The 243793-nt window shown below is 43.9% G+C and overlaps 4 protein-coding genes and 3 long non-coding RNA genes across 16 annotated transcripts in view; 5 read left to right on the top strand and 2 right to left on the bottom strand.

Moving 5' to 3' along the window:
- Positions 1 to 6038: 6038 nt before the first annotated feature.
- MITF (melanocyte inducing transcription factor) lies at positions 6039 to 103656 on the top strand. Of its 7 annotated transcripts, none has more exons than XM_068694093.1 (10): positions 6040 to 6310; positions 61523 to 61769; positions 83760 to 83987; positions 85088 to 85171; positions 86637 to 86732; positions 90755 to 90872; positions 94045 to 94101; positions 95197 to 95272; positions 96877 to 97024; positions 99741 to 103656. In XM_068694093.1, the coding sequence occupies exons 1-10, from the start codon at positions 6207 to 6209 to the stop codon at positions 100140 to 100142; spliced, it is 1560 nt and encodes a 519-aa protein (XP_068550194.1). In that variant the 5' UTR covers positions 6040 to 6206; the 3' UTR covers positions 100143 to 103656. The 7 variants fall into 7 exon arrangements, with proteins under 7 accessions (XP_068550196.1, XP_068550194.1, XP_068550202.1 ...); XM_068694101.1 differs by having other exon boundaries at positions 94027 to 94101; XM_068694099.1 differs by lacking the exon at positions 6040 to 6310 and adding an exon at positions 37754 to 38019 and having other exon boundaries at positions 94027 to 94101.
- Positions 103657 to 108575: 4919 nt separating this feature from the next.
- LOC137862600 (2-epi-5-epi-valiolone synthase-like) lies at positions 108576 to 114536 on the bottom strand. The gene is made up of 5 exons (XM_068694835.1): positions 114367 to 114536; positions 111606 to 112239; positions 110199 to 110432; positions 109326 to 109578; positions 108576 to 108676 (listed from the first exon to the last, which is right to left on the bottom strand). The coding sequence occupies exons 1-5, from the start codon at positions 114534 to 114536 to the stop codon at positions 108576 to 108578; spliced, it is 1392 nt and encodes a 463-aa protein (XP_068550936.1).
- A 2041-nt stretch (positions 114537 to 116577) lies between these two features.
- LOC137862362 (uncharacterized) lies at positions 116578 to 122701 on the top strand. The gene is made up of 3 exons (XR_011100207.1): positions 116578 to 116756; positions 120693 to 120852; positions 122608 to 122701. It is a non-coding gene; the product is annotated as an uncharacterized lncRNA (long non-coding RNA).
- Positions 122702 to 123705: 1004 nt separating this feature from the next.
- On the top strand, positions 123706 to 149885 carry LOC137862361 (D-threitol dehydrogenase-like). The gene is made up of 8 exons (XM_068694357.1): positions 123706 to 123933; positions 130552 to 130788; positions 132152 to 132229; positions 133460 to 133676; positions 138214 to 138422; positions 138946 to 139018; positions 143095 to 143212; positions 148719 to 149885. Exons 1-8 carry the CDS (start codon positions 123715 to 123717, stop codon positions 148912 to 148914), a joined length of 1347 nt encoding a protein of 448 aa, XP_068550458.1. The 5' UTR covers positions 123706 to 123714; the 3' UTR covers positions 148915 to 149885.
- Positions 149886 to 174446: 24561 nt separating this feature from the next.
- On the top strand, positions 174447 to 194167 carry LOC137862546 (uncharacterized). Its single transcript, XR_011100387.1, has 3 exons — positions 174447 to 174644; positions 190912 to 190966; positions 194070 to 194167. It is a non-coding gene; the product is annotated as an uncharacterized lncRNA (long non-coding RNA).
- Positions 193019 to 200100, bottom strand: MDFIC2 (MyoD family inhibitor domain containing 2). 2 transcript variants are annotated; one of them, XM_068694735.1, is made up of 3 exons: positions 199897 to 200100; positions 199589 to 199810; positions 193019 to 195954 (listed from the first exon to the last, which is right to left on the bottom strand). In XM_068694735.1, exons 2-3 carry the CDS (start codon positions 199752 to 199754, stop codon positions 195695 to 195697), a joined length of 426 nt encoding a protein of 141 aa, XP_068550836.1. In that variant the 5' UTR covers positions 199755 to 199810; positions 199897 to 200100; the 3' UTR covers positions 193019 to 195694. The 2 variants fall into 2 exon arrangements, with proteins under 2 accessions (XP_068550836.1, XP_068550835.1); XM_068694734.1 differs by having other exon boundaries at positions 199921 to 200099.
- A 10570-nt stretch (positions 200101 to 210670) lies between these two features.
- LOC137862653 (uncharacterized) overlaps positions 210671 to 243793 on the top strand; it is a 237337-nt gene continuing 204214 nt past the window's right edge. For all 3 annotated transcript variants that reach the window (XR_011100459.1, XR_011100461.1, XR_011100460.1), the window contains exons 1-2: positions 210671 to 210834; positions 211706 to 211807. This is a non-coding gene — a long non-coding RNA (uncharacterized lncRNA). The remainder of the gene's footprint in view (positions 210835 to 211705; positions 211808 to 243793) is intronic.

Below are 243793 nucleotides of genomic sequence, written 5' to 3'. Positions count from 1 at the left end.
TAAAATACCAGGCTGCTTTGCTGTCTGAGGGCATCCATTTTGCACGTTCAGAAGTGTGAAAGGTAACCCAAAGATTCAGCAAATTGGCCCTTATCCTTTAATTCATCTGCTTTAAAAAGCCCACAAGCCTCAGCAGGCTTTATATACTGAAGATTTTTTTTCCCCTTAGGATTTTTGCTTCTCTCACTGCTTAGTTTTGGTTTGAAGACAAACTCTTTAGGTGACAACACAGAAAAAGATTGTGATAGACAGCCAGAAGATAAATAACAATAAAAATCAAAGGGATTCTGACTTCAGGTGGGGGAATGAAAATCCCAGGATATTTTGGGAGGGTTTGTGTTTTATGGGGTGTGTGTAAAGGCCTGATGTAAATCAGAAATATTGGGGTCTTGGTATTTGAGCTTGTTGGGACTACTAACTGCAAATGTTCATATTCTAATGTATAATGTTGAACTCTTAAAAATATATATATAAAAGTTATTTTCTCCAAATAGCACTTGTAATGAAATCCCTCTCAAAAGACAGATGAAGCATGGGAAGCATTCATGGGACTGTATCAAAATAGAAAGCTGTAGAAAGTTCTCACTGGAAAAAAAAAAAAAAAAGTGCTTTTCCATTCAAAACTGTTATTGGGCAGTGGGGAAATAAAGCAAACACCTTCCCCTAATTGATGACATTATGTGTATTTTGAATTAAAAAAAAAAAAAATGGGCTGTGATTTGTGATTTTGGCCTCACCTTTTATAATAGGATTTTCAGGAACAAATTTAGACCAAAGTGTTGTTGATGTTAAGGTGACAGCTTCTCAGGAGAGCTAAGAATAAGGCGCCTGAGACCAGCGTTGCTGGGCCAAGTCCTCTTTTCTAGATGCACTTTGCTCCTCGTTGAAAGCAGCTCCTCACACGTCCCTACAGGTTGTGCTGGTTTAAGTACAACAGGGAGAATTTGGCAGGACGCACAGCTCTTTCCCGGTTTTGAAGCAGTGTAGTTGAACCAGCGACAGTACTTGGGGCAAACTTATTTAAACCATTTCACTCTGTGATCAGTTTAACTAGCTCTGATACAGTACCGAATTACATGAAATCAGTGTAAGTGAGAGTTTAACCTGGTTTATCTACAGCTGCTGTGGCCTTTGCACTGGTTTAATTAACCGGGTTTGTAATGCTGCGCTAGCCAAATCAGGTTGCCCTCACAGACTTTATTCCTTTGACTTACTGACTTTTAAAGGCTTGTTCCCATTATCTGTGGCTGTGTCAGAGAGCTATCAATGTCCAGAGCTGTGGCTGTTCCTCTCCCAGAGCTGGCCAAAGCCCACGGTGTTTGTGTGCCCTCCTGCAGTGGTCTTCCAAAAGAAACCCCCAAATTATTTCCCGCTGGGCGAAGAACCCTGTGACGCTCAGGGGGAGCTGATCACATGTACATCGCTGCCAGCCCTCGTTCTCCATTTCGGATTTATTTTTCCCAAGGTGGCAGTTCTTAGAGTCATGTTAGCTTAGGAGAACACAGCTTTCATGTGAAGGGAAGCTCAGTTTCCTCCTGGTCAGCGTGTCCCTGCCCGGCGGCAGCGGTGCGCCCCAACGCCAGCTGCGTGCACCTGCGAGCATCTCCCCGAGCAGCAAGCTCGGCCTTCAATGCGGAAAGCATGAAAGCTGGCCTGCTGAGGAAGAACCAGGGGCAATGACTTAATCCCCAGCCTAGGATTTTTTACTTGTTCCTAAAGCAGAGTCAGGATGACATTGCGATTGCAGCCTCTGTTTGCGCCACCGCCGCTGTTGCTAACCAGGGTCATGAGATAGCGCCCAGAAAGAGGAACGCGTGAAAATCAAAACAAGGAGATTGTCTAGTTCCCCCTTGAACTCTTCTGTCAGAAAAAATATGGCAGAGATGAGGGAAGAAAGGACTAGGACTGAGTGTGTGATTCGTTAAAGGAACAGAATTCATCCAGGAGCCCAGCTGCGGGATTAATCACCTTCAGGTCTGCCGATAAAAACCACCCTGGGACCCACGGTGTTTCGGATGTCGTTCCAAGCTGATGAAATGGTCTTAGAAACCCTATTTTAAAATATGACTTCTGCTTCTTTCTCCTGGGGTATTCACAGAACGAGGGGGCCCCGTTCTCAGTCTGAGAACCAGAAACTTTTTTGTAAGAGAAGCAGATGCAAATCTCGCAGGGAATTTTTTAGAAGTGGCCACATCTTGTGTGGGTAGGCTGCAGTGAGCAAGGCTGTGCTGCCCAGGCGTGGGGTGCTCTCTCTCAGAATCACCTCTGGATCCCCTCAAAGCATCTGGCTGCTTCTGGCCGCCCAGCAAGCCCTGCATGCAAACTAACCGAGCGGAATTACCGCGCTGCATGCCCCTGCTGTTGTTCACATACGTCAGAGAGGTGCCGGGTGCTTTCTTGTGGCAGTCAGGCCCAGTCGTAAGAGCCTGAAAAATTTTATATGCACAGCAGTTAAATTTCTGCAGGTTTGAGCCCTTTGCGGAGGTTTTCCATCCTAAATGGGAGCAGGGTTTCCCCACCATTTCACCAAAAAGCTGCTGGGTGTTTCAGAGCATGAGCTGGGGCCAGGCACGGGCACCTAAATGGAGAGGAGCTTGGTGGGTCTGCTTTCCTGGGTGCGGGGAGTGGGGAGAAGGAAACTGCTTGACTTGAAAGCAGGAAGGAAGTTGAACCATACGAGAGCCAAAGCTCAAACTGAATTTAGAGACGGCAGAAACTGTGATTCAGCATGCTGGGGAGTCGCTGGGAGGTGGAGGGAGCTGAGGGCTGAGCTAGGGGGAACACATTGGGGTGGGCAAAGGGATGGGATGGGGAGGGAGAAGGGCTGACAGACTGGGGGGGGGGGGGTGCAAGGAAATGGATGTGTCTGGGTAGGAGCAAAAGGGATGGGGAATGAGGTTGGGTAACAATGAACACGGAAAGAGGTGCTCTGCTCGATCTGACCTGGAAGAGTGAAACAATTTAGATGAGGTACTGGGGAGGGGAGATTTTGACAGGCAATATTTGCAGCTGGCTGGGCAAAGAGGTGGGACAGAGATTTTCATTTTACATGACCGCACGTCATCTCCCATGGGTGCTGGAAGATCTCACTTAAATGCCGACTTTCTGTACTCAATATGCATAAATAATTTTTAAAAAGTCTGCTGCCTCATATGGAGATAAAGAGTGATAACAGCTTTTGTGGCAGCCTGCTGGGGTAAATGGTGTTCTCATCCTGGATTTCACAGCGTATAATACCGAGTATGAATGCAAAGGTCTGGGAACTTTCTTCAAAATTGTCACATGCCTGTTTACTTTCCTGAATAGCAGCATTGACTGCTTCCTTTTTGCTTGAAATGAATGCACAAGTAGTTGCTGTGGGGAAGTTCTTTCAAGCTGGGAGCTCTGCTGGGTCGGGCGGCAATTGTTTTGCCTACTTATGGGGGTATCGAATAACGTTGCTACTCCTTGATGTCACCAGAGATCGCAGAGCTGTGATCTGAGTAACATTACTGACAGGAGGACCGTGTTAAATGGCACCTGTAGGCCAGAAGAAGAAAAACACAAACTGTGGGCACTGTAAGTGAAGATACCACAAATGAGGGAGTTGCAAAGAGTCATCTTGGGGAAGAAAAAAAAAAAAAGGCAGCTCTGCCCAACATGCTGGCTGCATGTTAAATTTGTCACCCCACCATATCTTGAAAATCGTTGCTAAAATCGCAGGAAACATTGGTTTAGAGTGAGGAACAGCTGTGTCTCCTGATAAGCTGCTCTCCTCAGGAGCTGCACAAAGTCCTTCAGCCTCCTGAGCCTCTCTTCTTTACGCAAACTTGGTGAGATTTCAGTCTGAAAAGGAGAGTTAGCCTAAGAAACTGAACACATATTTTAAGACACATTGGATGAAAAAGCAGCTGAACGGTGCTGGCCCAACAGCGTGTGTCAGCACGGCACTGGGGAGCTGCAGGAGCTGGTGCATCCAAAGCAACTCTTGGCTTTTGGGGGGCCTCACGGTGCTTTGGGTGAAGAAGAGACATGAATATCCAATTCTATTTGGAAAAAAAAAAAAAAGAGGAGGGAATAAAAATGTGGGCAAATGGAGCATTATCTTCAAGATACCGATGCATTTGTTTGTTTTATTCTGTTTATAATTTATATTAAATCATTCTTGGAAGCAAGGCCAGTTTCAGGTGACCAGGAAACCAAGCTGTGTGTTCGCAGGGCTCCCTCCCTCTGGTTGTGGGACTGTCCTGCGCTGAAACCTGCCTTTACCAAGCATGAAGCGCTTTGGACTTGCTCGTAGGTCGTCGGCCTTAGTGGAGTGACAATGCCACAGAAATCCTACGTGGTAATAGTCTCAGTAGGGTTATGTCCATAATGCACACACTGGAATACAGTTCAAGTTGTGCCACCAATTTGATGATTGACAAATGACCTTTCTGTGTTTTGTTTTTCACTTTGCTAATGCGGTAATCATTTCCCTGGAGCCCAGCTTCCCTAAAGCACTTTAACATCCATGACTGAAAAACAGTCAACGTAGTTGTGCAGAAATTTCTCTTTAGAAAGCAGGGCAGAAAAATAAACCTCGTGACAACAATAGCCATTTCATCTTCAATTTCACCTAATATGTATTTTGAGTTTAATTTCCTTTATTTTTATGGCAATCTAACGGCAATATTGGCTTTACAGATTCACCTTTAAGCATCATGTTTGTTTTGGGGCATGCTTATGTGTTAATATCCTGCTTAGGCACAGTGAAGTATTGTTCCTTGAGTCCGAAAGACAAACTCTAAAAAAATTATAAACTCGACTGACATCTATTATGGTGAGAAGAAAGCCTCGTATGACTCAGCAGGGCAGTGTGAAGGTCCCAATTAGTGAAGCGCAACGAGAAATTGCCCCTATCTGAAGACCAAACACAAACTTTGCATTGGCACAGAAAAGGGATGAAAGACATAACTCCGAGCGTCACAGTCTGAAGGAAAGAAACCCAGCTTCCTCCCTCCCGCGAGCTGTGCACGCCAGCACTACTGAAGCAGCAACATCTCGAGAGGAGCGTCATTGCCGAGGACAGATATTTGCATACTGGGTCTTTAGAACTGGTGCTATAATTAAAAACGAGCTGAGAGCTCAGAAGCCGTACGCTATGAACAGCAGAAGAGAACGTATCGTTTTTACACCTGAGACATAGACTAAAAGCCATTTCAGCCAGATGAGTCCTGCATACCATGTCCCCACTCCTGAAGGCAGCTCATCACAAACACCACCTAGCTCGTGGAGCTGCAGCTGCTCAGGCTGTAAATGCAGCTTGGCAGTGGATGTTATCCAAGTTGTTTTTAACTGTTTGCTTGTTGGTTGCCCTTTTTTTTTTTCTTTTTTTCCCCAAAGCAGTGCTAGCAAGCCCACTGCTCCGGGGAGCTCTCCCAGCCATCTGCCAACGTGGGCTCCAAAGAACATTCTCCAGGGCCTCGTCCAAGTCGCAGCTTCTGATTCAGTGAGCTGCTCCTGCTGTGAAGGCACTGTGTGGAGTTTGGCAGCTGCAGAATAATCCAGGACCTCATGCCACGATTCCTCCTTGGCGTTATTTCACCCAAACTGGCGTTGCAGGGGGCATGGGGGGTCCTTGGGGCTGTTGTGGTGGGGTGCGAGCTGTGAGGGGGCTGTGGCGTTGGGGCTGGCGGCCCTAAAACCCCTGGGCCTTGGACTTGTGTTTGCTTATGGGTGGGCTGCTTGCGGCTCCCCCCTCCTGCAGCCCACCTTTGGGGGCGAGGCGCTGCTTTAATTCTCTGCTGCACCCGCCTGAGGCCCGGCTGCCTCCCAGATATTTAATTAATCACATTCATTAAATCTCATCATCTGCCTGCTCCTTGATAAGCACGCAAAGCTGGCAAGAAGCTGAGAGGCATCTCCTGGAGGAGGGGGGGGGATTTGCACCCCTCAGGGGCTCCCCGCCCGACATCTTGTCCTCTGAGGCGGCGTGACGTCACGGGCGGGCCCAGTGCCGTGACGTCACGCGGTGACATCACGCCGGGGGGGGCGCTGCCGGTGACAGCGGGGGCGGCCCCGGGGGCGGGGACGGGGCCGGGCCGGGGCGGGCAGGGGCGGCTCGGAGCGGAGCGGAGCGGAGCGGCTGGGCACGGAGCGGAGCCGCGGTCACCTCCCTGCCTGCCTCCCGCCCGGCTTCTCCTCCTCGCCTCGCCTCGCCTCTGCTCTCCCCAGCCTCGGCGACGATGCAGGCGGAGTCGGGGATCGTGCCGGACTTCGAGGTGGGCGAGGAGTTCCACGAGGAGCCCAAGACGTACTACGAGCTGAAGAGCCAGCCGCTCAAGAGCAGGTGGGTGAGCGGCCCCCAGCCCTGATCCCGGTCCCGGTCCCGGTCCCGGTCCCAGCCCCGGTCCCGGAGGAAAGCTGCCCGCCGCCATGGCAGGGGCGGGCCCGGCGTTATGTAAAGGGCACGGGCGGCGGGGCCGGGCCGCCAGGAGGAGGAGGAGGAGGAGGAGGAAGGCACCGCCGGCCCAGCAATGGGGTCCCTGTACCCCCTCCTCCCCCCCCACCTCCCGGTTCTGGCTGCGGGAGCCGTGATTGGAAACTTCAGCTCGGCGGCTGCTTCCCAAAGTGCCTGATTTGAACCCAAAATCCACGCTTTATCCGTATCCATTGCGTTGCGTTAATACCTTTATTCTTAAAGGGAAATAAATCCGTGCGGGGCACTCTTCCTTGCAGTACCCCCTCCCACCCCCATCACTACAACAGGGATGTGCATTAGGAGAGCCCCTCACCCCGCTGCCATGGGGAAAATTGCTGTGAGAGCCACACTTAGAGGTCTGCTCTTCCTCCTCCTCCTCTTCCTCGGCCCCCTGTGCCTTCATTCAGAGCCCTGTGCCCGCAGCCAGCCCTCCATTTCGCCACCACACCAAGTGCGAGGCCCTGGCTGCGATGCGGGGCTGCTGAGCCTGGCCGCTGGCAGCCCGCCCGTGGGGTCACGGCTGCTGGCTCCCAACAATGCGGCCGTGCGTGGAGCTGGGGAATGAATGGGGAGGTAAATGGCAAAGTTGGGGAAAAAAAAAAGGGTGCTGGAACCAGCCGAGGTTGTGCCGCCTGTCAGAGAGACTTCGGAGTAAATAGATGAATTTTTGAGCGCGCTCCAAGTGCTGAAGACACGTCGAAGGGCTTGTAGTACAGGGTGTTACAAATGCTGTCCCTGTCGCAAGGGCTTGCGAGTGCTGTGTCCCACAGCCTGTCTTCATAGCAGCCCCGTGGTTGAGCCTGCGGTGTCACCAAGGGGTGGCACGTGTGGCAGTGGGAGCAGGGTGGCAGGTGGCCAGGGTGCACCGTGCTGCCCCTCGGAGCTGCACAAGTCCTCTGCCCTCCCAGGCTGTGCAGGGAGGCTGCTGTTACCCCGGCAGAGGGGTAGAAACCAGGGTAACGTGAGGAGGGAGAGGAGTGTGGAGGAGGTGGACTCGCTGGCAGTGGTTCCAGGTGGGGTGGAGGCAGGTGGGACAGCCTGGGGGCCGGTGTCCATGTGGTCAGTGGTGTGTGGCAGTCTTGCAGGTCGCTGATACCTTGCACAGCTGTAACATAGCCTGGTTTGTGCCGGCCACAGGTTTTAACTGGTGTGCAAGGATTGTTCCCATGTACTCATCTCCTCTGTGATCGTCCGGCTGGTTTCTCCTTGAGGTGGTGCAGGCAGGGAGCACAGGTACCAGGTCTTTATGTGACCTGAGCCCTGACTGCTGTTCTCTCATGCATATGGGGTTCTGTGATTTGGGGATTCTGTGTTCCAGCTGCTTTTAATTCCTGTGACTTGATGCTTTGGGGCCTGAATGCAGCCCTGCACTGCTCACTTTTGCAGGGAAGCAAATAGAGGTACTCTGTAACGAAGCACTGGAGTACTTGGCCATCTCCTGAGCATTGTCACCTCCAGCTTCCCTGAATGTCCCCCCTACCCCCTCAGCGGCTGCTCCTGAGGAGCCAGCTCTCTGCGCCCGCTCTGTTTCCACCTGGGTTGTTGGAGATGTGACCAGCTCGGCCCCAGACAGCACTGCTGTCCTTCCAAATGCACCCAGGCTACAGTAAGAGCCCAGCCATGCTGACAGACAGCACCGATGTCTGTCTGTCACCCCGTGGCATCCCTGGGGTCTTCCTGACCTTGTGGGAGCTGCAGGACCAAAGGACCTAGAGGCCATGGTAGGTCCCTGTAAACCCGTCCCTGGAGCCAGACTGATAGAACTTGGTGATAGCTGGTGGCAGAAGCTGCTCACAAACCTGTTTGCTTCGTGACATGCAGATCCCAATCTGTGGGGACGTCTGCAGGCCCTCGGCGTGGCTCAGGCCCCAAACCTGTCCGACCGATGGCGGTGTCCAGCGTGGCCGCGCCGCTTTCCCTCGCGGATGTAAATCAGGAGTAATTGCCCCGCCACAGAGCAGCACCGGGTTCCAGCGGTGTAACGGTGGGGCCACGGCCATGCAAGTTGCTTTCCTCTGGTCTGCTCCACAGTCTGGCTCTGGAAAAGTGCCTGGGGAGCAGGCAGAGCAGTTGCTGGTGGTAGGAGAGGAGCCTAAATAGCAATCTGCTCTTGTCCCTGGTGGGAGCTGCTGATTTCCTAGCAACATTCAGGGCTTTCTCTGATGGCTTTTACTTGTAAGAAGTGAGAAGCATCTTCAGCTTACTCATAGCGAGTAGATGGAAAAAGCCCCCAAGTCAGAAATAATGCAAGAGCACCGGTGGCTCTGACCCTAGAAGAAACTTCTTTATTGCCCAGTTTAACAGCCCAGGCTGCCCCTCTTTCAGGTAGAAGTCTCCTATTTGCTTCCTCCCAAATTGCTCAGCTTTGAACATGACATCCAGCTAAATTTTCCTCCTCTCTGGTGTGCCCTCACAGTTACTCCATCCGTATTTCATAATTGGAGTCTGCAATCCAAAGCTGCAAGGGGTCCAATAATAAAAGCTTTTTGCTGTAAATACTGTACGAAGTTAGGCCAAGCCACAACCGAATGCTAGAGGCCAAGGGAAAATGTAGGCCCAGCAAAAAGCTTTAATCACAAGGGATGAAGAGAACATGCTGGGTGAAGATGCATCATTTCCAGCCGTATTTCCTAAACCCCTCCGACTCACAAGAACTGGGCTTCTTGTACCAAGTGCTAGATACGTTTCAGGGTTCTCTGGAATTTGCTGTGGTTGAACGTCTTTGAAAACTGAGAAAATGTTTTGGTTGCTCTGGTTTCTCCAGAGTCCCTTTTCACTGTGGGAGGAAACTGGATTATATCCCTAGCCAGTAAGGCAATGGGATGGTTTTTTTTATTCCTTTCCTCACATTCATACTTCATTCCTCTGCTGCCACATTTTGAAGCCGATAGCCTTAATTTATAAGTGCATGCTCTTAAATACATACGTGCTTGTGGAACGAACAAGATGTAAATAAGATTTCTCTTTTTGGTGCAAACAGTGCACAATGAAGTGGGTGGAGTTTTATTTTCAAACAATCAGCTGAAGAAAATAAGCAGTTATTACCAGAAGGAAACACAGATGTGGTGTCTGCACAGGCACCAGAACACCGGGCATAAGTTCTATCTGTCATACTAACATGGATTCTTTAAACCATTCGAATTATTAAAGCTGTGTTTTGGGTATCAAACTGGTACCTGGAAGTAAAGGGCTTTGGTCTGCTGCTGCCCTACTCTCGGTTGCTGTAGTGTTTACCTTACCCTATTTATTGTACTATGTGCAGTTTGCAGCTATTGACCCAGCTCCTGCCCTGTTCTGTACACTTCCCTTTCAGTAATTGCAGGGGAAGGACCCTGAAGGCACAGCGTAACCCCCCGAGATGCTCAGTGTGAAATATATTGAACCAAAGCACAGGGTGATTGAAACTAGCCCAGATGTGCAAAAAAAACCCCTAGATTTACATGCTTTTCTCTGGCTTCAGATCCTGTGCCGTGTGTGTGTCCTCATAAGTGCCAGACGATAATTGTCAGCTGAAATTTATTGCCTTGCTCTATGTGAAATCATGTACCTGCAGTTAAATTACTGTTTGTGCTATTTTTTATTGCCCTTTTCCACCTTATTTATATTCAGACCCATTAAAAAGCACCTGAACGATCCAGTTACTGGGGGCATTTTTAGTGGAAAAAAATGATTGGGAAGTGCTTTGAAGTTGCACGATAGTTCTGGGGGAAGCTTATTCTTTCTGAGCAGTGACGTTGAGCAGTGGCGTTTGCCATCACTACAGCAGCGAGGTTTCTGCAAAGTTCTCCTCATTCCAGGTGTCCAAATCCTTCCTGGTATAACAGTTCTGTACTTGACTTGTCAGTGAGTACCTCATCTCTGTCCGGTTAGGATCTTCTGCAGAGCCTTCCCCTCCTCTCTTCTGGTGCTGCACTGAACAGTGAGAACTAGGTTTAGTCAAAACTTCCCTTCTGATGCACAGCGTTGTGGAGGAAACACTGATTTACCCAGAGGCACACATTTTTGAGATGTGCACTTAGCTCCAGAGCCAAACAGGACATCTGCCTTAGTCTGCAGATGATCAAATTTAATTCTGTAAATGAACTTTGCGGTGTGATTAAATTGGAACTTGATTGCATTAGGCTTCTCGGCGTTGAGTTTGTGCTGTACTGGAGGTAGGCTTTTCATACTACTGCTATTTATGGATCTCGTTCAAGTGTTTTATATTCTGGTTGGGTTCTGCAATGCAGTTTGTTCAAGCTACTGCTTATATCTGTTCCAGTTGTGCAAGAAGTGGAAAATATCCTTTATTTAGAACAGGTCACATGTGCCTGCATCCAGGAACCGCGTCTCAGCGTGCTTAAAAAAATAAAAGTGGATCTTGGAGGAACAGACTTAAAAAGTTCCTGAAAATTTTTTCCGTCTGTTATGAGGAACATGACATATTTTAAAGTAAAAGGTAACGCTGTCTGTGTGCACAGTGCTACGTAGGCCAGGACTGGCTGGAGTCGATGGTGAAGGCTGAGCTGAAGTAAGTGGGAGGAGAGCTGAGCCCAAAGTTTGGCTCTGAAATTTCATCGGTAACGTTTTTGTGAGTGAGTCAATAATCCCGTGTTTGTTCTGCACCTCAAACTCAACTTCACCAGAAGGAAACCGAGCCACACGTTTTTGTATTTTTTTTTTTATTTATTTTTGAAAACAGATGTAAGAGGAAAAGCTGTAATTGAGTGGCTGTTGTATAAACATACTGGGTTTGTGCAACTTACTGTCTCCATATTTCTTTTGTATCAGGAGCTGGTACCGAGCCTTGTAACAGCGTTTTTCCTTGTGAAAGGTTCTTGTGACCTTTTCTCTTTGAGAAACTCCTCTCGTATTTGCAGTAGGCCTTTGCTATTTAGCATAGCAACAAAACTAGCCTGTGGAGTTCTGTTTGGCGTTTGTTTTGATTTACCTTTTTGCTTCCCTAGCCTGCTTTTCTCAGGAGATTTGTATTTAGCTGCCAAGGTAATCGTACAGTGCGCAGGCATTTGGAGACGGAGCTGCCTCACCGACTTTGCACCTTTTATCGTACCCATTCACCTGCTTTTTATGGGGCTGCAGTAGCTGTGTGTAAGCACACACATTGCACGTGAAATAAATCATGGCTTTTCGGGGAGCAGGAAGCTTCCCAAGCTGACTGAGGCTGAGTTACAGGAAGCAGGTTTTAACTCAAATCCATGTATTTTTCCATAATGATCTCCTCTGAGCTGGCTGGAGGTGAACTGGTGCAGGCCTGATGATAGCAGAGCTGCCTCTGTTGCTGCTCATTTTCCCACTTGTAGCGGAGGTACTTTCACAAGCTTCTGGACCAGAACTTCTTAGGGTGCTGTGAACCTCGTAGTTGTCATCACAAAATCACTGTGAGCTTACTGTGTGCTGTGTATGTTTTTATTTCTCACTCGGTGGTAGTCTCAGAGGCCTCTTCCAGCACTGTGTCTGGCAGACTGACTAATTCCTGCTGTACTGTTGGGTTACAATCTAGAAGAGGATTGGGAAATGAGAGAGAAAGAGACTTTCGGAAGCATTATTTAATGAAGAAATGTTGCCTTTCACCATGCCCTATGATTAGAAGTTTAACAGGAAGAAATCTGTACAGCTGTTTGAAAATGAGGATGCAGGAGGAACCTGCGCAGACCTCAGCTGTGCTGTCCTCCTGTTTCTTTGTTCGCTTTCCAGGGTAAGATACTTTAAGACTTCAAAAAAATGAAGTGGGAGTAATTTTCTGTTTACTTTTCTGCTAAAAATTGAAATTGCATGTCGGCTGCTAATTGTCTTCAGAGCACAGTCTGCCATTTCAGTTCTGAGAACAAAATGAGAGTCCAACTTTCATTAAGCTGGTCGGGCTCCTGGCCATTATTGTCTGTCTCTTTCTATTTTAGATTCTAAAAGTTTTTGAAAGGCGTTACTGTAATATTTTGCTTTGATAAAATTCACTCTTTTCATATAACTTTTACTGGAACAAAGGGAATGTGATTAAGCAGCCCAGCGTGGCAGATTTTGCTGTACAGTTAACTACTGCATCGCTATCACATCATCCCTGAACTTGCCAGCAGCAAAACAGTAACAGGACAACTACTGCTTTGCATAGCATTTCACACTTCCTTTCATACTGAGGAAAAACAGCATGGGAAAAGGCACGTTGGTCTGTCTTCGTAATAACATCTGCAACAGCTGTTGGAAGCTGATGCTGGCTTGAGCATCAAGGTTGAGATGTGTAGCTGGGGGATCCAAGCAGTGCAGTGCTGCCTGCGGACCCGCAGCCGCCTTCCAGGGAGCTGTTGGGTGCAGCTGGATGTGCCAAGGGTCTGCCCGCGGTGCATGGGCACTAAAAGTCTTCAGGTGCCTTTTGAAAACACTCTGTCCTGGTATCCTTGACCAGAATTTCTCATTATAACTTGCGCGGGCCCTATTTATTGGTGTCGCTGGGCTGCACCAGAAAATAAGAAATTCAAAGAGGATTTTCTTCCGGGAGGGTGTAGTAGCGCAGGTGCAAGTCAAAGAATAATGAAAATCGATAACGAAGGCTTCGAATGCAACTGCTAGCTGGTCCTTGAACCCCTAACAACATGTTGGGATCATGCTTGGTTTTTCTGGTAGCATCCCTGCTGCAAGGGCTGCTGCAGCGTTTGTGTTAGCAGCTTTCTGCTGGACGTGCACGCCGGGGGCTGGCGGTTTATCCCTTTTCCCTCGGTGGTAAGTGGTTCTGTAGAAATCCTGTCGGTTCCCCCCGCCCTGACCTGCTGCTAGCAGCTGCTGTGTGGACTGGACTGGCAGGTTGAAGGGCAAAAATGTGTTGCAGCCAGATATAATTACAGCTTCCAGCGTGAGCCAGCAGAGCTGCTCGCTGTGATGATTGTTACGTGTGCTGCTATGTAAAACAGAATGCGAGTTTAATGCAGGGTTCGGGCTCGTATTTTAATATTGTAATTAGCAGCCTTTAGCAGTAAACAAGTTTTTTTTTAAATCCGTTCCCATGAAGATTGTTCTCCTACAATTTGAGGAGATGTCTATCTACAGGCGCATGGAGTTGGTTTTGTGAGTGCTGTGTTACTCGGAGAAAAGAGCATTCAGAAGCCATGTCTGGGTTTTTCTCCTCTTACCTGGGCTGTGAGAGGCTCAGCTTCAAGCAGCTGGGGGCTGATCCTGCAGTCTCTATTGTGTGGGGATATTTCAGCTAAGGAAAACAGTCGCGTTGGAGACCATGTGGCAATCTCCTGGAAGAACTGCAGTCATCCTTCGTAAACACTTCCCAAAAAACCCTGATCTAGTCCCACAGGTACGTACCAGCTCTATTTTGTTACAAAATGAACCGAGATCTGTCTAAATCTGCCGCTTTCAGTGGCTGCTGTGCATCAGTGGGTTTGTGTGGCTCATGTGGAGTGTGCTGGGAGGTCTGGCCTCCTGAGGCCGTGCTGTGGGACCGGCTGTACAGAGGGAAGAGGAGAGACAGGACAGCAATGTGAGCCACAGGTTTTGTCTGCAAATGCCACACTGACAGGCTTTGCTGGTGTGGATGCAAAAATTAGCTGCTTGCTTTGGCCTGTTGTTAAATGAAAGAATTTACTTGGGATAAATTTGGAGAGAAAAGGATTCTACATGGGGAAAATTAGTGTTTTGGGTGTATGGGAAGACGTTAATCAGCTCTAAGATATTTTCGACGCTGGGAGCTTGCCAAGTTTGCTGTGTCTCCAAGCGTTAGGCCAATGAAAGATGCCTAACGTGGCTTCAAAGTGTGGCTGGGATGCGGGGACACCGCTGCTTCTCTGCGCCCTACGTCACAACACAAACTGCCCCACGGAGGGCAGAAACCTGGCAGGGAAGGGGCTCGGGGATCAGGGAAACCAGAGGAGCAATGAGAAGTGGGAACCACTGGAATGTCCTGAATGAAGGATGCTGCAGAGAAGGGAGAAAGGAATGATTAACGACCTTTACTAAGCTTACTCTCAGCCATCCTGTCCTGACATGTAAACACACGCACAAAATAGGAATCACTGAGACTTTCTGGAGGAGAAAGAGACAGCTAGAGGATTTGGGATGGAGCTGAATCAACTGTGAGCTGTGGCAGGGAGAGAAGATGGGAGCAGGCTGTGGAAGCTGCCAGATGGCGTGAGGTGAGGAGTACGGGCACGAGGGGGCTGTGCTCCTGGAGCTCCGGGCTGGGAGCATGTGGGAGTGCTGAGGAGATGAAAGGGAATCACTGAAAGGTTTGGGAGAGCCTGGCTAGGCCTGTTGTATGTATATTTGCTGTTTCTTTTTGAGGTTCTTTGAGATTTCTCTAAATAAAGAAGGGGAGTGTGTATTATACAACAAGACTTACCCAGGAAAAGCATTTCCAAAATGTGGCCCTGCCTGATAATACGCAGTTGTGGAGCCAAACCAGGAATACAGAGGGTGAAGGGACAAAACAAACCTCTCATTACAGTGTTGGTGGACTTCACCCTAAATAAATAACAGCTACAACCTCAGAGGATGAAACCAGAATGATATTGGGGTCTGTCAGCATGCAGGAGGGGAGGGGACCTCACAGAAAACCAAAGGCAAAATCCAGCTCTGGGCTGCTTGCTGGAAGCTGGGCCGAGATGAGCACAGGGCGGTGCGGGGCCCACACTGTGGGTCCCCTGGGATGCCATTAACTACCGTGTCTGGGCTTCTGCTCCGTCTAGCAAGTTTTATTTTATTTGTACCAAATATTTACAGTCTTACCTAAGCTCAGCCCAGCCAGAGGCACGTCCCAGATGTCGGTCTGCCTGGCGGAGACGTGGCCGTAGTTAAGAGTTGTGGGGATTACTTCTTTATTTATTGCTGTTGTAAGACGAGGCTGGCTATCTGATAAATAATTATTCCGCCCTTTGAGAAGGCAGCCTGTAAATCTGTTAAGCTGCTCCTTTGTTTGTTAGCCTGGTGCATAATGGGTTTGGAATTTAAGATTAATAGTATACTCTGCAACTGCTTATTTTGTGACCTCATCCTCCTGTTCTGCTCGCCTGCCTGTCCACCTGTCACATCCTGTTGGGCACCTAGGGCTATATTCAGAAGGGGATCTTTGGTTGGCGTTGCATCACCTCATTCTTGTGTCTTCTGCTGCCTAGTGGAATTAAGGAAAGGGGGGAAAAATTAAAAAAGTGAGGTAGGTGTCTAGGTTCCTCACAGCCACATCTTGCCCCTGCGCTCTGTAGAGAATGGTTTGGGTTGGAAGGGACCTTTACAGGTCATCCTGCCCAGCCCCCTGCTGTGGGCAGGGACGTGTCCCGTGAGATGGGGATGCCAAAAGGCTCCTGAACTTTGCCTGAGGCAGCCAGCGAGGGGCAGAAGGCTATGTACTGTGGGCACCAAAGCCAGTCGTGTTTAATGCTGTCCCTTGAAGACTTGTTAGTTTGTTCCAGGGGAGCTGTTGCTAAACCTTTCTTGGTGTCAGACAGTTCTGCTCTGGGGAAGAGCAGCCGGTGCAGCATCTCCCTGCTCCCATTTGGGTTCCATTCCTATCTCTGTCTGACCCAAAATACGGGGTTGAAAGTGTCAACCACCCCTTGGAAGGGTCCAAACCAATAAACCACGGGCTTTCTGAGGTGTCTCTGCTGCAGGAGCTACTTCATTTTGCCTTGTGTAATATTCCTTGAACTGTAAGGGGCAGGAGTGGCCTGGTAGCACAGGGGAGTGAGCGTTCACCTGGAGTTGTGCTCATCCTGCTCCAGAAGATAATTTTTCCGTAGTGAGACAGCTCTACCAGGAAGCAGGGAGGACGCTCTCGCAAATTAGATCCTTTTCAGCTCCATCTGTTTCTCAGAGGCACTTGTCCAAATCCCTGCAATTGGGGTCACAGCGTGAAATGCAGGGAGCTGTGTGGCACCTGAGCGGCGGGGACATCTGTGGCACGGGCAGCTGGAGGGACACAAGGCATTTGTAGCATTATAGGAACCAGGTGCTGCTGCGGGGGGCAAGGATTTTAATGGAAATGGTGTTCAGAAAGCCTCTCTGAAGGGTGTATGTTGGTGAAGAAGTTGGATGTGAGGAGTACTGGAGCTGCCCTGCAGCTCAGCGCTGCTGTGGGCAGAGATGTCAGGGTGCAGAGAGACGGCGCTGGCCGCAGGGGCCTGCTGCTGCCTGCTGCTGGGTGTCTGCAAGGCCCCGGAGGGATTCCCTGCACCCTTTCAGCCTTCCCCAAAGCTGTCAGCCGTGGAGAGCCACCCTGCCTTCGCAGCTCCTGTGCTTCGGGAGAGGTGCCTTGGAGCAGGCACTAATTGCCGTCTTGCCGAAGGAGTCGTCTTTTGTGGAGGAGACTTAATTACCTCTCACTTCGCTTTCCTAACGAAGGAGCTTGCAGGAGTTGTGCCGAGGTGCAGGATCTCCATGGGACAGAGCTTTTCTCCGTGGCTCGGCTGGTGCTGATCTTTCTGGTCAGTTTTCTGATTCTGCTATGATGGGTTTGAATCATTGCAGGTGCTGTCATTCATACAATTACCTGATGCGTGTTTCCCATCCATAACGTAACCCCGTTGCACCAAGGAATACCAGGTTTATAAAATAACAGTGCAGCAAATTGCAGGATCTGTCCTTGTTGTCTTTTTTCAGTGGGTTTATTTACCTTGTTGTGGCAAGGACTTTCACAGCTCTTAAAATGCTGTAACCACTATTTATTCCAAGGCAGTCTTCCCTGTATTTAAGGGCTTCTGATAAAAACTAAATCTGGCTGCTGGCATGCAGACTCATCCCGCGAACAGAAGACATCCAGTGGGTGCTGTCTGGCTTCACGCAGGGCTATGAGGAATGCTTGGCTTTGGGGACTCTGCGATGGAAATGCAATTCCTCCCTTCTCTGTACAGCATGGGAAAAATAAGCAGTGAAATTAGGAACTGTGGGCACGTCACTAGGAACTTTTGCAGATGGCAGAGCACCCTTTGTAGCAGAAGGACGGGTGCTGTAGAGCTGCAAGATTGTACTGACCGCGTTGCATTTCTGCTGGAACAAAAATGTAACTGGCTCAGCGTTTGCACTTTCCACTTGTGCATTGTTTTCTCTGTATTTTGTGCATTTAGAGAATGCTGCGCTCTGCAAACTGCTGGTTTAGTATTTTCTGTGGAATGAAAACCATCTGGATAATTTAACCAGATTTTATCTAAGTTTTTGGTAACAGGCTCTTTTCTGTTTCTTGCCGTCTTGTTTGATTAAGATGAGAATTTGAGTTAAAATTCAGGGAGTTCAGTAAGTGATGGTTTATGACCTGGAATTTTTGAAGCAATTTGAGCTTGTTTGGAATCTTAAAAGTAAACAAAACATTAAGTGATGTACAGTCTCTCTCAAAAGCATTCTCCCTGAGCAAATGCCCACTGTAAGCTTTTTTTTCTCTTGTGCGCTTCGAATCCTCTGTGCGGTGGGTGTTGCAAGTTAAGGAAGGCATTCAGGGCTGGTGTCTGCACTTCTTTGAAGGAGAAATTACTTAAACACATGCTAAAACCTATGCTTCAAGTCTTTCCTTGAATACACTGCAGTTCAGCAAAACACTTCAATGTATTCTTGATTTCAGAATCCTACACGAGGCAGTCAGTCCTGCACGTGTGGGTTTAAGCCTGTTGCAGCCCGGTGGTGACAGCAGCGGGCAGTGCTCCGTCCCTGACCCAGCAAACCCTAGGAGTGAGAGCTGTGCTGCTGAAGGCTTTGTGCTGAAGTTTCACCAAATGGCTTAAACACGCTGGTGGACTGGAAGAAGAGTGTTCAGCACATGGCAGGCTGTTAAATCTGGTGTGCATCGCAGCCTGACACAGACTTTAATACATTACACTTCCAGTGAAACACTACTTAGGAAAGAGAAGGTTAAAAAAATAAAATCCCACAAGGAAAAGGTAAATGCATTGACTTTGACAAGTGATACAGAGCTGTCTAAACTTCGGTGCAGGCTCCTTAACACGGGAAGAGCACTATCAGTGGGACTTCTTTCCCCAAGTGTTAACCGCCTGTTTAGTTCCTGATGTCCTGATGCTGTTGGCTCATCTTATTGTATTTTACTTTGAGTGAGATGAAGGAAAGAGGTGATGTTCTCAGCACTGGAAAACTGTAGGCATTTGAGAGCGAAGTAGTCAGGTTTCCACGTGCCTAAGCCATTAAAAGGGTTCCCTGCACATTCGCTGTGGTGACAGCGAGTTCTTGTGCAGCTCTGGCGAAGGAGCTGTGTCTGGCTGGGGCTTTCTGCATCAGAGCTATCCACTGTGAATCTCGTATCGGGCCTAGTGGAAGGGTTCTGAAAATTTACAGCAGGCTTATTTCCAGGAGTCCTCACACTTTTTTCCCCAGTGGCTGTACACAATCATTGAGACCTCATCGCCCTTGTCTGCCTCGCCTTGAAGGCTGCCAGGCTTTCTTCCCTGCTTCAATTCAACCTTGTTTGACACAGACCAGATTTCCCTCTGTTGTTCTTCCTTGTGGCCAAGCTGCAAAGCCCCCTACGACGTGGTGCTCCATTTAGTGAGTGTTTCAGCTTTGATGCAGAGATGCGGGGTGCTGCACGGTGCCTGGGTGGCGTGCTGCAAAGCATCTGACAAACGTTCACCACCGGCGATGTTATCGGAGCTGCTTAGCATGTGTAATAATTCCACGGGGCTGTTGACTAAAATATTCCAGTTCTTTGATGCGCCAGCACTGACTTGTCTGTTGTGAATTCATACGCTGAAGTCAAAATTGCTGGGAAAACAGTAAATGTGAACTTCGGCCATTTCACGCCGAGGAGATAAATCTAGAATCTGTTCCCAGTGTGCTGCACACTCGGGGCCTCTTTGTAACTGCTTCTGTGCTTGGCACTTGGCAAATCCCACGTGGAATTGGGTACCTGAGCTTTACTCAGCACTGCTCCTGCACTGGATGCATCGTGCAGGTTTCTAGGGCTGTGTTTCAGTGCTCATGAATTGTTTTTGGCAGCTCCAAGGACCACCAAGCTGGAGATACTAGAGAATATGTCCTTCACTGGAAAAGAAAAGTGTATTGGAGTACTTCAGAGGTGCCTTCCAGGGTACAAGAAGTGCAGCAGTGGAGTGCAAGTCTTTCAGGAGGCTGCCAACAGCAAGTAAGAGCCCGGTGCTGTGCCGTGCCACCGCAGTCCTGCTCGGTGTGCTGGTGTTAGACGTGGCAGTGAGCGGGAGCCGGCGGCACAGCCTCCTCTGGGTGCTCTTCGGGGCACTGCTCCTTCCTCCCCGTTGTCAAGCTCTGACATGTTTTGGTAACTGCAGTGGACTAGCAATGGCAGAACATCAAGCATGGAAAATAAACCATGTTTACTGCTCTGGTTTTTGTTCCTTCTGCGTTTCCAGAAACTATTGAGAAATGGGCAGAAAGTTACGGGTGTTTTCCCTGGGCGGTGCTTTCTGGGGGAGAGGCTCGGTGCCCTTGTGCCACCAGAAGCTCCAGGGAAACCTGAGGCCCAGTGCAGGCACCCATCCTTCTTATGTTGAGTTTATAGAGGAGATGTTGGTGTTTCTGTGGCTGTTTTGGCCTTTTCTCGTGTGAACGAGGGTGGCTTCGTGTGGTAGACAGAACGCAGTGATACCTGCGCTCCCAGGGGTGCTGTGAGGCTTAGCTGTAGGCAGCCTCAGGCAGGACATTAATGCCGTGTGTAGGCAGGTTTTTGCCTCCAGCTGTGCAGCCAGAGCTCGTTTTGCCCCGCGGCTCCCGTGGGCCTGCCCTGGTGCTGGGCACGAGGCAGCTGAGAGGCGGCACGGCAGAGCTTGGGGCGCCTGCTCACGAGGCCAGCCCCGAGCCCCACCGCAGTGTTTTGCTGCGGGGTCTGGGAGCAAACAGGGCTGGTGGGACCTGGGCTCGGCTGTCTGAAGTGTCAGGAGGCAGCGACACGGCTGCGGCAAGGCTGAGTGCTGGGGAATGCCTGGCTGCATTAATGCGTAGGCACGAGTGCACCATTCCTGTGGCCACACGCTCCTGGGGTTTCTGCAGTTCCTCCAGGCCTCGCTCTGCTCCTGCGGGTGGCTCGGGGACCTGCTGGTGAAAACCCCTGGCAGGCAGAGCAAGTCAGGTAAACCAGTGGGATCTGGGGCAGCGTGGGATCCCGGGAGGCTGTTTCCACCACGAGAGCTGCTGGTGGAGTGGAGCTGCTGGGGCAGTTTAACTCTGCGGGGCTGCGCTTCAATTAAGCTGTCAGCTCTCGCATCGCTCTAGGCGTTAATAGAGTTTTGCTCTCGCTTAAAAATCTGGTTTAGTAATTAACCTCCATTTTATTCGGGAGTTCAAAAGGTGCTCGTTCGGTGCAGCAAATCTCATGTCATGTGAATTAAAACATGAAAGACGTTCAGTAACGAGAAATTGAAACAGGATAGTGCAGAAATTGGATTATGTGCAGTTGAGAGGGGGCTGTGCAAGATGCCGAGGTCTCAGTGAGAAGTGTCTTGAAGGTGCTGCTTCACCTCTGCGTTTGGGTAGTTGGGGAAGGCTCTGAATTAAATGGGCATTTAGTAATGGGGTTGGGATTTCTCTTGTTGCATGCACCCAACTCTTCTGGCTAAGGGCTGTTAAGTAGCCCCACCGTCGGAGGAGAGCTGCGTGCTGCTGCTTCTCTCCAAGGCAGGCAGTTTGAATTTTCCCCAGAAAGTGTCAGAGCGAGAGCTGGCCCGTGCTCTGCTGGATGTGCGGTAAGTCCCACGGCCCTGTGCTTTCCAGGACTGCGCTGATAACATCTTGATTTGTCCAGGCTGACTCGTTTTCTTGGGCCCCAGCACTTCCATCATGCTATTGGCACGTATGTGGGATGCGGTGGAGAGAAGCTGGGAGGGCAGGCACTGACAGCAGGCGGCTGCTGCTGCCAGCACCGTGCTCAGGCTGCAGCCCTAACACACAATGGAGCAAAACGGCCTCGTGCAGAGCTTTCCTGATGGGTGCTGCTGCTTCAGGTGCCTCTCAATAGAAGGTACAGGCTCCAAATACCCTGGGAAACTGCACTCGTTCCTGCTGCCCAGAGGTTTTGGGTGGCCGCAGGGGTCAGAGGCAGGTTTGGTTTTCCCTGCTCCTCGTGAACACTGTGTGCACAAAGTGCTGCTTGGGCATCTTTTTTAAACTGGGTATCGGGCTACGTGAGAGTGCCAGTTCAGAACATGGACACAAAGGCATTTGCAAAGCAATACTGTCCACAGGTTTGTAGTCCTGTAGTCTTTGCTGTTGTGTGCTCTGGATTTCAGAGGTAGAGATGCTGGAGGCTCAGTGTTCCCCCAGCCAGCTCCTGTATAGCACAGGAGCTGTCTTTTCTAACATTTGAGTGATTTAAGGAGAGGAAAAAAACAACATCTTGTTATCTGTTATTTACCTTCTTTACTTCCAAGCAGTAATTTGGGGTAAAAGTTCATCTCCTGACCGCCAGCAGGACTGTGCACCACGGGTGTGGTTGGGGCTGCACCTAATGTCCTGCGGCGGCTGCCTCGAGGCACGGTCCTGCTCCTGCCCTGCTGAAGGAGTTACCAGTTACAGCACCTTTCCCTGATTCACTGGGAAAGGTCCCTACAAGCTATAAAGAAAAATGAAATCCCTTCAGCCTAGAGCACTGACTTGTGCTGTGGTCACAGTGGGAAGACCCAACCCAGAGGGCTGAGGACGAAGAGCATGGGAGCGTAGGGCTCCTCCTCCACAGCAGCCTGCGGTTATCTTGAGTTAGGTGGGACGTAAATCATACTGCTGATCCTATAAAAAACAAGGCAAGAGGGATTTGTGATGGTATGGTGGCTGGCCTGTGGCTGGGTTGTATGCGGCTGAACTTCGCTGTCTTGAAACCAGTGTTCCAGTAGGAAGCGTGGCGTGTGTCGTGCTTATGTTCAGTGAAAGGAACGAGTTCAGTTTGACTTTTTATGATTGATTTTTAATGTACTGAATCTCTTGAGGAGTAATGCCAGCACTCTCGTAACCTGACAGGGCTTTCCTCTCGAGCTTTGTGCTTGTTCTTTAGGAATCGCATCCCAAATACACTGATTCACCGAGCTAATCATCTTACAGCTCATGCATAGCTTAGTTAATTCCGTGTAATAATTTACTGATGTCAGCTATACTGCACTAGTTATCTATGTGCAAAGTCCTGCTTCATGGCAAATATGATGTAATGCATGTTAACACAAACATCTTTAACCACAGGCTAAGCTAAGGTGTCTCAGCACACGTTTGCTGTGATCTGACAGCAACACGTGGCTGCTCTCGCTGCTCAGCTGCTGGTAAACCAAGGTGTTTTTGTCCTCCTGGTAAACCAAGGTGTTTTTGTCCTCCTGCCACCATCCAGACCCGGAATCCCTTGCATTGATTGCAGCTGTAATGGCCGAGCCATCCTGTGTTAATTAATTTTCCATAGGGGACAGTTTCATTTTCCATGGGAGGCAGCAGATGTAGGTAATGGATGCAACAGGATTAAATTGTCTCAGCGTGTAGCCAGTGCTGGTGACTGCGGACTAGTTTAACAGGGTTCACATCTGTGTTAGCTTTCAGAAGACAACATGAAGCTATTATGCAGTTACTACCCACTCCAGGATCTGCACATCAATTAGGAGAGGCTGCTTACTCATGCTCCTCAAAAGTTGTGCCAAAATAGCTGTTACATTATGTCAGAGCCCATATTTTCATCCAGAACAATTAATCAGGATATAAACCTTGTTTCTCCCCAGTAGCTTTGTATGTATACCCCGGGCTTCGGTACGGGGTACTTCAGGGCTGCCCTGGTTCAAGAAGATTCTTCTGTAGTTGGCACACGTCAGGGAAATTATTATGCAATGTGATGTTCTTTTTCCAGCAGTGTATCTGGGAAGCTCCAACAACAAAGTCCTCTATAAACAGCTTTGTTTTGCATGTTGTGATTTATCCCCCTGTAACACTTGGGAGCCCTACGCAGGGCCCAACATCGGGTGCTGCTGCCTGGGTGCAATGGGAGCACGGAGCGAGGAGGTGGGCTTCTTTGCAGCACATCTGCACAGAATAAGGCATGAGAAAGAGCTGACTGCAGGAGGAAACGTTGAGGCCATAATGCCAGGGCGACAGGAAGGACCCTAGCTCACCGGCTGCCTTGCTCCTGTCAAACCACCCGTCAGCATCCTGTGCAGGTACCTGACAGCTGCCTTTCTACCTCTCCAGTTCCTAGATCTCCAATTCCTAGATCTCTTTCTCAGCAGCCTTTACGTTTAAAGTTGCTCCCAGTCCATTTGGATCATGTGGTTTCCACCTCTGAGTCCCACTCCCAGGAGAGGAGGCTGCTCCAGGAGGTCCTCCGTGGTGAAGTGGTGCTCCTGGGGGGGGGGGGGGTTGCAAGGGTCTGACCCCTGTGCACTGCAGATCCCTCCCTGTTTACTTCCTGCATCCAACATCGTGTATAAAAAGCCTGCAGACAGATCTCCGATGCTGCCCAGACCTCTTCAGATTAACAAAAGCTGTGAATTAAATCCTCCTGGCTTTGCTGAAGCCAGCGACTGGCTTGCAACATTTCTTCTCAAGTTTCAGGAGCCTGTGGTTCTGGATCCCGGCCCCGTCTCGCTGGGCAGTCGGTGGCAATTCGCTGTGGCCCAGAGATTGATGGCAGCAGAGCTGAGGACAGATGCAGAGCCTCAGCTAAGATGTGACACGACGAGGGAGCAGCGCGTTTGGAGAAGTGACAGAAACCTGCCGTAACGAAAACAGGAAAATAGTGGCTTTAGTGGGGCTTCTGGTCATAGCCACGAACCTGGAGATCTGCCTCCTGACCTTCCAGGCTGTCCCCACGCACAGACTGCCTGGTGGTGCCTTAAGGGAGCTCCTTCCAAAGAAGAGGAGAGGCTCCAAAGGAATCGCATCAGTTGTTTGTGCCGTGCCACACACCAGGGAGAGGGTTCTGCAGAGGAAAAGGTCACGCTGATAGCAAGGCTGAGCTCTCTTCTGTAATTCTTCTGCCTAAGTCAGGCTTCTGGCTGTTCTGCCAAATACCTTGCGATGCAGGGAAAATGATAACTCAGAAAAGATGATGTGTCATAAAAACAGCGCTGCCTGCTCCAAGCCCTGCATATGTTAATGCCTGGGTTTTCGGGCAGCAGGTTGCAGCGAGGTGTGCCAGCAGTCTGAATACCTGCTGGTGGCGTGGCCCTCTTTCCATGAAAAAGCTGCTTGGGTTAGAGACAAGGGTGAAGTCACTGGGAGTGCTTGGTATCTGTGAATTAGGTCCAATTATCTATTTCATTAGAAGAAATGAAGGAGCATACTTCCTGAGCTTCTTGCTTTAGGAATCTCCTCTTGCTTCCATTTATTTCTTCCCTACTGGAAAGCTCATGGCAAGTGAATAAATTCATCTCATTAGAGACCATCTGGAAATAGCTGTAACAGACTAAATTATACTTCATATCTGAGAAAAACTTCTAAAAGGCCTCTGACTAAAGGGAGGATGGAAGCCTGGAAAAAGGTTTAATAGGAAAAACAGACAAATAGGTTAGAATTCAAGTATGTGAAATTATGGGAATGTTTTCACTTGGAAAAAAGCACAGACAGAAGTTAAACTGTGATTGAGTGCAAACCCTGAAACATTCGAGTTGTACTCAGCCCATGGCTGTTCACTGAGTTTGTTCTGTCCCCCAGCAGTTCATTTGAGACTTCAGGATGCAAAAAACCTCTCCATCATTTGGCCAGATACTTGCCTGTGTTAAAATAAAATTAAATATGTGTAACTTAATTATACAGGTTAGTGGAAAGAAGTGAATTTAAGCAACCAGCTGACTTCTGGATCTGTTTGTTCTAGATGGCATTAAGAGGATCAGAAAGGGTCGGGCAGCTTCAGGGACAAAACAGACACCGAAGGGACTGGAGCAGGGCTGCCACATCCTCTTGCCAAGGACTGGATACCCAGGGAGCCAAGCAGAGGCAGGAAGAAGGCTCGTGCCCATCCCATTGGAGATGGGCAGCTGATGGTGGGCCATTTGTCTACATATTGCAGCACCTGGACTGTGGGTACCCATCAGCTGAGCTCTGGCAGGTTTGGTGCCTCGTTCCTTCATTCTCGAGTCATTTCAAGCCCAGGCACTACTCATCAAAGCCTGGGCTAATGAATCATTGTGAACGCTTGACGTGTTGGCAGCTACATGCCACCCAGCTTCACATTCTGTTCTGCTGCCATAATTTTAAGAAACTATTGGAACAATGCCCCCCCACCACCAAAAAAAAAAAGTACCCACAGAGCTGGGAACTAATATGCAATCCTCCCCCGGTTTATCTGTACCAAGCTGTTTGGGTAGGCCTTGAGATCAGTTCCAGCTGCAGAGCAGGTTTTAGTCAAGAAATCAAAAGCTTGGCTATCATTTATCCGAGTAGACAAATGAGCCAGTTAGTCCAGAGCTGAGGAAGGCTCATCTGAGATGACAGAGCTCAATCAAAGGAGTCAGAGGCTCTGAGTGCCCGGCAGAGCTGCACGATGCCGTGCTTTACATGGGGAGTCAGTCATTAGCCTGTCAGTCATGTTTATTGGGATCGCTGTCAGGCCAGGCCCTGTTCCCCTTTGCATATACAGCAGGCTTCTTTGGTCTCTACAGGTATTGTTTGTAACTGAAATCTCTGCTTCATCAGCTGTTGGCTGTGCTTTGACTCGGAGCCCATTTTATTATGTACTTGAGCATTCGTGTTAAAGCGGCTTAGCCCGGCACTGCTAAAAGGCTGCTCTGGGGGGGGAGAAGGTGTTTTGTAAGCACCTTCTGCTCTTCTCGGTTTGGCTGAGGGGTGAGCAGGTGGTGGTTTTGCTTTCAGCAGGGAAGAAGAGGGAGTCAGAAGGTGAGTGGTCCTCTCCTCGCCACGTATGCAGTGGCTTCACTGTTAGCACCCTGTGTGTGTGTGTCCTGCTCAGGCTGCAAGAGCTTAAACTCTGTTGACAGCTTAGGAGTAGGACAGCTGGACAAACAGAAAAATAAACAAATGATGTCCCATTTGTTTAAGCTTCTCTCTGAAAATGAAAGTTCAGATCCACTGTGGTATTACTGTAATGAACCAGCCGTGGGTGTACTCAGAATGCATAATGAAGCCTGGTCTGGCTCTGCTAGGCAGTGCTTTACTGGAGAGGTGTTTGTGGGTTTTTAGCACCTTTGATTTCCAGCCCCTGCCCCTGCAACACCTTGACCCTTTGGGACCTGAAGCTGATGGTAAGTCCCAGTCCCAGGTAAGCTTGGCAAGTGGCAGCTCTCCCATGTGATGGGGGGCGAGGTAAGGAGCAGTGTTTTAGCTGGAAGTCGTGGTTCAGGACTTTGCTTTAAATCCAGAGGAACAGGCCAGTTCTCCAGGGACTTAAACCTTTTCCATTATTTGAAAAATTGCCTGGGAGCCTGTGGTAATGCTCCTGCCTATTCTTTTTTTCCATTTCTGCAGTGTCAGGGAGAAAAAATAAATCTGTAATCCAAGTAATCTAAATATAGAAGTGTTAGTTAACAAATGAGCTTTCTGATGGCTTCAAAACGGGTTTTGTAATAAAAGGAAATGTATTTGACACTGCCAGAATTTACAGTCCCACCAGAGGCTTGTGAAATAACTGTTATAACAAACATTCTGGGCTGTAACAAAGCTTGTTGACATGTACGGGTTACTGAAGGGTATTTCGGACTGGTGCTGCGAAGATGGCTTAGCAGGAAAAGGACTTCATGACTACTGCATGGCCCCGTGCGGACCATCAGCTTTTAAACAGAGACTTAAAAAAAAAAAAAATGTTAAAGAGGGGAAATGTCTTCAAAAAACGAGTACCAGAACATGACTTGTGGGAAGCAGAAGGATGAGAGTGTGCGTAAACCAGTTGTGAGTGTCGGAGGCTGGAGCTGTCCTGGCTGTTCAACTGACTGGGAAACTGTTGTGCTGTAGCCAGGCCCTGTAACTTGCAGTTTTTTTTTTTTTTTCTTTCCTCAAAATCTGAGGCTTTGACAGCTCTCTGCAGTTGCACAACAAGTAAAGGTTGCAATTATTCCCAGGTGTGATAACGCTTGCATGTGGTCACTTACAAATGAAGTGCTGTAGGAAGCCCTGGGAGTGCTGGTCTTCAGCTGGTGTCAGAAAGCTGTGCTGCTTTCAGCTGCTCAGAGCTTTAGCTACAGATTCAGAGGTGGTTTGCTCTGTTTGCCGGTCCCTTTTCTCACTAGGTCTCAGCTTAGTGCTGCGTGATTGTTCTTGTTCCATCTGCCAACACTTTGTTTGCAGCAATTATTTCTAACTACAGCCAGGGGTCCAGTTTTGCACAGTGCAATGGAGGCACAGCCATAGGAAAGTTAGGTTAGGAAGAGTGCTCTGGGCCACCGTGGCTGGCTTGGGAGGCACTGGAGATGCATCAGACAGAGCTGCTGCCCAGCTTGGCATAGTTCACAAAAATAAAACTCCTTCAAAAACCTGCTGATGTTAGAATGGGGAGGGAGGGAGTCGGTAATCAGCTTTCTACCCTACCAAAAGTTGTTTTTTCAGGTTGAAATAATGCAGTTAAAAGAAGTAGTGAAGCTAAACAATAACACTGTCTACTAAAAGATGGAAGTGAGGCTCTAGAGTTTCACTCTGTAGCTTAGGAAATTGAGACCAAGTTTCCCATCTCATTCAGTGCCCCATATGTGAGCCTTGCACTGCATTACTTTCCTCTGCAGGTATCTGCAGAAAGGTTTTGCTGCTCTTATGCGAGTCTGGTGTTGCCTGCAAGAGGGAGCAGAACATGGAACTCTATCTTATATTGAAGAGTAAGGACAGCTTAAACGTTTCATTAAACTGCAGCTCCCAATAGTAAGTGACAGTGTTTGAGCCAGCAAAAAAATATTCTTTAAGGCTGTGGTCTCCAGCCATCAACCTGTGGCTGTGCAGCCTGTTTCTGGGGGGGATCGGGCACGGCTGTGCCTCCTGCTGTGCTTCTTTCAGGTTTGGGTGCCCCCACACAAGGTGGGATGTTGCTTCTGGGCCCCGTGCTGGGGAGCACTGCTCCAGGCTCTGCTCCTGCTGTATGGGGGCAGCCTGGTCTTTGTGGGGCTGTGCTCGTACCTCGAGCTGGGGAGGCAGTCAAGTCAATACAAAACGCACTGAAAGTACCTGCCTGAGCTCTCGGAGCTGTTTCAGGTTACATAAACCAGAATTTAAAATAGTCGCTTTTTCACAACACAGAGCACGTGTTAGTGAAGATGAATTCTCAGCGCGGTGCCAGCAGAGTTACTTTAACAGATGCAGAGCTGCGCTACTAAGAATAGTTTCTGCAGTTATCTCCCCACACAAATTTTCTCCTCGGGCATTTGCAATGTGCTTATCTGCACTGCAGAAGATCGTCTGCATGCTCAGTTTTTTTTTTTGCAGAAACGGATCGGGAAGCGTTCAGAGGGTATCAGGAGCATGCTGCTCTGAAGCCGCACGGAGTTTCAAGCGATGAATCAGAATTCTGCATAGAAGGATTTGGATGCAAGCACAATAAGGAAGTTTAGCAAGAGTTTTTTATTCTTTTTTTTTTTTTTTTTTCATTCTTGCTTTGCCGTGGTAAACAGCAACGCTTGCTGGCAAGAGGGAGAATAACAGATTAATCTGCTTATTTCCAATTTGCAGCTCACGCCCAGCGGTCCTGCTCTCCTGCAGCTGTTTCCCAGTGCAGGATTTACCTGGAGGATAGGGAGGCGATGTCCCAGCACTACAGGCAGGCTCCTTACTAAGGTCACAGAGCACCAGAAGCCCAATCATGACTTTATTTGAATTAAGCTGAATTCTGAATTTTCCCACTAAAATAAAATGCTTTCAAAAGTGAATTAAGCAGAATTTGTTCCCGGTAAGCTCCCCAGACTGTCCTGAAACAAGAAAGGAGGCGTTAATTGAAGGTTGCCTTTCCTCGTTTGCTAAGCAGCACCACTTTTACAGGGTGTGAAGCTGTGGTTATTAACCATAGGTAATGAGGATGGAGTCGCTCATTACCAGCTGCTGGGCAGAGTAACTGCTGGCTGCTCTTGGTTGGAGCGGTGCTGCTCAGCGCCTCCTGCTCCAACCTGGGCATCTTCAGAGGAAACTCGCTGCTGGTGAGCACCTGTGAGGAACTTTACCTCTATTTTTACGGGGCCTGAAGGGGGCTGGTGAATGAGAGGAGGAGGTGTGGTAGCAGCATGTAGCTTGGTTTGCCATGGCCTCCTCTTGGGGTGTCCTCAGATGTGGCTGTGACCAGGGAAGGTGGGGGCTCTGCACCCGCTGTGGTGCTGTGGGGTTCTCTGCTTCCCCCTGCTTTCACCCAGTGACCCGTCCAGGGACAGCACTGCAGGGTGCTGGTGGTGTGGGTTTGGGGTTTTGTGCATGGCTTAGATTGTATTATCAGATTGTGGTGTTTTTCTTATGAAGACAGCACACCCGTAAGTGCTTAGAGGATTTTTTTCTTCTTTTTTTTGAAGTGTGAATTTCTTCAAGTGTTTGTATAAGAAGAGTTCAGGTAGTGATCAAGAGATAGGACAGCTTCTGTAAATCAAAAAAAAACCTTGGATATGAGATGCACTGTAAAATATTTAAATTTTTGTAATGAAACTTGAGGCTTTTTGCAAGTGCCATTTCTGTGTTAGGAAAAAAAGGTAGAATGATGTGAATTGCTTTATTCCTGGGAAAAATGCATTGCACGTGGTGTAATTCTCCTGTACAGTCACTGCCGCTGCATTGGTGCTGGGGGCTCGGCAGAGCTGGAATAAAATAACTCTGAAACAAGAGAGAAGCTGCTCTGTGATGGAGATCTCGGTGCCTGGGGCCCTAAAATGCGTCCTGGCGCTGTGAGTAGTGGGAAGAAGAGCTTCCCTGCTGCTTGGCTTGGGGAATTTCTTTCAATGTTCTTGGTAGTAGCTCTTGTGCAGGCTGGTGGACATGGTGTGACCTGGAGTGGCAGTTCTCTTCCTCCTGGTCTGACTTCTGGTGTGCCGGGATCACCAGCCACAGTCGGGCCAGCCTCCTGCCTGCCTCCCTACCCTCTCCCCTCCAAGGGTTTTCCTGAGATTTGTGCTTTTTAGCGGTTGAAAACTCAGCTTGAAACCTTCCAAATGGCTTGGGGACTTCTGCGATCCCATCAGAGCTGGGACCAGGAGCCTGCTGTGCTTGTAACCGGGAGCAGAGCCGGCCCCTGAAGGTCTGTAGGGCTTCCCCACTGAAACGGGGAGCAGGAATATTGGAGGCAAAGGCAAGCCTTTGGGATTTTCCATGTTCTTGCGCATAATTTAAAGCGGTGATTCAGGCAGCCGAGCAAGGCTGTTTATCTGCTCAGCTCTAGTAGAGGCGTCGTCTCCTCCTGGGTGCCAAATACTTCTGGGGATACATGAGATGGGAGAAGCCAATGTGGTCCTGCTGGAAACCTGAGAACAATTTTGGTGGTTTTTAAAAAAAATTCATAAAATTCTGGTAAGTTTTGAGTTTGCTGAGCCAGTGCTGCCACTTCTACCTCGTCGAAGAGAGTAGGGCTTATAACAAGAGTTTGGGAGCAAGCCCGCAATCAATGACTATTATTGTTTAAGGACAGCTTTTCTCGTATTTCTGACTTGGTATTTTTGGCTCCTCTGGAAGGTTCCCGTGCGTGATTTTCTCCCTGCAGTAGCTGCGGTAACCCGTAATCACGGAGCGCTGCGTGCTGTAGGGCTGAGATAAGTGTTGAAAATCTGCGTGTTTTTGTGAAACGCGATACCAATGTAATAACTTACGGAGATCAGCTATAGATTAGCAAATCCTCGGTGAGTCAGACGTTCCCCTTGCTGCTGTCTTCCCCAGCATGTCACAAACATTTAGGAAAGCTCATTCATCCCAGATAGGCGTGAAATCCATCTTTGATGCGCAGGGCTGTGACTCAGGGAGTGGGACACAAAGGCCACTCGGTGTAATGCCTGCTGCTGTGCTCTTGCCAAATGCCTGGAGCAGAGGGGGAAATCTCTGCTGCCGGAGTTTGTTTGGAAGATGCTTTGAAGATTATGGATCTCCTGCCTGTAACATACCCCAATTAAATGTGATTAGGAGCGTTGTAAGTAATAGCTCTGCTATGAGGATGAAAAGAGGATGAGAACGATGAATAGCACAGGATGTGAAGGTGTTGGTCGGGTACATGAGGGAAGGAAGGCAGTGGGGTATCTGGCTCTTGTTGCATAGGAAGTGAAGAGGCAGGGAAGCACCAGGCTGTCCAGCCTCACAGGGACATTGGCTGGGGGTTTGTAGAGCAGGCGTCAGGAGCTGGATGGGATCTGATGCCAAGGTGAGTTTCCCACTTAACCTCCTTGCTCTGTCTTCAGTCCCTCTTCTTGCTGTTTGTGCCACTGGCTCCTGATTGCAGAGCAATTAGGTACGTCAGATATATCCTTAGCCTCGAGAACTTATCACTTATCCTGTCACATCCACCCTCAGTCCCTCAGACCCCAGCAGTCCCACTGCACACCCTGTCCCTTGCCTCCTCTACCTGCTCCTTCACCCTGCAGGGCTCCCTGCCTTTTGCCTTCTCCCCTTCCCACCTCTGAGGTCAGACTTCCAAACTCACCCCCTGTTACAGCACATCTGCTTCTCCTGAAGCTGTGCCTGTCATCCACCTGTCCAACAGAGCACTGCTTCATGATCCTCAGCCTCACAATCGTTATTAAAATGGCCTTATTAACGAGCTGCCCTGTAAATGGAGGGGCTGGCAGCATGCTGGTGCCACGTTCCTCGGGCTGCCTCAGTGGTACCCAAGATGTGTTTCTGTGCTGTGTCAGTCCCTGATGATCCTCCCTGGGTGCCTCCTGCTCCAGCTTCTGCTATGGCAGGGCCAGGTCCCTGCTGCCCTCGTGCAGCCCGGCAGCGTGGGGCCGATGGAGCAGCTCCGTGTTCTCACCTGCTGCGTTTTGGGCAGCGTTGATGTTCCTGCAATTTGCACTGGGTGGACAAACAGGCCGCCTATTGCTACCGTGATTGCCCAGGAAATGTTCTGCCAGCTCCACCCCTGTTTCCTGATGTGCAGCATTTCCCTCTGATCCGCTGCTGAGCTGGGGAGAGGAGCGAGACCTGGGTGAGTCCCGGCGTGGTGCTTGCACAGCAGGTGGCTGTCCTTAGCGCTGCGCCCGCCTTGCTTTCTGTCACTGCCTCCTTCTGTCCCATCCCTTCAGTTCTCTGGGCTCTCATTTCTCTTGAGAGCATCTCCTCAGTCTTACTAGCACGACTTTCCCATCTACACCTCTTCTGTTCTTTCCTTCAAGGACTTCAGCAAGGGGGCAAGCTGGCAGGTGAAGCCGGGATGCTCCTGAGATGCTGCCACAGGGCTTGTTGCAGCAGTGTTATGCAAAATCTGTTCCACTCGTAGAAAAGGAAGGGAAAGGTTGTGTGGAGTAGGGCTGGGGGAGGAACAGAGGGAAGACTGCTGGCTACAAAGCTGTTACGGGTGAAAGCTTCTGCCTGTCGGTCTTTTTGCATCAGAATGAATTTACCGCTGATTTTAGTATGGGAAAGGTGTAGCTGAGTATTCCTCCTTCCTTCAAAGGGAGGAAGAAATGAATGGTAAGAAGGACCTGAGTGACTTTTTATATTGTTATTAAAAAAAAAAAAAAAACTCTTGGCATCTGTTGGAAGGGCTGCTGGCTGTCTCTGGGCACACTCCTGCCTCCTCCCATGCCCCTTGCCTCGTGCATTTTCCATCAGAAGTTCTCTGGGACACGGGCAATCACGTTTGCTGCTCCTGTCGGGCTGTCTGTACGAGATGCAGGTTGATGTTGGCTGTTCCCATGTCCTGTGGCATCACAAACAAGTGATGTGGCAGCTGGAGGTGTGGGGTATGTATGAGTGAATGTGCAGAAATGAGCTGTTTGGAGGTCGGGAGAGAGCATTGCTACCTGAGCAGTGGGTAAAATATCCACTGCTGCTCCATGAAACGGAGCAAAATGGAATGTGCTGGATTTTATTGCTGCTGTCTGGGTTCATAGCAGGGAGCCACTGAGCAGCTGGCTTGCTCAATGCTTTCACATGCACCGGTAGCTGAAGGCAGGTTCACAAAACCTTCACCCATGTGAACACTTAATTCATTTCTCTCAAATGCATGCAGGTAGCATGAATGAGTATTTTTGACCTTCACCAACTTTTGACAGAGTCTGGAAGCTGTAACAAGAGCTCTGCAGCACGTCCAGTTTGACCTAGGCCCCTCTCTGCACCTCCTCCATCGCTGTAAGAAACGCGTGGTTTCTTTTTGCAATGTAAATACTTCGGGAGAACATAGTTTCCACCGAGAAGTTATCTAATTAAAAATATTAGGAGCTGTGTTTATTTATAACATCTATGAATAATTATTACTCAGAAAGTCCGAGCGTTATTTTCTCGGGAAGTCCCTCATTAGAAACTCTGCCTCATCGGGGCGAGCTGTGCTCTTACTTAACCAGTTTCGGTTCACATCTGGGTACGGCTGAGGAAAATCTGCAGAGGCAAATCTCCCAGGCTGCAAATTAGAGAGCAGCTCTCCCCGTGTTACCTCCTGTCATTATCGTGCCTCCTGGCGTGGAACCTGAGCCCAGCAGCTTCTGCAGGTGTCCAGGGTGGTCCTGGTGGTGCTGGCAGGGGGCAGAGAGCAGTGTGGGGAGGACCTGGGGGTTTCTTGATGCCGGAGCTCCTCCAGCTTGCCGTGTCCCTTACGGCAGGCTTCGTACCCTCGGCAGAGCCCTGCTTGGTTTACGCATCCAGCCAGTTGGCCTCTTGCCAGTTTCTCCAGAACAGGGCCCGTTGTTTGTGCTTGGACAACAGTGGCTGTGTTTGCTAATTTAAAAGCGCCCTCCTCGTTGGTCCTGCTCTGCTGATGTGGAAGCAGAAGCAGGATGGGGAGCTGCTAACCCTCAGGTAGCACGGGTTGGCAGCAGGCTGGAGCAGAGCCGTGTCCTCAGCACATTTTGGAGTGGTTTCATCTGATGTTAGCATCACCAAGCAAAGCTCTCCCGTGAGCTGCTGACAATGAGGCTTTACCACCAGATACCGAGGACCACAGCCCTTCCCCCTGCTCAGACAGAGCTTGCTGGGCACTGCAGCACGGTGCCACTGCCACCAGGGATGTTTGGTGGCTTGGGACTGCTCAGCGCCCAGTGCTGGAGCCGTGGGCCTGGAGAGCTGCAGCAATAACCCAGAGGACAGGCTGCTGCTCCTCCGTACGGCACTGGGGAAGGAAGCTGCTGTCTGTCTGTCTGCCCACAGAAGGGGCCCAGAAGTGGTCGTGGTCCCTTACATGGGTCCCTTGCCCTGGGAGTGAACTCGGCCTTCTGCAGGCCGTGATTCAGGTTTGTTGTAAACCACCACTTGTGGCTTTGACCTTTCCTGAAGCAGAACAAAACCAATGGCCTTTGGGGTTTCTCGTTCTTACTTTCTCAATTCTGGTAGTCCTTCTGTGAACTGGGAGGAAACTGTCAGGATTTTGCAAACTGCCCGGTCTGGGATGAGCGAGCACACGTTTGCGGCAGGCCACAAGCTGGCTTTGATCCTGCGAGGGGGTGAGGAGCGGCTCTGACCTCTGCCACTTTGCTTTTTATCCTTTATCAGACTACCCCTGTGGCCACAGCCCAAACCAGCCGTGATGTGTGCGTGTAGCTTACATCTCACCATGGTTTACACGTGCCTCGTTTACTAGGGCTTGCTTGCTGCTGTGCCTAGCAGTGGGATAACTAAACTCAACGTGAGGGCTGTACTGCTTGACACGGCTGCTGTTGAAGCCTTGCTGAGCTCCTGTCCTGGAAGAGAGAGGTGTTCCCATGTGGTCACTTCATTTAACCATGTTCCATCGTGCAATTAAGGAAAACTTGTCAACTGAATTGGAAGCGAGGGCTTGATTGCTTCAGGATTTGTCTTGTCTCTGAGTAAATGACTCACTCTTTCCTGTTGCCGTCCCCCACCCCGCCCCACGGTAATCAAATTTAAGCAATGCTGTATTTGCATCGAAGATCTGGGCTTCTGCAGCCTGTAATGAAAGAGCATCAAATGATGTCTTGGTTACATCTCTTAGTTATAATGAAAGCTCGGTTGTTCCACAATAGCGGCATTTTGTCTTGGTTTAATACAACCAGCGGCATGTGAAAAATCTCCGTGGTGCTAATGCTGATCCGTCTGTTGGGGTGCTGCTGTTGGAACAGCCGTGTGCCTAATGGTGGTTTAGATCTGAGCTACCAGTAAGCAAGTGTTTCCTTATAGTATTTTTCTTTTAGTCATGTAAAAAAGCTGATGACTTCCCGATAGAGAAATGGCTTTGCTCGCTGTCCTTTCTTTCCTCTTCCTCGGTTTCTGTCTGCTGTGAGAAATACGAAAATGCAGGAGGAGGATTTGGGAGCTTGGTGGCCGGCTGGGCAGCACTGGATGTGAGTACCTGCAGGCCAGATGAGGAATTTGTTTGATAAAGGTTTTCTTTTTCTCCTCTGCCCCCTCCCCGAAGCGTTTCAGTTGATCTCATGAAGTTGTCTCCCTGTAACCTCTGGGGTTGCTCACATCCTGTGATTATCCGGGCTGCAGGAGCATCACTCGTTGTTATTGCAATAATACAACTGCTGCTGCTTCAGGTGACTGGATTTGTTCATCAGCTGCTCCTAAGAAGCACTTGGTGGCTGCATCCCACAGCCATCTGTCCTCGTTTCTTTTATATTTAGGGAAGGTGAAGGAGAGGTACTGAGTACTCTTGAGATGGATCAGGGGTGGTCTGGGCTGTCTACTTTGAGGCTCTGAGTTCTGGCCCCAAACCTTTAAGGCTTTTTGTCTTCCATGTGGATGCCCAAGTCCTGCTCGTGTTGTGTGCAGCCCATCTGCCCGAGCCTGTAGGGGGAGAAAGGAAAGATGAAGAGAAAGGAAATTCACCAGCAGGCACTCTGCAGGCCTGGCTTTGCCTGCTGAGGGTGCGTTCATCTGGGCCAGGCTGGCTGGTCCCTGCACCCTCCTGAGGTTCAGCTGCTGCTGCTGGAAGGTGTTACGTGGCTTGGGGACAGCTGCCCTTTGGGAGCGATCTCTTCTGCCCTCAGCAAGAAGTTCCGCCTTGTTTCTGCCTTGGCAATGCAGTAGTGAATGAGCTTTTATTTTAAAGTGTGTGTAGTTTGCAAGAAGGATGCTGGAAGTGAGGTGTTTGGTATGGCAGCGAGCTCTGAGTGGAGATCAAGCAGCTAAATTGCTCGTCCCTTCTTCATCTCCCAGAATTTGGATGCTGTTTGTTGTCTCTGTCCTAAGCCTGGTTGACTTTGTCTCCATGTTTAAAATAGTATTTGATCTTTGCATTTAGCCAGCAGCAGTGCAACTGAAATCAGAGGCAAGTGCCAGGACGCTGGCATCGCCCCGCAGTCACTGTTTGATGTGATGAGCAGTAACCAGAGAGACCCCGAGTGTTGTCCTCAGAGGTTTTGAGAAGCCTTGCTGTCAAGACACAAGTGGCTTGAATGACACGGCCAGATGGGTGCCGTGCTCAAGTGGCTCTGACACTGCCGGGTAATTACATAGCTGAGGGCTTAGTCACCTTGCAGATGAAGGTTTTTTCTTTTCTTTAAGTTTTCTAAACGAGACTCACTGATTTGTTCTAAAAAGTATGAAATACCGCTTATTTTTAAACCCATGGAAACAGTTACTTCAAAATTTCTTAATGTCTGTCTGCCTGTTGACCTGAAATTGCTTAGGAGCTTGGGGATGCACCGAGGTTGCTCTCCGAAACAGACAGCGCAAGCCGCCCTCTGCCCCGGCCAGTCAGTGTGTGTGTGTTTGGTTCCTTTAAAGTGCTACAAGAAGCACAAATATAGCTGGAGTCACGGACAGAAATAAACCTGACATTATTACGTGAGGTTTGGACGCGGCTCTGCCTGGGGTGCTTTCATAACTCGGACGTGGAAGATTTTTAAGCGGACTCTAAAGTTCACGCGCTGCACCGCTCGGTGCCTGCGGGCAGCAGCCTCTGGGCACAGCTCTGCTCCCTGGGCTTTGTTTGCATCCTCCTCGGAGCCCTGCTACCCCGGGAGGACACGACTGTGCTGTTCCCCGTTGATGCAGAAGCAGCAGTTGTGCACGGCCTAGCTACCAGCTGCAGATGTGCTCCTTGTACAGCAAGGTCAAAATCACACTGATTTTTGCAACTGACTCTAACTGCTACCTTACTGAAGCACTTTTTGCAGCTCTTCTCCCTCCCCTCCTGCGCTGAGATCCTAAATTTAGCAACCCAAGAGCCCGAGGGTTTGCATTGTGCTGTGAATTTGTCACAACTCATTTCATTCGCATTCTGCTGATCCAGACTGCTGGATTGCTGTTCCCGTTCCTCTGCTTGCATTTTAGGGAGCCGCTGGCAGCTCGCCGCCAGGCTTTGACCACTCCACTGCTCCGGCTCCCCAGCGCTGCTGCTCGCTCTGGTTGTGTGTGCAGGATCGCAAGCTGCAGCCCTTTCTATTTTAAGCCTCCCTGGCATGCTGCAGCCTTTCCAGAACATGATTTGCACTCTTAGGGAAAATGAAAGATGCATCCAACAGAAAGGAGCAAGCTTGCAGACGTTTGGATGTACATCAAGTTTCCTTGAGGCATACCTTAAGAGAAATGCCTGCCGGCTGTGAGTTATGCCTGCTCGAGGACTCGTAGCACTTATAGAAAATGAGCAAGGAGATTCTGACGGATTCTGCCTAATGAAACCTGTAATTTTTTCTTAAATTTGCTTGAAGGTAATGAAACGGTCGTGGGTACTGGTGCTGATGCAGAGCAGCGGGATGCTAGAGAACCGTGTGTGCGTGGTGCTGCGTTAGAGCAGAAGTGCTGGGGGCTGACGCAACAAAACTTTGTTTCGGGTGGGAGGGGGTTCAGCAGCCGTTCCCTTACAGGCAGGTTTCGTCTGTTAGCTTTTTTAAGAAGGCATTTTGGGAGCTTGGTGTCCCCAAGCTGGGCATGCTTGATGAGGACAGAGCACATGTGCGGGGTCGGTGCTTTCTTACTAGCTGGCTTTGGCTAACCTCACGTTAGTATCTGTCACCGTTACTAAAACCTTACATGACATCTCTATTTAATGCCACTGAAAGGGCTTGGGCAGCAGGATCATTCGGCTTCTGAATAGCCTGTTCTGTAGCGTACAGACAACTTAGTTACAAGGAGTAATGAAGAATGGGATACCCAAGGCCCTGCGGCAAGCCTGGGTGTCTGCATCTCTCCCTGTGCTTCCTCGTTGTGCATCCCCCATGCCGTGGCTGAAACTTTGCTAACTTGGACCAATAAGACATTTTCCCATGCTTTTAAGCATAGGGTCGGTAATTTAAGAGGCAAAGACTAAGGGTCAGTGTTTCTGGACCAAGTGCGGAATCACAAAATAGTTCAGGTTGAAGGGGCCCCTGAAGGTCACCTGGCCCAGCCCCTTGGCTCAGCATCCCGGAGGGATTTTGGACGAGGCCCCAGGCAGCCGTCAAGCACCGCTCAGCTCCCGGGGGTCATTTGTGGCAGCAGCAGGCAGTATTGATCCCTGTATAGGTGCCCTGAGGGTTGTATTAATCATCCACCATATGTGGTTTTGCATGCTGACCGCTACCTTTAGAGCCTGACAGGCTGTCCGGCTTTCCCCACACCGTGTGGTTTCGCCGTGTAGCTCCTGGCTCCCCCTTTTTGGCCACAGAGCCGCTCCTGGCAGGCTCGGTGAGGCACCGTGCACCGAGCAGCACTGGCACGGAGCTGGCCCATCCCTCCCTGTGATCCTGGCACAGACTGAGCAGGTGCTGGGATCAATATTTACTGCCCGAGGGCGTTGTGCTCCGCTCTGTGTGCACCTGAGGAAGGCAGCTTGGCCACGGCCGTGTGTCTTTGCACCTGAGCACATTTGGGAGCTCTCGGGGCACCTCGCCTGCAGCTGGCAGCCTCCGGAGCAGCCTGTCCTATCCATAGGTGCAGGCAGGGTGAGGAGGGATCGATTCCTGCAGATGAAATTAATCGCTGTGCAACTTCTCACGTTCCCGTTTCTCAGTGTTGTCGCTGAATATTTTCCAGGACCTGTTTTTTTCCGGTAACAGTTTTCTGCCTGGAAAAGCTACGGGCTGGTTTTCGTTGCTGCTCCTGCCTGAACTGCAATATTGTGAGGAAAAACTCAGCTACGTTTTTAGAACCTGTGGCTGATTACGTTTTCAGCAACAAAGATTTTTTTTCTTCAAGTGCTAACAAAATATGTGTGTGCACTTAAGCTCTGTTGGAGTGCGCGGAGATTAAGGCAGCTATAAATAGCATCTTCCATGACCCTGCTGGAATTTTCTTTAAGCTTGGAAACACTGAAGTGTGTGTTTTGTCAGATTTGAATCATGAACCCTGAAGAAGAGCTAATGAGTTCTTGCTTCTCGGCCCTAATCTCCAACCAGCCTGCTCCATGTGCGAGCAGCAGGTCAGAGGCTGGAGCTGCAGCCAGGTCCCGGCTGCCTCACCTGATTTGGTTTGTTTGCTTCACTCACCACGACATTTTCTGCCCCAGTCGGTGTGTTTATGAAAATAATTAATTTCAACCCGTTTTGACAAACCCACGCCACCCGTGCAATGGTTGCGGTGGGTGACAGTCCCCAAAAACGTACTGCGTTTGCTGCACTACTGCACTGCACTTCAAAAATCTGCATCTCACAGCACTGCAGGGTGCTGCAGGGAAGGTGAACTGCATCCCAGGCAGACCCAGCATAGCTGTACGGGATTCTCCCCTCAGACCTCGTGTAAATCACCCTGCTGAAATTAAAACCTTTCTCTTGTTACCTTGCTTTTCCTGACAGCTTATAAAGAGGTGCAGCTGGGGCTAAATGGTGAGCTGCTGGGACAAAAGCCATACCCTGGGCTACCTGTCTGGGAGGTGATGTGCTTCTGGAGAGTTGGTGGCAAAGTATTTCCTTGATTTTTGGGGCTGAGATTTGGTTGTGGGCGTCCCCAGGTGTTCAGCACCCGAGGCCACCGAGCTGCCTGCTGCTGCAGCTTGCTCTGGCACCCTCAGCCAGTCGTGTTATATTGCCTCTTTTGATGTAGAATTTCTCTCCGAGTGTATTCTTGCTTATGCTCCAGTAGGTTGTTTTTGTAATAAGCTGAATTCTTGCTTCCAAAATATGTTTAAAATTTGTCTTCCATTTCTGGATTAAATGGTACTTAAAAAAAAAAATAAAAAAATCCCCTGCTTGACGAGCTCTTGTTTGGCATGAAGGAGAACACTTAAAATTCCTCATAAACGGGCTTGAATAGCTCGCTAATCTCACCTAAAGGCTGGCTGAGAGCGCCAGCGCTGTTCTCTTGCTTATTTTCAGTAGCACAAACAGCGAATGTGTGCAGAAAAGGTCCCAGCGGTATTTATTGTAGAAAATGGGTAAAAGGGCACGGGCTGCCTCGCCTAAAGGTCAGGCTGTTGAGGTGGATGTTGCTGGTTGTGTGTCTCCAGCCTGGCAGAAGGAGCTGTCGGGTCCCTGGCTGTGGTGCCAGCAGCCCCCAGCCCACCCCCGGCAGGAGCTGGGCACGGGGCCACCCCGGCACCTTTGTCCTAGCCTGGCTCCTGCTCCTCCTGCAGCCTTCCTCTTCCCTTCCCGCACGCGTTGGGTTTTTGATGGACGTGTCAGTCGTCCTCTTTGCTGGCTGTTCCGTTTTTCATAGAAGCCAGTCGTACCCCGATAACTCTATGTCCGTGGTGAGTAACGGAGGCGTCATCCCTTGCAGTGATTCACTCGCAGGTTCCCGTACTGCAGCTGCTCGGCCACTTGTGCTGCTGGTATCTATCAGTGTTCCTCAGACCAGCACTTAGACCTGATTTTTGTAGTTTCAGTAGGGTTATTGTGGTGCTGGGACAGCTGCTGTTGCCTTCCCTGATCGATGACCAAAGTGTGCCCCTGCCCCTGGTCCCAGCGATGCTCTAGGAGCCTCCTGGGAATTGTTCATCTTTGAAACTTGCAGCTAAAATAATGTTGGTGCTATTTAAAGACCACTCTTAACTGCTTTTTAAATTATTTTTGAGGAGATTTGCAAAAACTATGCAGGCTTAACAACTGGTAACTCAGGATTTATCTGTCCTGCTGCATTTGCCTCTGGTACGTAAAAAGATTAAATACCACGCTTCTGCTTTTCCATTTTGCAACTTATTTCCAGGTAAGCTTCTCATCACAGCCTCCTCAAGATGTTTGCTTTCCACGTACACACTTATTGGTCTGCTTTTTTGGGAAACGTGTGTGCTTTGGTGCCTCAGCAAGAGTTACAGGAACAGCGCATCTCATAAATGAGCGAAAGCAAACAAGCAGGCTTTGACTCTTAAGTAAGTCAGTTGCAAAAATCCGAGTCCTGAAAGAGATGCCTGAGGTCACTGGGTCCAGTCCTTTGTCTTAGACGTGCCTGTCATATCCTCTCTGGGCTGCTGGAGTTATGCAGGCAAAGCTTGCCTAACAATCCAACTTCCTATTTTGTAACAGTCATTATTGTTAGCTCTTTCATGGTGGCATTGTTCAAATAACCTAAAAAAGAAAAAAAAAAAGCCCTCAGAAGAACAAGAGGATGCTTTTTGCTGGCTTAGTTGCTTCCTGTAGAAATCCTTCATTGTGATGCTCAGGATTATTCAGCGGCCGTCAGCCTGGTGGCAGAAATAGAAATTAATCCGTTAAAAAACCCGGGGAGCTCCAGGATGGGAACAGGGTGAAAAAGCTCGGGCACGGTGCTTTGGACATTCAGTGGCACCGAGTCACTTTCAGCAATGTTAGCTGGGCTGACAGAGACCCCAGCCCCGGTGGTGCTGTGGCTGGGTCTGAGGCCAGCGAGGCTGAGCCCCTGCCTCTGCGGGTCCTGTGCTAAAGGGGTGCAGCAAAAGGCACGGTGGGCTCCCTGATGGCAGGGGGACTCACAGCCAGTTGCTTTTGTTGTACCGAGCAGTTTCTGTGAGTGATTTCTCATTCTACAGAGAAAATCTGATTTTTTGGCAAAGGGTTTTTTTGTGGTGGTTTTTCCGTTTTTTTTTATACATATTTTTTTATTTTCTTTCTTGCTGTTGGTGAATCAGTTCAGGGCTTGTGCGAGGGAAGGGTTTTTTTTTTTGTCCTGCTGCTCTCACTCCATGGTAGCAGCTTCATATCATCTCCCTCTTCTTCTTGCTATCCCCGCTCACCACCTGCTTCCCCCGTGTCTGTGCTGGGGTTCAGGTTTGTGTGACAATGGGAATCTGTTTAGATTTTTTTCCCCATTATTAAACTCTTCCTCAGCATCTACAATGGAATTTATAAAGCACAAAATCTGACCATTTAACAACATTTTGGTAAGGGCTGCCCTTCCCAAGAGCCCACAATGGCTCCTCACCATGTTCACACACAGCCCCGAGACCGGTGCCTGCGCTCGCGTGGGAGGTGGCACCAGAGGCGTGCAGGAAAACCTTCGGGCGAGCGTGTTCTTCACAAGCATTTCAACTTTTTTTTTTGGTTTTGTTTAGTAATAAAAGGAACAAAGCTATTATTAGTGACCATGGGCTTGGAAGTTTGCTAGAGCAGCAGTAGTTACTCATCTGTTTTCGTTTGCAGAAGTCCTAGGGCAGGCAGGCAGATGCAGCAGTAGCAGTGCAGTTGGTTTGGGGCAGCCGCTGCTCGCTGCCACCTTTCTGTGCAGACCTTTGGTTCTGCGGCCACCAGGAGCACAGCTGCTCCCTGCGAGCTCTTGCCTTGCTGGATCACAAAGTAAAAGGATGAATTCCTGCGGTAAGTTTCTGTTCCTTTCTCTTTTCTGAGCGTTGGCGGTGTTGTACAGAGCAATGTGTTTGATTTCTACCCTGGCCCAGGTAGGAATAAAATTTCAAAATGATCTGATATAAAAACACCAAACCAACCCAAAACCAACCCACATGTGTTGGTAAATGGTTCCTTGCTCCTTTGTTTCTTCTGTGCAGAAGTCGAACAGGCGCACACGCAGCCTTTCCATGTGCTTTAATGTGCAGCCAGTTTGGTTCCATGGTTCGTGCTATTACGAACGCTGTGAGCTGATACATATCCACATGTAAATCAGATGTACGAACATAGCTGATGCTGCCTGTGTTGCAGATTTCATTTGCCTTGCGATTGCTGTTTCAGTGCACTTTTCTCAGACGTCGTGAGGGCAGGGGAGTTTTCAGTGGAAAACAGTGTAAGAAGTGAAATGAAATAAGCCTGTTGATGGCTTGGGTTTGGGACCAAGTTCCCAGTTACTTGGATACGATGCGCTGAAAGTATGCCTGAGTTTGTTTTGTAATTAAATGCTCAGGGGAAGTTTTCTGTTTAATAAATATATTGAAATCCTTCACCAGTTAAAAGTGTGATCTTGTAATTTGACTTCAAATCTGAAGGTTGCTAGGACAAACATCATGAGAATTACATCTTGAATAAGTGACAAACTTTCTCAAAGAAATTCCAGAGATTGCTGTTTGTTAGATCCCTGTTTGTTGAAGATACTGGCTTAAATAAATGATAGGAAAAACATAAAAGACCTAAAAGGAAAGCAGGGATAGAGAATGAAAACCCCTCTTTGGGCATGGAGGTCTGTTGGGATGGCTGAGCAACAGCATAGGAAGTTCCAAATATTTTTCTAGTGTCTGAAATGATATTGTCTGTGGTTTTTAGATAATAGATAAGCAGGGGAGGAATAATTGAGCTGCTTTATCAGGCTGCCTACAGAAACTCGAAATTTGGCATGATAATTGAATAAAAGGTCTTATCTTTATTTATGGTTGTTAATGGTCAGCAACTGCCATTTAAGAGTATAGATGGTCATATAAGAAATGTATGCGTTATTTTTATTAAAATTGTAAATATCTTTTTTCCTGCATTGTTCTACAAATATTTTTTCAAAAAACATACCTTCTCTCTTTGCTACATGAAATAATATTTTGCTTTCAGATGCCAGTATTTTGGGAGTGGACTAATAGAATAGGGAAAATGTTACACTTGGTGATCTGTTTATACAGGGCATTTAACAGGGTTTTATGTTTCTAGGAGGCTTTTTTTTAGTCTTTTTTTCCCCATTTTTTATTTTTTTTCTTGTAAATAAAAGGTTTTGGAAGCACGATGAAGTATGTAGACATAACAGTTTGAAATGAACTGCCACTAAAAGGTACGGAGAAACCTTCACACTCCTGATCCTGGGTTCTGCATGTAGAACTTGAGTCTGCTTGGTTTTCCTCTATGGCAAACAAATTTTTGAAGTTTATTTTGGCAGCAAGTCATTTCCCCCATTATGTTAAATAGGAGTGGGAGGATGTTTCCAAGCAGCATGTTGTTTTATTGCTATGCCAGAAATTCAATTTTAGATCCATTTTCTGTAGGTACTGTTTTTTTTTTTTCCTTGTCTTCTTCCCATGCATCTGAAGGTCCCCAACACCATTAGAAACAGTTACAATCATCTTTTTTAATTACAATGGGGAAAATATATGATTTGGCCATTGTGTCTTGGAGTGTGTTGACTGATAACGCTTTTATGCACATGAAATGCTACCCAGTACAGCAATGTGTGCAGGGTGGGTTCCACCTTGTATCTGCAAATGTGATTTAGAAGCTCCAAAGAGTTTCATTGCATTCATTCTTGAATGAACAATTTAGAAAGCAGCAGTTACCTGCCATTATCAATTTTTGTTTGCTTCTCTAGAGGTGATGGATAACATTACAGAAAAGCTCTTGCATGTCGCTTCTTGAAGGGTAGTACTCTAGTGGTTTATAAAACGATGCTGCTGTTGAACAATGCAATGCAAAAGTGATTCCTTAAAGGAATACTGTAAGAGTTCTCAGAAGTCGATGAGCTTTCTAGGGTATTTTTTTGGCCTGGTTTCGTTTTGTGGACATGACTCTCTGCTCATCTTCATCAAGCTTCCTTGGAAGTGCCCTGGACTTCTCGATGAGGTCAGTCAGACCAGACGGGAGTTGTTCCTGCTAGTTACACTTTGGTACTTGCACATGGGCAGGGAAGGAGCTTTTCAACCTCTCAAACTATGACCTGTCACTGGAATGCTTTTTGTTGCCCTTTTTAATGGCATTATATTGAGGTTTTCCTTAAGCAAGGAAGGATACAACTTACCTGAAGTGATAGCCGTAGCCTGGTTGTGTTGACTGGGAGGCAGCAGGGGTCAGGCTTCAGTGCCTCCCTCGCTGGTGCTTGCCAGTGCTTCATTTGTAATCCTTTTCTGGGCTACTGCAGGACCAAAGGTTTTGATCCATTTTGGGAAAAAACAAACAAACAAAAAAACACACAAAAAAAACCAGCCTTTTGTCTGTGAAGTGAGTTACTCTGCCTTTAATTTGCAGGATCCAATTTACCTGTTGCCATTTCTGCAGAGGTAAGTGCTGGGCTGGACGTTGGAACCTGCTTTTTGCCTAGGGCCTTTTTGCTGTTTTTTCAGGGGAATGTTTGAATCCCAGTCTGTAAAGATTTAATGTGCTGGCTCTTTGTGGTAGTGTTAAATGCTTGTTTGATTTTTAAACCTCATATGTAAGCATTCAAGCACTAAAGACTTCAGTTTCAAACAACTTGTCTATGGATTTAATCATTAGAACATAATAGTGAGTGCATTGATCACCTTCATTTTTTTTCTGCAACATAACATTTCCAATTTAACATTGTGTATCTTGTAGAATCCTTTCTGCTTTCTCCCAAATGTTTTTAAAAAAACAATTTTAGCAGCATGAACTAATGTAATTGTCTTTAGAAAGTGCTTGCTCTGCTAGACAGAAGGATGTTTTTCAGGTTGCGTACTTCGGTTTTGGATGCTGCACTTTTTTTTTTTTTTTTTTTTTTCCTTCAGAATAAATTAGACTATATTAAAAGGGCACTGGAGGCTGAAGCTCATTGTTCCCAGACTGGAAATAACGTGGCCAGTGAAGGTGTTCATTCTGCTCCACTTCTGAACTTCACTGAAAATTCTGGATGAGGAGCCCAGGACGTTGAATGCTAACAAGATACTGAGGGTTTGGGGTTTTGTGCCGGTGTAATGGACTGAAAGGATTCTTCTGCTGAACTTGTGAGTGGGTGTTGCAAGAATCTGGCAGGTTTACCTTCAGTTACATAATGTGCTGCTTGTCAGTGCTACATAGGATGATTAAAGACACATGACTGCTGGCTGCAGGGGATGGATGGATGGTAGTGGGATTTAGAGATGCAGTTTCAACTCTCGTCTTTACTGCCCAGGCTGTGTGTTCCTAAGGAAGTCTCTTAAGAGGCTCTGCTCAGAATCGATGTGTTGAAAGGCATCGTGGCTGATCGCAAATTTGTCTGGGATGTGTGGGTGTTGGACCCTTCAGCTGCTGTCTTGTCTCTGAAAGGTGTCCCGCTAGATCTGCTCTGGATTAATGCTCCTTCTCTGCATGCCTTCTGTCTGCTCCACGTGCTCTTGCTGCAGAATGTTATTTCTGGATTTGTGGTGTGGGGATGGGGCCCCCAAATCTTTGGGTTATTGTTTTTTTTCCCTGGGATAGGACGGGCAGGTGAACCTCTTAAAGCGTCAGAGCTCTGGGACAGCAGAAAGTGGTGGGCAGACAAAGGGGTGGGGGGGCGGCTCCTGAGGGCAAAGCGGAGGTAGTTCTCCTTGCAAAGCAAACTTCCTAGGAGGGACTGAGAGTTCAAAATCTGCTGTGAGTTATAGGCGTGTCATAAACATCTTGACTTGGAAAAAATATGTATATATTTCAAGTGACTGACTGGTTTTGGCTGTGCGGCCTGGGCTGCTAGAGGCGCCCCTGGCCTGGTCAGGAAGGCGTTGTGTGGAAAGCTGGGGAGGCCTTCCAGGAGAAGGAAGTATGGCCGGTGTGCATTTATTGTTTGTTTTCTTTGTTTTCTGAATAAAGAAGCAAATCTTTGCCAAAAACCTGCGACCTATGTGAACATTTGTTTTAGGGCAAGCTTTCTGAGGCTGCCTCGGCAGGCCAGTTGAGCTGAGTAATGTGGTGTGGTTGACAGAAAATCAGGGCTGAGGCAGAATCGTTCCGACGTTAATGAATAACAGCTTCTCATTTCCATCACCTGCTCCCACACTTTTCTAACTGTAGCTTTCTTTTTGCACTGGGATGTCAGCGACTTGCACCAGTCGCTGGGAGATTTTGCATATTTAAGAAATACCGGCTTGGAGGAATCTTTGCATGATCAAAATTGACCATTATTTGGAGCCTGTCTGTGGACCTTTTGCTATTGTGAGTATTTGAAGTTAGTCTTATCCTGTGGCTTTCTCCATTTGAGCGTGCAGCTGTGCCAAGTTAAGGAAGCATTTCGCCCCTTGGTCTCCGTGTGGTTCGGTACAGAAATCTGGGGAATAGTGTAAGAGCCGGCCCCGAAAGGTGGAGTCAGCTAACTGCAGGCACTGGTTTGCAAAGCAGTGACATAGGCGCTCCAGTTATTTCCACATTAGACAAAAAGGAGGGGTCGCATTTTTGAGGTATTATTTACTGCTCCAGTTCAACACTTCTGAACTCTGGCTCACTCAGCTGGGCTAACGGAGGAGAGGATCTGGGCAACGACGCTCCCAAAGGTGGGGGCGAGAGGCAGTTCCAAGAAATTGCAGCACAAGTGCTGCTGACACTTGCTTTCCAGCTGGTCCAGCAAGCCAGATGGTAAGGGGAGTATTTTATTAGGGTCTGAACGAGCTGGTAGCTCTAGAGGAGCATCTCTATTTATTTTGGTAGGACCTGGTAAGAAACCTTCTCACGTTGTCATGCTCGCCTTCCAGAAGGGCAGCATTTGGCCATGCTGGTAAATACAAGGATAATGGCATAATACAGCACTAGATTCCAGCACTACTTAACCAAAGAGTTTAGTTTGTGTTGTTGTGTGTCTGTCCCATTGGAGCCCTTGTCTGGAGGGCATCTTTTGTGGCCCTTAGTTCATTACTGGCTGCTTCGCTCTGCAGTGACCTGCTTCGATTAGGCAGCGGGGCTTTGCAAGGATGCACGTTGTTCCTTTGCCAGTCCTCCAGCTGGAAACTGTTTGGGGACTGGACTTCTCAGAATATAACTGTTGGTACTAATTTAATCTTACTCATAGCTGGTTTATATCACTTGGTGAAACGCCAGGGTTGTTCTTTTCTGGGTGTTTGTTTCTCCGCGATATTTATAGACAGCAACACTCATCCCTGTCAACCTCCATTTTGTGAGATTAAAAAGCCAAACTTTTCTTTAGGTTCCCGCTCTGAAGTGGGCTCTGTGTTTCTCATTGCTTCAGTTTCAGTCCCATGTTCTTGAGCACAGGTGCCCCCAGGCATGAGGTCCTACCCAGGTGTCCCGTACCACTGACACCCATGTTTCTCTGTCCTCTTTGGTATGACCTTGTCTGGTTCAGCCTGAAGCTTCTGCTGCTTACCCTTACGTTACCATACTGGCCTTTTAGGACATCAGGAGTGGTTCTTTCACCTGGGTTGGAGCTGGGGTCCTTCAGGCTGGAGAAGAGAAGGCTCTGGGGAGGCCTTATGGCAGCCCTCCAGTACCTAAAGGGGGCTGCAGGACAGCTGGGGAGGGGCTCTTGGTCAGTGGTGTGGTGATGGGGCAAGGGGAATGGCTTTAAACTAAACGAGGGTAGGTTTAGATTAGATATTAAGAAGAAATTCTTTACTCGGAGGGTGGTGAGCCTCGGGAACAAGTTGCCCAGGGAAGCTGTGGCTGCCCCATCCCTGGCAGTGCCCAGGGCCAGGCTGGATGGGGCTTTGGGCAGCCTGGGCTAGTGGGAAGTGTCCCTGCCCATGGCAGGGGAGGAAATGGGTGAGCTTTGAAGTCCCTCCCAGTCCAAACTATTCCACGATTCTGTGAGTTGAAGAACTCCTCCCTGAAATCCTAATGATGGACCACAACATGTTGTGCTTTGAAAAATCCTAATGGAGCCTTGGCAGCTCCCCAGAAGTCAGGCTAGCTTTGTTCTGCTGGTTGTTCCTATTCGAACATGTCAGTGTGGTTTGCACGGGATGAGCTGTTTCTCCTGAACTGTTCTCTGAAACAATAAAGACCAAATGCATCAGTTGTAAGTCAGGGGGAATTTTACTTTGATCGGCGATGTTTCCCAGAAGTGTCAACGGATCCATGTCCGGAGCCTCAGCAGGGGCATTCGCTGCAGACAGTTGAGGTTGCTGGATTGAAGAGCTAACATTGAAAGCAAGTAAGTGGGAGTAGAAAGAGAGATCCACGAAAGCCAGTGAGCAACTCAGGTGTGTAATCTGGTAATGAGTTAATGCTGCCTCTTTATAGGGGAGAAAAACAAAGTAATTTTAATGTGCTGGCGTGAACTCAAAGTAGTGCCTCATGGCCATGGTGCAGGCTGGTAGGAGCTGCAGCACGGTTTGGGGTTTGCAGTTACTACACACTTGTTGCTCTACAAAATGACAAATCAGTGCCCAAAGTGGGGAGGGGAGAGCAGGACCTGGGAGGGTGCTGTTAGAGCCCAGACACCCCCTTGGTATCACGGTGTTCCTGAAGCAATTGCCTGTGCTTTGTTTACTTGGGGTGAGGTGGGTGTTTCACCCTCTGCCTCTTCACTCCTCTTTATCCATCCTGTGAGGAGCGCAGCATCAGCCAGCAGGCTGGGGGAAGCAGGGGACGAAGCTCCATCTAGTGTATGAAGTGAGATGGCTGGGAGCGAGGAAAAGAAGAAACCCTGCAGGAGATGGCTTTCCGTAGGCCAGGCAGGGATTTTGTGGGTTTTGCTACATTGCAAATAGTATTGGGAACATTTAAATGGCGTGAGTATTAATTGAATGCCTTCGGCATTCTGCAAGCTGATAACCATTTTCTGTGAGCATGTTTATATACCCTGGCATGTGTAGAGGTTAGTATTAGATTTACTTACATTTTAAGTAGCCTATAATCAGTTCTAGGCAAAACCAAATATGTGTACTTCTATTAAGATTAGGATTTGTACAGCCAGGTTATAACTCTGCAAAGACAAAGAGAAGAGACATAGAAGTATAACAATATGTAAAGGTAATGCTTTTATTCTAAATATCTGTTGACTCTTCCTGATGTGTGCAATCTTAAACTGCAGTAAGCTGTAGATAAAATGTCTCGTCCGTTCATACTTGCATTGTTGTCTGCTTTTAAAGACAAAACAAGAACAACAAATCATCTTGTTTGTTCTAGAGGTTGCTAAAAATAGATAAATATTTTTTCCCCGAGTACTTGGAAAACCAATTGTAGTTCCTGAATGTGACGTTGCAGCAGCCTCTAAAGGATGGGAAAAATATCCCTTATGTATTAAGCACAGATTGGCAGCTCAGCATTGGGCAACTACTAAATTTTCAGTAAATTGAGCAAATGGTTGTATGGCCAAAACAGGCTATTATGATCTAATGCAGATTTTCTTCTGTAGATAGTGAAGAAAACTTTTTTTTTTCCTTATAGATATATATATTTTTTTAATCTATGGTGTCCCATCTTCATCCAAACAGAATGCCTCCTGTCCCAGGACCTCTTGGTACCAGCTGCAGAACTTGGCATTGCTGGCAGTGGTGGCTTTTTGAGATTTCTGTGAAATTGTGATCCCAAGCACCTGGGTATTCCCTCCCTCCCCTTGTTTGTCATAGTTCTGAGCATATTGGGCACATTAAGGGTTCTTAATGCTGGAAAAGGATCAGGACCAGAAGGCAGGTGGGTGAAGAGAAGGTCAAGTTTTCACCCAAACCACAAAGTTGAAGTAAGGGGATGGTTTCTAGTACTAAACTTTTTGAAACAAGAAGTTAAAGAAACCGGAGGGGGTCATCTTGCTGTCAGCAGCCGCAGCTTTGCCAAGCATTTGTTTTGCAAAACGGTGCAGCTGCCACCAGGTCCGGGCTGAGAGCCGTTACCGTGAGGCTTTTTAGGGACAGCAGCGCTCCGTCGGCTGCCGGGCTGCAGCAGGTCTGGAACTGTGCAGCATTTCCAGGTGACTTTGCAGATTTATAAACCTGGCTGACTAACGTAGTGTTGTGTTGTCGTCTGCTGTGGCCTGAAATAACAGAAGGTGGGGATTGCTGCTCCCCAGCGTCGGTGGGCGCTTCCGCAGGTACTTTGCCAAGGTCATGAGTGCTAAATAAACCAGATGAAAGAAATCCATGTTGCAAGAAGTCATGTTTAATTCTGGTCTTTGCATGATTTATTGCTTATAAACGAAGTGCTTGCCTTCATTTTTTTTTGTCCTAGTAACTAAGGCAGATGTGAACTTTTAAGTCCAGTGAAGCATTTTCTGGCTCTTGCCCCTGTTTACATGATTCAGGAGTTTGCAGTAGTTGCACAACAAACATTGCTGTAGCTTTGAAGAGAACGAGCCGTTCAAGCGCTCTGCTTCTGGCAGTGCAGAAGAGATGAAGATCTAACAAAAGGCTTGTGTATAACTTTGCCTTGGCAGCTTTTTTCAAAAAGCAATCAATAGCTGTAATGCATTTCGAAGAGTGGGACGTAGTATTCACGGGACAGGGCTGTCTGAGCAGCTTACGTGGACAGCACGTCTCAGTTGTCACAGAACAGCAGAGCGTGGTGCCTGCAGGGTGGTGTTAATGCAGGCTTTCTCTAGAGCTGCAGCAGCTGGGTTGCTTTTCAAGAATGGATTTGTTTGCACAGAATTTGCCCTGGTGTCCCTTCTGATGCACTTTAGGTGCAACATAAGGCAGATGCCTAACAGAAGGGTGATCCCAAATGAAATTAAGGCAGCGTATCGGCAGCCTCTATTTATGAGGTGTTCAAGAGTTATGGATAGATCAAGGAGGATCTTTTCTATATATCTTGATGCTTTGTAAAATCAGGAAGTATAAACATTGCTTGCATGTTCTTATTTTGAATGGGTGTTTATTCTGTATCATGTTTTTGATTTGGTATTTGTTTCATTTACATTTTAACCTAACTGCAAGTAGTTATTTTCCTCTTTTGCTCTCCTAGGAATTCATAAACAGTTTCTGACTAGAAATGAGGTGCAGACTTTTTTTTTTTTTTTAAAGTATAGAATGGCAGAATTGCTAGAGAAGACCCTGGAGATAACAATTTCCCCCAAGTCCAACCATTCACAAAAATCTGTGGTATTGATTTAAGGGCTGCAGTTCATATAGATGGCATGAACTTAAAATAGCATTTCCAGCAGCTAGCAGATGAAGAGGTCCTGTAGTCCTCACTTCCACGTCTTGTGCCAGCTGTGGAACAAAACCGGAGGTGAGGCTGACATGACCCACGGCACACACTTGAGGGTTGTAAGCACGCAGAAACCATTCCCATTTTGGGAAATCCCTGAGCTGGGAGTGGTTGGGGTTTGGGAGCTTGCTCGGGGAAGCTGCCTGACAGGCTTGCCTTGTTCCCATCCTGCTCCCTGCACATCTGCTGCTGGTCACTGCCTGAGGGGTGCTCTGCCAAGCAGAATTTGGGCCAGTCTGTTGCAGGAGAAGGAGATGCACCGTGGGGCAGGGGACAATGTGCTGGATGTGGCTGTGCTGGGGATGCTGCTGGGTCCCCTGGTAACATTGCAGTGTTAGCCGATGGACTGCTGGCATTTGCTTTCTCCGGGAGCCTTTGTTTGAGGTTACTCCAAGGCAGGGATTTTGCTGGTTGTATTCAATGGCCTGAGCAGGGGAGTTGAAGGCCATCTCCGCAGTAGCTGTTTGCGGTTTGGCAATGTTTCCAGCGAATGACTGTCATTTTGCTTGGCCTCAATTAGCAAGTTTGTAAACATCACTGCTGCTTTCTTACATGGACAGCTGGAGCTTTTCCCACCTTGCTGTCTGTGCTGTGAATACCCAACGCAGCAAGAGCGGTACATCTGTCCTGTGATTGCAAATTGCAGTTGCAGTGTAAATACCCAAATGGTAAGTGAAGCAACTGTTGCTGAATGAAAGGCTTTTTCCCCCTCAGTAGTTGAGCCTTTACAGTTACATAATCATTTTGCCCCGCTAATTCTTCTACAAACAGCCAAAAATGTAGAAGAACTATAAGTAATGCTTGTCGACTAAAACTGAAGTTTGTTTAAAATACGTGGAACTGAGGAATTAGTTTATGCAGCCAAGAGTTTTGTTAGAAAGAGAAGTTGCCAAACACGCTCCCTGATCAGGTCCTGTAATGACCAGCTAGCCCTGTGGCTACAGATTGAAGTGAGAGTTTGCATAGTACCTGTCCAAGATGATTTTAGTGTTAGAGCTCTCAGTAACATCTTAGGGGCTGTTTTTTTCCTTCGTATTTCGTATTCACTGTACTGAGCAAGTCACACGCACTGATAACACAGAGGCTTCACGTATTGAGCTCTAGAAGTTCACTTTGTGGTTTTCATTATGACTGTTTGGGGATCTTAATCATTTAAAGCAAATCTTTCATAAACACTTTCTCTTTTGCTTCTTAAGATCCTGTTTGCCGAGCATACCAGAACAAGGATGTCATCTGTGAGAGATGAGATTTCGAGCTGCCTTGTGTTCTTTGGAAAGAACTAAATAGCATTGTGACAAGTGGAGTCAGCGAGCAGAAAATCAAGGATGAGCAGAGGGATTCAGATTGGGAATGGCTGGGTTCCTGCAAACCCTTAGAAGCATGGTGGCTTTTTAGCTCGGCGAGTTTTGGAGCAGATGAATGAGGGGTAGAAGCTGTGAGCAAAACACATTTGAGCCTTGTTTTCTGCAGGGCTGGCTGCCTTTGTGAATAAACTTGCGAGCTGACTGCGTAGTGTGATAGATACGTCACTGTCTAAATCAAGATACAATGAGAAAGGGATGTGAAGTCAGATTTTGGGACTACGTAGGTACAAAGTGTCAAACAGCATGGTGATGTACTTCATCTTCCCTCTTGGCGACAGCGTTATCTTCTCTATTTACTCAGATAAAAGAAGGTAAATTCTGTATTACAAAATCAAGAACTACAAAGGTTATTAATGGAGTGTTATCTCCTCGCTTTTTATTTTATCACCGTTTGGTTGTTCTAGCTATCTGCCTTTCTGTTGTAGAATGTTTTGCAAATGTGTGCAGAGTTCTTTAGAGGGGTAAGTACCGATAACAGGAAAGTGGCATCTGAAATGGCTCAAAAAGTCCTTAACAAGGCAACTATTCACCCTATCAAGCAAAATGCGTATTTGCCTCATGCTCCTTTTTCTATTCCCCCTGTAATATATTCTCTAAGTTTCTGATGGCTTTGTAAGTTTGAGGAAGAGCACGAAACCAGGGCTTAATAATGTTAAGCTTTAAATTCCTCTAACCCCTTGGGGAATGTTTTTGGAAGCTCGAGGTATTTGTGTGCGCAGGTATCTCCCCTGCTTGCTGACTTCCCACTGAGCAGGGGTTCTCCCTGTTTGAGCAGAGCTGGGACTCGGTAAAGAGTATGTCCAGCCTCTGTAGTTACAGGTACACATCCAGGTACTGTGAGGTGTGTGTGGTGATTCCTCGGCAGAGTTTCACTGAGGGGAACTTTAAAAGCACGGGAGTTCTCTACCTCCCAGAAAGCAGGTTGTCTTTCCACCCATCCATTCCCTTCATCCTCTTGGTGATAAAGATCCTGAGAAAGTTGTACTGCTACAGACAGCTCCGTCTGCCCCTCTGATGGCATTAGTGGCCTGCTCACTCCCCGTTTAATTAAAGAATGGGCTGACTGCTTTCAACACCGGCGCATATCTCATTGTGGGGTGGGGCGTGAGAGGGCTGAGTGCATCTCAGGCCCTTCAGGGACAACAGAAGCTGGGCTTTTCCATCTGCAGCCCTGTCAGATTGTACCCATTCCTGTCCCAGGGCAATCTCAATCAGTACTTTGGGGTTGCCGTGAGGCCTCGAGGCCCCAGCCCCTGCTCGGCAGTAGGTGCTGGATTGCACAGGTCTGCAGCACCGGCGGGCGCTGGGCACCGCTGCCCACGCTGCTCCCGGGGATTGGAGTTGCCAGGGCCTTATCCGGAGCCACCCCTGGAGACACGGCCCTGCCGGGCCCGGCTTCCACCCAGGCACCTTGCAAAAACCCTCGGACAAAAGTGTGGGGGGAGCAAGGATGGAGGCTGTTAGCGTTCAGAGGGCCATGCCGCGCTCCTTGGCCAGCTGCTGCCTGTAAGTGACGCCTCGAGCGAGCGCCTCAGCACGGAGGTGGTGGTCTGGGGACCAGGTGCTGTGCTGGGGAGCTGCCTGCCCCTGCCGTGCAGGAGGGGAAGGCTCACCAAGCCCTCCCTCTGCGTTTTGATGTGTCGTTGTTAAATGATATATATGCGGATCGCCTTCTGAAAGTTCACGGCAAGCACAAACATTTGAGCTAGTGGGGGATTGCTGTGGGTAAGAGCTCTGCGGGCAAAGGTAACGAGACCAAACCATTCGTGTGTCTGACAGCAGCCGTGTGCTGCATTGCTGTGTGCACTCCCCAGGAGCACCTGGAAGATGCTCGTCTCTTGTGGAGCTTCTCGCGTCTCCCCCTTCATTAAGGATTTCTCCTTCCCCTGCTATTTCTTGGTTCAGCTTAGGCACAAACAGATCTGGTGCATTTTAGTGATTATTTTAGCTATAGTGTATATATAGAAGTATTTGAGGGTGGTGTAGGTTTGTAATTATTCATCTCCCCTTTAACAGAAACGGTAGTAAAGAATTGTAAGATGTGACCTTTGCAGCTTTAATACTGAAGCTCTTCAGTTTCACCGTGTTGCTTAGTCCGGTGGTGGCCGAGCTTCCCAAGCTATACTGAAAGCTGTGTCCCCAAGTAAACAGGCATTCAAGCAGATCAACTTATGGCATTTTATTAAGCCAACACTCATGCAAAAGCCACCTCCAGAGCTTAATAATTATTTACTGAGTGCTCCTGGGTCATGAGAGAGGTTTTCATTAAGTTCAAAAAGCATTATGTTCAGCAGCTTGTGCAGGTGCGTTTTAAAGACGGGAAGAAAAATGGAAAACTACTAAATTGTGTACAGCTACTTAAAAAGAAAAAAATCTTAAAGGTTTACACTGTCACTGTGAGTGCTGGTTGTTATTTATTTAAAGAAAGGTGTATCTACTAAACTCAATTTGTAGCTCAGCCATTTGCTCCTGGATAGGGGACATCATTGACCATGCATGGGAGGAAGAAAGCACTGGAGGGAGAGGAAAACATTTGCCTGGATGATGGTGGAGCAGGTGCCACAGCAGGCAGCGTGTCTCTTTGAATGTGTAGCTTTCAAATGCGGAAACCTTTATTGAAGAGGAAACAGTCCTTGCTTTGCTGTGGAGGCTGATAAAGGTCCTGCACCATTTATGTAATTGCTGGCCTTACTGCTCTGTCCTTGACAACAAAGGACATCAAGGGGTGCCAATTTTTTTTTTTTTAACATTGATATGCCAGTTCAGTGCCAGCCAATTGGCTCGCTGAGCGGAGTGTCGCTGTAACCCACAATCAATTATTAAATTTTAGGAATGAAGTACAAAGTGCTGCTGGGAAAATGCTGGGGTAGTTTTCATGTACCTAGAATCCCTCTCAATGGCTGAAGATAGGGGAGAAAACCTTTTTCTTTTTGTTGTCATCAGCTCCCTCTAATATTTATTTTTCTTTTGTCTTCTCTTTTGGTATCCTTCCTTTTTCTGTTGCTCATCCCAGTGGCAAACAGCAATGCAGGCTGGCAGCTTAGATGCTGCTAACATTTATAGTGCTGGCAACACAAAGTGTCTGGAGTTTTTACTGCTTGGTACAGAGACTGCAACTGGAATCTCTACAAATAAATTCAGTTTTGAGAGAACTGATAGCACTCATTGAGCAGGAGGAGTGTCAGGGGAGCTGTGCGGGTGTCTCATTTGATAATACCTTCTGTATATCAGGCCGGGTGTTTGAGTTGTTCGCAGCCTTTCATCTACTTGCTTTCAAGATCAGGAGTGATGTTCTTATGCTTGTATCAGCTATTTCAGTGTGAATGCCTTACTTTTCTCCATAAATAATGATGAATGAAGTAAGGGTAAGGCATTAAATACAAGCATTTATATCCCATTTCTTACCTCAGACCTCCGAGGTCTGGTGCAGCTCCATGGATTTCTGGAGGCACTACGGCTTCTGCTTCTCTTGGCTGATTTCTCTGCAGGCTAACCCCCTACTAAACAGTTGGCATGGGCAGAGAACAATAACCTCCCTCTCGTGTGCCATTGCTCTGCATACAGCAGGGCAGGAGGGCTTGCCAAAGCAAGTGTTTTTTGAGAGCTTTTTTTTTTTTTTTTTCATTCCACTTTCCAGTCTTGTGAAATCTGTGCTGCTACTGCACACCCCTCTAGGCAAGACTACATGTGGAGTGGCTGGAGAACTTGTAAGTAAAAAGGACTGATGGCTAACTGAGAGGTGGTTTTTGGTGTATTTTACTTGATTCTTGTTCACCTGTGTCCGAGGAACCTGGGGCTGTGTGTGGGGTCTGAAGGGCAGAGGCAGGACAAGCTCTGCAGGCTGGTTTTATTTTATATCAGCCACAGCCACAGTCTCATCGAATTCTGCCTTTGGGCATTTCAACCAAAACCAGGGGCTTCATATCTTACTGACAGGGACTCCCTCCCCTAAGCCTTTTGCTAAATCTTTTTTTTAATGCTAAACTCAATCAAATTCTAGTTCAGACAAACCAAAATAAACGAAGAAGCCCTGAAAAAACCCTTTGCTGGGTGAAGATTATGGGGCGTGGAAAAGATGTGTATTGTTTTAGCTACAACTTCCATGTGCAGCAGGCAAATGTGGGGCAGAAGTTATTGTTGGGCTGTTCACAGAACCAGAAATAAGAAGTCATTACCAAAATGTCAGCTCTTCTGGACGTGTTTCTTGATGGCATCTTCAGAGTGTCTTCTGCTGAGCATCACCCTCTGACACGTAGGTCAGCTGCGCACACGCCTAGCTGAAACGTTTCAGGTGGGCATTGGTCAGATCCTGTCTGAAGCAAGTATCCTGTGGCTGTTGCCAGAGAACAAAAGCGTGATGGGCGAGCAGGTGTTGGTTGGTTTGTTTTGTGTGTGGTTTTCAATGAAGAAGTGTTTGGAAGAGCTTTGGGTTTGAGTTGTTGGTCTGTGCTTTTCACTTGTAGTTTGTCTAAAAACATTATGTTGGAATTAAAAACAATAATTTGGAATTGTTTTTTAACAAATACGTGGGTAATGAAAATGTGTGTAAACCAGGCAAGTAATGCATGTATACCAGAGAAGGTGTTGAATCAGTTTGTAAGAAACTGAAAACAAAATGGACTAACTTTTGACTAGTTTGGCTTTTTGTCCAAGGAGATGGAAATCAAACCTTCAGTACCCATCTAGGCAGGCGGGGTGATTCCAAACCGTGTGGGGTCTGTAATCACATGAGTTGAAAGCAACGAAATGAAACTTGTTTCTAATCTGACCAGTTGCTTTATGTTATGCAACAGCCGTCTGCATTACCCTGTGTGCATACAGTAACTAACGTTTCCCAGGCATCTGAACAAAGGATGTGTAATTTAAATGTATTTAATAGAATGTTATCGCTTAATGATTAATTGAATCGGCATATGACATTCATAGCTAATAACTCAGTCTGTATTACACTGTGCTTATTAGACTGCTAATGGATAACTGGTTTAATCATCTGTCAATTAAGAGGATGAGTCGGTTTCATTTATTGCAATTAACTGATATCCATAACCATGTTTGCAGGAAGTATCTCAGTCGCGTCGAGTATCAGTTGCATGTGTGGGTTCTGGGGCTGCCTGCACAATGCCCGGCTGAGTCAGGCCTCGGAGAGCTCAGCGTCCACGTGCCCGGGCTCCGCGCCGCGCTGCGGTGTCTCACCTGCTCCGTGCTTAAAGCTCAGGCTGCTTCCAAACTGCAACTCTGCCGTACACTATTGACTAAGCGTTTGATATAAGTTTGTAATTTTTTTGATGTAACAGTGAGTTTCTGATAGAGTTTTTTCTATTTGCTTTCGGGAGAACACGTGGTGATGGAGCCCACAGCACCCTCTGTTCCGTCTCGGGGCATTGCGCAGTGCGGTGTGCGGCTGGAGCAGGGCTCAGAGGCTGGGCGTTGTGTGGGACAGCCTTAGAGAATGAAACACCAAGGGGAGCTTTCTGGTTTTCTGCTTCTACTTTTCATCTATGCTGCTCTCGGTGAGTTACAGCAGATGGAAGAAGTGCTGCTTCAGCCCTGACGTGAGAGCTGCCCGGTCCCCAGGTGACGGCCACGGGACAGCTGAGTGTTGGAGTGGTTTTGTTCATCCAGTTCCACTCGTGGTGATTGTGAAATGAGCCTCTTGGCAGGCAGGTATTGTGTAGCAGCCTCCAGGCTGTGTTTCTGGCAGATCCAGGCATTATTTAAACTCAAACACGTTGCTGGCAGTAGCTGCAGTTTGACAGCACGTTGTTCCCAATGATTCCTTCATTCAGAACTTGGGTGCCTTCGCTGTTGAGAGCATCCTAAAAGGTTTGTGTAGCCCAGAAGACCAAGAGAGTTTGATTCGATGCAATGCTGGAGGAACGTCGGCTCTCAGCGTTTCTGGGCAGCATGAGCTGGGATGAGGAAAGGGCAAGAAAGCAAATCTGCAGGACTCCTTCCCACTTTTCATTCCATTTTTTTTTTTCCTGTTGGCTATGCAGGAGCACAGGAGGTGCTGTTCTCTCTATCGGGGGTATATGCTCAGTATTTTTTTTTAGTGGTTGGGGGTACATGACCAAAAGGGTTTGGAGACCTTTTTGGAGACCTGTAACTACCCTAGCCGTGCAAATACATGTTTCCAAACTGGAGGGCAACTTTGTGAGTGGTTCGGCTGTGCGTTCAAACGTGGCTGTGGCCAGGAAACGGGCTGCTGGGCTGAGATGTGAGAATGCTCTGCCGTTAATTGGGAGGGTGGTGTTTTTACAAGTATCACAGTCAATGACTTGTCTTGAGCAGCTAATTAGTGCGATTATTCCGCAGCTGCATTAGTTTCACCACAAAGGTTTTCTCTTGTTTTATCAAAAGGATCAGTGTCTCTGTGAATGTTTCAACCTGACAGGTCTTAAATAGCAAGGCTGTCTCCTCCCAGCGCTCCTTCCCTGCCCCCAGAAGGCGAGCTCTCTTGATCTCTTGTGCAAGTAAGCGTGGGCTCTTCTTTTTCATTTCCCCTATGAACACAACGTTGGTCCTAAACAAATCTCACAGGCTTCGAAGCATGCCCAGGAGATGTGGCTTTCGATGCCCGCAGCCTCCAGGGGCTGGTGCTGGAGGGGTTCTGTCTCGCGAGCTGCCCAGCACTGCACTGAGATGCAGGGAACAGAGGCAGGGGGCTCACAGGCAGCTTGCTCCTGGAGTGGGACAGCTGCTGCTGGCTTCCCCAGGCATCCCGCGTTCTCCTCTAGCCTGGCGTGGACTTTGCTTCTGCATGGCCCTGCCTGGGGTGTCCGTCGTTGGTTAGGATCAGAAACCAAGTGCCATCATTTACACCCGCTGTGGCATCTTCTCATGCGGATGCACGGAGTCCTGGGTTCCTAGCTGCTGCTAACTTCCTTCCCTCGAAGGATGTGTAGCGGGATATTTACCTCCCTGAATTGCTCCATCTTAAGGATGCTACACAAATGTCTTGTAAATGGGGTTTTACTCCTGGAGGTGAATAAAATGATGGGGTCTGTCAGGAGGTGTCCCTGCAGTTTATGGCAAGCTCCTGGGTTTGTCCTGGGTTACATGCTGGGATGTTTGGTCTGTTGAGGGCTCTTAGCAGGTGAAGGTGTGTAGTGTGTTCGCCTGGGCAGCACAATAGGCTTTGGTGACTGAAATAAAGCTGTGACTGTGCTGCCTGCTCTTGCATCTTGCTCCATCCAGGAAATGCTGATAGGCCTCAGGTGGGAGCTGCTGCTTTTGGGGTCTGGCTTCTAGCTATGAAGAATGTCACCATCAGCAAATCCAACCCCGAGGTAGTATTTTGCGGAAAATAACTGTACTTTATTGTATTGTGCTTTCATGGAAGAGGTAGAATTTCTTTCTCTCTTTATTTTGAGGTAGGTGATTAGACCTGGCGTATTACCTATACCTATCATTAGGCATGATTCATCCTTTCCATGCTTATTAAAAAAAAAAAAAAAAAAAGGGATATGAGTGCCTGCTGCTACCTATAAAGGCATTTGTTTTTCTCGTGGATGGTGGCTGTATAAGTAGTAAATCACTTTTTACAGCTGGGTATTGGCATTTGGAAACATTCGGTCCCCGCGAAGTTAAGGCAGCCTAACGCGCTGCTAAGTCCCTGCGGTGGGTCGGCTCCGAGCTCCCCGTTGTGCGGTGCCGCGGAGCCCTGCGGATTCTGCTCCCTGCCCCAGAACCGTTCTGCAAACCCTGAGCGATGAAGGCACTGGTAGAAGCTGAGCTGTCTCTCTCTGCTCTTCCCACAGCAATTCCGAGCATCCTGGCGCTTCCAAGCCTCCCTTAAGCTCCTCCAGCATGACCTCACGAATCCTGCTACGGCAGCAGCTCATGCGTGAGCAGATGCAGGAGCAGGAGCGTCGGGAGCAGCAGCAGAAGCAGCAAGCAGCCCAGTTCATGCAGCAGAGAGTTCCCGTCAGCCAGACACCTGCCATCAACGTCAGCGTCCCCGCCAGCCTGCCCCCCGCCACGCAGGTACCCATGGAGGTCCTCAAGGTACGTCGGCGGCTCTGCCGCTCCGTGTCGTAGCTCTCATTGAAATAGACTTCATGTGCCCTAGGGATGGGGTGACAGGTACTTTTGGGAATGAAGTCTCACAAATAAGCTGCACTGTGGCTTGATTTGCAGCTTATTCTGGTGTCCTTGTACCAGAGAGTAGAAATCCTTCTTAGTTTGTGATTTTTTTTTTCTTTATACTTTGAGATCTCGAGGGAGGTTTTGTTATAAAACCACCATTTCTCTAGTTTTCCCATTGGAAATCATTGTCCGGTCTTTCTGGCACTTAGTGTTTGTCCAAAGAAAAAATGATTAATACATATTTAAATCAATATTTCATTTAAAAAAAATGCATATTTTAAAAAATTTGAGTCAAAACGCATTACAAAAGAGCTCCTCAGAAAGCCTTAATCTGAAATATGGGTGAGTTTCCAGGCTCTTGCAACAAGCCTTTGTAATCCTTTTTTGCTTAAATGACTTGTTTGCTATTAGTAGCTTTGGATTCCTTGTCTTACTGGAAACTGTAGGAGCTTGTTAGTATCTCTCTGTCAAAGGGGATGTAGCTTGCTAATTACTCAGGGAAAAACTTCTTCAACTAGAAGAAAAGAGAATTTCATGCACAGGGTAAGTCCACATAAAGTAACGTGAAAATGTGTTAGCAAAATAATGGGAAAAGTGATGTAAAAATAGACATATTTCGTTAGAGTAAAGTTTTTGTAAGTTTTGAGAAGTTATTTATTTGCTCTGCATTAGTGCTAGACCTTTTATTTTAGTTGGATATTTGGCAATTGCTTTCTGTTAGTAATTATATTCTTGCCAGAGAAGTTAATTGAACTTGCTTACAATGCATTCTTGTACTTTGCCCATCACTGCTCCATATCGATAAGTATTCCAAGATTTAGCCTTTAAATAGGCTTGCAGATGCAGTATTTCAAGACAGTTTCAGCATGACTGTTTTATGGGGGAAATGTAGGGTCCTTCTATTTATTGAACCTGCATTATGGTATTGTGTGGACAGTGCCAAAATTAATACTCGATGGGGATACTAGAATATACTCAAGCATGGTCTACAGTGTAGGAGTAGAAATTGACTGGGAAAAGCAATTTTATCCTAACGCTTATCCATCCTGAATTTGTTAGATGTATTTCCAAATTATGACAGTGTAGTTACAATTTGGATCTATCAGATGTGTAGAAGACAGAAAGTAGTTTTCTGTTTGTAGTGCACTTGGTTAACCAAGCATGTGTTAGATTTTTCTATCCTTTCATCCTAATAGTGTCTAACATAAATTGTAGTGTTGTTTTTTTATATCTGTTCGTAAACTTACAGGAAAGCTTTTATTTTCTGATGATACCATACTATCAAGGAGGATGTGTAATCTCTTGAAGCATTAGCAGTTTTCTGTAGTGTCCTTTTTACAAGTACCTCCATGCGTGAGAGAGAAGGGAAGGCAGCCCTTTATTTCTAGGAGACAGGTTACAGAAGATGCTGTGTTGAAAGGTGATGCTCTGTTATTACAAGTGCAGTGCCTAGGAACTGGCTTCTCACAGGGATTCCTGCAGATCCGTAACTTGCGGGAGCACTGCTAGCAACTGCACGTGAAGGACTCAAACAGGAATCCTTGTCCCTTGGGACCACAGAGGAAGCATCTGTCCCCAGTCCTCGGCAGAATGTTTGACCCCACAGAGCAAAAAGCTGTGTGAGTGCATCCTTACCTGGCTTGTCAATGAAAAGTAATAGCTGGCAGCAAGGGCTTTTTGGCAACAGTCGTGTGTTTTAGGTAATGGCTGCGGAAACATGCAAAACGGCGTCTGACTCCTCGTTATCTGCCTTTACATAAGTAACAGCCAAAACTAGCAAAACCCAGTCCTCTTGGTCTCTTGCTCGGCTTGAGAGAAGAGAGAATGGTTTGCTCCCTTTTGCGGCTTATGTTTTTAGTGGAAACAGCTAAAGATTCGTGCTTTTATTCATAGTGATACCAGACTGGACCAACTGTACAAAAAAAAAGTGCTAAATACCAGGCTCGAAGTCATTTGTTTTTTTAACATCAAAATATTTACTATTGATGTTTCAGTGTGAATAGGATTTTACTGGAAAGTCCATATGGTTTATTATTATTATGAAATAGGTTGCTTGGCTCAAAAGATGTGTTTAACAGTAAATTGGGATCTTCCTGGTGCCGATATGCTGACAGCCAGCTCTGCCAGCAGCAACCTGCTTCTAGTGACATCATTTCCCCGGAGCTGCTTTTTACACTTCAGTTGGTTTTAGCTATAGACAAATTATCCATACGAGATGTACAGAAGTTTTAATTAGGTGAATAGGGAACTACACGTGGTAACTTTATTACCCAGATGGTCTGGATTTAGTGACCTTAAAGAATGAGGTGGACAAAAAGGGGATTTTTACACTTTGAGAAATGTTAATCTGCAAGGCAATTTTCTTTAAAACAGCTTTTTGAATGTTACTACACAAATAAGACCAAAAGTGGCAGCTGCTTTGTTGTTAGTTTTGATGATTTTTATAGAATTTAAAATCACATTTGGAAAAAAAAAAAAAGAGAGGAAAGAAAAAGCAACTTGTTGATTTGGTTCACTCTTTGGATTATGTAATTAACTGTGTGGCTTGCTGTGTCCCGTATCTCCCGATACTAGGGGAATAGTAGTTGAGTGTCTGAGGATAGTAGTTTGGAATGACTAGCTTAAAAAGAAGCTGAAACTGTTGATGAGTTTGCATTTTGTATTTGTGTTCAAGATGTTTAAAATGTCATTTAGAAACAGTACAGAAAGAGTAATACATATTAATCCATGTCACATTGCATAGGAATTTCCAAGTTACATAACGTGGCCATTACATTCAAGGGTATATGAATAAATAGGATTTTATTTTCTTGAGTAATGACTTCTTATTGCATCATTTCTATGTCAAGTAATGTAGCTTGACAAGGTAGGAAATGACCTGTTGGAATTAAAATGTACTGTTGCTTAGTGAAGCCTAATTTTGTGATGGACTAGGTATGAGGCTAATGCATATCAAGCAGCATCTCTTCTCATCTAATAGCAGGAGGGTTTATTAGGGGTTTCAGTTGTCATTCTGCTCCACTGATGTTAGTTTCACAGACATAAGGGCTAGTTTGTCTTCAAGCATCTTCTCACCCATCCCCTGCTGCTGGTTAGGGTTAATGCTACGTGGAGGTGTCACAGCAGGTTCTTTGCTTCTGCTCTGCTTCAACTTCTTGCTCTGCCTCAGAAATAGTGGAAAGTAACTTAAAATGTGTTGATGTTTGATCAGGAGCCCAATGTACACAGTCAGTCAATACTTTTTATTTAAGAAATTGGCTTCTTTTGTGAAGAATTCTTCTTAAAATGTTTTCACTAGGTTTGTTTATAAAATAGTTTCTTTCATACAGGTGTATGATAGTTTTGTGTCCTTGATAGCAAGAAGTTATTGCTGTTTATCCTCCTGTCCGGTAGGATTCCTTTCCTGCTGGAGCAGAGGCACCTCTGCAGCTCTCAGTGCTGGCTGTTGCAGGGCTGGCCTCTGGGAGCAGATCCCCACATTTCTGTAAGTGGGGTCAGCCCAGTGCTGGAGGATGTTGGGCATCAGGCCTCTGCCCCTCACCTGTGAGGAGTGATGAGAGGCTAGTCCTGCTCCCAGGTCATTCATCTGCAGAACAGTGCTGCTGTTAATCCTTGCAGAGCTCAGTTTGTTTCAGGTGGTGAAATCCTTGGCTATCAGAAATGAAGAGAATCCACCCTAGGTTTGGAGGGAGGCCGGTCTGTTAAAAAATTTTCCCACAGCTGTTTCAAACTTCATCTGTTAATGTCTTCTTGATATCACAGAATCATTTTTACACCTGTAGTCCTACTATGTCTGCTGACCCTGATGTCTGCGAGCATCCTCGGCCTGCAGAACTGCAGAGTAATTCCTTTGAAAGCATCACCAGGACAGGCAGGATTGAAAACACCAGTGGGCAGCAGACATCCATCCCAGGTTTTCTTCTGCCTGGGGCCCCGAACAAGCTGAAATATCTGCTTTTCAAAGTCCAGAACCAACTAGTGTTCACTGCATTTCCATTCTTGCTTTATTCTTCTTTGCCCATCCTATGGCAGCGTTGCAGGCTGATTGCCACTGATCCCAGAGTGGGTCCATTCACCCATCTTGCTGCCACCCCGGCACTGCTGTAGCTCACACTTATCTTTCTCCTTCCAGCAGCTTTTCCTGAGTCAACAGAAGCGCAGCCGGGCTGTCTGGGACAATGCAGGAGGCCCGGCTGGCCTCTTGCTTTAACCCTCGTGTCATTGTTCATTCAGGTTTTAAATGTGCCCCCGCGATAAGCTCTTTGCATCAGATACCCTGTATTTCTTCGGTTTTGAAACGCCAAGCATGCCTCTGAGTGATGTTAATGACTATGGACAAGTATCAAAAAATGCCTCCTCCCAGACCTTTTCCAGCGTGCTCTGTTACAAAGAGCGACCTGTGGTGTTAATGTAGTCCTTCTGCTCCCCAGGGAAGGCTGTGCAGTTAGAAATAGTATTCCTGGTGTAATAATTACCACGAGACTTCATTGTATGGGAGATCAATCTATCTGTCCTACAGTTCTGTAGAACAGGAACAACGGGATGTCGAGATAAAGGTGTGGTAGCATCTGTTACAGTAAATGTGTGTTTGTGGAAATGCTTATCTGATCAAAAGTTAATTTAATCGAACCTGACAATAGCAGCTAGCGGTGTGTGCCAGTCTGTTAAGCCAGCCTGGCATGTATTTGCAGTTGTAACTCGGAGAAGTGATTTGCCAGACCAGGTCTTGCTGAACTGCAGATACAACACAGAGTCGGTGAGTGTAACTTCAGCCCACAGCAAATTCTTCAGAAGGAGAAACTTGCTTTTAACCACAGAACCTCTAAAGCCTGTCCTAAGCCTTCACGTAAGTAAGATATCTCTCGGGCCTTCATTCTTTTGCTTGCTTAGTGGGTTGTAAGCTCCTCCAGAATGAGAACTGGTGCTGATGTCTGTGGTGAGTGCTAGAGGTAAAATGTAAACTCTTGCTCAACACAGAGGTTATTGGACGTTAAACATGCGTGGAATTCAAGGGGGCAATGTACTTCTGTGCACAAGTGTCTGACTGCTTGACTGCGAGTGCAAAGCCTGCTTTTACCCTTCATCCCCAATCTCCTTTTCCTATGGGTGTCAGTGTGTGTGTTGCCTAGGTTGTATCAAATCCCGTTTCAGCCCAAGTCAGCTTAAAATAAAACCACCTTACCACCCTGCACTGGTTGAGCCAAGAACACAGAAAGGGGCAGTGCTGGTGCCTGGGGTTGTGCTGGTTGCCTCTGCAGCAGGGCCCGGAGCCCCCCACGGCGCTGAAGGCCGGGGGGAGTCATGTGGAGGTCTGGGGAGGCCTCTGTCGACAGCTTTGACAGACGTTAAATGTTGAAATGTGAAAACTCAGATCTGCTTAAAGTAATCTTTAGGCATTATGTACACTCGCAAATATTTCAGTTCTTCAGCTAGTTTGGCAGCATTATTCTGCGAGACGCTGAACCTGTGCAGTGACTGAATTGGAAGTGACAAGCTAGAGACATTCCTGCCATTCAGGAGAGGCTTAAGGAATTTCTTATTGGCTAAATTACAAATATGCAGCATTTTGCCCAGCACTGCATGGCAATTTCAACCTGCCTGACCGTGACAAGATTAGCGCTTTTCCTCCCCCTCCCCAGCAGTTATATTAAGGGGGGAAAAAAAAAAAAGAAATTAGATTAAGAAGTACCAGGCAGAGATGCAAAAGCTTGAAAGAGTAAAAACCAGCCCTACCTTGAATGATTCTGTCTGTCATTGGATTGGTGCCTTAATTAGCCCCGTGTCCTTTAACCTCTTGAGAAATAAGTAAGGGATAAATTTGGGGATAAAGACAAAGACGCCCAGAGATTTACCACACACCGCTAGGTAATTCATCAAGGAATGCTGGTAATTAGCCCTGCCTCTTTCCTTTCTGGCTCATTTAATAAAACTGGTTGATTTAAAATAATGCCTGCTGGTTCATTATCAACTACTTTAAGAGCCAAGTTATGAACTTGAAACAAAAACCAGTATTGTGTTGTCTGTGAAGGACCTGGCGAGTCTTTTACTTTAAAAAAAAAAAAAAAGTTACTCAGTCCCCCCACTACCCCCCACTATATAATTAAATATTATTTTGTACTTGGATTACCATTTGGCTTTTGGGGTGTATTTATTTTCTAGTGTGCGCTGCTGAAAAGCAGAGAGGAGAAAAAAATTCCGAGATCTTGAAGAGGAACACGTCAGGTTGTGTTAAGACAGCGTGGCCTGATGGAATTCAGCTGAACACTGCCCTCACAATAGTTGTGGGCCAGTTGAGGAAGTGGTAGCTGTTTTAACTCTTTATCCCTAACTGATAGGTGCCAGCCCCATGTCTTGTTCTTTGACCAAAAGGATCCATTTTAGTAATGCAGCTCTGTACTGCTTGCAGTGGAAATTGTCCCTGAGCTGTGGATGGAACTTGTTTGGTTTGTGTTTCCTTAGGAAGATACTCATGCAGCGTTCTTCAGTTAAAATATAGAAAAATCTTTTTTCCCTTTCTTTACACATAGGAGAGGCATTCCTCAGAACTGAAATGAGAGGGTCAGGCTAGAATTGGATCACCAGGCTGCTGCCTTTGCACTTCTCTGGAAGAACAGTTCTGTGCGGCAGCATCCACTTAGGATTTCATACACCATCAGTTGCTAGCCAGTGGATCTGGTTAGTTCTGTCTGTCTGACTTAGAGAATTAAATTATTATTACTGTAAATCTTCCTTTAATAATTAATGACAGGCTCAGATTGCAACACTCCTGAAACTTGTGGGCTAGAGGAAAAGCAGACTGTGCTAGTGTTCTGCTTAGATCTTGAATCTGGGGCGTGCCTGATCTTGAATCCTTCAGAAGGCTTTCTGAACCTCTTGTAATTCATCAGTACCTTCAGGGGCAGACTTGGTTTAGTGCAAATAAGGAAAAACATCCTCCTGGCTTGTCATGCGTGCATCCCCTTTGCATCCCAATGGCTGGTTCTTGTTCCTCATGTTCTATTAAGTTTTGTTGTGACCCAGCAAAACAGGGCCTGATTTTAGATGCTTGGCAGATTGGGAAATGTAATAGTCCATCTAGTGGTCTTCGTGGAATCATTATCCTGCCAATCTTTAGTTCACAGCAACTACACTACCAACTGCAAAAATACCTTGCTGCCTCCAAACATTTCCATGGAGAGTGCTGGTGGGATATTGGGGTAACAGCTCGGTCCTGCAGGCTGTCGCTGGCACTTCTATTGGATTCCAGTTTCACATTTAACCTATTTGTAATTCTGAGACTTGGTGATATATTTTTGTAGTTGAATGTACAAATTTTCAAGCTTGTAAAGATACGGAGCACAAAATAGAGTAACTTTAAAAACATAATAGATCAAAAAGAGATATTTAATTCCCAGTGTTTTTGCGAAGTTAGAATGTTCCAGCCAAATGAATATGTGTGTCCCACATCCTACTCGTATCCTTTCAGCATACTGGAACAACATTTCAATTATGGACCTCTGTGATTTAGTGTCCTTGACTTGCTGATTATCAGTAGGCTGTGATGTCTCAGGTAGTTCTTTGAAAACCCTTGGATAACTTATCCCATTTAAACAATTTCTTCTTATTTTTGAACATGACCAGAAGCAGCATGCCTTTCAACATCGATATTACAGTAGTTAAGCTAGCAGATAAAATGCTGTAAGCACTGGAGAACTAATTCAGGGCTGTCATTCCTTGCATTGCACTATCATAATCTCTCAGCAGATGGCATTATGGTTTCCAAGAGCGTCTATTTCTTGGGAAAGCTCTCAGTTGCTGCTGAAGCTGCCTTTCCAGACCGTTCCCTTCTCCGGTGGCTAACAGTCAAGTGATAGAAACTGATTTTCACACATGATTCTAATTGTCTTGTTTATATTGTATTTGGTTTCCACCAACTCATGTCCCAGAGGTGTCTTTAAGCCGTTAACCGGTTGTGCACCCTACACAACGGTTCCTACATGTGGAAACAAATTGCTGCTAGAAAATCTGTGGAAGGCAGGCTCTCTCTTGAAAGTAAACCTGCTACTGGCAGCAAGTGGAAGTAGTAAACTTGTTCAGCAAGTGCAGCTGGAATGCTTTAAATAAAGAAAATCAAAATTGGAATCTGCAATGTATCCAAAAACAAGCACACTGAAATGAGGAGAAATGCGTCTTGTGTTTAAAAAACACAAACAAAAAGCCATGTTTTAAAGAGTATTTTTTTCTGTCCCGGGGCACTGTATTCGTATCTATCTCTCTCTTCCTTCTGAACATGGGGAGAGGCAGATCTGCTCCCCAAAAAGCATCATAGGCTATCGGGAGGGAGCTGTGTGGCCTTGCTAGGAGGGCTTGGGGTCTCAGATGGTGCTGGGCACCCAAGCATCTTTAAAGGACTTGGAGTCATTGCTGTAAGCTCTAGAAAATCCTCACCGTGATTTTGGGAGTGTTTTTTCCCCTCCCTATCTAACACTGACATTTTTTGTTTCCTAGTTAAAGGCCTTGCAGTCGACTGCTGTGCTCAGTGCACTTGTGGTGGAAAAAGCAGAAATTATTCTGACTCCGAATCAGAAGTGAGCTAGGAATTTGTTAGGAAGCTTGTGTGTCACGGTGGATAAATCAAAGGTTCTGTTTCAGGCTTTCTTCCGAAAAGTCACCTGGAAATTCCTAGCTGAAACCATCAAAACTTTACAGACTTCATGGCTGATTTTTAGAGGAAGAGATGAGCAGGTAGCAAGTGGAAAGCCTCTTTTCAAAGCCAGTGGGGCAGAGCTTCTCTTACTGCTGCTGCAGCCCCGTGCGATCTGGGGCTGTGTTGCTGAAGCCGTGTGGTGCTCTGCTGTCCTTTCAGAAAGGGCTTTGAAGTTCGTTCTTGTCTTGTTAAACAGCAAATTCTTAGAAGTGAGACTTAAGTTTAAAAAACACGCCAGTCATCTCTATCGTAAATCAATAATTGAAAGTCTTTATTTACATAATCTAGTACTATTTCTAGAACTAACCTAGTACTACTGACTGTTTTATGGAAATTATGTCTCTTGAAATCTGTTTGATAGCCATGCTGACATGACACAAATCTGTATAAAATCTACTTTTAAGGGCTTTGGAAGTACTTGTAGGCTTGTTTAAAGTGACCTCTGTGAAATTTAATCCCCTCTCCCCACCCTGCCAAAATGGATTTTCGTTTCTGAATAGTACTTTAAGAAAAAAAAAAAATCGGACTTAAATTTGAAATAATATTGGGTCCTGCAAATTTGGCACAGCCTAACAAAATTGTGTTCCCTGACTCCCTCTTGAAACTACAGTCTTAAATACCACGATAGGCTGGGTCTCAAAGAAACAGTTTGTTCAAGGAAGAAGTAAAGTGACCTTGAATGAGTCAGCAGTTGTGTGCAGCAGTCGTAAGCTCTCCGTCCTTTCTGCTTTCTAAAAGGAAATGAATCTTGGACCACAGGCACCATTCATTGTGCAGCAGTTAATGGGCTCCTTTCACATGAAAGTTCATATATTCCTTAAGGGTGCAGCCCTGTAAGGTTTGTTGTGTAAAAGGAAAAATAGTATTTAATCATGCTACTGTGGCTTTTCAAAAGAATTTATGCTTTTCTAATGTATATTGGCTTTTTGAGGGAAGAAAAGTGGTGCCTTCTGCTCTGGAGTGCTTCTTATTAAATTAAGTGGGTGCTCTGTGCGAAGCGATGCTTCCCATGTGCGTTGCTCAGAGCTGCCTTCTGCCTCTCTCTGCGGCATTTCATGTAAGGAACGAGGGGACAGCTTCCAGCCAAGGCTTCTCCCTGAGTCAGGCAGCTCCCAAGCCTCATCCTTAGAAAGTCTTTCTGAGTTTCCACCTTCTCCAGGAGTTGGTATTAATTCCACTTATCCGCTTCGGTTGAGGCCGCCACGACCAGCTCGCGGGGCTGTGGTGACGGCGCCCGGTCCCGATGGCTCCACGTGGTGTGAGTGCACAGCGTCAAGATGCTCCACCTGGGATGCAGTGAGGAGTGCGACTGCCATGGCACTCAGGGAACAGCAGCAGAGAACTGTTAGGGCACCGCAGCTCATCCAGTGCCACGTTTATTTCTCTAGTTCTGCAATTCCCGATAACGCGCCTCAATTAACTGTTGCTTCCAGCTGTACATAAGCAGTAGGCCACCAGATGGGGTAAGGCAGAAGCAAAACAGGCTATTATTCAACCTATTGCTTATTTACACCCGTTTTTGGGGGGTTCAGTTCTGTGTTACACGGACTGTTTGCAGCAGAGGTGGCTGAGAGTGTTCCTTGCAGCCCTGGTGGCCAGCAGCCTGGAGCGTGGAGCAGCAACATGCTTTGGAAGTCAATTCCCCGTTGTCCCCACTTATTACAAGTGAGTTTATTTTCGCAGAGTGCTGTTGATGAGTACTAATTACATTCATGTCAGAGGAAATTAAACGAGAAGCTGCTCTGCAGCCACTATGGAGAACTCAGCCTGTGAGATCGGTCCTGAGCCGGGCTGGCAGCAGTGGCCTGGGGTGTACGTGGTGTCTGCAGCCAGTCCCTGGTGGCACCCCGTGTCCTGCAGCACACTGCTGGTGGGCACACACCGAGCTGTGGGGGCCTCGGTGCTGGCTGTCACTAGGTCTGCTGCCTCCAGCTCCCTTGCTTTGTTCCTCCATTTAAACTTTCCTTTAAAATCCAACACAGTTCGGTGTGTGCCTATTTGCATTTTCAAAGCATTAAGATCTCAAGCTGTTCATTCCATCCTGTAAAATAATGATTTGCTAAAATGGGATTATGCTTGAGCTATAAAAAGGGGTAAGGAAGGTGGGGAGATTGAGTTAGGATCTAGTTACTCCACATCTAATCTCTACCTCCATCTAATTGTCCAGACTCGGCTTGCCTGGAGCTGGGTTATGCTTCCATACTCTCTTAGGAAGCTGAAACTTTGTGTACGCTATCCATCAGTGGTGACAGGTGTCGTGATACACATGCAGCATTGCCTGTTTTCCAGCAGCAAGAGGCTTTGTGTGTATTTTCCCCACGAGTAAGGCTGTGCTGGAAAGTGCTGTGCCTGTTTCCCCTTGGGAACCTAGTTCCGTTCTTGTAGCAGCAATTGAAGGGTTACATCAGTGTGGTTTAAAATAGGATTCTTCTGAGACCAAGCCTGGAGGCCCTAAATGTCTCTCGCAAGAGACGTTTTGATCTTCTGACAAAACCAATACTTCTGAATTTCTTGGCCATACTGATCTGCAGCTAACCTTTGGAGAATGGGGATGATAACACACACCCGGCTTTGTGTCTCGTGAAGTGCCTCTCCTGGTGAGCTGTTGACTTGTGCTTTTTTGAAGTTCAGATGAAACCCCTGAAAAGAGCTTTCTGTAAAATGTTTCGGAAGGTGGAATTAGTGTGCTGCCACACCACAAAATGCGATTCAGGGTCCCGTCGGGAGAGTCCTAACCCTGCTGTGTCAGTAGGACTGCACCCAGCAGAGCATCGAGAGCTCGCAGGCCCTTGCTCTTGTACAGAGTCAGTGCTGAAAAGGCTGCTGCTACCAGGGCATGGGTTTGTGCCGGAAAAGAGAAGATTGGGTCAGCTTTTCATATAGCATATTTTTCCCAGCCTCTCTTTTAAGTATTCATGATTTAAAAAAAAATAAAAAATAAAAATAAAAATTGCTTGTGCAACATCTCTTGGAAGTAATGATCCTGACTGTGTTTTTTGGTTACGGCTGGCTGAGCAGAGCCAACCACAGCTGACTGAATTTGTGTGGAAAGCTTGCCCCAGTTCAGGTGATGGTGCTGCAAATGCTCCATCTTCTGGCCTGTCAAGGGTCATTTAGGTGGACAGGTGCTTCTCGTTTCAGTGTAACTGATTATTTGCCTGCCATATGTGAAATAGCATGAGGAGAAGGGTTTTCAACAGCTCATCTGCGAGACACGGAGGGGCAGGTGTGCCGAAGGTTACAGCAGTGGCCGAGTGGCTGGATGTTGTTTTTGTCGGTATAAAATAGATCGTGATCCCGTATCTTGGTGTATGTAGGGCTTGAGATCTTTAAAGGGCTGAAATGTTGCCATCTTTCTTTGACAGATGAGCCTACGATAAGCTTGTGTGTGCTTTTGCCTTTTTTTTTTTTTTTTTTTTTTTTTTTTTTTCCTTCTGGGAGCCAGAAGATAGCCACCATCTGGCTGTTACGGGAATAAGATCCTGGGGTGTAAAGGTGAGGTCACACAACATTATGGCTCTTTGCCTTAAATACATCTTGGTGTTACAAAAGTGTTAGGGCAGCATTCCTGTAGCCAAGAAACAACTAAAACACTAAATTTCCTTGTGGTTTAAGATGAGTGCAATAAACATACTTAATTTCTTACTGCTGCTACCTTTAATCTCTTGTGGCTACTGTGATGTCTGCTCTAACACCTTCTTTGTGAGTGAGATGTCAGGAAATAAAATATGTAATGTTGCTTAATGGAAGTGTCAGGGACATAAGCACTCTGCTTGCTAGGAAAAGCCATCACCTGTCAGCAGTAATGCTGACAGCACAGTTCTCAGTTTTGATGCTCTGTGGCATCAATTCGGCTGGCTGGGTTAATTCTCCTCCAGGGCGGAGGCTTGCCTCTGTGTAAGGGCTGTATGCACCTTTGTGGCTTGCCAAAGTACCAAAAACAAAATCCCAATTCTGGTATTTAGCAGAATGCTTCAGATTGTAGCTGGTTGAGTTTGCATGAAGGTGACTTGGGTTGTCTTACATTAGCGAGCACGATGATCGAGCGCTGCGAGGTACTGAAACTGCCTTACTACAACTCAGTAGGTTTTAATACAGTCATAAATAACATCACAGCTCGTTGAACAGAAGGATAAAAATCAAGCAGTTCGGTGGTAAGCCAGCTTGCATTTCCTTCACTTAAAAGAACTCAGCAGTGTAGTATTATTTTAGGCTGTTTCTAATGATCATATTAGCAGTGTGGATAAAACGGGTGCATCTGGACTGCTTTGTTCTGCTTCTCCAGACCTTCCCTATTGGGGCTGACATGAGACACCCATAGGCTGTAGGCAAAATATTATAGAGCCCAGCAAAGTGTCTCTAATTTTTTTTTTTAATTGTGACATTTAGAAGCTCAGGGCATTTTAATGGATAAAACTGTTTTGAATTAACAAGATCTTCATTCTGTTGCTAATTTTTTCTCATGGCGCTACGTGTCCGTCAGAAAACAGCCTCCAAACAGGCGCGTACTTAAACAAGTGTCCTTTGTGCTGTAGCTAGTGTAGTGCTAAGTGATTCATTAAAATAAATGGTCCTTTCAAAATTATGACTTTTATTTTTGGGCATTCCTTTAAAAGCTATGGTAGGAAGGTCTTCCAGTTAGTGGTACAGGCCAAACACAGCATGCACTGTGGTGTTCGTTGGGTTTGGCGTTCGTGTTTTCTCTTTTCAGACTTCACTTACGAGCAGAGGCATGTCTTGGTATGTGTTTTGTCAGGGACCGAGGGAGCATGCTGCCAGTCTCACAGTCCCCGTGGATTATGTGAACAAAGAGTGTAGCAGTATTTCACCTGCATCATTTTTAAAATATGTATGCAACAAGTGTAGATGTCCTGTTGGTGCGCAGTGTGCCTCTCCAAAGTAGGTTTTTTCCTCTTTAATATAATAATCTAGGAGTTGTATTTGCACTTACAAATAACTTCTGTTCAAAAAAGGGAAGGACACAAGTATGGTTCTGTTTGTGGCTTTTGGCTGTTCAATATATTTTGATCTAGTGCCATCTTTAAATCTCTTCCTATCTTGCATTCCTTGGCTGAATGTTGAGATTTTGTAAGTAAATACTTGGATGGCCCACAGGCACTATTCTGAACACCACTTCTTTCTTACAAGCTAGAGCTGAGAATTTGAACGATCTGACATCAGCCTTAGTCCTTGCTTGGCCCACAAGTGCTGAAGATAGTGTTCCTCTACACCAGCAGTTATCTGGGCTCTAACTTCATCTCATGTGCTATAAAATGTAGCAAGCTTTCACAAACCTTGTAGTGACAACACCGGTGTGGAGGGTAGGGAGTTCTAAACGTTATGAAAATAACGTTTGTTTGGTTTGTTTTGTTTGCTTTCATCTACAGTTTGAGCAAAATGGCCGGTTTTAGCTTAAATTCCACTTGTGAAAAGTCAGTGTTGCATGATACATGTGAAGACAAGCCCATACAGGGACAAAGCAGATTTACTGGATTAAAATCTGTCATGTTTGGCAGCTGATTGACAGTGAGTGACCCTAGCAAACCAGGGCCTGGAGAAAGGTGCCTCTTCTCACCTGTGGAAACTGCCTCAGAGCCCTGCAGTATTTGAAGACATACATGTTCCTCCTTTTGCACAGCTAAGTACATGCTCTCCCAGCTGTGGGCTCTAGAAAGCCATCCCAAATCTCTAAACCCTTTGTACGTGTGAAAGTTGATGTGCTTTAAGTCGTAAGCTGACCTGTGAAGGCCCTTCTGAGAATGAGTGTTGCTGTTCTGCATTTCATTCTTGCCATCAGAAATGCTGTAGAATGAAGGCGTTCGAAGCCACCAGGTTTTACAGCAGAGGTGCAGTGAACCAGGGACCTGGAAGGGAAATTTGCTGTTGTGCAGGTCTAGCAGGGGTTACTGAGTGCTGGAAGGGTGGCGGAATTGGTAACTCCTGTGAAATGTAACTGATAGGCTTGCTCAGGCTCTAAATATGTGACTGCAGGTCAAAGCTGGCACTAGCTAATGCCGTGCTTGGCAGCCTTGGGAGGAAGATAAGGTTGGACAAATATTTTTACCAATCTGAAGCGACTCTTTCAAGTCAATAGCGAAGTGTGTTAGAGTGGTCTGGATAAATCTTAAGTTGGTGCTGCTGTAGGAAGCATGGATGATAGCTCTTTTCCTATGAAAGGCTTTCCAAGGAGAAGCTGGGAACAGAAGTGGTTTCAGACCATCAGTACAGGCCTTGGGGCAACTGAGATGTCTGATCCTACAATTCTGCTTCCTCTGGAGCTGACGTGTCTCTGCCAGGTCTTACGAGAGATCTTATGGAGCAGCTTTATGTCTGTCATTGACAGTTCCTGTACGGGAGAGTCTTCTCTTTCATGCCCTAATGTGAGCAGTGTCAATGCCTCTAGTGCAGATGAGAAAGGAGGATGTAGATTTGAGGTGCTTGAATCAAGTTTTTTTTTTTTACCTTGGCAGTAATTCAAGCTTGCTGGTCAGATACAGTTTTGTGGCCAATAGTGTTGTCTGCCAGTCATAAAATATTTATGACTGGTATAGGTGAAATCGTAGCAAAGATTTGTGTCTGGCATTTCATGGAGTCAATTACTTGTCTGTCCTGAAATGTTGAAAAGGTTTCTGGTACCTACCCAGTAACTATAAAAAACTGAGAAATTATGGCATGTATGTCAGAAAGTAATCAGCTGAAATGTTTATTTCCTAACAGAAAACCATAGCAGTTCAAAGGATGAGATTCTGTCCGAAAACCACACTTATGGAATGGCAGCTAGCAGGCCACTAACCTGTAAATTACACCAATTCCTGTCATCTTAAGCAAATTGGTTAACCTCTCTTTAATTTCTTTAGATACTCTGATCATGTGCTCCTGTAGCTAAAGCACAATTTTTAAATACCAATCACAAAAACTTTGTTCTTTTTTTTGTCTGCTTCCATGACTTTCCCTTGGAGGAAAATGTCACGTTACACAGAGGAGTTTTTGGTGATGGGCAAAACAATTCTCAGTTGTGTAAACGATGTTCTTTCTGTACAATGTGCCTTTTCATAACTGTGTTTGAAGATGACTGTTGGAACCACTTAGACTGCAATCATACTGCTGACTCTTAAATGGCTTTCTTGTACCTGCCTTGATTTTCATGTTCAGAGGGTGTTTTGGATGAGGTAAGTAACCAGAGAGTTTTATTAAGTGTTAACAGATGTGATTTCCTTGCTTTGGCTATGTCCTAAGATAAAATACTGAAATAAATTCTTCTTTGCACATCATTCCCCAGTCAGTAAAAGTAACTTTTCAGCTTTCTCCCTGGGCTTTCTGGTCAGTGTTGTTCTAGTCACTGCCCCTGGGTTATGGACTAAAAGAGAGGGAGCAAATATGCTCTAGCAAAGATGGAGAGAAGGGGAGAACAACAGCCTGAGAAGTTATGAAATAGGTATATCTGTTTCTGAATTCCCAGTTACCCTTGGGAATGATACGTACTGCAACCCAATCAACTTCTTTTTGATTATATTTCAAGTGAGGTAACTGTTTCATCCTGGAGGACTGAAAAGGTTTCAGAAAGCAAGAGCACTGAACTTACAATGTGAAGCTACTTCAGACCACAGATGTCCTTAAGGGGAAAAATGTGATGTCAGTGCTTAACGTTTGAATGCTGCATGTGGGAAAATGTCTTTGAGAATGAGTTAAACCATTGTCTTCCTGGATATTTAAATTTCTCTGATTTGGATACTGTGAGGGTTCTTCCTGGCATTGCAGTGAAACCCATGATCAATATTTTAATGAAATAATTGGAATTATTGGAATTATATGTGGTGCTTCGGATTTCTAGGCATAATAGGCCAGTCTGTGATGAATACTATTTGCAGAATATTGAATTTGGATTAGAAAGCCTAGGGAGAATAAAGGCTTTTAAGGCTGGGTAATAATGATAACTCACACTACAAGAATCCCCTTTGAATGGTTATTTATGTTTAAGACTAATTTGCCAGCTGCTCAAAATCAAGTTAACAATGTATATGTGCTTTGACAGTAAAATGCAGTCATCTTGATATAAGAGGCAGTAATTGATTGTCTTTCCTTTTAGTTGTTCTCAGACTTTACCCCATGTGAAATGATAAACACCTGTTTGTACAGGTTTTTGACTTCATTCAAGGACCTAGAAAACAACTTGCTGCTAATCCCTGAAAGTGATGGGTTGAAGCAGCTTTAAAAACAAGACTAGCTGTGAAGGCCTGGGCTAGCATACTGAGCTGGCTTCCTGGTGCAGGGAACCTAACTGAAGCCAGCAAAGTAGCTCTTGCAAAACATGGCACTGGATGTGGTTTTATATAATTTTTCTTTGGGTACCATTAATTGTTAAACGACGCAGAATTTTAACCTTTCTTAAAAATCCCATGACATTTAGCTGTCTAAGCAACAAAAAGTTCTATTGAACTGAGAAAACCGACCGAAAAGTATTTTATTTGTAATTATAAACTGTAAGTCCTAAGGCAGTTTACTTGAAACAAATGGTCTTTTTAATTAAAAAATAAAAAAATAAAAAAAAATGTGGGGGTGAGGGGAAAAATTCTTCCTCCCACTTTGGTTAGCTGTCCTCTCTAAATCTTCGGTATGTTCCTGTGCCCAAGCCTGTCTCTGCATAAATGAAGCATTAAGTGGTTTGGCTGTGCTTTCACAGAAAGGTTCAGTGGTGTTTTTTGATGAGAAGAATCTTCTGTGTGATTCAGGCAACTCAAATGTGCTCCTTCCCTGCCTGTGGGGGACTAGAGCTGTCGGCATCATGATAGGTTATCAGGAGACTCTTGCAGATGTACCACCACAATTGAGGACTGGGGCCCCTTCAGCTTTGCTGGCCAACTCCTTGTTTGGAGGGTTAATAATCCGCTTTTTCCTCAGAAGTGGGTGCTGTATCCTCTTGGGGGATACATTCCTATCAAATTGGAGGAGGAAACCGGGGTAAGCTGTTCTGACCAGCAGGGCCTGTGCTCTCGCCATACGCTAGCTCCTGCTTGAAGAACTAGGCCTGACCATGGCCTAGGAGGGAAGCACGGGGCGTTGTGCTGCTGGGCCTCGGTGCAGGCACAGCTCGGTGTGTGCCCCACCACTAAGAGTGGTGGAGGTGTGATATCTGCCTGAACCGTGTGGAGATGCTTTCCATCCTGTGGGATCTGCTGGTTTTGTTGCACTGCTGTGAGGAGCTGGAATACCAGTGTTGCAGGCCCCCTCGTTCTGAGATTAATCATTCGTTCTTTTAGTCAAACACGGAAGTACGTTGGATCAGCTACAGACTGAGAGGAAATGTTCTCTCACCAAATCTCCCCTTTGCATCATTTCAGAGCAATTTAATGACAGAAAAGGCAATTCTGTGTTCTGCGGTTCACTACTGGACTTCTGTGAGAAGGTGGCATGGCCCTGGAGAACTGTGTACAACTAGCAGAAAATGACCACAGCTCTTCTGATAGTTTTCTCTGTAAAAGCAATAGTCTTCTCTGCTGCTAATTTGAAGTCCAGACACCTGACAGAAAATGTATTTCCTCAGAGCTAGTTGTTACCAGTGTATAACAAGATTAAAAAAAAAAAGTTTGTTCAAAATACTTCCACAAGACTATGCCGTTGTTTCTGAACCAAAGTGACTGTGGTGACTGTGTGGTGTGTTAGGAATTAAACCAGCTAGACTCCAATTTGTCTTTGCAGTTCTGCTGCATGTAAATCTTCAGTGCTGTTTGTCTAGCAGTTATGTTCCCTGTGAAGAGGAGGAATTCCCGTCACCCAAATAGCCTCTGGACTCTTGGTGAAGTCTGTTGCCCTGTGCCAAAGAGAACACACTTGTCAGTAAGGTTAAAAAGATCAGAGAATAGTTACACTTCTGTAATTGGTAGAAATCTGATATAAGAGAACTGAAATAACTTCAGAGGCAGAGGTGGAAAAGGTTGATGCGATTCTTGAGAGGGCTCTGCAGGGCTGTTAGGCAGTAAAAGCCTAACACAGAAGCTAAATGTCCAGCCTTACTTCCTAGTTTCTGACTAAAAGTCCTGTCAGAAGTGCCAGTTGGCTGCCAAATATGTTCTAGCTGAAGTAAAAACGCTGCATTTTCATGCTCTTGTTGCTCTTCTTCTGTCTACTTAGACACAGGATTTTATTTGTCATGCTGTTATTAAATGATACCCTAACGTCTGCTGGAATTTAAAAGGAGCTGTGTTCTTTCTGAAGCTGAATTTCACATTTTTTTTCTTGCCTTCCCTGCAACAAAGGCCGGCACAGCCTATTAAAGAAAAAAAGTATTATGGAGTAGCAAAATAAGACAAAAAAATAATAGTGGTAAGATGTTTTGTTTTCTAGTGTTTGTTTAGCCAACAAGAGTCTGATGTCAGGTAGGCAGCATGTGTTTCAAAACTTTCTGTGTCGTGGAGTCAGTTCGGGGTATTAGTACCTCTGTAAATTGTGCTGATACTTGCACATTTTGCGAGCTCTTGTATCATCAGCCTGCAGGTTCAGACAATAGGGCCGGGAGTCCTTACAGGCAAACGGCAGACAAATACATCAGCACGGATCTGTTCCATCAGGCAGTGTGCGGGATCCCAACTTTGCCTTTCATTGTAAGCTTTGTTACTGCTGATTTACTCTTTAGCCATTTCTAATACAGAAGTCTTGATGCCTGACCTTAGCAGTGAGAAGGAAGAGGCCAAGGCGTGCGTGTGTGCACTGGGCGAAGCAGGGACCTGTGGCACAGCGCAGAGCACTTGCACAGCTAGCCTGGGGAGCAGTTTTATGCCAGTGGAGATGTGAATCCTGGAATTTTGCTTGTCCTTCTCCTGGGAGCATGGATCTGTGGTTGATGCAGAGAGGAGGCTTAGTTCCGTCCCTCATTCTGGCTGAGGGAACATGAGTGGTTTTTGATGCTGGGGAAGGAAAAGGACTGTGCGAATACTGTAAGATTGTTTTTAAAATAAGGGTTACGAAAGTGAATTCATTTAATGATAACTTCATCTACTTGGAAGATGAAAATTTAAGTGAAAAATAGGTTTATCTGGATAGCAGAACTCTTACCACTGGTGATATGAAAATCGGTAACACCGCTTGGGACTCACAAAGCAAGTGCTGCACTTAGCGCAGCAGGCTGCCAGACGGTGTTGGGACTTGGTGCACCAAATCAGGTTAAGCTCTCTTAACACCCTATCTGAAGTATGTTTCTCTGTGCAGCAGACTTTGGAAAACAGCACAAGTAGAGCAACTTCAGATGCATGTGCTTCAGCACAACACTTCTGTCAAGCGATTGAGTAGCAAGGATAAGAAAGGTCTGGGAGGTGTAGGGACTGCGTGCAGTAATGGTGTTGGGTGGACAGAGGTATATTTGCGATGTGCTTTAGCCCGTTGTCAACCCTTCCTACACTGGAAGCCTTGCTGCTGAAAGCTGGGACAGACTGAATGGGCACAAAGGAGGCTGAAGAAGCAGCACGGCTCCTTGAAATCCTCAAATCCTCCCTGTGGAGCTGCAGGTCCTGGGTGCAGCTGGCGCCCTGAGCAGCGGGTGCCAAGGGCAGGGCCATGGGCTGCTGTGGCTCCCGGCTGCGCCAGGGCTGCATAGCGCTGCGGGCTCATCCAGCGCCCCATGGCTGGTGGATGTGCGTTGGGCTCGTAGGGCATTCGTTCGGTTATTTCTTCCTCCGTACTTAAAAACTTTTAACCTTACTGCTAAAGAAAAATACCATTGTCTATCAGTATGACTGGAACGAAAGATGAATAGCGAGTTAGCCTTGAGCAAACTGTCAATCTGACTTTGATAGGCCATCACTTAAAAGGTCCTTTTATGTTTATGAAAAAGCATGACGTCAAAGCCAGGGAAAAAAATACCAATACTTAGGGCTAAACTTGCACAGCCCCTGTGTGAACTGTTTGTTTCTCTACATGCGTAGCTAATTAGCGGAGGTTACTATAAGTCTGAGCAGTGGTGTTCCAGTTTCTGCTGCTGGTTTGGGGCAGCTTGTTTATGGTGCTTCCATATGTGAATCGCTCAGAGTGGAGTAGCATAAAGCAAAGGATATTGCAGTCACTTCTCTCACAACCTATAAGTATTATGCTGGAAATGCTTGAGTATAATCATTATCAGGTGAGTTATTTGCAGACTTATTTTAAAAGCTCTTGCTAAGAAGGCTTACAGTGGACAGAAAATCCTTTTCCTCTTGTATCTAGTTTGCTTTAATTTCTTCCACAGAAATGAGTGGGGAACGTGCACAGTCAGTTGTAACGGTAATAGAAGTCACTTTGCTAGAACTGTTCAAAACAAACAAACTTTTCAGAGTATTATTTTACTTGTTTGTCTTCTACCTTTTGATAAAGATATTAATGATCAAAGAAAGGTGACGGCATTTCCAAGATATGGTGACTTTTTCCATTTAAAAAAAAAAATACTTCTGGTGCTTATTTGGAGTGGAAGAGAATAGCTTGGTGTGCTTTTTTTCATATTTTATATATGAAAATATTTTGAAGTGCTGGAAAGGTTATCTTAAATACAAAAATGGCTGCTGCTGAGGACAGTGATTGATCTGACCGGAGACGCTGCTTTTCTTGCATCTTCTTTGTGTAACGTGCTTTTTTAGACATGCTGTCTTATTTGTAGGTGACTTAGGCCATATATCTGAGTTATAAATCATCTGGAGACAAAAAATGGGACATTACTTTTTTTTTTTTTTAATAACACATTTGATATTTTAAAAAGCGAAAGAAAAACCAACAACAAATCATTAAATCTGTCCTTCACTTGAAATCTGATAGAGGATAGCGGTTGATACTATTTAGCTTTTATTAGGAGCTATTGACAAGTAAAACGAGTCCTGCTGTGGCACTTATTTCTCCATATTTTGGTGAAAGTTAAACACTGTGTTGCTGAAGGTCTGAACAGAGAAGTACCTGTTGCAGAGTGTCTGTGTGAACTGGAAAACCGGAGCATTGATTTTAAGTGGGAAATCTCACCATGTGGAAGAGAAGTGGAACTCGTTGCTTTCCTGTTAATAAGTCAGTTATTGGAACATTCTCTCAGGAACTCATTCCTTGCCACTGAACGTGAATTAGTGAAGCCCTGTTGAGCTCCTTGGAGCCACATGGGTTTGTAACTTTGAGTCAAATGCTTAGCTGGTCTGTGTCACAGATGTATAGCTCAGATCGATGCCACACGTAATGACGTTGTAAAACAATAAAGCCCTTTCCTAACTCCTGTCATGCAGGTGCAGACTCACCTTGAGAACCCAACCAAGTACCATATCCAGCAAGCCCAGCGGCAGCAGGTAAAGCAGTACCTCTCTACCACTCTAGCAAATAAACACGCCAACCAAGCCCTGAGCTTGCCATGTCCAAACCAGCCCGGTGATCATGTCATGCCGCCTGGAACTGGAAGCAGCGCGCCCAACAGCCCGATGGCCATGCTCACGCTTAACTCCAACTGTGAAAAAGAGGTAATACACGCTTGTTGTGCATACTCTTCAGTGAAACAGAATTGCATTCTGCTTTCTTTCCGTTTCAAACTATATTTGCTAATTAAGATGTTGCATTTATCTTCTTTTCTGAACTGCTCAGTTTGAAAATGCAATTAATGCTTCTTTGCCTGCCTGATGAATATGTATTTGTATAAAACATTAGGGCAAGAAACAAACAAAAAAAACCCCTCTGTCATGTAATTTCATTTTTTGAACTATTTTGGCTAGTTTATGCTTATTAAAACTTCTTTTTTTTTTTTTTGCTTGCTTGATGCACGCAGTGAATAGTTGACCTTTGGAGAATACAAAGCAGTTTTGTTAGCTGTAGCTTTCTGGAATAATGTTATTTATGGCCCATTCAGTGTAGAAAGAGCAAAGAGCATAACAAAAATAACTGAAAAACAACAGACTTTTTTTTTTTAGATATTTTAGGGTTTTAGAAATATTTGGACTAAAATTTGAGCAAGTCTCTTGCTTAGTTTCAACACCAGATTATCTGAGCTAGTATATCCTGAAATGTTTCCAATTTGCTGTTTCTGCGCTGCAGATTTGAGGCTTCTATGCCTAGAAGTCGTTCACAATCTTGTCTTAAATCTTTGCTGGCAAAAACTTCGTTGGATGTTGTATGTGCTGAGGTGCAAAATAAAGGTTATTTGAAAGACATTAGCAAGTAAAAGAATCATGTCAATATTTTAGCGACTTGGCAAACGAGAGAGAATTATAGAGCTCCCTTTGTTCCCCATCCTTCCTCTGAGCCTTTGTGCCAGAATTTTAATACAGATGCACTCTGTGAGGAAAAATTTATCCAACTCCAAAAACAGTTATTTAAAAATGGCTTTTACACATGCAAGAGGAATTACTTGTGCTCCATAGTTTTAAATTAAGTGAAAATCCAAGTTCCATCCTATCATCTCACTTGTACCACAGTTTTTTTCTCAAGTTATTTCCAGCTTCACTTTGCTGTGTCATCAGGCACATGTGTGCATGACACTGTTTCAATCGTGCTCTTTTTGGGACTGAGACTGTGCCATGAACTCAGATCCATGCTTTGCTTTTTTTTTTCCTTTTTATTTCTGCAGGGATTTTATAAATTTGAAGAGCAAAGCAGGGTTGAGAGTGAGTGCCCGGCTCTGAATACACACTCTCGAGCATCATGCATGCAGGTACTGGATGACACAGGAGTTGGAGCACTGAACACCTTTCCAATGAGAATGTTTCTTTGAACTTATGCTAAATAGTAAACTTGACCAGTAATGTATTTAACAAGTTGAATGTAAAATGTATTTAAGAAATGAAACAACATAACCCCCACTTACATTACAAATCTGCCATGTCCTTGCATATTACCATTGATATCAAGTGCATTAAAACATCTAGAAAAGTGTTAACCCTTTTCAGAACTGTAACAAGAACTCTAACACTATAGCAGAAGAACATTATCAAGGGTGTTTTAGGATCTCACTTCAGGAAGTCGTTTTTAAAGCAGTTTTTCCCCCAAGCTGCATGTACGTGTTGCTGCTGAGATAGTTTCTAAGAGCCCATTTTTAGGCAGATCACACCTGCACTTAAGGGGGAGGTAGAGAGAGAAGGCTTTAATCCATCCATGGTAATTTTGTCCTCAGTAGTCATTTTTAAAATTATTTGTATTTTTTATTATTATTATTTTGATCAGACTGCATTTTATTTTAGTAACAAGACCTCAGATATGGGCTGTAACTATTGTTTCCTTTCTTGCCCTCACTTTCAGCCAGTGTAATTCATTCTGATCATACTTTATTGCGCTGATATGAAAATCCCCTAAACTACTCTTTGTACTATCAATTTCATGTTTTTTTTTTTTTTTTTAAATTATTATTATTTTTGATTAGTGTCACTTAAGCTTATTTTTTTATAGTGATCCAAAAAGAAATAGGTGCAAGCTGCAGGTCAGCTCAGAGCATCTAAGCGGTGCTTTGGAAGACTGTCTTGCACTTTGACCATGTAGGAACTTATGGAGGAACCCTCCAGCCCAGCCCCAAAAACTCTTTGCACCACCTAGAATCATCACTGAGCTACTCTTGGGTGGTGCTTCCTGGGAGGGAGTATTAGGAAATAAACCAGGTTCCCCGTTGAGGGAGGGCAGCCTTTCAGCAGCAAGCCTTCTCCTTCCCCCTGCAGATGCCAGGGCTCAGGCGTTACAGTCTGTAAGTCACTTTTTGCCCCACACCTGGATGATCAAGGTGGAAAGTGGGCAGGCAGTGCTGGAGCCCTGTGTTTGGAGATGAGAAGGTGGCGGGACCGGTGCAGAACAAGGTAGAGGGTTCCACATCCTTAGTGAGGCTTGTTGTACGGGCACCGATATCCTCTGCTGTTCCTGGGAGGAACAGCTGTCCGTGGGCTGGTAACTGCTGATGGGAGGTGTGGAACAGATCATGAAGCCTCAAGCTTTGTTGTGGTCTGACAGCCCTAGCTGGATAGGGAGAGTTATGTCAGGGGGATTAGATTTGGAGTATGGCAGAATTGTGCAGACCTCTGCTTTGGCCCATACTGCAGAGAACCAGTGTGTTGCTGAAGTGCTTTGTTAGACCTTTGTTCCTTCTTGGTTTTGATAACTGTTCTATTTTTTATTGTTCACCTTTACTATTGCAGATGGACGATGTGATCGATGACATAATTAGTCTAGAATCAAGCTACAATGAAGAAATCCTTGGCTTGATGGACCCGGCCTTGCAGATGGCAAACACGGTACAATGGTCCCTTCCTTTTGCTTTCCCCATTAAGCCTAATCGCTGCTCCTCAAGTGAATGTGCAACTGGAGTGTAACTTTTTTTTTTCTCTGAGCAGTTAAGCAGTTAGCGCACTATCTGTGGAGAATAATGAGCTTTTCTTTGAAGATCTTAAAGTATACAATTGCAGTGAAGAATGTGAGTTCAAAAATGCAAGTTGGAGTCAGGTTGAGGGAATACATAGGACAATTTTGCTTTTTTTTAAATCAAATTCAGGTTAATCAGTGGGAAGATTATAGTAGAAGAGTGAATTGAACTAACAGAAGTAAGCTTATACCCACTGATATTAATGGGTATATTAATGGGCATCAAGCTTGGCTTTGGAAACCTAGAGGGAACCTTTGGCACCCCAGGTTCCCATCTTATTATGTGCAAATAAGAAACTGTAAGCCACATTTAAGTGTTAGCATCCCTGCCCAAAGCTGCCCTAATTTAACTGTGAAGCTCTAATATCATATATTTAGTTTAGTCTGATTGCAAATGGAGATAAGTCCCAAGTTAGATGACAACAAAGATGGTACAAAATTAGAAAAAAGAAAGGAAAAAAAAAGCAACCCCTCAAAGCAAACCAGAGGTGAAAGAATAAAGCTTAAAACTGAATGGGGAGAAGGGCGCCCAGGAAGTCTGGGACAAAGGACAAGAATGCTGAGATGGGAAAGTTGGTGAGCAAGGGAAGGCACGCATTACCTCCAAGTTGCCACTTCTGTTTGCTGGTTCACATTGCTGCGAGCATTAACATAATCGTACTTCTGGCATAATCTTATTTTGATCTTTTGTGGAGGGTAGCTCTAGTGAATTTTTTGCCTTAGGCTTAAGTGCTGTTAGATCTGGCTGAGTAGATGTCTGCCAGTGCTGGCGTCTCGTTCTTTTTTATCTAGTGCCAAAATTTACAGCTTACCACTTAGCATCGATTTTTGTAGCATAGGTTTACATTTGCTGACAGTACTTGTCTGATGTCATGTAACCGAGTCTGGCTCCCACAGATTCCCACAGCCCTCTTGGAGGCATGGTGCATGCTGCGGAAAACAGCCCACCAGCCTCCCCCCTTAAATAGTGCCCTTGGAGCAGTCTACTAATACCATTAAACTGCTCGATGCAAAAAGCATGTTTCAGCCTCTGAATTAACCTGGTACCAGTCGTGAAGTGATGGAAAACAAGACACGTTCCTCAACAATTGGTTTGGGGAAAAACGAGCCTGCCATAACAAACACTTTTCATTTGGAATGAGATTTAGCTCTGAAAACACAGAGTATTTTACTAATAAGGAATTGATGTCTGTAGACTGAGCTAAGTAGAGCTGGAAAAAAAAATAAAGAGAGGAAATGGTTTCTAAAGAGACGCAACCTATAAATAGCTATGCTGAGACTACAACAAAGGCTGCTATTGTTCCGTAACCAACAAAGAATGAAAGGACCAGTTTGTTACGTTTGGTAACAGTACTTAATTGATAAACAAAATCAGAGATTTGAGTGTAGAACAAGCGGAGGGGTGTTTCTAAGTACCTCCTAATTGAAAAGGGCTCATTGCAATACAGGGCCTATGGACATGTTTGTAAACTTTGGTACCGGGTCACAAGTTAACCAGCTTTGCCGCTGTGCTGGAAGGTGTCAGAATGGAAGCTGAACACCAGCAGTAGAAGAGTCTTATTGCAGGGACTGCCCCTGAGCGTGCCCTTGTAGGTAAGGGAGCAGCACAGCACCTTCTGGGGAACAGAATCCTCGGTGATACACACTGAGCCTGAATGGCCTGAATGTGAGTGCTTATTTTATTAGAGCCCATCATATTTCATGATATGAAATCTCGTGAACAAAAACACACCTTTCTGTCTCAAGGAAGGAAACAAACCAGGCCTGGCATAAGCTGCTCTTACTTAATTTACTTTTAGAGAGAGTTAAGGTGAATTAATTTCTTGGGGATGATCTGAAAGATGCTGTATTAAATGTCTTAGCTAAAATCGGCAAACAGCCTTAAGGAAAACATTTAAAATACAGAAACAAACTTTAAAAGATAATCAGATATGCAAATTTCTCCCTTCATCTTTCTTTAGTTAGTGATGCATCAGCATTGCTTGTGCTTTGTTGCCCAGCTCTCAGGTGGGTTCTTCTGGTGCAAGCCATTCCTGCAGGACTCGGTGTGCACAGTCAGCAGCCCCTGCCCTTTTGTGGTGATTGCACTGTTCCTTACGGAACCTTACATGGAAATCCAACATGATGTTGACATCTGTGGACAGGGAGGTGGAATCACAATCCACAGTCCTTTCGTAACATGCAGGGTTTATCTTGCAATAATTAAAGCAGCTTGGTGACCTCGACCGTTCTCCATGCTTTGTTACAGCCTAGCTGCTTTACCCAGGATTTGAGATGCCAGTTTCTGGTATCTTTTTATTTTTCCTCTGAAATTCCTAATTAGATTTCACATGTCTGGTTCTGAACTTCAAGTCCCAGGCCTACAAACAAGTCCTTTGTGCTCTCACCATACTTGGGAGCATGAATAGAAAGAGCACGTCCAAGTCAGAAGGTTGTGTGACGCCACTGCTGCTCCTGTGTCACGGATGCGTCGAGGGGCCAAAAGATCTGAGGGTCGGCTTTGTAGAGCAGTGAGATAATGGTCTCAGTGACATTAATGTGGGTGTGTTGCAACTAGGATCACACTCTGTGAAGGACAGCTGGGAACTAAAACAGATTTACTATTTTTTTAATATATATTTTGATATGAAATTCAGAAGCGAAGTGGTGTGCAGGAAATTGTAGGACTAGATTTGCTGAGAATTGAGGTCCTTTTTCCTCTGTCACTTGAAGACCAAGTCAGAGGACCTCCTTTTTCTGTTGGCCTCTGTCAGTTCAGAAGTCTCTTGTCAAATCTCAGCATGACGTCTAGGTGGTGGCACTTCAATATGTGCATTATCAGCTTCGTTTCTTATGGTAGCTCTAGGTACCAGAGAAATTTTCTCCTGTCTCAGTCTGGCAAGGACTGTCAGTAGGAGTTTAATAGCCCGTGCTGTGACTCACTCCATTGTGTTCCCCAGCGTTATTTACGAGGGTGTGAAGTTAATGGTCTAATCTCTGCAGGATCAGTGTCTTGGAGGGACTGGTTTTCTTTGCAGCAAAGATAAGAAATGTTGCTACTCAGATAAGGTATCAAAGTACTTTATACCTGTCTTCTCAAAACCTAGTCTGAAAACAAAGAATAGGCAGGTAAAATAATCCACTCAGGATACACGGGAATTTCTTTAAATTTACATTGTAATGTTAAGGGCTAGCTTTGCTAAGTCTTGTTGGAATACTATTCTATTTCCTTATGAATCTCTTTGCTTAAACATACCTAAAGAAGAATAACAGAATGAATGAGTAATTGAGGACATGTATGTCAAAACAGTCTTCCTCCAACCGGTGCATATTTTTGTTATGCAAGGTGAAAAACAAGTTAAACTTATGAAAACGTTCTCTCTGTAACTAGCCTTCAAATCACATGAAAAATGTGATTGATGAATACAGTGTCCTCTGGCAAGCTTGTAATGATTTGCTAAGAACTTTAACTCATGTGTTATTAGAAAAATGGGGGCATCCTCCATGAGTCTTCTGTAGGCGCTTTCAGATTTTTTGCTTGGAGTTGCTGAGGGTACAGATCTTAGCTTTCAGCGGAGCAATTGTGAGGAACAATACAGCAATACTTGTCAGTGTGCATTACTTCTTCTTTGTTAATTTTTTTCAACTTAAATGGAGCTGTGCTTCCTTGCATTTCAAAAAAATAATAATAAAGTATTGTCTGCACCTTCCTGAGAAGAGAGGATGGAACTTAACCAGTGTAGGTGGTTTATTCCTCATGCCCATGCATATGCATAGTTTTTGCTGACCTTACTGCAAGCTCTGTTTGCACATGGAAAAGAGCACAGACGTCTTAGTAGGTGATAACTCATTTGTTCTGTACAAAGTTTTTCATAAGGCAAACCAACTGATCTTTCTCCTTCCTTGTCTTTTCTAGTTGCCTGTGTCTGGGAATTTGATTGACCTTTATGGCAACCAAAGCATGCCGCCTCCAGGACTAAACATCAGCAACTCGTGTCCAGCTAATCTTCCTAATATAAAAAGGGAGCTCACAGGTAAATACATCTAAAATACTACTTCAGAGCTATGGTGTAATTGCTTTGAATTCAGGTGATACTGGACGTAATTTCTGTTACAATTTCTTTTTAAAAAATGATGAATTATTACTTTTTGCAGTCTTTTTTTTTTTTAATATGTATTAGCTGGCAATACAGCTGTATTTGCGTGTGTCCATTCACTGTGACAAGTTAAGGCAAAGTCCTTAATTATTGCAGTCAAATCTGGACATTCAAAATGTTGTGCCATAGGAAGTTTCCATGCAACTCCTGCAGAGCTGCTAGTTTGGACCCCTTGTTTGCTCTATCGACATTAAATTTTAACAACTTGACATCTGGAGTCTCTCTGGGATTCATGTTGAGGAATGCTACTTGTTGAGGCTTTCTTAATATTAGGGGAGGACTGTAATGAACAAATAACTTGTAATAAGAAATCTGGACATCATGACTCCATGAAATGTAAAATTAGGCACAAAAAAAAAGTCTTTGTTTTGAATCAAGGTGAAAATGAAGTATCTTCTGAAGCTCTTGTCATGTCAGTGCTTCCAGCGGTGAAGTTGGTCTCATCTGAATAAGCTGTGGGAGTTAGGGGAAGGGAACATGAAAAACCTTCCCTCTCAAGCACACGCATACAGAAGCTAAATAGTTTGAAGGCTTAGAAGGGAAGTTCCGTATATTAAAACCTGTTTTATTTTTTGCTGTTTTGCTTCACTTGTAGATGAAAGGATGTAACCACATGTAGGGTACATACACAAAGCAAAGGTGTCTGCAAATGAACAAATTGAGATCCATTCTAGAACCAGTGACAAAATCATATTAATACGTAGAAATTATTGCTCTTAAGCCCAACTGAGAGTCATGCTGTGTGCTGACCTGGTAGAGGTGTAGTTTATTTCTTGTCTCTCTTCTTTCTGTTGTGAAAACTCACAGGCTGACTCAGTGGCAAAGCAGGTTCTGGACAGGAATTAGTTTAAGTAGAGCAGTTTTAATAGCCCAGGAGTGAGCTTCTCTGGAGGAAATGCCACGTCTCTGAGCTGGTGGATATTTGCATTTTGTATGAGTGTGCAGAATTTGAGCTCTGTGCCAAAGGAAGATACACAAAGTGCAAAATGACTAGTGGCTGCTAGAGAAAGGAAAAACTTCAACAGCATGTAGAACTATGTTAAGAGGAGGGTGGGAGGTGATGAGATCTACTCAGGGTCCTACATTACAGACAGCTTCATTGCCTCAGTTACAGAAAGCTACAAGTGGCTGTAGACTGCAAGCTGAACACTCAACTTACCATGTGTCTAGGCTGGTGGATTCACTTTAGGTGATTGTGCAAGACATTGGGCAAAGAAGGCAGAAAGAGGGGAAATTACTGAATGAAGTGGTCTTACAGAAGTCCTCAGTGTGTCAAAATAGACATTTAGCTTAGTTCAGATCTATGTGCTACCTTCACATGTGTAAACAAGCAATTTAGTTATCTGCTACCATAGATTAGGAGAAAAAGTGTTTTGCATTTAACTTGTCCTAAGTTTAGGAATTAAACTGAAATTTAACAGCAGTCACTTTGACTTTGATCTGGCCAAGCCTTTGACTATCACAAATGGTGACTTTTAATATCGGTATGTTATCATATACAGAATTCTAGGAAAGGCTTCCTCTTTTCACAGAAGTTTTATTTAGAGGCTGGAGTTTAATCTCTGAATGTAGAAATGTAGAAAAGCTTTTGGTTCTCTATTTCTTGATATTGCTATTGGAAACAGGTTGAAGAGAGTTTAGTTTTTAACAGATGCTAGACTTAAATATTGCTTTCTCCATCCTTCTTTATAAATATCAAAATGATAAAGAACTAAGAAAAATCAAGTCTGTTACCTAGCATCTGATGCTGATGGTAGTTGTGAGTTGTCAGCTGTAGTTACTGAAGCATTTAATGGGAATCCTGCTCAGCTGGGAGTGAGTTTCAATCACTTTTGGCCTTACAAACCTCATATCTGTCTCATAATGCAATGTCAGACTAAGCACAGATTTTATTAAGACATGAAATAATATTTCAAGCTTTTTTTGGGAGGGATCCTTTGGGAGCCTAGTATTAGGAAAGTTATGCCTTATTACACTGTACGTAATGCTGGGATAACTTCTCGTACTCCAAGGGAAACAAACCCTCAACACCAGTTACTCTGGCTTGAATGGGACGTAATCCATATTGCATAAAAAGAAAGTAATACAGAAAAGAAAATTGTTTGAGTGAAGGGTTTTCTTCCCATAAAGGAATGTGTGATAATAGATCACAGGTTCACTTGTCCTCACTGATCTACTGCAAAACTAATGTTTGCTGGTTTTGTAATTTAAGTGCAACAGGGAAAAGGGTTAAGGATTTCACCTCATTTATTTTTTTTTTCAGAAATTAAAATGGATAGAACAAACAAGTAGTTGAAATAGTTTGGGAAATGGAAGATCAAATGAGAACCGAAAATAACAAGCTTAGTTATGTGTTTGCCTGAACTATTATGTGCTCAAGTCTGAGTAATAAATGTGTGGACCAAAGTTAAGAAGAGTTGTGATCTGAGATTTGCCAATAAAGGTGTTGATTTTTTTTTAAACTTTTTTGATATAATGGGAACAATTAATATAGCTGGAAAACACAGCATTTTTAGTAGGTCACTTAAGTCGTACCTTGAGTGCCGTGGTGATGTGCACACATTGCCACAAAAGGACATAGTCTCAATTCCAGCAAGCGGAGCTGCTGACTCCTGGCTGCTTCACATCCTGTGCAGGTAGCAATGCAGTAAGCATGTTGTTCCTCTGGTTCAGCCTCTGTGTGGTACATAAGCATGTTGTCTGCATGTGTACGTAGGAGCAGGTATGTTGGATTTCAGCAATTTGTTGTCCTCAAATACCTTGCTGAATCAGGGCCTCCGTGGGAAACGTTCTCATCACAGAAGTCAGCATAGGAAGTGTGGGAACAAAAGCTCTGCAGGTACAGGGGTAAAGTTGAATACCAGCTCTGGATTTCAGTAAACACAATGTATGTGACAGGCCCTCCTCACTTTACGGAAAGGCTGTAATGATTTGTTTGCCAGTTGCTGATCAGGCTTCCTTCACAAAAGTTTCACAAACTGAAATGTTGTTTGAATTACTTTAATTCTAATTACCTCATTCACATGCACAGCATGTATTTTTCCTACAGAGTCAGAAGCAAGAGCATTGGCTAAGGAGAGGCAAAAGAAAGACAATCACAACTTGAGTAAGTTTGGTTCTTTGCTATTTACACCAATTTTAATAATGATCATAGTTGTTCTTAAGTGTTGGAATGTGAGCATTTTAAATCTGAATAAGCCACTCCGTCTAATACTGGTTCATTATGTTACGCCCATAGATCAAATGCCCCTGATACTCCTGAAGCGTGTACTTAAATCTACTCTTCAATTTTTAAACCGTTTTCCAAAAAAGTGAAATGGTCTGGGTGGTCTAATTCCAAGTAATGATCTGTTTATCTGGACTTCTTGGAAGTATGCACTCAGACGTGGTGTTAACCAGTAAAATTACTGGGAACATCCCATCCAATTGCTTTCAACAAATTCACCTTGTGATTTTTTGCTTTTTAAAAACAAAACAGAACAAAACCACTACAATTTAAGGTAGGCAGTTAGCTTATGACTTTAAACACCAGTGCACATCCTCACTGTGACAATTTTATAAATTCCAGTTTGAAGGGAGCACTCATTTCTGAGTTTAGAAAAGGAAAATAGAACAATGAGCATCTTATGATTTAAGTATCAAAAGACAACTTAAGAGTCTTTTGTATTAATAGAAAAAAAGGTGCTCTTTTATGCCTTAGGCTATTCAGAGGCCTTTTTGGTAAGCTTTTGTAATAACATGAAAAGCTAATGCAAGAAAGTTGATCTTTAGGTTTGATTGTTTTTATGTACTCTTAAGTGTTGAATCTTAAAGAATACATAAACATGCCTATACTTTTTGTCCCTTTTCCTGCTTTGGGATTTTCCTGAGCAATAAACTTTTGTCTCCAAATTTTTGTGATACTTTCCCCTTGGAAGACAAACGCGTTTCGTTATTTTTATTGGAGTCTTGTGCTAACACAGCCATCGTATTTTTAGAGTCTCACTTTAGATCTTGCCACTTCAACAGTCCCACATTTTTAAAGCGTAGATACAACTTCTGCCTCTATGTGTAGAAGAGCAAAATAAATTACTATATTGTCACTAGATTTTAAGCTTCAGGCAACAATTTCAAAAGCACTTAAAGAAATCTTTAATTAAAAGCTTTATACTTTGTAATTAAGTGTATATGACTTGTAACATCTGTGCTGTTTTTCCTAAAGTTGAACGAAGAAGAAGATTCAATATTAACGATCGTATAAAAGAACTAGGCACTTTGATACCCAAGTCAAATGACCCGTAAGTATGATGTGCCCAGGGGTCTGTGGAAGGGAGGGTGGTGGTGGTTGTTTTTAAAAGAAATCTTAGGGGAGAGAAAATCATAAAATCGTGTTTTCTCTTTTGATGTTGGCTTTCTGTGGCAGTAGAAGTGTTTGAAGGTTCTTAATTTGATTACTTTTGTCACAAAATAGTCACAGAACCCTGGCAGCAGCTCAGCATCTTGGTAGGGCCCTGTGCTTTGGCAGCGTTGGGGCTGATGCTGTGAGTGACCGCCGTACCAGCAAGAGAGCTGTCAGGATGTGAACGCATAGTCTAGTCCAGCTGCTCAGCTGACTACATAGCTGCTTGTCTTGCTAAGCGATCCTTTGAATTTATTAGATGTCATAGCTTGGCAAGACAGAACAGATCCTTCTTTTTGTAGAAGTGGAGGGCAGTTCCTCTGGGAAGCCGTCACATTCTCCATCCCTCCAAGAGAGATATGAAAGAAAAAAAGACTGTAGGTCTGTGTCTGTTAAACTGATAATTTGCTGTGTTTGTGGTAATTTCCCAGAAAGGCGGGTTGTAGTTCTTTTTAGGTAATTTCAGTGTTATCGATTTGTCTTGGCATTTACCTAATGCTGGTTCGATAGCAATGAACCCCTCTCTTGCTCTGGAGCTTGAAAATGTCACTTAAATGTGAATCAATGCCCAGTGAGGCTTTGGGGCAGACTTTTTCTTATTTTAACTAATAAATACTATTTAGAGAGGCTCTTTAGCTTCCTTTAAGGCAAGGTAATGTTGCACATCATCAGCCTACAGAACAGGTGGATCTTTGGTCTGTACACTCTGTGCTAAACTTTCTCCTTATATAAAAAAAAAAAGTCAGCACAGGGGAGAAGACAACGCAGGCACCCTTTTGTGTGGTGTAGGAATAATGTGGGAGGGGCAATATGGGAGCCCTGTACCCCCCTCTCTGAAAGTCACACCTCGGTTGCAACACAGCATTTATATTTTTAGCAAGAGTTAAGCGTAAAGCATCCAAACGCACTGTGCTGGGCTCTGCTCTTCCTGCTGGGACCCCGCTGTGGCACAGTGCCACCAGGAGGACTGTTGCTTGCTGCTGCTTGGGAGCTGCACGGCCTCGGGTCTTCCTCCCACAGAAACACCAATTCCTATAAGGTCCTTTATGAATTCGAGTTCCCCTGCAGTTGTTTAATTACCCGCCTGAAATCAGGCATCGCCCAGACAGCAAGTAATATGGTTTGAGTGGTGTCCTGTGGGGTTTTTGTGCAGCCTCGCAGAAGGCAATGAAAGGAGCCCTTGGTCTTCAGTCTCTTCAGTGCTTGCAGAAGGCTGGGGCTCATCCCTCTGGCCCAGAGGGCTGTGGCGAGCCCCAAACCGCTGAGCAGTGCCTGGGCTCTCTCCTTCAGCTGGGACGATGCTCGCTGCCTTGCAATAGCAGTGCTCTGGCCCCCTCTAGTGCATTTCAAAAGCCTCCTGCATTCATCAGCTTGGAAGGAATGTTGTATTAGCTGGCTGTTACATGGCATGAGGTGGAATCACAGCTGCTGCTCTGAAGGTACTGGCTGCAGCGTGAAGTCCCCACGGGAGCCTTAACCTCTCCTTTTGTGTTGATCTCGAAGGGATATGCGCTGGAATAAGGGAACTATTCTGAAAGCATCAGTGGACTACATTCGTAAGCTTCAAAGAGAACAGCAACGCACAAAGGAACTTGAGAACAGGCAGAAGAAATTGGAACATGCCAACAGGCATCTGCTGCTCAGAATACAGGTTTGTGGATACTTAACCTGCAAATGCTCTTGATGTTGTAGTGTGTGGCTGCAAACAGATGCAACTGAAGGTCGTTTATAAGGATTTGGATTAGGTGGAGCCACTGTTTTAATTAATAGTGACCCGTACTGAGATGTCTGCAGAATTTTTCCAGAATTATCAGGATACATTAATTAAAATAAATAAAATCACACCAAAAAATAACCAGATGCCCTCCTCTGCCCACTCCTCCCTGGCCCCTAAACTCCTCAGTATTCTGTTAAAGCACTTGTGGCTGGTCTGGTTGTGTTCCAGGATAGCTAACATAAGTTGCAAGCCATACTATAAAAAAGATCTATACAGTAATATTTTTTTCTGAGTGCCAGACCAGAACCAGGACTTCACGTATGATCTATTTGTTGATAGTAATCAAGTTCAGTTCAGCTGTCTGTTGTGCTTTAGTTGTGCCTGCGGAGTTTTGTGGACTTGGAGCTGTAGTGGTGTGTCCTCTTCTGAAGCTGTTTCTGAAAGTAGCAATGAACAAAATCTGTTTTGCTTGTGGGTTTCCTTAATTCTCTTGGGACAATGTAGGCCCTGCCTGTCAGAGAGGCAACTCAGTCTGGAGTCTTCCACATCTGAGCCTTTCTCTGACAGCAGGAGTCATTCTGCAGGAGTCTGTCATCTGCTTTTTTGTTCGCAGGGTAAACATTGCTCACAGGTCAAAGTGGGCAGCGGGAAGTGTAGTTGTCACTGCAGCATTGGGTTCCTGGCAGCTGTTTTAAAAGTTGAGTCTGCTTTGAGTCTGAGAGGAGTTGCAGCCTGAATGTGAGAGCCCCAAGAGTTTTTTGAAGCAGGACAACCAGGAGCTATGGATGTAGGGCTGTTTTTGTGGTTGTTGATGCTTTCTGTTTAAGGAGCTGTAATTTGTTCTTCTCTGTTCCTTAAAGTCTGTAGGATTAGAACAGCTTTCCTCCTCAACACTGGAGGGAGCAGTGGGGGGCATGAATATATCTTCCCCTCCTTCTTCTGTCTTCATCATGGGCTGTTGCATTCTTAGCTTCACCCAGATTCCCAGTAGGCTGTATTACACAGCAGTTTTGGGGTGGGAACTTCATTTCTCTCAAAATCCCTTGCCTCCACCTCAAACCGGATAGGTAACCTTATCCTAGAAGCCTGTACAGCTTTTGTTATCAACTCTGTTTTCCAGGATAGCTGGATATCCACCCCTCTCCAAAAAAGGTTAATTCAAGAAACGTGTAGAACTGGGTGTAAGAACACATAACACAAAGGCAACGATACTGCTGGACAGTGAGCCACAGATACTCTCGTGTTAGTGCTCACTTGCAGCGCAATCAGCTGAGCCCTTCTGCAGGTTGCTGTGCGCAGGGCTGGCTACAGGAGAGCCCTGAACCAGTTAATCCACAGAGCAGATAACGAAGCTTGAAATACCTGAGAGTCAAGTCTGGCAGCAAACAGATTTAAAATAGAACAGGCTGGCATGAGCTTCAGCGTAGCTTTTGTACCTCGCTGAGCAATCTGCTTGCTCGAGTGAGAAGATAAAGAAGCATGGCCCTTCTGCAGAGCAACATCAAGCAGTGGTATTTCAAAGTGAAGTCAGATTGCTTTTTAAGCATCTTTTATCTTCCTTTGCATTACCCATCTGCTCCGGCTCCCTTTTCAATGAGAAAAAAACACAAACAACCCTGGAATAATGGGTAATACATCTGCCAGTAAATAACCTGAGCTCCGTATTTTCCCTTTTTATGTTGGTTCTGATGAAGGAATTCCTCTGTATTCTGATTTTGGCACATTAGCTGCTGGAAGTGCTTCTTTTCCACCTTCTCTGTGGCTCTCGCAGTGTGCCATTGCAAGCTTGTTGTCTTAGCCTGGAAATGGAAGAGGCTGTTAATCAACCTCCGTGATAAGAATATCCAGGAACAGTGCAATCACAACAGTGATTGTGATTGCTTAATATAATGCATAAGTAGAAGCAAAAAACCTGTCTTGCAGCTGTATTTGAAACAGGACATTTAAGTGCATTCTTTTATTATCTTCCTTCAGTCAAATGTGCCTGCGATTAAACGTGAAGGTGGGATTTAAGCCTTTCCTAAAGATTCAAAGAATCCTAGTTGCATGTGAAGTCTAAAGTCTTCCTGTAACCTTCCTGTATGTTTTTATTGCAGGAGTAGTGTTGCTCAGATTGGGCTGATATCTTCACTTTCCTCTTAACCAGAGCTGTTGGGTGTGCAATGTCCCTTGCAGTGTCTCAGAAAGAAGTAGCTACCTTGTATAGACACACTGTGCTTTCATACGTAACTTCTGAAAAGCACTAAGTCTTCACTTCTGCTGTTTCATTTTTGTCAACTTTTGAAATGCTTTCCTTCCCCAACATGACGCCAAGCTTCCCTACCCTGGCACTGGTTTGAGAAAGGAGTCTGAGGGACAACATGTCTGTTCTGCAGGGCACTGGGTTTCATGTCTGGGTAGGTTCTGAGAACTGTGAAGGACCTGTGTTTGGTAGCATTTATCCACTTCTTCAAGAGAATGTTATTTGGTTGAAAATCTGCAGCGTAGAAGTGTACAGGGTGCAAATGTTTGTCACCATTGGAAAGGGAGGAAACATTTCATATCTAACAGAAGAGAACTGTAAGTCATAATACACAAGCTTGTAAGATGACAAATGTTGCTTCCATTTTTTTTTTATTATTTTTAATTTCTCCTTTATCCTCCTTCACAGGAACTTGAGATGCAAGCTCGGGCACATGGACTGTCCCTTGTGCCATCCACCGGCCTTTGCTCCCCTGATATGGTCAACAGGGTCATCAAACAAGAACCCGCGCTGGACAACTGCAACCAAGACATCATGCCGCACCACACAGACCTGTCTTGCACGACCACCCTTGATCTCACTGACGGTACCATCACCTTCAGTGACAACCTCGGAAACATGACTGAACCGACCGGCACTTACAGTGTTCCTACAAAAATGGGATCCAAACTGGAAGATATCTTGATGGACGATACCCTCTCTCCCGTAGGAGTAACTGACCCGCTACTTTCCTCCGTGTCTCCTGGAGCATCGAAAACGAGTAGCAGGCGGAGCAGTGTGAGCATGGAGGACACCGACCATGCTTGTTAGCAAATACTTGGCACACCTTTCATAAACTGCTTTGTTTCTTGATCAGTAGATGAAATAATTTGCCTTTTGTAGAATTTTTTTGATTTTTTTTCTTGTGCTTCATCAGTAGCCCAGTGTGTGTGCGTGTGTGTATATATTATATATATAGGATTTTTTTTAGATTTTTTTGTGAAGAAACTTGTATATTCTATTTTAAAACTACCAATGCCTCCAAATATATTGTACAGCATATGTACAGTATCTGTGAACTGGATTCGCCAAGAACTTTGAACTGGTCAAATCTACTCAAAGCAATAGAATTACAAATGAAGAGTCTTTCTACTGGGGGGTGGGAGTCATAGAACTGTAAATGCAACCTATTCACTTGGAGACAAAATGTAAATTTAAAGAATGTAAAGATACCAAAAAAAGTCCAATTTGTAATTGTATTGATTTAATAGTGCTGCCTTAAAGATACAGTGTCCATCAAACTTTAGTCTTTATAGACAAGTGTTTAGGGAAAAAACAACAAACCACTCTATTCCATTCAGAATACAAAAAAAAAAAAAAGTGTTAAGACATCCTGATTGTGTTGATTGTGGTATAAAATGCTGTTGCTGAAAATGAAATAGAAATTGCAGGGAGAAGTGAGTCTCTTTCTCAGAGTGCTCTTTAATTTTACTCTGAGCTGATTTGGGTTTTCCTTTTGATCATGGTACAACTTTCTTTTAGACTTTAGTTTTGTTTTGTAACATGCAATGATGGCTCGCCAACAATAAACCAAGAAGGAGCACTATAGGTTGGTATACACTCTTTGGACAAAAAAAGTTGATATGTTTTATCAGCTGGGCACATTGTGTTGTACATATCTAATTGGCTTTATTTTTTTTTAAATTGCAATGTACAGTTTATTCTGATTTGCATGGATTCCTTAGTTATTCTCAACTTTCTGTTTTAAATATATTTGTATTTCATTTGTAAGATTTTTGCCTCTTAATATTGCAACATTTTTTTTTTGACATTTTTAAAACTCATTGGAAGTTTTCTGCGTTCTTTGTAAACACTTGAAAGGAAGCTTTTATGCAGGGTTCTGTGTTTTAAGAGAGATTTTGAGAATATTTTGTATATTACAGTCTCACTTTGAAAATGTTTTTAAACACGTTTAAGGTAGAGTACAGATGTAGATTAGGTAATAAAACAACTTGTAGAGAAACTGAACTTACATATTTATTTTTAGTGATACAAAAAAGAAGTAGTAATATGCTTGGAAACATAACTATGTAGTTAATATACCCGTCATAGTAATTTGTGTTTTATTTCAGCACTGAGGCTGATATAAAAACAAAAAAAAGTAAATTACTGTATCTGCAAATAACTGTTACTTGATAACAATGTTATTAATTTTTAACACGCAACAATGTTGTAAAAGTAGTTTGGTGCATTATCTACTCAAGTGTAGTCCTATGCAATAACGGTAGTTATACTTGTATTATATCAAGCCTAGATGTTTTACGGAGGTGACATACGGTGTAAGGAGCTAGACTGATTGAATGGATTTCTCAGTAGCAGCCTACAATTGACTTGCAAGTGGCAGGCAAGCATATCTCTTTCAGAATGAAGTGCCTTAAACTCTAGCTGTAGTCTTCCCCGACTAGCACTGACTGAAGTGTGACATAGGAGAGCGGCAGGGTGATGTTCTGTGGGATGTTAAGTGTAGCATGGTGCCTACGTCTAGAAAACAAGAGCTTCCCATTCTCCTTTGTGCTACACTGGAAATGATGTAGAATAAATAACTTTTTTTTTTGTTTAAAAAAAAAAAAAAAGCAACAAACAAAACGGTGACTGAAGTGCCAGTTTGGCAGGCCACGGTGGTTACAGTGTTCAGGAATTAAATGTGAATCAGTAGGGATGGGGCAGCCGAGGATGGTGCCGGGAGTTCCTGCAGCCTTTGCTGCAGCTCGCTGAGCTTTCACACCGGTGTTTCCTCACCAAAGGATCCTTGAAGTGTCCTCCTGACGCTGTCGGACACGCGGCTTGGTGGGGCCGTGCTTTCTGTGCAGGTCCTTTGGGGTCTGCGCATGTTGCTCTGCCCCTGTTTTTGCTTGAGCAGTGAGCTGTGTTGGCACGGATGCAACCGGTGGGTTGTGGCTTTTTTTTTGTTTTTATTTTATTTTTTTGCAAGGAGGAGTTGGAGTTAGATGATAGTGATGCCTCCCCCCCCTCACCCAGGACAGCTTTTGGGAACGTGTCTTTCCTAGGGTAGGTGAAGCTCTGGCCCGTTGCAGGATGCGCTGTGCTCGGGGCAAGGGGATGCTGCGTCCTCTGCAGGGCAGCTGTGCCGCGGTGAGCCCCAAGCCGAGCGTGCAGGTATGGGCTTCTGCTGGTGCTGTTTGTTAGTGGTGGCAGGTAAAGCAAATCAGGGCTGTAAAATGCTTGTAGCTGTAAGGCCGGGGTGTGTTAGCCTTCCTGGTAAATGGGGCAGCTCTGGAGCATTGTACAACAAAATCAGGGTGCGCACACGTGAGTGTAGCAACTGAAAACCACTGAATATATTGAATGAGGCTTTTGTTTTGATGCCCATGCTGGTCATTCAGAAATCAAAGTCTAGACTGTGCTATATCAATATTTTTCAGACTTGCATGAAACCACTGGTACTCGCTGGCAGCTGTGACTTCCAAGTTGTGGCTCCATGCTGCAGGGAAGCGAGCTGGGACTCAAAGCGAGCTGTCTGCAGCAGCCAGGTCGTGTGTTCTCTGTCTGTGGGGCTGCTCTGGGGGATCATACAGCTCAGCTACGGCCCCTCGCTGCTCAGCCCCCATTTGTTCACCCCTTGAGTGGAAACGTCCCTGCTGCAGCGGGGGCACCTCTGTGAGACACAAACCACTCAGGTGCCGGGAGGTGTCTCCCCCCTTCTGTGCATCACTGAATGTGTGGCTGTGGTGCTTTACAGGGAATCCCTTAGGGGGCAGAGACAGCAATTAGAGGCAGGTTAATGAGGTGGAGAGAGGTGGGCAGTTGTTGTTTCCCAGTCTGTCTCCGTGATGGCAGTGTCACTAGCCTGGTGGAGGCCTCCCAACCAAGTGGCTATGGGACACCTTCCAGTTCTCACTTTGCCAAAGCCGTGCATCCGACAGGGGCGTGCAGAGTACCACGAAGCTCTTCCTTTCTGCTTTTGGCCTAGGAAGCAATATTTAACTCTTACAACCTGTAAAAGCAAAAAGAAGGTACGTGAGGAAAGCACAAAGCACAAAATAATGCACTTATGTTTATGTTGTTTGACATAAAATGCACTGGGGGGGAAGCTGATGTTGATAATAGTATAAATACCTATATTTCTTGAAAAAGTGACATTAATTACTGCCTCTTGCTATGATGCTTGGTACTGTAATGTTGATATTCATCTGCTGTTGACTGCAGCAATAATTCGTGTATGGTCCATAGCACTGTAAATTATGGATCAATATTAATGTATCCGATGAAATAATTTGAACTGTTGTTCTTGATAGATGGATTAAAGCATTTGGTTTTTCACATACGTCTGTGTCAGCCACTCGTTTTCTGTCTAAGTAAGTGAATCTTGTCACTGTGTTTTTATTTTTGTTTGTGTGCATCCCAAGTTCCAGCCATGCTGCCCTGTCTGTGGCTTGGCAGTGGATGTCTCCATGCTCCTGAGCTGGTGGCAGTCAGCACTTGGGGCTAAAGCAGAGCTGCCCCTGCTGCCGTCATCTCCTGCAGCCAGGCCCAGTGCCCAGCCCTTGGTCACCCACAGCCTCTGTGGGCCAAATGTTCCTGCAGCCACTCCTGGGTCATGCCTGGAGCTGTGCCAGTGCTGGCGAGGAGGTGATGGGGTTTGTTCTGTCCTCCCATCTTGGTATTTTCCTGTCTTGCTGTTGTTTGCATCTATTCGGGTCCTGTTCTTTGACAGCTGTGCTCCCAGCGTGGAGGTCTCACCATCTCTGTGAACATTGCTGCGGTGGTGGTGGTGGTGACCGTGTGTTGTCTCATGGCTTTGCAGTCCCGAGTGCGTTAACTGTAAAAATAATTATACAAGTCTTGAAGTGGGCTCTTTTGAAAATCTTTTACCCATTGAGGAATAGAAAATGCTTGTTAGTTCAAGTGAACTCAATTTAAAATGTTAATTGGAAAACAACACAAGAAATAATGCCGGGTGCAGCTTCCTGACTTTGCTATGGATAAGCAGAAAAGCCCTGCACCCCCTTTGTAGGCGATGTTTGAGTTAAAGCTCGTGAGTGTTTCCAGCAGACTGTAATGTTATTTCTGCAGCAGTTCAGCACGGTGTTAGGATGTGATGGTTTAGTTCTGCAGCAGCCAGTCTGTTTTTTAGCAGCCAGGATGTTTCTGAATTGGTTGAGTTTTTCAGGTGTATTTTGGCTTTCCTTTCTGTGGCCAGCTCTCATTGCTGCATTTTGGGAGCACGTTTCTTGCTGTTCGCGGGAGCAGCTGTTGTCCTCGTGGCTGGATTGCAGGACCTCGAGAGGAGCAGGAAGAAAACCTGGCAGAGGGTCATAGCTGTAAGAAGCTGCTCAATCTGTGGCAGCAAGGAGGTGGTGGCGGTGCTTGTTGGGAGCCTTTTACCTCCTTTGGACAAGCCTGAAAAATCCTGTGTGGGCTACGAGAAGGAATGGGTGAGGTTGCCAATGCTGTGTGGGGTCTGGTTTGCTGGGTCCAACAGTGGGGGTGCGGGATGCTGTGCTGCAGGGCTGGTTGAGCAGTACCTTGGTGCCGCAGGTCCCTGCCACCACCTCCCTGCATCGTGCTTCCCACTCGGTGCTCCCGATGCTGGGAAGAGCCTCACTGCACTGCCCGGGTGGCTGCAGGGGCTGCCCTGCTGGTGCTGTTCAGTCGGGGTGGTCTCAGCACTGAAAGCTGATTATACTCACTGTGTCTCAAGCTCTTTTGAAATACCTTTGCTTAAAATTGCAGGGGAAGGGCTTGGAAAATGGCCCTGGTTTATTGAAATCAATGCACAGATCTGGATCCCGGGTTGTGGGTTAGACGCGTGCTGCACATACCACTGCCCTGTCTTTGCCTCTGGTCCAAAACACAATCTTACTTAAAATAGCTCCGTTTTTAAGTGATTTTTTGAGGGAAACTCTTAACAGGCATGTATTGAGGCTCAGGGCTCCACTGAGGCCTCAAGGTGCAGCTTCAATGGAAATCTACCTTTTTTTACAGCCTCCTCACCTGGGTCATAGAGCAGCAGGAAGGCTTCTGCCGAGCACTGGCCATGGCATTAAATGCTGCCCAAGCATTGTGAGAGGCAACAAGAAGACTACTATGGTCTGCAGGACAAACCACGGCATGCAAAGCATCAAAGTACTGACGTCTCTATATATATTTATAAAAAACCACCATGGTTGGGATGTAACGGGGGTGTGCAGTGGATATCTCCCTGCAGCTGTGGAAGCATGCAGGCCATTAGGGCAGCTGAAGGGGGCCACGGTGTCCCCGCAGCAAGCTGTGCTGTCCTGCCAGCCCCGCAGCTCTCCCCCAGCACCAGCAAACCCCCGTCTGAGCTAACGTTGTGGCCTGCAGGTGGCTGTGCCGGGATGCAGGGTGCAATTTGTATGGCAGTGCTCAAGGTGATGGTTCCTGCGAGGGGAAGAATGGGGCAGTTGCTGGTGGGCTCGGTGGTGTTTGCTGAGCTGCTTTAAATACAGTCAGCCAGGATCTTTCAGTGTCTGCTTACAACCTCTGTCCCTGTCACGTTGCGCAGGGTACGTTGAACACTGCTGTTGACTGGATGTGAATAATAACCACTTGGTTACTCTGCCATTAAGAAATATCAGAGCCCTGGACGTAGCCGAGAAGCGGTTTCCAGAGCAGACGGTTTCAACAGGAGCAGCTTCAGAACATGCCAATAACAAAATGATTCCTCGCTCGCTCATCGCTCAAGCAATGTTGTCCAAACAACTCCGTGAAGATCTTGCATCGTGGAGAATGCAGATGGGTCCCACACGGCTTTCTGCCTCCTCCTTTGGAGTGATGTGTCATTGAAGTAATAGGAAAATAAGCAGAGATGTTAGGGCTAATGGTAACAGTTCCATTTGAAAAGCGGGAATTAAAGCTGGATAAATGAAAACTAAATTCATTCCAGACACTTAAAAAAAAAAAAAAAAAAAAAAAAAAAGGCACTGCAAACAATGAGGTGTATTTTGAAGTCAGTGTTGTATTAATAATGCTTCCTACCTCCTTTCCTCAATGTTTCAATGACAAGGCTGGCAGAGGCTCTCTTTATCAGACGCTGAAGCAATTTAGTTGCTGTCACATGCCCTTCTCCACACACACGTATCAGTCACACAGCCGTTTTATGTTCTTTAGCACACTTTAGTATGTAATTAAAAATGTGGCTGGCTGCTACTAAGCAACCAAGCGTGTCAGGGGTTGATTGTGTTCTGTCACCCACGGCAGAAGGAAGGGTAGAAAACAATAATCATGTGTTCACTTTTCAGCCTTAATTGTGCTCTGGCTTCTCTGATGTGTTGTTACACACAGCAGCTCCTGAGGACGGAGACAAGACCTGCCTGTGGGGACAGCTGAGAGAGGGCTGCCAGCCAGGTTGTGGTCACCAGTATCAAAGGGTCTTGGGTGTTGGGCTCCTTCTGGGTACGTGAGCTTTTGGGACTCTTCTGGGTTCATTTCTGGTGGACTGTGCTGAGCCTGTGGCTTACCATGGGACTGGAGAACTAAATGCCTTTGGGCCCCTAAGGATCTCTCACAAAATGTTCAAAGTAACTAAAGCAGACGTTTGTCTTGTGCCTCCTCCGGGCAGGTGGATGGGGTAGGACTCCTGCACTGAAGGACACCGTTGGACAGCCTGTGTTCATTTCTGGGTTATCCGATGTGAGAAGTGGCCTTTCCAGCTCCCAAAAAGGGGGAAAGCTACTCATGAGAGTACTCAGGCGGTCACCATAAGCCTGGAGAGGATCACCAGAGCTACCGGTCTGTGGTCCCAGGTCAGCTCTGAGGGGTGACTGGCACTAGGTGGGGCCTAGGTATGGGGACCTCCCCTCGGGGGTGTCACATCGCATTGTCCCTAGGCTCTGCAGACCTGGGGCTATTCCATATTCCTAAAAAATGCTTGTCTTCTGTTGCACCATCGTCTGCAATACAGACACAACATCACTGGGAGCCTTAGGGAAGGGTGGGAAGGCCTTCCACAAACTGCTAGGCCCGTGTTCTCCAGGCTCAAGAGGAAAAGAGATTCGTTGTGTGTCTCTATTCCTTACTCCAGTGTCTCGAACACATGTATGTACACACACACGTGCTGTGGTTAGCAATGGAATAATTAAAGTTTCCCAGTTTTAATAGCTTTTATTACTTCAGCAAAACAGAACCCAGCACGTCAGCACAACCGGCATGATACAACAAAACAAAAAAATAACGCTGTAAATAATTCAAAGGCAGTTTGTTGACTGTGATTCCTTTGATTCAGCCTCGAGGGAGAAGGACGACATTGCCTTTACGTTTTTCGGTCACCATCTGATATCTAACTTGTCCTGTGCCTGCCAGGAGCTCGAGAGGTGTCACGGAGGCTGCTGGAGGTGATGCCTCACTGACCTGGAAGCCCTGAGGTGGGGAGGCTGCTGGAAGCCCACCCTGAGGGGGAGCCCAGGGGCTTTCTGCTGCTCCAGCCTGAAGCTCACCCTGGTTCACAGGCAACGCTTGGAGCAAATTGTACCATTTTTGTCACACCAGCGGCTTGTAGGGGATGTGCAGTAAAACCACTGCTGTAGATTCCAGCAGCACCATGAGGCCTGACAGCACATCAGGGCGATTGTAAGGGCTGCCAAGGGGCAGAGCCTGTCCTGTGTCACAGCAGGGCCATCTGCTGGTCTGGGGCGGCCTGAGGCGGCCTGCAGCCACCATGTGCTGAGAGCAGAGGCCGATAGCTGTTTCTATTTCTTGCTAATTTGAACGAACTGAGCAAACGAGAAGTATTCAGAATGCCAAAACCAACGAGGGAGATACCCCTCTGAAATATTTTACACAGCGTGGAGATTTTATGAGGTGATACCAAGATGCTTCTTCCCTGGGGTCTGTCGGCCGTACGCCTGTCGACCTGAGGGGTCCAACAAGCAGCGATGGGAAAACCCTGTGCAGGACCGTGGAGATGGATGGAGCAGGTGAGTGAACAAACACTGCTCACCTCCCACCTAAGGAGACGTGAGCTGACACCTACAGCAGATGGTTTTGCTGCAGAGTGGTCCCTGTGTGAGCACAGTACTGCTGTAACAAATTCCCTTCCAGCTAGGGCAACCAAAAGAGGTAAACGGGGTCAGACACCAGTGTGCTTGCTCCCTGCAGCTCTGGAGTTTTCATGGGTTTGCAGGTGCTGCTGTGTTTATCCTGTTTAAATTCAGTCCTGCCCGCTCACATAGGAAGTCGAGCAGCTCCACACACGGGCAGGACCTCGGCCTGGTCTCACGGCTCTCAGAGGGCAGCCGGCCCTTCCTCCAGCGCTGTCTTGCAGTCCCTGACCCACAGCTTGTATGCTCTTTCTAGGGTCTCCTCGCTGGTGTCATTGAAAATGTCTGTAAAATAAGACCCGTAGTTAGCTGGGCATCCAGGGAAGCTTTTCACAGCTGATTCACTAGGGGGAGAGTAGCTCCTACAAACAGTTTGCAAGAGCCTGACTTCTTGTGAGTGCGTAGAGACTGACGTTTGATGGCAACAGTCTGGATATTGATGTAAGAGGGCAACCTGGTCCCATGCATTGCTTCTGCTTTACTGGTTTTATTATTTTGTTGTTTTTACTGTCTTATAGGTAAGAATATTTCACCCAAGACAGTGGACAGTTGTTATTTAGTTTTCCAGTATCAGTTCTAGGCATTCTAGGCACATTAAATCCCTTTTGCCAAGGACTATTTAAGAACTATTTCCAAATATAACGAAGGAATTATTTTTTTTTTCCTTATTTTTACTGTTGCTTTGTCTGCCCCAGCACTGCATTTAGACTGTTCGTTTGTGAACACATCTGCTATGTGCACCGGGCAGTCATGCAATGCATGGGGTCTCGGTCCTTAACCGAGCTGCATCCCTGCAGCTTTGCTGAGAAATTAAGAGAGATGTAATGAGCACCAGAGCTTCAGGACACACTCTCCAGCATGTCACTGTGCCAGGATGCCTGCTGCCCCATGTGTCCCCACCCTGGGGTGTCCCCGGTGCTCCTCACTGCCGTACCTGCCACGCCGAGGCCGGTGGGCAGCGGCATGCGGGGCTGCCCCCCGCTGTGCTTCAGGCGCTCCCTCAGGGCCGTCTTGATGAGGGCCCAGCTGCAGCCACCATGCCAGACAGGCAGCTCCAGGCCCCGCATGCACTGGATGATCTGCTCCTTCTCGCCGGCGCTGAGGAGCCCCCGCGTGTGGGCCACGTACGTCATGAAGGCCATGTCTATGTTCACGGCTTCGCCGTGCATCAATGATGGCAAAACCCTCTGAAACAGAGCAAGGGTAGGTGGGGAAAAGGTTTGGGTTGCCAAATAGGAAACTAGTCGTTATTTTTCTAGAAGTACTTGTGACAATTAACATTCAGCTCAGTGGTAGCAGTACACATATCTTAGCATTTTGTGATTTATGGGTTGCAGAGGATGGTCTCTTTTACAAATGATTAATGGCATGCAAAATCTCCCGTAGGGATCTAGGATCTAATTCTCCTCCCATTCAAATCACTGATGAAGAGCACAATAGGGTGGAGAGGAGAGCTCTGACTTTTGTATAAGATCTGGTCCTCCTCCCTCAGTCCTCAGTGGCAATTTTCCCCCAGTGATACAGGCTGTGCTATCCTTGCCTTTTCACTGTTACAGTCTGAGCTGGTGATTTCCAGTGGCTGCACTGAAACCTGGTCACCTTTGTGCTTTGGTAATTGCCTAGCAAGAAGCTGCAACAATTTCCTGAATAGGAAACACGGATGGGGGGAAATGCGTCTTAGCCACCAGGACCAGGTTGGGTGCATTGGGTGCACGAAGTTTGCACGTTGCTATATGAGCACCTCTTTTATTTCTTTCTTTCTTTATTTATTGAAAAAGGGTATTGCAGTATAAAGTCTGTCACTCACCATTTCTAGTTCTGGGCTTATAAGGTGACCAAAATCCACTAGTCTGTCCAGGTCGTCCTCCCAGAGGTTGGGAGCCAGCTCTTCCAGCATGGTTTCGATGGCAATCCTGGTGGTCTGCAGTGCAGCATCGCCATGGCCAGCAGAGCCACTGCAAGACTGGAACTTGGTGTCCAGAAGGTATTTCCCATGGCTCTTGAGTAGGTCAAAGAGCCCTTTGTGTTTCATGAGTGCCATCTAGAATGAAAAAACAGAAGAGGTAATTAAAGATAGCTATGTGATTCCTGTATTTGCTGCTGAAAATTGAACATTTTGATAGAGTGGACCATAGTGCTGTGTTGTGTGCTAGCAGGAGTACCTGCATGCTTGGTACAAGGGCAAGTTCTACCTGTACAACCTGAACTAGTATTTCTGTAGCCACAGTTCTTGCCAGCATGCATATGGGACTGTGGGAACAGGGAGGATATGCTGGTTTGGTGAATATTCAGCAGGTCTCTATGAATGTGTCATGGTGCTGTCATGTGCGTTTCGGGCTATGGTAAGTGGAGATGTTTGCAAAAAGGGTGTGGAAATGGTAAAATGTCAGAGTTGTGTGGGAGCACTGCTGGGCAAGTTCCCTTGCTCCTGCACAACCTCCAGGCCATTTCAGGTCAACTCTCATCTAATTCTTGCAATTGCTCTTTGGGGAATAGAAATTGGGAAAGTTCTGCAATACATAGAATACGGGGGTTCAGAAAGGGTTTAATGATTACAAGTATGTGATCTTTCACCCCCTGACTCTGGCATTAGACCCTCTTGCAGTGGGGAGTGGTGGCCAGCGGGTTTCCCGGTGCCTGCCAGAAACTTTCAGATATCCTGGGGACTTCCCACTGTGCAAGCACTGAAAAAACTACTGATGAACTTGTATTTAATACACTTGAATAGCTTGAACTCTACTTTATCAAAAGTTTTAAAAGCTCTTCAAGCACAGAACCATTTACCATGCACTTCCCAGGTAATTTTAGAAGTAGAATTTGTCTCGCAGGAGATTGATTGACCACACTTGACATACCCCCCGAGGTAGGTGCAAATGATCTTGCAGATTATTAATCCCCAGTATAATGAGCCTGGAATTGTCTGCCAGCAGCTCATGTAAGTGTGCTATGGATCTTTCTCTTCCTTCCATGGTTGTGCATCTGTGTCTGGTCTTGAGTTGTGGTGTTTACTCTGCAGAGTCAGCAGTAGGCACTGTGTGTGTAAGGGATATTCTGACAAATTTGGCAGCTGTAAAAACTTATGTGTAGGCTTAGTGAGAGTTAAAAGTCCTCATGCAGCCTTAGCGACCCACCCTCGTGTCCATAATGCTGTGGGTGCTGATGGACACCTTACCAATACTTAACGTTTAATAACTGCAGTTGCAAAAGCTCCTACCTTTAAAATTTCGCCGAGGCCGTTGGAGATGTGTCGTCGAGGGATGCTCTGAATGAAGGACCTGTCCAGGAAGCTAGCTACTGGGGGAGTGTAGCCCCCGAGCTTGTTCTTGCACTGGAGGAAATTCACCCCGGTCTTTGCTCCCACGCTGGCATCAACGTAGGAGAGGAGGGTGGTTGGGACGCGAATGTAAGGCGTGCGTCTCCTGTAGAGGGACGCGGCCAGTCCCACGATGTCCAGGCAGACGCCGCCTCCGATAGCGATGATGGGCTCCGTTCGCCTGTCGATGCTGAAGTTCTGCACTTCTTGCAGGATGTTCAAGACCAGGTCCATGGATTTCGTTTCTTCGGTGGTCGGCAGGGCGAGGATTTTGTACTGAACGTCATTCTCTTCAAAGTACTGCCTGACTTTGGAGCCGTAAAGTTCATCAACGACTTCGTCTATGACAATGAAGCGCCTCAGCCTCTTTTTGCCACTAGTGGCTACCTCGAGCTGCTGGGGGTCAGTGATGTGACCCCAGAGGAGAGTGGTGTTAGAGGGATCCAGAATATCGAATGTTTCTACCACTTTGTAGCAAAAATAGATGGGAGCTTCGATTGTCCAGGAAATCCCACTCTTGGAGACGCATTCACCTCTGGGAGGGATCAGAAAACATGGTTTGTAATCATTATCCTCCTCTTTTGTACTCTGCACATCTGGACTTGTTCCCCAGCCCCGGCCACCTCCTTAAATGCGTAGGGTCTGTGCCTGTGTGCTGCAAAGGTGCAGGGCTGCCAACTTCTTGGTGAAAAGCCAACAGGCTGAACTTCTGCATGGCAATGATAACACAGAACTAGAAGGGCTGCAGAAATAAATCATTTCCCTTCCAGTTTACCCGTTTGTCAAACCATCAGAACACCCCAAACCAATAATTTTGGTTTCCTAGAAGGTAGTGGGGAGGTGATTCTCAAATTTTTCAAAGAGTTTCTGAAGGAATTATCCTCTCCCTTGTAGATTTGGTGATAAGAGTTGATTTATTCCTGTCCACCTACCCCCACCATCATATATATGCAGAACTCTAGACAAAATAGTATCTCCTATATGTCTGTAAGAGTGGATCAACTTATTTCAAAACAAATATGATAGGAATAGGAAATACACTCAGGTAGGGACAGAAAGGGACTTGAGAGTTGAGTAAGATTTCCATACCGGAGGGTGGATGGATAAAAATCCTATGAAATTAACATGCAGTATCTATTGGTAACAGTGAAGAACATAGCCCTGAAACCTAGATATTACTTCTGCTGCTGGGAAGAGGGAGTATGGGAAAAAGTTAAGTAAAAAAGTTTTAGTTTGTTGTGAATCAGGAATGGACATGGAAAGGAAAAGGAGGAATAAAAAAGGAAAGAATGAAACCACAAAGTACATGTATATTTTGTGAGACCTCATCTTAAGCTGCAGTTGGATAAAAATCAAAAGTTTCTGTGAATATTTGGTTTGTTTTTTGAATGAGCTGATGGCTCGTTGGATAACCAGGTTTCTCTACATGCCCAATTTCTTTCCACATGCCTGACCTTCCCCTTAGAGGTCTAATAGGTGTGTCTCTGCTTTCTTCGACACCAAATTGCCTCTAAATCTGTCCCTAACTTTAGGTGTTAAAGAAAAATAGTGAAGATTTATAGATTTAGACCTTCCAAAAAGTTTCTTCTGGACTTTTAAAATAGAGTATTACTAAAAACATCATCAAGTACATTTTAATGCAGCACACATGTACCTCAATGCTGTAACTTCACAATATTTGCATCCATCTCCAGCACATGACCCTTAAGAGACAGGACCATTTTGAGTATTAGTTGGGGAAATTTGGCTTTGAGTGGCAAAACTAGCACCCGTTTCAGCCCCTCTGCTCTATGAAAACAGTGGAGAATTTGCAGCTGAGCATCCCCTTGTTGAAGAATATCTCAGCCAGGGAGTTTTATGGGTGTGCTCTGGCCCTGCGTTCATCCTGCTGTAGACTGAGATGCAGCAGACTGCCTTGGGTCTACTGAAGCCCTGTTCTACCTCCTGCAGCTCTGTCTGGTAAATGCTCGCACACAGCTGCTCGTCCTTCTTCTCTGACCTGCCTGGGAAAAGGGGTAGGCTGGAAGAAATTAAAATCTGAACTTTGCAAATACAAGAAAAATTCTGACCTGCAAAATACAGCCATATTAAGGAAGACCTGCAACGCAAATGGGGCTGCATGCTCTAGGAAAGGAGCATCCTGTAAGTAAAGGATCGCTGACTGGAGTGATTTAACACCAGCAAAGAGCTGTGTTCATCTCTGGGGGAAGACTTCAGCCTTAGGTGACTTCTGCAGTTTCAGAGACACATTATGGTATCTCTCCTGTCCCTGACTTTCACTGATGTGTTTATTTTTCCCATCCCAGTTACCTGCAGCTGCCTTCTCTCAAGCCTCCGTATGAGCTTTTGCACACAAAGATTTCATGTACAAATCGGAGTGGGAAGACAGTCGCAGCCTTCAGGAGTACCCACGTAAGTTGTTCAGTACTTTAAAGAACCTTTCCATCTACAGAAATTCGGGCGACGAATAAAATGGCCTCAGTAACTGCACCAATTCATGCCAAGAATGGCACTTGTTTTGAAGCCCTTTCCATACTGGTGTAAGCTTAGTGATGGATTTCAGCTGCAGTGGCTCACAGAGGGTTTGTCTGAAACGCATCCCACCAGGGTGACAGCGCTCTTTGGCTGGAGCCAAACAAGCAATGGGGGCTCCTATACTTACATTTTGGCTTCAGAGAGAGTTATCTTGTCCTCACAGTTGGAAAGAGCTTCTCCTTTCTTGATCCTGCACCACGTGCTCTTGACTCTCACCAGCTGGAAGTCCGTGTGCCGGGGCTCCTCAGGCATAGTGGCCGGGGGCACTGGAGCAAAGCCCTCTTCTGACACTGGCATGTTTCCAGAAAGGAAAATCTCCTCGTGAAGAGAGCTCATGGAGCTGGCTGCTGCTGAGGTGCTTTTTAAAGTCTCCAGGTGACCAGGTGTTGGAAGGGGAGGTGGCGAGGAGACCAGTTACAAAACTGAGGTTATCTAATGGGGACGCGGGCGAGGGGTGGTAGGAGCGTTTGGAGACATGTGCGGGCACCAGGCTGGGCTTGTATAATCAGCCAGTTTTATAATGCCTAGGAAGTACAATAGGAGTGCATGAATTAACACCCAACATGATGCCCTACAGCAAATTTAAAGTTATGAAAACAATTTCTGTGATTCTCAGTGCTCCTCAGGAACCTCCTTTGCTGCATAGAGATCGGGCTGGGGCTCTGACCTGCCTTTATGGCAGTGTGACGGGAGCAGGAGCGCGGGGACATGTTCAGCACTGGCTGCTCTGGGCTCACATTCCCGGCATTGCATCGAGAACTGGAATGATTCTTTTTGTTGCTTCCAGATTTTATTGCACGTCTTAAAAAATAATCAGCGAGAGTTTGTCCCCTGAAAGGCCGTTTGGCTGGGGGGTGAGATGAGTTTTGATTAGTTTGCGCAGCTTCCCATGGGTCTGTAAATGCCAAAGTTTCCCTACAAAGGAGCCATTTGAAAGTCAGCAATGCGGACTAGGTACCAGGATCTGTTCTCTTCCTGATGATCTCACAGATGGGCTCAGCCCACCACACCAAACACTCCCTTGACGTAGCTCTCTGCGCCAAGCACAGGGGAAGGTCTTTGGTTTCGCCAGCAGGGCCTGAAGGTACAACCCCGTCCTTGCCTTCTCCTTTGCCATTTCTCTGAAAGCTGCCCTTGTTCAGGAACAAAGATCAAGATAACTGAAAACAGGCATAAAAGCAGAGGTTGGGAAATGTTGTTCCACAAGAGACAAGTGCTAGCATTCAAGGCTTAGTTGCAGCCAAACCCATCTAGGAACCTAGATTTATCTCAGAGTTCATTTTGGAAAAAAGCTACAGGAATAAACTCCTCTAAAGCCACACAGTGCTGTCCTGGGAAGGCCGTAATGCCTAACATCCAGCTCTTGCTGCTCCGTCTCCAGATGGCAAAGCACTTTCTGGAGGACAGACTGTTATCCCCATCGTACAGAGGAGGAGACAGAGTCACCAAAAGAGGAGCAACTTGCCCAAAGTCACCTCCAAAGCTAGTGGAGGGAGGATTAGGTGGCATATTAAAGCTCTTAGCCTGCTCGCCAAATACTCATCTGAAATTTTAACTCCCAATCCAAACACAATTTGCATTGTTTTCCACGGGGGCCGCAGGTCTAATACATGCACAGCTGGTTGTTTACTAACTTACAAACTGGAATAATCTTAGGTATGCAGTGAGTTCGGTCCTCATCTTGTTTGTTTTGATTAATAGCAATCTACTGAGTGTTGGGACGTACTTTGTTTGCTTTTCTTTTACTCTTTTGTGCTGACATTTGCTTATTTTCCATTTATACTTTCCATTCTATTTTGGGGCAGCAGAATATCTTGTAATGCATTTCAGAGGATGACAAACTGACTTTCCAATCTCCATTTGTGCCAGCCAAAGACTGCCACCTCCTCGAGCAGCAGCCTGCCAGCAGGACAGACTTGGGCACGGGTTGTGGTTCTCCAGGACACAGCCGTGGGCTGTGCTGCCCTCACTTGGTGCTCTCCTGGAAAGCATTCCCGACCCCACAGTGTTGTGTGGGACAACCTCGTGTCCGTGGACCACTTTTAAATAAGCTGGGCTTCAAAGTCCTGGGGCTCCACACCTGGTGGCTCAGCCGGGATGTGTCTTGTGTGCTATGTAAGCAGGAGGTTACGAAAGGGCTGATTAGCTCAGAGAGCCAGCAGCTTCCCAAGGTCCGGATGTGAATATTGCTCTTACATAAAGTGCAGGCACCGAAAATCGTTTTTGATTTTTCCCCCCCATTTCTCACGTCAGACACTGTTGGATCTCACCGCTGCCCGCGCCCTGGGTGGGGGCCAGCAGCAGCAGCTGGCATGGGCACAGCCCCAGCCCGGGGCCACCCTCCCTGTGCAGCCTCTTCCAGGGCTGGGGCTCTGCCCGGTCCTCGTGTGCCACACTGCATCGTGCTGGGAAGCAGGACCCCTCGCCAGACACCTGAGCACCACCTTGCTATGGCCAGCAACCCCGCAGCAGCATCCTCTGGGGTGGGGATGAGAGGCAACATGCGTTATCCTGCAGGTAACCTCCTCGCTCTCGGCTTGAAGCCATGCTCTGCAAAGGGTTTTAAGCTTTTGCTGCTTGAAAAAGTTAAATCCAAGCTGCAGGAAAGAGCTGCTGGGTGCAGGGAGGGGAAGCTGCCTCCAGGCAGGGGCAGGGTGCAGGGCTGCAGACCACGGCTGCCCTCTGATGACTCCAGCAGGGACTGGGGAGAGGCTTTCAGCTGATGGGCAACACCGTGTGGTGGCCGGGGTGGCACTCGGTCTGGGTGTGCCAAAGGGTGTGGGTGTCCCGAGAGAGCAAAAGGGCTCAGGGTCCAGCTGGGGAGCTTGGCAGAAAGGAGCACAGGGGGGGATGTGGGGGAAGAGGGGCTTGGGGCTGAGCAGACGAGGTGGGTCTGCAGGAACCCAGCAAGGAGGGAGGAGAACACCCCTGGGAGAAAGGAACGGGAGGAACAGAGGATGTTGCAGTGCCAAGAAGTTGTCTGGCTGTGAGTAATTTGGGATGCTTGTTTTACACGAGTTTTTTTCTGCAGCCTTAGCCTCTGAGCTTGCTGTGAGAGCTGCGTATGCCTGGCGTGGCACACACAGCGAGATGCTTGCTGCCCCTTTTGGCTGTTTTCTAAAATCAACAACTGCGCGTGGGAATCTGGGCTGCTCTGAACGCGGAGACTTTGTTCTCTCGCAGCCGGATCTGAAACCCATCGAAGCTGTCAGAAGGCTCCCCTCAGTGCCTGGGGCTTTGGAGCCAACTGTCAGCGTGTACCCCTGCCCACACAGCACCCTGCGTTGTACATGCAAATAAAGGAATTCTTTGCATGTCCCCTGCTGGTGACTCCAGAGGCTCCCTGCTGCAGGTGCTCAGCTTGTCCACCTCTTTTTTAGTGCTGGAGCTCATAGAAAATGTGTCGCTGCTGTGGGTTTCCTTGCTGTCCCCTGGAGCTCAGGCAGAGTTTAGCACCTTGGCTCCTGCAGCTTCCCTGCACCAGCTGCTTCCTCTCCCTCCTCCTCATCCTCCTGCTCCATCCCAAAGCCACCACCTCTGAGGTGTGTTCACACGCTGAGACAAAGTGGTGAGCATCGTGCTAAGCTGTTATGGATGCCTGAGGGACCTTGGTAAATATGACAGCTGGAGCTGGTTGGGAAGTTTGATTAGACTTCTGATTCCAAAGGTTTCATGAGATTTCCTGGTATTTAGTGCTAAGCATCTCCTGCCAAAGTGCTCAGCTCCCGAGGTGGTTGGTGGAGCAGCTTAGGTGCTCTGCCTCAGAGAGCAGCTTTGGAAGCCAAAGCTGAGGCTCCAGAATTGATCCAGAGACTGGAAGGTGACGTGAGGATGGCCCCAAATGGGAAACAAAGGCTCAGTCCCACAGCTGTGGATGTGGCATCTTTGCTTTGTTTTTGCCAAATCCATTCTGTCTTCTGGACAGCCCCCTGCAAACAGCACCACGTCCTCCCCTTTCCTGGCTGAGCTCCCCCCTAAAAATAACATCTAAAACCATGCTGAGGAGGTTCAATCCCACTTGTGAAGTAGCAGGATTTTTTTTTTCTTTCCTATATGCGTGAAAAAGATGATGCTCAATTAGATGGGAAGGGGAAAGCCATGTATGCTCATAGACAGAGCTGTGGAGAGGCAACCAGGCAGCTTAATTTAGTGCTTAGGGGGGTTCAGCTGCTTTCCTAGGGTTGTGCAAAACCATGAAGATGAGAGGCTTTTCCCAGAGTTACACAGGCGAAAAAAAAAGTAGTTGCATAAATTTTCCTTCAGTTTAGTGCTCAGAGCCCTGAGTGCAGCCTGGCCGAAACTGGCAGGCAGCCCTGGGTGCTGCTCTGACTTGTCGGACCCTTGCATAAAGGAAGGCAATTCTGACCTCTGCCGTTGGCCCAAAGCATCATCTGGGCTGTAAAAAAAGAAAAAAAAAGAAAAAAAAGGCAAAAAAACAACCACAGACATCGCTTCTTGATTGTATAACCCCAGCGTGGAGTTGATTTTGGCATGCGCCCTGCGTGTTCCCTCTCTCTGGTAGCAGTCCTGGCGCTCGCAGGGGTGTTATAACAGGTTACAAAACAGCTGGAGGTATCTGCTCCCCCCTCGCTGAGCGGCAGGGCATCCTTGTCTGTTACTCATCCAGGAGTACAACGTGTTTATTACTAAAATCCGACATGGATTATAAGCATGTTTCTTTTTTTTTTTTTTCTTTCCCCCACTACATTAGCAAAAAGCCTCAGTGTTTGGCAGGGAGGATGATGGAAGAGGCAGCTCCTGGCATCTGGCACCCCGCAGGCACGCGGGGCGAGCCCCAGAGGTTGGGGAGGTGGTGGAAACGTTACCAAAAGGCACGGCGCTGTCGCATGACACATAGCTGGGCTGAGGGGTCTGTTGATGAGTGGCATTTTGAGCAGATAGGAAAGAAATGGAAAAGAGAGAAGCCAGAGGCATGCATCTATCTCCATTTTGGAGTCTGATCCTTTAACGATCTGATTGAAAGCAGGTCCTAAAATCTGCTGTTGCATTTGCCTTCGTGCAGCATTTTAAAACAGCAGTGGGCTGTGGGGTTTACGGACGTGAGGGGATGCTCTGATGTCCCCTGTGGCTTCACACTGAGGCTCTGCCAGGAGGCTGTGGGGTGGCTGTGTGCCTTGTGCCATGTCTGTCCCACCAAAACCCATCCTGGGACAGGGACACGGTACCTGCAGCAGCAGCCCCGCACGGTCAGAGCTTTGCTCCACAGCTGCTGGGCTAGCCCGGGCCAGTCCTCCAGAGGAAGCATGTCCTTGGTTGTGACTCTTCGGCACTTGGTTTTCAGCTTTTTTTTTAATCATGGGGAGTAAAATCCTGCCTGAGGCAGCCTGCTCCACCCCGGTGTACTCACTGCCTGCTAGCCTTGTGTCCCCAATCTGCCCTAGCTGCAGCTTTCATAACGAACATGTGCCCTTGCAGTTGAGGAGTGAGAGAGGTTTTCTGACCTACGTCTCGCTCTGTATGGCTACACTTCACCAGGACCCATCACTGCCTTGCTGCCACATGCTGCTGTGGGTTTTCTGGGGACTCAGAGCCACAGACAGCATTGTTTTTGTCCCTACATCAGGCTGGTCTTGATCTTGGAGATGTTTCCCCAGCCTTTGAAATGCTGATGTTTGTTGTGCTGTGCATCATTGTTTCTCTCTATCTGAATAATTAGCTTTTAGGGTGTGAAAAGATGCTGCTGGGTTCAAGCATCGTTAGCTGTCTGTGCCATGAGAAACAAGGGCTCAGGGCATGCTGTGCCCACCACGAGCTGCTGTGGAAGGTTGAAGGCAAGAGGGCTGAGGGGTTGCTTCCCTGCCAGGGTGTTTCCTACATCACCTACATAAAATAATTTATTGTAGAGTATCTTGATTTCATGCCATCATGGATCGGGCACTAGAAACTGTTATTTGTGTATTTGTCAGTTTGTCTGCCTTAGGACAGGTGTAGTTTTATTCTGGGCATGAGCACCGCAGGTTGTTCCACAGCAGGCTCGGGCACCCCCTTGGCACGCAGCGGGGGCGCTCCCTCCTCCCTGCCAAGCTGGAGCTGCCCTGGCCTGGCAGGAGCTGGTGCTTCGGCAAGGGCGGTCTGAGAAGAGCCACGAGTTCTCCAAGAAAAACATAACCTGGAGGAGTCGGTTTCACGTGCAGCTGTTCCGTGTTCGACATTTGCCTCAGTGCCTCAGAAACGAAAAACTCGTGTTTTTGAAATATTTTTTTTCCTCTCAGAAAAGGATCGGCAGTGGGGACAAAAGGGAGAATGCAGAAGAGAGAAATGAATTAGAAGTATTTATGTTTTCTCAGTTTGAAAAAAATCCCATGATTGTTTTCATATTCCTTGAAAAACCCGTACTTTACATGAAAAAAAGCATTTCTGGGGGGATGTCTAACTTTCTGCTGATTTGAACAGTTACGAAATCATTGCTCACTTTTTTTTTTCCCATTTCAGAAACGCCAGCTGGACTCATTGCTGAGAACCTCCTCAAAGCCCGAGAAATAGCCCTCAATGACTCTCGTGTTCCTGCACAGCTCAGGAATTACTTACAGAAAGCTCTTGATGTTGCTGTTGGGCTAGACGCTTACCCGGATGCAATGGCAGCTTCAAAGAGGTGCGGATCCCGTCTGTAACCTCGTGCTTTGCTCCTGTGATCGCACAGACACATTCCTAGCCTGCCTGCTCAGGATGTGCCACATCGTGGGGGACAGAGGAAGGCAGAGGAGTGAGAGCTGCTGGCACCTAAAAATATATATATATATATACACACGTAAATATATATATGTATACTGGTGCACACATGGACGTGTGTGTCTGAGGGTACCCAAGGCCTGGAGGAGAGGAGGTGTGAACAAACAGTCTAGCTCTACATTTTGAGAGGTGTTTCACCAGACGAGTGCTAACTGTGGCAACGTCTGTGTTGCACCGAATTCTTGGGAAAATGAGCAAGCCAGCCTCCACATGGGGCTGGCTGGAAATCTCAGGGATTGAACCCCTGGGTCGAACCGGTGCTGGGATAAATAAAGGATGAAGGAAACCTGCATCAGGAGCTCTGGATCCGCCCTGTAATAACGGTCTTTAAATGCAGTTTTTATCTCCAAGTGCTCAACAAACATTAATTAATCTGCTAACTAAATTACTCTGGTAACTAAACTAATTAATTAAACTAATTTAAGGTATCATTAATTCAGAAGTCCAACTGATACCCTCATTATTCTTTTTTTTTTTTTTTTTTTTTTGCTACAGTATATTACCCAGCCATGTGGGGTCTGCTAAACAATTCCCATTTATCAGTGTACATTTTGATATGTGGAAAAAGCCAGTTCTGCCTCAAATTGACAATGTGTAAACTGTTCCAGGCTGCAGAGTACGGGGAGGCTGAGCGTTCGTTCTGTTGCTGAAATAATAGCTGATAGTTGTTTGACTTACGCTTGCTGTATGATAATAGCTATACATTATCTTATTAAAGTTGTTAAAGCATTTGTGAGGGGCAGAAAAGAGGTTATATGAAATGTTCTACTCTTTAAGTCTTGGATTATCTGAGTGTGGCTGACACGGGTTATGAATTCTTTCTCATTTTACTGGTGAGTGGTGGGGGGAGAAGAGGGAGAGGAAAAAAAAAGCTCAAATGACTCTAAATTCTGGCCCGCAGAACTATCACCAGCCATTTCTGGTGGTTACTTTCCTCGGATACGGTGATCTAATCTGTCTGGGGGCTATGGACTTCTTCCAGTCATCTATTTATTTCCCCCTGTAATAAGCAGTATCTCACTTCAGCCAGACTTGTCTCAGGCTTGGGTGCTGTGAAATAGCATCTGGAGGTACCATGCTTTTCTTGGCAGTTTGGGAGGAAAAGAGGTTTTTTATTTTTGTCTTGCAGAAAATTCAAGATTTTTCATCTCTAGCCCCATTCTGCAACGAACACTTTTTTTGTTGTTGTTGTTGGAAAAAAAACACACACAAAACCAAACAAAAAACAGCCAGGGAAGCTGGAGCTGTTTACTCTGAAACAGCAAATGGACTCCTGCTTTGGACCAACTGGAAATGGGAAAGATTTGTGTGTGAACAGTGGGGAACACTCGTCCTTGACCCCACAGCCTCTTCTTGCCAAGCCCTTATGGCTGCTGCATTTGCCAGTATTGAAATGGGCTCAGGATCTGGGGGACATGGCCAGGCTACTTTTGCTTATTGCGAATCCAGGGGCTCCTAGGATTGTAATTCAGTGATATTTGTGATGCCTCTGGGCTGATTTTTCATGCTCATGCATGGGGATGCCTTTTCCAGGAGTCTTCTCTTTGTTGCTGTTTTTTCTGTGAGATATTCAGATTTTGGTTGTTACTCTAATGTTGAAATTTCTTCCTTTTTCCAGAAAAATGGCACCTGCCCATGACTCAGGAGATGCTGGAGGAGCCAAAACGGGAGTTGGGCTGCAGCAAGAGCACACTTCTAGCTGTTTGAATGGCAAGTTGCTCAAACAAAATGATAAAATTGCATCTGATTGTTCTAAATGAAGTCCATCATATGCTGGTCCATCTGAGTGGGGATAGGATGGATGCTATGGAAATACTCAGAAGATGTAGAAAATTATTTTTAAAAGCGGGATGGGATCTTCTTGCATGAATTCTCATTTTGCATGAATTTTTGTACTTTCCCTCCTGTGCCTTTGTGCCCAAGCACATGGCTGTGTGTGCTTTGTGCTCTTTGTCTCTCTAATTCATGGTACTGGCCCCATCCCTTACAGAGCAGCAACGAAATCCTTGTCTTCACTGCAGGAAGGGGGAAACTGTGTTGGTTTTGGTTTGGTGCTGCCTGGTAGGGGTTACATGCTTTAGCAATGGAGGTGGTCTGTGGCTGAGCACTGTGCCTTTTTGAGTAGCAATACTTAGCCCTGGATTCCAATATAAAGCTTATTATACTAAATCTATTCCTAGATTCATTCTTCCCAGATGTTCCCATCTTTTGAGTAATATATCATCGCAGTGAAGTACTCTTATAATGTATTACACTAATACATTGTTCGAAGGACACCACTGATGATAAATTTCTTAAATGATGGTGCTGTCTAGGGATAATGACTCTAAGAGCAAATGCAAGGTAATGTAGTGATTTTTTTAAACCAGGTTCCAGAAAGAATATGGAGACATCTTAAAGCCATTTTCATATGGGGGGAATGTTAAAATATGCAATATTTCAAGCACTATTTAACAAGCACTTGAACAATAGCAGCATTGATGATAAAGGTTCTACATTTCAAACCAGTCCCTCTATTCTGTTGTCTTTTAGCTGGATTTTAGATGAAATTTTGTCAGATTCTGTTGTTAAACCCTTATATGAAAGTGTTTTAAGGTGTGATTTTTTTTTTTTTAATGATCACTTAAAAGGTACATCTAATTTTCATTGTGAACAAAGTACAGTCTTTCTTACGGTTTTATTTTTAAATTTTCATTCTTGTCTTTTAACAGGCCAAATTTTTAAGATGTTTATTCATATGATCAGAGCCAGGAAGATTTTATTAATTGGCAAGCTTAAAGGTTACAGTATCCTTGCTATCGCAGAAGAATTGCCAGATGATGGCAAAATCTTTGCATGTGCAGAAGTGCCGTATCTCGGAGTGAACAGCCAAGAAGCATTTGATTATTCTTCAGATGGCAAAAAGATAAGCATGCGAGTGGGACCGATAGCAGACACTTTGGAGGTAAAGTCACTTGGAAGGGGAGTCTGGGAGCTCTTGTGCAGAGCAGATTAAAGAGTTTTGGGCAGACAGAGTCTGTCATATTTCCTGCCCACAAAATGCTGGATGGTGACCCTAGTTTGCTCGCAAATATGCGAACACACTCTTGTACAGTAGTTATTTCTTGTTCATGATAATGTGTGATGGGACAGCTCTGTCACACAAAACAGCTATTTTCCTTCTTAACTAAAATACTGAAGCTTTTTTATCAGAGGACTCATGAGCTCTAAATTTAGGTTGGTACGCTTCAAAGGCAGAGTTTTACTTGGCTTGGGGAGTTTTTGGATTAGGGTCTCTAATTCCAAATATAACAAGCTGGCTGGGTGTATCTGTGCCATGCAGGGCCTGCCCTGGGAAGGACAGATTGCTCCCAAGGTTCACAAGAATTGGAAAAGCTCTGCAGAAGTCTGCAGTTCACCCACAGCCTGGCACTGTTTTGCCCCATTGGCAATACTGCGGGAAATTAGACCCTAGGCTTTTGACTTCCAGAGCAATGGGATCAGCTTCAGATGTGCAAACACGTCAGCTAAATTTGTTTCATTCTGACCAGAGGTTTTGTCCCAAGAACAAGAGAAGCTTATGGTTGCCAGCAGCTAGAGGAGTTTCACGTTTAATTCTGGTTTATGGATCTCCATGATACTGCTGCAGGTCCAGCATGCTAAGAAGAGGTGCCCACACAAGGTTCATTAAATTCATAATCTTTCTATTATTAATGCATACCAATTTGACCCAATTCCATCTTCAATCTGGAAGTGTCAGTGTGAGCTTGATAGTAATTTTGTTTGCATTAACAGCTACCATATTTGTTTCTAAAATGAAATGGCCAGGAGCTTTCTAAACTCTGGCTTCCATGACCTCCAAGTTTGGTAAGAAAGAAACAAAGAGCTGTGCCAAGTATATGAATAAACGAAACGTTACAGATCACCTGCAATGTGCAGCATTTAAAATCCCAGCTCCCTGCAGTGAGTGTGAAATTAATTGAATTGCTGTTGCTCTCTAGTGCCCATTCTGTGCAACTGACTTACTGTGACTGAATTAAAATATCTAGAGGCAGACAGAGTACATGCTGTGTAGAGATTAAAGAAGGGAGCAAAGACGTGAAAATTAAATCCTTAACACAGAATGTCGCAATTGATTTTATATCCTCGGATTGCAAAGTGAAGGCACATCCTGACCCCAGTTCTACAGGTACTCAGAATAGCTCTTGGAGCTGAAGGGAATGGAGGTGTTCGTGTCTGGTGGGTGAGACGCCTGTGCTGGGGGTGGGTCTCTGTGGCAGGATTTCTGCACTGGCCTCTGATCTGTGTTGCTCAACCTGACTGATATTTTGTCACTGGTATCAGGACACTCAGGACTGTCCTACTGGGCCTCTGGCTCTCTGGTCACAATGACTGTAATTGAGGAAGGGACACATTTGGTGCCCTGGCACGCTGGGGTCACTGGGGTTTGCCCAGCTGGAGCAGGGACAGCCATATGGGAGCACATGGAAGAAGCTCAGGCTGTGAACAAGTGCACTGCCATTTCCCTCCTCGAGGAGACTAGCTCAGGTTGGAGACCCAGGAGGCTTCCTCCGTTTCCAAGTGGGCATGCTGAAATGCAGGGGGATGAGTCTGTCAGGTGGGAGATGGGCTGGGGCTAGCACAGCTGAGCTCTTGCAGCTCAACTACATGAAGGAGGTGGAAAATAACCACGTTTCTGTCCCTCATTGTCTGCAAGGAGCCTGGTCTAGAGCAGAGATGGGTAAGAGTTGCTGAAGAGCACGGTGAGATTATCTGCTTCTCCTCAAATCCTTCCAACAGCACAAGCTCGTGGGAGCAGAGTATTTGCCTTGTCACACTGGTGATTTTAAGGCACAAAATTGTGCTTCAGGCAGTGGGGTCACTGTGGCACCCGTGTGGCTCTGGCTCCTCCACCCAGCACTGTGCATCTTCAGGGCGGTGAGTTAGGGGAGAGCAGTGCGAGCAGGCCACAGGTGCACCCGGACCAGGGTTTCTGAAGCCTCTCACAGCTCCTCTGCATTCATGTGCAGGGCTGGCCAAATTCCCTGTCTCTTGTCCCGGATCAGAGCCAGCTGCAAAACATCTGGGATTTTGGGCTGCCAAAGGAAGCCAAATACCAGGGAGGAGCTGCAGAGCTCAGCTACAGAGTGGGGTTTGTTTGGTACCTGAGGACATGATGGAAAAAACACCTTTCCTGAGTGGGAGGAGAGGCACTGCAGAAGCTAAGAGAGGCCCCTGCCAAAGGATGTAGCTCATGTGCTCCATGGCACGTGTCTCTGTGCCCAAAGACTTCAGTAATTTTGACATCATCTTTTGAAATACAGAGTTGAGGGGAGCCTTGGGTTCAGACTCTGATGTAGGTGCTTTCAGTGGGCATTAGCTAACTTTTGAATGTGTGCTGGGCCACAGCATTTAAAATCCTTTCCCAACCAACTCCTTAAATCTGAAGTCTATTGTGCCGTGCCTGAGTAACCCGCCTTGCCCTGCACCAGCTGTTAGCAACAGGCCTGATCCTGCACCGAGTGCTTCCACTAATTCCCAGAGGACTTTGAACAATGGATGCAGGCCTGAGACCACAGGGAATGTAAACTACCAGGAAATTATTCCCATCCGTGATTTCGATCCTTCCATTTTAAAATCAAAAACACAACGCAAAAAATAACACTGTGTTTGCAGCGGATTCTGCTGATTGCAGGTCATTGTGTAAGCATGCCGGGGGTTTCTTTTTTCTTTTTTTCCCTCCTTTTACCAGACAGAATAGGTGAAGAGGTTGAGCTGCAGATCTCATTTCTCCTGTTTTGCTGCTTGTGAAGTCTGCCAACAGAATCCACCTTGACAAAGTCAAGGACTCTGCGTTTAATGTTGAACTGAGTGAATAAATTATGCATGAAATTGTGTCGGAGTCTCTAGTGTGCAGAATTGCTCCTTTTGATATGAAAGGTTAATTCAGAAAGGAGTCCAAAATAGCTGGAAATTGTGGGGATAAGTGGATAGTATTCACTGTTGTGAGCTGTTATTACTAGAAATTGCATTCCCTCTCTAGCTTCCCTAGAGATTTAGCTTTGCCGGTGAATATAAACTGTACTCAATAGAATAGCGTTTAGGAGTAACAAGAGTGTATGTCCACATACAGTAAAATATTCTAATGGTGTTTTAAGAGGAAGCTGTACTTTTTCATGTATTCTGTGTACCCCAAGGATGGATTGCTATTACATTTAGGTCAAGAACAAGGCATAGGGAAGGTAATAAGTTCTGAGTACATCTTTATTACAAATACGCTGACTGTATGATCCATTTCAAAGAAACTGGACAGTCATTTTTTTTTTTTCCTGATTGAGTTTGTATATGCCTTATGAGAGAGTGTTGCCTCCGATCAGGACTGCAGTCAGGTTTTCTTTGAGTGTTGGCAGAAGATTCATTCATGTTTTTATTCAGGATGTCCTCTCCCTGGTCTTTTGCAGTAACCATCAGCAGCGTTGCTGTGTCCTCCTCGTGCTTGCTTTTGGGGCATCTCTGCTGTGCAATGCAGTGCTACAAGGTTGTTTTGTTGTTGATGTTGTTTTTTTTCCAACCAAAAAGGATATTAATGACTCACTGAAAGCAAAAGCATTAATTTTAGCCAAGTTTGCTCTGCGTTAAGAACTTCTCATTGCCATCTGTTACTGCCTATGATGCCTCTGTAGCAAGGAGCAGGGACTGCACTGTAAACATTCAGGAAATTAGTTTCAGCAGGATATTTTGCAGGCAGATTATTTCCTTCTGGATCTCAGCTTTCCTCGCAGTTGGAGACCTTTGGGCTCTGCCTGTCTCCTAGCAAAGGACAGGCGTCTCTAACGTGCTGTGGGGTCCCAGGTAGGGCCAGGCCCAGCCTGCTCAGTCACACAGGGAAGAAGAGGGTGGCAAGTCCCTCGTAAACCCCCTCATCCATTTCTGAGAGGGATGGCAGTGAGCTCTCCTGCTCTCTGATCATCTCTGCTGATATTTCCAGCACTGAACTCTTCAGCCAGAGCTATCAGTGGGGCGGCTTCTTCCCTTTTCTCACTCTTTTCCTTGGTGCAGCAGAGGGTGCAGGCAATGAGGCATGCCTCCTGTGGAAACACGAAGCTCGAATGATGGCAGTATGGACTCCAAGGGAGTGATTCAGGCACTCCGTGTAGGTGCCTGGTACTGCTTCAGCTCCCCCTAAGACATGCAGCTGGGGGATATGAAACAGGATCTGTGGGGAGCTAAAACTGATGTATTTGCCTACATCTAGGCACCTAAAGCCCACCCCTAGACTATCACAGCTCCTAGCAATGTCTTGTGAAGCTCTGCAAAGCACAAGGGAAGTAAGCAGGGTAGGAGCCTTCAAAGGGCTTGACCCAGAGGAACGAGAGGTGCCCAAGTGACCCTCGTGGCTGGCCATTCCTATCTTGAGGGACTGGCCAAAGAGAAGGTGCCCTTGCACACTCAGGCAGTGCAAGGACAGCACAGGTTTTTGCTGGGTGCACACAGAGCTCAGGCATCCTCCTGGGCTGAAAGCTGGGAAGCTGAAAGCTGGTTTATCTGTATCAGAAGTTAGATAAGAAGGAGATAAGCTGTCAGCAGGTAGATGGTATGGAAAGAGGGCTGAAACGAGAAGTCCAACTAATAATATCCAAAGAGCTGCACAACTCCATATGGACCTAATGAAGTTGATGCATAAAAGCGAGATTCTTTTTCATTAGGGAGCCATACCACAGAGCAGTAGGAACATATGTTCAGAGATGGCCACATCTGCTTCTGAATATCTGCCCCCTATCTCCTCCGCCCAGGAAGGTTACAAGTCAGAAAGTAGTGATAAGTCATGGTAATTACTTGGATTTGGCTTTGGCTCTTCTCTCTGGAGAATGAGACCTCTAATCTCTCTTCCTGATGGACTCCTCCTCCTCACATCCATCTTCTGACCCTTCCTGAAGTAGCTACATGGGGCAGACTGGATGAATTGCAGCAACTTGGTATAAGATGCTCTTCTGCAGCAGCAACAATGTTCCTGCTGCTTTCTGCCGGCACAGCTCAAGAAGAAACCAGGGTAAAGTGTTCTTACCAGTCATGAGATGAAAAGAAAAGATGAATCCTAGGAAATCAGGTGTCCCAGCTTTTGCTACATTTATTATAAACCAGCGTATATATGGCCTTAAAGCATTCTTTCAACATACTGTTGCAGCAAAAAATTGTCCTAAATATGGACTCATGAATGCTCTTGGCAGAGCTTCTGTGCTATCAAGCATCTGCAGTTAAGCGTGTCTATCCAGGATCTCAGGCAGGCTTAATTTCTTAACCACCAGCAAGCCCACAATGACACCAGTTTGCACAATAGAATAACTCACAGCTTGACTGATCCAATTCCTGCTATTTCCTCGTCTGAATGATGTGCTCTCTGCTTCAGAAAGGCTCCTGAAATCTCTGTTTGGGAGCCATCAACCTCACTCCTGAAAGCAAATTAGTTTTTCATATATTCCGTTGCCATTTGTTATTGATGCTTTCTCTCGTACATCTCAGGGGATCGCTCATCACTCATTGTGCACAATGTCTCCAAACACAAAAGGGAAATCTGGACGCAAGAAGTGCTGTTAAAAGTTGTGGTAGAAACAGTGAGTTCTGGAAAACATAATTGTTTCTCTTTTCACTTGAAATGCCAAGACTTGAAAGCATTTATGCTTGCCTGAGATAGGTGGATGAGCCGTTGTTTCATTGCAACGCACACAGATGCAGTTAAATAGTCCCAGATGGAATCTGAAATATTCCATAGCAGCCTCTTGGGCAGCGAGTGCATTAACTGCCACAGGAGAAGGCTGTAAAGGCTCCCATCTGGTCATCCATCAACACTTTTATACATTATCATCAGCAGCCTGCTTGGAGGGAAGGTGTGCCACATTTCTGAAAATCCAATTAGATGATAGCAGCCAGTTCTCTTTTATCCGCTGTTGCTGAGCCATCCAAAGCATTTTTTTAGATTAAAGAAACATAATTTTCCTTCACAGGAGCTGTGCCGCTTTATCTCTATCGTGACCCGTTCTTTTATGTGCTTTATAATTCTATTATTAATTGGGATTTCAACCATTCGCCTGCTACTGAAGTGGGCTTTGCCAGTCTGCAATTCCCAGGATCAGCCTTCTGCCTCTTTTCCCCAAAGGCTGTTACAATTGCCACTCTTTGGTTTGTTGATAGTTACTCCTTTGAGAAGAGAGAGCTCATTGCAGCAGTTCTGCTGCCGCAGGGTTTGATGTGAGTCCTCTCCCTTGCCTTGATGGCTCGATCCCCTTTGACTCTGGATGTGCAGGTGTTGCTGCTGTGCCTCCCAGCACCGCAAGCTGTGATGAGCAGTCCTCTTTTGTATCCTGATTGTCTCTGAGAGGTTCAGAGGTTTGGGCACCAGGGTTGCTGAAGAATTGTTTGCGAAGCATGGAAAACTCTCAACATCTCCAGAAGTAATTCTAGCTATGCTATTTTAAAAGAGCAGGGTTCGTCTGATTCGAGTTCTTATATAAAGGACATTTTAATGGCAGGGCTTTCAAACTGCAGGTAAATAATTAGTGTTTTCTCCAATATCATTTTTTCCCAGGCATTACATGCTGAGGATGAGCACTTTGATATGGTCTTTATTGATGCTGATCAAAGGAGCGCTGTTAACTACTACAGCTTTGTCATGGATAACCACTTGCTGAGAATGGATGGAGTGATCTGTGTAGAGAATACACTCATGAAAGGACAAGTCTACCTGGAGAACATATCTGAGGAAAATGTACTAGCTGTCAGAAAATTAAACACAATGATTAATTCAGATCCTCGTGTTGAGCAGGTTAGTGCAATGCCATTGGTTAAGGTGCCTGTGCTACCGTATCTATGGGTTTTGCAACGTGCTCTTCGAAATGTTTCTTTTGTTGGTGCTATTATCCAAGGGACCTAAAAAGAACTCAAGCTGTATTATAATTCACCTTACTTGATCTCTCCATGTGAGCTTCTGTGTTCAGCAAAGGTCCCTACACTCTGTCTACATCATCAACGGTGTTAAAGGCGAGATAAAAGTGGAGCACTTAGGTGTGAATAATCAGCTCCACGGCACAACTGAGGAACCGCCACTGCTATAAGCCTTTGGGGGCTGTAGGGCACCACCAGCACAACAAGAGTCAACGAAGTCCTACTCCAGCAGGAGACAGAGATCTTGCAGTAGGATGCATAAACAATATGCTGTGGTTTTCAAGATGAAATCAGACAAATAGACAAGGCTTTGCCTGAAAAACTTGCTCTCCTGTGCCAGCTGCATTGGGCTGGCAGAGGGTCTGCTGTGGCTGGGAGGGAGCCAGCAAGGATGGCCGGATCCCTGCCTGCCTGTGCCACTGGGCCAGTCCCACACTGGGATGGCTGAAGTCTGCCCCCAACCTCTTAGGATATGGCACAGGGGCTTGGGAATTGTGCCCAGGGGATTTTTGCTATGTGCCTCATAGGCTCAAGGTCCTTGTCCAGCTGCAGGTCAGACAGCCTCTAGAGGCATCCCCTGTGCTCCATTTACCATATCCTCAACACAGCTGTCAGTACCAAGAGCAACAACTTTTTTTTTTTTTTTTCAGAAGAGGGAAAGACTGACAAAGACTTTCCATGCCCTGAATGTTACTGTCAGCTATTTAATGCATGTAAATAGCCCATTGTTTCCGTATCTAATATTTTAATGGTTTGACATTGGCATTGAACCTCCAGCACTGAGTGCATCTTTCACTGAAGTGTGATAATGGTATCAAGAGGCAGGTGACAAAACCCACTGAAATTCACCTATAGGTGTGGGAAAGGCATTCCAGAGACTGCTAAGGAACACCAAAGTGTAGCTTTTATGGTTTGCTGGGCTCCAAGAATGAAACTAGAATATCTGCCTGACAGCAGATAGTGGCAGTGGAAACCCAGAAACCTCAGCAGCTGGCACTGATTTAGAAAATGGAGAGACAAAATTGCATTTTTTTCCTGGCATTTGTGGAAGCCAGGAATTTGGAAGAAGAATGTGAGCAAATATGGATGCCTGACATATTTGGGTTGGAAGGAATTTCAGCTAAAGAATAGGAGCAAGAGAAAAACTACCATGGCCTGAGGAAGGAAGGTCTCTCCTTAATGTCAGTGGAATTTGGGTGAAGTACAAAGTGGTTGATAACTGTGTGTGTGCATTATGTTTGCAGATAATTTTACCTGTGCAAAATGGACTGAGCGTCATTCGAAGGAGCCCTGCACCTCCAGATGCAGTGATTGAAACAAAGGTGTGTATTTGCTCTTTGTGAATATCTCTGGGAAAAAAATTGGCGCTGCAGATGACAATGAAATAGAAAACCATGTTCAGGTTTTGGTGGTGAGGGCCCAGACTCATGCTCTGCCATGCCTTTGGTGTCATGCAGCACAGAGTTACTGGTTTAGAGTGTGACACAGGCTAGCTGCACTAGTGCAGGGCTACACTAAAGCTATGAAACACCTATCCCTAGAAAAGTCTGTTGGGGCAGCCACTCTGATGCTGTGCTAACCATGTGTACTGGTTGCCTGCTGCTCTCTGGTCCTTCCCATTGCAGGGGAGTGTGGGCAGATGCAGCTGGGGCCAATACAAGGCAACGTGGTGTTTCTGAAGTAGCGTTTTTGTCCAAAGGCAGCTCATGATGCCCTCCTATGCTCTATTTTCATGGCCTTAGATTTATCCTCTCTTGGGGAAAAGATGGTGATTTTATCTTTTCTGTAGAAATTCCATTGTATGTAATGGGCATCATCCTGCTGTAACAAAATTCCGACCTGGAATTGTAATGGCCCAGTTCTGTAAAGCCAGACTCAAATGTCTTGATTGTTTTGCAGTTTGAGAGCTCCCAAATCTACATCCACTGGTAATTCCTGGCATTTCAAATCCAATATTTTAAACATCTTGTATTTTCCATTTTAATTCCAGTCAGGGGGAAATGATGTATGGCAGCTGATCAGATGACAGCTTGGTTTAAGTTATTGGCTGATATCTTTATTTGTGCACCAGCCTTGTGAAGATATTTTGACTGCACTCCACTTGAGCCAAATCCTGCCTTTGGAAACTTCTCTTAGCCTCCTTCATCCTGGAGCCAGCTGAATCTGAGGGCAGGATTTGGCCCTGGGGGTGAAATAGCTGGAAGACTTAACCAGTTATCTTCTGAGAGGCCGTACCTCACCTATCTCACCCATCTCCCATGGGAAGCCAGGTCAGAAAGTACTGCACCCTTCTCTGATGTACCTGGAGTGGTTGGTGCATCTCCCCAGACCATAGCCCTCCTGCTCCATTGCTTAGTGCTCCTGTTCAGACTAGTATCAGTGGAGATAAGGACGCGTTTTGGCTTGAATTGTGTTTTTGCATTAAATAATAGGTCAAGAAGACATGGATCCCTGTGCATGCTCCCACCTCATCCTTACAGGCAGAGCCTGTCAGAGCTGTTCTGCTACAGCTTTGCTCCTTGCTGTGAAATGTGTGTCTGTCTTTGTTTTAGAAAGAAGTGGTGAGGGATGAAATCTTCTGGGGTTATAACAAGCGCCGCATCCTTGACCGGCTGCGCCTGGATGACAAGGTGGCCTACGTCACCGGCGGAGGGCAGGGAATTGGGAGAGCCTTTGCTCACGCGCTGGGGGAAGCTGGTGCCAAAGTAGCTGTTGTGGACCTGGTCCTTGAGAAGGCAGAAGCAGTGGCACATGAGCTCAGCCTCAAAGGTAAGCACGAGCCTAACCACGGTGGAAGGACAGGATAAAGTTACTGTCAGCATTAGCCTCTTCGTGTGCCCTCAAGTTGAGGCAGTCCTTTTTGAAAACCTCCCTCCGCAGTTCTTTCAAACATGCATATGAGGTCAAATATAGGAACAAACCACTAGTAGACATAATAGCTAAAATCCCAAATAAGAGGTAAAATCCTCTGCAAGCCACTTCTATTTTAGCAGTAAAAACACGAAAAGTAACATAAAATTGAATTTCCCCCTAGAGTCACGCTAAACTGCAATTGTAAAGAGGAGAAAGAAAACTGGAAATATAATTTTAATGAGAAAAGAAAGGAAGTGTTACTCATTTTATAATTCCTTTTGTGATATTACAACCAACCCTTCTTCAAAGTTCAGTACTTCGTTGCCTCTAAGGATGGAGCTGTACTGAGGAAATGTTCATAGTCCCATATGTATCCAGACACCAGAACTTATGTCCACTCTGGTTTCAGGAAGGGATTGATCGCCACCGGATAATCTGCCCACTGAAACCTGGAGACTCCATTCTGCTTTAGCCAATGTAAAACTTCTCTCATAAACTGAAACAGATTTGTGCAAAGTGCATTTGGACCATCGGAAACCATATTCTCCAGCAGAACCAGCCCCTGCAAGTGTATTTCATCCGTATTTCCATTGTTTTGCCTCTAACAGCTTTCTGGGGAAGGGGCAAGGAATGGTTCATTCCTGGTTTTGTACCACCCTGAGCCTCTGCAGAGAATATATTAAACAAAAAGTCCCGGTCTGTACGCTGCCAGCTCTGGTAAGCATAAGACACGTTACACTGAGTATCAGTGCAGTGGTTAAAGCTCTGATTGCTGGTCTGATCCCTAATAATGACCCAGAAAAGAGAGTCTCCAGCTCCTATTACAAATTCTTGAGTCATCCAGTACCTCTTTCCCTGAAGCTTTTCATTTTCTTATGCACTGAAGCCATATGGTCTTGGCACACAATAGCTGTGCCCTACAACTTAACTTGCCTTTTGGATATTTTTTTACAGTTAGATCCTGCATATCAAGTAGAGCTATTCAGAAAGAAATGGGATACTTGATAGAGCCATGAGAATTTGGAAGCCAGTGGTCTGTTTGAAAATGAACTTAACTTTTCTCCAGGGCGTTTTCAGTAGGAGCTTGATCATCCATCCTGCAATGGCTGTCCTACCTCTCTGCTCCTTCACTGGTGGGTTGCAAGCCCACAGAAAGCAGCAGTGGTGGTGGGGTTACAAAATGCAGTCAGAGGGGTCACGAGGCATTGCAAATATTATTGCAGTCTAAAGTAAAGAAAATCTCACTTCTCAGTCTTTACACATCTTTATCCTTCGAGGTCAAATATTTTGTCGACTTGACCAGTGCAGCTGCTCAGGGCACATCTATTCCATCTCATGACAATTTTTGAGGTTTCAAATTTATTGTCATTCCTTGTTGGAACAAAACCCAAACTTTGTAATGCTTTTGTGAAAGGGAATTATATCCAAATGCCCATTTTTGGAAAGGATCTGAAAAGGTCAGATTTTCAATCTCTTTCTCTCCAGAGGTAACTAGAGTCTAGCCTGGACCTCAAAGCTTTCCCTTGAAAACTTCTGTTGAAATCAATATGTTTCCATGAAACATTTTGGCTTCAAAGAAGTAACATACTCTGTTGGAAATAAATTTTGACAAAAAGGTTCAGCTAGCTTTACTCTCACAAAATTCACATGAGTAAATTAAAGCAATCATTGTAGTATTAATACATATTTTTCCTGCTATAATAAGCACAAAGGAGCTGTGATTTTTTTCTCCCCTCTCTGGTTGTGGATCTCTTACTCCAAGCTGGAAACACAGTGCCCCAAGTCATTCCCATACTGATATTTCTTTAAAACACTTTACTTAGTTTTCTTAAACCCACTTTGCTTCTTATACCAAGGAGCCCTTTGCTGTCTTCTGGGAAGGTGCCATCACTTCATGATGGGTTTTAAACATCAGAAACCCTGTGATCTCAGTTTTAGCTTTGTTAGACAGCTCGGGATTATCTCCCTTGGCTACAGGGGTCTTTGTTTTTACATCCTGAGTGAATACCTTTTTCAACAGTTGCTAATGGATCCTGACAGAAGAACCAAAAATGATGAAACGTAACCAAAAAATCCTAAGGGTTACCTTCCACTACATACCCATCTGTCTTCAGGGGGAATGACTGCCTCTACCTTAAGGGAAGAATTAGTCTGATGGGATTTTTAAAATGTGCATTTTCACTGTAAACTATGCAAATGCCTTCCCCACAATGTCACTTCTGATCTTCTTGTATATATGCAATGTTTTACTTCCATTTATACCGAGAGACCACAGACGGAGCCCCATGGCAATGGGGCTGCATGCACATATCACCTCCAGAGGGGCAGCTCAGAGAGATTTGGCACATTGATGCCTCTCCATCACTGACCCATGGGGTGCCTCTCCTGCCCCTTTCGTTCCAGCACTACCTCCACCTGCATCACAAAAACAAACTGAAGCCTGAAGAGGTACGTGGGTACTGTCATGCATATAGCAGCAGGGTCCTGTCTTGCGTTTCTTACTTCTGGTTAGTTCTACAAATTTAAAGCTATTTTCCCGTAGTTTATATAATTAATTAATTAATTTTAACAGATGGCCCGGGGGGACAGCAGAGAGAAAGGGACTTATTTTCCCTCTCTCAGAGTGCAGAGATACCAGCTGAATTGATTAAGGTCAAGTGTGGGACTCTGTTTTGAAGTGAGCGTGCCTTCACTGCTTCTTCTCTAGACACTCACATGTGGCACCTTTTGTCCTGTTTTTATGAACTATCATATACGATGACGCCACAGATGGGGTGAGAGTTGGAGGGCAGGTGAAGAGCCTCATTCTGTTACCATTAGTTACACGCTTGTACCCATTTTGTCTGTAAAGAGAATAAGAAAGATTGCAGCAGCTCCGAGTATGTTGCATGTCTCAATAACAATTAGAAGGAGCAATGGGGGCTGTCTGCCTATTCTTATTCTTTCTGCATATTTAGCATAAATCCTGCGATAAAACAAGAGGGCTTGTTCTGTGGCAGAACGTGCATTCATTTTCATAGGTGGCTGCCTTGTGGGTCTGCCCTTTTCTCCTCCATGGAACGCGAGGGGAGATCATCACTGAGCTTTTATTGTTTTGCCTTGCTTTTCCAAAAGTCTCCATCTCAAGACTCGATTTGGGAGCCTTCTATTCTCCTAGGAAAGGTTTAAGTGTGTTTTTTGAGAAGGTGCATCCACTTCCACCCTAGTTGTGCAAGGGGATGGTGCAGCAGCGTCCATAGTCCTTTGTTAACAGCTTTCTGAGAGTTCTCACAAGGTCAGTACCAGGCGAAGTGTCAGCTGGGAGTTTAGATACAGCTCAGAGGCTGGACTATGGGTATGGTATCGATCAAATAGTCACAATCAGCACTGCATATGGTGAGGCAGCCCTTCCCCTCTGTAATAAAAATCACTCTTTCCCTCCCCCTTTCTAGGGAGACTTGCTTATAACACACAACCTTTGTCCAGTCCAGTGGAGAACATGCCATGCCATGCTGTGTTTGCTTGCAGACTGCTCATCCAAGGTCCAGTTCCAGCGGCTGCCCCCTCCTTGTAAAGTTCACCACAGGGCTTACAGGTGTAGCCTTGTTTGACTTTCAGGTTGGGTTTAATCCCATTGGCTTCAGGTGCCTTGGTACACTGCTTTTTTCTTGTTAATAAGGGCATTTAAAGCTGATTTTGATATTAAATGAAATGAAGCTAATTACAATTCAGCACTGGAGCAATAGTCAACATCAATATTCTTCTAGGAAAAAAAAAAAAAAAGCACAACTTTTTCATATTTCTGATCTGGAAAATCTTTTCACTTTTGAATCTTTGTGTTACTCTGGCAGTGTGATTTTCAGCAAATAAGGCCAGAAACCGTGCCCACCACACCCATCCACCTGCAGGTATTCCTAGTTAGCTCCTGCCTAAAACTGGCTTGGTTTTGTACTTCATCTAGAGAACGCTTTTGGGAAAAATTAGTTTGCCTCCTGTAGTACCTGATGTCTGGCATAAAAAAAGCATCTGCATTTTAGCAAATGAAGGAATACTTTGCTTTTCTTGTTTCGGAGCTGTTGCCAGCCATCAGTAAGCGATGCTCTACAGTCCCCAGCACCCGCGAACCGCTGGAATTGCTCACGCTCTGGAAAGCTGCAGTTGAGTGTTTGGACAGAAGATGGTGCAGTGTTCAAAGCTTCGTCCTGCTGGAGTGTCAAACTCGGCTTTCACACCTCGGTTTTATGTGAGCTACCAACAAGCAAACCTTGCACCAGTTAGCAACTTAAAAAAAAAAATATATATATTTATTGCAATAACACACAATTTGCTACAGTTTGTGGAGCAGGGAATTAAGGTGGCACGATACATATATGTATACTACTCATGCATATCTACGTGAATGAATAAATGATAAAAATATATTATTTTCTTGCTGAATTCCCATACTGACTTTATCACCCTTACTTTAATTTAGGGATTAAAAGCATTGCCCTTGCAGCAGATGTAAGCAAACCCAAGGATGTGCAGAGGTTTGTTGATACGATTGTGGCTCGATGGGGCACAGTTGACATTGCATGCAACAATGCAGGAATCAATATGAACTCTGCAAGTGAAGACACTTCACTGGAAGAATGGGACAAAACTTTTAATGTTAATTTACGAGGATTATTTTTGTGCTGCCAAGTGAGTATGAAATGCTGTACAGGTTTGTTTTGCAAGTGGGCAATGATTTTCATATTTACTTTAACAAGTAACACTTTAATTTTTATTTTTTTATTTATTTTTTTTTACTAATTTTCACAACGAAATTGATGTTAGTTTCAATGAGGTTACTGAAAGATTGGTTTTATGTCAATTAAAGACTTCGATCAATATTTTCAAAAGCAGCTGGTAACTTACTAGCTGTCCAAGCTCAGGCATTTTTGGAGGGTGATTATTTGACATTTCCTGAAAAGCAGAAGGCTTTGGGGGGCCATTCCTAACATCAGTGATTTTTTAAAAATATTGCCAAAAGCAAGGACGGTCTGAAATGGCAATGGAATTTTTCCTGCATCAGCCATTTTTATACCAATTTTTTATATCAAGTGCTTAAAAAAAAGTGTTAGCACATAAACTCTTCTGAAAAGTGAAGACTAATTTATTATCATGTCATTATTAGCACAATCACAAAAAGGGTCACTGGTCTTTCCTTTAATTTCTGTCACAGGCTGCAGGCCGCATTATGCTGAATCAAGGATATGGGAAGATAATTAACACAGCATCTATGGCAAGTTTAATAGGTGAGTGATGAGAGCTAACAGTTGTGCTTCAGAATCCATATTTTAATTACTACCGATGCTATTTGAATCAATTAAACCTGTATTGGGAAGGAGTAAATCACTGACATTTTGTATTAGAGGAAATGTACTACAAAATTTTTATTGATATCATTTTTCAACATTTATCTGTCCTCTATGTTTTAGAGCACTTATTACTTTTTATAGAAGAGGCGGAGTCACCTCTGAGCCTGATGCACTGATGGCATGGGAGAGATGCTCTTGCCCTCCCCAGTAATTTTGGGAAAATGCATTTGAGTGTGGGAATCAGTGCCCTAGTGTTGTTTAGAAGCCACCCAAAAACTTTTGTGCTGCTCTTCACCCCAGTACCTGCGGTTATATTTCAATATTGTTGCCAACAGGTGTCTCCACCGACGCTGCTGAATCAGCAGTGTCGTCAAAAGCGCCAATAAACCATTGTAACATATGGAATGAAATCCCTACTGCTGAGCTAATCTGGAAGGCAGTTACATGCTGGTGAACTGAGGCCCATGTAACAAAAATTGATCAATTACACAAATTAAGCATAGCCCTTTAGGAATTTATTTTATTGGTCTGGACATCTGTTGCAGTATTGTCCAAATCCAAAAATCAAATGGTGCCTTGGGCTGCCAAGTTAGGCAAGAAAATCTAGTAGCTATAAAAGTACAACTGAAAACCCCTGTATTAATATCATGTCCATCTGCTGAATGTTACATAAATATGCAGTCTTTTTATTTTCCTTGGGAATAACATTTATTTTTACTGTGCCCAGTTTGACATTCTGTGACATTCTGTTCAGTTTATTGCATAGTAACTTTAAATGTTTCTTCAAAAATGCATTTATAATGTTGTTGTTAATTTTTTTTTCAAGTGTCTTTAGCAGCTGTTTTACTTATGCTTAAGCACAGGCACCATCCCTTCGCCCCAGCTTTGTAGAGTAACAAAATCTCCCAAACAAAAGTAGTTTTGAAAAGATTGCAGAGTTAAACTTTATACCCCTATGAAGTACAATCCTGAGAGCAGCCTGGAAGGGACTTTGCAAATTCCATTTACTTATCACTGAAAGTTAGTGTGGGTGGACATGGGTAGGCCAGAAGTTAAGAGACGAAGGGATGTGTTTACCTTCTGAACCTGTTTGAGTCTTGGCATGGAAAAAATCTAGTAGTTATAAAACTACAACTGAAAACCACGATGTTCATATCATGTCCATCTGCTGAATGTTAAATAAATATGTTGGTTGGTTGGTTATTTAAGTATGTTGGCCAACTGGCATAGTATGAAATGTTTCTAGAAATAGTTAGGGGATATTTTTTTTTTATTTTTGTAGGTTGAGTCCTTCCTGAGAGATAGAGGAAAATAAGTAGAGTCTTAGCAGGATAGGGAGGTTTTTGTTTGTGATTTTTTCCAGATAACACTGCTAAGAATCAATTTTAATTAATTGAAGATAGGCTGCATACATTTTGCATATGTGCGTTTTGATTCTGGTATTTGACTGGAATTATTCCAGACGTATGCTTCAGCAGCAGTGACGAGGCTGCTGCGGCTCTGCCATTTGTACAGGTGTAACCACGCTCTCTAATTTTTACAGCGAATATCTGTAGTAAGTGGTCTGTTCTCTCTGTGTGCACCTCTCATTAACATTATGCTGCTGCTTCAAGGTCAGGCTAGAAGCCTTATGCACCGAACAAGGTCACAAAAACATTGTGTCAGGTGTTTAAAATGTAATGCAGCTGATGTTTGCAGCATTTTTATCTGCTTTCCTCCTGTCTCCTCCATGTGAAACACAAGTGAGTGAGTGTCCTCCCTTCACACAGGCCTTACAAACTTTTTTTTTTTTTTTTTTTTTTTTTTTTGATGACACTGCTATAGGAATGTCTTTCTCACAAGCTGTTTTGCATGGGTTTGGAGAGTTAAAGATTTGCTGGTCTGTAATAGAGCACCCAAAAGGGCAGCTTGGGGAAGGGAGGAGGAGGTGCTCTGCAAGGCAGTGGTACTTGATCCAAAAATCTCCAGAGGGGGATATTTCATCTTCTGTGTTACCTTCCTTAGCCATTTGTACAAAGACAAAAGAACTGACATGGATAAACTCTTAAAACCCCCGACTCAAGCAGCTATCCCAAATCAGAAAATGGATTCTGATACCTCCCAACAACGTGCTGCTCTCACCCACGTGGGCAGGAGGTGCAAGGAAGGTGCCAAAACTCCTATCCTCTTAGCAAATACCGAATGATTTATCACAGACAGACGTGTTTGGAAAGTTTAGCAAAGAACTGCTATTGGGAGGTTGTGAGGTTAACTACCAAAGTCATACCTAACTTGGAGCTGATGCACAGCAATTAATCAAGAAATTAGGTTCCACTCCTGTTTGAGAGCCCCCACAGAGTGCTGTGTCTGTGGGACAGCAGGCACACGCAGAGGGCAACATGGTTCTGCTGGTAGCAATGGGAATTGTTTGGTATGGACCAAAAAATCAGTACCGGGTAAATGCTGGCAGAGGGGGCCAGTGTGTGAAGTGCTCTTTGCAGCCTAATTCTAAAAAGGCCTAATTCAGAGCAAACTTTCAGCACATGCAGAAAAGTGTATATATATATATTTATTGTTGCCCCAATCTTGTATCTTCTTCACATCTATTCACAGATGTCTCTGCTCAAGTCCAGTTTTTTATTCACATGCTCAGTAATTTACAGCAGGGCTCTTCACTCTTTCAGAACTAACTCAGTTTGGTACAGTCTTTGTTACACCCTTCAGATTTACACACTTGAAAACAATCTTTTCAGACAGTGAGAGCAATTGTGGTTGTATGGGGGTAACATGGACAGTGGTGGTCTGGAAGGGATACACCAGTTTAACCTCACAGGTTGGGACCAACCCAATGCCAACTGCTATACCTAAGGGGGGCTCCCAAGGTGCAGTGCCACCCACCCTCCCACGCTATGTTTGCTCATTTTGTGGTTTCTGGTGTTCAGCACTGTTTTTTTCCCCACTGTCCCTCCAAGAAGTGCCTTATTGATGTCTGGTTCCAACACGGTGCTAATTACAGATCCGTTTTTTGCACCAAATTTGCTTAAAGAGTTCATGCCTGCACCCAGGTCAGAGAAAAGTCCAGAGAGAGAGGTTGTGTGGGTGTAAATCCCAACAGCCAGTCTGGTTCGGGTTGACTCTGGTGGGTTTAAGGCACTTTATACCCACCAGGGATTTGCCCTTAAGTAGCTTTCCTGGGAGCACTGCAAGCCTGAGAGCTCGCGGAGGGGCAGAGCCACCCGAGCACGCAGCGCTAGCAAGCCTGCACATTGTAATTAGCAAGCCGATCATTTTCCCTCTGTGACTGACATGTGACATCTCTGAAACATTTTCAAAAGCTTCAGATTTTGAAAGTGGTGGGTGTTTGGAATTTTTGGGACGCACCTGGGCTCACATCCACACAAACACCGATTAGATAATGTGATGTGTTTGCCTCAGACTATGGATAATTTAAAAATTAAGGAGAATAATTTGTTCCAGGAAGCTATATATAATATAGTACGTTATATAAAATCTATTATGCATACCTATTATATTATATTGCATTATTTTATATTAGTATTACAATGTATGAATATTTTACATAAAATATACCTATGTGTATAATATATAAATATTATATATGCTATGTTATAATATAACAATGCACTGTTATGTATTATTATATATGATTATTTATTTTTCTTGGAAATAGTCAAATACTTGCATATGTATGTTTAACATCTTGCTTTTAGCTTTGCCCAGATAGGGAACATTTAAAATGTTTTTTTTTTTTTTTTTTTTTTTTTTAATATTTTTATTTTATTTTTTTTTCTCCATTTCTTTCAGTACCCCAGCTGCTGAGGCAAAAATGCGAGGTGGCTAAATAGAAATTTAGAGTTTTTTGGTGTGGCTAAATTGTTGTTGCTCCCTACCTTGTATCAGGGAAAACAGCAAATAGTTCATCTCAATGCAGGGAAGTAGCGTAGTGCTTAAACTTCCCCACACGTATTAAATTGTGGAGAATAAATATTTTCCTATTTCTGACTCCCTTCCAGTTCCGCACCCACAGAAGCAGTTGGCGTACAACGCCTCGAAAGCTGGGGTCGTAAAATTAACACAGACGTTAGGAACTGAATGGATTGACAGAGGAGTAAAAGTCAACTGCATTTCCCCGTAAGTAAAATGTAGTCTCATTTTGAAAGTACAAAGAGAATGAAATGTTCTAAAAAGCTCAAATGAGCAGTATCTTGGAAAATAAAGTTTCTAATTAGCAGGTGGATTGCATCCCTTTTTATGTTGTCTTTTCCTTAACAAAGGTTTAAATACTTAGAACCAAGCCTGCTCTGTTGCTGTGTATACTCAGGGATTTAAGAAGAGGTTTTAGCATTTGATAATAGGTTTTCCAATAATGTGAAGGGTAGTTTTTAGCGTTTCTCTTCCAGATGAAATATTTCCTTAGTCTGTCCAAGCCTTCTGCGGTTAAAGAAAAGGCTTTTGACACTTAATAGACAATACTTCTTTCCCCTTTTTACTTGAGACAAATATATAGGCACTTTAAAAGCCACATTGTAGTGCTGTAATTGAGATAGCGTTCAGCTCTGACAGTCACAGGAGGCCAGGTGTAATTTTGTAAATATATATATATATATTTATTACAAATTACATTTTTCTCACTTTTGGAGGCTTAAAGCTGCATGTTTTATTTTATGGTATTTATTCCCAAAGCAAAGTTTTCTTGCCACTTTTTCTCTCCCTGTTCCTCACACACATGCCCAACACAGTCATTTTATTAAACAATTAACAGTGCATGATAGCGCTAAGCAGAAACCCAAGTGGATGGCGCTAATTGGAAGCGGTCAAATTCTGTAGACCATTGAAGTCAATCAGAGTAAGTAAGAAGGGCAGGATTTTAACCCAGGAGTTAAATTGTAATAATGAAGATATAATGTACGTCAAATTAGGAAAAACAAATTACATATTTTAATCCACAAAGTGGAATAAAAAAAAAAAATCAGAGCTCAATGGTAAGTGCCTGTGTTTTTACTGTCGGTTTGCTCTCCACTTCCTTGTGCTAGCTGTCTTCCTTATGATTATTTATTACTAATTATAGCAGTGATTCCAGCCTTCACTGTATGTGATCCATGGATTCTTTAAACAGCGTCTTACTTCCTAATAGGATTTTCCCCATGCCAATGCTAACAGCTCTGCAATAGTGTTCTCACAACTGGGTCTGGTGAATTTACACTGGCTTTTAGGAGCCAGGGGAGATGAACGGAATTAGGGAAGCCCAGCAGGACCTGGCAGAAACTGTGCCTGCAAATGCACAGGTAATCTTTACCAACAGAGATGGGATAGTATTTCATATTCACTGTGATCATGAGTGAGAAGGCTCTTAGAGGAGGAATTACCCATTTTTAAGGGGTTTACATAAATTTAAAAAGTATCTGCTAAATGATCAAAACTCATTGCTTTGTATAAATTAGAAACCTACACTTGTATTTGAAGAAGTTATGTTTTTGGAGGCAGTCATCAGTGCATGGGGGAAAAACAGTCTTGCTTTTCTTTCTCTACTTTTTTAAGGCAAAATGAGGTTGCATTTGACCACCTGTACCTGTCTTAAACTCTCACTCTCAGGTCAAAATCCTGTAATAGGAAGTGGGATTTTTCTTTGCATTGCAATAGCCAGGAGTGGCACACAGAGGACAAAGGTTTCTGCTGTGGTTAAGGTCCCCTGTCCAGCCAGGTAGCTTTGGGTCATGATTCAGCATGGTTTGTATTGGTCAGATCCTCCCCACCAAACACAATATCTGCAGGTGCTTCTGCCTATATGAAGTGAGAACCTGTGTTTCAGAGCAGGTTTGCACCCATCCTCAGACCCGTGAACCCTGCCAGACTTGTTGTCGTACCTCTGTCTCTGGCACAGTGGCATCTTCAGGTCACTTCAGCATAATGGTACCTCAGATAATCCCTAGAGAAGTAAAATCAGTAGTTGTGCCGCTAAGTCCCTTGTTCTTCCTACACTTGGTTTCTTTAATGCTTTAAGGCATTCCCAGCTTACCTCTGTCTGAAACTCCAGACACTCCAGGCTGGCCTTAAACATAATTTCACCATGCAAACCTTTTGGCCTTTTTTCCTTCTTCCTATCTGGTCACTTTTTATCAACTTAATTTCTTAACGAGTGCATAAAACTTATGCAGACCAATGCATAAAAGTTATCAATGCATAAAATGTTACGGCAGAGTCCTTAGCATAATTCATAGCATTTATAAAATCAAAGATCCAGCCTTTTCTTGCTGGCCAGGCAAGTCTCAAGTCCACGAGGAGAAAGAGGCTGAGACTCCTTGGATGCTTTGGTTGACATTGCCCGTTGCTCCAGGCAGAGCAAGCATCTCTGTGCTCAGCCTTTCTGCCACCATCTACTGCAATTGCCTTGTAGCCTGTTGCAGAGCTGGTGCCACGCAAAATAAAAGAGCTGGACTCTTATCAAAAGGGAAATGGAGACTGGGCCACAGAGGGAACCTAGGGGTGAACAGGGAGCTTTACAGCACCGACAGGCAATGTGCCCAGCTGCCCACAGTGTGTGCTTTAGTCTCCTTCCCGGTCCCTGCAGACATTTTACATGAGTTGGGTATGATGGAGCAGGGGACTTTTGAAGACCTCTGGTTTTTGGCATGGAGCACTGGAACACCTCATTTTGCAGCCACCGTGCTGAATCGGTGGCAATTGTCTGAAATGAATGCTTTTAGCCAGGGGTCATAAAGCAGGTGGGGCAGGATCACCCCGGGTTTGGGGTCCTCCCCATCACGGGAAGGAAAGGCAGGAGAACTAGCACCCCAGCATCACCTAAAGGCGTCCCAATTAAGCAGCATTACCATCCCCATTAAGCAGCAGTCCTTGCTGGTAAGTATCTTTGGACTTAAATCTAATTCCTTGGGAGATGTCCCAATTAAGTGGATCTCTTGATTAAACACTTCCTGATTAAGTGGAGTGTACTTAACTCATTCAAATTAATAACTCATCTGAAAGAAATCAAGTTACACACAGATGGAATCTTTTTTTGCTCTCATTTGGGGATTGAACGCACGTAACAATTCCAGTTAAGTATCTGGTAAGTGATATTTTTCCTAATGCGTCTCTCGAAGTGGAAATGTTTTAGGCAATTGTTTCTTTTCCTTTTTTTTTTTTTCTTAACGTCTCAAATTGTCCTGTGTATCAATAATGAAATATTGATGCTCATGTCTAATGTTAAGGAACCAGCAGTTTGATATTACATTGACATGCAACAGAAAGTACTGATAGGCTCAGCACTGCATACGAGATGAGGTAGGGAATTAATGCATTGGCAGTTGTCTTTGCTGGAACTGGTTAGAAGCCAACTAAAATCTGCCTAAAAGGGTTCGACAACATTAAATTGCCCAACTTGGCACCAAAGCTTTCCCAGAAGATGTGTAGTATCAATGACATGCCTAATATTTATAGTGCCATCAGTATGTGTGTTTGCAACTTTAAGTTTTGTGCTATATTTTTTCTCATTTATGTAACAAAAATTTTTAATGAAGTTTTGTTACACATCAAAATTTTTGCTGCTTGAAGTCAACGTAAGGAAAGGTCAAACAAGAGGTGCAATCCTGTGATTTTCAGGTTGTAACAGTGAGACCAAGGACGGTTTTCCCAAACATTGAAAAATACCCTCTTTTTAGTGAAATCTGTTGTGCAGGAGGAATGTGCATCATATTTCCCAATCTGCATCCCCTTTTAAAAAATATTAATAAATTAAAAAAATATTTATAAATAATAAAAAACATAAGGATTTTATTCTGATCTCTGATAGTGTAAAGCCAGAATTATTATGCTGATGATTTTGTAAGCATAGAGTGAGGCACGTAAGGGAAAGGAGTGCAACATATTCCACATCTGCTGCTGAAAGCATGTTTCTCTCTGAAGAAAAGCAGTACTCGAGGAGTTTGGGTGAGTGAGGGGGGAGACCTGGAAGTGTGCTTAGGGGAAATAAATGAACTATCCGCAGCCCTATACTGGAATGTGTTTGATTTTATTACAGTGCCAGAGCTTAACCAAGCGGTGTTGCTCAGTGTTTCTGAACTGTTCTGGTGTTTATTGACAATTATAATAAAAAATAAAGCTCATATTTAAATCCTGCCCGATTAGTGAAAACAGAAACGTTTGGGGGAAAAGTCTGAATTAGTTCCACTTTGTAACAGAGTAAATAGAAGATTTCAGACTTCATTTAAAACAAAAGGTAAATCTCATACCCAGAATCCAGTGTGTCTCAAAAAATTATTTCCTTGGAAGTATAAATTGGGATGCCAATGAAGTTTCAGAACAAAACGGGTATTTTTATACTTTGTTCATTTCATATTTATCACTAGCTTGTTTGCTAATTTTCATTTGCAAGAGGCAATTCTTCCAGCTAACTGGCTGCCTCAATGGGCCACTGATTTCTTTGAAGTGACAGTCTGTAAATATGCATAAAAAAGAGATGCAATTAGCGTGTGTGTGGTTCAGTGCAGCCTGATTTCATTGGCAAGTTTACCCACAGTGTTGATAAGCTACATTATCTAGAAAATTGGCCGCTGAAAAACAGCACCTCTGATTGCCAGCAAAGGTTCCAGATAACAGGGTGCTGAAGAGAAATATAATTGAGGTTGAATATGTTAACCAAGGTGTCACATGCTCCTTAGAAGCGCTAATTTATCAGCATGTTGGAATTTTTATTAACATTTGGAATGCATTTCTACCACACTAATGAAGTGGAATTGGCAGTTCAGGTTTTAGTTATTGTCATTTCTGAGAAGTTAAATGTAATTTCTCGTTAGACACAGTTATGTAAATATATTTGTTCAGGGGCTGAAAAAATTATACATTTCACAAAATACAAATATGTTGTTAAGGAGGAGTGTGACAAATCAGTCGCAGTTAAAGTCATAAAAGCCAGCCAAATGTTCGCCCTGCATTGTGCTTTCCGGAGCATCACTCATTTTTAGGGCACCTGGAGAAAATGAACTTAGCAGAGTTTTAATGAATGGTGTAGTCACTTATTAATGTAAGGCAGGCAGGACAGGTAAATGCGTTGTGCTTTGTCGGAGTGTTTGTTTAAGGGGAATTGCTCTGTGCTGTGTCTCTCCTTTTTTGTGTGGAAAGAGTTTGGGACTGGGCAAGGTGCTGGCTTTTGTTTTTTGATGTATGGAAAGTCGGGCTGTTTTCAGTTTCTGGGCTGTATACAAACATGCCAAGCAACATTATGCTCTGAAAAGAGAAATCAGAAAAAGGACAGCAGTTCCCAAAAGTAGCAACAGAGCTGACTCGAGGCACTTCTGTTTCCAATGCCATGCTTGTTTTCTATAGGAAATAGGAAATCTGGAGATTATGATGAGTAATCTGAAAGTTAGAGGGTAACATGATTAGGCAAGAGGACAGTGTGTGTGTTCTCTGTTTAAAATAAATCCTCTAGGCTTACCCAGCAGTTGTGAAGGACAGTAGGTAAGAAGTGATACCGAAGTTTTTGTGATGACTTTCAGTAGAAGCACAGGCGGTGCAGCTTGCGGCTCTCCTTAAACTACTTCATAATTTTCCTTCTGATTTAACACCTCGAACACATGAGCTCTGCCTTTCCTCTTGGTCAGACCCACCCATAAACCTGTGCCGTGTGTGCTTTTTGCAGGGGCATCGTGGACACAGCGCTCATCCGCTCCGAGGCCCTGCAGCCGCTGGTGCAGCGCTGGCTGGCGGACATCCCCGCGGGAAGGCTGGCTCGGGGGACGGACCTGCAGGCTGCCATCGTCTTTTTGGCCTCTGAAGCCTCCGACTACATGACGGGCCACAACCTGGTCATTGAGGGGGGCCAGAGCCTGTGGTGAGGGGTCCTCCAGCCTCCCTTCTTGGGAGTGCGGTTCACTTCGCAGAGTAAGTAACAGAGATTGGGGTAGTCCCAGCTTGGGCCTCTGCAGATAAGTAGGCAGCTACTCTGAAATGCTTGTTTTCTTTGGGGTGTTGCTTTGGAAATTCATATAATGGGGAAAACAAACAAAAAAACACACATACACACAAAAACTAACAATTTAATTTTCACCATTTTCATGTTTTCCACTATGCTATCATATTTCAGTTATATTAGCATTTAGTCATATACAGGTATATTTACTGCAGTGAGATTTGGCTATTATTTAGTTTAGCAGTGGGTATTTTTTAAGCAATCAATATTAGCTGATCTGCGCAGTTTATTGTTCTTAGGCTATTTTTTGTATTCAAGTTGTTCCAGTGACATCTGTGAATGGTGAAAAACAGTTGGATGTAGTGTTAAAAAAAAATAAATTAGTTCATTGCATTTGAACCTGAATGTTGCCATTTTATATTTACTGGTGTTAGTTTTTGACAGTGTTTTTATACAAACACCCACATAAATGCCCCTAGAAGAAAAGCAGTGCATTTAATGGAGAATCATGGTTGGCAACTATAATGGCTCTAATCCAAAGACCATTGAGGTACGTGGGGGGCTGCTCATATACTTTAAATGCATGTGTAAGTGTTGATACAACTGGCTCTACGTTTTCCTTGATAGGCAGATGTAAGCAAAGGTCTTCCAAATTATTTTCTCCCCGTAAAATTCTGAACAAAATTTCTGGGTGTAAATCAGGGCCAGCCCCAGCAGTACTGAAACAGTCATGCTGGCTGAAGAGCTCATCTCAGCCAGACCACTGGGTTCATGGCTTATAGGCAATAAAATGTGGCACAATAACAACACTGGTGATAACGCTCTGAATTTATACAGACTTCCATCCTGAGGGCCTTTAAGCATAACCTTAGGAGAATTTACGGGAAGGAATTCACTTGCAAATCCTCATGTCATTTGTTTTGCATTTGGCAGCTCTTTGTTACCATAACATAAATAATTGTGGATGAATGTCATTACTTTGATTAAGTGCTACAAGTCCATACATTGGCTAGCCATTATTGTGGTGAATTGCTATAATGGCTTCAGACTTGACATTCACCGCCACATTGTAAGGTATGCATCTCGCTGACGTACTATCATCGTTATCGTGGATAAAGTGCAAGAAGATACTTGTCTTCATTAAATTTTCTATTAGACCATTGATAATTAATACATATCTCATGTTTCATCTCAAGTCGTTTTTCTGGGGAGTGTTGCTGTTAAGCGACTCACGGCTAGAGCTTTTTGGCTTGAAATCCCTGCCTTGTGTGAATGATCTAATTTATTGACAATGCTCTGAAAACTCACAAGCTTAAGGAGAGCTCAATTTTGGATAAATCTTCAAGAAAAACAATTAAGGATTTAAATGTTTTATTATTTTTCTGGGCTCACACAACCTTTCCTCTCTTAGCTCCCACACTTGCATCATTTTGTGTCATGCTCTGGAGGGCTTGGTGCAGTTCTCACATCCCTCTGGCTGGCTTTTCACCCAGAGGTTAATGTGCAAACATTGGTGAACTCATCAGGAGCTCTTCCAAGGGATCCTAGAGGGGCTTGTATACTATCGCTTGGACTGCTGGTGAGCAGTTTGTTGCAGCTCCTACCTAAAGTGTAAAATAACAAACTTTAGCTAATTTGAAACATGAACTACAGTTGGCACTGTAACTAAGCAATGTTCTGGCTTTCTCGGTAGAAAGACAAAGGGCTGCGCAGGCTGCTGGGGTTGAATTCCCTTTCCCTGTCTGGGATGGTTGCAGGTTAGCACTGAAAGGCACTGGCAGGGCGCTGCGGGAAGCTGGAGTCTGTTGCCCTGGTGCCGGGTGTTTTTGGGAAGATTTGCAGTCAGCAAGGGTCATGCTGTGACTTTTGCAAGCTCCAAATTAACTTTAAAAACAAGACCCAGACAGAAAAAAAAAATAACCCAGACTTAAAAAAAATTATATCAAAGTGATCTCTTAACTAAGCAACCCTCACTGTTTGGACTAGAACTTGTCTCACGTCAATCTGTTTACCCCCAGGCTCTGCCTTTGAAGGGTGAGCGAGGTGAGTTTATCTCCATGCAGGCTGATGTGGGGCTTGGACCCTGTCTGGGGATGCTGCCCCACATCCACGCCAGCCCTGGCTCTGCCCCTCGTTGCCCCATTGGGGCTGGGGGGAGAGGCCAAGTCTCAGCAGTTGCTCACTGTGCTCATCGGCTTCTCCCTGCAGTACAGGATGGGCTCAGGACTGAACAGCCCACGGTGCCAAGTCCTCAGGGCGCTGGGCAAACACCAGACAGTGCTTTAGGTTTGCACAGCATCCTCTGGTCGGCCAAAGGAATGAATCCTGGAGGGAGAGCAAGGCTCAGGAGGGACGCACCTCTCCTCTCACACTTGCTGGGCTGGCCTGCCTGCTGCGGACAGGCTCCCATCTCTTCTGCACTCCCCTACCCATGCCATGCAGGGTCTCCAACAATGGTATCATGGCTCCTTTGGATCTCACATGTAATTTTTTTTGGGAAAAAGCTGTTTTCTATTCAAAGACAGAGGTGAGCGTGCCGTGGTGCTTTTATCTGGTGGGACCAAGCTTCCCATCTGAGCTGTGATCCACCCGTGCCATGCTGTGTGCCAGGTGCAGGACTGCAGCACCTGCAGAGGGGGAGGCTCACTGCCCTGTTTGTGGGGTGTCTTCTGCCAACACAGCCCCACAGCGAGCAGGACCCACAATTTCCCAACATAAAGAAAATCTGTGCTCAAGGGGAACAGCAAGAAAACCCTTTTTTTCCCTCTTCGCCCTGAAACCCTGGGGGAAGGAGGGGAAAACCACCAAACCCCTTGTGAAAGAAGGCATCTCCGCGGGGGGTGCCGGCAGGTAAGGATGCGAAATGGCACCGCCAGCGCTGAGCGAGGGCAGGAGCGGGCACAGCCTCGGCGCTGGCGGAGCCGCGTTGGGCAGCGCCGTTCCCGGCGGCACCTCTAGGAGGAAACCTCAACCTGCGTTGTGTCGGCAGGAGCCGGGCTTCCCGCAGCTGCTGCTCAACTTTCCTGCTGGAGCTAAGTTCGTACTTTTGATATTTCGAAGTTTTTTTTTTTTTTTTTTTTTTTTTAAACATTTATGTAGAACACCACATAATTGCAGAAAAGATAATAGTCACATACCCTAGGGCTTGGTGTACACTTATGTTAAAAGAACAGCTTTTATTGGCAACTAAAGTAATAACCTTTCCATGTCAAATTGCTTTAAATTAAACTTAAAAAAAAAATGCTGGCTGATACCCACACTTAGTAATTGTCAAACATTAGCATAATGTGGAATACTAAAGCTGCCTAAATCTTGGGTTTAAAAATAATTATTTACTTAGGTAAATTCTCTATTCTAAAGCATAATATTAGATTTTTTTTTTTTTTTTTAAATAGTCTCCTCCATGTATAGTTAAAATGCAGACTTAAGCTTGACATGGAAGTGGGACTGAATATTACTGTGGCCTCTGAGAGGAAAAAGGGGGGATTTTATATGTTTAGCTCATCCATCCATCACTGGTTGCCCTGAAAGAAATGTGTTAAGGTGGCACCTCCGAAGGCATATAGGTGCTGCAGGTGACTTTTGGTGACCCAGGACCAGTGACCCGGCACACCTGCTGATCGCAGCCCCCACCGCAGCCCTGAAGCACACATGAATACGTTTCACGTGCTGGAGGACATCTGGGAGACGGGTGTCTCAAGCATGTGTGCACGCAAAGCCAAGGGCAGCAGGTCAGTAACGTGTTTCATACAGGTGCGTTTTACTTATCTGGTTCAGCACATAGCTGGAGCGAATGCAGGGGGACCATTCAAATTTCCGGTGTGGAGAGGGAGAGGAACCTGCGAGATGTTAGATGCAGCTCTCAGGGCTCTCTGCTGCATGTGGAGGAATCTGGACCTTCCAGATGCCACGAGGATCCACGTCCTTGTGGTTTGGGTGGCCCAAAGTCCGAAGTGCCCAGCTGAGGACATCCATCCATCTGCCAGGGCTTCCTTGTGCTGGCACCTGGCCCCCTCCCCAGCACACTGCCCATTTGGCACTGGGAGTCCACCAGTTCTTCCTAGGAACCGTGCCAACATTTTGCTGGAAGTCCGGCAAAGCCCCTTCTGGAACACTGTCTTAAAGAAATCAGCAATTCCCTTAGAGGAAAATTTTGTGTCAAATTCCTGCTCACCTTCAGCTAGCAAGGTAGAAAGGTATTGCCTTTCCCACTCTTTAAGAGAGAAAGAAATTCTAGGAGGCTCCTGCTGCCTTTGCTGCCAGCAGAAGAGGAGCAGAAGGGAGAGGTAGCACCTGGGAACAATAGGTTTGTGACCTTCAAGAAAGAGAGTTAGACTGTGGTTGGGAGGGGAAACACAAGGAGCTGAGGAAAGAAAAAAAAAAAAAAAAAGAAAAGCTAGATACCTCTCCCAGCCTTGCCTAATACCATATGTGTTTTGTACTGTGCTTATAAATCTGACTATGTATTAATTTCCACTCTGTTTTAACTCTTTGAAGTGGGGAAAGAGAATGCATGCCCATCTTCGGAGAAGCAGCCTTGCAGAATTTGCTTTTTCACCAGAACAGGTTGAAATTCTACAAAACTCTCAAATCACAGTGAGTGTTTGCTGCTGGACTTGTGCCTGCCTAGCCTCCTTTCTCCATTCGGTGCCTCTTTCCTGGCACTCCTCAGCCCTCCTTTCCCCACCTGCCTGACCCCTTCCTCTTGCTCTCCTGCCAGTGCTGCTCTTGTCACCCCATCACGCACAGGCAGAAGAGCGGAGAGGGACCAAGTGGAGCATATTGGCAGTACACGTGGGCTGCCCAGAAATACCTTGCATTACCAGGGCCTAGATTTAGCCTTTGTTTAATTGCCCCCTGATGACAGGGACATGAGGACAACTTGAGGGTGCCTGTCACGTGCTGTATTACAGCCCATGAAGCTTGTGGTGCCAGGACTTCATCAACAGAAAAATGTGGGAAGAGTGAGCTCCTCAGTGAGTACCAGTAACTCCCACCTCAATGCGTTTCTCATCTGAGTATCTCAATATGTTCTGGGATCCACAGGTGGCCTGACAACGTATCCAGGCATAAGTGGAGGCTATAGATCCCCATTCCCACTTTTGCTACTGTCCTTTCCCAAACCTGGGCTCCGTGAGGACTAATTCAGCCCATGCTGGCTGGGTGGTGGGGATAATATACCCTCCCCCGGAGGAGGTCCTTCAGGACACAGCCCCATGCTGGCAGCTGCAGGCTCTTTCTGCCATGCTCTGTTTGCTTCCCCTTCACCATCACTGCATGCTGCGTACAGACACAGTTGGTATCTTTAGGAAGCCTCATTAATTCACAAGATACATATTTTTTGTTTGACAGTTTGTAACAGCTTCTTAAATGTGTAAACTAGCATTTTCAGATTTGTATTAAAATACTGACAAATAGATGTGTTTCAATAGGCTGCTTCCTATGTCCAGACAGACTACTGACACTACCTTGCATGTACATTTGTTGCATAAATGATATGTTAACGCATGAGAGAAGCCATTCATTTGAAACTGTTCAGAATGATTAAGAGCTTTAATTACAGCCCTGATTAAAACAAGGCTTTTGGTAAATAGCAAAATGGCAAATACTACGCTATTTCATTACAAACCTCTCTCGATGACAGCGTGGTTTGTCTCTGTTGCTTTTCATATTGTCATATCACTCATCCAGTTCTGAAGTTCAAAACCCACCTAAGAAATGGTAGCAGGCTTTCCTTCAGTGCTTACCTGCTGAGCTAGGTGTTGAACACGTCGAGTTACTTCTAATAGGTAGCACAATGCACACACTGTTACAGATACATCAGTTGTGGGACTGAGCTCACTACCATACATTACTTTTTCCAGATCTCAGGTAGATGTACTCACCATCTTGTATGAAACCACACTAATGCTCTTCGGCAGGATTTCTCAGGGCAGAGCGATAATCTGGGAGATCAGTTTTCTCCCCTTTTGCAGGGACTATTGCCTCTGGTGGCAGAAATGTTGGTTATATTTAGAGCCTCCAAGCAGCACCTTGCAGAACACAAGCTCCAGAGAACTTCAGCATCTTTCTGTCCAAGCATTTCGCATGCTTCTTAATCTTCTGCATAAACTTTATCTTTATTTTTGACTTTAAACAGACCTTTCACTGTAGAAATGTTGGGAAGTTTCTTCCGAGTGATAGAAAGGCTTGAGTAGGTCACAAATGCTGGGAAGTCATCCTCTCTCCTTCTCTCCTCTGGTACTTTCTGGAGTTAGTCTAGTGGTCCTGAGTGAAGAAGCAAATCTTCTCTCTCCTGAAGCTCCTCATAAATGTGCTTGCAGTTAATATGAGTCCTTTTATATTCTCTCCCTTCAAATTCTTTGGATTAAAACAAATACCGTCTGGTTCTTTTAGCTCTTTTGATTATATATTCAGAACTATTGTGTATCCTGGAAAATGAGTTCTTTTCAGTTTTCACTTTTCTTGACAACAAGCTGAAAATTTTCCCCAAATGAAAATTTTCTGCAAAAGTCTTGGTTTGTTCCAAGACCCATTTTTCAAATAAGTAACGTTTTGATGAAAAAATGCCAACCTGTTCTACTTAACAACTGTTCGTAGAACTGACGAGAGAAAAACAAGGAATTGGAGAAAAAAATTACAGAGTATTTTATGTAGAGTTAATCTTTGAATATTCCTGTTGTTTCAGTAACAGACAAGATGTTGGTACGAGTAGATGAATATTTAAACATTAGAGTTGACACTGACTTATCTTCTCGATAGCATATTGATTGCATTCTTTCTATAGAGATTATTATGGACTTCCCATAGAGTCTGTGAGCATCTTAATGAAGTCACGGGCTGGATGTTTATGTGAGTGTTTCTTTAGAGGTTAGTTATACAGACAATATATGCACGGAACAAGCCCCCCACAAATGCATCTCCAATGTAAATCTGGTCCACATTTCTGTCTTTTTATTGTCACTGCCACGTATGATAAGGCAGAAAGGCTGGCGTTGCGGTGCAGTCTCAGCTGGGTATCTGTTACTCATTGCATTTAAAATGACCGTTAGCTTTTCTTGTTACCAAAGCATCTGGAAGCAGATTTAGGCTGTCCTTCATATGGCAAGGGGAGTTGTTCAGACATTAAAATTATTCCTGGGAAGTGGGAAACTCCACAGCCCTTCCCGTGGACTCCTGCAAATCTGTGTCCATGCCCTCAGCCGCTCGGAAGGGTGCAGTGCCTGCGACGTGTCCCAGTGCAGCCGGGGGACCACGGCCGAGGAGCTGGGCACTGCTGCTGACACCAGGTGAGAGGATGACTTCCAGGTGGCTGTCACCGCCCCGAAACGTAATGGTGTTAGAAGTATGCCGCTTGGATTAATACAGGATCTGTGTTATGTTAGTGGCACCAAATGAATTTTGCTGTAGATGGAGATGTATGGAAGGAGAGGTTTTAAAATGAAAAACATATTTAGCACAGTAGAATATATGTTAGTGTCTTTCCATAAAACTTAGAAAAAAAAATGAACTGTACTAGGAGGGAAAAACACAAGTACATAATAAATTATGACTCAGAGCAAAACTCTCTTCAACTTTAAAGGGAAGGCAGGATTTAATTTTCACTGTAGGTATTAAGAAATGCCTCTCACTGACATGAGGATGGGAGGTGAAGAATGCTGATCTGTGGGACGGTGAACACTTGCTAATTCTGTTCAGGTTTAAAATGGACAGTAGGTTTGGAGTTATTCTTATAAATAGCTGCTTTTTGCAAATCTTGCAAACTCATGCATGTGCTCCAAGCTCCTAAAAATTTCCAAAGAACAATTTGTCGGCCTCTCTGTTCTCAGCCTACAACTCTCTGTGCACATCTGGAGGAAGAGTGTCATGCAGACAAGATGCCTTCTTCTGCAGGTTGTTCAGGACAACAGCAACTTTGTGCAGTTGTATTTTTGCAGGGAAGGTGCACCCCACTAGGTTGGAGGTGTCAGTTCACAGTGGGGTGGGCATCCCTTCTTCCCATCAGTGTTCTGGGGTAAAAATGGGTGTTTTTTATATTTTTTTGCAAGCTAGGTAGTGTGGACTTCTGTGGCATGCAGAAATCTCTCTTTGCTGATATCTCACGCTGAACACCACCACAAAGTGGTATTGGAAATGACCTGTTCCCCTGGGCATGTGTATGCTTCTCTGGGAGTGAGCTTCAGGCAACGGCAGAGACTTTGTGTCATGGTCTTGCTCTAAATATAGTTAGCCAAATTGTCTTGCTTGGCCACGTTCCATACGGACCTTTTTTAGGTTTCAATCCACGTAGGTTTACCCCTAATTTGGGCTCCAGCCGTGAATGAACCCTAAATTTGGAGTCTAACTGGAGATGTATGAAAAATCTTTTGACAATGCAAGGACCTGAAATTTGGATGATGCCAGAATAAATGCATATATTGATCCAGGGTTGTTTTAAATTAAACTGGGCTCATTTAAAATATTCATGAACTGGAAAGGGTCAGTTAAAAGCTTCAAACTGTGAGATTTATAGCAGGCTTATCAAAGCAGATGCGCTTTGCATCATTTCTAACTTATGACTGGTGAGAAGTTTAGATTTTTTTTTTATAAATACATATACATTTTCTCTAGCAAATGTGTGTGTATATTTATATATATATAATTTTTTTTCAAATGCATCCCCATATGCACCCTCATTCTCAGAACATTTTGCTTTTACTCTCCCTGCGTTTCAGTAACTTGCCTCAGCTGTGCACCGTGTTGCCTTCCAAATGCAATGCATCATAAATTCATGATGGTTTGCCAAGCAAAAAGAAGGCACTGAGCTTCTTTATGAAGAGGGTATTTTTGCAAACTGGACCTCATCTATATCCCAGTGGAATTTTCTGATTCTTCCATATAACTCCTTGTACAAAACTTTTAGGGAGTTATAGATCAGACATCAAAAACAGTAATTAAAGTCCAACTTACTCTTCTTCAATATCTGTCCATCCTTTTCATTAGGGAGCAGAAGCATACCTTTCCTCTCCTATAACAGTCAGATCCAAGCAGTCAGTTTAATGATCAGCCATCAGTGCTTCTGCTTCTCAGGTTTCCAAACCTTCTTAGCTGGATGCTATTGCTTATACTGCTGTGTGTGTACCATTAAGGTGTCCATCATATAAGTCCTATAGATGTAGCTGGGTACTCACAAATAATAGCACCTATACAAGTGCAAAAGCAGCCACCAGGTGAACAGCTTAGTTTTCTGCTTGGAGCAAAGATGCTGGCAGTGGTGATGGGCATTGAAACCATGTTGGCACCTGATTACTGCAAGCAGTTGCAAGGGACTGGGAAATTCTGAAATGTCTACAGTAAACCTCTTTTCTTTAGAAACATAATTTTTATTCATATTTTTAAAGCTCAAAGAGGTGAAATAAATCTCTAGGGGTTTTTATGTAGTACTGAAAATCAAGTCCAGTTTGATTTTGTTTTTTATACCAACTCTGGTTTACCATGGAGTATCCACTCCATGCGTGTCCTGCTCCCATGTAGTCTGCTCTGATCAGACTACTGACCACCACCTGCAACCAAGTAGAGCAATAAATGCAAGAAAGAAGAGCTATTGTCCTGGCAAACATATCTCTTTTTCTTTCACTCTCTTTTTTTTTTTTTATTTTTCTTCTCGAGTGCTGATAGGGTTTCTCTGCAATGAAAGTAACCACACTTCAGATGCTTTGTCTGGTTTTGAGTCTGCAGAGTTTCCTGAAATGCCTGGATGGAGGAGAAACCTACCCGTGGCCAAGTGGTGAACCCTGTTCCTGGTTCCACTGCAGTGTGTACAGAGGCAATCCACCCTGGGAACGCAATGCAGGCTTGTTAGACCTGACCTGTCTCATAGAAAGGGTTTGGCTGTAAGTGATGGCTTACAAATCTCTAAAAACTGCTTTTAACTTCAGGAACGGGCTGGGAACCCTCTGTGCAAGGCATCATTACAATCTGATCTGCACTGGTCTCAGAAGGAGGCATGTGATGCTTTCTGAAGAGCCTGGTCTCCCTGCTTCAGGAGAGCCAAGCGAGCCTTTATCACCAGCGGATGAGAGCTCATGCAGAGTATAGCTGCATTTCATTAGTCTGCGGCCTCTGCTTTAATGTCCACTGGAGCACAAAAGCTCCTGGAGCTCTTGCTGGGACGAGGAGCCTTTGCAGAGGTCTGTCTCTTCGCTGCAGTTTAAGCCTTAGAGGGGTAATTATGCTACTACTGACTCACAAGCAAGAGAAATCTTGTAGGCTTTCAGCTGTCTTTAATTTTGCATTAGACAAAAAGTGATAAAGAACTTGTTTTCTGTAATCTATGGATTTAACTTTGAATAGCAGGTGGTAAATGTTCCAACAAATATGTATATATATCTCAAATCTGTGAGTGCCCAAATATTTACATCTTCAGCCAAACAAAGGCTGGAGACTCACGTTGCCTGAGGGGAAGATTGTTTTAGAGAAACAGGTTGAAAGGAAATCAAGAACGAGAATTACAAATTTTCTTCCAGAGATGAGTGGTTGTGTTAGGGAGGATCTATCACGTTCCTGATAGATCGCTGGCTTAGAGAGAGAAGCCGGCTTGCAAAAAAGGCGTGTCCCGTTGTCTTTCGAGCATTGGTCTTGTTTCTTCGAGTACTGTGCACATTTGAAGTCTGCACAAGGAGCACGCCAAAAGTAGTCAAAGTTTGTACTGGCTTTCCCAGCATAGGCTGTCAATCTGGATATATGGCAAGGACACATGATCTGTAGCTGATGTATGGATCCGTATTAGATGGCAACAAGGGTGAGTTTGTCAGTTCTCCATCGCTAGTGTGGGAATCAGTAGGAGCATCAGTGGATTGATGGTGGTCCAAGAGCCCCAGAAGTCTGGGAACATCAGTTGTAATGTAAAACCCAACAATGGGGAGATATGAGATTTTTGCTTTCCACACTGGTCTGCCTCTTCAAAATCTAAGACTGGCTAAAATCACAATTGCTCAGTTTTTACCAGGTGGCTGTTAAGCAGATCTGTAACTTCTCTGGATAGTGATGTTTGTATATGACCAGTCTGTTCTTGAATCTTGCAAGGGTGTAGGCTTCAGGGAATTGCTGTTACACCTAAACAAACTGGAAAAGTATGAATAACTACCAGTTATGAATTTCCAATCTTTTTATGTTTCCCTAGTGTTCTGAGTCAGGAAGACCAGAAGGCCCTAGTTGACCTCTATTACCTGCTTCTCTGCTGTGCCCTTTTCTTTAAGGTAAGTGATCCCAGTCATTTCCAGCTCTTCACATAAGCTCTTCACAGAGCTTTAATTATTCTGTCAACATCTTATGAACTACTTCAGAGTCTTACTGGTTTGCTAGTCTATAACACAACAGTTCTGGTCCATACTTTTGGTCTATAGTTCACCAGGTTTTGTGGTTTCTTCTCCTAAAGACTGTGCAACAAATGTAGATGGTGAACTCCAGTTGGCTTTATGGGGCCCCAGCAGTGTAACGCAGCTGGGTATTTTCCCTCTGAAAACCTCCCTGTTTTTCAGATAGTGTCACATGTTTCTGTTGCTAGATTATTCTTAGTGCGGGACAAAAATTTGTTAGTGCAAAACTGAGAGTAAAATATCTGTGATTTTTTTTTTTTTTTTTGAGTGTCAAGAAAAATACCTTTGCTACAAAAGATGCAAGGGATAAAGGCTGTCTTTGACCTTAGCTTGTGAGCTATTTGCAATGGAGCCAGATGTGCACTGCACCATCTAACATGCGACAAAGCCTGGGCGAGCACTGGGTAAGTAGCAAGACAAACAGGTACGCTTTGCTAAACTTTTGGTATGTTGATATGTGCTGAAGCCAGAGGTTTTGCATGGGTATGTGGCAATGGTCATGAGCTGCAGTGGACTGTGATGTGTTTTTTTTTTTTTTTTTTTTGACAAGCTATTATAGTACAGAGGCTTCCTCATATTTAGACCAAACTTTCCATGACAATATGCAAGCTTCATTTTCATCCTCCAGATCCTTCCCTTGCTTTCATGTTTGCAAGAATAGTTACGGCTACGGTTCCATGGTACCTAGCCTCATTCCAAGCAGGAATAAATGAGACAACTGCATCGATAACTGGTGCTTCCTGACTGGTATGGCTGAGGTGATGAGGAACATATTAGAGGTCCACATATAAAAGCAGCAGTTGGAACCAGATACAGATAAACCCAGGACATCATATTGGGGCTGTGTCACATGGGCAGGATTCTGAGTAGGTGGTAGAAAGAAAGAGTAGATGGAAGAAATTAAATTATTAACTGTTGTACATACCTGGAATACAGCAAGTGGAATGTAATGGTGAAGTTAAAGGGACATTTAATTTTATTTTTTTTTTTGAATTAGATTCTGATGTATTTGTAGCTTCATGAAAAGAAAGATAAAAACATTCTGGAATTCAGCTTTTCAGTTTGCTATATTTTACCATATGATTGAGTTTAAATGTATTGGTGTATTGGATATGTTTTTCCATTTAAAAAGCTCTTGTAAATGAACTATTTATTTACATGAAAGAAAAGGATTCCCAGAGCAGCCCACGGCACTTCTCCCTCCAAGCCTGCCTTGAAAGAAGGTTGCCATTTCATATTTGGCTCCAGCTTTCAATGTTCTCAAAATTAAAAAATGTATTCTTAAAACTAAATAAAACATATATATCGGTATTTCTGGCTGAATGAATGAGCACTTCCCCTGAATAGACCTATTTGAATGGCTACTCAATGTTTTGTTAGGAAAGTATATTAAAAAGTTGAAACAGCCTGCTGAATGAAGGTGAGGGACAGAAACAAAATATAAAATGTGTCATCTGAAAAAAAAAAAAAAAAAAAAGGAGCCCCTTATCCAAGAAGATCTTGGTAAAACTTTAAATGGGAAAGTGACACTCATCAAATGATTTCTATATCATCTGCACTGAATAATTTACTTTTGGGTGAGATTCACTAACATCATTGCAGAGGAAGTGTAATTGAAAATTATGAAAGCTATATCTTTATTGTGTATTACAGCACATGCCTTAGATATGGCGTTATGTCTGCCACAGCGGGAAGTGTTTTTCAGAAAAAGTAAAATCTCTGGGGCAGAGTCTGTGTGGTGTAAATCAGCGTTACTCCACTGAGAGCGTCCCACATTGAGCAAGCCTCTGCCTGTATGCCCAGAGACCCATATCTGTGTGATCACCTAGACAAATTACTGATTCACCTCGGGGAAGGTTTATCTGGGTAGAGCAAAGCAAGGGCTCTGCTATTTTGTTTATAATGGACAGCTCCAATGGGAATTTAAATTTCCAGAGTCTTCTGCTCAAAGTTTATATAAATATATATTTTCTCCAAGTGCAGTTTAAGTAAGTCTTGTCAGTGATGGCTACACAATGTCACAGGTCCCTGTGGCACTGCGTTCATCCTCAATCCAAGCAGCCTGTTATTTGAGGTCTTGACCAGGCTCTGGCTTTGATAGCACAGACCCTTCAGCTTCAAAAGGTGCTTCAGAAGTAGGAGTCTGAGCAAGAGCTGGCCTGAATACAGAACTGGTATCTAAATCGATGGAGCTGTGCTAGCTAAGGACTTACTAAATGTCTTTTACAGTATACATGACAAGTCCTAAGTACTTCTTTAATTCCTCCAAGAGTCTCTGAATGGCTCAGGCTCCAGCCCCAGGTGATTTACCCATCCCTTGCCAAGGGCTGCCACACAGGGACAAAGCTGCCATGGGGCACTTCCATGAACTATGAGCAAAGGGTTTTAGGGTGGCCACGTGCCAGGCTCACGGGGGTGACCTCCAGCTGGGAACAGCCCTGGTGCCCCAGAACGGCCGCCCGCCCCTCCGAGCTCAGCCGCTTCCCAGATGACTTGTGCTGGTGGAGAAAGCCTGCCCAAAGTAGAACACCGTGAGTGACATTAGCATTCAGAGAGCATCTGTTCAGCCATCCCCAGTTAGCGTGTGACTGTCAAACCGAGACACACGTCTTTTCCCAATCCAACTCCTTAACCCCTGCTTTGCCTGCCTCGCTGCCACGTCTCCCAGGGCCATTGCTCGCAGGGGAGGCAGGTCAATGCTGTGCTCGGCGGTAGGCACGTGAATTAATTATGAAGGCCTGACTACCTTATTAGTGAGCATCTTGCTTGCCATTGCAAAGACAGTGTGCATGAACCCCCTATGGACAGTGCTTTGATCTACCATATACATGCCCTCCTGGCCATATGCCCTGTCCTGTTCACGGGCATGGTTTTTCTCTACTGGAAGGAGACATGAAAATGTTGGCAGCCTCGATGGCGAGGAGGTATTAACATCATAAATGAAAATGCGTGAGTGTGGTGTAAGGAGCTGGACCCTGTGAGCTTCAGATTTCTTCCTGATCTCTTAGGTGAACCTAGGATAAAGAAAGGCAGTCAGCTACTCTTATAGTCCTTGTGAAGACCAGGTTGCAGAACGGCACACCAGAATTTCCAGGATTTACCAGCATTTTTTCAAAAAGGGAAATGGCGCAAAGCATTTTTTTTAATGTGGGCTTCCACATCTCCTTATTGCAACTTCCATTTCCATTGCTGACAGAAAGTTTAATCTGCCCTCCCTTCCCAGTGTGTGTATATGTAGATTTTGAATATGTAGAATTTGAATATTAATTGACATTTGCATAGTACTTTGGAGCTCTTTGCACAGTGATTGACTCTTTGGAAGAAAGGACAGTATTTTTGTTACTTTGAGAGGTTGACGGAGAAGATTCCCTTGGTTGGCTCTGTGTCAGACATATCTCTGGAGCTTTTATCATTAAATTGTCAACATTTGCCAAGAGATACCACACAGTAACCACAAGTTTTGTTGTGCTACTTGCTAGGGAGTGCTGGTTCCCCTGTGGAGCTCAGCACAGGACCAGGATCTGTGATATCAACCCACAGAAACCCTTGGCCTTTAATCTCCTTTTGATGGCAGTCATTGCCAGTCCTTTGAGATGTGTTATCACCCCAGTTCCCATCATCACATCATGAGCTTCATCTCCAGGGCCAGCAAGGATGTTCAATTAGCAGCCAGCCTTGAGGTAGCAGTATTGAATCGAAACTCCCAGGGCTGCAGATTTGACTATCCTTGTGTGACCTTGGGCAAACAGCTTAATCTCTCTGCTCACGCAGCCATCTGCATCCCATCCAGATGTGTGGGGAGGTCCTGGCACAATTGTGCCCTGATCTTGTTTTAAGCTCTTGTAATGCAACAGGAACACAAATGTCAATACTTACGAGGATGCGTTGCATGCTTTGCTTCTCTTCGAAAGGCAAAGGATTTTGAACTTTCTATGAATTCATTTATTTATTTGCTCAGAATGATTTAAAATCATTTGCTACTTAAAACTTTGAAAGCAATTGAGTTTGCTCAACAATGACAAATTATTATTTTCTAAGACTTGTGAAAATGTGTGTGCTTATATTCCCGTTCCTAGGCTGTTAAAAAACACATTCTCATAGGTGTTTTAACTGTAATGCATTTTCAGATACCATTTATAAATGTCCAGTGGATAGAATTTTATTATTATTTTTTTTTTAATTTCCTTCATCTGATCTAGGTCTTTGATAAATACTACAGACAAACTGAGTGCTGTAGGATCAATCTTGACAGTTCTTCAATAAAAGGCTGTGTGGTTCTTCGTCAGTGTCTTCCTTTCAGTGACAGCTGCTTTGTTCTTTTTCAGTCAGATTTTCTAGTTAACACATCAAAAGTGTATCTGTGTACACGCAGTACTGAGAAAACAGTTCAAAGAGGCAGGAGATTCACTTTTAACTCTTCGCTGCATCTCCCTGCACTTGTCACAGAAGATAGCTTATATAGAAAGCTTCAGAACAAGGTGAGGAGTTCACCAAGGAGCACTGTGAAGTACAGCACATGTGGATTAGTCTTAAAACACAAATTGGTCAGTCAATCCACTTACCATCCTAAATTAGCTTTCTTTCTAGCCAAGCCATTAAGCGATAAGAAGTTTTCAGGTTTAGGCAGCAAAAGCCTCATATCGGACACAGATAAAGCCATATGTTTGATCAAGCACTGAGGTTTCATCTGATGATTCTTGCTGTGGTGTCAATACCTTAAAACTAATTAAATTGAGTTCAGTGTTCAGTTTAAACTCATTTCTTTGGAGGGTTGCCATCAGCTTCTCAACCAAGGTAAATAGTAAGGACAAGCAATTGCTTTGCATATCTCTTCTCTCATCTATTGTGGCTGGAAACTTATTGCTGGCTACATTTTTAATTGCCCGTGTTTTACCCACCAGCTCAGCAACACAGCGCACATCTTGGAACACTTTCTGTTACTTTACGGCTATTAAGCATTGCTCAGGTAAGGAGCCAAATCAGCAGAGTAAAGTGCTAACTCAGGAGAGCATATTCCAAGCATCATATCCTAGTCTGAGCAAGGTTTTAAACCTGTGCTTAGATCCAGTAATGTTACATCTTACAGGAAGGTCTATTTTTGAAGAGCTGTCTCCTGAATAAGACCGAGGAGAAAGGCTGTGATTAGCAGTGATGAAAGCATTCTCCAGGATTTCTATCAGCCTATTTAAACTGCAACAGCCACAGTTTCAATCTGTTGCTTGCATCCTCAGGTGGCCTTGCCCAACTGGAGAGCCTGTTTGGATTTGGGGCAGTGGCCCTCAGGTGTAGGTGGAGGGATCACCTAGCAGGCACAGTCCCCTGTTGAGGGAGCAGTCAGTCCCTCACCACGCAGCCCTCTTCAAGCCCATCTGTTGGGCTTGCTGTACCATCAGGTCTCTGACCCTCCAGTTTGGAGGCAGATGGTGACAAAGGTGACAAGTGAGGGACTCACTTTATAGCTTCATCATTGTGGATGAGAAGCAGGCACAGCTCCTGCCTGCCCCAGCTCAAAATCTCAGGAGCTTTTCCTTTCTCTTTTTATTGTTCCCTTCATTGCTGTTATTTCCCTCTGTTTCACTTGTGTTTTAATTACACAGCAGCTTGGCGCACCCACACGCCTCCAGAACCAGAAGCTGTGCTTTGTGTCTTAAGTGAGAGGATGTGCTCACACATCGGTGGGAAGCAAGCGGAGATCTCATCATCCCCAGCAGTGCCAGGACGGAGGGAGGTGAGCCGTGACCCCATCCTCCCTCACCCTGTTCTGCTCCCCTTACATGTGCGATCTGGGCCTGCAGGTAGGGGCTACAGCATCTGGCGATGAAATTTCCTGTGCTATCCAGACCCTGCCTGTGAAGTTTTAAGTCGTTAAAGGCCCACAGGAGGTGTGTGTGCTCAGCTACGGCTGTGTTCTCCTTAGCTCAGCACTACCCATCAGCTCTCACTGACACGTCCTCTGTGTGACTCCTGCAGATAATGGAGACCAGAAACAAGCATCTTCCTGGAAGGATCCCCACCAGACAAGCTCTCCTCAGGCTGCCCTCGCTGTACCCTCCCACGGTATGTACAGGCCCAGACATGAGGCGACAAAGCATGTGGGAAGTCAACATCAAAGCCAGTGCTTGTTGTGGAGCCTTCCTCGGGCTCTGTCATCTCAGGAGTGGGCTGGATACCCTGGTGCCAAAATTACTGCGTTTCCACAGAGCAGGATTTATACAGGCTGGAGATTTTGTGTAGCAGTCCTGGTAGAAACCATCAAAGGGAGAAACAGCTGGTTACAGGAACAGATAAGGAGGTATGTGCCACAGAATGAGGATTCTTCCAGGCAAATGAAGATGGGCTGGTGATTTATGAGTAGTGGAAATTAGTTATCATTAAAACAGATGGGTTGGAGGAATGAGAAGGGGAGCTCAGTCCTAGGAGTCCTGGGAGGTGGTGAACGAGTCCAGAAGGCTCATACCCCAGGAGAAACACAAAGCTGTGCTGGGCTCCTCTTGGTAGAAAGGGAGCAGGAGCCAGGTGCAGGATGAGGCCTCTGGGCCTGAAAATGTGCAATTGCTCTGAAAACATCAGTGAATGAAGCACCACCACAGAGCGAGTGCTTCTATCCCAGTTTCTGGTGGGACATAGAGCTGTAAATGAGGAGGCACCACTGGAGGGATGGGAAAACAGAGATGGCCATGTCTGAAAGTTTGTGTGGAGATACTTTGGTAACAGAGGAAGAGTAATACAGTGAAAATGAGTATAATTTAAGATGAGATAAAGAGAGTACAAATAAATGGAAGCCTCTGGTACACAGGACTGCATTAAAGTGATAATTTCTAACTTAATGTTTCTGGAATACATTCCAGTAGGTGGCCAATAATTATTTTTGTAAAAAAAAGAAAAAAATTATTAAAAAAAAAAAATCTCCCTCTCTATATATCACCAAATGTTACATGAAATTTGCCTATAGCCAACAAAATAAAAGGTACTGTGAATATGATTTAGGGTGGAAAATTAGGCAGCAAACAGGTGTTATAAATGATTTTAATATTTAAAAACACCCATCAGAATACTTGGGGGAGCTGGATATGTTTCTGTATATTTGTTTCACAGGAAGATAGCTAGCTGGTGAAGCTTGCCGCACCACAGCTTTCACCTCAATCCTTGCTTCTCCTCCCTTATTCTGCTCTGGCTGAGATGTAAAATCTTCTGTGTTGGCCACAATTTAGCCAAATCCTTTTTCCACACCAGAAAACATCAGCAAGAGTAGTCCTGCTAAGTTCAGTGGTCCTCTGCCATCAGCTGGCATTAGCAATAGTGAGCAAGGGATCTGGAAAAATATTTTTTATATACTGTCAGCCAGGTAGAAAGGTGGCAAAAGGAGTGCATTAAAAATTCTGCATTTATTTGTCAATATCAAAGTGTGCACTGTCAGTAACCTCTGGCTTACGTTGTTTTATCATGTCAATATTTCATAGCATCATAATGCTATTATACGGCTGACTAATGGGAATGGCTATTAGCAGTGTTGATGTAGTTTGAAAATAGCAATCCATATTTTATGGACCAGAAAGAGACCAAGCCTTTACCTTAGACCTTAGCAAGCGTAAAAAGGGAGATAATGTAAATGAAATTTACCTTCTCATTTCCATCTTCCCCCAATTAGTTCATAATTCACATATTGTCTATCTGCTTTCATGCCTTGAATGCACTTATACAAATTAAAATATCCTGAGGAGGTCTGTTGAAAAGTCATCGTTTTCTAGCTTGAGGTAACACAGACAGCTCTGCTCTGCCCAGCCTGGGAACCTTACTAAATCACACCTGCTCTTTGTACTATTGATGAGGCAGTATTTTGAATGATTTGCCACAGTTAGCTAAGTATATAGACCACTGTTGCTGGGTCTCAGCAGGGAAGAACAGGGGACTGTGACTTCCCAAGATCTCAGATGCTGACCATAATATCTATGACTACAGCCACATTTGGTACGGATGGAAGAGTTTAATGGTGAGTGCAAGTGACCCAGATCTTACCAAGGGTCCTGATCCACTACGTATTTTGTTTGTGCCCTAGCCCCAGCACTCACCTACTCTGAAATCCAGGGCTGCATGCACTGATGAGCACTGCTGGGCCCTGTAAAACCCCCCTGCAGTGGTTGGTACTCCATTATTTCCATGGACATTAGCGTAATGGTACTGCCCATGTTTCCCTGCTTGAGTATCCAAATATGTTAAACATTTTGGTGCCTAGGAGAGCATGCAGCTCTGCTTGAAGTTCCAGTTCCTCTTACCTAAAAAAGCTGCTCCCCCTAACCTTGGAGGCCAGCAGGAGACAGACACAATGCTGAGCTTTGCTGTTCTGAACTCGTGCAGGCTTCTAACACGCTCTGTGGAGGGGCCAAGAAAAAAACTATTAGGCTGTAATCGTCAATCTTCTACACTAACCCGCTCTAGACCTTTGTGGAGTTAAGTCTATGACATTAAAGAGAGAAGTGAAATGAAAATTGCAAATGGCCTGTGAATAGCCTGACTCTGAAAAGCTGCCATAATGCACAGTTTTACACATGCCGACTAAATATACTTTAACAGTAACCTAATGGTGGAGCTAGAAATTAAATAGATTGGGTGTTAATTAGGTATTGGTTAATGCTATTATTTCACTTCATTATTCCATATTGCACTTGAAAAGTGGAATCTACCCTTGTGCTGAGAGGCTGAAGTTCCCCCAGGCAGAGCAGACCTGGAGAAGACCCCATACATGTATCACTTACACCCTCCTGAAGCTCTCAGTGTTGGGGCATAAGCTCATCTGCTTGGTGAGAACAGCTGGAATAACACATCTGAACTTTGCTACTTCAATGATTAGCAGCTTAATATTAGTGTATTATGAACTTGTTTCTACAAAAATAAAAAAAAAAAAATGAAAGAAAAAAAATAGAAAACCTCCCCAAGCTAGAAGATGGTTATTAAAGTTTTAGAAAAGGCAAAGTATTTCATCAGGTCATTCCATTAATATGTTTTACAGTTTTTATCTTGGTCTTTGTTGTCCATATTTCACAGTATGTGTTATTTATAAAAAAACACTGTCCACACAGTGGTGGGCAGCAACTTGCCCTTAGACTAAGTATTAATGAACAAGTATAAAAACTTTCTGAAAAGAGACAGTTTTGGAAACCCACTGGTCAGCCTGCTGAGTCCTAGAGAGCGAGCTGTGTTGTCAAAGCTGGTTTAGTGTTACTGACATGATGTCAATGCTCCTCGTGAACATAGTGGGCTGTCAGTGCTGCAGGAAGCTTGTTGGGAAGAGGCAGTGAGAGGTAAAATAGCTCAGATTAGTGAAAACTGAACTTATCAAAAAGTCTCTTGAAACTTCTATGTCACTTACGTTTCCCTTTGGATCGAGGCACTAACTGTACCTGGCATATCCTTTCAGTACAATCATGGATGGTCTGGTAATGGATGAGAGTTTTGCTACATTTTTCCAACAGTTGATTGTAGAATGAAAAGGAGAGGAATATAAAGGTTAACCAGGCTTCCCCTGGGACCAAAAAAAGATAAACGTCTAACTTATTTAACTCAGCATTATAGGTGCTCAAAAGTGACATAATTCTCACAAGATTTTGCAAAAAAAAAAAATAATGTATATATATATGTATTTTTTTCCCTGGAATCTGGTATTTTTATTTTGCTGGTTATGATCAAAACTTTGTTTTTGTTGTAGTCATGTCATGTTTAAAAGCCTACACTTTCAAACACAGTCGGCACGCCTTCATCTGTCCCTTGGGACATTTTATTAGCTCCTGATTCACAGTGAGCCCAAGCCTTTGCTCTCTGGCAATCAATTCTCTTGGGCAGCCACCCAAAGGGAGCAACTAAAACCAGCAATCATTTTCTGAAATTCAGAGCAATGTGCAATTTGTACCATCAGCTGTGCTAGTGTGGATTTAGCATTCCTCTTCATTTTTGAGGTGCCTGCATGGAAGTTCTGACTATCCCCATGAAAAACACAGCGGTCGAGCACGAGTGAACAGGACTCTACAAGTTCAGTGGTATCATTTTTCACCCCTCTGGGTTCTTACCCAATCTGAACAATTGCAGGTGTAGGCTCACAGGATAGGAAAACCAGATTATTTTATTGACTTTTTTTAATTTTTTTTATTAGCCCCACTAATTTGTTCTATAAAATTTATCAATTGTCTTCCTCAACTTAATCAAACCATCCTTGCATACTTTAAAGAAAAGCAGGACAAATGAAATGCTTCTTCCTTGCTCATGTTCTTTACATGTCTTAAAATAGATACTTCCAGCTCTTTCTGCTCTAATTATGTGCAATGATCTCTCCCTCCACCTCCTATACTTCTTTTGGTGATGTCATGTGGCGATGGGTTTGGTCTGCATTCTCTTTTATCCGTTCCAAACTAGCGATGCTCTATTAGTGTGACTCTACTGCTTCTCTTTCCTCCTGACTAACTGGGTTGGAGTGCTTCAGGAAAACTGTCTTAGTCATTGAGTGAATTTTAAAAGCATATGATTTAATCCACAGAATTTGAATGGAAATATTTTAGTGCAATATTTTCACTTTTCTGGTGGTTAAAAGGAAATGGAAAATGTTAGCTTGGAGAATAGAGTGCAAATCAAGCATTTGTACAACATAGACAAAGTATTGCCACCTCAGCTCAGTGAAACAAGAAATCATAAGGTGTTTTTTTGTTTGGTTGTGTTTAGGAAATTGTAAATATGAATTTGTAATCCAATATATATTGGCCTTGGTTTCTTCAAAATACATAGTTTCCAAATCTGAATTTAAATATTTATGCAGTAGCATACATTCCTGTTATAGCTAATATGCACAATATATTTATCTTTCAAGGCAGCAATATTTTTTGACTCAACTTTGACTTTTAAGTTTAAATATGCGGATAGGAAGTGGTGCTATCCAGAAGCTGTTGTCACTTATTTCTATGGACAAATCAAGATATAATTTACGCTGCTCTTTTAAGAGGGAGCATTTTTTTATTTCTGTTCTCCAGCTGATCAAGCAGATTATGATGGTTTATTGTAAGTTTTAATTTTTCTTCCTTGGATTAGACACATTTCTGTACACACCTTCCAAAACAAGGAGGTGAATTTCCACAGCTAGTGGAACTGCTGGTCAAAAGTCTAATGATACATTACACTTTTTCTTGTAAAAATCCAGGGTAAGATTTTCATACATGTGAAATCTGTCTTGCATCATTCTCACACTTTAAAGGGCATGTGATGGGTATATATTTGGAAGAGCATGAGAAGGATTTAGGGTAACTGAAACTCTTGTCCATATCTCTGAGTAGGTGGAAACATCTGTTTTTGTAGGACATTTTTGATAGATCCCTGACATATTCTTGTATGTACTCTGTACCCAGGCAGTTATAGCCATTGACTCCTGCCAAAGAAGTGATGCTGAGACCCTTTCAGTTGTTGCTGTCTGGGTTTCCAGTGTTTTGGCATTGAATTTGCTTTTTATCAGACAGAAACCCTAGATACAGTAAGTTTTACTTTATCACCCTAGTGCTTGAGGAATGACTTTGCCCCTAGGGAGGCCTTTCCCCTGTCAGTTTTTTTTCCTTTATCTTTCACCCTGTTGTATAGCAAAAGTAGGTAGCAATGGAGTAATTTCCTTCTGCCCATAGAGGCATCTTTTGCCTGCATTTGTTTCTTAGTCAATGAGCCCAAGGTGCCATCAGCTTGCTGCCTGGGAAAGGGATGGATCCATGCTACAGCAGGTGAGGAGCTTTGCTTGCTCCCTGCCAGGAGGAACGTGAGACGACTTGCTGGGTGTATAGGGAAGGAATCATGCCAGATAACACCCTGTCTTGGGAATCAATATTGTCTTATTTCAGGGAATAGTAATGCTGTTTTTCTCCTGCCCTGTTGAGGAGGCTTGAGCCAACTCTGCGAAACACCACAAACAAGTTGTAAAAACAGAGATGTGCCTCCAAAGTTGATCCTTGGCTTGATCCTCCCAGTAGCAGAATCCGTATAAAGTCTGTTTTTCAGAGGTGCTGGTGCTGGTTTTCACAGAACTTTTGGGTGTGCAGCCCATCAATTATTTCAAAGAGAATTTCATGTGCTGGAGACTCTGCAGCCAGGCAGGTTGTCTGAATCGACTTCTTACAATGCTGCACCTCCTTTGCTCTATCCTGAGCTCTTCATCCAGGAGGACAGCAGTGGAAGAGTCCTCCCTTCCCCCTCCCCTAAAAGGAAAGTCTCTCATGCACCAGCATTGCAACAGAAGTATTATTCTGTCAATACAACGGCCCTGGGGATGTCAGTGGGAAAAGTTAAAAAATCTGAAGTCAAGAGAAAAGCCTGATACAGTTGCTCTGACTTTGCATACACTTTGAATGAGCCATCACTGTGTCAATCAAGTGTCTAAAACTGAGCAATCTCACAATGTCAGTGCAAGATCTGTGCTAAAATCAATGGCAGAGTTCCTATTAATATTTGGAATTTCTATTTTCTTAGACTCTTAAAGCTATTTTCATATCTTTTGAATATTCAGCAATGCATGTGAGAAATATTGCTGCTCTTCAGCAGTCTTGTTTTCTGCATTAGAAGTTGTGTGACAGTAAAGTGTTTTTCATGAGCCTGCTTTCTGGCTCCTTTTTGTAGAAGGATGCCTGGAAAAGATCTCTGATAAGCTCTGTGTACCTACACTAAAAGTACAAAATGTTTCCTATGCGGCGATGCTGTCTGCGGTTTCTAAAACTGCCACCACTGCTTCTTGCTTATTTAGGTCTAGCAGGAGAAGGGTCCAAGCAGCCTTAGAGATAAGATAATTTGCAAAAGCTTGAGTGTTGGTGCAGCCAGATGCCTCTCTGCTCCTGTACAGATGACAGCCTGGACCTAAATGCCCGTGAGAACCCCCCGCACAAACCCTACCACGAAGCCAGAGTTATCTCCTGTAATTTTGTAAACTATGGGGGGACTTATCAATGGTTTTAAAATCATTATGCATTGCCCCATTAAATCCCACTGTAGCTGAATTATCGGGTGGAAAATAAGAGACAGCAAGCACAGAATAGCGCTCCTTGGCGTGGGATAGCTGTCTACTGTACCAAGAGAGCAGGAGGCAAAGCAACACCGGGCTGCTGGAGATAATGCCGGCACATCAGCGCTAGGCAATAATGGAGAATGTATTCCTCATCCTTCTTCTCTCCCAGACAGCTAGAGGTGATATATCTTTTGGCACTGTCAGCCTAATCTAGGTCAGTCCTATTGTCAGGCTCCTCAAATAGTACCTGTCCACAGTTAAAATTTATGTTGGAAAAGCATTAATGCAAGCTTTTAATAAGATGAAGAATTTAACAGTATGCTGTTATCTGGAGATGATATATTTTATATACAGGAGACATATTTAATTAGCTTTGCAATAGTCAAACTGGCTCGTGCCGAGGCAGGCACGGCTGTACCTCCACTCCTTCCCTCCTGTAATTAGAGGCAGCAAATGCAAAGCACATATTAACTTTTCTGGTGGCTGAGCTGCCTTGCGTATGCCTCCGTACAGAATGCTGCTCAAATATAAATTAGCCTTTGCAAAGCACACTTGGTGGATAAATAAAGGGGAGGAAAAGGACTCCTTGAAGTTTTGCTGTTAGGTACCAAAAGCGAGGGAGAAGGCCATGCGTGCTGTGTTGGCAAGGAAGGCCAATACAAGGCAAAGCGCTCACCCACGCAAGGCGAGAGGTGCTTGTGGTGTAGATGTGACCACCTCTGGGCCCAGGAGGCAGAAGCTGTGATGTGCTGGGCAGAAGGGGTTGCAAATACTGATGGAGCCCCAGCTGAATGAAAGGTCTGAGCATTTGCGTAATTCTGGCCAGGAGCAGTGTGACTGCGAGCAGTTCAGGTCCTGCTTGTGTCAGAGCCTGGCAGGAAAACACACATTTCTGCTATCTGCTTCCAGAGGCCCTATGCAATGCAGTGGCTAAGGACATCCTCAGAACCCCGTGAGCATTTCTGCTCTTCAAGTGCGGCACGTGCTAAGGCTTTGCTCTTGGCTGTGGCCCACCTGTGCACCAAAATGCAAGCCCCCGGGAGTAAGAAGGCTGCAGGGGTGAGCATGATGAGAAATCACACCGCACCTGGCTTCTCCTCCCTAATCTCCTGCCCAGGAGGCAGGGGAAACTCCTTGTTAATCAGATGTTTCCCTGAGCCAAATGAACCCCACTTGCATAACTCACGCACTGGGGGTTCTGCACCACCGTGGATGGGATCGTGTCTGGCAGCTGATGGCCAAGAGGACATTGTGTTGGGACCCCATGGCAGCGGGACCGGGAAGGTAGGCATGGCCCTGCCATCACCTCTGCCTTTGGGACAGCTTCCTGGGAAGACTTTAAATGCTCTGTGTGGGAGAACTTTATTGTTTTAATGCCAAAATGATTTCTAAGGATTGGTACTAAACAGCAAGTGTGTTTTAGAGGAGTCATGTTTGTTAGTGCTTAAAAATGAAACATCTGTGAGAAGAAAAGTCAAGAAAATGCTTTAGTTTTCCCATAATAATGATACATCAGTGGTTCCATAGACAAACATGTTTTATAAATACAGTCTTTTAGGCTATTAACGCTCTTCTTCTGGCTGAAAAGACGCAAGAAATCACCATAAACTAAATTTATACAGTTTCTGTTTAAAACAAAACATAACAAAAAAACCACAACAGTTCACTATTAATAAGATGTTGAATAACAGGCATTTAAAGAAAGACATAACTATGATATTAACTAGATAAATGTAAAATACTCTGTGCATTTGAATGTGAATATCACATTAGGAGTAGAAAATTACAAAAATTTAAATACTGTAGGAGGTTGTTATGTAGGTAGTCTATAAAAAACAGGCAATTTGGAATTCCTCTAAAGAACATAAACCCTAGATAGAGCTGCTAGTTCCTTTGATAAAGACAGGTCTCAAGCTGAAGGTTTGATGTTTAAACCCCCAAAAGGTGTCTGAGCTATCTTTTTCTAAGGGATTATATAAGATAAAAGCTTGCACTGTAAGTCCCTATTTTAAGAAACAGAGTTGCTAGGAAGTTGCTAATACGAAAGGCTAATTGTGCATGCAATAAAAGCATAGCTCCATTCACAAAATGAAGTGCTAACATTTTGATATGGGCTGAAAATTCTCTGCTCAGGAGCTGCTGCAGGGTGTGTGTCACTCAGGGCTGCTGCCTCATGTCCCCTGGGGCCGCGGCTGCTCCTGGTCTGGTTTTGGCACTGGGATGTCCCACGGGCATTGTGAAAGCGCTGCTGCTGCTTATACCAATGCTGACAGACTAGCAAGGTGATGTATCTTGGTTTTGTACAGTTCAGTCTTCCCGAACTGTTTACATCTCTGTCGCCTATTTATTTTATTCTGCTCATCACATTTTCTTCACCTTCCAACCTCCAGTCTCTCCCCAAGAAGTTTCCATCTGACTGCATTGCTAGCCATTTGCTAGTTCTCTCTGGGATGTTTTTGCTTTTGGGGCTCAGGTTTCCAAGCTACAGTGCAATTGCTCAACCCTTTGGTGTCACTGAAATGAGCTTTGCACCCCACAGGATTTGTTTTGTAGCTTACAAGTGCTGCATTCCTTTCTGGTGGTGCCTACCTCTTTCCATGGAGTAAGAGTGCAAGCTCACATCCCTAATTTTAGCATTGCAATTAGTTGAATTTCTAGTTTGGACTTGATCTGGGTTTCAGTGGCTGATTCCAAAGCTAGTGTGCAATCCTTTGGATTTGCTGATTTATGTGAGCTGGGTCCAGGAGGAGATGTGTACTTCAATGCAAGACGAAGAAAAAGTATCTGAGCATCTTCGGGTCAGTGGGAACCCCACACCCAGCCCCACTGCACAGCCTCATGGCACAAGGCAGACCCTTCTCCTTTCCTCTCCTCTTCCTGGCCGATGAATGTGTGTGGTGCAGGCCATGCAGTCCTGCCTTCCCATCCGTGGCATTTCAAGGGTTCGTTTTAATCACCGAGGTCTTGTATTCCTGGTGATGCAGCAATTTATCCCTGTGTGCAAAGGCTTGTATCAGAATTAGGAACTGGATGCTCAGCTGATGCAAATTGATATCACTTCATTAATGTGTCTGCCCTGGTGCTATCCCTGTAGCTGGGTTGATTTACAGCAGCTGAAAATCAGGCTCCAGAGCTTCCTTTTATTTAAACTTTCTTGATCTGTAAAATAAAGTTGCGAATAAGATGATGGTGACAGAAGGGGATAGTCTGCTTTGTAGTACCTTGTTCACTAACGTTATAAATGATATGGAAATGCAGTTGATGTTTTGCCTTTAAAATATTAGTTAAATCATTCTGTCAACACATATTTTTTAATACATATCCTCCCTGTCAGATTTTACACTTAATCTTGGAGCCTGTAGACAGCTCAAGAGCATCGCTTTCTGCGGCGACTCCTGCATCAAGGTCTCCTTTTCTGTTATACTCAGCTTGCATCTGTTTAAACACAAGATAGGAGATAAATGATAGTGCCAAGCTTAAACATACATCATCAGGACTCTGATGTGAGGCTGTGGAAATGGCAGGCCAGATGGTGTAACGCGAAACTCAGACATCACAGTTTGTCATGCCGTGCTCCAGTCCACTGTACTAAAAATGGACTTCCCTGCACACTTAGTCAATCATCTCTCCAGCGACCAGGAAGCAGGGGTCAAAACAAGAGATGTCAAGAAACAAAGGTCGTGGTCCTGCTCGGCAGCTGTTCAGCCCTCCAAAACTGGGCATCGTCCTTGCTAGCTGCAGAGAAAAAATGTATAGTGGAAGGAGGGCATTGCAGATGATATTATTGGGTCTGGAGAATCACTCTAAGAGTTAATAAAACTGAGCCTACTAGTGGAACAGGCGAGAATATGAAGACCCATCTGGAGGAATGCAATGTTAGGGAACTGTTTTCCTGGAGGACACCAGAGAGATCAATATATAAATAAGTTGCTGTGATGTTTGCTTTAGGGGAAGTACGCAAATGCCATGCGGAGAAAAAATTAGCAACTATATCACTCTATTGGTGAGGCATTAATCAGAGTGAGAAGAGGGGTGGCAGAACTAAAAGACACCAATTTTGATGAGTTTAGGTGTTAATTTTTATTTTTAATATGCAACAGCATGTGAAATGTAGCTACATACTTCTTTTTTATATGCTGACCTTAAGATTATATTTAGAAAATAGTCTTTCTGATGAACAGGAGTTAAGATATGAAACTACTAAGAGTAATTGTATTGCATATTCATTAATAATTTGAATACTTGTATTCAGAGGATAATTCATCACCACGTTGCTTCAGCTTTCTGTGTGTGCAGTCTCAGTGAAACACGCAGTGAGGATCCATTGCTCTGGTTGTGCAGCTGTGTAAACCCTGGGATAACACAGCAGCGAGCTGAGCTTTCTGTTGCTAAAGGCAAGCTAGGAAAGGAAAAGAACCCCAAAGCTTGCATCAGCAGATCAAATACGTTATGGAACCACTGACTATGAAATGTTGCTCCTAGTTATTGAAGACTGTTTGTTGCATTATGCAGGGCAGGTTTGTTTGTTAAACTCGGCTGGAGAAAAAAGCAGCGTGTGGTGTACGTGTTGATTTAGCAACGTAAGTTGCTCCTTGCACGATTACACTTCGTAGCAGAAGAGAAGGTTTCTCAACTCCTAAGATACTCATCTTTCTGAGGTTCTGTTTTATCAAGCAGCAACTTCAGCGTGTGTGTGAGGAGTGGAAAAGATTCAAATAAAACCACTGGCATGTTTAAAATTTGCTCCAGTTTACCATTCTTCCTATATTTTCGAACTGCCCTGAGATTAGACAGGGTTTAGTAAGAGGCCAATGTAGCTTAAAGTTTATTTACCAACACTGATCTATGCGCTGTGCCATCCAGTTTAACTTGTCAAAATAGGACTACAAGAAACATCAAAGATTTATTTTACATTGAGGTTGTGTGTGCTGTGCTCAGCATGCCGACTGAACAAGGTAAAGAACGCACTTGTGCAGGGAAATATTGTCCTGTGTGGGGGAAACAGGATTTAGAGTTGTTCTCTGAACACAAGTAAGTGAAACTGGGTTTGATTTTTTTACTTTACAGTGAATAGATCATTATTTTGTTGCCTAAAAAGAGATTTTTGGAAGTACACGCTGACGATACAGTTAACTCATTGGAACAGATCAGTTAGCCTGGCTCGGAAGCCTAGAGTTGAGCTGAATTTTATTTATGGGAGCAAAACACTGGGAGTCCATTGGTACTTTACAGAGCTTTGATTCGATAGGTTATTGATTTTGGCTTCAGGGGATATAGCCCCTGTTCAGAAAGTATCAAACTCACACTGAATAAAATTGTCAAAAGCCTTAAAAACAGTAGTAAGGTGCTGGCTAGCTCTCGCTGCAGTGCTTCAAATGGAGTGGGGAAGATATGCCTTATTGCCTTCAGACCTCTGGAAGCAGTTATGTGTATTAAATACTGGAATAACTTGATATTTTAAAAGCTTATACGCTCATCCAAGTAAAATGGGTTTAGAAGACTGCTGGGAGTTTCATTATTTTATGACTAAATCGATACCCAGATTTATGCCTTTTGGACACAGAAACTTGAATTTAATTGAGAAAATGGATCTAATGAGAATAGACATTTTTTATGCAGGTGCCCTTATTTAAAAACACACATGCATGCAGCTCTGTACCATGTGGGAAAAAAAAAAAAAAGAACAACTTTAAGGTTTGAATATACCCACCAGAGAGAGTGACAGACGCAAAATACTGGGGAATGGGTAATGGCAGAGAAATAGCAGTGCTTCTGAACACCTGAGAAACCAAAGGATTTCTTTTTCCTTTGCTCTTGAATACTAAATTCATTAGTTAATGCATAAAAGCATATTTTATTCCAACCTATCAGCGAATTTAATAGCCAGATGGCAATAACCTGGCCATCAAATTCTGCACTACTAGCTGACTCAAGTGCAGCATCAGTACCTCTTATTTGCCCCTTCTTTGGCAAATGTGTGATATTTATAGTACGCTTTTCCTACTATAAGCTATTATCTATAGTGATGAAAATCAGAAGGAAACCGTATCAAATGTATTTAGCTAAAGTCTGCTCTCTGTATGGAACCAATTAAACAAAAAGCCCCAGACAAGTACTTATGCATGTGCTTAATTTTATTCCTGTCTCCAAGACCAACTTTAGACCACATGCTTTGCCAAATCAAAATCAAAATGCAGAGTAACCCCATTGACTTCAGTGAAATAACTCGAGAGTCAGTCCCATATATTTGTCTCAATATGTGTTTCATTGGCTATAATAGGCAGAAACTATTTATGACACAAATTTCCTGGACTTTTACAGGCACAATTAGCACTCTGAAGGGCAGAAGAGAACTAGTAGGAAAAGCTAACAAGTCTAGAAACATAGATGGAGAAGTCATTAACATTTCATTTCTTCTATACATATACCCAGGCGTGCGCGCGCACACGCACAAATGACTCTCCGCTGGGAATGTACACATCTTGCAAATTTAAATTACACACTGAGAATAGGTTTGTGTTGCAATGTACAGCAAGAAATTTTCAAGTTTATAGTTGGCAAGAAATTAGCATTTACTATATAGAGAGACAACATGATGGAGTATATTTTGCTCTTTATGCTAAACCTCCATTGATTGCCATGGGAATATTCCGTGTGGAAAGGCAGTAGGAGCTGTGCCTTTAACAGTAAACAACAGTGATAGTCAGTGATGTTTCTGTCTGCACTGAAATAAAGTGCTAATAAAAAAAAATCTGCGTTCATATTGTTTAAAAGCCACAGTCGATAGATTTTTATTTTCCCCGCTGACTTGAACAATAAACTTCTGTAAACAAAATCTGACATGCCTATCTTATTAAATGTAATTTAAATGAGCACTCGGAAAAAAAATAGATGCCTTCGGTAAAAAGATGCAAGGGATAGAACGGATAGGACTTGGGAAGCATCAGGCAGTACTGTTTTTCCTGTATACTTTTGGGCATGGCCCTTGAATTTTCCATTCCTTGCTGAGTGTAGTGGCACCGTATCCACACAGGTGAGATGCTCAGGACAGTGTGAGGACAGGCTCATGCAAGAGGTGTACCCCAGCTGGAATAGAGGTGGCATTTACTTTGAAGCCAAGTTCACCCCCAAAGTTCCCGGAAGATTTGGGTGAGGTGGACACCTGCAGGTGTCCCGCAGAGCCCTGGTGGCAGCCGACAAAGCAGGAGAGGAGCTGGTGTGCCTCTGCCGCCCTGGGGCTCGCACCCGGGCAAACACTGGCCTGAGTGTTTGTAGGTGTGCAGCTGCAGATCCTTTTGTAAAGAGCTGCCCATAAAAATAAATCTTGAGAGTGAATAACCGCGGGCTGCATGCTTTGTGTCTATCACTGCTCGCTGTGTGGATAGAAATTCCCCGGCAAGTCCGTCTCGTTCTGCTCACACGAGCGGATTGCTCTTGGAGTTAATGGGATGACTGCCGTGTGCACCGGGCTGGATTTGGGCATTGCTGTGCCCAAAGTAATTTTAGAGGCAAGTGAACCCCATAACGCATCGATCAGCTGTGCTGTGTGACACAAGCCATGAAACTTTTTTCCATGGCTCCTGCGTGAAGCCTGGCGGTCACTAACTGGGGCTGTGAGTGGGGTGCTGCTGCTTAGACAAATATTACTTCCTGTCACATTACCAATATTTTATTTTTTTTTTTCACAATTTTTTTTGTTTTGCTGATACATTTCTTAAGACTTTTTTTTTTTTTTTTTTTTTTTTAATAAACAATGTACAATTGAAAAAAAAAAAGGAAGCAAAAAGGAAGATAATCTGTAAGAACAGCACCAAGGAAATGTAGAGTACTGGAATTATCAATGTTTTTTTTCCACCAAGCTCAAAAAGGATCTCATTCTCCTAAAATGTTTGCAGGAACACAGGGACAGGTATGGTACTGGGGCCGAGACACCCATGGTGCTGTGCCCAGGCTGTGTAACATCACCCAGCAAGGGCATGGAAGTGACAGCAAGGTCTCTGCACCAGGAAGGCTGGACTTGCACCAGAATTTAAAATACAGTGTCAGAAGATAAATGATACACTTTTGGGGATGCTCAGGATGACTCTGATGGTCCCCACATCCCCTTTCCCCTGCAAAGAACACCCAAGCAAGGGCTATTCATTTGGCCTCTCTTCAGAGAAGGAGGCTTTTGGCTTTGTGATTAAATCTATCTAAACTGCTCAAAGAAGAGCCTGCACTTTCATGCTAGAACAATTTGCATTAGGTTTTTGCCAAGCGATTTTTTTTTTTTTCAGGAATGTTTTTTGCTTTATTCTGTACATGAATAGAGTCCAGGTAAAATATTTTTAATTCATTTGAGGCTGGATTAGTTATTGGAAAAAAAGAGATATATATTTTTTTCCTTGTTGTTACTTGATTTAATTAGTGCTCTGTTTTTAAAGTGGCAAGCCAAGCTTCGCCAAGTCTGGTTCTCTGACTCATGCTAACAGGGTTTTATAGCCCCGCCTGCATCTAAGAGAAGGAAAAAAGCCCCAAAGCTTTATTTTTAACTCCATGAGCATACCTTGTCCATTCCATTAAAACACATGCCCGTGCCCGTGCTGGTCTGTGGGGGCTGAGCTGAAGCCCACCCAAACCTTGTGGGTCTGTTAAAGCTGAAGTTTGCTAAAATACGAAATAATGCAATTTTGTATTATTAATATTCTCTTCTCTTATAGGAATTTGTCCCTTTACACCCTTCTAGCAGCTGAGTGTTTGTGGGTGGATTGGAGGCTGCCTGCAGCGGGTGACCCCAAACCTTTCCTCATGGGAAGAAGAAAAGATGCAGCTCCACGTTGCCCATGCTCACAGCTGGCCTTTGCGCTCCTGGCCCGACATTTCCATTCCCGTTCCCACCTCACCCTGACCCCGAGGCAGGTCTCCTTCTTTTGGGCTCGCCAGGAGTCTCAGCCTGAGCCTTTTTTTTTTTTTAATCCCAATTGAAAAACATCATATTTACCGCTGGTGAGGTTTTTTGCAGGACAGGGCTTGTTCTGCTGGATCTCTCCAGTTTGAAAAGGGTTTGAGTTAAAAACAAAAAGCAACCAACTTCTAAATTATGAAAACTACCCAGGTTTTGACACTTAAAGCAAAATAGGAAAGTTTTGAAATTTTTGTGGCTTTATTCTTTGCGCTAAAACCAAGCATTTTGTGAGCTAAAAAATTACAGAATATATTTCAAAATGATCAAAATAGATAATTTGCTTTAACTCTGCTCAGATTTTTTAAAAATTTCTTTTAATTTTTCAATTCCTTACCCTGAACAGAGACAGTGAAAACTACCGAGATGTCAAAGCCTCCCTTGGAGGAGGGAGACCTCTGTCCTCCCAGGCTCTGCACACAGCATCCCTCGTGCAAGGGGTCCCTGCCTCCCCGCCACCCCCTGGCTGGGTGCCCTCCTGCCACCTCCCCTCATCCCGCCGGCCCCGATCCCACTCTTCCCACCGCCGCTGGCATCCTCCCCGCCGGTTTGGCAGAAGCGGGCCTTTCGCTGTTGATTTTTTTTTTTCTTCCCCCCTGTCAATCAGTTCCTTTGACATCTAAATGTCAAATGACACCACATGGCATTTTTCGCTTGTGATTTAATTGCAAGCGCAAAAACGGTGGGTGCAGCGCGAGAGGGGTTTTGAGAGGATGGATCATTAGCAAATTCAATTAGCTGGCACTGGCTCTGGCTGGCATGGAGGGCTCCGGCGGCGGTGCCAGCGAGGCTGGTGCCACGCGGCGGGGCCGTGGCGCAGCGGCAGCAATCCCAGCCTTGCTGGCTCACCTTTCCTTCCCACCAACCAGCCTGGGATGAGAGCTCCAGCAGTGAGCTTCTCCCTCCGCAGCGCTAATACTGTGAGGGTCTCTGCTGCTTCCAGGAACGATCTCTTGCACCGGCAAATCAGCATTTCTGCTGCTGGAACATCATTCCTGGAAATGGTGCGACGTGACATGCCCTCGCTGCCTGTCTCGGTGTGAATGAGGATACAGCAAAGCTCATGTTTTCCATTGTTGAAACAGTAGCATAAATCTTTCACTAATGCACTGCTGTCTTTTATTATAACAGTCACTGCGGCACAGAGAAGTACGTCAAATCTCTCCTTGTTGGTACAGTCAGTTGTTGGCATCGCCCTGACATGTTGTTTCTTCCCTTAAGATGGCTTTGTAAAGGGACTAAAATGAGTTGCTCAGCCTCTGGCAGCACCTCCGCGTGTTTTGACAAATCTGAGGCTTTAATGTTGTGCGTAAGAAGGTTCAAAGCAGGGGGGAAACCGAGTCCCGGTGATGGGTTTTGACAAAAGCCAGCCCTGCGTCAGCAGCCATGGGGCGGCGGCGAGGGACCGGGGCAGGCACACGGGATGGTGCTGGAGCACGGGATGGTGCTGGAGCATCCGTGAGCACGGACATCCTTGCTTCCGTACGTGGGTGCTGGCCTGCAGGAGGCCAGGAGTAGTCACAGATGTGTTTTAGGTTGAAATCTGATGTCTGAAGGACGGCTTTGGGCTGACCTGGGAGTGCTTTGGGAGCCACACTTCTGAGAGAGGGAAAGATGCCCTGATGTGCAGGGACCTCTTTGTTCCGTGCTTCCCCGTCAGAACTGAGTGTTCTGGGTGTATTCGAAGAAGGGCTGAGTTTGATTCTTGAGGCTGGTTAAAAAATGGTAGTATAGAGAAATAAAACCACGCTGAAGTAAGGGGTTAATGACTGGCTGCCTGAACCCCAGAGCAGCCTGTATCCCCCTGTCTGTGCCTTCCCTTGTATTTTCGTTTGTGGTGTTGTTGCCTCAAACAGGCTTCCTGGGTGTCTGTGTGGCCCCTTGTGGCTTCTGAATGCTCCCCCAGCAGAAGAAATGACTCTTGCATGACGAAAAGCTTCCCCGTGTCTCCCAGCAGTGCAGGAGCTGGGGCTGCCCTGCTGCTGGGGCTCTCCCTGGGGCTCCTGGTGCAGGATGCTCCCAGGACGCTTGCCCCAGCCAGGACATGGGCTTTTCTCTGCTGCTTAAAAGGGCTGGGCTTAAAACTGCCTCTTTCTCTCTCTGCAACAGGCAAATTGAGCTCCTTTCAGAGAAGCAAAGTGCATAGCCTAAGCCAGCTAACCCCTTGGTTCGTTTTCTCTCCAGTCTTTGTTCTTTCTGGGCGAGAAATAAAAATACTTCTCTGGTAAAAGGTTCCTCTTTGTACCTGTAAGGCCCTCCTCCTACATTCCAGATTGGGGAAAAATGCTCCTCCTGAAGGCCCAGCCTCACGCTAGGTCTGGGGCACGGCTGCTCTCACAGCTCCCTGCAGTGCCAACCGCTGCAGAGCTGAAGTCATCTCCAGCAGGAGGACAGCTCGAGTCCTGTATTTTCCTTTCTGTCTGCTCCTCAGCTTCTAAACCATGCAGTTTAGAAGTGGGTGTTCCCTCAGTGCCCTAGAGAGCTGGGTAAAGGACATACTGATGGCTTTTTGGATGGGGAAATTGAGGCAGGGCACTTGGGTGGGACAGCAGGGCTGCAAAAAGGCTCTGGGACAGGCCCAGAATTAAACTGTGCCTCAGACGAAAGTTTTTCCCCCAGGGGCACCAGGCAGCCTGATCTCTGAGCAGACATTTCCAAGGTACCACAGCTCCTCAGGAGCACGGGCTCAGCCCCAGCCCTTCCCCAAGGCTCTGGGCAGGAGGGACGTCCCCGCTTCTCTGGGCTGCTGCGGGGTGACTTTCTGATGCCCCTTGCAAAAGATTGCAAAGTGTTTGGCATCGGTGCAAATAAGCAGAAAGTGTTTGGCAAAGCTCCCTGGCATTTTTTTTTTTTAACTTTTTTTTTTTTTTTTTTCCCATTCTGCACAAGATGTTTTACAGCCTTTGTGAGCCTGTGTGGATGCTTGTTTCTGGCACGTGGTGTGCTGGAGGCTGCGGGCTGTTGCTGAAGCCTCGGGAGTGCAGCTGGCCTTTAAACCCTGCTTTATAGGAAGGAAATTCTCCGGTCCCGCTGGAGAGGGGAACGAGCTTGTGACACTTGGTGGAAATAGAGCAGGTTTAGTTTGGTCGAAGGGGGAGGGCTTCCAAGGAAACACGAGGTTTTTAACAGTGTTCCAAAGTCCAGGCAAGTCCAAAAATGTTCAGTCCAATCGTCTTGCTTTCCCAGGCTAATTTTATGAGGAGGCCCTAAGATGTTAAGATGTGAATGAGGAGTGATCTTGTTCAGCCTGAAAAATAAAATTAACACCAGTATGAGAAGGACTGAAGCCCAGAGGACAGCGAGCATCTCATTCTTTTTTTACCGAAGGATGCAAAGGCTCCACTTGGGATGTGCCTGAAGTCCATGTTGAATAATGTATTTCGTACTTGCCTATGAAAAGAAAGTCAACCAAGATCCCTCTGGATGGAGTCAAGCCCTTTTTAGTGCAATAAAGGAGAACAGGAAGAGTTTTTTTCCCTCTTCCTTCTCTCTTAGGACTTTTTGCCCTGTACTAGGTCTTTTCCCCTAAAATCTGCCACGTCTGTCCCTTTTAGGTAGGGAACTCCATCCCTTGCAGGTCAGTCTATCACCCTTTTTTTCCCTTGTGGTTTCAGTGCTCAGCACCATGACAGTCCTTGCTCAAAGTTAACCAAAAACTGAACCCCACTAGCCAGGAGCAAGACAGAGCTGTACCACTGCCCTTCTTAAAACCAGTGGTCAAGTTTGTCTTTTTTTGCCGGCAAATTTGGTATTCTTCGGAGTCTGCTTGGCGTGTGCCTCGTATGTATTTTAATCCCCTCCCTTTCTCTTTCTCTCCCCAGCCCTGCACACCAGCTCACCCTCAGGCTGTCAGCATCTCCAGTACAGCACCCCCAGGGTTTCCGAGGGGTTGTCAGGAGCAGCGAGTGGCAAAACCTGGGGAACCTGGGTTGTGACGGATGCCTGTGGTGTTTGCCAGCAGCGGCGGCTGTAGGTAACCCAGGGCACTGATATTTGTGCCACTTAAGAGTTGATTTCCTAGGTGTGGCTGTTTAGAGCCCGGTCCTCCCTCTAAGTTAGATATTCTACAACACAACAGACTTCAGCAACTTCATTGCTATATATAAAGTTTTTTCCTCAAACCTTTTTCGAACTAAGTCCTGTCTCCTCCCCGGGAAGCATCTGCTTCCCATTGCCAAATTCTTCTGCGTTCCTGTCCCCTTGGTTGTGTTTTCTCTGAATCCTTTAAAAAATGTGCATTTTGGCTGTGCGGTCATGCCAAGGAGTGTGAGAGTTTGCACATTTCGAGCAGGGATTGGCCCGTCTCGAATTGGTGCATCCAGAGAACCTGTCACAAGTTCCTTGAAGCACTTCTGCCTTCTGTTGTGCTGGCACCGAGCTGACGGGCGCTCATTTTGCATGTCTCGGCTCTGCGCTTGGCTGCTGAGGATATTTGCAAGGCTGGATATTTCTGGTTCTACTCCACAGAAGCCTTAAATGGAGTATTTGCTGTGCCCTGCCTTACAAAAAGAAGCCTAGTAATAAAAGTTTGAAGGCTCCTGTTCAAAACCCTTATGTCAGACCTGCCTGGGTGGTGGTACGTCTCTGTTTGCTGAAGGAGTTTCTGAATTCCTTGGCTGTCACCACGTTCCCTTAGCTCCCCTGCAGCTCTCCTTGCTTTGCCTTACCAATGGGTTTCATAGGGCTTATTAGTGCCATTTCTTCCTATATACTGTTCAAGACATTTTTCATGTGCAGAATCAAATATTTGGAAGTGTCTTGCAAGGGATTTCAGGCTGTCTGCAGTTCTGCAGGGCTGTGCTGGTGCCGCTCCCTATGCCTGGAACCTCTCCATAGGGCCAAGAGCACAAAGCAGGTGGGAGGCACTGAGTGTGAGCAGGTCCCTCTCTATGAAGTGATGTCTTTGGAGCCTTGATAGCTCCATTTCTGCTCAGGCTCTGGGGACTTTTCCATCAGGTGGTGGCAGAAGGAGCCCACGCTGACCGATGAGCAAACACCAGCAGCTGCAGATCGCTATTGTGCAGAGCAAGCCACATCCCTTGAGGTTACCAAACTAGAAGTGACAGCATATGGATGCAGGTCTATCACCTGTCTCATCTGCCAGTGGTGACTTAATTATCTGGCACCTGGGCTCCTCTCGTTGCCCAAACAGAAATAGGAGGAAGGAATGACTGATTTAAAACCTCCTCTCTCCAAGTAGATGTTGATCTTGTGTTGCCAGATAATTTTAATGGTGTCTTCTGACCTTAAGAGGGATGAATCTAAGTTAAATATCAGGCATTTGGATCTCAGCAAAGTCCAGATTTCCAAGATGAAGAAATACAAATAGTTAGAAAGGCGACGCTGTGCCTTCTCTGGATGGCTGAACAAGTGCCATTAGCGCTTGAGCGTATTCCCAACTAGATATAAAAGGAATCAGGAGTGTTAAGGAAAAACAGAGTAAAGTGAATGCCTATTACAGCTGTCGCAATAGGAAAGTTGCAACATTTGCTTGTAGGAAAAGATGCAGAAGCACACAGAGTACCTGTTAGTGAGAGCGAAGCCAGACTTGGGCAGGATTTCAAGTGTTGCAGACACAATCCTGAAGGCTATATACAGAGCAGCGTGACTTTTCCATGATGTTGGTTAAGACATGCCATTGCAAATTTTTTTTTTTAAAGGCTTCTTAAATTTTCTTGGGTCTTTATGGAGTAGACACCTCTTAGGAGTGTTGAGTGTGCCAAGGGATTGGACCTAGGAAACAGAGTCCTTGGCTGCATTATAAACACGTCTCATCCCTGGGGTCCCCTTGATACAGGTCAGATTCCTAGCTGAGGATATAAAGTTCTCCAGGGAGAAATCCACCCTTGGTCCCTTAGTCCTGATTTCTTGTTTGCAGACTGTACAGTCTTACATTTCCCCCTTTCTGTCTTTAAAATTAGGAGCTCCTCTGGGTCAGACGTAGTCTCCTCCCATGCCTATAAAACACTGGTCTTGACACAGCTGTTACACACAAAGCTAGGGGTTTTTATTCCACCAGGGATTCTGAAGTTTGGCGAAAAAATACTGCTTGAGATAGACATTAGAAATTGAAAGAGCTCGTATAGAAGGATGGTCAGAGAAAACTCATTCCGGAAAAAAAGGAAGGTTTCTATTCTAGTTCTTATTTTACATTTGAATGCAATGGCACAGATGGTTGACCTGAATCCCAAGGACTTCCAGGCTCCCAGGAAAGTGACTGGGTTCTTGTTTCTGTGGGCTGCCAAAGCCCTGCAGCGCTTTCCAGGGAAACATTCGGTTCCCAACACTTTCTTGCCTGTGATGCTGTAAGGTCAGTTTAAGCAAATGATCGTTCTGTCATGACCAACCATTTTATTGGAAAATTTCTGCTCTACTTTAGCTCTGATAATTATACAGCTTCTAAAAGTATTAACAAATAATGCTGATCTGGCTTTGTCTTATGAAGGTTTTTATCACAATTAATCTTTGCCCACTCTCCATCATTTCTTGCTTCTTGGAACACAGAGGCATTGCTATAAATAGTCTTGAGTATAAATATGGATTTCTACGTACACACACACTCAAGTGCACAAATTGATATTTTATCATATCATACTGTACTGTGTCATATAACTTAATATAGTATTGCATATCTGCAATGAGAAGACACATTTTTCTGGCCTGATTAGTCAGTCAAAGTGAAGCATCAAAGGTTAATTTCTCTCTGTCTGAAATGTGCACAAAGTTAGATCTAGCTTTATTGTGCCACGATAAACTTTGCGTAGTATATCTTGCATAAAGGTAAAATACATTTTCCATGACTTAAACCTTTGTGGATCGGTGCTGTGCTAAGGGCAATTAGATTTAACATCCCTGGAAGCTCCAAAGGCATTTTAAAGGACTCGCTCTTTTGTTCCAGCTCTAGTGCTCAGAGAGACTGAGACATTTTTGGAATGGGTTTTGATGGACTTATATGAAAATTTATATGACTAAGAATTGGATTTGTTCCTCTGGAATATTATGGATTATTTTTATGTTGGAATTACATAAGTGTGCAGAGCTGCATGCAGTTGGCTTAACGTAGCTAAAAATATATCTTTTGATTTCCATTTGGAAAGGTAGCTGGATTTTTCCAGCTTCCCCTTTCAGTGATGACTTTATGGTGTGTATGGGTTACAAAATATAGGAAACTCTGAAATGCGTAGTAAAATCAAGGGATTGAAAATGGATCAATATTTGATTATATATTTGAGAAGGCGAATGTTGATGCATGTCCTTTTCCACTCCTGATTTTGAACGGCATTGAAATCCCTTACAAATGAAACTTATTTCAGAGAGTCCACCTGGATGTAAACGAGGAAAGGAGTGGGCAGTGGTGTGGAAGCAGAAAGCTCCAGCAGCTGGGGCAAAGGCCCACCTGTGCTTGTCCTCCTTGCGCTCTGCAGCTCATTTGCCTCTGATGCAGTAGAAGCCACAAAGATGACTTGGAAAGAAACCTGCTCCAGGGAGCAGTTGGAGAGCACAACCTGTAACAACTGTTATCAGTGACCTTACCAAAAGAAATGCCATCTCTCTCTGTTTCTTAATTCTTTACCTGTCACTGTCTGTATACAGTAAAGTCTGCTGGACACTGTACTAGCCAAAATCATTATTTGGAGAGAGATTTTTCCAGCTACATTTTTTTAAGGAAAATTCTCTTGAAATCCAGGGCAAGCTCTTCTATTCCAAAAGAGAACAGATCAGAAAACCTGGGCCTTTCATTTTAAATGGTTGTCTCTGTTGCTGAATACCAACTTTCAGCACATTTTCTTTGTCCTCAAAGACGTAGTACAACATCCCCAAAGTTTTTAGGATCTGAAACAGGGGGTCTGTGGGCAGCTCTGCTGTTTCCTGAGCAGGCGCGTCTGTGTGTGCAGTGACTGTACCAAGCAGTAAGGCGTATTGACACTTTGAGGAAATGAACGATACAAATACACCGAAATAAAGATGAAGAAAGGTCTTCCTGTATATTAGTTTCACACTTGTTATTTAGCTAGAACAAGTACAGCATAAAACTGAGGAGCTGGCAGGATGCTTCTATCAGGTTTTTGAATGTTGTGTAAGCCACCACATTTTACAGCGTAAAGGAGAAACTCTACTTTGTTCTGCTGCTTCTTTCCCTATCCTGTGTGTTTTCTAAAATGGACATGTCACTTTGGCTGTATAATCTTATCATGTTTAGATTTGATTTAAATCCTGTCTTTTCTCAGCTGTGCTTGCTAATGGAATCACTCATGCTTTTTATACAGTTGATCTAATAATATTTTCTTCACTGCTCTCTGGCATTATTTTCTACTTCATAGAAATCATGGCAAAACTGGCAATATAAATTGAGTCTGCATCTTAATGATATTGATGGTGATTTTCCTGTGCACTTGTACAAGGTATAGTTTTTTTTTCTTTCTCTTTTACCATGGTCATTTTAATATACTTTGGCACGAGGACATGACTGACTGTTTCAGTTGCAAGGTTCTCTGACAAGGAAGCAGGCTTCTCCAATATTACTTTGTCACTTAAACTGCTTTGCTCAGGCAGGCCATCAACAGAGTGTCTATGAGAGATATGTTATTTTATTTATTTTATTTTATTCAGGATACTCGTGTGGCCTGTGAACTGGTTAGAAGTCTACAGTCTTCTGAAATCCAAGGTGTGTGGTGGCTCTCCACAGGAAAGCCCTACAAAATGGTAACTGTGGCTTTCAACATTTTCTGCCTTTCAACATTTTCTCGGATTTCAGATGGGGATTCCTGAATAAATACTTTATATTTAGTGCTGATATTTTTCTCTTAGCTCTCTTCCACACCTAAAAAGGGGACAAATTATATCCTGACAGCCACTTCCTCTGCTTCGCTTCCTGCTCCTGCACCCTCCATGGTGACATGGCAGGGGTGGGAGGGAGAGGTGTGCTGGGAATGACCCTTAAAGGTGATTTTTCTCCTGGTTTTAAGGGGAATCTGAGGTGCCAGTGGGTACCTCAGGGGAGCAAGGCCTTTTATGGAGGCAGTAGGTGCAGTTCAGCATTGCTCTTTCTGTTGTGCCTCAGCTCTGACCATGGAAGAGCTAGCACTTGGGACAGAAAGTACTGCGTTTACGTTCAGGCCTTGGCATTTTTCCTAAGGGTACCAATTATAATGGTGTTTTTTGTGCGATGGGCACACATCCATTATGAGTTGGCTTGCACCCACCAACTCATTTCGCGCAGGCCACAGAACACACATCAGATGGTGACGATTCCTGTTCGCGTGCAACGCGAAGGAAATCTAGATTGTTACCGGCAGAATATTGAATTCCGTATAATCTGCTCTGCAATTATATGAGGTATGCAAAGAGAAAGTGCAGTTTTTCAATAACCTGCCTTCCTTTTTTTCATATTTTTAACCACAGGAATGATAGACTATTAATCATGATTAATACTCAGTTACTGTGAGTTATGGTAGAGCAGTGCCTGGTGGTCCCAGTCTGTGTGGTAACCTGATTTTCTTGCATAATGGGAAACTTACCTTGCATTTAAGAGAGTTAAAATACAGCTTGACATAGGTGAAAATTACAGCAGTGCAAAAGGCAGATTGGAACCACCCATTTCATGTAATTAAAAGATAAATTTAATAGTTACACATTCTTAGTCAAACAGTATTGAAAGTTTTCAATATATACAGGCATAACAATAGATGAAATATGATTGCAGGCATCTTACTTGCTCCCATATTTTGCTTTCTTCCTGAGAAACAACGTTTTCTAGAGCTCTGCTGTAGCATGCAGCCTGAATCTCCTAAGCAGCGCTGAAGTTAAGGCAAGAGTCATTGTTGTCTTGATATTTGGAAGAGGTTGATTATTCTGGTTGTGACTGCTGAAGAGAATATGAATGATCAAAATGCTCTAGGAAGTAGAGGAAAGTCAAAAGAGATAACATGATCTGCTCCGTTCCTTTATTTGGAGAACTACGCAGGCTAATCTTTGTTTACCTCATATCTAAGGGACTCCTACTGCGCATGGAGAGTAAGGCACCAGAACTACAAGTGGAAGGGCTCATGTTCAGTTGGAGAATTTCATTTCCTTTAAGATAACTTCTCTTTTACCTTTGAGAAGCACCCTGACGCCTTTTGATCGGGTCCTCTGTGTGCTGGGTGCAGTACAACATTTAGCAAATGACAATTTCTGCTGTAAAGAATTTGCATCCAAATCAGTATTGTGTCCTGTGAGCACACAGAAAAGAGATAGACGTTTTCCTTTAAAGGATGAGATCAGTGAGACGTTTCCACGAGGAGATCCTTAGAGAGCATCCTATGGTCCCTTCCTGTAGAAGGTAGCAATATAGCTCCTCGTTATTATCTCCGTCTCTCTCTTCCCCCAACCAATCTGTCAGCTCATTTATGGTGCTGAGGAGAGGCGTCGTGTCGGAGCGATGTTCCCGTTTGCAAAATGGTAACGTTTATTTGTTGTTCTGAGGAGCCGGTTTCACACACTGCAGAGCTGACATCTCTCTGGGAGCACAGCTGAGTCCAACATGTTCAGAACAGCCATCCACCGAACGCCTCCTACTCGCATGCTCAGGCCTTTCTCCACAGTAAATAAAAAATGCAGAGAGCGCCTTGAATTGTTCCTTGATATTGATATTTCTTTTTAACTGGAATGTCTACCCATGTTCTTATCTGATAAATGGGTATTTCTCTGGCTGAGGAAGTCCGTTTAATATAGGAATAGGGTGGCTCTCCAAACAGGAAATCCAGTTTCTGGAATGCTTAATGGAAAAAAAATCTGACTTTCAATCAGTGTATTGAGTGGTCCCTGTGTCATGAAAGTATAACACTACAATTAGCAGTTTTACAGAAAACAAAGTCATCATGAGCAGCTGCTTCTCCTCTGCTACATGAAATAAGGTATGAAAACCATTAAATATGGAAAAAAGTATTAACACATTTTTCAAGATTTTGTTGCTTATACAGAAGGCCACTGAAAATCTACTTCCTAAAACAGGAAACTGAGCAATGTGTCTTTGTATACTTTAGTCAAGAAGATATTGCTGCACTGTTTAAAACACCCCTATTCATGACATCAGCAGTTTTTAATATTTTTCACAGTGTAATTCAATTCATATTGTTGGGATATCCTGTCTAGCCATGGCTATGGACATGTCCATTGTAAATCTGTCTTTGACCTTACCCATGCCCTATAATAGACATGACCTCAGTTTGCCAACCAATGGATTACAACATAAAGTTTTTTTTTATAATGATTACTCTGGAAACAGTTGAAGAGAACTGGTTTCCTCTCAGGCTCCTTCCAGCCCTTGCACATATGAAATCCCACTGTTTTGGATGGCAGCATCAGCAGCAAGTATTGTGTGCATCACTAATGTGTGTATTGGTACTCCTCTTAGAAATGATATGTGGGGCAAGATTTCTCCTTTTCTGACTCTTAACTGGTTTTGGTCAGTGTCTGTAGTCACACGTGTCTGCTTGCCAACTTGTCGAAGATGACCTGTGGCAGCAAGATGTGGACTGATCCAAGCCTGTGGCCAGCTCCCAGTATGTTGCCCTGACAGTTTAGTCATGGTATGGCCAGGTTTAAGATCAAAAACACGTGGGAGAATACAAACTGAAGCGTTAAAAATCAGCATTGCTCAGCCCAGGGTGCACAAATTCAGAGCCTCGCAGATGGTGGTGGTGAGCACTTTCTGTGTCTGGGTCCCACCGCATCTGGCAGGCTGGCACAGGTACGACAATTAAGCACTAATGACTTTGTTCCTTCAGGTGACTGCAACTCACAAAGGATGTTGCCATTAGAAGAAGCAAAGCTATCCTACTCCCCACCAATATCCTGGAAGGAGTACAGAAACAAGGTATGCTGGGCTGTTTGCTATGCTTCTAAGGTTCATTGTCCTCAAAGCCACCTCATTTTTTATTTATTATAAAAAAAAAAGGCGTTTAATCTGCTAAGAGGTCACTAAGCTTTGTAAGATATCTGACAAAGATCGTTAACGTTTCTACCTCCTTCTTACTTCCAATTTTCTGAAAGCATGAATTTCCAGAAGGGGGTGGGAGGATGGAAATTCACATGAGTCTTTGTTTCCATTCATTAAATATTTGTGTGTCAGGACTAGAGATTTGAGACTCGGATTATTAAACAAGTGGCTTCAATGATTTCAGCAAAGCTGAGTGTCCTGGCATCTTGTCCAGGATTCTTGTTTGGGATTCCCCAGGCAATTCTGCATTGAGATCAGTGGGGTTTTAGGGAGAACTTTTAGTGACTATACAAAGCAAACATGGTCTTTGGTGTTAGTCTATAAATATCTAATGTGAGCAAGCAACTCTGTATTTTCCTCTGTGCTTAATGCAATCGTTCTGCACCCTGAGGCGGCTGAATTTACATGCTTTTGTTGTCATATGTGTAATGTGCAATATGTATTTCCTTTTTATTAATCAGACCTGCCATCAGAAAAGAGATAGAGAGAGTTTGAAAGCACAACCAGGATAGATACTGTCATTTTGTAATCTTTTGTGCGCAGGTGGAGATGCCTGTTTCCACTAGAGTAGATGGCAATATTCTGCTGCTTGCAGAATTCTTACAGATGAAAATCAGGCAAAGGAGTTACTGGCTATCCATGGGGTAATTCTCCTCTGAAAGTGTGCAGTCAATTCCCATTTAGGCTAATTACACTTAAGGAGCCCTTTCCTATAACTAATGAACAATAGGCATAACCTGTTATTACATAACCATAGGCACACACATTAATACGCTGTCGAATTGCACTACCCTGTTAAAATGCTTCCTCTACAAAATTCACTGGAGATTTTTAGAGACATTTGCTGTAATTACAGCTAGCATGGTTTCTAATTCATTTAATTTTCTTTTCTACCTAAACTGAGCATATAAGTGTGTTTTAAGAGATTGAATAAATAAATTTTTAATTATAAAATGATGCTGTATCATACATTATTAATAATAACCAACAATGTGTAATACATGTTTATGTATGAATCCATTAGGAAGATGAACTAGTATATATCAGTCCTAAAAGAATGTCCTAATTTGTCCTGTGTTTGTGAATGGGGAAAATCCATGTTTAAAGCAATTAAGGGTTTATAAAAGCATTGCATTGAAAGTGGATAAAGCATTGAGTACGCTTGGCACTTAGGAATTCTCTTGTTGTCTATGGCAAAGGAGAAGACCCTTTTTTGCCCTTTATTATTGTACAATCAGTATGGTACAGATATACAGACCTCCAGGGTGGGAGCAGCATGATGCACATAGTCCTGGTTGGCAAACACTCTGGTTATTTTTGTTATTAATAAATAATAATAAAAAAAAACTCTCCTTTGTACTCTGCCATTTTCCTTCCGGGCAATTTTCAGGAATTGTGTCTAATATTTTCCTATTAGCGATAGCAAACTTCAGAAATCTCCATGGCAAGTTCCAGGCATTCACCAGTCTCATGGCAGGACTCAAAAAGGCTGCAATCAATGTCACAGTCACAGTTGCAGTCGTTGTTGGAGTGGTCTTCGTTGGAAGTCTGGTAGTATCTATTGGATGGACAACAGGTATCTGTCAGCCAATGTTCACAGGTATCAGGCAGCATTATAAGAAAGTCCCAAAACTGGCAGAACAAGCAGGCCAGGATAAGTGTTGCGCATTCATCTAAGAAAAAGGAAAAGCAGCAAGACATAAGAAAAAGGGCCTGCTTGATTACCCACGTTTAGGCTACTGTGACTACGCAGAAATGAGATAAATGCTTTCAGTCGATTCTATGGAAGTATTTCTTACGTTGTTTGTCCTGGGGGAAAAAATAAAGTGACATGAAAATAGTAAAATAATCTGGGTGAAAATGTTCTGGGGAGGTGAAGTGCAGAGGAGCAAGTGTTCTTGAACTGCTTGGGCAACGAGACAAAAGTTTGGAAAATAGTATCAGTGAGGACGTCTGTGTGGAGACAGCGAGTATTCCCCAAACTCTGGCTGCCTGTGGCAAAAACTTTCTGTTCTGTTCTATTCATTCCCCTCGAAAATCAATTAATTACTACCCACAGTTCAAACAACAGCATCTGGGGAATGCGCCTTGGAGTGCAGCAGGGCTCTGAGCAGGTGTGAGATTCTGACTGTGTGAATCTCGTTGGAGCGCAAAGACCCAAACCTTTCAAATTTTTTTCCCTCCTTGTTTTTTGGAAAAGAAAAATGCCTTCAACAATATGAATGTCTTTTCATTGGTTCTTTCAGGAAAGCATATGGTTATAACCGCATTCCTTGCCCTAGAATGACTAACTGTGAACTCATTCAACTGCATTGGTTCTGTTGTGGCATTTTCTGTCTCACGTAACATAAAGTTCACTGCCAGGAAGTTTCCAGAATTACGCTTTTTTTTTTTTATTTCTTTTTGAAGAAAGCTTTCTTGATAAAAAAACAAAATTAAGAAATCATGCCAACGTCTTTATATTTATATACATGTATATATAAAGCAGCTATAGCAGGTAGCAAGAATGAATAACGTGATTGAACTTCTTTCTAAGTAGCATATCATCACCAATGTTATCAATTTTAATACTTATTTAAATATGTCAAGATCTATTTGAGTTCAGACAAGCACAACTAACTTCTAAGTCAGTTCTGTTGAATAAGAATGACTGGATTTTGGTGATACTTAGTAAATTCATGCTTATATTTTTTTCTAAGTAAATGAACTGAAATAATTATAAAATTGAAACATTTTATAAGGTGACACTGCTGCATTTAATTGTATGAAATTTACAGTGTAGAAAATGTAATCATTTTATCCAGTAGTCCATGGTGTAATTAAGACTATTCTTCTTAAGTATCTTATGTTTATGAAATTTCCTTCCTATACCTTTCCATTTTTTTTCTCTCCAAAGATCTGTTTTCTAATAACATTTTTTTCCTGAATGCGTTAGCCATAATGGTGCTTATGTAATCTTAAGAGAATAGATACAATTCTTAGGACCTCATCCAGGAAAGGGAGCACACAAAAAGCACAAGATTTTAATAATAAAGTAATGTTTCAGCACAGAGTCTGTGATGTGCAGTAAAGATGCTTTTAAATTCCCATCAGAGCACACACCATGAACTGTGATAATGGATGTAACACATTTCAAAAAATCTGCATGTGTGAGGCTTTTTTTTGTCCTGTTTTAAGTGGGGTAATGTATATAAATAATAGATATTAGCAATTAAACATCCATTCCTATGCATTCATTTATATATTTGAAAATAAATTAGCCACAAACTGCATAAAAGGAGATGCAATCTCCTGTTTTCTCCTCTGTTTTCCCTGCTGTTTGCGAAAAGGCATTATTGCATTTATCTCGGTGAGAACAATGACCTCAGCTCTCGTTCTCTACATTAGTAGATTAATTACCACAAAAGAAGAACTTCTAATAATTTTGCTAGCCTGCCTCATCTCTAAATTTTCCTGTTCTTGTCTGGTGACTGTCAGTTCACTCTCTGCTCAGGCAGATGAAGCTCTGTATGAGCCTGGTCCAAAGCTCACTCGTGCCACTGGGGTCACCCCAGCGAGGCCTATGAGCTTTGGATCTGCTCCCCTCTCAGCAAGTCCACGATTTCTTCAGCTATTGCTCTGCTTTCAGAGGTTCTCCATGCATCAGCGAGCAAGATTTAGCCTTGTGTGTGAAATAAGCAGTAACTTGTCAGAGTAGAGTGAGCAGAGTATGCAGTGACAATCACAAATCTGGCTTCCTTTGGTTCTCTTGGCTTCCATCCAGCCCTTAACATTATTAATTGAGCACAGCTTGTTTTTTTTGTTAATTTCCTTCACTTTTAGCTTTCTAAGGAGTACAAAATCTGTTATTTGCATCACATGGTACTCACCTGTGTGTGATTGAGGGGCTTGATCCAATACTCAGTAAACTTAGAAAATAGTGTCTGGACTAGGGGATGAGTCCCTTAAATGGAATAAATACTTCATGGCCTTAATTGAAATTAAGTGCATTCTAATAGATGTACCAGAGACATTCCTTTTATTATGGGATCGGTGTTACAATAGAGACGGTAATGGTTCCTTGAAAGCATTGCAGTTTATTGTGATGATCTGTATTTAGAAGTTCTTAATTTGGGGATCATTAATATGAAATGCATGATAGAACCCAACTCTACTTTATATAAGATACTAAGCCATTATTGCAAAAGGCATACGTAAGAAACAAAAAAAAATGATTCACAGAAGCACTTTTTCCCACACCCATGTGAATAACCAGGAATAGCTCCTTGGGTGCTGGTACTCAGCATAATTTCACTAAAATCAGGGTTGGTACAGCATTTACATGACCAGGAGTCATGGCCCATGGTCTGTAATGGGCACAACCAGTTCTCTTCCTTTTCTCTTGGTTAGGCTATTGTCTGTGAGAGTCTAATAAAAAATAATGCAAACATTCTGCTCCTTTACTTGTGCTCTTTTGCAATAAAAAGGCTCAGCTTCCTTTCTGAAAAGGTAACAATGATTAATATTCCCAGAGCAAATTGCTTTAGCAATATGTAGTGTTCATGTGGGAAAAAAAATGCACTTGAGCTACTGGGGCTCTGCTGCAGTTCTGGTTTGTAGGTACCTTTCATAATGCTTTGTTTTCAAGTATGTTTTTTCAAAATGCAGACCATACTGAGCTAACCCAAAGTCCTGTCCACATATATCCACCTTGCTCAGTCATCAGAAACAGTTTTCTACAGAATCATGGCGGAGCTTGAAGAGATCTCCTCATTTTGACCCACATGAGTTTTGCAGTGTAGGCTGTAGAGGAGAGATTTAGGAGAGATTTGGTGGTGGACCAGCAGAATGGCAGGGTTGGATGTAATGGTCCGTACAACTGCATATGTAAAAAGTCCTTATAGGACATGTCCAGCCCACAAAACACACCATCTGTTCATCAACCACAGCAGCTGCTGCAATAGCAAAAGCAACAGCCCCTGCTGTTGGGAAGAAGTAGGCCCATGTTTGACACTTTTAACTGATATTGACATTAGTAGCTCCGTGCAAACACTGCTTACAAAGGTACAAAAGCTTCATTGAACAACAGCTCCATAGGCTCTAAGCTCTTCTGTGAATTTAGTATCACTGACAATTTAAGATAATAATCTACAGATTCTCATGTATCATAAAATGTGTCTACAAGGCAACTTGGTACTGCTTTTGGCTATGGTCTTGAATCTCCTATTCAGCATGTAAGCATTTATTTCAGGTTAGGTACACATAGTTCTCTTGAAATGGATGTTATTTAGAAATGAGCTTAAAAGCAATGTGTGTTATCAAACATACCATCGCTGTCTCTCTGACGTACTGATGCATCATCTTCGATGTAGGTGAACTCTCTGCATTTCTCCAGGGAAGCAATGGATGATCTGCTTGCGTTTGACAATTTCTTCTCATTTTTGGTTTCCTTTGATGAAGCATCTGCGATGCTGAATTCTGCGACAGTACTCATAACAATACTTCTCACAGGCTTTTCATCTGCATGCTTTTCATTTATAAGCTGGTTATCTGGTGGGATTAAGAGAAAAAAGACTTGTTTGTGATACTAAGGCAAAGATCTGAAGGAATAACATATGCAGAATTTCCAAGCCTACAGGTGTTTACTTCCGAGGCCTAACCCTATTTATCTGACGATTTCAGTCTCTTTGGAGAAGTTTATTCATAGAACAAGTATTTATATATTTTCACCCCTAATTTTCTCTTAAACCCAGGGGGTTTATAGGCTAGGGTGACTACTCAGTTCCATTGGGTGGGTTCAGGTGAGGAAGGAGAACAGAACTATCGGCTCAGTTGAAATCCATTTGGAGTGTGATCTCCCAGTTGCAATTTGTGACATGCAAGAAAGCCAAAACAATTATTTTTCAACAGCAGCTCGTTTCCCTAAATTTACAGCCAGCGTTGTGTGTGTAGGTGGTACCTAGATGCAGATGTACCAGCTTGCCATGGTTCGTAGTCTTGTTGCAAAGCAAGCCAGATGGTCTCTCTTTAACATCCTGATTCGTTGTTTTGTAATTTCTTCCCCACTTGTGTTGTTGGCCTGGAAGTCAACTAGAAGATGGGATCCTCCACATGCTGTCAGTGTGCCAGAGAGGCAGCTCTAAAATGAGAGGGAGAGCTTACTTTTAAGCCTCAACTAGGGGAAAGGTTAAGAAGAGTTCTGAGCTCAATTTGCTCTTGAAGAACTTCTCAGGAACAGATAAACATGGGTAGATAAACAGTTTCATTTATTCTCCAAAGTGATCAAGAGGCCAAGAAACAGAGTCATTCTTTCTACTGCTGGGATGATAAAACCTCGTCAGTTCTTATCTACAGCTGATTAACTCCTGCACCTCACATCAAGCACAGCCTCACTTTTTATCTTACTTAAATCTTGTGATACGCTTGCTCTTAAGCTATATACAGAAAATCAATCTTTACAAACACCTCAGTTTTGCAAACATTGCTTTTTGACGGGAGCAGTGAGTGCTCAAAAGCAGCTGGTCTGTGTTCTGCTGCAAGGAGCTAGAAGAGAGATCCTGCATCTCTTGTTTTTCAGATACCTTTGACACCTGCTGTATATTAAAGAAAAGCCAATAAAAGATTGATAGAGTGTGAAATTGCAGTTGTGTCCACTTGTAGCCAAAAGGAGGATATTTGGATGGGATGAGTGGATTGCAAAATAAGTGAAAATTCTGCCTAGTGGGGGGAAGCAGTTTGAGTATAACTGGTATCTGGAGAGTCTAGTGGAGGCAACCCAGGTGGTGATGGGTCTGGAGTACCTGATGTAAGAGAAGAAGCTGAGGGAACTGGACTTGTTTGACCTGGAGAAGAGAAGGCAGAGGTCAGTGCTAGATACTGTTTTCTTCTTCTGGAAAGCACTGGAGCAGGCCCTGGTGAAGCTGGAAATTATGCTCAAGCAGGCAAGTCCCCAGCAACCTGCTCTTACTGCAGTTAGCCCTGGTTTGAGGAAGAGGCCAGATGAGATGACTTCCAGAGGTCCCTTCCGATCATAATTTTTCTATGGTTCCACTTACAGAATGAACGAACGATTTGTTTAAACTATTATTCATAGTCAGATTTCATGCTATTTTAGATCATCTTCATGTGGTGAAATTTCTAGAAGTGAAAAAACTGGGTAAAGGTTAGCGGAGTAATACCATTGAAGAGGATGAGAGGAAATAGTAAGCTATTATTTTCATTTAAAGTCATTGTCATAAGAATGTTTGTTGGCAGGTGTTTGGCTGGGTTGTTAACTTCAAGGAATGACAAGGTCTGATGTGAAGGAAACAGTTTCCCCTGTCCTGCAGAGTTTATGGGGTGGCCTTAGGGAAGGGGTGACTGGTGGGATAGAAAGAAAGGGAAGTAAGACAGTGGTGGCACAGAAAGGAGTCTTGGAAACCTACAGCTGTCAGGTTTTGTGAGTGTTACGAGGATGGAACGCCCCAGGTGAGGCTTGGGAAGGGCAGGAGAGGCAGTGGCTCCTCTGGGTGGGAGGCAGCAGTGCAAAGGCTGTAGGTTGCACATTTGCGTGTAAAAAACCAGTGTCCTGGACAAAGCACATCTGTGATTTTGCTTGGCTATAAAAAATTGGCAATGGCTTTTCCCTCAGAGTAAGTAAATACAGCTTTTTTTTCCCTCTCTGACTTCTTGTCTAGACTCTTAAACCAAAAATGTGAAAATTCATGAGTTTTGGATGTATTTACTTACAGGTACAGTAACCACTATTTTCCAGCATTTATAAATCAATGACATATCACAATTTTCCCTGTGCTTTCATTCAATAACATGACATCTCCAGGAAAGGCTGTGCTAATTGAAGTAGCAGGGATCTGGAGGAAGCAGTGTCTTGCTCGTGCATCGGTTTTATTGGATAATAATTGATTTGCGGGTCCAAAAGGCACATGCCCCACCTGGTATTCAGGTGCCAATCTTACAAATGGATCTTGCTTGTCCAGGCTGAGAGCTGTACATGGGCTGAGCAGACGAATACACACGGGTCGGATTGAAAGGTCTGTGCAAGAATGGCATTTTCTATCATTTCCCCCTTTCAAAATTGGCCCTAAAGTCTAATCTGGATATATTTTAAATTGCAATATATCTGTTCAGTTTCCCATTTTTGCCACAATACAATGGTCCACAGAAAGCATTTAAGCATTCAACAAATGAGACTGAAAAAAATCAGACGGAAGTAATCAGTAAATGCCAGACTAACATTTACTGTATCCACCGACTTCTACTATTCATGCTTCGAGTCAATTTTTATTCTTGAAGTGCTGTTGAAGAGAAATCAAAACCAGAAATAGAAAGGCATAGACATAACCTGAATTTTTCAATACAGCACCATCAAACAAAAGGGTAACAAAAGCTGTCATTCAAGGACTCTTCTGTTTGTTAAAGCATACTACATCTTTGAAAATACAGTGCATTTTAGTGTCAGACTCTTAGTTTGAAAAGCTCCCTTTAAGTAATGTTATACTTGTCTTGTACAGCTAGATCAAGTCTTCACGCAATCACCGTAACAAGCAACTTGCTATGACAAGCGAGATCCTTGCTTCCAGAAAACAGTGCGAGAGAGGCTAAAGCAGTGTACAATTATAGGTCTCCATTTCATTTTTATGCAATTACCTTCAGTTCAGCTGTTGGTCCATCTACATTATGTCTTTTATCAATTTAATGTTTGCACAAAGTGTCTAAAGAAATAAAGATTATGCTAGACCAGCATAAAAAAAAAAGTGGTTAGCATTTTTTTTTTCTATTTTATAGTTTGTTGCTGCATGGAACAGTAATAGGTTGTGGGATTGGAACAAATAAGTGGAGCCAAATAGGCTTTAAAAATATATTATGTACAACTGATTATTTATGATTACTTTTAAATGAGAATGGAGGAGAATTAAATTACAATTAGAGATGGGCAGGAGGTCAGACTTTGTTACTGTCTTCTAAGAGCCTGTGTCCACAGTTTCAAGTGCCCACAAAGACGTGCTTTTAACTTGCAGAAATCATCCACTGAACTTAATTAGAAGGGGAAAAATAGGTAATTTTGATGAAAAAAGCTGAGACTATTCAGCATTAGTAAGACTGTTAGAGGTAGGCAGAGGTAAACACCCTTAGTGTACCATTTATAAAGCGTGTCCTGGAGTTGCAACTTTCTTCCTTAGCTGGGGAAGTTGGAGCTTGCCTTGACTGTTGTTGCAGAGGACTGGGATTGCTTTCCTATGTTTCCCATGTAAAGACAGAGATGGAAATTTCATGTGAGTATAGAGACTTTATTTTTTTTTTTTTTAAGCCAGGTGAATTCAAGACAACAGTGTCTTGAATTGGATTGCAGCCAGGTAATGCTGTAGGAGGGCAGTTGCCTCTGAGAGAGAAGGAAAGGGAAGGAACTGATCTATCGCCCTGTGTAGGACTCGTACACATCTTGCTGCAAAGGACGTGTGTGTCTGTGGCTCTACTCACCACTGACATTTGTTCCCAGGCTGCTCTGGCTATGGCCCCTTGCCTTGCGCTCCTGTGGCAAAGAGTCCTGAGGTTTAATGGTGAATTCTGTGGGAAACTCTGGCAGTTTAGGACGTGTAACTTCTTAATTTCACCTTAAGGCATCTTCATGTATCAGTGCAGAGAAAGCACTGAAGGAACGCGGGGCTGATCTCCCTGCCATTCCTTATCCCACGTACTGCTGTCACTGCCTGTCTATTTAATATCTCACGTGCTCATCACTCGAAGAGCTGAGTGCCATGTCCGTTCAGTCCTGAGATGGAACCGGGAGAGCTACATCAGACCTGATGGGTGATAACTTGTAAGCTTAAAGGCTTGAACTGAACTCACTTGGTTTGAAAAGACTCATAGCAAAATAAAACCCAAGCCCCAGGTTTGGATGGGCGTTTTTAAAAGAAAAAAAAAAAAGGAAAAAGAAAAAGAAAGAAACTTTTGGTAACCAGTCTAAAGGACACAATTTGTTCTTCAAGTAATAATAAATCATAATTTACAGCAGTGGGAATGCATGCATGGTGCAATATGTGTGCAGGGACAGCAGCTTACCTGGGCAGTTCTCGGTGCTCAGCGTCACCCTGGGGAGCACTGGGAGAGTCAGGGAGCTGGTGCAGCTGTCTTGGTGGAAAAACAACACAACAGTACAGAGGCACACTGTAAATAAACATGGTTCAGCACACAAATCACCGCCAGCCATTGAAAGTAAGTAATTTACTTTGAGTTGTTGCTTTGGGGAGAAATAGAGGCAAGCATGCTTCCTTGGGAGGGGAGGTTACAGTGGAACGTACACTTTTTTGATATCTATGCCTTGCTTTGATAAAATAACCCAAAAGAAAAATTGATAAGAGAGAGAGTTTTAGCTGAGGAGATGGGACAGAGGATCACTGTCAGGAGCAGAAGTTCCCATTTGGAGTAGGTACAGAAAGTTTTGGGGCTGGACATTTTGCAATGAACTGTGATCCATGCCCAAGCACCCCAGAAACCTTAAATAAAGTTCCCAAATGGTCAGCAAAGGAAGGGAGAGGAAAATGCACCTCCAAGCCCCAGCCTCCATGGCTTAGCCCTCTTGGACAAGATGCCCAAGGCCCTCCTGTGGGTGCTGAGCTACATTTGCCACCTGCACAGGGCTTGGAGGATTAAATCCCACTTCCTTCTCCCTCCTGGGATCAGATAGGCAAAGTGGGATGGGGTGGATTATTTTTGCTATAGGGAAGCAGGAAATGGTACACAAGGCTACAAATATATACTGGGCTTCATGTGGCATCATGAACTTGTGCAAGTGCTTCTCTTCTGATTTACGATGATGGACTGGTAATTCACAGAAGCTTTGGGTTTACCTTTTAAATTTTTTTTCTTTTGCAGTACCAAAGCTAATGGTGCAATCCCCGAAGGGGGCATTTTATCAATAGTGAATTTTTGACCTCATTGCATACGTTTTAACTTCATGAATTAGTGACCCAGCTGACTGTAAAGCCTTCTATAGGCTTATTATAAATCTATCACAGGACTAGCAAAAAATTTTGGCCCAGATCCTAAACTCTGACGGGCATGTGTTGATGGACTGCATACCGAGCACTTCCACTAATATTTCTTGCTAATTATACCATATATTTAAAAAAAAAAATGAATGAAGCCAATGTTTATATGCGGCTTTAACTGCTTTTGATATAGGAAAGCAACACAATCCCTAATAAATTTTCACCTTCAACATTTCTATTCATTATAATTTTTACCATGATGAATGAAGTTAGAACGGGAGAGGGAGGGGGTTCATCTTGAAATCTGTTCAGTGAATGACTGAATTCACTTCCCTTCCCTGACTCGCATTGAGGAAGGAGGGAACAGATGGACACAGGAAGAAGAGGGAGGCGAGCATGGAATGAAGGAGATGGGCGAGGAACAGATGGAATCGGGGGAAAGCTAAGGGAAGTCAGGAAGGATGGAAGGAAAGTTTTCCATTTGACCTTGAGCTGAAATAAAGATCTGCATGTACCTTGGGGCAGCTAGGTATTGCTTTGGGATGCATCCTTTTTTCCCTCAGTGGCACCTTTGCTCCTCAAAGTCTTGAGGGCTGAGCCAGCAGTCCAGGAGATTCACAGGACTGTACCCTACATTTTCTTAAGGAGACAGCTGCTGCAGGTGGGCATCTCTGCTGTGTTCAAGCCCCCTTGGCAATGGCAGAGGAGAAATGAATGCAAACCCAGTGCCCAAAGTGGGTTGGGAAGTGGAAGTCTCCCAGGCATCCCAGCCAGCCCAGGAATTGGAGCTTATGATTTTGAAGAGGTATCCTGCACCCTGTTTGCTGCTAGATGGCCAAAATATTCAAAATGATTTATGATTTTATTTGCTTAAAATAAGACATACGAGATGGCCTGATTTTCGGAATATGCTGAGCATCTGCGCTTTGAGGTGTATTGAATTATATAGTCCAAATCACTAGTAAGTCCTGGAAAATCTTGAGTATATTCTTAATTCTATTAAATTGCCTGCACTGGTTCTGGCTTTGCTAGCTGAAAAATGGAAGAGGTGAAAGTTAAATATTGGCCATGTGTGTCATTCCCTTTGAAGAAAATGGGAGCCATGTGCACTCACCTAACAGCAAAGTTTGGCCCCAACTATGATTTCACAGCTGGGCCCTAACTTCAGGAATGCCAAAGCACTAAATGATTCAATTGGAGTAATCTGATCAATGCTGTATTTTTGCTCTGAATTTAAATTGCACACACAGCAAGAGCAGAGTTAGTTTTCTTCTCACTCAAAATCACTTTTCTCTGCAGAATTGATAACATAAACACGAAGTTTTGCTCTCGTCACACAAATAAGTGAAATGGAAGAAAACGTATGTCAAGTAAAATGCACAACATTACGTCCTTTTTACTTTTTGGAGACTGTTTAAGAAAATGGCTTCATTAATTTTGACTGAATAAAAGGTTCCTTTAAGGGATTTCAATAGGTGACATGAAAAATGTTAATACGAATGATCAAGACAATGGAGGTTAAAACTGTTTTGAAAATATGTTTCTTTTATGGATCTCAGCTGTTGGAAGAGTTACAGAATAAATATACGGTAGTGCTGACATTCGGTGCTGTTTCATCTTAGCAAAAGAGTTTTTAATAAAGAAAATTCTTTTCAAGGAATGCTTTCTGCAGCCAGTCTTCAAAAAGAGGTTTTCCCCCCTCCTAGTTTAATAAAATTAAAGTAATTTATGTCATATTGATATGTCGATATGTTTTTCAATAAACTTTTTAACAGAGATTTCAAAAAAAATTCTCTTCACTTTAAAAATTATAATTATATGTCTTCCTCCCACTTTGAAAATGGCACAAGGTGCTCATTTGCAGAGCTCTACTGTTCAAATCTTCACTGAGAATAGAAATGTCATGACTCAGTTAACAATGCTTTATTATTCACATTGATCTTTTTTTATAGTGTTCTTTATCTCAAAAACATTGTAAATCAGATATCTTCCTCCCACTCTTTTGTTCATTTGCAAATTTTTATTATTCTAGTTTAAAAAAGCAATGGAGTGTCAAGAGTCAGTGTATATTGTTTATGCTCTTTTTTGCTTTAAAATTACTTTTAACTATTAAAAAGTGAGGGTGTACAGCTGGGGGGGAGGGGGCTGGGGTGGATTTAAAGATGCTTAAAAAAGAATTGAAAGGATCAGTGTGAATTGTTGTAACGGACTTTGCAAAAAAAAGGGGGGGACCAAAAAATACGAAAAGGTTTTTATGTGCAAATTGAAAAGTGCCTGTTGCATCAGACATCATCATCTGCATTAGACACCAGACATAATTCATGCTCGCAACGAACATAATAGCAGAACTCACAGGTGCTTTTGTGCTTTTGTGCAAACCATCACAGGATGGTTTGCAGGTGCCTGCCCAGAGCCCCGCGCTCTTTGCGCTCTGTGTCAGAGCTTGGTGCCAGGCCCTCCAGAGCCCTCAGTTGATATGCCCTGGATTATCACTGGATTTTCACAGGAACTTCACAGCTTTGGTATGAATTTCAGCAGAAATGTAACCTCAGCAGGTTGTGCAGGGCAGGGTGCGGGATACAGCCATCCTCCGGGAGAGTTGTGCCAGAGCCCCCAGGGTTTCTTTCTATACCAGATCTTCCAATTCTGCTTCAGACACTGTTTTCCTTCCTACCAAATTTTGCTTCGCATCTCTATTCATGTCCTGGTTGTTGGGAATGTATATAAAAATTCCTTATAGTAATTGAGGCTCTGCCAGTGAGCAGCCGGACCCTGTGGTGTTTCACATACACCTCTATGTGCTGAGGGAGCAGCAACTTCTAAAGCTGAATTTAAGCCCCAGATTACCCTTTTGTTTCTTGTGGGTGGTGTGGCATATTATTGCAAAACTTTTGTAAAGAGAAATAAAGTCTCTGTTCTATATTATCTTTTTATTTATTTATTTATTTATTTGTTCTTATTACAAATGATTTTTTTTTCCACCTAACACTCTCTGCAATTAAATTTGGAAAGAACTTTAATTTTTTGGTTTTATTTTTTGTAAGCTCTTTCTAATGAGAAGCGGAAATCTTAGAGGCAACTCCAGGCAGAATTTGTGACTTGAAAAGACAGTGCGGTGACTTTCGTTAATGTCCCATGGTCTTTGTCACTCGTGTCACTTCCTGAATGACACTGAAGTTATTTGTGCGGAGTTTATTCCCAAAGCAGTTGTTATACAGAGCTATGGTCACAAAGATATCCTCACAGCATTAATGCCAAAGGAGCTCTGAGGCTGTCAGCATGCTGGTGGGGGTAAATGCCATCAAAGCAGCATGTTTTCTTAAAATACACCCAGAGAGTTTAAGCACTGTCAAAAAGAGCTGCAAATCACTGAAGATGCAGCATTTAATATAGAAGGGTCTTTAAAGCTCTGCTCTTGGTAAATTGGCATGTGATAGTATATAACTATAAAAAAACATGTCTTCTAATAAGTTATAAAAACTTTTCTTTTTTCTTTAAATACAATGATGAGTGGCAATCTGTGAGAGTCACGTCTTCTAGACTTTCATAGCAAAAACTCCGATTTACATGGTAACTGCTCTGCTCCCAGCATTAAATACACTCATCTCATTTTGCAGTGGAAGGATGTTTTTAAAACTGCAGCCTACCACTAATCCTGAATAGAGTAGGAGAGACCAGTGAAACTCAAGATGTCTCTCCCTGTGTATATTAACTTGTTTGGAACAAAATAGTGTTCTTGGAAACCATGAATCTTATGGCAGAAGAAAGTTTCCTTCATGACTGTGCTCTAAAGGTTTCCGAACAGCTGCTTGATCATTTGGGTGCATGAAATATTAGGTTCAGCCTGGTCACGAGCAAGCACTTAATTTCTTCTCACCATGGCACCTTCTCTGTGGTCATTTCTGCCTGGCTTTGTAATATTGGCGAGTGCAGTGCTAGCACAATGTCTTCATTGTACAGGCTTTCAGAGGAGAGCTGCAGAGTTCCTGAAATCTCAGTGAAATGCCAAACTCTCCCTACCACCAGCTGTTTGTCCGGTTTTATAAGAAACTGTACTCCCAAGGAGTTTTGCTAGTGCCTGATGTGAGCAGTGGCCACTGGGCCATGCACAAGGACCAAAGGGTTGGTTGGGCAACCTGCAGGGCACTGAGCTTGCCAAAGGCCCATGGGCAGCATCCCTCAGCTGCCTGACACGGGGCGGGTGAGAGCACCCACTGGAGGAGCTCATCTCCCTCCTCGGCGCTTCCTCACATCAAAAGTCTCACAGGTGGACAACCCCTTCTAAACAAGGAGGTCACAGCGCAGGCCCTGACAGGAAAAAACTGGGTGTAAATGAGATGGAAGAGATGTCACTGCTCTAACACTGAGATTAGGCAAAATCTAACACCCATTAATCCTTCAGAGCAGGGCCTCTAGTTTGTTCTTTTTTTTTTTTCCAGTCTATTCCGTATTCAAAGCAAGTACATTTTTTTTCTGTCACTATACCACTATTGTTAACAACTATAAATGTATTAAAAACACAGGGGCATTTTAGTATGTGTATTGTGCATAAGAAATATTGTTACATGACAAGCTCCAATTGGCAAGTGAAAAGAGGTTTTATTGAAGGAAATAGCAGTAGCAAACAGTGAACTATGCAGAATAATGGTAATTGTTCCTTTAACATTGGCAGCGCACGTTCACTTAATATGACTGCTCCTCTGTCTCTGCCTCATCCAGACCCAGAGGACCTGTTAGACAAGCAGGCAGCCACCTCTCTCTGGGATCAAGCTGTCAATGCAAACTTGCTTTCTTTCTATTTCTCAGAGCTAAGCTATACCCCCAGAGCTCCTGAAGCTTTTCCTGAGTGAAAGCTTTAAAAAAGCTCCATTCTAAATTACATCACACGAGCTGTTCTCTTCAGACTGACAGAACAAAAGCAGGGGGGAAAAGCCAAAAGTACGATCTGAATGACTTCTGAGTGGCACAGAATGATTTGCCTCCTCATATTTTATCAGGCCAGACTAACGTTGTCTTGACCTTGCCCACCAAAGCCCCAACAGTGTCCTCTAATGCCCAGAGAAAGTTTGCATCGTGTGTGTGTATGCAGTACAAAGAAACGTTGAGCTGTTGGGTGTAGGCCTTTTGCTTGCATCAGCAGAGTCTTGGATGCCACATCGAGAATGGTCCTCATGGGGGCATGGTGTTCTCTGACTGTGTTTGGGTGATGTGGTCCCTAATGCAGCCAGGTCACTGTGACTGCTAGAGCCCAGCTTGGTGTCCTCATCCTCTAATCAGTAGCACCTCAATTAACACCTGAAGTGCTCAATTAACTGTTGAGGACCCCTTCCAAGATCTGAGAGACCCCTCAGGCTGGCTCTGACTGGGACTCTCCAATTAAAGGTCATCGGCAGAAGTAAAGAGAGCAGGTAGGCCTCACGGCTTCAGCTGTGGCTGAGGAGGAAGGGCATAAAATGGCGGATCTCCCCCTTGCTCTAAAGGTTTTCAGGTGGCACTGAGGGGTTAGACAGCCGTCAATCAGGAAATCATCATCAGCTAGGGAAGGAGGAAGGGGGTTAATCCTCCTTCTTCAGCAGGTAAATAAAGGTAAGATGAAGGCCCAACAAAGTTATGGGTGTTCTTTGGGTAAGATGAAGGTTTAGCAGCCTTTGTAAGCAGGCTGGGTATCACTTCGGTGTTTGCCTGATCCCAGAGTAATCCACTGAGATACAATAAATTGAAACAACGAAGTTTTGTGGCTTATAGGCTGGCCCTTTGGGGTTCTTACTCAATTTTTAGAAGAAAATGCTCACGAGGCTGAATTTTTTCTTTAAAAAAAACATATAACTGTACTCTAAACTGTGTAGGCTTAGCCAACTGCATGGCACTTCTATGATTGTTCTGCTGTTTTGTGGTAAATGTTGAAATATTTCCTTAACTCATCTTAATAAAAATAATATTCTTGTTCTAAAATGAGCTTAAATCTGAAATGCAGCATGTCAATGTTAAGGCAAATAATACTTTGTTCGTATTCCCCATGGAATTAGGATAACTGAGCTCATCTTCTTACATGAAAAGGGCCACTTCAGTAGTTACGTTTACATGGTACCATATATCACAGGCAGAAGGGGCTGAGGAGGCAGGGGGTCTTACCTGAATCTCCAAGAGTCTGTAGGATGGGCTTGTCCAGCTCTGGAAAACAAGAGTAGGAAAGGAAGGCTTCACTAAGAGGGAGAAGTTCCTCAGCTGGTGAGGTGGGTTTGCTGTCCCACATAGGCAGCAGTGTTTTCTAAACTTCTTAGTGCTGTGTTCTCCTCAGAGAAAAGTGAGAAGTGAAGCTAGTGGGGCTGGAGACTTCATCCCCTAATTGACTTCACAAGTAAGGAAAAACAGTTCTTAATAGAAGCTGAGAAGTACCTCTTCCCCATAAAGATCTAGCATCTTGTGACCCCTCACTGAGGTTTATTTTTTTCCTCAGGGGACACACCAATATTCGTATGACAAACACAACTCATCTTAACCAGAGGAGCAGCAGCTCTCTGAGGATCCTGACTGGCTGGTGCGGTGTTCATCCCTGAATGTGAGTGAGTAAAGCTTATATTTTTGGCTATGTCTTTTTGCTGGCTCATGTCTATGTTGTCTTCACCTGTTCAGTGAAAAGGCTCTGCCTTATACTGTTAGGGACCACTCTAATGCCCATTAAAGCTGATAGAGATGTTTAACTTCAGGGCATACTGTTATCAGGTGTTGTATCTGCTTCCTATGCCAAGTCATGAAAATCTTAATTAGGCAAAGTCTTCATTAAAATAATTACAACCAAGGAAAACACTGCTAATGAACCTGAACATAGACCTCATTACTGTGTGCTTCATCACAACTCTGTTCCTGTCAATGGTAAATATGAAGATGCTGGACTTGAAGTTTTTGAATCAAGCAGAGTAAGTTACCAAACAGCTCTAATACATACCGTGTAGTTTTCTGAGTCAAAGCTGTGTGATATACTGGGGGTTCAAATTTAGATCACCTCTCTTAATTTTTCTGTTTTGTGATGACTGAGTTTTCCTAGGTTTTTAGCTATATTAGAGTTTTTGCACTGTTTTTCATCACCATAGTATTTGGATATCTGATAAAATCAATAATGATGCCAAAGCAGAAGATTTAATGGTGTCTGTTACACTGTGTGTTTCTCCTCTGCTTGGAGGGGAAAACATAAGTAACAACCTGACTGGGGGGCTGTATACTTGGGTGGCATTGCTATGCCATGGGGTATGGGAATTTGTGTTGCACAGCTGTCACTCATAAAAAAAAATCAGACTATTATTTAGTAAATCTGGGTCTGTATGTGTGAACTGGGAAAAACACTAACCTACCTTGTAAATCTCAGGTCATGCTTGTAATAGTGGCAACCAGAAGCTTACTTGTAAAATAAGGAAAAACTGATCTGGAAATAATTTGAGACAATAGACAGGGTGCCACAGCCCTGTTTCCAGGTTCCTGATTCAAACATAGCTGGTCTTTGTAGGACAGCAGCAAAGCTCCTGATGGCATGGGTCACCAACGCCACACCACAAGCAAGATGTGGAGTCTGTGGAGCACTGTGTTGCTGAAAATATTAATTTGCTTTTGCTACCATATAAGCCACACGACCCTCTTCTCCTACCCTACACTGATGGGCATCCTGTATTGCTCTGCCTAGTGTGCTGGTTCTTCCTGCCTCGGGGATGTATTAGTTACTTGCTTTTGCCTGTACCAAGGTCCAGAAATGGTTAGGGTGGCATCTCTGACAACCTCTTTCTATGTGGATTCAAGTAGTTTACTTAAAGGGGGATTTTTAATTTCCCCCAGAATATGAGGCAGCTCTGTGGCAGTGTCTAGCTTGTGTGGAACAAGGCCGCTGAACTTAAGGCAGGAAATTTAAGGTCCCAAACAGACAGAATCACAAGAGCACAGACAAATAGTTTGCAAGTGTGCTGCACCTGGAGAAAAAAAAATAAGTTGCTTGGCTTTTCCTTTCCTGATGGCACCCAAAGACTGGGAAAGGCTAGCAATATCAAACTGCCCACTGGAGTTGGCAACTGCATAAACCTTGACTGTCCCTCACAAGTGCTTGGACAAACCATTCAAATCCTGTGTGCCTCAAATTATCCCCTGTAAAGCAGGGACATGTATACTTCCTAATCATATATGATTGCTTTGGCACTGAAGTCATGACTGTAAGTTAATATTTGCCCGTAAATGCAGTTGTCAATGTCTTGTGGTTGCCTTGTTCAGCTTCAGAAAAAGTCTTAAACTTTTATGCAGTTAACTTCCATGGCCATTACAGTTTATGGTCACTAGTTAACTACAGCAGGAGGGTCAAATTTTGCAGACTGTAGTTTCTTTTCAGCCTGCAGGATTTCTCCTCCTCCAAGTCCGTTTTCTACTCTTGCCAGTACCCCGCCTTCTGTTTAAAGGCATTAGTAATACCAAATAAAGCTAGAGATGCTCATTATAACAACTAAGTTGTTTCCTTTTTAACCAGAGCAAGTGCTTATGCCAGGTTTGCATGAAGAACCTCTCTGTGTGTCTGGTTTAGGGCACAGTACGCCAATCATTTGGTAGAAGACAAGTGTATTACATGTAATTTTGCTTTTAGCTGTACATTTACTGGAAAGCTGGTATGAGCATTGGTAATCTAATTTTTGTCTGGTTGGAGGTGATGGAAATATAAAGAACGGGAAATAAAAGGTTATTGCCATGTGTGCTGAATTGTGGTTTGGTAGCAGCAGTTGTCTTGTAGTTAAGTGGCCATCAAAACCCTTCTTGGGGTGGCAATAAATTAAAAAAAAAATCAGAAAATATATCAGTTTTCAAAGAGTAAAAAAAAGATGTGGCAATTACTGTGACACAGGTTTGCCGTCTGTTTCTGATTATCCCTTTGGCTGGAGAGTTGGGGTTTCTAATTGTAAGGTTAAGGAATCCTTTTTATCTATCTCTTGCCTCCTAATCCTATGCTAGACAGTATTGTTTTCTGTGCCTTTTGTCTTCTGGGGAAGGAGACAATCTCTGGCTCATGCAAACATCTTGTTAAAGTCTGCTGAGGATTAGGGGGTGTGACAGTTTTCTTGCTGAGCCTTTTTATTGGGGATTTTTATGCCTGCTTTTCAGGGAGGTCTTTGAAATGTCTTTTATGTAGCAATCATTTCACTCTTTCTTTGTTGTCTCAAATGTTGAGGCTGTATTCTTCTCATCTGTTCCTGTTTATATTCTATACTAGCTGGTCATAACAGTTTGGCTTGAAGCTATCATCATGCTGTGTGCTTCTGAATCGCAGGGGTATTGCTAACTGCTCTATGACAGTTGCAAATTCGAGCATTATTTTAGGTCATCTGAAGCCTTAGCGTGGTTGTTTGTATGAAATACAGTTAAAGAGGTTCCAGATGAAAAATAATAACCTAGGAGTTGGGCTTTTCAAGTGTCTGCAGCTAGATACAGGCGTTTTAAATGCTTCTGCTATAATGGGATATGTCCCTCTCAGGGTGGTGTTCATCATAGCAGCTGTAGCCTGGCCTAAACTCCTACAATAATCAAAGGAAGAGACAAGGCTGTCTTGCTGGCAAGGCATTGCTTCTTGACAGAAAAAACTTAATCTGGGAATAAGTTGCTCTTGTGAAGAAATGTTTTGTCCCTCTTCCCCATCGTGAAACCACCTAGCAGTTGGCTACCAACATAATAATAACAAATTAGCCCATACCAGAAACTAAATTTGTAAGTGACTGAAGTTAGATAACAAAAAGACTAATCCTGACCAAAAAATAAAATAATTTCTTCCAATTTTCATAAGAAGATTGAAAAGTTCTGTTAATCTAACATTTCAATTTTGAAAAGCTGGGGCTTTGTCAGTGTTCCTTGAGCCTTTAAGTAAAACAAAAGACTGTTTCCTAATGCCTTTTATGAGCAGCACTCCTATGTCTTGAGCAACTATCTTGATTCAAGAGTCCATGTGTATTATTTTTAAAATGAAATGGCAAGCACGTGTTCTTGCTGACTTTAATGTGGTGTTTATTTTGGAAAGTATGTAATCTCAGGTACCACCTGGGGAGATCAGATTCAAAGTTAAGCAACGAGCCAGGGTTATGTAGTTTCACTGATAGTGAAGGTATCAGAGGCAGCTTTCTGAGACTATCATATGGGTGGGGAAATGGTTGCATAGTCTTCTGCTTTGAGAAGGTCGAGGTAAAAGTGTTTGTAAAGACAAGATGCTGTTTTGATTTCTATTTTTTTAAATATGGCTAAGCTCTTATTACCTTACACAATGTATCTTGCTTATTGTTCATCTTCTTCTCCAGTACTTTCCTATAAAGCTGTTTTTCTGTCCTGATCAACAATTTGCCCCATGTAACACACTTCCACCTGCATTTACTTACAGTTTCTCTAGCCTAATTTCTAGTGTCTAAAGCCATATATAATATTGTTCCAATTCACACTTAACCACAAAACCCACTCTTCCAGATATGACCTCAGTTTATTTTATATCACACTTCTTTTTCCTAAAGTATTTTATACATAGCATAATATGCAATGATACGGCACTGATGTTTATCAAAATTGTTTCACACTGTAGTTATTTCTATTCCTGTCTTTTGGATCAAGTACAGTACAGCTGCAGATTAATACCACCTTCTAAAATAGGTTTAATGTGTTTATTTTCTTACCGCATTCACTCCATCCACTAACTTGTTATATGGATTATATTTAATGGGAATCTTGTGGGGCTATCAAAGGCCATTTATTTTCTATTGAAATAACAATTAAGATAACACACAAACTAATATAGTAATCAAATAAACCTGACAAATAACAAACTTTTTTTTAAGGCTGCGGAGGCATGCTAACAAATCTATTTGATCAATATATGGGATGTGAAAAAAGAGGAGACAAGATTGACTGATGAATAAAATGGAACTGACACAAATAGGCTGACAGCCAGTCGCAAGTCTCTTTAGGGCAAATGCAATTAACTTAGAATAATAGACTCAAATTTGATGGTTAGAAATGCATTTTTATTAACAATCACAGCCTGAATCATTATGCACTCTTATGAATAAAATTGTACTTATACTGAATGTCTGTGTATACATGTATGCATGTACATACAAAAAAGCCTCGTTGAAAGAGAGCTTTATTTTCGTGACAGAATAACTGTATGAGATTTAAAATAAAAAGCACACATAAGTATAAATCTAAATATTCAAACCAGTGATATAAAAATCACATATGTGGTATGCTAGTATTAACGATAAAGGCAATAAGCATTGGTCCCAGGACTGCTTGTTCTTTTGGGACGTGAAATTGCAATCGGGGATTTACAGATTTCATTCTGAGGCAGAGAAGTCATTACTAGAAACATAAGCTCATTCTCTTTACTTTAATAGCTATTTTAAATCATTCATTTAGAAAATACATTAACTATTTATTGTATAGGCAGTACATTTCTATTGGCATTCCATTTTCATGCTTTTTTATAATCCTTTTTAGCAAATTATTTTATTAAAAGAAGATTAGAATTAGCAAAAGGATCCTACCAATTTTTGAAAATGCTACTCTTGAAGAAGAATATTTCCTATTATTAACAGGTATGAGGTATTAAAACTTTAAAGGGACGGAAGATATTCAATTGCTAATGTGTCCTTTTTCTTTTGACCTTCATTGCAGAGGCTGATTGCTATTTGTAAATTACTTTTAAAATTATTAATCTCATTTAATTTCTGAATAAATATAATCTCTTTTTTTTCCCCCAAACATCCTTGGGATTTAGATATGAAAAGAATTGCCTGTAGGATACATTATGGTGCAGAAGTCTTACGTCTTGGAAAAGATAAAATACACCATTTAATGCAGAGAAATTCTAGATAGTATTAGCTTTTTGTAATATGAATATGAAACCATGATACCTACAGTGCTTGGTGCTTAAATATCTTGAGAAGGTGTAATGGTAGGAAGTAAAATGTCTGTACTGGAAGTGTCTTAAGTCAGGTTTCCTCAGCTCAGTGTCCCTGCTGGACTACTCCATGACCAGGGACAGTATAGCGGTGAACTAGGACGCTGTATGGGATGCTCATATAGCTTCTCTATGTGTAAGCTGGTATATATGGTTATGCTTCTCAGACAGTTTCTGGACTGGCTGAGCTGGATCCAAGAAATCGCTATTCTCAGTTTTTTCCACTTTGAAGGAGGTTTTAGTCCTCATTTCCCAGAGGTGAGAAGTACACAGGCATACTGGGAAGGCAGGCTGCCTTGCTTCTGATGGGGGGAGAGGCCTAGGGAAACCGTAGAGAAACAGGGATGGGGTGAGGCTGGGGAATGGATTTCCTGATAAAAACCTGGTGTCTGGGGAGTTCATAGGCTGCCACTTTGGTTTTCTACCTCTGGTTAGCTATAAAGTCATTGCCAAGAGGGAAAACCTTCTCAGGGAGCCCAATGATGGCTGAAGGTTTTCCAGCCTTTTTTTCTTCTCCTATAATCTAGCTCAGGCATTAACAGCAATCCACAGAAAGGTTTCCCAGGGCTGCTTCTTGAATAGCTGGTATTGCCTATTCTGAGAGACAGTATGGGAGGATCAGAGGTTCCAGCATCACCAAACCTGGTGTGGGCCTGAAAGAAAAAAATGAGGCACAAATCATGAGGAAAATGCTCAGGGGCTTGGACTGCTCAAGGGTTCTTACAGAACTGTTTTTGGTGAGGATGGAGTTGGACTAGTCAAGTTCATGGTATTGATTCAGTTTCTCCTTAGTATCTATGTATTTCTGTCACTGGAAACAGCTGGAAAAAGAGTTGCTTCTTGAGTGTGATGCCAGGCAAGAATATGTGTTGTTTTATGACAACAGTTACTTAAAATTTTAAATGAGTAAAATGTCTTAAAACAATTTGCATGGAAGCTTTAGTTGGTAAACAGACTATGGAGACCATATGATCCCTAGATTTAATTGGGGGTGGCTTTTTGCAGTCAATGCACTTGAGGCTTAGTGTGCTGGGTGCTTGGTTCTTTCAACTTACTGGTTTTAGGAGTAAAACATCATTGAGCTCCACACAACGGTTCTGAAGCATGGTGATATAAGAGAAAGGAGAGTCAGGCCCTGCGTGATAGATACTAATTCTCCACTGATGTAATCAACCAACCAGAACAAGAATGACTCACTCCATCAATAAATATCTGAGGGCCTGCTTCGGATCACTTTTAAATTCGTTCACACCAACCTCATTTTGTTTGCTTGAATGGGCTTACTCCTGAATTAGACTGATACATGCAAGAGGAAATCCAGGTCCTTAAGAATGAAATCATAATTAGTTTCTTTCTTAGTAGCTGCTATACTTAAAAACAATAAAATAAAACACAGATGTTTCCAAAGATATATTAGAAAGCAAAAGGGGATGCTTTTAAGAGCATTATTTTTTTCTTAACCCAGTAGCGGTAGAACTGTTGATAATGCATCATACTTACAATATGTTTCTGTTGGCATTCATGCTCTGTGCTTTTTTATCTCCTTTTCAGAAGTTTTTTTCATTAAAAACAGATTAGAACTAACAAAATCTAACTACCAGGTTTTGAAAATACTTCTTCCAAGGAAGATATTTTTCCCCAATACCTGCCATTTTTTCCCCCACTGCATCTTAAACCTGTTCAGGTTCAGAACTGATTTCACCCTTTCATGATCCACAAATATTGAAAGATTTCATTCCCACTCAGTTCAGTTTCCTTGTTTTATTTTTTTTTGTCTGTTACAAATATCGTTTGGCCAAGATGTTCTCAATGGAACAAAAATACTTTCTGTTCACCTCATCCTCAAGCAGGTGCCAGGCAATCTGCAGTAGCTATTCTGCTACCTGAGCAGTGTGCATATTTAGCAACACCAGGCCAACCTTCACTGTCACAGCATGGAAAGTCAAAAATAGATGACAGAAACATATTTCTTTCCATGAAGATTTATGCAGCTAGGTAAAAGCTTCACATTAACAGGTTTTAGTGGAAGGAAATAATAGTTTTGGAATGAAGAACCTAGACTATAATATAAAAAGTCTCTGTATTATATATACACTTGAGTAGATAAGGTTAGAATGATGTATCTGTATATTCCTGCTTTCCTCCATGAGTGTTCTGCCAACAACCTGTTCTCCACATCAGGTATACACCTCTTCCCTTATTAGCATTTGGTGCTGTGACTGGGAAGCTACAAAAAAGTCAATTGCTTACAAAAAGCCATATTTGTAACTTATTTAATGGGCACAGCACTGGCTTACTGTGTGATTCCAGGCTATCCTTAAGGCTGGGTTGCAGTGTACATCATGTTGTGTTACTGCCACAGTTGGGGGGAAGACGCAATATTTTAAAGGCAAAGAATGATGCCAAGAAGAATCACAGATGATGGACCTGGAAAGGACCTCGAGCTCAGCTAGTCCCAGCCTGCATGTGTGAAAGTCTCTGCAGGCTAACCCCTTAGGTGTCTTCTCTCATTTCTTCTGAGACGCCACTAAGTGACAGTGCCTGAAACTCTTCCTGAGGCAGAGTATTGCCTAATCGTCCTTTCTCGGAAGACATTTGCCTTCCATCCAAACTAAATTTTTTCTGCTCCCAAATGTTTCCTGCTGTGGAAGTGGAAAGAAATGTAACTGGGTAAATAATTCCAAGTGGAATAATGCACTCAGCACTGCAGGGTCTTCAAAACTTGATTTTTCTGGACTAACTTGATCTTTTCTCCCTGTTCTTGGTGGTGCTGCTTGTTTATGCTTTCAGAGCAAAGGGTTGCATTTTGTTGTCATGTCTCTTGTTAAAAAATGTGTAACTGTTAAAGATGCCAAGGCAATTGTTATTTCAACTCTTAATTTGCTGAGGTTTGATAGATATTCGGTAGATGTTTTATTATCCCTGGCACTGCTTATTATAAATAAAACAAGGGATTGACCTTGTTTCAGTTTTTATGATAGTGCTAATAAAGTTCTCTGGCTCCCAGATAACAACTGACAGGCCCTGTACTGCAGTGAAAAGTTATGGTGAAGACTCAAGTGATGGTTATTGTCCAGTAAATGTTGAAGACACATTTTAGTAGTATGATAGTCCAAAGTTAACTGTAGTGACTGGTGATTTCTGCCACGGCCAAAATCTGTCAAACTAGGTGCTCAGTGCAGATACAGTTGAGAAGTTCCTGTCCCTGAAAACTATGTAAGTCTATGTAGACAATGGAGTCATGGTGGTTTTGCAGATGACAAGCTATAGCATGGATACTGGTTCATTTTTTTCCTGATGATCACACAGATAAGCTTTCTTTAGGGTGTTAGATGGATAGAAAAATCCATATTTTCTCCAGTTTTACATACTCTTCAAATTGGTTATAATCTTCATCTTCCTTTTTTTTTTTTTTTTTTTGAAAAGGCCTTGCATCATTTTCTCCTGTGATCAGGAAGAGGGCAATGTGGATTCATTTTCTACGTGGCTTTCCATCTGTGTATGGTGTATCTTTTTAATTCCTTAGGTTCAGTTTGAAACCTTCAAAGAAAAATATTTACCTAATTTCAGTGAAACTGCTAATGTTCTCCCAAGAGAAGGTGAATTTCTGAGGGTTCCCTTTATGCTTCTCTTAAAACAAACCCTCCCAAAATATCAAGGAACAAAACCCACAAAATTGCACACCTATATAAAACTGTGCTTTCTTGTGAAACTAAACAGAACTGTACCTCCCTTGGAATTCAGAGTACAGTATAGTTCCCTGATTTTGGAGGAACAGGCTTGTCCAGTACAATTATCCTATTTGACCAGGGCTTGATAGAGTTCATATAACTTTCTTCAGTAATTTTTCCTTCAGAGTGAATTATTCTTCCCTGTATAAGTGAACGGTCAAACCCCACCACGTATAACCAGAGACCCCCACATTTAAAGCTACATGCTGCTCTCTGAAAGCCAAAGGCAGTTTTGCCGTTGACTTTCATCAAAGTAGGAACAAGCCCTGTATTTGCAACTTAAAGCAAGTAGGTTAGAATTATGAAGAATGATTATTTAAAATAGCAATGATGTAATATCAGTGTCAATTCCATTATTTTAACAGATGTAAATTTGCTCTGCTCTTGAACTCTGGTGAATTTTAATGGCAATATTAAAGAGATACTATTAAGACTACTTAAAAGAACTATTTGTAAAAAGTGTCTCCAGTTAAGGAAAAAAAGTTTAAATTGCTTTTTTATTCAGTCTGCACAGTTATTTATTTGAATGGTTTTGTATATTACAAATTAATATGTATTAGAAGATAAAAGATCACACTAATATTACCAACGGTCATGGGATATGGCATAGCCTATACTGTTTAGACCAAGCAAATATACCTCATATCCAGCTGTAGTTTAGGTAGCTTTCACCATAGGACAAATACTGACTTTATGTATGGTGTCCGTAATGTATCTCATAAGTACTTTAGGACTGGCTAACTTTAGTAGGGTACATCTACTTACCTTGCAAGGCCAGTTACAGGTCAATGCAGTGTTGTACCTGGCTGACAACTACTGTCACTTTTCTGGAAGTCAAAGGAATTTAAGGATTTAGAGGTTCTCAAAAGATCCAGTTCTGATTTTACTTGTTGGTTTTCATGCAGCTGTGTTCCAATGGGATACTGATAGGAGAAGGTCAGCGTGGCAGGTCCTGGAGACCTCTTAAAACTTCTGTACAAGGCTATTAACATCTGCTGGTTTAAGAAGGCTTTATTTTGTGGAGTGAAACTTCGTTTATTTTTTTAATAAAGCAACAATCCTGGGGCCCCAATGCAAAGTTCATAAAATTAAATGGAAGATTTTGAATGGGCTGGCATTGCACAAACTAGGTTATCACAGGCCAAAAAGAAGGTGCTGCTACTTGTTTTTCTGGAGGAGAGTTGGATAAGTAATAAAGCAGATACTCCATAAGACTGAATCAGGGAAAGCCATATTCTAATAATTCAATACTGATTTTTTTCATTAAGGGTTCAACAGTTCTGTCATTAAGGTCAATAGAAGTTCTGTCTTTTTTCTGATCTTCATATCATCTACAGTTAGTAAATTTTGGGTGCTGCAATTATTTTTTCTTAGAAACATGCAAAGCACATTTTTAAGTACTCTGCACTGGCAACCACAAACAAGGGTGATCAGTCGGTGATGTTCAGCTACTCAGAATGCTGGATATTTAGAATATCTAAGTATTATCTGCATCTAGCAAATCTACGTTAGCATTGGTACAGAAGTTTTTGCTACTGAGCCCATAGAATGCCTCGAGATAATTGGTGACATGGGGGAGGATGAAACCAGCCTGCAAAACTGGGATATGATCTGTTCTGAGTTTAAAAAGGCTTTGGGCTGAGCTTTCACTTAGTTTGCTGTAGACTAAGTGTTGAACCTGATGTACAAATCTAGCCAAGAATTTTCACATTTCAAAGTAACTGCTTCACCTCAACTTCTATTAATACCTTCAGGAAGCAAGTAGGCTATTTAAATGGTTAATGACTGAAAAGGATTTAAGACTCTCAAACAAAAAGTAAACGTGTTTTTCACCTTAGCCTCATTAGGAAAGGTAAATATTGAGTGCTCTAGTGAAGCTGGACCTTGTGAATCATTTGACCTAACAATTGTTTCTTCTACTAGGCATTTATGAGTGTAGTCTGAGAGCAGATTCTTCCAAGTATTCAGTTTTGATCCAAGAAAAAAATGTCTCTTTCCATTAGGTTTTTATTTCCTCCTCTTGCTCCAGACGAACCGGAATATTACAAAGGGCAAATCCATGAAAGTTTTTCTCCAACTTTCCCTCAGGGGGAAAAGCAGACTTTTTATCTTAAAATGACAGTCTTTCAGTTGTGCAAAAAAAAAAAATAAAAAAGCCTTTCACTTCTTCACTTCTGTAAAAAGCCAGCACGTAGAAAAACCTAGGCTGACCTGTTATGGCAAGGAGAAGGTGAGGGTGCATTCCGACTGTTGTATGCTTCTGTAAATGCAGATTTAGACACCACTGTGTATAAATACAATCTAAAGGAGCAGATTTTTTTTTTTTCTGTCAATAGAAGCTTATGAACTTCTTGCATTGCTCCTCTTTTTCCAGCCCTTGGCCACCACCTCACCCTAGTTTTGACATGACCAGTCCAGAACAAAGTGCTCAGTGCAGCCTGGTTGTAGCACAGTTGACCAAAGCAACCATAGCTTAATCATTTTCTGCTTTTAAAGCAGAGCCAAACACAGCCTAATGGGCAAGTCGCAGAAAACTCAGGAGAGGTCTTCTGCCAAAATTCAAACCCTGTTCTGCCAGCCTGCTTGTAACTTACTGGTACAGTGTAGAGTGCTCTTGAGAATAATAAATATATAATCCCATATCCCACAGTCCATTACCACATAGTGTTTGAAAAATTTCCCATTAACAAAACACAGTACATGCAGGTAAAAATATCAATGTGTCTCATTAGAGGGAGAAAAAAATGGAAAATATGTGTTGTATTAAAGCCAAGTTTTGGGCTCTTGTGCAGAGTTTGAGGGGAAAAAATGTATTTCTGCAGGTGGTCTCTAAAGTGGAGGAAAGGATACAGTTTCTTGGCTATGCTAGCAATTAGAAACAGGGCAGCAACATACCCAAGATGTGGCCTCTAATCTAGGCCAAGGTGTTCTTCATCTTCCTCTTCTATAAGAAGCAGATTCAGCAAAATGATAAAGCACAAGCCGAACTTTGAGCTTATGAGTAATTCTGGTGACTTTGCTCTTGAAATCCTGGTTAAAAGACTGGTATCCAGTGTTTGCCTTGGTTTGTGTCAGTGTTGCACAGATTGTTTCAGGTTGCACAGCAACCCAGAGTCCTCTGCTCTGATTTTCCTCAGCAGTAATAAAGGACTTGTGTGTGACAGAGAGGAAGGTGGAGCTAAAATATGGGGGATTAAACCCTGGGGAAAAATAATATAGAACTGTGCGTGATGAATACACACATTGCAGACCCATGACTTGAAAAGCAAACAGACCAAGCCACTCAAAACTCTGTGCATGTAAAATCTTTTCTTGCCATTTTATAGGAATGCTTGAGATTGAAATCAGTGCTGTGAAATACTGGTGGCAGCAGAAGAATAATACACTGGTATTATTCACTTCAGTGTGCAGCTTCTGCTCTTCAAGTGTCAATAATTGATCCTCTGTTGAACCAGATTATGCCTCGGCACAGAAAAGCAGATGCTCAGTTTGTGTAATGGGGCTGGAAGGAAGCTCAATAGCTGCCAGACACTCTGCCTGAAAGACAAGGTCCAAAGAGACCAAAATCTAATTCTTGTGAGTATCTGAGCAAACCGCTTTTACCTGCTCTTTTCATTGAAATAAATCCATAATTACTGTTCTTTTAAGGGAAGAAGCCTTACTTGTTATAGACTTAGAGTTGTACTCGCTTCTCCTTGGATAAATGCAAGCAGGTGGGAGGATCCTTACGGTTTCCTACTGTCCTTCAGTATAGCTCACACAAAACTTTGTGCAGCAGTTTCTACCTGGGATCTTTGCACCTCATTGTTACTGTAATGTTTCTGGAGAGATCTCTAATCTACGGGGAGGAAAAAAAAAAGAGCCAAAGAAATTGGAAGCTTGGAAGGGGAGGTCTGTTGGTTTTCTGCTCACATAAATTGTCTGCAACGCACACGTGGCCCTTAAAGGGCTGCGTTAGGTGGAATAATTCCCCTGGCAGAGCAGCACCACATGTTTCTGCTAGCCTGTGCGCTCGGTGCAGCTGCACAGCGTATCACATAACGCCATCAACTGCAAGCGTGCTAGCTTGCCATTCCAGTGAGGCCCCAAGACCTGTAAATAGCAATAGCCAAGAAAACCGTGGTGCAGCACTTGAGCTGCAAGACCACGGTCACTTTGCTGACTGCCCAGGGTCTGTATTCGGTGCGTGAGACCTGACAGGTGGCTGTGCCTCACCCAAGGCATTTAGTTTGTCCCAGTTGCATGCCCTGGTCTTGACTTCAGAGCCTGGATGTCTGTAAGCATGGCGAAGAAGTCTTTGGTTTTCCTGGGGGCTGAGGAAGCACTGCAGTATGCAGTCCCACTGGGGTGCTGAGAGGAGCTGGGGCTTTCACATCCTCTTACTGATGTTACACCAAAAAATCCTATGGGCAAAAGGGCATGGTTACACACTCAGATCTGCTGCACGGTCTGCTCTAAACCTTTCCAGTACTTACCTTGTTTATGTGGCAGTGTGCTCAGCTTTCCTGATGTCATCCCAGGACTAGATGATATCCTGTCCCATACAGTGTCCTGAATGTCCTCCTATATTTCCACTTTGCCCATCTTACTATGTAATGAAGCAGTGCCAGGTGTGGTGTGGCAACACAAGGACAGTAATATGGCTGTTCTTCTCCTGTCTTCATCCTTTGTCATACTCAGCCACCTCAGAAAGTTGCATTTGAATTACTGAGCAGTGACAAATGTTTTAGGCAACCTGTAGTAAGACCAAATCTTCCTGACTGTTGCTGGTGACTGCATGTTGGGGATGCTGTTCGAGAGGTTCAAAGACTAGAAATGACATTTTGCGCTGATTTGAGCCATGCAATCCTCCTCTGAGAAGGATTCGCTCTCTGTTCACTATGGACAAGGAAATCCTATACATCCAATGCCTGCCCTGCCTATGTTTTGCAGAGCCCAGTTCTGTCTCTGGGCACTGCTGTTGACACCCAGGTGGGTGGAGAGCAGCTGAGAGCTGCCAGAGCTGTGGTTTTGCTCCTCTGAGCTTCTTGGAAGAGCAACTGGCCAAGTATTAGACAGGACATAAATCACACATTTCCAGGGGTATGGGAATATGTCTTCTGAAGCAAGAAGAGGGAGAAGGATGCTGTGCTCGTCAGGGCCTATGGCAGGCAGGGTGAGAGTGTGATGCCACCTGCCTGGCTGACCTGGAAGGTGCTACCTTTCATTATTTGCATTATTTGTTTTCCCAAGGATGTTGAGACTATCACCATAGTTCAGCCACTCATTGCTCAGTTATCTGACAAGTTTTTGTTTTGTGAAAGTATATTCACATACTGAAAAAAAAACACTTGGGAAAACAATGGTGTTTTACATATAAAACTGTTTTATTTTGTATGAAATTTAACTGAAATGATCTTAATGACTTATGTAAAGTGAAATATTGGGTTTTCCTTTTTCTTTCTCTTTTAGCCCTGGTCTCACACAGGCATATTAATGATTATTTGTCAAAGTCACACTGTTTGCTTACAAGGTACGAAGGCTTTTTAGACACTATAATGACAGCTTTTTATTCACTTGATAATATTTAGAATAAGCCATAAAAGCCAATCTCTGAACGAACAGACCGCTTTTATTGGCTTTTAGTGCTATTACTGCTATCATAAGTGGTAAATTGGCCTAATGCAAGTAATACTGCTGTGTCATACTGTAAAAACCGCTGCTTAGTTTTATATTTTATTTATTTTTCATGATTTTTTTTTTTTTAAAGCAAGGAGACTTCACTATCCTTCTCCAGCTGTTGGTGATTCCCTTCAAGTGAGAGCTGGGGAAGCTTCCTCTGCTGTTTCTTTGCATAGTTATTTTCTTTGCATGATGATTGCCATCTCTGCTGGGACATGTCTGATTGTAAGGTTAGAGACAAAGAGTGAGTCGAGGAAAATCAGCCTGAATTCAGGGTGTCCATCTGCAGAAGGAGCTTTCAGACAACCTTAGGTGAAGCAGGCTCAGTGTATTTATATAACATCAGTTTTTTGATTATGCTTATCTTTGTAATAGGAATATTATTCACAACATCTGCCTCTCTGCTTCCTTTGCCTCCTACTTGCTTGTGCATGCTTTTTTGGTATGTGCATGGATGTTTTTTGGTACAGCCTAAGCCTGACCCAAATCTGAGTGGGTTCAGCAGAGAATCTCCGGAGACAGCCTCTGGGGTTCTGTGCAATGTCCCTGTCTCTGGTAAACACCTTGGGATGATGCTTCCAGCTAGAAATGACAATAAGTAAAACCCCAAGTCATTACAGCTCTGGCTGCTCTGTTGGAAATAAGATATTTAAACTTCTTTTTCCCCCAAAGTGACTATCTGCAGCTCATAGGTCATTTTCCTTTTAAATGATAAATAAACTGGAAACAGACAAACAAAAAATCATTGCTTAGCTGGAAACTGAAATGGACTTCACATTTGACTTTTGTCTTGTTTTGCAGTAGTATTTTAAAATATTAAACATTTAAAATATCTGAAGTCAATACATTCAGTCACAACTTTGTCTAACCAGAATGACCACCAGGTGCCATAGGTTTTTTTCCTGTGGTTATTTTGACTTCTTCTGTCTGTTACCATGTTTTTTATTGTATTATCCCCAGAGTATAAGCATGGATTTCAAAGATTTAAAAATCTAGTAATATAACTTTGTTCCATTTAATTAGTGGATGGAAAAGTTATATATTTTTATATATTTTTATTATACTAATGTGACAGCAATCCTTGAGAAGAAGTGAAGGAAAATTGAAGGGGCTTGCATTTACTTCCAAAATTTATTCTTTTTATCCTCCCCTTTCTTCTCTTTTGCCCATGCACTATAAAAGTGGCCTCTCTTCAGTCAGGAGTACTGACTGATTTATCAACCATGATGTAAGTTTAGGACTTGCAGTCAGCATAGATATGTCTATATGACAGTACTATAAGGCATTAAATTTAAATTTTGAGTCAATTTGGAGTTACACATGTAACAATATGGATTTCCTGGTACACTGGTCTTCTGTTAATCATCGAAAGCGAAGTTAAAATTAGTGTGTCTTTGGCCATTGAACATTCAATGGCTTCAATGTGAGTGTAGCTCCCAGGATGGAAAGTTGAAAGAAGTGCACCTGATAAAAATATGTACAAGAAGCAGTCCTATGAAAGTTTCCGTTGCCTGAGGATGGGCTCTATTTTTCAAAGACTTCTCAAGTTATTTCTAAGCTCCATGTGTTTAGTGAGAATCATGCAAACAAACAGCATGAAATGTGGTGAGAGTTAACCTGGAAGTGCACTTTTTACTCTAACTGTCAACACACAGGTCAGAAACCGTAGGAAGGCTAGAGGTAGGAAATACCAGGCTGAATTTGGCTTAGTGATATACAGTAACAATGGGGGTGAGTGCTGCTTTATCTGAAAATCAAGAGTGAGACGACAAAAACAAATGTTTCTTGTCTGCGAGGGGGGGGAAGTAGTGTTTTAAATTTAGCTAAAAGTTGAATATTTCAAAGCCAAGTGTAACTTCACTGTGTTACACTATGAGGCTGTTAAAAAAAATTACCCTAATGACAGAGAAGAGCCTACTTGAGTAATAATCACAGATTTAACTGAACACATGCTTGAAATTATTTACTTTCAGTATCCTGTGGGAACAGGAAGAAGAATCAGATTCTAACTATAATTTTGACATTAAGTATTTGAGGATATGATTGTATTTTGCCACACGTTAGTTGACATGGACATGCAACCAAAAGGGACAATGTTGTTAAAAGGGTTTAACCTTTTTTGACTACTATGTCTATATGTCATAACAGACAGCTCTCCTCTGTAAATCTGATGTTTGATGCTTGCTTCAGTAGGAGGATAGAGATTAAACCTGTATTTTGCTCTGAAGAACTGAAGCAACTTTATTTACCCAAATCTACGTGTCTACTTCTTAAACACAGGTGCAGTAGTATAGCAGAATGGCGTTGCTACCTGCATCTTTGGTGCTGCAATAACATTTTATTTCTTTTGAAACTGCATTTAGGCATCTTTCTTCAAAGATATGAAGAAACATAATTTGTCAGTAATCAGTTCTCAGATGTCTCAACACTATCAAGGCAATGTTTGTGTTTTTCTGCAGAGCATAACAGTGAGCACTGCATCTACTTTATCCCTGAAGCCTACTGACATATTCAGGCAGAAGTTTTTCTTCCTGCACATATTTCTGCACTGTGTATATTCATTTATGTGTGAGAGAAAACATTATCATGTTTAACTGCTGCAATCATAAGCACATTAAGTAGACAGATAATAAACAATCCATCTGAATTTATGATTAAGTTAATTGTGTCTGTGTTTTTCTAACATGTTTATTCAGATTAAAGACTGAAATTAGAATGAGACTATATATAATCAGGAGACCCTAAGAGACTGTTTCACTCCTATAAAATAAAAATTAATCTAGTTTAGGGGGATAGCAAAGATCTCTGTGCCACTTAAGTATCTCTTAGGTGGTAAAGAAGCCTTGTGCAATTCTCTTCAAAGAGATGAATCTCAGTTGTAGTAAGAGTCATAAAGAAACTTGACTGACACCGGGGTTTTTTAGCACCTAGTTTTTGCATATGCTGTTCTGCCCAGCAGGCGCCAGACTCCCAGGTTCAACACACAGAGGATGAAGTAACAGGGAGAAGCAGTAAGCTGAAGGGAGAGGTGTGGGAACAAGAGGAGTCAAAGTAGGAAAACTACTGGGAGGCGCTGAGGAGAGGGGCAGCCCGAATGCTCCACTTGCACTGGGCACCTCTACCAGCCCTTGTTCCTGATGGAGCAGGAGGAGATGCTCTTGTCCCTTGTCCTCTGCATGGGTGAGATCAGAGCAGGTTGTTGACTGGGCACAGCCTGGGTTCAAACTCCTCTCTACCTGCTCTCAGCAATGTACTGAGACAACCTACTAATAGACAACCTGTTAATAGCTTTCTGCTTCTTACTGGATAACTGAATGCTCACCTGCACAGGGACTACAGCCAATCTGTTGCCATTCCAGCAGGTGTCTTTTCTGCTGGGCTGTAGTGTTCTTCCTGCTCTCTCTGGATCAAAGAGCTTTAACTAGTCCAAACATATGTACTTAATCTCTAAGCTGTGGTATTAAGGAGGGTATGATAGCAGGTGACTAGAGTTTTCTTGTGGAAGATGTGAATTCAAGTCCTCTCATATAGTTGTGTGCTCTCAGCGCAGACAAGAAGTGCCCCAGAAGAATTCCTTACCACTAAGCTGTTCTGATAAGGATTTTATTATGTCCAATATTTTATTATTGGACATTTAGAGCAGTCAATCTTAGTGTTTAAGTATCTTTCCATTTGGATTTAGTTCTAAATATTTATTTTTAAAAATGGAAAAATAATTCCTTTGAACCTCAGTGAACATAATGAATATTTTAAGTAATTCCACTTTTGGTCTTTGTCTAAACCTGTAACGTAACATCTTTTATGAGCAATAGATATAACACCAGAGTCTAAGTATCTGCTTGAACACACACTAGTAGTGAGAATTTTGCTATACCTCTGACAGTCATTCTAGCTTTACATACCAGTCTGTAACCTTGCAGGCTTATAAAACACCTGAAAATTGGCACTCAGCTGTTTAGATCCCTTATTACCTGCCTTCAAGTTCAGAGTAAAAAAAATGCCTCTTTTCTGGTTGGATTCTTAAGGAACTAAAAACTTCATGACTTAATGAACATTTAGATTACAAGGTTTGTCTCTCTCCAGAAGAAACTGAGAATAACCCCATCTTCATTACCCACATTAGAAGGAATACAACTGCTACTTTTTTTTTTTTTTTTAGCTTTCAGAAGTGCAGGCTAAAGCTGATTAAGGAACTGGGCTCCACTTCTGTCATTGAAGAGAGACAAACCTCTTTGTGACAGTGATGCATGTACTGGAGCCCAATGCCAACAACACCCCTAATAGGGAGCAGGTACAGTCAAGAGCATCAACAATCATAGAGATTCTGAGCTATGTATCACTTTTACTTGTAATGAATTTTCTTTACTGACCAAGTTACTTATTCTGTTTCCTACTGGCAGCTTTCTGGTTTGTATTGGCTTAGAACGGGAAGACAAGCTTTGCATTTGACCTTTCCCTCTTTGAATTGAAGCAGTAAAAATAAGACGTCTTGTGAATATTGTTTTATTCTTCCTACCTAATTTATATCCTAAGATGATTACAAGTATCTGTTTTAGACATGCTCGGTCCAATTAAATCTTTTGCAAGCCAACATGACTCCATTACTTTAGTGGAATTACTGATCACTTTTCTACTTAGCACTTCCTACTGAATATAGGCTGTAGAAGGAGAAATGCAGGAGGAGAAATGGGGGTTCTGCTGTAATACACATACTACTAAAAAGAAATTTATGACTGACTACCTGTATTTTTAATGTGGAGTTAGGGTTTTTTGGCTGCACTCATTCAACCAGTAGGAAAATCCTGAAAATTTTGCCCTATTGTAATGAAGAATAGGATTCTTCTGGAAGACTTCTATGTGGTGAATGATAAAATAAAAAACAAACCAAAACATCATACCACATCTTCAGGTCTTCCCAAGCATTGGCAGTTAAACAACAATCTTTTTCATTCATTTGTGAAAATTCACAAGACTTTAGACAAACCTAAATAAACCTTGCATCTACATTTTTACAAGTGTCTAGCCTGGGAGAGTGACTTTAAGATAACCTTATCTAAAGAAATGTCACTCCTTACTGTACATTCATTCCACCTATGTGGCAGTACTTGAAGTCTTACATCTCTGAGGTCTTTCCAGTTCAAAGATCAAGGACCACTCAGTTTATAAAACCATAATTAGGAGTGGTGAGCTGGGACCATTGCAGGTTTCATATACTTCCCTCCATTGGAAGAGAGTCTTTAAATCTGCTGTTTTACAACTTAAAGGAAGGGTTGTCTCAATTAATTCATTTGGTCATACTCCTGAAGCTGACAAGGCATCTTCCAGGAATTTGAGCCCCCTGGGGTCCTTGTCATCAGTTTTTAAAAGTGTTTTTCTGTGTGTGTGTCTGTGGTTCTTATCTGGAAACAGTCTGCTTAGATTACAGCGTTCATTTTATAAAAATTTGGTGTTTTCTGCTGCATGAAACTAAGAGCTATTTTTTTTTTTTTTTTTTTTTTTTTTTTTTGCTATCGGTATTCTATAAAGCTTTTCAGTCCAATGACTTTATTCAGGTTTGAAGAAAAGAGAAAAAGCTTCTGGACCCAAGTCAGCAAAATGCAGGAAGCAAATGTCCAAGTGTGTATGCAGAATTACATTCATTGACTTGTGAGTTTAGAAATAAATTATGGAAATGACATTTAGCTACCTAAATGCAGTGATGCAAGTTGGATTGGAACACTTTGCTGAGAATAATCTCTCTGAACCCAAAGCGCAAACCTCATGCTGGCTACTCCAGCCCCTGCAAATCAGGGGAAAGCTGGAAGGTTTTGAGAGAAATGAGAAACCCTGGAGAGATTTGGAGGCTAATTCCCCCTGTGCAAAACCAGTCTCATTGCATGGTATCCTTCCTGCTTCATTACTTTTTGGAAAAGTCTCTTAAAACCCCTAGGTATCCAGGGAGAAGGGTATGCTGGGGAAAAGGTGCTTGAGTGCTGCAAAAGATGAGATTTTTGCTGTTCCTCCAGGAATATATCCCTGGGCAAGGCTGTGGGGTGTTATGGGGAGGGTGCAGTTAGGAGTTGCCTACTCCCACCTCAGATTTCTGGGATGTGCCGCTCAGAAGGGTGGCACAACCTCACCCAATGGGATTATTTCTGGAGTAAGGGATTATTTGAATAATGTGAATAATGTCACTACAGCCAGGTCTCTGATATGAGTAAATCTCCCTTTTCATATGAACTGTGGTCCTTGGAGGGGTGAAATATAATCCTGAACAGAGGCTCTATTTACCACTTAAGCCTTATTTTATGGTTTAAGTGCTGACCTTGCACTGACCCTCAATACAGGGCTGAATTTTAGCCTACAGCGAAAATCTGCTGGCTAGAGCAGCCGATTAAAGAAATCAGGGTTAGACTCCTTACTCTTTGCAAGACAATGAAAACAGGCTTATTTTTGACAAAATGTTTCTGATTTATGAGAATTTTAGTGCAGAAAGGGGCTATTTTTGAGAAAGTCTTGAAATTAGCATTTCAGTTATATTTTTGGCAGGAGAGCAAGGAAGCCATTTCATTAACTTTTCACTGGAAGTTATATATGGAGGGCATTTGTGTACACAGCTGGGCAGCATAAAACAGGAGGGCTTTGTGTGAGAATATCCCGAAATGAAATTTCATTTCTGTGCAACTTGGATCTGCGTTCCTGGGCTGCCAGGGACAGTTTGGGATGTAACCGTAGGAGGGCAGTATGAGGCCCTCGCACTTTCTACTTTGTGATCAGTCCTTAGCAATGGATGCAAAAGTAGTGAAGAAACCACTGCTGGCCCCTGTGCAGAATCAGTGCCACCTTTTACCGCCTAACGTCAGTCAGATAAGCTCCTGCCTGCTCCCATGTACCCATGTGGCTGTAATCATCAAGTGATGCTGAGAGATTAAATGTCTGTAAGGAACTCCAAAAGCCACATGCTGAAGCTGGTGTGAATTTAGCGATGCTTTGACCTCCCTTCCCACCAGATGGCTGCTATTCTGGCACGATCACCACGGTGGTGGAAGGAGCCCTGGTCCACGTGGAGGAGACATCTGTGGCTGTGAGTGAGATGCACGAGCTGGGAGCATCCATTGGTCAGCCCCTGGGAGCGTTACTCATCCTTGGGCACTGCATTTCTAAGGGCATGTCTTGTGTGGCTCCCAGATTTCATAGGGCTTCCTCTAAGAGCTGTGCTGGATTAGGAGCCTGCAGAGATGGTTCTTGCCTGGGGTGTGACGGTCTGCTGCTTGCCCATCTTCTGGGTGTGTGATGCAGATGGGGATTCATGCCCGTGCAGAGGACGTTTCTTAATGTTTCCTTCGAGTTAGATATGCATAATTATTTTTTACGCTTTATTTACATAACTTCTGTATGGCAGGGAAAAACAAGCATAAGCAGGAATAATGCATGCACTGAGGATTCCTGCTTTAGTTTTTCAGGGTAGCAACACAGATAACTTTGCCAGTGCTTCTTTGCAAAGCAGCCCATGTTTCACTCTGACCTGAAGTTGTGTAGACGTTTGCATGGGGAGATATGTACCACCATCTAAACCTGCTTTCCTTCTCCAGTGAAGAGCTCTTCCCCATATGAAGAAGCAAGTGGAGATAACTGTCTTTGCTGCTGCAGAAAATAACAGTTGTTTGGCTTTACTCATATGTCTTGGCTTTCCTTGAGTTGGTTCTCACCAATGCTAAGGTCAGACAAATCAAAAAAAGGCCAATACCTGCCTTTTTCTCATTGCTTTGTACCCAATGCACCTCATGATCTGATGCATGCTCTCCAAACAGGTTTTCTTTGTGTCACCTTCAGAAATAACAGCACTGAGGAACAGGCTCAGAAAAGATTGATACTATCAGAAAAGATTGCTGGTATAAATTCTTTGCCCTGCTAGTTCTCGGGATAGGACTGTGACCACTTCTGTCTTCTTTCAGGCCCTCAGACCAAGGTGTGTCTCATGGTGTTGTTCAGATCCAGACTTCACTGCTAGGTGACTTAGGAGGTTATAGGAATGTTTTAGGACTTTTGGATAGCCTAGCAAAACCAGACCACATATCTGCCAGTCTGATTCCGTGCGTACAGTTTTATTATTATATCACTGTAGTTCCACATTCTCCTAGATGTTGTGGAGGACCTCAGGCCCTCCATCTAAAAGGCTTTTATAAGCAAGAAATGAAAGGAGAGGGTAAATATGTCATTGTTCATTTTAAAAATATAATCTAGGGCCACAATTATGTAGATGTTTCTCTCCAAGACTGTTCTGGCTTGTGCAGCGTTATTTCTTCCCCTCATCATCTTTAACTCCCATGAGTCTTCCACTGCATTTGTGAAGAGAGAAATGAGTGCAGCACTGGGTGCAAATGGCTTAGAGGTTGAGGCATGAGCAGGATTTTTGCGGGGGTTTCCTGCCCAAGGAAATGTTTCTCTGTAATACTTTTTATGTGGCTGGTTAGGTGTCTGTTTTGCTTTGTGAAAGTATTCCTTCAAAATGAGGCTTTGATTTCAGTTTGTAGGGGCTGGAAGATAGAAAAAAAAAAAAAATCCTCTTCCAAAAAACTTGGAAGATAAATAACTGGCAGCCAAATTAAAATCCTTTCCCCCTGCCTTGATCTAACAGCTTCTAATGTTGAAACCAACAGGTAACATACTCTGACCCACTGCACTACTAGTCCATGAACTACTACTTTACAAAGCATTGGGAAGAAACAGAAGTCTACAAAAGATGCTAAAGCCACAGCCTCGCCTGTATTTTTATGTTTATTTCTGATACTATGTGGTTCATGATTGTTTCTTTTAGAAGGAACAAATAATCAATACAAAACCATGAACAAAAATAACTTTTCTTTAAAACTGGATGCTAAAAGAACATATAGTCTTCTTACTGTGCCTGACGGAAGCAGTACAAGTCTGTTTTCCACAATTCATTGTTTATTGGAATGCCTGAAATCTATATGCAATGTATTTTTAAAACACTTAAACATAGAAGTTGAGCTTCTGCTCCAGACAGTATGGTTTACCTTTTTCTAAGAACCTGATGTGTACCACAGAAGTGCGTAAAGCAGAGACACAATAATGCTTTTTAAACAACCAAATTTCAATATAATATAAAATAATGCCCATATTCATATCTCAAGGAAAAATTCTTTCTCTTCTGAGACACTTCAGCTACCTACTGATTCAGCTGCTGTCCAAGGCCTTCAAGGCCCATTTCTCTGCATTTTAGAGAAGGGGTACAAATAGACAGCATTTGGCTTGATTTCTGAAGGAGATTACTGCCTTTAAGAAAAAAATATGTATTTTGCTAATGACCTAGAAATGCATAATTGTAGGTCCCTGTAGGAAGGGGATTAGTAATCAAAGATGAAGCATGAGCATTACCCAAGCTAAATGAATTCAGGAACATAGAGGTGTGAGAGATGTAACTGGCTACCAGAGTAGGTCTAGTCCAGAGGATAAATAACCATATGGGGCTCTGAGGGCTCATGCCTACCCTGCTCAGAGACTCTTCTTACCATGGACCAGTTAAACCCTCTATACCCCTTTTGTAAAGGTGCAGTCTCTTGTGCTGTACCCTATTCTGATGGAACAAATCTTCATTTCATTAAGTGCTTGCTGTTTACAAGCTAAAGTACAAAGCCATTTTGTAGGATCAGACCCAGATCTCAATCAGCTATATCGTTCTTTGTGATGCTCAAATTGCAAATCTTGCAGAGTTTCTACTGGTGCAGCTGACACCTTGCAAGTGGAGGATTTTGGTTGTCCAGCCAAACAAGGCCTGCATGTTGGCCAGTGAGCTCTACTTAGGCATGCAATTTTCATTCTGTGGAAGTGCTGCATAAACAATGAAAAATGCAAGGTAGAGACATTAATTTAGGTCTATTTTAGTGCAGCCCCTATCGCAGCTTAAAAGATATAATTAACAACATGAGTTTAAAATAGTGATGTGCATTTTACAGATGACGTAATCAGTTGCTATAAATGGCCTTTTCCTCAATACCCTCCTAGTTGATGTTTTCAAAATGAGGTCACTTGTTGAGTCTTTCGAATACACATCAGTTAGGATTAGAATACAACTGTTTTCACTTTAAAACCCAAATTTGCACCTAACTGTAGATACGTAATTTGTATTCTTGAAAGTCTCCTCATTCATATACTTCTCTTGTGTGCACGTGTATGACATGCAATAAAGTGATTCTGCTATGACCAACAAACATACATAAAGGGTCTTGTAGTAAGCAACATATTAATTCACCAATATTTTTTTCCACCAAGAAATATATTTTAACCTTCCCTTTTTATGCGTATAGCGATATGCAATAAGAAAACCTTTACAATCGCATGTCTGTCTTCTAAAATATTTTAACAAATAGAACGTAGTGTTTGAAATACCTTTCTTTGACAATTATTTGTAGCAAACAAGCTACTTAATACCGGCCAATTTTCAACCTTTAAAATTGGAAATTCCCTCTATAACATCTTCTATAATATTTCTACTTCTGGCAGTCTATATTCCACAAACTGATGACAACTGATGCGACTTTTTCTAAGTTAGCACGCTGCCAAATCCAAAGATTTGGGGTTCATTTTTACCCCAATAATTTGAGGACACCCAACAGATGTGAATCCAATGCAGTAATGGTTTGATTTAATAAAAACTTTTCATCAGGAATAAGAGGATGGTCTGTACATCTTAGTGTTGTAATCGGTCTTAAATAAAGCTTCCAAAGGAATGCAAACATGTTGGGAAAATGAGCTTTCAGTGTACTCTAAATTTTGGTAATTTAGGCCATTCTGCATCAAAACCAGATTAATTCCTGCATCAAAACCTGCATTAATTCCATAGCTTAACAGTTATGAGATGTACATGTACATCTCATAACTGTTAAGCTATGGAATTAATATGGTAAAAATTCCTTGCCATAATTTAGACTGCAAAATTTGTTGTGTATCTTTCCAAACACAAACCAGTAGTTAATAACTCAGCAATGCAGCTTACCTTTCTTCAGCCAAGAAATATTTTGCTTGTCATTTTCAAAACTTTCTGCTGGTTTGATTTTTACCTTCTCTGTCTCTGCTTCTGACATCTGTGGGGGAGAAAAGAATTTGGGGATGTCAGGATTTCTTATAAAGAAAGTTTCTGACAACTGTGTTCTCTGTTTAGGTTCCAGCTATAATAGATTGTTTACTTACACAGACACACTTTTTTTCCTGCAGATTATTTATACTATATAATATCTCAGTCATTAAATTTATGTTCTGTTCCTAAATGCTTTATCAATATTACATGGTTGCTGTTTGTAGATGGATTCTTTTGTAAGGTTACTATAAATTACGTTATGAAAGGAGTGAGTGATACAGTCATTGCATGCTGGTAAGAGATGCACATACAACACAGAACAGATACAGTTTGGCTACAGAGGAGGCATCCTGCCTGCCTGTTTATTGTGGTTCAAAGTTGCTGTAAAGCCTGCTGTCGGAGAGGTATAATTATGTAAATAATGATAAATATTTATAAAGGCAACTCGAACCAAGTGTATCCAAAAAAACCTTTACTGCCACTTGCGACGATTTATTTGCTGTAACGAGAAGAATCACATGCAAGTTACAGTACCTGAGGGTATTATGCATACAGTAGCTATCAGCCCGTACACTGAGGTTTACTTCCATTGCTTGCTAGGAATAAGATTAGGCTGTCCGGGCTTCTTCTAACTGCTTTATATTTTCACTGAATCCAGTTAGCTAAAGCATTTCTCTATTTTTACCTGTATCTTCCAAACGGGGGTGAAAGCAGCAGGGTTCAGATGCTGAGGAGGAGTGCTTTCGGCCGAATCCCTCGCTGTGTGTTGATGTCCAGCATTCCCATACACTGACAAAACCGAAAGGATGAGCAGTGCACTCTCTTCCTGCCTGCTGTGTGGTGCTAGATTTGTCTTGCTGCCAGAATCAGCCAACTTATTGCTGAGGTTTTCTTCTTTTCCTTTTTTTTTTTTTTTTTTTTTCCTTTTTGTTTGCATGCACCTCTAGATCTGGGTAGGATAGGGAAGGAGGGGGTAATCAGCATCCCAGCACAAGTGGAGTGGTAGAAAATCAACAGCTTTGTGAAAGAAAAATTGGTTTGGAAAGGCTATTACTGCAGTTCGTAAACCAGTGGATCTGCAAGGGGAGAAAGAAAGTAAAAAGGGAACCAGGAAATTAATAGTGACAAATCAGATAAATGTGTCAATGTTTTGGCTAAATGCAAGTTAAAATAATGAAGGGTATATGAATTAGACCCTGAGTGCCTATTTACAGCTGCCACATTGGCAAAGAAAAAGATCTAATCCTGTGGGGAGCTGAGTGCTGTGAATCCCCCGAGCTCAGGAGGCAGAAATCCATCCTCACCCAGGAGGGCAGGTGGGCACAGACAAGCATTGGACAGGGACGAGAGGTCTCAAGTGGGGATGGTGCTTGTGCTGGTGGGCTCGATGGTCAACAACGCAGAGGTCAAGGTGATTATTGGACACTAAAAATTAAATAGTTAACTGTTACTAGCTGGCTGTTAAAATTCACTTGCTATAGTTACCACTAATGCTGCTCTAATGTTGGTGAGAGCAGGGTCAAGCCCAAAGCGAACAAAACTTTAGGGTACTCAGATGTTGTCCTACTTTTTCTATAGGACAAAAAAGTAAATGCCACTCTGCTTTCCCAAACTGAGTTTTGAAAGTATTAGTTGCAGAGTACATTCGGAATTACTCAGTTCTCTTACCTTTTAAGCAATATTTACAAAATTTCAAGCAGTATTTGTCACCAGATACTATAATCCAAGATCCCAGTGCTTAAGTGTGGCCAATAAATAATAACATATTCCTTTTGTTATGACAATTATCTTCCTCTACTCTCCCATCACATGTCATTCTTGCAAGAAAAAATGTTTTCTTTTTTATTTTTTTCTTCCTACTTCTCCCGTGCCAACATGCCTGAGATTCTTCTACCATCTTTAGCTAATTGTGAATTGCATGGTAAGTGACTACTTACATCTCCAAATTGCAATGATTAGTCTTGCATGGTTTGAAAACCTATTTTAAGCAGGGTACTTTGGGAATAATTGCAACCACAGGGGGGAAACATCTAGGGGTAATATTTTAAGATCTTTGTTCCATTCCCCTTGGATGCAGCTTTGAGAGTCATGTATTTTCAATTGCCGTTCCCCTGTTTCTCCCAGAAACACTTTCCTATTTTTTCCATATTGTTGCACCTGTAACGCTATAAATTTATCAGTGGTGCTGATTCTGCAGCTGTATTTGCCAGGACAGTCTGTAGAGTTCCTGGTGGGGGTGGGTCCTAAGAAAATCACCTGGGCTCTGTATGGGTCAGCATAGACCTATAGGGTTGCAACTTGGACCTTATGTTAATTGGCATTTCAGAAGCACTGTTTAAAATGAAGAAATGGCTTGTTTCCAAAGGAAACTAGAGAGAAAATTCTTTCTATATGTTCACTCAGCACCCCTTTCTTGTTTTTCTAGAGGCTTTGTCAAAATCCTAATGTCTCCCATAGTAAAGCAACCAAGAAAAGCCCATCCAAAGCCACAGCCCTGATAGCTGCTGTTGCTTGAAAGAACAGCTCCTGAAGTTGCTGTTCCTGAGATTTTTATTTTTATTTTTTTCCCAACTTAAGCTTTTCTTGAAACCAGCATGAGCTAGAACTCCTGACAGCCTCCAAGAGTGCAAGAAACCAGCACCACTTGCAGCCGCTAATGGCTCATCTCTAAGCATCTCCCCCAAGCCATGACAATACTGATTTGAGCAAATCAACCAAATAAAAACCTGGCTTTAAATCTGTGGTTCAGCAAGAATAACATAGGTTCTTGTTCTGAGATAACCTGTTCATCTGCTACTCTCAGACAAGATGCCTTGTAGGATTCCTCTGCCTGTTGGTAACATGCAAACTCTCAGAGAAATTACCGAATCTGAACCTTGGGAAAGATCTCACCAGCTAGTTGACAAAACATTAAATGACTTTTCTATTTGGAGTGGTCTCCATTGTTGATATTCAATTAATGGTCTAATGTTTTCAATCCAGAAACATGAAATATAACCTTTCATATTCTTGATCAACTCTAGTTTTCTACTGAGGCATGTTTGTGTGCTATTTTTTCCCCTCATTTAATTATTTCAGATAAATGCATCAATATTTCTGTTTCCTAATCAATCTTAAAGCAGTTAGAGGAAAGGCAGGCTTACCATGCATCCTCAATATTGCCAGACTTTGAAAAGGAGAAGAAAAAAACATTATGCAAGAAGGTCATTAAAATATTGAGTAAACTTGTTTCTATTAAAGCTGTAATTGAATTTTTAAAGCCATGGCCCATTTTAAACACCGAACTTTAGTTTATGGTTTGATAATTCATTTCACTTTTATTTTATAGGTTTTACTTTATAGCTGTTAAATAGCTATGGGCCATCACTTGTTTCTTCCAGATTGTGAAACAGGGCAATTATATGGAGGATAAAAAAAAATAAAAATAAAAAAAAATCATAATGCCAAAATAGATATGATGTCAATCAGCTGCCAGATAAATGTACTGTATCAAGTTTTTGTTGAAATTTGAGAGTGTATTCTTCTGGTCTGCTCAACTAGGAGAGTGCATTCAAGTCTTTGTAGAGTTGGAGAACAGGAAACTTTAACAGACTGTAGGAACCATCAAAGCAGAGGAAAATGCAAGCAACAAAACTACGATGTCCTTCAGGTCGGGAGTCCAGAATCATGTGCTGCCCTAAGGGAGGATGCGAAGATGTAGCCAGGAGGGTTTTTGGTTACATCCATGGGTACAGCATTTACAGAGTTATATTTCACTACCTAAAGTGACTTTTTACTTGAAGAGATGAATAGTGTGCCTCAACGCTTCATTTCCAGGAAGCAGAACCATGCACAATTTCCACAGCACAACATTGGATTAAGCGGTTATTTCTCTTCTGCATAGTCCAGGTAAAACGTAGCCCCTTGTCCACTGGCAAGTGGCGCTCTGTAGCTTTGGAATACCCCACACTGCAGTAAATGTGTAAGGAAAAAAAAAAACACCACGATGAAACTCTGCCTTTGCTCCCTTTTGCACCCTGGGGTGATCATTTCCAATAATAAAGTGAGTATAATGTGATGTGCCCTGTCAAAGTTAAGGAATCTCTTCTTGATCATGCATCTGTAGGTAGAATATTAAGTTGTGGGAACACGATATACAGCCAAATTATCCTGGTGATTACATGTAAAATGCATGGTTTTTTAGCCGAACCATCATGTCCTGTGAGTGCTTCAAATGCAAAACAGCCTGTTTATAGAGACTACCTCAAACTGGCACTGACAAATGATCTATATGCTGCAGAGGCTCTGAGCAGTACAAAGACAGTCAGATTTTATTCCCCATCACTCTGCCTCATGGACACTCTGGATAATCTTTCAGTAACTGTGTCCTGCAAGGGGAGACATGAGGCTTTATTTCACTTTGCCACTCCTTGCCACTCTAGATTGGTGAATGCCTGGGAATAGGTTTAGACTGGGGAAAGGAATAAAATCTTGAAAAGTGTTGCAAAAGCTGTTGAGCACAGAGGTCACTAATAATGTAGAGGAAATATTACAAAACAATAAGATTAGAAATACTCCATGCTGAACAGGAAAGAAAAGAGATGTTGCATGTCAGCAAAACCACTTCACTCCCCAGCAAAGCCATGTGTCTGAAGACAGCAAATAGCTTACAGGTTTCATCCTTCTAGAGGGCAGGAGGGACTGAGCTAAAAAGTGATGAAGGGGACAATGTCAGGTGTGGAATAACGTTGAGCAAATGATAGTGAGATGCTAGGGTAGGGAGGGCCTAGGAAAGACCCAGCCTCCAACCTCGTCCAAGCTGGGGAAGGGGCTATGGATGCACAAATATTGTTTGGCCAACTTCCCTCCTACCCACTGTAAACTCTTGGAGTCGAAATGAAGGCCCAGGTTTCATAATGTTTTTATAGTAACATGTGAGGTGTGTGAAGCTTTGTGTACCCTGCCTTCAAGCAGAAAATCCTCCTGTGCTGCTCCATGTTGTTTTGTCTGTCACGAACCAAGTTATCTGTTACCTCTGTGTACACTGTCCTTATGGATGGTTCTGCACTGGTGGGCACATAGGTGGCTGTATTTGAGTGGAGAGTAGCTTAAACACACAGTAATTTATTTATTTTTTATTTTTTTTAAAGTGTCAGGGGACAGCTTGCCCTCTTAAAAGGCTTAATTTTTGTGCATTTAGTGAGGCAGGTGGAAGTACAGATCCCTTGGGTGGACCCCCTAGGCCAAAGAGACCTGCAGAATGAGATCTTTCCAGACAGATGTTTGAAAGCTTTTGGGCCATTATAGCAAAAATTAGGAAAGACTGGGTAAGATGAGATGGAAAATAAGCTTCATGGTGTTACTGCTGCCTTTTCTGAGTGCATGTTTGTGTAAGGGAGACAGGAATGTGGCGCTCAAGGATGGGATGTATCCTCTGGCAGATGAGTGTGACCAACAATAGCTACAGGACTTTCATGGGGGTGAAGGGAAGTTTGTGTAACAGATGTGAAAAATGTAGGTCGTATCCTCATTGCAACAGTTTATTGCTGCCCTTTACCACTTGTCTTTTCTGTTTTGCTTGTGTAAAACTGAGCTTCCTACCCCTTTGAAAAAGGCCCTTCATCAGATAAAGGAGCATGCTCACATATTCTGAGATGTTGTTTTTCCAACACTTGCGTGTGTATCACTTTCATTAGTCTATGATGGATCTTGTTGTTTTTGGAGCTTCTTCTTTGTAATGTGGTATCCAAAAGTGGTCATGTATTCCTCCTAAGACTTTGCCAACATGGGATTAAGCAGTGAGGTTACTTGCATGTTTTACAGTCTTTGTTCCTCTTTGTCCATCCCTGTATATGTCATTTCCATGACAGCATGAAACTGTTTACTCATGTGTCGTTTATAATACATCCTCTTCCCCAGATTAGTTTCTTCAGCATAGCAACATAACCAGTTGTTTTCTCTTTTGTTTATGCAACCGATTACCCACACCTAAGCATAACATTGTGCAGTTGTGCTTCCTGAACTCCCTCCCAATCTTCTCCATCTTATTTCCCCAGTTTGTGAAGATCATTTTGAATTCTCACCCTGTCCTCTAAAGTGCTTCTAGCCCCAGTGTGTTGTGGTTGTGTTGGTGGATGT

Source organism: Anas acuta, chromosome 11 (assembly GCF_963932015.1).
Source record: "Anas acuta chromosome 11, bAnaAcu1.1, whole genome shotgun sequence".
NCBI lineage: Eukaryota > Metazoa > Chordata > Aves > Anseriformes > Anatidae > Anas > Anas acuta.
Note: the sequence above shows the minus strand (reverse complement) of the source record. Positions and strands in the feature narration are given on the sequence as shown.

Excerpts from the sequence above, each read along its gene's own strand:
- LOC137862600 (XM_068694835.1), bottom strand. The coding sequence starts at position 114,536 with ATGCCAGTGTCAGAAGAGGGCTTTGCTCCAGTGCCCCCGGCCACTATG. Across the intron at positions 109,579-110,198 it reads TAAGCCCAGAACTAGAAATG|AGGGTTTTGCCATCATTGAT; the intron begins GTGAGTGACAGA and ends GCTCTGTTTCAG. Across the intron at positions 108,677-109,325 it reads CACCGGCCTCGGCGTGGCAG|ACATTTTCAATGACACCAGC; the intron begins GTACGGCAGTGA and ends CTTATTTTACAG.
- MDFIC2 (XM_068694735.1), bottom strand. The coding sequence starts at position 199,754 with ATGAGTACTGTCGCAGAATTCAGCATCGCAGATGCTTCATCAAAGGAA. Across the intron at positions 195,955-199,588 it reads ACGTCAGAGAGACAGCGATG|ATGAATGCGCAACACTTATC; the intron begins GTATGTTTGATA and ends CCTTTTTCTTAG.
- LOC137862361 (XM_068694357.1), top strand. The coding sequence starts at position 123,715 with ATGTTTATTCATATGATCAGAGCCAGGAAGATTTTATTAATTGGCAAG. Across the intron at positions 130,789-132,151 it reads CAGATCCTCGTGTTGAGCAG|ATAATTTTACCTGTGCAAAA; the intron begins GTTAGTGCAATG and ends TTATGTTTGCAG. Across the intron at positions 132,230-133,459 it reads ATGCAGTGATTGAAACAAAG|AAAGAAGTGGTGAGGGATGA; the intron begins GTGTGTATTTGC and ends TCTTTGTTTTAG.
- MITF (XM_068694101.1), top strand. The coding sequence starts at position 6,207 with ATGCAGGCGGAGTCGGGGATCGTGCCGGACTTCGAGGTGGGCGAGGAG. Across the intron at positions 83,988-85,087 it reads ACTCCAACTGTGAAAAAGAG|GGATTTTATAAATTTGAAGA; the intron begins GTAATACACGCT and ends TTATTTCTGCAG. Across the intron at positions 86,733-90,754 it reads CCTTGCAGATGGCAAACACG|TTGCCTGTGTCTGGGAATTT; the intron begins GTACAATGGTCC and ends TGTCTTTTCTAG.